General features: G+C 48.3%; 18 protein-coding genes and 1 long non-coding RNA gene across 34 annotated transcripts in view; 9 read left to right on the top strand and 10 right to left on the bottom strand.

Moving 5' to 3' along the window:
* TLE5 (TLE family member 5, transcriptional modulator) overlaps positions 1-2,006 on the bottom strand; it is an 8,638-nt gene extending 6,632 nt beyond the window's left edge. For both annotated transcript variants that reach the window (XM_083879849.1, XM_083879850.1), the window contains exons 1-3: positions 1,905-2,006; positions 1,521-1,618; positions 19-82 (exon numbers count right to left, since the gene is read on the bottom strand). In XM_083879849.1, coding sequence (XP_083735975.1) covers positions 19-82; positions 1,521-1,618; positions 1,905-1,931 — 189 coding nt within the window. In that variant the 5' untranslated portion in view covers positions 1,932-2,006. The remainder of the gene's footprint in view (positions 1-18; positions 83-1,520; positions 1,619-1,904) is intronic.
* Positions 2,007-10,205: 8,199 nt separating this feature from the next.
* On the top strand, positions 10,206-24,234 carry GNA11 (G protein subunit alpha 11). Its single transcript, XM_083879963.1, has 7 exons — positions 10,206-10,367; positions 14,427-14,611; positions 15,658-15,812; positions 16,558-16,686; positions 17,859-17,988; positions 18,755-18,908; positions 20,468-24,234. The coding sequence occupies exons 1-7, from the start codon at positions 10,232-10,234 to the stop codon at positions 20,656-20,658; spliced, it is 1,080 nt and encodes a 359-aa protein (XP_083736089.1). The 5' UTR covers positions 10,206-10,231; the 3' UTR covers positions 20,659-24,234.
* A 4,205-nt stretch (positions 24,235-28,439) lies between these two features.
* LOC310920104 (granzyme E-like) lies at positions 28,440-34,286 on the bottom strand. 3 transcript variants are annotated; one of them, XM_083879847.1, is made up of 6 exons: positions 32,257-34,286; positions 31,887-32,009; positions 31,009-31,168; positions 29,921-30,062; positions 29,581-29,814; positions 28,440-29,157 (listed from the first exon to the last, which is right to left on the bottom strand). In XM_083879847.1, the coding sequence occupies exons 2-6, from the start codon at positions 31,948-31,950 to the stop codon at positions 29,020-29,022; spliced, it is 738 nt and encodes a 245-aa protein (XP_083735973.1). In that variant the 5' UTR covers positions 31,951-32,009; positions 32,257-34,286; the 3' UTR covers positions 28,440-29,019. The 3 variants fall into 3 exon arrangements, with proteins under 3 accessions (XP_083735973.1, XP_083735972.1, XP_083735971.1); XM_083879846.1 differs by having other exon boundaries at positions 31,887-32,044; positions 32,257-34,285; XM_083879845.1 differs by having other exon boundaries at positions 31,887-34,284.
* A 42-nt stretch (positions 34,287-34,328) lies between these two features.
* On the bottom strand, positions 34,329-36,211 carry LOC310920105 (mast cell protease 1A-like). Its single transcript, XM_083879848.1, has 5 exons — positions 36,128-36,211; positions 35,895-36,042; positions 35,574-35,709; positions 35,072-35,323; positions 34,329-34,806 (listed from the first exon to the last, which is right to left on the bottom strand). The coding sequence occupies exons 1-5, from the start codon at positions 36,183-36,185 to the stop codon at positions 34,672-34,674; spliced, it is 729 nt and encodes a 242-aa protein (XP_083735974.1). The 5' UTR covers positions 36,186-36,211; the 3' UTR covers positions 34,329-34,671.
* A 2,723-nt stretch (positions 36,212-38,934) lies between these two features.
* On the top strand, positions 38,935-41,978 carry S1PR4 (sphingosine-1-phosphate receptor 4). The gene is made up of 2 exons (XM_083880058.1): positions 38,935-38,994; positions 39,848-41,978. The coding sequence occupies exon 2, from the start codon at positions 40,010-40,012 to the stop codon at positions 41,234-41,236; it is 1,227 nt and encodes a 408-aa protein (XP_083736184.1). The 5' UTR covers positions 38,935-38,994; positions 39,848-40,009; the 3' UTR covers positions 41,237-41,978.
* An 857-nt stretch (positions 41,979-42,835) lies between these two features.
* Positions 42,836-55,972, top strand: NCLN (nicalin). 2 transcript variants are annotated; one of them, XM_083880161.1, is made up of 16 exons: positions 42,836-43,022; positions 45,809-45,999; positions 46,207-46,351; positions 46,976-47,070; positions 47,299-47,379; positions 47,569-47,672; positions 47,949-48,037; positions 48,184-48,323; positions 48,687-48,865; positions 49,361-49,448; positions 49,564-49,602; positions 49,702-49,865; positions 50,436-50,489; positions 50,581-50,659; positions 51,871-51,968; positions 53,367-55,972. In XM_083880161.1, the coding sequence occupies exons 1-15, from the start codon at positions 42,842-42,844 to the stop codon at positions 51,928-51,930; spliced, it is 1,689 nt and encodes a 562-aa protein (XP_083736287.1). In that variant the 5' UTR covers positions 42,836-42,841; the 3' UTR covers positions 51,931-51,968; positions 53,367-55,972. The 2 variants fall into 2 exon arrangements, with proteins under 2 accessions (XP_083736287.1, XP_083736286.1); XM_083880160.1 differs by lacking the exon at positions 53,367-55,972 and having other exon boundaries at positions 51,871-52,081.
* Positions 55,973-64,041: 8,069 nt separating this feature from the next.
* CELF5 (CUGBP Elav-like family member 5) lies at positions 64,042-100,486 on the top strand (the record flags this gene model as incomplete). The annotated part of the gene is made up of 13 exons (XM_083880044.1): positions 64,042-64,333; positions 70,774-70,856; positions 82,122-82,173; positions 88,646-88,774; positions 89,321-89,400; positions 90,344-90,490; positions 95,115-95,259; positions 95,852-95,998; positions 96,215-96,277; positions 96,365-96,448; positions 97,464-97,607; positions 97,694-97,858; positions 98,767-100,486. 12 exons carry the CDS (start codon positions 64,042-64,044, stop codon positions 97,819-97,821), a joined length of 1,494 nt encoding a protein of 497 aa, XP_083736170.1. The 3' UTR covers positions 97,822-97,858; positions 98,767-100,486.
* Positions 100,487-100,616: 130 nt separating this feature from the next.
* Positions 100,617-107,090, bottom strand: HSD11B1L (hydroxysteroid 11-beta dehydrogenase 1 like). 3 transcript variants are annotated; one of them, XM_083880046.1, is made up of 9 exons: positions 107,026-107,090; positions 106,254-106,321; positions 105,996-106,177; positions 105,239-105,369; positions 103,982-104,093; positions 103,523-103,614; positions 102,471-102,564; positions 101,965-102,130; positions 100,617-101,733 (listed from the first exon to the last, which is right to left on the bottom strand). In XM_083880046.1, exons 3-9 carry the CDS (start codon positions 106,078-106,080, stop codon positions 101,547-101,549), a joined length of 867 nt encoding a protein of 288 aa, XP_083736172.1. In that variant the 5' UTR covers positions 106,081-106,177; positions 106,254-106,321; positions 107,026-107,090; the 3' UTR covers positions 100,617-101,546. The 3 variants fall into 3 exon arrangements, with proteins under 3 accessions (XP_083736172.1, XP_083736171.1, XP_083736173.1); XM_083880045.1 differs by lacking the exon at positions 107,026-107,090 and having other exon boundaries at positions 106,254-106,540; XM_083880047.1 differs by lacking the exons at positions 106,254-106,321; positions 107,026-107,090 and having other exon boundaries at positions 105,996-106,204.
* Positions 107,091-107,253: 163 nt separating this feature from the next.
* Positions 107,254-110,077, top strand: MICOS13 (mitochondrial contact site and cristae organizing system subunit 13). Its single transcript, XM_083880118.1, has 4 exons — positions 107,254-107,305; positions 108,477-108,633; positions 109,423-109,474; positions 109,901-110,077. The coding sequence occupies exons 1-4, from the start codon at positions 107,277-107,279 to the stop codon at positions 109,996-109,998; spliced, it is 336 nt and encodes a 111-aa protein (XP_083736244.1). The 5' UTR covers positions 107,254-107,276; the 3' UTR covers positions 109,999-110,077.
* A 1,960-nt stretch (positions 110,078-112,037) lies between these two features.
* Positions 112,038-131,286, bottom strand: LOC310920066 (scaffold attachment factor B1-like). 2 transcript variants are annotated; one of them, XM_083879780.1, is made up of 21 exons: positions 130,941-131,286; positions 129,255-129,342; positions 128,240-128,304; positions 127,948-128,154; positions 125,812-125,874; positions 125,202-125,229; positions 123,800-124,301; positions 123,322-123,371; positions 120,289-120,389; positions 118,450-118,599; positions 118,278-118,354; positions 117,235-117,374; positions 116,849-116,940; positions 116,398-116,504; positions 115,316-115,612; positions 114,933-115,070; positions 114,396-114,438; positions 113,382-113,503; positions 112,809-112,921; positions 112,651-112,702; positions 112,038-112,401 (listed from the first exon to the last, which is right to left on the bottom strand). In XM_083879780.1, the coding sequence occupies exons 1-21, from the start codon at positions 131,127-131,129 to the stop codon at positions 112,272-112,274; spliced, it is 2,754 nt and encodes a 917-aa protein (XP_083735906.1). In that variant the 5' UTR covers positions 131,130-131,286; the 3' UTR covers positions 112,038-112,271. The 2 variants fall into 2 exon arrangements, with proteins under 2 accessions (XP_083735906.1, XP_083735907.1); XM_083879781.1 differs by having other exon boundaries at positions 115,316-115,609.
* Positions 131,287-131,618: 332 nt separating this feature from the next.
* On the top strand, positions 131,619-147,440 carry LOC310920344 (scaffold attachment factor B2-like; the record flags this gene model as incomplete). Of its 3 annotated transcripts, none has more annotated exons than XM_083880250.1 (21): positions 131,619-131,813; positions 132,595-132,679; positions 134,114-134,178; positions 134,268-134,478; positions 135,642-135,700; positions 136,508-136,535; positions 137,493-137,994; positions 138,425-138,471; positions 138,966-139,066; positions 139,902-140,051; positions 140,151-140,251; positions 140,706-140,839; positions 141,388-141,476; positions 141,976-142,112; positions 142,702-142,995; positions 143,453-143,590; positions 144,639-144,678; positions 145,422-145,534; positions 146,292-146,404; positions 146,606-146,672; positions 146,804-147,440. In XM_083880250.1, the coding sequence occupies 21 exons, from the start codon at positions 131,619-131,621 to the stop codon at positions 146,928-146,930; spliced, it is 2,796 nt and encodes a 931-aa protein (XP_083736376.1). In that variant the 3' UTR covers positions 146,931-147,440. The 3 variants fall into 3 exon arrangements, 2 of the variants coding, with proteins under 2 accessions (XP_083736376.1, XP_083736375.1); XM_083880249.1 differs by having other exon boundaries at positions 134,268-134,546; positions 135,638-135,700; XR_014591978.1 differs by lacking the exon at positions 146,292-146,404 and having other exon boundaries at positions 134,268-134,546; positions 135,638-135,700; positions 146,804-146,847.
* Positions 147,441-152,389: 4,949 nt separating this feature from the next.
* SLC35E1 (solute carrier family 35 member E1) lies at positions 152,390-157,841 on the bottom strand (the record flags this gene model as incomplete). The annotated part of the gene is made up of 6 exons (XM_083880103.1): positions 152,390-154,215; positions 154,841-155,086; positions 155,560-155,685; positions 156,273-156,410; positions 156,749-156,819; positions 157,436-157,841. The coding sequence occupies 6 exons, from the start codon at positions 157,839-157,841 to the stop codon at positions 153,979-153,981; spliced, it is 1,224 nt and encodes a 407-aa protein (XP_083736229.1). The 3' UTR covers positions 152,390-153,978.
* A 2,407-nt stretch (positions 157,842-160,248) lies between these two features.
* On the bottom strand, positions 160,249-181,415 carry MED26 (mediator complex subunit 26). Of its 4 annotated transcripts, none has more exons than XM_083880040.1 (3): positions 181,317-181,415; positions 164,294-164,368; positions 160,249-163,009 (listed from the first exon to the last, which is right to left on the bottom strand). In XM_083880040.1, the coding sequence occupies exons 1-3, from the start codon at positions 181,389-181,391 to the stop codon at positions 161,330-161,332; spliced, it is 1,830 nt and encodes a 609-aa protein (XP_083736166.1). In that variant the 5' UTR covers positions 181,392-181,415; the 3' UTR covers positions 160,249-161,329. The 4 variants fall into 4 exon arrangements, with proteins under 4 accessions (XP_083736166.1, XP_083736167.1, XP_083736168.1 ...); XM_083880041.1 differs by lacking the exon at positions 181,317-181,415 and adding an exon at positions 180,648-180,816; XM_083880042.1 differs by lacking the exon at positions 181,317-181,415 and adding an exon at positions 174,482-174,500.
* Positions 181,416-183,378: 1,963 nt separating this feature from the next.
* Positions 183,379-185,846, bottom strand: SMIM7 (small integral membrane protein 7; the record flags this gene model as incomplete). Of its 2 annotated transcripts, XM_083879940.1 has the most annotated exons (5): positions 185,765-185,846; positions 185,173-185,214; positions 185,033-185,085; positions 184,311-184,401; positions 183,379-183,896 (listed from the first exon to the last, which is right to left on the bottom strand). In XM_083879940.1, exons 1-5 carry the CDS (start codon positions 185,788-185,790, stop codon positions 183,881-183,883), a joined length of 228 nt encoding a protein of 75 aa, XP_083736066.1. In that variant the 5' UTR covers positions 185,791-185,846. The 2 variants fall into 2 exon arrangements, with proteins under 2 accessions (XP_083736066.1, XP_083736067.1); XM_083879941.1 differs by lacking the exon at positions 183,379-183,896 and having other exon boundaries at positions 184,307-184,401.
* Positions 185,847-185,887: 41 nt separating this feature from the next.
* Positions 185,888-192,396, top strand: TMEM38A (transmembrane protein 38A). Of its 3 annotated transcripts, XM_083879937.1 has the most exons (7): positions 186,038-186,145; positions 187,595-187,673; positions 188,071-188,227; positions 189,150-189,334; positions 189,802-189,889; positions 189,994-190,111; positions 190,367-192,396. In XM_083879937.1, the coding sequence occupies exons 3-7, from the start codon at positions 188,082-188,084 to the stop codon at positions 190,586-190,588; spliced, it is 759 nt and encodes a 252-aa protein (XP_083736063.1). In that variant the 5' UTR covers positions 186,038-186,145; positions 187,595-187,673; positions 188,071-188,081; the 3' UTR covers positions 190,589-192,396. The 3 variants fall into 3 exon arrangements, with proteins under 3 accessions (XP_083736062.1, XP_083736063.1, XP_083736064.1); XM_083879936.1 differs by lacking the exon at positions 187,595-187,673 and having other exon boundaries at positions 185,888-186,145; XM_083879938.1 differs by lacking the exon at positions 186,038-186,145 and having other exon boundaries at positions 187,498-187,673.
* A 17,225-nt stretch (positions 192,397-209,621) lies between these two features.
* On the bottom strand, positions 209,622-210,387 carry LOC310920254. The gene is made up of 3 exons (XR_014591958.1): positions 210,305-210,387; positions 209,925-209,971; positions 209,622-209,783 (listed from the first exon to the last, which is right to left on the bottom strand). It is a non-coding gene; the product is annotated as an uncharacterized lncRNA (long non-coding RNA).
* A 1,162-nt stretch (positions 210,388-211,549) lies between these two features.
* On the top strand, positions 211,550-226,532 carry SIN3B (SIN3 transcription regulator family member B; the record flags this gene model as incomplete). Its single annotated transcript, XM_083879779.1, has 19 exons — positions 211,550-211,654; positions 212,272-212,378; positions 213,164-213,317; positions 214,415-214,678; positions 215,069-215,212; positions 215,421-215,543; positions 216,017-216,106; positions 216,347-216,465; positions 217,095-217,302; positions 217,943-218,059; positions 218,402-218,640; positions 219,122-219,305; positions 219,521-220,115; positions 220,588-220,757; positions 222,069-222,242; positions 222,532-222,624; positions 222,912-223,006; positions 223,426-223,630; positions 224,003-226,532. 19 exons carry the CDS (start codon positions 211,550-211,552, stop codon positions 224,231-224,233), a joined length of 3,417 nt encoding a protein of 1,138 aa, XP_083735905.1. The 3' UTR covers positions 224,234-226,532.
* Positions 226,533-230,711: 4,179 nt separating this feature from the next.
* F2RL3 (F2R like thrombin or trypsin receptor 3) lies at positions 230,712-236,719 on the top strand. Its single transcript, XM_083880039.1, has 2 exons — positions 230,712-230,847; positions 231,978-236,719. The coding sequence occupies exons 1-2, from the start codon at positions 230,772-230,774 to the stop codon at positions 233,057-233,059; spliced, it is 1,158 nt and encodes a 385-aa protein (XP_083736165.1). The 5' UTR covers positions 230,712-230,771; the 3' UTR covers positions 233,060-236,719.
* A 547-nt stretch (positions 236,720-237,266) lies between these two features.
* The window catches only part of CPAMD8 (C3 and PZP like alpha-2-macroglobulin domain containing 8), a 55,131-nt gene continuing 17,052 nt past the window's right edge, over positions 237,267-275,345 (bottom strand). The window contains exons 17-41 of the mRNA XM_083880184.1: positions 275,164-275,229; positions 271,564-271,795; positions 270,204-270,357; positions 269,484-269,626; positions 268,983-269,034; positions 268,024-268,322; positions 266,842-267,067; positions 266,058-266,234; positions 263,111-263,192; positions 261,586-261,742; positions 261,087-261,161; positions 258,982-259,147; positions 258,192-258,278; positions 257,139-257,275; positions 256,641-256,796; positions 256,190-256,252; positions 255,244-255,482; positions 252,377-252,464; positions 246,710-246,784; positions 245,971-246,076; positions 245,776-245,886; positions 244,928-245,140; positions 244,403-244,477; positions 238,950-239,118; positions 237,267-237,760 (exon numbers count right to left, since the gene is read on the bottom strand). Of these exons, the coding sequence (XP_083736310.1) occupies position 237,760; positions 238,950-239,118; positions 244,403-244,477; positions 244,928-245,140; positions 245,776-245,886; positions 245,971-246,076; positions 246,710-246,784; positions 252,377-252,464; positions 255,244-255,482; positions 256,190-256,252; positions 256,641-256,796; positions 257,139-257,275; positions 258,192-258,278; positions 258,982-259,147; positions 261,087-261,161; positions 261,586-261,742; positions 263,111-263,192; positions 266,058-266,234; positions 266,842-267,067; positions 268,024-268,322; positions 268,983-269,034; positions 269,484-269,626; positions 270,204-270,357; positions 271,564-271,795; positions 275,164-275,229 (3,349 nt within the window). The 3' untranslated portion in view covers positions 237,267-237,759. The remainder of the gene's footprint in view (positions 237,761-238,949; positions 239,119-244,402; positions 244,478-244,927; positions 245,141-245,775; positions 245,887-245,970; positions 246,077-246,709; positions 246,785-252,376; positions 252,465-255,243; positions 255,483-256,189; positions 256,253-256,640; positions 256,797-257,138; positions 257,276-258,191; positions 258,279-258,981; positions 259,148-261,086; positions 261,162-261,585; positions 261,743-263,110; positions 263,193-266,057; positions 266,235-266,841; positions 267,068-268,023; positions 268,323-268,982; positions 269,035-269,483; positions 269,627-270,203; positions 270,358-271,563; positions 271,796-275,163; positions 275,230-275,345) is intronic.

Raw genomic sequence — 275,345 nt, 5'->3', positions numbered from 1 at the left:
TGCCGGGCCGGTCCTTACCATGACGTAGTGACGCTGCATCTCCGATTTCTCGCTGGCTAGTTTGTCACATTCCAACTTCAAGCTGAAAAGCCAGAAAACAGTAAGAAAAAACCACAAACAGGAGGTGAGAGAGTTGATGGCCACAGAGCAGCTGCTTCCTGCACAGGCTTGGATTCTTGGACATCGCTATCGGGGCTTCAAGGGGTGGCCAGAGCTCAGACAGGCTGTGCTGGCACAGCAGTGACCACAGAGCCTGCTCCCCACTTTCTCAGCTGGAGCGGCCCCAGCACACATTCAGGGAAAGGACACGAGGCTATCCACCAGCAGAACACTGACCTCCCTCAGGCAAATCCATTCCACAGGAAGCAGAACGCTGGGGAGAAGCAGAGTTGGCTGCCCAGGGAGGGGTTTGCCTTTCCTCAACAGATCTCTGGCAGCTGGGGACAGATTCTGGCACAGAACCTGTCTGCAGCACTCAAGAGATGTTCCAACACAACATCAAAAACCAAAGCCAGACCCACTTCTGGATGGGGGCGAGGGGGAGGCCCGAGTGCAGCACATCCCTCCAGAAGCAAAGATTTTTCCTCTCTCCTAGATTCTTCACACCCTCCAGAGAAAGTGCCGCTGCTCCCAGCGTTTTATGAGACTCCAACTCACCAGCCGAGCAACTGCAGCCAGCATGTGCTGTGGTTTTATGTTTCAAACAAGAAACAGCTTCACCTACACAAAACCTGCTCCTTCTTGAGCAGATTAAGTCCAAGGGGGTGGAGTGGCGTGGGGGGGAAAGCTTCCCTTTCAGCAGGAACATTCCTCGGGCTGCCCTGCTCCCCTGATGGCACTGCCAAGGCACAGAGACACCAGGAAATGGCCACTTCCCAGCAGTTTTTCTGCTTTCTCCTGCCAGAATGACAACCACCACTAAGTTGAGACCTGCCTGCAGGCAGAGCCCGGGCTGGGGGACATTGCAGACACATGGCACCAGTGCTCACACCAAAATCAGTGCCAGGCCAAGGCAGAGGGCATCACTCAGACCATTCAAACCAAAGGGCTTCATGTTTATGTCACACACATACACAGGCAAAGCAACAGATTGTCTCAAGCCAGCTTTTGGGTCAGCAGCACTATTTCCACACACACACACAGAAAAAAAGTAGAAGCTTTTGGATTTAAGTGCTCCCTGCAGCATTTGCAGTCCAGGAATGGCAGCCAGCGAGAAAAACTGAGGAAAACTCCCAGCCAGAGGCAGGAGGCCTGGCAAGTGTCTGTGCAGTCCTGGCTGAGCAGCACTTGGAGGAAAGACCTTGGCTGGAGAAGGGAATGGGCGTTCTCCTCGCTGGGCTCCCATGTGGACACACCAACGCCGTGCCCGAGGCTCCCCTCCAGCCAAAGCTGTCCCAGGCGACACGACCGGGTCCCCTTCCCCAAATTCTCATCCGGCCCCCGGAGCGAACCAACGAGCACAAGAACCGGAGCGATTCCGGTGACCGGCAGGACAGCCCCGGCCCGGGGGCAGCACCTACCTGTGGTACTGGGCCTGCAGCAGCTGGAACTCGTCCTTGATGCGGTCGCACGAGTCGGAGGTCGTGAACTTCAGCTGCTGAGGCAGGTGAGAGGAGCCCTTGAACGAGAGGAGACAGCGCTGGGGCCGGGGCCGGGGCCGGCCGAGCCCCCCCGCCCCGAGCCCGCCCCGGGGCCGAGTCCCCGCCGGGGGCAGCGCCGGGGCCCGGGGCGCGCCCAAGGTCACCCGGGGGCCCCTTCCCCGGTGCTACCCGGGCCCCGCCATCCCCGGGCTGCCGGCGGCGGGAGGCGCTGGATCCCCGAGCCCGCGGGCCCAGGGAGGCCGGGCAGCCCCCCCAGCCCCCGGCCCCGCCCCGCGGCTCCTCCGGCCCGGGGCCGCGCCGTACCGAGTGCCGGCTTTGTGGAAACATCATGTCAGGTTGCGGCTCGGTCCCCGCACGGAGCGGCCCGGTGCCGCCCGCCGCCCCCGCCGCGGCTCTCCCCGCGCCGCCGCCGCCGCCTTTGTCCGCGCCGGGTCCGGCCGCCCCGGCCCCGCGGCCGCCCCGCCCCGGCCGCGCCGCTCGCCCCGCGCCGCTCCCGCCGCCGGCGCCTATTGTCTAATGGCGGCTGCGGCTCCGGCTCCGTCCTGCGGCTGCTCGGCACCACCTGCCGCCGCCGCCGCCTCCCCGGCCCGGGCGGGCCCACGGCCGCGCCCGCCCCCGCCGGGCCCGCCCCCGCCGCGCGGCTGCTCGGGCTGCTCGGGCTGTGGGCACCGGGCCGGGCTCTGCTCCGTGCTCCACTCGGGGATCCGCTCCCTGCCCCGCTCCGAGCTCCGCTCCGGGCTCTGATCGGGGCTCTCCCCGCCGCGGGCCCCGGGGGACGCCGTGCCGCGGTCGGGACGGGCCTTGCCCCGCCGGTCTCTGCTCCCCGCGCCCCGCCCGGGGCTGCCCGGCCCTCCCCGGAGCCTCCCGGTGCCGCGGCCTGTGGGGTGTCCCTGCCCGGCCCCTCCGAGCCCGTAGAGTGTCCCTGCCCGGGCCCTCCGAGCCCCCGGCCCAGCCCGGCCCGGCCCGGCCGAGCCCGCGGGGTTTGGGGTTTGCCCGGGCCGGGGTCCGGCCGGCCTGAGGCAGCTTCAGGGCCTCTCGCCGGGCTCCTCACCCTCCGCAGCTCATTTTCCTCATTTTCACGCCCTTCCCCGAGCAGAATTGACTTTTTTTTTTTTTTTTTTTTTTTTTTTTTTTTTTTTTTTTTTTTAACTCAGAGTTTCGTTTTGTTTTATTTTAGCGTTGCCCTTGGCTGAGCGTGAGGAAAGGCAAGAGGAAAAAGGTAAATTCACCTACAGCTGGCCCCCAGACAAACCTCTGATCTCCAAACAATGGAATATTCTGCTCTGGGTGCAAACTTTGGTCCTGAACCTGCTGCCTGAGGAGCAGACCCTGCAGTTCGTGTCCTGCGGGATCGATTGCATCCCTCCCTGAGAAAGCTGGGATGGGGAATTCAGCCACAGACTTTATTTCTGGAAGGACTTTGTTGCCAAGGGGCCTCTTGCAAAGCCACACACACAAATGTGAGGCAGGATCAGGTCCTTGGAAGCCATTGGGAGAATAACAGGCAGGAACGTGTGAGCACACAGGGAGCTTTCATAAATTTCGGATGTTGCTCCACGTCTATCTTTAAAAATCAGTACATTTTCTGATTAAAAATAAAACCCTGCACGTCATGACTCCAGCAATGTGGGCTGGCCTGTTGTGGTATTTATTTTTAAAAAGAACAATATAGCAGCTGAGTTATTGTGACACCTCCTGCATATTGTGCAGTAGCTTTTTCACTTCAACATCTCCATATTAGTGGAAACTGTGACAGCTTCATGCCAAGGATTATTAATAGTGCAGGCAGGCTTTGTGTCCCTGCAGAATAAGGGTTGGAAAACAGGGCAGACAGTCTTCCCCCAGTGGGGTTGGCATCCCGGTCCCCCTTTTTACATGGAGAGAAACTGAGTCACCCCAGCTTAGGCTCTGCTCAAGGGCAGAGAAATGCAGTTTATTGTCAGTGTGTGTTCACAGCCAGATCAGGTCCCTGTTGTCCCCTTCCCCTGGTCCTGGAGCAGCACAGGCACCGTGCCCTACCCTTGCAACAGCTTGCAGTCACTCCTTTCCAAGTGGGAAATGAAATGCTCCTTTATTGGCATTTCTGTTGGCTACAAAATGTTCCATTTTATCTTTTTTTTTTTTTTTTTTCTTTCACTCTCTCCTTACATTCTTCCAGGAAACACTCTAATTTATGGTATAATCTTGGCAAATCCCAATCCAGGGGAACACAAACTCGCTTGTGCCTGCTAAATGACTTTTTAATGGGCCTGTTTCCAGCCGGGCAATGCACCTGCATCTGAATGAAGAAGGGGGGATTTTAGCCTGGCCCAGGTTGTGTGAGTCAGTGGGGCTGAGTATGGCCTGGGCACACAGGAGCTGGCCCCAAACACAGCCTGGTGAACAGTGGGGGTTCCCACAGCCCACCTCAGACCTGGCTGGAGAAATGAAGGTTTTTCCAGCACAGGAAAAGGAGTTCTGTGTAGGAGCTCTCCAAGGGAACCGACGTTTGTCTGCTTCAAAGCTGTTTGAAGGCAACGTGGGAAAGCCCCCCACTCCCTCAACACCTTGGCCAGGAATAAAGTCTGCTGGACTCTTGCTACAACCAGGGCTGGGTCAGGGCTGGGCGTGCAGGTGGGTTTCCAGAAAGCCATGTGGGGACAGGGAGGGCAGAAACATTTTGCATTCCTAATGGAGCAAGAAGCTGTCCCAGTCCCTGGCCCCACTGGAACAGTTCATACAGGGATGTCCTAATGAAACCAGAGAAACTTCCTATTAGTTCCTAAAAGGAACAGTCTAACAAAGCTGCCAAAAATAAATCTGTGTAATGAAGAGCCTTTGTAAATTATTCAGATATTATATCCCACTCCAGCACTGGTTCAAGGAGAGAGGTTGTACAGACATTTTCTGCTCTGAAGCTCTGGACACAAGGAGAAAGCCCAGCTGTCATTATTATGAAAATGTAGGCTCTGAGATCTTGCTTTTACCCTGAGAATACTCTCACTTTTACCTGGAATTAAAGAGCAAGAAATAAAAAAAGGCACAGCAGCAATTCAGGTGCTGAGACAAGGAAGGTTTTTTCCCCTTTCTCCACAGCCTCAGGATTTCTCTTGGGTCCCATCACCTCGAGCTGACCACAGATACAGATGCATTGCAGGATTGAGTCTGAGGACTGTGGGGCACTGCACAGCTCAGAGTGGCACGGGCAGAACCCACTGGCACTGGGGTGGCTCAGCCAGTGACTCCTTTGCTTCTCACTTGTGGTTTGAATTCTGTGGCCTCCTTCCAGTAGAAACGGGGCTCAGGCTGACCAAACTCATTAAACTTCAGCTGCCCTTGATACCCCACATGCCAAGAAACCCCAGTCCCTCCCTGGGCTGCAATCCCCCACTTCCACCCTGTATTCAGATTTATAAAGGCCAGTGGTGGCAGCTTGTGGGCTTTAGCCACAGCCATCCCCATGGCACACTGCTGGGGCTCACAGAGTTCTCCCCTTCCTGCCTCCCTGCTTCCCCAGCCCCTCTTTGCCAGCAGCAGGGCTGGTTCCTGCTTTTTTTTTTTTGCTTTGCCCAGCCCTGCCAGGTCTGTGCCACCTGGGATGGGATGGGGAAGCCAGCACTGCTGGGGGAGGTTGGGCACTGGACCTTGGCCCCGTGCCACATCCAGGCCAGACTGTCCCTTATCACTCCTCTTATCACAGGGATTATTAACTTCTTATATTAAACTTTCTGTAGATAGCATAACACAATCAGCCAGACACAAGGCAAGGGCTGGGCAGGCCCAGGAGTGATTTACACACAACCTCCCTATCATGTCCCTCTTTCATGGGCTGTTCTCCTTCTCTACCTCACCACCTCCCAACTCTCCTGCTGCTTTTAGGAGCTGTGCAGGTCTCTCTGCTGTAGCAAAAGTCTGGGATGAGCAGTGAGGCTGCAGGGATGATGCAGTGGGGCTGGACAGGATGATGCAGTGGGGCTGCACAGGCTCCCAGGGAGCTGAGGGAACAAGAAGTGCAGCACTCTTCTCCCCACGAACATGGCACTGGCAGGGCACAGATGCCTCCAGAAGTGCTGTCCCTCACCCTCATCACCACCCAGCCCCAACTGTTCCATCCCCTGGCACACCCAGGTGCCCCTGGTGGGACACAGCAGAGTCCCAGCACCTCAGTGCCCACAGGGGCAGCAGACAGAACACTTGTCCTGCACTGTATGCCCACGGTTCTGTGCTCGTTTCCTGCTGAAACTGCCTTGCTGCTTGCTCTCAGAGGCAGAAATGAACACCAGCCCAAATTCCTTGCCTACACCAAGAAGAAAAATGAGAAACTGTCTGTGGATGTGCATAAGGTCCCAGCCAGGAATGGCCTGTAGGCAGAAAGGGCCTTTCTCCAAGAACAGCCTTGGTCCAGGCAGGCTTTTTACAGCTGGTAAAACAATCCTACCCTCTTTGATCCCGCTTTATCAGTGACTTGGAATAATTGGGTTCCATTCCTCGTGGTGGCTGCCCCCCACCCCTCCTTTCTGCTGTGGCCTGTGTTTTTGCTGCAGACTGATTAGGGGTAATTATCATCCTTTTTACCAGCCAAAGTGCAAAGGAACAGTTCACACTCCTTGCAGGAAGCAGGAAAGGGATTTTGCAGCTGAACTATGATTAGGAAGCACATGGCAAGGATGCCTGAACCTGCTTGCCCCCTGGGTGGTGTCCCTGAGGCATTTGGTGGGAGATAAGCAGGAAATTTGGAGCTGTGAGACAGTCAGGGGAATCCACTGACCCTTTGGTCATGAGAAGCTTCCCAGCACAATCAGTTTGCAGAAGCAGCTGTGAATCCCTCTGCATATGAAACTGAAAATGAGCCTGAAGGGAGTGACCCACAGGGGCTGGGATGGGCAAAGGAGCAGCTTCTTGACCAGGCCCACCTGTGCTGTGGGCATGGCCAGGGCTCAGGATTCTCTGGCTCCCTTGCTGGACAAAGGGAGGAGCAAGATAGCGATTTTAGGGTCAAAAGGATCACCCAGCCTCACGTGAGACTGATTCCTCCTGCCCCTGTGCAGGATCAGTGTTCACCTACTGCACTGGAGCTTCACCAAATGCATATTTGCAGCAGTTCCTGAGATTTGCACAGGAAAGACAGATCACTACACCCTTAAGAGTCTTTCTGTACTCAGCTAGTTCAGCAGCACTCCTCCAGGTAGGGAGAACATTTCTTCCTGACCTCAATTTATGACAAACACTGAAGCATGAGGCTGGATTGATTGCACAAGGAGATTGTGTCTTGGTAACTTGTGTGAATGCTGCAGCAGCTATGCTAATTCATCATTCCTTTATTTATGAAATCTGTGTGCAGGTTGAGTGCAATTAAATGATGTGCTTTGGGATCGCAGGGGATGAAAGGATCACAGAAAATGTAGGTTTGTTATCCTCGTTTACTGTGCACTGAGCCCACCTACAACACCATGACAAACCAGATGTGAAACATAAGGTTTAAAAAAACTAATCCAGCAATTGCTGTCATGGGCTGCATTTGTCAGCCTTGTTTGATCTCGGTGCCTTTCCTCCTTTTTTCAGAGAACTCAAATCTTGTGGCATCTTCCTGTGACAGGCAATTGAAGAACTTGTAAAATTAATTTTGGGGGAGGCTGAAACACTTGACACGTGCTTTGCAGCTGGGTCCCTGGTCCCCATCAGCACCCAGAGAGAGTTCAGACACATTCCTCCTTTGAATATCACAAGAGAAGGAGACTCTGCAACCCCTCTGTGCAACCTGTGCTCTGTCAGCAGCACAGGAATGTTCTTCCTCCTCATGTTCAAGGTGGAACTTCCTGTGCATCAGTTTCTGCCCATTGTCCTATTGCTCAACAGCTGAGCAGAAACTGCTCCATCCCCTGGCACCTCCCTTCAGGTATTTGTGGATATTGGTAAAATCCCCTCTTTGCCTTCTCCAGGCTGAACACACCCAGCTCCGTCAGCCTGGCAGGACCACCCCCCTGGCCTGCCGGCAATGCCTGCTCCCTTCTGCTCTCAAACATCTGGAACTCACAAGGAGCTAAGAAATGGGGCCAGAGTGGAGAAAAGGGATGGTGCTCTGAAATGTCTGCAGCATGATGTGCCTGCATCTCCATGGGCCTTGGGATCCTCCTCTCTGTAAACAAATGGGGGTCATCTTTGGGCTCAGCATTAGCTGCTGCAAATGTGGGCCATGGGAACAGTTGCTCTGGAAGTGGCCTGACACGTTCAGGATCAGCTTTCTGCAGGAACAGGGACATGGAGCCCGGGGAATTGCTCAGCACACTGATGACAGACCTGAGGGAAATCCCAGGTCTCCTGGGAACCCTCTGAGCACCAAAACTTTTCCATTAGGGCAGAAAGGGAGGGAGTGGATGGGCTATTGTTGCTTGAAGACTGGCAGTTCTGTCATTTTTAAATCAACACTTTGATCAGGATTCATCAAAACTCAACATCTGTGCCCCCAAACTTCCCATCAGCAGGAACCAAGCAAACAGTCCAGAGGCTGGATGCAAATTTTATTGCTCCTTTTTCTTTTGGCAAGCTGTGGAAATTTCCTCAGGATCTGCTGCCCTTTAGATTTTGATCCTGCCCAGGAGAAGGCAACCAAAACCATAAGTTCCAACACACAGCACCTTGTGGTTCAGAGCAGCCCAGCAATCCCAACCTGACAACTCTCCAGCAGCCCCAGACACGTTCCCTGTGTTACCCTCACAGCCTGAGGACATGCAAACAGGACAAGTGGCTTGTCCAGTCAGGGCAGTGCTGCAGGGGTTACAGGAACCTCAGTCTCCTTAAGGACTGTCCAGACTTGGGAGTTCCAAAGGGCAACAGGTCACGGGGAACAGCCACTCTGGCTTTGATCCTGTGTGTGCTGAGCACTTCTGTCTGCTGAATAATTTTCAGCTGCCAAAGCAAAAACGACCACATCACCTTTGCCAGAGGTCTGTGATGAGGGAGGAACAGTCCTCCTGGCTGTGGGGCACCTGGGAGGGAAATGTAAGAGAATGTAACCAAGGGAGGTGAGTATTAGTGCTGTTAAAGGCCAAACTATGGAGAGACCACTGGGCGGAAAAACAAAACAAAACAAAACAAAACAAAACAAAACAAAACAAAACAAAACAAAACAAAACAAAACAACCCCCCCCCCAAAAAAAAAAAAAAAAAAAAACCAAAACCAAACAAACAAAAAAAAAATCACCAAAAAACCAGTTAGAAACTTCTTTTAATTGAGGCAAAGAACTCATGGGAATAGCACAGGCATAAAAGAGAATTTAAGTGTTAAATGGAACCTGTTGTTTGTGAGCATCTTGTGTTTCTGTCTCAGCCAAACTGCCAAGAGGTAAGGACTGGCAAACCACTGTGTGAGCCGGGCTGTTAACAAGGGAGGCAGGAATGTAACAGCTCTATTGTGCTTTTTTGGACCTTCAGAAAGACTGTTTAGATACAGACCCCAGACAAGGCAGGGTAAGAGGTGTGCAACCACAGGTGCCTGTGTGTGTATGTAGAGTCCAGGTGGCAGGGACTCTGCTTGGGGCAGGTTCCCACAGAGCACGGGGGTGCTGCTCTGACAGATAAAACTGCACTGGCAGCAAAAGAATGAACACAAGGCTATGCCATGGATGGGATACATCAGGCTGCTGGTTGGAGGACGCGTTACAGCTCAACAGGCACCTGGGAGGATGCAATGAGGAATCCTGGGATAAAGGCAGCTCTAAGACCCCCAGTGTGGGGAAATGGAGAGTAGGGAGGGCTGGGCTGGGAGGTGGCACCCAGAGCTCAGCTGGCCGACTCGAGGGGGAGCCTGGAGCACAGGGGAGGCCTCAGCCTCTCTCTCCTCAGCCCCGCGGGCTGGTGGCCGGGCTGGGGGGTCTGCGGGCTGAGCCGGACCCGTCCCACACGGGCTCAGGCCTGGCTCGCTCCGGGCACCCGCTGAGGACTCCGAGAGCTGCGGGACGAGCCGCAACGCCCGGGGCCCGGGCCCGCCCTGTGCCGCCATCCCAGCGGCCGCCAAGGCCCTGCCCGGCCGGCGCGGCCCAACCGCGGGCCCGGGGAGGGCGAGGGGAGGCGGCGGCTCCGCGCTCGGCCCGGTGACGGGAGGATCCGGTCCCATCCCGGCCCGCCCCGCCATGCGCGCCCAGTCCGCCACCTTCCCACAATGCCCGGCGGCCCCGCCCCGCTCCAGGAACGCGCGTTCGTGCGTCCTCCCCCCCCCCCGCGACCGGTCAACCAAACCCTGCGCTCCCATTGGCCGCGGCGTCTCGTCCCGCCCATCCGGGCCCGCCCCGCTGAGCGCCGCGCTCTTCCATTGGTCCGGATCGCTGTCAGTCAGCGCTTGTTTTCGGCGGCAGCGGGTTGGGTTGCGCCGGCTCGTCGGTGTCTCGGCGGAGCCGTGCGGAGGGAGCGGCGGCGCAGCCGGGCGAGAGCGGCGCGGGGGCGGCGGCGGCGGCGCTGGCGCTGGGCCCGGCCGCAGCACTCGGGGCCGGGGCGAGGCCGGGCCGGGCCGGCGCCGCGCAGGGCGGGAGGGTGGGGAGGGAAGGGGGCGCGGGACGCGGGACCGGGCCGGGCCGGGTTCCCGGCCGTGCGGAGAACGGTGGTCGGTGCCGGGGGGGTGGGGGGGTGGGCGGGGGCGTCCCGGCCGCGGCGCGACCATGACTCTGGAGTCCATGATGGCCTGTTGCCTGAGCGACGAGGTGAAGGAGTCGAAGCGCATCAACGCCGAGATCGAGAAGCAGCTGCGGAGGGACAAGCGCGACGCGCGCCGCGAGCTGAAGCTGCTGCTGCTGGGTGAGAGCGCGGCGCCGGTCCGGCCCCAGGGGCCGCCGCGGGGCCCGGCCCGGGGCTGGGCAGGTCCGGGTGGCCGGGCCGGGCGGGGAGCGGGTGTGGCGGGGAAGCGGCGGGAGCCATCCCCGCCTCAGCCCGGCGCTCGGGGCCGCTCCCGAGCCGTGCGGGGCGGCCGCCTCATTGGCTGCCCTTTGTTTGATTTTGTGATGCGTTCGCTGTCAAAATGGGTTTTGACACAACCAGGAACTAAGTGGCTGAAATTCCTGGTGGTGAAGGCGGGCACGCACACGGGGCGCGTGAAATTTGTCTCGAGGAAATGATTCTCGGGGAGTGCGCTCGGCCTTGGTTTGCAGTGTGGAAATCCGCTGGTGGGAGTTGGTGCTTTTCAGGATTGTCGGTGAACTCCTGGGCCTTGGGTGAACGGCTGTGGAAAAACTGGCCTCCAGCTCCTGAAGCGCAGAGTTTCCCCTGGGGCGAGGCTTGGGAGAGGCAGCAGGGCTGGGAGCGCCGTGTGGTTGGTGGTTCTGCAGGGGGACGAGGCAGGAGGAATTGCAGGAGTTGTGCCCGTGGTTGTTCAGAGGTGGAGATCACCTGTGCAGAATCTGGGTCTGGGGGTGGAAACACGGTGGTGCTCCCTGTGCAGATGGGTGACTGTGTCGTGTTCAGATGAGTTTGGATGGGTAATCGGTTGCAAACTGAGACTTGAAGGCATTTGCAGGCATGTCCCTCCTTCCTCAGCAGTGAGTTTGATGTTCGTGCCCAGGTAGCCCCCAAATTTAAACTTAAGTTTCAGTTTCATGCGTGCTGTGATTTGGCATTTCTCCTGTCTCAGATATATCCTGCTTTGTGTCTTGAATACTGTATCGTCTTGGGATGGAGTCTGAAGCAGATCTAATGCATCTATTGACAAGCCATTAAGGTCCAGCTAAAGAAAGAGGCTGACCCTTGTGAAAATAAAAAAAAAAAAAAAAGCACTTTGCAGAAGTGGAGGGAGGCTGTGTGTGCCCAGCCCCTTGGAGGGCTCCAGTACCAGCACTGGTGCCTGGTGATAACTGTCAAGTAAAGGCCAGAGTTTTTCCTTCTCACCCTGAATCCTTCACAATTATTGCTGTTCTTCCTGTGAAAGGTAAAATCGAGGGCTTCACATTCCTGCTCTTTGGAGATGCTGTGGCAGTTTCTGTAAGGCTTCCTGGAGGGGAGGGAAGGTGTCCCTCACTCTGATGCTTCCCTAAAAGCAGTCCCACAGAAGCAGCTGTGTCAAAATAGGTTGTCGCTATAGGATAGATCTGGGTTAAGAAGATCCCACTGGATCTAAAGATTTCACTTTAGAAATAATTCAGATTGCTCAAGAATCCTTTCTGCTTTTCTAAAAGATACAGATGCAGCATCAAATTAAAAAAACATATAGAAGGTGGTTATTATTGGATAAGGAACACTCCTGGGTTAGACAGTGTTTGCAGGATGCTTTTCACTGGACACAGCACATTGCCCACCTTTAGCTGGCACAGGTAACCTGTGTTCTCTCTCCTTGGTGAAACTGCTGCTGGCAGGGATTTCTTCTGTGTTCCTCCTGTTTTATGGAGTTCTCATATTCACAAGTATTAATGATTGACTTAGTGAGAGGGATTTCCCAAAATCTCCAAAATTTTGAGTGTGTGGAGGGAATTTCCACCTTGTAGAAACTGTTAAATTTTACTTGTCACTACATCTGATGACAGTTACTTTGGTGCAGTCTAAAACAGAAAGTTGAGGTGAAGATGAAGAGTGCTAATCAATGATGAACCTGTTAATAAGAAATTCAAGGTGGTGGACATTGCCATCTGGTACAGGGGTAGTAATTTGTCTTTTTACTGGATGAGGAGGATATTTTGTATAAAAATTACTTGAGATTAAGCATGGGATAGTGTTGACTGAGCAATGTATTTACAAGAGCCTGTGAGGTACTGGGGGATCATTAGGAAGTTACTGTAAACTCTGCTGCCTTCACATGTTGGCAGAAGCGGTGAATTCAGATTATCTCTTGTCATATTAAAAAAGGGGTTTGTGCCCTGAGAGTTGTAGATCGTGCCCACCAGAGCTTGTAACCTGCTGGTGTGGTCCTGTGCCTCAGGGAAAGCAAAAGGGGAAAATATAAAAATAAAAACCAAACCAAAAACCCACCACCAATAACCAAAACCAACCCCCAAACCAGAGTGGTGATGGAGTGGCAGGAAGAATCTGTGTTTGAACTCTTAAGATCAAGCAGGCAAAGGTCTGGTGTTGAGGTTTCTCTTACATTTTCATTGTTGAAGTGCTTTGAAGCAGCACCTTTTTTGTTTCCCCTCTCAGTTTTGGTCGCTGTGGTAAAAGACAAGGAAATATTTCTCACCACACTGACAGAAACCACAGAAAATCTCAGTTTCCAGTTTTTCCCCCACTTGGGGTGCACCTTTGTATTCAAGATGGAGATAGTTTGCTGCATATTGATAGTGTCTACAGTGTTAATTTCTGCCTGTGCTGATGTGATTTCTGTCACTTCTTGCTGTTCATTTCAAACGTTCTGCTTTCTAGTTAGGTGCTCCTTGCTTTTATCTGAGCATTTTTATTTGTTTGCCTTTTAGCCTAACAAGATAAAATGAGTAACTGAGTATCTACATATGAGTAGTAATTGTGTATTGGGATGAATGAGATCCTGTCTGAATCCATCTCTCCCCTGCTGTGAGGAGGATCTGGTGGTGCCTGTGGGGAGAGCCAGGGCTCTGCCAGCATTTTAACTACAGGTCAAAAAGATCTGTATATATTTTGAGTTTTTGGTCTGGGTAGTGAGGTGAGCTGGACCACTGTGTTAGAGATGTGTGGGGTTTTTATCAATATCCTGCATAGTGACAGCAAATTTTAGAAGACTGAACAAAAGTAACCCACAGAAATGTAGTGGTGTCCATTTAGGGTGGTGGGAAGCTCATCCCAGGTGAGGCCTGGCCAGTGTGTCCCCTCCACAAAGGACTCTGTGCACGGGGCAGATGTCACTGGGGACATCCCAGCAGAATTGTGAATTTAGCAAGGCTCTAACTGCGTGGATCCCGTCTGATGGCGTTTTTCTCTCCTACTCGCTCTGTTAGAAACTCCCCACTGTCCTTTGGTATCATCTGGTGGCCTTCACATGCCCAGTGACTCCTGTGGGGCCATAAATGTAGGAGTGGAAGGACCTGCCCGAGTGACGGTGCAGGAAGCCGGCGCTGGAAGCGCTGCCCTCCCGTCGGCTCCCGGGCCCGGCAGTAAAACCTGCGAGAGGAGGAAGAGAAGGAAGCAGTCAGTGGCCTTGCAGAGCAGGCTGCAGCCCGTGGGGACCCAGGCACGGCACCGACAGCTGGGAGCAGTGGCCTACTCTGCTCTCCCTGCCAGACGCCATTTTTAACTCCCTCACACCCAGAGCAGGATCAGCAGCAACGCTGCCACAATCAGGACTGTGGGTCCAGCCCTGGGGAGAAAACCTTGGCACAGCAGTTTGGGGTACAGGGCAGATGTGCTGCTTGCCTCGTTCCTGTCAGATGGATAAGCAAAGAGTTTCTTGAGCTCCGTTCTCCTTTAGAGTTGATTTATTTTTTTTTCTGTCGTGTTTGGTTCTTTCCTGTGAAAAGACATGCTGTATATAAGGCAAAGAGCATTTTGTGCCAAATTAGAGCAAAAGGAAATTCGCTGTTTACTGGGTTTCTCCTGGCCACTCTCTGCTGTCTGGGTCTGTAGCACTTTGCTGGCTTGAGAGTGTGTCCAGGCCCTTCCTGGCTGGTTGTAGCATCTTGCAGGAGTATCTGGGAATAGGTCAGGTGTGACGGGCAAGGGCCTCTTGACGCAGGACGTGTGGGAGTGGCTGTAACGTGAGATTTGGAATAAGTACCAGAGCTACTTTTGAAGGCTGCTCTAAAGGACAAGGTGTCTTCCTTCCACCCTGCCGGGTTTGTAGCAGGGATGAACAATCCAGGTTGTTTTTTACCAGTCTGGGAAGTGACAAAAAGGAGATTGGGAGTAGTGTGTGCTTGGGCTTTGCTCCTGGTGGCTCCTAACTCCCTGTCTTGCATCCTGTAGGCACTGGGGAGAGTGGGAAAAGCACGTTCATTAAGCAAATGCGTATAATTCATGGCTCAGGCTACTCTGAAGAGGACAAAAAAGGCTTCACCAAGCTGGTGTACCAAAACATCTTCACTGCCATGCAGTCTATGATAAGAGCCATGGAAACCCTGAAGATTCTGTACAAATATGAACAGAACAAGGTAAGTTTCTCAGTTTTTGCACGTCTCTTTAGTCAGTGAGGGTTTTGAGTTCTTGTTTGCTCGTGTCTTTCTGCATTGCAGCCTCAACCTCCCTGAACTCTTTTCCATAAACTTTTTATGACATTTTCTTGCTACTCAATTCCTTTTACTTGTTTGTGTTAAGGGATAGAGCAACTTTGGTTGGTGCACTGGTGTGCCTAGTGAGTGTTGGGAGCAAGGGATTGGGATATGATGGAAGGGATAGGAGGGGTGTTATTTTTACTCATTTCAAGGATTCAGGTTGTTAAATGTGTCGGCATTTTCTTTGTGTGTGTTGCTGTTCCTATTGGAACTTGAAGCTGGCAAAATACATGCTGGACCCAAAAGACACAGACCTGTGCTGGTAGTTGCTCCTGTTTCTGCAATCCTTCTGTTTTTCTGATATCTACTGACCAAGAGTACAAACCTTTCCTGAAGAATTTTGGTCTCAGCCACAGAAACATACTGATTTTGGGACCAGGAATTAATTTTAGACAGATCTGATCTAAATTATTTTATCTTCTTGAGGGGGAGGACAGTGAGAGTGAGGGCATGCCAGGAAAATAGATTTTTTTTTTTAGCATATTTTGCCTTTTTTAATGCTTAGTATCCTTAGTATTTTGAAGTTGTATTTTATCTGTCCTGTCACAGTGTCTTAGAGCTGATTTTGAATAATTGTGTGTAGGGACTGGATGGTGCCCCTTTCCTGTCTGTGGTGAGAATAGGCAGAGTGTGAGAAAGCTTTGCCTGTGCTTTATGTGAGTCATGGTGGAGGAGTTCTGATAAACAAAAAACTGCCAACTTTTGATTACTATAACTTGTGCAGAACTCCACTTTGGTTTTTATTTATTGGGGGTATTGGCAAAAGCCCTTTGGTGTGGATAATCACCTCACAGACCCCACAGGCTGTGGTAGTTACTGTACTCCTTCCTTTGCTTAGCCATTGTAGGGTGGGTATTTTTATGCCCACCAATTTTGGGGTTTTTTTTAAACTTTTTATCTCTTTATTTCTTATTTTTAATCTCCAGGCCAATGCAGTGCTGATCCGAGAAGTGGATGTAGAAAAGGTCATGACATTTGAGCAGCCATATGTAAGTGCAATTAAAACATTGTGGAATGACCCTGGAATACAGGAGTGCTATGACAGGAGAAGAGAATATCAACTTTCTGACTCAGCTAAATAGTAAGTGTACAGTCACTGGTGTGCTTGTGATGGGACTGATGGTCTAACAAATTGTACCTGTCCACATTTTTTTAATTGAAGTCCAGAGTTTGTTTCTTTATCCTTTGCTGCTTTTCCTGAGAGTGTGATGTGTTCTGGTGGGTGTTAAAGGGTGTTTATACATCTGCTTCAGGATATACCTGAGGCCAGAATCTCCATGTTATTCCATCTGGATTGATCCTGGCTCTTGGGCAGCAGGAGTGCTGCTCTTTCTCTTCAGGTTTGTCTTTGGCCTACAGGTGTATGTGGATGTGTAGCTCAGATTTTATTAATTATAAATCCATTAAGTTTGGCAACGTACAGAGGATGTTTTACATTTTAAGTAACTAAGCGTATGTTTCTACATTTATAAGTAGAAAACCTTAGATGAGACCTGATCCTGACACATAAAGCATCTGCTGTAGTTGAACTTTCTCTGTAGTAAAGATTATCAACTCTGTATAGGAATGGGGAAGACAAAGTTGTTTTTAGTGTATCTGTTTATCCTTCAAGGGGACTGGCTGGTGAATTACTGTTCCTCAAAATTACTTTCTGTTAGTTTTCCACCCCATATTTAAAATAATTCAGACAACTTCTGCCTTTCTCATCACGCTGCATAAAGACTTCATGCAGCAGTTTTTACATCTGTATATTTATGTGCCGTGACCTAAGGTAGTATTTTTCTTTTTCCTTTGTTATTTTTCTTTCCCCACTGTCCTGCTTGCAGCTATCTCAGCGATGTGGATCGTATTGCTACCCCAGGATATCTACCAACTCAGCAAGATGTGCTACGGGTTAGAGTCCCTACAACCGGGATCATAGAGTACCCCTTTGACCTAGAGAATATTATCTTCAGGTACTGGAGGTGTCTTCATGTTACAGCTGAACTCAGGCAGCAGGGAGATGGTTTCAGGGAAGATGAGTTCTGCCTTGCTTTAGTGTGTCCAGATGGTTTGAGTGGATGGGTGGTCTGATGTTATGGGTGTCAGAAAACTGAACCTGATTTTGAATCACTTCAATCACTTTTTGAATCACTGCTGCCATCTCAGGCTGATATTGTGGCTTGTGAGGCAGCTGAGGGGTGTGTTGAGAATTTGTACAACCCTTGTGGTTGTAGCCACCAAGGGCTGACATTTTTTCTTCAGAGATACTTCCCTGTACCCAGCACCTGCCTTGAGAGCTGGTTTTCTGTGCCTGCCTTGTGCTCTCAGGGTGGCACCAAAACTTGCTGCCTGTGCTCCTGCAGCAGCAGATGGTCTTTGCAGGCTCAAACCAGCAACTGAGGCTGGCATGACCAGGCTGAACACAGCAATATTCCTGTGTTTCCCTCTGGTGCTTGGGTGCTCTCTGCCCTTCCCCACCACAGTGTGGCATTGCTAGAGAGGAATAAGGGAACCTGCATCCTCTTTCTTAAGCCATTTGGTTACAGAAATGCAGAAGTCTCCTCTCCCTGTTCTGTTTTGCTGACCTAGGGAATAGGTGTAGGATTTTATCAAAGGTGAACCACGTGTGGGGCGCTTCAGGTGAGTGCCAGAATAACTTTAGTACTGTACAGGTGGGACTTGAAACTGAGAGGCCGAAGTGTGTGACTGTTAAACAGCACATTCCAACCAAACTGTAACAACCAAGGAAAGATTTGGGTGGGGGATAAGCTTTGAGGCAAGCAGGTGCTTTAACTAAAAACAAAAATAGTTTGCTCATGTGACAGAGCAGAGTTTTGAAGGACTTGTCTATTCAGTCTTTTCAGACTCAGGGCTGCTGCTGAGCAAACCTGAGCAGAGAGCAGCAAAAATGGTGAAGGGTGAATTTGGCATCACTCACCCATGTCCATTCTTTCAATTTTGTGCATTTCTGGACCAGGATATTTTGTAAACTTGCTGGTTTTGTTAACAGGCAGATAGTGTCACATCCCTGTACCAGGTTAACTGGAATGGTAAAGAATCATATTAATTCTCATTGTTTGCTGGTCCTTGGCATTCAGAGAACTGCAGCTACCTCTGTGATACTCTATGTACTTCTCTTCCTTAGAATGGTGGATGTTGGAGGTCAAAGATCAGAACGAAGGAAGTGGATCCATTGCTTTGAAAATGTGACTTCCATCATGTTTTTAGTAGCACTTAGTGAATATGACCAAGTTCTGGTGGAATCGGATAATGAGGTGAGCCAACGAGTGGGAACTCTGCAGAAGGGAGGAAGGAAAAGAGGGAAGAAAGAAAAGAGGGAGGAATGTTTTTGTAATTTCTTGAAGGCTGGTACCCAGGTGTGTGGTGCCAAGTTGGATTAGCTACTATTATTGGTTTTGGCCTTCAGTTCTTGTTGTGAAGGGAACATGAGCCTCGATGGGTCATGATGTCCCTGAGGATGGAAAAGGCAGGGGGCATTCAAACCATCTGGGCTTCTCAAGTGAAAAATGAAATTATTTGAAGTTGCAGAGTCCCTTGTGCCATGGAAGGCACTGTGCAAGTGCTCCCAAATCACCCCATCCCCTTCCTGCACTGGGTTACTTCAGGCTTTGCTGTCTTGTGAGGTGGTGGCTGCACTTTTTGAAGGTGCAAATCTGAATTTTGGCACTTGCTAATAGATTAAAAGCATGCTATTAGATAACAATGGTTCCTCTTATTTTTTTGTAATATGCTCACAAAGTATCATTGGACAGTCTTCTCACATGGCTGTTAAAGCATAAAATTACTTGAAAGTCTTTTGATGTGAAAGGTTTGGCAAACAAATGAAGGTTGAGTCCTTCAGATTTTGCATTTCCTTTCCATTTACTGATCCAGCTTGAACCAGAATCTACCTGGGGCCAAAGTACTTTGTGTATAATGTTTAAGATGCTGAATTACTACAGATCTGAGTGCATGTGCAGGCAGCAGAAAAGCATTTTAGTGCTCCTCTGTGAAAACAGGGCTCTCTTTTTCTCATTTCAGAACCGGATGGAGGAGAGTAAAGCTCTCTTTCGAACCATTATAACTTATCCGTGGTTCCAAAACTCTTCTGTTATCCTCTTTCTCAACAAGAAAGATTTGTTGGAAGACAAGATCCTGTATTCCCACCTTGTTGACTATTTCCCAGAGTTTGATGGTGAGTGGCTTTTAAGAGGGAATACTGGATGGGGTGGAGATGATTTGGTTAAAACTTGTTTTTTAAAGAATGCTCAGATCTAGAAGCAGAGAAAACATTAATTGGAGAAAGAATGCCTACAGCAATAAGAAAACATCATAAAAATATCTTTAATCATGCATAGAAAACTGGAATTTGATAGGATTATCAAATAATGAGCCTCTCCTGGATGAGGAATTACCCCCTCCAATATGCACTGCAAAGTATTAAACAATGGAATTTTACATATAACCAGTTTCATAAATGTGGCAGTTTACTGATCCAGTTTATTCTGGACCTTTTAACCTTCTAGTGAAGAGGTGACTTGAGTCTTTGTTTTGAGAAACTGACTGGTCAAGTACCCAAGTTGTTCAAATGATGGTGCTAAAAAATCTTCCTGCAGCTTGAAATTCTTATTAGCTGCCATCTGCTGTTGTGGGAAAACAATATCTATGTGAAACAGAATTTCCCATCTGAAACAAAACTCCTTAGCCAAAATATTTTTTCAGGCTCTTCAGCTGAGTGCATTTAAAGCTGGCTGGTAACACACCTGTATAGGGCTGACAATAAAAATCAAAGTAGAGGAAAATGAGATCAGGCCAAAGGCTTCTTGCCATGCTCACCTGTATTAATTCTCTAATTATTTGCTTAAAAACTATGAGGTAAAGGAAGAATTACCATTTTGCAAACAGCTTTCATCTTATAGAGGACCAATGAAATTGCTCTCGGTTAGTTGTCCTTCCACATCTGGAGTTCCTGCTTGGAGCTCTGGTGGGAGCACCAAGTTTTTCCAGCAGGCTGGGAATGGCTGAAGAGCTGCTGCCCAAACTGTGCCTGCTTCAAATGGAGCTTAACAGCTGGAGACAGATCCCAGCTTCGGGGGGTGTTGTGAACTTTCATTTTTTCCTACAAGTAGCTCCTTCAGGGATGCTGCATGGCCTGGAAGTGGGAGGTTGCCCATCAGATTTCTTTTTAAGAGATCGTATTTGCCATGCAACAACAGCAGTCCTGTGAAAGATACTGCAGTAGGTGACTATTTTCTGGGGACCTGTCAGCAATGTGAATTAAAAACTGGCCAAAATTCCCATTTTTAGTTCCTGTGAGGTCACCAGCTGGAGCAGACTGACTGTACTTTTGACTGGCAGTAACGCTTGTTTCCAAAATACGTGCTTGTGTCTTTTAGCCTGTGAGATCCACCTGTATATTACAAAGAAATTTACACCCCATTTCCATGGGAGAGCGTTTAGTGGTGTCTGTTACCCAGTGGATGCTCCCCCTAGGGTTGTTCCAAGGCCTGAATTCCAAAGCAGGGTCTGAACTGACCCATCAGTGTCTGCAAAGTGCCCAGAGCCCTTGTGGGATTTGATTAGACAGCTGAAAAGCATAAGACATTTCAGCTCTTGGAGCTTTTATCCCATAAATGATCTTAATTTCTTCTTTAAAGCTCTGTAACCTATAAGAGAAAGTGCTGATGGATCAGTTGATGGATCTGGGGGATGCATGGGAGTGAATCCATTCACTGGTGTCTCTGTTTGCTGCAGGCCCACAGAGGGATGCACAGGCAGCCCGTGAGTTCATCCTCAAGATGTTTGTGGATTTAAATCCCGACAGTGATAAAATCATCTATTCCCATTTCACATGTGCCACAGACACAGAAAACATCCGTTTCGTCTTTGCAGCTGTCAAGGACACCATCCTACAGCTCAACCTGAAGGAGTACAATCTGGTTTGACCTGCTCTCCTCTTGCCCCTTGAGAGGCTTCTTTGTGAAGAAAAGACAAAACAATGAAATTTTAAATATGACAGGAAAAAAAAAAAGTTTTAATTTTTGATGATGTAATGATTGCAAATTGTCTGATCTGTGGAGTGGCAAGTGCTCGGTGTTATCCTGGAGTCTCATGTCTCTGTCCACAGAGTAGTTGATTTCATATTTTTAACAAATTGCTTTTATGTCACAGTTAACGGGGATATGCCTCATTTCTTCAGCACCTTGCTTACTTCTTAATTTTTGCCAAGCAGCTAAGGCAGCCTCATCTTGATCTTTCCTTTGTTGCTAAGCCACTTTTTTTTTTTTCCCCTTTCATTCCCGTGGTATATGTAGAAAAAAGCAAAAATCCCCAACACTTTCCAGCTGAGATTGTGAATTCACTGGACTGTGGGAGTGCAGAATGCTACTGGTCCCTTTGCCTTGTGCTATAGGGTGCCTCTGGTGTAATTTGCTAATCCTGCTTCCTTCCCCTCCTTCTTTCCCTTCCCTTCCCCAGGACACGCTCCATGGTTCACTGTGATGAAATGTTGGGGAGGAGCCATTGCTCTCCAACTATTGTGCAAAAAAAAAAGAGAAAAAGAAAAAGGCAAAACAAACAAACAACAACAAAAAAGCCATCACTTTTCCATTCTTTATATGTTCTGAGTAATTTTTTGTTATCAATTATGAAAGGTATGGAGACTGTGATTTTTTTTAAATTATTGATGTTCTATACATAGTTTGCTATGTGTTGCTGTATTTTGTTCATGGACTACAAATGATGGAAGCTCTTGGAGCAATAGCTGCTGAGCCTGGGGAAGTGCCTGACTGTAATTGTTCTTTTTTTAAAATTTTATTTTATTTCATTTTTATTTCTTCTTTTTTTCTTTTTTTCTTTTTTCCACACACATAAACACATCCCACCCACACCACAAGCGCGTGGCCGTGTGCACACAAGGCTCAGTCTGCAGAGAGGAACTGTTTTGTTGGGTAGAGTTCTTGACATCAATGAGCAAATTCTCTATGCAGCAGTTACCAAAAGCACACTGAGTGATTGTGGCATTCCATCATCAGACTTTGCCTGGATTGAGAACCTTAGTCTGTGCCATCCTCTAGGTCTTTTCTTGCTGCCTACTAGCAATCAAGCCTTGTTTTATTGCATTTTGTGCCAGTGTGTGAACGACTTTGTAAGAATTCCTCAGCCTTGTCCAGCTTGCAGAATGTCAGAGAGGACCAGAGCTGGAGGGTGACAGGCTCTGGTAGGATTCTTACCTGGGGAGATTGAGGGTAGCTCTTGGAGGGAGCAGCAGCTCTGTCTCTCCTGTTTATGCATTCCCCTGAGGCACACCCTGCTGTGTCCCTCTCTGGAGGAGGATGGGATCCTCTTTGGGAGACTCACACACATCCTTGCTCCAGGCTGCTGTGATCATTGTGTTAGCAGTGCCTGCTGCAGAGTCCAGTCCTGCCCTGGCTGCACTTGGTGCAGCAGGAGAGGAGGAGAGAGGCAGCAGCACTTGCTGGAAGGCAGAGTGGGTGTAGTTCTGGATTCTGAATTCCACCTGAATCTCCACTGAGCAGGAGGAGATGAAGCCTTTGCACATAGGAGAGCTTTATTTTCCAGAGCTGAGGCAAGTCAAGGTGCTGAAGGGCTGCTGCCAGCCTGGGAGAAAGAAGTGCTTGGCAAGGCAGGGAGAGAGAGAGAGGGAAGCAGGAGGTGTGACCCACGTCTGGACGTGTGTCAGTCAGCCATCACTGATGCTTCTGTTTCAATTCCAACAAGTAGCATTTGGGTCCAAATTCTCTGGATCAACCAGATTGCCCCCTTGAAGGCTGCCAGTAGAAAAAAGACTAAACGAGCTGCACTGTTGAAGGGGGCTGTTGATATTTTGTCTCTTTTGTAGACAGAGCACTACATCAGTGTTTTGCACAACATTGTAAGAGTAAATCTAACTGTCTGAGATGCTTAAGATGCTTTGATCTAGAACACTAAAATATGGAGGGACATAATTTTGAATTATTCTGTTGATAGGTCCCTCATTTTCCAGAGTAGCCGAGCGAAGCCTCTGTGTGCTCAGAGCACTACAGGGCAAAGCAAGCTCTGCTCCAAGTGATTACAGAGCTCAAGTTGGAACAGTAGCCATGGGACCAACAGTTGAAGAGCCAGTCTGAGTGGTGATGCTGAAGGAAACATAGCATCTCTTTAGACTAGCCATGCTCTGGACTGCATTTAACCCTTGGGAGGAATGAGAGGGATTCCCATGTGTCAGACAGCTTTGCATCAATTTTACTGCTTTTTTTTTGTTTTTTGTTTTTTTTTTTCATCTTTATGCCAAAATGATCCAGTTTGTAGAAATTGTCTTATAAAGAGGAATTTATAATCATGTATTCTAAGTGCTGTTCCTCTGAAGCAGACGGCAGCACCAGCCTCTTCCGCTTCTGTGATCCTTTTGTAAATGGTTCACACTACAGCTGTTGCCAGCAACGAGCCTGGCACTGAGATACACAGGTTCTTGGAAAATAACTTCCCAGAAGTTTCTCTTTTCCAAGGTGAATGATGGTGGTACTTCCACTTGAATCAGAAACTTTTTTTTTCGTCTCGTTTTGTTCCTTCCCCTTTCTTTAAGAGCTGCTGCCCTGGCACAGGAGGAGGGATCTTGGCATCTGTCTCTTGCAGAGTGACTCTGCATTGTGGCAGGCAACTGTGGGAGGCTGTGGGCACAAGGATTTAGGGAATGTGCTGTACCTTGTGGGGCACCTGCTTGGGGTAGCTGTTGGCCTGAGAACTGGCTCGGGGCGGGGAGGGAAGGGCTGAGTGTTCCTCAGTGGCTCTTGTTGAGTTCCTAAAACCTCCTCCTGGACTGGGGTAGGAATGGGTCAGACCTGTACACGTCACCTGGAGTTGTCTGTGACTGTATCATGTGTGAGAAGATACCAGTGTTAGCACGTGCTTTCCTTAGTAAGCAGCTGCTTGTGTGCCTCCAGCTTGGCCAGTGAAGTGTTCCTGCAGAACTGGCTCCTGTCTCTGTTGGCTGGCAAATGCCTGCCCTAGCAAAAGTGCCAAACCTTAAAACCAAATTTGCCTGTATCAACCTTTCTGAAGGTGAGGCCTGTCAGAATTCTCTGACAGGTTTAGAGTGACTTTCAGGAGAGAGGTAAAATTGGGTTGTTGTAGGGAATCTAGAGTCTGAGGAGTTGGTCTCCTTGCTAACCTCTGCTCCTTGTGCACTTTTAATCTTTGTTCTGTTGAAGAAACCAACATACTTTGAACTAGTTTGAAACTTGAAGTCAGTGAGCAGAGGACCATCCCTTTTCCTTGCACCATTCCATGTGGATTGGCTACCTGGTGAGCAAAAGCCCCTTCCAGCTGCAGCGTGTCAGCTCCTGCCCTTCCTGCCTCCCTCCTTCTCCTCGAGTTGGATTCTTTGGTCTCTTGTTGTTGCTTCCTAGCAATGTTGGCCTTGCGTTCAACTATGGTTTTTCTTCATGTGTTTTATTGGTTTAAAAAAAAAAAAAAAAAAAAGACAAAAAATAATTAAAAAGAAAAAAAAAAGTAAAAAAAAAGTACTTCCGGAGTGTGCTGACCATTGTATTGTCCTGTACAGAGCCCAGGTCGTTAGAGTCCAGCAGAGATAAAGTGTGTTATGCAGCACCCAGTTTTTTAAGAGTATGGTTTGTGCCAATGCCCCTTCTTTAGTAGTGCCAGAGACTCTTTACAAGTGCCAATGTGGTGGAAATTATTTGGTTATACTTGTATATTATAGGATCCTGATTTAAGACAATTTAAACATTATCCTATTTAAAAAGAATACTATATAAAATGCTGTTTTTAAACCTTGTCATTTGCAATGCATGTATTGTTGTGCGTGTTGGGGGGCGGGGAGGGAAGAGGGTAGGGTAAAGGAGTTTCTGAATAAGATGCCCAGTGTCAGGATCTATTCAGACTCCAAACTGTCTCATTCCAGTCCAGGAGTGTGATTGTTTCTTGGAATGATCCCACTCTGACTGCTGGGCAACACGCTTATTACAGAAATATCTGATGGAAATTGATTTTCATATCTTTCTCCTGAAATAAACTCTCTGTTTGAAATTGGAATAAATTTTGTTCCTAAAAGCCGTGGTGGTTGTGTGTGTGTTTCTTCTCTCCTGTCTTCCCCTCTCCTCCTCCTCCTCCCTGGTACCCTGTGGGACCTGCAGCTCTGCCTGTCAGGAAATCAGGATTCTGAGGCATAGAAACAAAGCATGTTTTGGTGAATAAAAGGTATAATAACACCATAATTATATATATAATGCACTGTACCAATAATTCTGGAGTGTGAGCAGTATCTGACTGGGGGTTTAAGGTGCAGGGATGCAATGGGGGCATCTCGAGTTGAAGTTTTCCAGGATTTTGGAGTAGGATTGCTAAGGGAAGTTGCTGCTGTTTGCTGCTGCCTCTTGCTGTGGTGTCAGCCCATTGCAGGCACAATTCCAAGCAGGATATCTGTTGCCAATAGCAGGAATGTTGGTGGGACCAGAACTGCTTCCAGTCTTGTCTGTTAGAAATGTGGACTGAAATATGAAACGGCTTTAAAATCATCCCTTAAGGAGTCCAGAGCTGGATGACTGTGAAAACTTCCCCAAAGCCATTTCCTGAGATGGAGTTTATAGAGCTTAATTCCTTTTCTCTGGGCTCATTCTCCAGGAATGTTGCATTAAATCAGCTGGGAGTGGGTAGAGATGGCCAATTTCCTCTCTGCAAAGGTTTCCTGTGTTTTCAGGAAGCTGCAGCTGAGGATGTTCTGCTCCCTTCAAGGTCACTTAGCACAGGTGAAACTGCAGCTCCTGAGCAGCCTGAAGCATTTTATTCACTCCCACCAGCAAGGCAACAGTGATCTGGTGGCCAGAGCACTGGAAAGGTCTTTAATTGTCACTTTGCTAGTTCTGGGTGAGTTTTTGTTGCTTTTCTCAGTGGCTCTGTCCCCTCACCAGCTGGGGAGCAGAGTCAGCCCTCCCTGTTCGTGTCCAGCTCCCTGGGAGTCACCTCTTGTGCTGTTCTTTGCAAAGAGCCAAACACTCTCTGTTTAAATAAAGCAAAGCAACAAACTGGGGCTCTTCAAGGAAAAAGATGAAGCCTTTAAGGCCCAGCGTTTTGGCCTTTTGCAGCCTCCAGGTGTGTGCGGAGCAGTGGAGGAGCAGGAGGCTGGAGCAGCCCAGGGAAGGAGGCAGCTGTTGGCAGCAGCCGAGGGAACAGCCCGTGCAGCAGCTCACAGTTGCTGCTTTCCCAAGGACCACTCCAGCCCGGGCTGGATAAAATGTTCCCAGCAGCTCAGAGAGCTCCTCCTCACCTCCAGCTCTGCAGCTGGGGCCAGAAGCTCTTGGCTCCTCTGATCCTCCCGTGCCCATCCTGCAAGGAGAGGTTGGGAACACGGGAGGCTGTGTCCTGAGGCCACCTGGCGCTGCCGGGATAATTCCTCTGGCCTGCGGCCTCCTCCAGAGGGAGGGACTCGGCAAAAGAGGGCTGGGCTGTGGGCCAGGGGAGTGTCCTGGTGAGGTGAGCTGGCCCAGGGACTGCCGGTGCTGCAAATCGCTTTAAACCTGGCCACTGGACATCCCTGCCAACAGCAAAGCAGCTCCTTGGGGTTGTGCACATGGGTAAACCAGACATGAAGGAAATCGATTTTCATATTTTTCATATTTAAAAAAATCCCATGTGCAAGAAAAAGGCAAAGAGGAGAGAGTTTGGGATTTGCCTTGTCCTTGGACAACCATCATCCTCCCTCCCAGCAGGAGGAAGCTCTTTCCTTTGAGCATTCCCTTTGCCCTCTTGGGAAGAGAGGGAAGTATCTGTACATAAGAGTAAAATGTCATGTGGAATTTATAAAGCAGGAGTAGAAAGCCTTCTTCCTCTAGTTCAGCTTTCTCCCCTGTGCTATCCTCATCCCACACAGGACTCTGAAGTTGCTGAGGAGCTCAGGACCAGCTTGGCCTGTGGAATGACAGCTGCTGTTGGAACAACATTTCTACCAAGAGCTTCTTGAGCCCTGGGCTCAGTGAGGGCTTGTTTAACCCAGGCTGTTTCCTGTGGGCTCTCCCAGAGATACCAGTGTGGTATAATTGTCCTCGAGCTGCTTTATCTCCTGCCACACAGGACCAGGAAGTTCAACCTCCAGGAGCAATTTTTGTAACATCTTCACCACTGTGGGTGGAGAACTCATGGCTTTTGAGGAGTTTTTGTGGCTGCCATGCTGGACTGTGTGATAAAGACTCCACACTTGGGCTGTGTGAAGCTTCTGGGGAAGCCCAGCTGCTGAGCTGGGTGAGGATGTGGCTTGTCAGGGAGCTCAGCTGCTGCCCAAGGCTGTTCTACACCCCTGGCCAAGTGCTGTCATTTGTCCCTGCCCACTCCTGTGCACTCCTCCTGGAGCTGCTCCTCCTCTCATCTCAGGTGAGTATCTGTAGCTCCTGGCCATGGAAATCAGTGGGGTTTTCATGGAGCTCCCCAAAGACAGGTCTCTCCTGCTCTGCTGGTTCCCATCCTCCCTCCCAGTGACTCAGGCCTTCAGTCTCCAGCTCTCCAAGAGGTGACAGGCTCTTTGCACAGAAGGTGCAGGATGAGAACTGGGAAAATCTTCTGGGCAGCATTTGGCAGCCCCAATAGCAAAGAAGCCTCTGCTCAATGTCAGTTTTGCAACCCTTGGTTCAGAGCAGATTAAATGCTGTAAAGAACCCTGGGGGAAAGAGGTGCCTTTCCTCAGCTCAGCCATAGATTTGCTTCCAAACTGCACAAGAGTTAAGTTTTGTTTGTATCAGTTTGGAAGTTGTTTAGAGATAGAACCATGAAGAACACACCCTGTTGCCAACCCAAAGAGGGCACTCTGGGCATGGAAAACCCAGCAGAAACGTGCTAGAGGTGCTTCCCTTGTGCAACATCACCCACAGCAAAAACCACTGATAACTCTGCTCAGCTGCAGCTTTTCTTAGTCAAGTGAGTGACCTGGGGACTTTTAGACATTTTGAATGATAAGATTTGGAAAATATTTGGAGTCTTCACATCTTTGGCCTTGTGTTTCGTATCCAGTGCTGCCACAGATGTTGGACTGGCCCCTGACAAGTCACCTTTGGGCAGAGGTGAGCCTGAGGAAAGGCAAACACTCCCCAGAAGTGTGTTTTTGTCAATGAAATCCTAAACATCTGACAGAAGTGTTTGAGCTCCTCTTGCCAAATCTCCAGATTAATTTCCTCAGGTTGAGATATTTTTAAGCTCTGTTGTAGGAGAGGCAGGGGTTTAGTTTTTTTGTCTTAAACCACGACATGTAGAAATAAAATATTTACTGACTGTCAGGCCATAGTGGGACCGTGTGGTTCCTCTCTTTGCTGCCAGCTTCACTAAAAAGATGAGTCAGTGTGCCTTGGTGAATACCTGTGAGTGACAGAGGTGCACTGGGGGGAAGATGCTGGTTTTGTGTGGAATGGCAGCCAGAGGTGGGATGGGGTAGAATTGGGAGGGGCCCATGTGGGAGAGGATGTGATGGAATGAGGAAATCCCCCGAAATTCCAGCTTGGAAGTCCCTGGAAGGACTGAGGAGAGCCCCCAGCCTGAAATCCAGACTGGAAATCTGTTCTGGAGGTTTAGATGGCACAAAAAATGGAGGAAGAAACCTCCAGCTTGGGATTCAGCTCTTTGAGCTGTGGCTTTCTCCTGAGCTGTTCAGGACTGGAGCCAGTGGCCCAGAGAAATCCAAATGGCACCAGGAAAAAAGGCTTTTAAATGCTGATGAGATTTATTGTTTTTAAGTGTTCGTACAACGCTGGAGGTACACAAGAGGGGAGAAAGGAGGCAGCAGGGTTCAGAGGACAGCAGTAGTGAAGCAGGAACTGGAAGTGTCCTCCTGGGAGCTTGAGCAGCCCTGCAGCCCCAGGGCCTGGGCAAAGGACACCCAGACATGTGGAGTCACAAATGACAGACGGGGAGGAGGCTCCTCTTTGGATCCCTCTGATCTCACTGTGCAGCCTCCCCCTGAGGGTTACAGACATCCCCTGAGCCACTGCCACCTCTCTAGGGCTGTCCTGCTGCTTTTTCTTCAGAGCTGGAGGCACAAAGGGCTGAGTCAGGGCAGCAGTGAAGGAGTGCAGTGTCGAGAAGAGTGCAGATTTGTCCCCAGTGTGCACAGGGGACAAACACAGCCAAGGCACAGCCCCTGTGCCAGTCCCACCACGGACAGAGTCTGCCTTGGCCACAGAGAAGTCCTTGCCACATCCACGAGGACCAGTGGAAGATGTTTCCCAGGGAGAAAGGAAAAGAAAGCTGGTGAGGACAGGGCTCTGGAGGGTGAGGTCTCCAGGGCAGCAGCTGCAGGGGGAGCAGGGTCACTCTGACTTCATGACACTGTTGACCCAGGGGAGGTAAGGAGCAATGTGTGTGTAGAAGCCAGGCCAGTTGTTGTGCCTGTAGGAGAAGATGCCATAGGCTTTGTTGTTGCAGACCAGTGGATCCCCAGCATCAGCCTGTGAAAAGGAAGAGAGGGATCAGTGCTGGGTTGTGGGAACTCCAGGGAAGCTTTGCCCTGCAAAGAACAGGGAGGCTGCAAACACCAGGGTAGAATTTCCCCAGCAGAAGCCTGGACTGGCAGTGGGTGGGGATAACTCTGCCTCCACAAGGGACAAGTGGCAGTTTTGTCTGGGACCCAGCTGGGGGAACACTGAAGCTTCATTTCTGCCCTGCTGCCCTGTCTGGCTTCAGACACAAAACACACTCAGACCAACAACGAGATTTGGGGTGAACCCTCTGGCCAGGCCATTGTCCCCCTGTGCTGGGTGTCCCAGGTCCTGTGCCATGGGAAGACAAGGATCCTCCTCTCCCTTGTGCTTTGCCCCTGGCTAAAACCTCCTCTGCAACCTCCTCCTCCTCCTCCCTAACCAGAGTCTGACCTTTTCAGGTACCCTGGAGGATCTGCTGCGGCCACAAATCAAGTTGTCAGCGAGTCCTGGGTAGTGGCTGAGGCAGTCCCTTTGTTTGATGATGGTGACAGTGGCCTCAGGGGAGGTGACAGTGGCTGTCCTGTAGCCCCAGCTGGCCACGCTGCACGCGGCCCCACCACGGACTTTGGATTTGTCCAAGGAAATGGGCCTGACGTGGCTGTTGATGGTGGCATTGCCATCCAGCTGGGCAAGGGGACAGAAAACACAGAGATGAGTGTTTGCCCTGTCACCCACTGTCCCCTTCTGCTCCAGAGAGCAGCCCATGGCACATCAGGGCCAGCCAGGTTACCTTCAGCAAAAGGATGTCATTTCCCTTCCTAGGGCTTGTAAAGTCTGGGTGGCAGTGGTACTGCTTGACCTCGAAGGTTTGCCAGCTGTCCTCTCTCTTTTGGAGTGTGTGGGCTCCCAGGATGACAGTCAGAGGTTTGTGCCTGGTGAAATCAAGCACAGTGAGTGTCACCAGCTTGTCCCTGTCACACCTGGGAACACAGGTTCATCTCCCAGGGCACGGCCAGGAGAGTCCAATGACACAGACACAGTGTATTTATATTCCCTATACACAGAATATATTATGGAGGCCCTTTTGAAGAAGAATGGTGGGAACAAGGAGCTCTGCCAGGGAATCTACCCAGCCAGGAGGCAGAGCAGGCTCCCCCCTGACAGACCAGAGCTCTGCAGGGCTCCTTTATCTCCAGACCTCCAGCTGGGCACATTTGGTCCAATTCTGCTGCTCTCTTTTTCTGGGCTTCACAGGCCCGTGGAAGTCCAGACATTTCTAAATCTGGATACTTCCCTGTCCTCAACATCATCTCCTCAGGAAAATTGGAAAAGACCTTGGGTATGTGCAGGAGTCCCTCCCAATCTCTCATATGAGGCTCCAGGCTCCTGGGTCCTCCCTTTGCTGCCCAGGTGTGGGGACTGGCCCTGAGCCCGTCACGGGCACCAGGGCAGAGCTGTCAGCCCTGGAAAAGTCCTCCTGCCCATCCATACGCCAGCTGGAGGGGTGGAAAAGGGCTGGGCAAGCACCTGGCTCATGGGAAATCACCCTGCCAACAAACAAGTTGGTGGCAGAAAGGACAAAGCCTGACAACAAGAGAAGAAGCCACTCTGACCTCCCATTGTTGGCATCTGGGAAAAACTAAATGAATCATGGAGGGGGAAAAAACTCAGGGTAAATATCCGAGGGTGGGCTGGGGAGGGAGATGGGGCTCAGAGCTGTCCCTGAGCCGTGCCCTGCCCTGTGCTCCCTGCCAGGGAAGGAGCCTGGGCATGGCTGGAGTGAGCCCAGCTGTGAGCCCTCCACACAGGAGCTGCTCCCAGGCCGTGGTGGGGCACACACCTGGCTGCAGGTGCTGTGGGGACACAGCAGGGACTTACACGAGGCACTGAGCTGCTGTCATCACCCAGCCAGGGGCCACCAGGAAGCCCCCACAGGACTGGTTGTCCTTCCCCTGCAGAAAGGCCACGTAGGGTGTGGGGTGTGCTCTGGATGGTGCCTTGGCTTCTCCTCCTCTGTCCCTCCACGTCCAGGGATAACCTGCAAAGGATGATATTATGGAACCCTGAGCACTGAGAGTTTCTGTGCTGACAGGCACTGCCCCCCAGGCAAACACTGCATTGACCTGAGGCCTTGGAACAGGCTTCCAAAACTGAGTGACAGCACTGGGATTGTGGTGCTATTAAACTACACTACTGGCTGTGTAGCTTAATAGGAGTGTGTAATATCACATGGCGAAAACGTTGGAATTTAAGGTTTTAGACTACAGTAATGTATATATAAAGCAAGATGGAGGATTTAGGGCGTAGTCTGAGTCCTTCTTTTTCACCTTCTTCTTCACCTTCTTCTTCCTTCTTCTTCTTCATGGGTTTGGGTGGTGTATTGTAATTGGGTAGAAAAATCCACATTGCAGAGCACGGGTGGTTGGTTATTGGGTTAAAAGTAAAAATAATCCAGGTGGCACTTCATAATTGGACAATTTATGATTAAAAGACCTTGGAAAGAGTTAGAGGCAGAGCCATTTTTCACCTTGTTAGCTAGAACTCACAACTTGTGAGACTGCACTATAGATAAGAATTAATAAACACCTGAGTCCAAACACAAACTGCATCTCCCGAGTGTTTTATCCCGGCTCTAACAGCAGAAAGAAAATAAGAAAACCCCACAGGATGGGGCTGAGGACGAGGGGTTTGGGGGGCACAGGGCTGAGATTCACCCTTCCCCAACCCTCTCCTCGCCTCCAGCCTGTTCTACTTACTGGTGCAGACTGGGGGGCACATCACCAGCAGGAGGGGCAGCAGGAGAGTCTGCAGGTGCTCCATCACAGCCTTCTGGGCTTCAGTGGATCCCTCAGAGCTGGGGCTGCATCTGGGGTCTCATCCTGCTCCCAGCAAGGTTTTATAGCCTGAGACCAGACTCCAGGAAACCGCAGAAGTCAGACTCATCTGAAGAATCTCTCCACAAGTTGCATGTCTCAGCAATATGAGAGGGGAATTCAGCCAGCCTTGGCCTTGGGGATCATCCCACCTGCATCATGGGTCTGGTCTGAGAGATGTGACGTCCTTCTAAACCCAGAGCCAATTTTAGAACTTTGTTATGGAAGATGTGGGCAGTGCACCCTCTCTCACCTCTTTGACTTCCAGTGAGGTCTTCCCTTCCAGCTTCTATTCTTTCTTCAGCACTCTTGATTTTTATGACAAGCCCTACATGAACAAGATTTCTTTCACCTGCTGCATTAATTCCAAACACGGTGCAGTGGCAGGTGAGAACCCTCCTGCTCTCCCTCATTAGCTGCAGTCTTGGCTAATGGAGCAAAAATGCCATGAGAGTGTTTATAACGTGACACTGATGATACTGGGAAGAAATTCTTCCCTGTGAGGATGGAAGGCCCTGGCACAGGGAGCACAGAGCAGCTGTGGCTGCCCCTGGATCCCTGGCAGTGTCCAAAGCCAGGCTGGACAGGGCTTGGATCAACCTGGGACAGTGGGTGGTGGCCCTGCCATGGCAGGGGTGGGATGGGATGATCCCTAAGGGCCCTTCCGGCCCAAACCATTCTGGGATTTACGGTAAGAATGAAATTCACAGCTCAGCCGTGACGAAATGGGGCTGAGGCTTCCTTGCTGCCCTTGCTGCCAGTAAATCTGCTTTCCTCTCTGCCTCCAGTGCCACTGGGTAAACCCCATTCTTAAGCTACAAGTTGCCATTCTCGTGCAAAGCCTGCAGCAGCTGGAGCTTCAAGGAAAACCCTGACGTGACAAAGATTCATAATACACAGATAAGCAGCTGCAGCCTGTTCATTTGCAGATTTCTGAGCTGATAGCAGCTGTGAGCAGAAGCCCAAACATGGACCCTTTTCAGTTTCCCCAGGGCAGGCTGGGTGCTGGAGGCAGAGGTGACGCAGTTTCTCTTCATCCCAGGCAAGAACGTGGAGGATTTATGGGCAGAAATCCAGGCTGGACTGTGGAAACCTCCTCTCTCTGATGGGGGGACCAGTGGGAAAGGCCATGAGAGCAGAGCAAGCACCCCCTTCCCCTGGACTGCAGAGAGTTTCTGTACGTTTCAAATTCCCCACTGGTTTTTCCCACCGCAAACCGACTCAGTCTCCCCCTGATATCACAAACTTCCCTCAGCCCCTGCCAGGGAGTTCTGCACTCACTCATTTACCAGAGCATCATCTCTGTCCCCCAGGGAACCTTTGGCTCTCTCTGTGTACAAAAGATGCCACCAGAATGGAGGTGGAAGGGAGGAGATGAGGCTGAGAGCAGCCTGGTGGAGGCCAGGGAAGGAAGTTCAGGCTCCAATGCAGGAGCTGTCTGAAAACAGCACTTGAGCATCCTCTGGGGGAAGAATTTGTCCTTGGGCATCATCCAGCTGAGAGGAGAGGTTTGGGCTACCACTGGAACACTGAGGGGGACAAGGATGTGCCAAGCAGCTTCACAGCAGCCAGGCAGGACTTGTCCTTGCCCTCTCCAGGGACCCACCTGGGCCCCTGCACTTATCCCGGGGGGAAAGGAGGGAGTGACTTGGGGCCAGGCACTTTTGTGAACCCACATCCTTCATCAACCCTTCCAGTTCAATCCTTCCTGTGTTTCTACCCAGGACAACGTGTAGAAATGGGGCTGGGCAAGGCCTGGAGGCAGCGAGTGTGTGACAGCTGGGACTTGGGCTGTGCCTCCTCTCTGGGATCCTAAAGCCCAGAACCCGGTGTGTTAACAGCCACCTGCCCACGCCCAAGGGCACAGTCCAGCAGGAGTCCAGCTCTCTCCACCCAGTGAAGCCTCTCACAGCTCAGACAGCTGGGAAGATAAGGCTGCTGTGCCCTGTGCCCGAGCTCTCTGGGCTGCAACACTCCAGACGGAACAGCCTTTACCCTGCACAGAGCAACAGCTTTGGGGTTCTGGTCACTGCTGATGCCCCACACCCTTGCTGCCTGTGCTCCCAGGAGGGTGACAATGATGCTGAAGTTGAGTTTGTGCCCATCATTTTTCCCAAAACCTTTCTACCTGGGCAGTTTTTGTCCTCTCAGCACACTCATCACCCCTGTGACCCCAGGAAGGGCAAGCACAGCTCTTGTTTCTGAGCCTGCCAGTGACTCAGGATGCAGAGCTGTGATTGCTGCTGTCCCAGCAGCCTCTCACAGCCTGAGCCAGACCCTCCCTCCTGCACTCTATGGTGAGGCCACAAGGAAGATGACACAGGCTGGGAGATGCAGCTCTGAGTTTACTGGGGGTGCTTTGAGTGCAGCAAGGTTCAAGCAGGAACAGGGTTATCTCTGAAGGAAGTGGGGTCTGTTGTGCCATCTTTTTGTACCATCTGAGGTTATCTCTGCTTCTGCCAGGGTGATTTAACTCACTTCTGAGATGGGCAGGGGATGGGACAGGCAGCAGCCTCAGAACAGAAGGAAGGGCTCTCTCAAATGCACTGATCAAATCACTTGGGCTCCCGAGGAGAGAGGAGGGAGTTGAGCCCTCAGCAGGGGGAAGAAGGAAGCTATTGCAGTCTCCAGGGGCACACCAGAGCTGGAGAAAGTGCTGCCACTGCTGTTACTTCTTCATGACTCTTTTGATCCAGGGCAGGTAGTTGGAGATGCGGGTGTAGACCCCGGGTGGGGAGTCATAGCCAAAGGAAACAATGCCTTGTGCCACTTTATTACACACCAGGGGCCCACCAGAATCTCCCTGGGGAGAGATGAGATTGATCTTAGAGGCCTCTCCCCTGTGGTAACAGGTTTCTCCCTGATCCCTCCCTCCATCCCTGCCCCACATCCCACCCTGAGCTGCTGAGCCTGGGCTCTGCCCCTGGTGCTGTGCAGGGACTGTGGAGGTGTCAGAACATCCAGAGAGTCCAGTCCTCATGGGAACTGTCACCAAATGCTTGTCACCCGCCCTGGGACCTGACTGTGCCCATTCCAGCAGCAGCTCCTGCTCCCAGAGAGCCCCATACCTGGCTGGAATCCTTCAGCTGGTGGAAGCTGCCAGCACAGATCATGCCAGAATCCAGGTGTGGGTAGAAGAGGATGCATTTCCTGCGGCTGTAGATGGAGACTTTGGTCTCAAAGAGCTTGTTGGTGGCCTTGTCCTCATCGATGAGCCCCCAGCCTGCAATCATGCACTTGGTGCCCGTGGGGAGGTCACTGCCACTCTTGGGCAGTGGGATGGTCTGGATGTACTCACTGAGGGTGGCCTTTGATGTTAGCTGGGGGAAAGCAGGGGGTTGAGAAAGGGCTGTGAGCAGGACACTTTCTCTGCAGAGGCAGGGAGGGTCTGGCAGGCTCTGGGGAGCTGCTGTGAAAGCCACGTGAGGCTCCAAACCCTGCCCGTGGCTCCTTCCCAGATCCTGCCAGGCCCTACCTTGGGCAGAAGCAGCTTTGCAGAAGGAGCTAACAGCCAAGACGAGCCCAGCCCCAGAGCCCCAGCCCACCCTCTGCCCCCACAGAACCCCTTGCCTGCAGCAGCATGATGTCGTTTTCCATCGTCTCGGGGTTGTACTCAGGGTGCTTGTGGTACTTGAGGACACCCCGGACCTGCTGGGATTTCTCTGGTTCGTGGATGTTGTGAGCCCCAAGGATGACTGTGATATTCCTGCCCATGGCAGCAGAGGGGAGAAAGGGGAAATCAGGCTGGGGCTCTCCCACCTCCCTCATTTTGGCCGACAGGTGGAGAGAGCTGCTGGGCAGAGCAGGAACCTGCTCCAAAATTGCTCCAGCAAAGGAGCTCCCAGGCCAGGGAACAAAGAAAGGGATAAAACCTCTGCATCAAGTACTCACCCCATGCAGTGTGCAGCTGACATCACCCAGTCAGGGGCCACCAGGAAGCCCCCACAGGCCCCCAGCTCTGCAATCTTCAGGTAGGCCATGTATGGGTGGGAATGTGGCCGCGCCTCGTGTCCCCCCACGATCTGACCCCGCAGAGCACCTGCAACACACCCCAGCCCAGCCTGAGCCCGGGGCTGCTGAGAGCCCAAAAGAGGCACCTCACAGCCAGCAGAGCCCTGACTCACTGGCACTGGCCCAGGGGCAGCAGAGCAGCAGCAGCAGGGCGGGCAGTGACTGGCACATCTCTGGCACAGCTGGACGCTCCTCCCCAGATGTGTGGAAAGTTTTGAGTTTCCACAAGGTTTTATAGCCTGGAGGCAGCTGTGCCCAAGCAGCCAGGAAACCATGTGCAAAGGGCTGATTGTGCTAATCAGGGCATTGCTGGCCTGGCCTGCTCGGTGCCCACGTTCCTGTGGCTGTGATTGATGGGTGATAGCACAGGAGGAAAAGGCCAGGGCAGGCTGAGCCTGGTGCAGCACAGTCACAGCCTCGGGGGTGCTGGCAGCAAGGAGAGGTGTCCTGTGGTGGCTTTGAGGTGTGATTTAACGTTTCTCCCACACTTCCTGTTTAATGTTTTTGCCTCGAGGAAAGGTTCTTAAAAAAAAAAAAAACCAACAACAAAAAAACTTTGCCATTTAAACTCGTGAATGTGATCTAGAGGAGACAACCCTGAACCTTGCTCTTTCATATTCCTTCAAGAGATGCACTGCAGAGCCTCTTCCTACAGAGATCCACCATCACCACCACTCAATTTAAATGAAAGGGCATCAAGGCAAAACAGCTGTGCCTGGGACAGTTCTTGAGCACTGTGAAGAGTCACATCTGCAGGGTTTGGTGTCAGCCAGAGGGGTCTTGTTGGTTTTTCTTGGCTCCTCTGGGGCCAGAAGCATCCTGCCAGCTTTGGGGGGACTGGGAAGTGGGAAGTGCTGCTCTGCAGCAGAAGAGACCAAAGCGGGGAAGTGCAACCACCCAACTGCCAGGAGTGATCAGTCATTTTCAAACCAGCTCTGCTCCACCCTTCCTGGAGCAGAAAAACACCTGCGGGCAAGTGGATGCCTTGGGCTGTGCTGGGGCCACAGAGAGGGGACAGGATGGGTGGGTGAGTGGGGAGGGAGAGATGTGGGACAGAGATGGGGGTGCCTGATGTCCATGAGTCAGCCTGGGGGCTGCCTGACACAGCCCTCCACAGAGCTTAACCCGTGTTTTGGTTTCTTTAATCATTATGTCTGAAAGTACCAGCTTTAATCAGGATGGTGCAAGAGCACAGAAGGAAAACCTCAACAGGAATCACTGATATTTTATCTGGTCTTTGTAACTTGCTGTCTTTCCCCTGCAGCTGCTTGTGGCCCCCACAGTCTGTGGCTGGAAACCCTCCTGGGGCAGCAGCCCCAGGACAGGAGGGACTGGGCAGGACACAGGGAGCTGAGCTCCTGCTGCTCTCCTGCTCCTCTCTGCTGTTCCTTTGAGTGAAGACAAGTTCCTCTCTCTGAGGACATGGCATTTTGGCCTTCCTGTTGACCTCTGGAGGGTTCCAGGACTTCTCTGCTGGGGAGCCTCATCTCAGCATCCACCAATACCCACTTTAGCCATGGAACTGGAGCAGGTCCACAGAGCTCCAGCTGCCCCCTGTGCCTCCCCTGGCCCTTCCAAGCCCAGCACTCAGAGCCATCAGGCACTTCCAGGCATGTTGTGGCTTTGGTCTGGAGGGAAGAGATGAGAAATGTTGCAGGGGGTGTTGTCTCTCCCCTGCCCCACTTCGCCTCAAATAAAGAACATCTGAACTGAGACGGGAGCAAAGGAGAAGTGCCAAGGTACAGCTCAGCCTGTGACTGTGGAGGGGGCAATGGGAACAAGACAGAGCTGGAACTCTCCCTTGTGTTGGGGCTCAGGCCCCATTACCCCCCAGCCATGAGCTGGGGACTCCATGCCCTGGGTATGTTTGTGGAAGGGGCATGAGGAAGATCTTTCAATGTTTTGCAGGTCTGGAGAACCTCCACACCAAGGGTGAGGGGGTCAGGCTGTCCCAGCAGCTCATTGACCTCGAGCCCTCCTGCCATCAAAAGGGTTTTCCTGCCCCCTGTCCCATCCTCCCCACAGACCTCCCTCCTGTCAGGGATCTCTGGGACTCCTCACACATTGCCAGCTCTTTGAGAAGCTGCTTAGGGCCCCTGACAAGGCAAATTTCTCCATCCCCTGATCTTCCAGGAGCCTTCCACCCATTCTGAACTGAACAGACACATCAGCTGGAGGTTCACCCTGAAGCAAGAGCAAAGCTCTAAGGGGTGATGTTGTGCCAGGATCCCACTGACCCTTTGGATTCCAGTGATTAGTGGGCATCAGCCCAGAGGGTTTGGGAGTGAGCTCCCCATGCTGCATGTGCAGTCTTGCTCTGCTCTGAGCACTCCTGGCCCAGCCTTGCTGCTGATTTCCGCCCCTGCAATCTCAGGGTCATCTGCTGACCTTATCAGTGTGAGCTTCTTTCCACACTGCTGATAGGAGAGGCCAAAACCCCGGCTGAAAGGGTGAAGGTGGAGGATGGAGCCCTCAGTTTTTGATGAGAACTGCTCTTGCTTACACGTGGCTCCCTTTGCATTCTCCACGTGTCTGTGCTGCCATCCCAGCTGGGATCAATCCACTCCTCCAGCGGTGGATGGGCTCCCTGGAGAGCTCCCTGCTGATGGAAGAACTCCCTGCTCTTTGCTCTCAGCCTGGGGACATCTCCATGACTTCCTGCCAGTCTGCTCTGAGAGCACAGGTAGAGCAGGGCACAGCTTCTGCTGTGATCCTCAGTTAAAAGGTGCTCTGGTTTTCTTTAATCTTTACCACTTTGCAGCTGATTTGGGTGGGGTCCATTTCTCAGCAGAGAAATGTGGTTGATGTTGTAACTTCCCCTTTTTTCATTTTGGTAGGTAGAAGCCTCAATTATTTTGCACAAGGAGCTGTCCTCACTACCTGTTCTGTGCTGGGCCTCAGACAAAGAGCTGGAGAGCACAGCTGGAGAGCACTGCTGAACCTCCCTGGGGCAGCAAGAGCCTCCCACAAGCCATGACAGGTGAGTCCTAAGGCAAATTCCCAGCCACAGTTAGGAATAGCACGTTGCAAGGCTCTCCCATTGAGTTGTGCAGACATAAGGAATTAGGCCAATGATGGAAATTAACCTTGCAGCCATGTTCTCATCCCTTGGTTCTGCTCCCAGCATCTCGTGCCTCCTGCAAAGGTGAGAAGCAGCAGCTTTTTGCCTCCTTCCCTGCCTGTGGGAAGGTCCTGGCCCATCTGTAGAAGATCAGGGCACGTGCTCAGCTTGGACCAGCTGGTTTTCCTCGAAGTGGAGGGGGCTGAGGCTCAGCTGCAGCCACACAGGAGCTGCTGCACAGACAGTGCAGGATGGGGATAGATGTGTCTGGATGTGTTCTGAGGGAGTGGCAGGAGCTGGGGCTGTGGACGAGCCCTGAGGAGTGATCTCAGGTGGACCTTCCTCCTGAAGAAGGAAGGGGGATGAGCATGGGTGGTGCACAGGGCAGGTGGGAAAGACCTCTCTGCCAGGTTCAGGGGTGAACTGAGCACCACCACAGCAGGCAAAGCACTTTGTGTCTCAAGCTGTCTGGGTGCTCTTAACCAGCACTTGGATGTGTTCAGCCCCACACACTCCACCCATCAAAGTGTTGCCCCATTTGACACAGGATGCTCCAAACAAAGAGGGCCCTGGCACGTTACAGTGTTCATGCCACACCTTCACAACCACAGCAAAGCCAAGAGCAACCAGACCCTTACCAAGAAATGATGACAGCTGTTAGAAGATGTCAATACTCCCAGTCACAACAGGAAACTTTATTAAACAACAGGAAGCCCATGCTTATGGGTGGACTTACAAAAGACCTCACCCTCCTCTCCCCTTGCTCTTTCAGTGCTGCAGGGCTGGCAGACAGGGCTCTGACTGTCACCTCCACGCTGAGCAGGGCTGCTGGCTTCAGTCCCACAGCTGCTCCAGAGAGGATCTGCTCTGCCCCAAGCCCTCCTGACCCCTTCCTCCATCGAGCATCCCCTGACTGCTGACCCAGGCTCAGAAGATGGACACTCCAGTGCTGAGCTGGCTGCTGAATCACTCCCTCCTCCTTCCCCCGGACTCTCCTCAACACCCCGAGCTCAGGCTCGACCTGCTGGGCAACAAAGCCTCCTGCCTGCAGCTGGCTGCCACGGGGAACATCAACATCATCCTGCAGCACTACAACTTCTCGGGCAAGCTCAGCCGCCGGCACGCTGGGGACGAGGGCATGGGGCCGCTCCGCATGGCCTTCGCTGTCATCAGCTGCGTCATCATCCTGGAGAACCTGCTGGTGCTGCTGGCCGTGCTGCGCTGCCTGCGGGGCCGGCGCTGGGTCTACTCCTGCATTGCCAGCATCACCCTCAGTGACCTGCTGGCGGGCGTTGCCTACCTCTGCAACCTCTGCCTGTCGGGCAGCAGGACCTTCCAGCTGTCCCCTGAGCTCTGGTTCCTGCGGGAGGGAACCCTCTTCATCGCCCTGGCAGCCTCCACCTTCAGCCTGCTGGTGACGGCCGTGGAGCGCTACAGTGCCATGGTGAGGCCCATTGCAGAGAACGAGGCCAGCAAGACCCTGAGGCTGAGAGGGCTCATCGTGTCCTGCTGGCTGCTGGCCCTGGTCATCGGGCTGCTGCCGCTGCTGGGCTGGAACTGCCTCTGTGATTTCCAGGCTTGCTCCGTGCTCCTGCCACTCTACTCCAAGAACTACATCCTCTTCTCCGTGGTCATGTTCAGCATCATCCTGCTGGGCATCGTGGGCCTCTACATCTCCATCTTCCACCTGGTGCAGGCCAGCTCCAAGCAAAGCAGCTCCCGGCACGGCCGCAGGAGGTCCCTGCGCTTGCTGAAGACGGTGCTGATGATCCTGGGGGCTTTCATCCTCTGCTGGAGTCCCCTCTTTGTCCTGCTGCTCTTTGATGTCTTCTGTGAGACGGGGGCTTGCACCCACCTGCACAGCATGGACTGGACCCTGGCTCTGGCCCTGCTGAACTCGGGGGTCAATCCTGTCATTTATTCCTTGCGGAGCGTGGAGGTTCGCCGTGCCGTGGGGAGCCTGCTGTGCTGCTGCTGTGTCAGGGCTGGGCTCTGCAAGCCTGGCAGCTGCCTGGTCATCTCAGACATCAATTCTGGCTCCTCCACGGAGAGCTCCCTGCGCTACCGTGACAGCATCCGCGGCTCCGTGGCGTGGAACACTCGGCCCAGGGCGCCCCTGTCCAGCAACTCCAGCATGATGAGCAATCTCCCCAGCCTGTGAGGGGCCACGGGGGGAGCAAGAGATGCCAGACAACCCCCCAGGACCTCAGGGTGCTGGTCCTGGCCTGGCAGGACTGGAGAAACTCAGGCTGACCAGCTGTGAACTGGGGCCAGTCCCATCAGACTGGGATGGTGCCTCAGTGTCGCTGCAGCACAGGGACAGGAACTGCTCCCAGGCTGGGAGGGGAAGATACAGGCACATTTTAGGATTGATGCTCTGCTGGGGCAGCTGCAGTGCCCAGCTTCTGTGTGTGTGCTTTGGGTGTGCAGAGGTGCTGTACCTGCCCACCTGAGGCTGTTTTGCCCCAGGGGACAGCGGCAGATAGGGTGAATTTCCCCAACCAGGAGACCCTCCCAAGCCTTTGGAATCCTTTTGGAGCTTCTGTGATGGGCACAGCTGCTGGGAAGGAGTACAAGCTTGATGTCTTGCCCAGCCCGAGGATGGCAGAGGGCTGCAGCCACAGCCCAGGGGTGCAGAGGCTGGGCTCTGAGCCAGGGGAAATGCTGTGACAGTGCTCAGAGCTGCAGTGACAGGGCTGGCTCTAGCACGGGCAGAAGGAAGTGCCCAGAGAGACTGGAGAGCCTGATGGCATCCTGGGCCTGAAGACACAGCCAGATTGTGCCTCAGATCCCTGCTCTTGTGTTCTCTCATGTAGGGAATAATCAGAGCAGCACCCAAATGCCTCCTCTCAAAGTGCCAGAAGGCCACCGAAGCACTGGGGACTCATATAAAACCTGCTGGCCCAGCCCCTCTGCAGGAGCTGAGCATTCAGCCCATTTGTTTTGCAATAAATCAAGGTGATCAGAAAGCCTTGGGTTGATTTGCTTCGATTTATTCCCTCTGGAGGCCAGGTACTCTCTGGGAGGTGGTTTTGTAGTCTGGGGACAGCTGGAGCTGCCCTCCTGCTCCCGGGACAGGGGGATCACCTGCTCAGGGGGCAGCAGGAGACTCCCATCTGGTGCTGTTCATCCTATCCTGTTCTGTCCCATCCCATCCCGTCCCGTCCCATCCCATCCTCCTCCATCCCATCCCATCCTATTCATCCCATCCCAGCTCAGCCCAGCCCAGCCCATGGATTCTGTCCTGTCCTGTCCTGTCCTGTCCCATCCAAATCCCCCATTCCCAATCCCCCTTTCCATCCCAGCCCATCCCATGGATCCCATCCCATGGATCCCATCCCATGGATCCCATCCTGTCCCGTCCTCTCCCATCACATCCCAGCCCATCCCATGGATCCCATCCCATGGATCCTGTCCTGTCCCATCCTGTCTCAATCCCCCATTCCTGTCCCATCACAGCCCAGCCTAGCCCATGGATCCCACTCCAGGGATTCTGTCCTGTCCTGTCCCAATCCCCCATTCCCAACCCCCCATTCCCATCCCATTCCATTCCCATCCCATCCGCAGGGGGGCGCTCGGGAGCAGCAGGCCGCGTGCAGGGCGCCCCCTGCAGACCAAGGAGGGGCGGTACCGCGGCCTGCTGGGCCCGCCGCGACTACAATTCCCAGCGCCCCTCGCGGCGGCGGGCCGACTACAGCTCCCGGCGTGCTGCGCGGGGCGCGCCGTGCGTGCCGAGCAGGCCGCAGTGCGGGCCGGGGCCGCGGCGATGCTGGAGGAGGCGAGCGAGGTGCTGGAGTCGGTGCTCAAGGCCTCGTGCCTCCCGCTCAGCGTCCTGCTCTTCGTGCCCGCCGTGCTCCTGCTCCTGGGGCCGCCGCCCGCCGCCGAGGCGGCGCACGAGTTCACGGTGTACCGCATGCAGCAGTATGAGCTCGGCGGGCAGCCCTACGGTGAGGAACCGCGCGGGCCGGCCGCGCTCGGTCCTGCCGGCGGCAGCCCCGTCAGGGGTGGTGGGGCCCTGGGAAGGGAGCCCCGGGCCCGGGGAGGAGCCCAGGGTGGGCCGTGAGGAGACCATGGAGGGCGGCCCGGCTTAGGGGAGCTGCGGGGGGCTCGGGGGGCTCTGGGAGGAGGCAGCAGCCGGGCCCGGGGCAGGCCCAGGCGCAGGGGAGGCCGCTGGAGGGCCCGTCTGGCTGAATTTCACTGCCCGGGCTCAGCACGAGCAGGAGAGGGGCTGGGAGCTCCATCATGGTGACCTAGAGGTGGCCAAGGCCTGTCTGTGGGCTGAGGGCTCTGTGCTTTGAGGGGTCCAGCTGCACCCCTCCTGCATTCTGGTAAACTCGGTTGTGAGCTCAGGTTTGTCCTTTTGCCTTTGACTCCTTTATTGACAGGTTGATTCCTCTTTGCTCTTCATCCTCCTCACCCTCAGCTCTGCGTGTTGCTCCAGTGGCTCCATTTCAGAGCCTGTCCTTCCCCTGTGTTAGAGCTGACCTTTACTTGCTCTGTTCTCTCACTTGCAGCCTGCTGATTGTGCAACACCTTTCTCTGGGTCAGAGACACACCCTGTTCTGCGAGTCCTTGAGATGCTGCAACCCTCAGCCTCCTCCCCTGTGTGCCCACAAACCCAGAATCAAGGGTTGCTTCTGGGTCTTCTGTAGAGATTTTATTCCAGGCCAGGGCGTGTGCTCTGTCTGTGAGTGACTCTTCCTGTAGAGTTAACAATGAATAGCTTCATGTTTAATTTGTGCTGTCCATGAAACATCTCTCATTCCTTCAGATCTTAGTAAGTTCAAATATATAAGTTATGAAATGCAGCTGTGCCTGTGTACTCCTTAAACACTTCATGCTTCTGGTGGCTTCTAAATAAATTATATTATTTCTGGGTTTTTCCATCAGTTGCTCAGAATATGTATCCACATCTTGAGGGCTCTCTTGCTGACAGCCTCAGCAGCTCCAAGGCAGGCCCTTGCAGGGGGGTAGGACTCTCTTTTCTCAGATGCTGGGAGTTGTTTGTTGCCAGGGACAGCAGGGATGTGATTCACCTGGCTTTGACTTTGCTTCCCTCCCCTCTACCCAAGTGCTCACAATTTTGTGACCTCTTGAAAAGCCAGCTATTATTTTTTTTAAGATGCTTTCAATTAACTTTTTATGCTGTTTCTTTTCCTTTTAGCACGGTGAGCTGTGTTTTTCCTTTGTTCCTTCCTGCTCCCTTTCTGTTCCTGTTCCTTGTGTGTTCTGAGATGTCCTTCAGGATAAAAGCTGTATTTCAGAGCAGTCTGAGTTGGAGGGAACCCACAAGAATCACCAAGTCCAACTCTCAAAGGGAGTGACCCACAGAGGGATCAAATCCCACAACTTTGGCATTATTAGTACCACACTCTGACTAGCTGAGCTGATTTGTTGTTCCAGATTCTCGTATTCTTTTCCAAAAATACCAAATACAGGTTGCTGCTCAGCCTCTTCCTGCAGAGGGAGGAGTTTTTTGTCAGCATCACTCATAGAGTGATTTAAGAACAAGCTTGGACTTCCTCTAGTACTGATAGAATGAGAATTCTTTAGTTTGTAACTGAGTGATTATTAACCAACTCTCTGTAGAGAAACTATAGAAATCCAACCTGTCAGACAAATCCTGTTGTGTCTGCTCTGCTTAGATGTCAGAGAGAGCAGAACTTGGGGTGCACACATCATTCCTTTGGAAATGGTGGAGGGATTGTCCTCATTTTCAATTGTTTTTCTCTGGTTGCAATAGGGAGTGCTGTTAATGTTTGTTTAGTGTCAGAGGTCTGTGGGGAGAATTTACATTGTGCCTGGGCTCTGTTTCTGGGTGTGTGGCCCTCACTGATAATGTGCAGGGGAAAAATGTAGATTTTTCTTGTTTAGGTGTTTCTGTGACCTTTGACAAACTAAGGTTGGGGTTAAGCTAAGCCAGGTTTAAATCTAGTTCTGAGCAATGCTGCTGTTTGACAGAGGCTGGAACTACTTGTCTGTCCCCGTGTGGGGACCCAGAAGGATGAGATGTCCAGTGGAGGTGCCAGAGTTACAGAAGAAATTAAATTATAAACTGTAAGGTGGATTTTACCCTCTCTATTTGCACAAGATGTCCTTTTGGCCTTCCCTTCGGGAATGCTTCTGGCGAGCCTGCAGCCTGCTGTGCTCCCAGGGGATTGCATTTCCACCTGGGGGATTTGATCTGCTGGCACTGAGAGCATGAGAGGGCCAGCCCTGAGGAGCAGCCTGCTCCTCTGTGACTCTGCCAGCTACAGAACCTCCCTTGGGGCTGAGGGAGAGCAGCCCTTGGGGTGACATGGGGCAGTCTGGTGTCCTTGGGGTGACACGGAGCAGTCTGGTGTCCTTTCATCAGGTGGGTCTGTAGGATCACGAGCTTGATCCTACAGCTGGGTGAGGCTCTGGAGAGGCCAGGCTGTGTCCAGGCATGTTGCTGACTGCAGGTATTAGGTGCAGGTGAGCAGGCAGGTAGCCTGTGTGTTGTGTTGAGGAGGAAGGCTGGAAGGTGAGGCTGTGTGGGGTGGAACAAGGAGGGTCTGACAGGATGTGGAAAACCCCCAGACCTCTGCTCCATCTCAGACGAAGACAAAGCAGCAAACTCAGCTTTCTGCAGCTTCTGCCTGCTCTGCAGCCCATCAGGCTGCCCCCTGGAGCTCCCTGAGCAGGGGGCAGGCTGGGGCAGAGGGGGTGGGGTGCAGTCCCTGAGGAGCCCTCTCTGTTTCCCCGCTGGCAGGCACCAGGAGCGCCGTGCTGAACACGGAGGCGCGCACCGTGGAAGCGGACGTGCTGAGCCGCCGCTGCGTCATGATGAGGCTGGTGGACTTCTCCTACGAGCAGTACCAGAAGGCTCTGCGCCAGTCAGCCGGGGCTGTGGTCATCATCCTGCCACGATCCATCTCCTCTGTCCCCCAGGATGTCGTGAGGGTAAACACAAAAGTTTTCTTTCCCTTCCCACGGGAGGCGTGTTGGAGGAAAGTTCGCTCGCGGCGGGGCTGGAGGCTTCTCTTGGAACGCACAACAAATCGTATTCTAATTTTAAAACTTCTCCCTCTCTGCTTTGGTTGTTAATTTTTTCTTGACACCTCCCGTGTTTCGCAGATGCTAAGTTTGTTTTCTCGCTTAAATCCTCAGCAATTCATGGAGATAGAGCCAGAAATGCTTGCTATGGAAACCATTGTGCCAGTCTACTTTGCAGTGGAGGATGAGGAGCTGCTGTCTATCTACGAGCAAACACGGGCTGCTTCTGCATCACAGGGTTCTGCCTCAGCTGCAGAAGGTGAGTTCTAACAAGGAGAAAAAGGTTTTGAGGAAGACAGGCCTGTTTCTACCTATGGGAGGAGTCTGCTGTGTCATCTGCACCGTGAACCAGCATTCTGTCACCTTTGTGTTTATTCTGTCTTTGTCAAAGTGTTTAGAGATTCAGTGGAAGAAAAGCAGAGTATAAGGAAGCATTACTTGACTATATTTGGACATACAGTTGCAGGAAGTTTTCAGTTTCACACTGTTTCAAGTAAGGTAGAAATCAAAACTAGGTTAAAAACAACATTGAAAATGTTAAGTGATGATGGTGTGTTGATAGAAGCTGAAGCTTTTTGTCTGACCACCAGTCAGTTTGATGCTTCCTTGTAAATAATATGACTGTCTTATTGACCTGCTGCTTATGACTGATTTTAGTACTGCTGGGGAAAAGTTTTTGACCAGCCCATACTACTGGGATTTTATGACAGAATGAAAAAGCACAATTACCAAGATTCTGTGTCATTGCATAAACACCAGTGACAAGTGAGAGGGCTTAAATGGTTTAAAGCTGGTCTCTCCAAAGCTCAGTTTTCAGGGGAAAGGAAAGGATGAAACTTTCCCAGGTGTACATTGTGGGGGTTTTTTGATGTTTTTGTTCCAGTTCTGCTGCACACAGCAACTGCCAATGGCTTCCAGATGGTGACCAGTGGGGCTCAAAGCAAAGCTATCAATGACTGGCTCATCCCCAGTGTGGAGGTGAGTTGTGTATGGATTCATACTGGCAACATTGATGAGGTGACTTGTTTTATTGGGACTTTATCAGAAATTTGGTCTGCCAGGGGAAGTCAGGGGAGTCTCAGCCAGGTATCTGAAGTGCTCACAGCTGAGGCCATGGCAGACTCAGCAGGAATGTAGAAGTCAGGCTGTCCTTGTACAGGCACACAGGAGGTGATGGGGAGTGACACTGCTCTCTTTCCTCTGCAGGGGAGGCTGACAGGGCTGGGTGGAGAAGACCTGCCCACTGTTGTGATAGTTGCCCACTATGATTCCTTTGGAGTGGCTCCAGTGAGTATTCTATCTTCCTGCAGCTCTCTGTTCCTGTCCTTTTTCCCTCTGCCCATGTGTCTTCTCTTGGCATTAGGGCTGTGGGGCAGTTACAAGTGGAGCACAGGGCTGTGCTGTCTTGCAGCTGTTCTGGTGCCTGGGAGTCAGTGTAGGTTTGTCACCTTGTGTCTGTCCCACCTCCTCCTGCAGTGGCTGTCCCACGGGGCTGACTCCAATGGCAGTGGAATCTCAGTGCTGCTGGAACTGGCCAGGCTGTTCTCTCGCCTCTACACCTACAGGAGGACCCATGCTGGGTAAGGAACTGCTCTGTTTGGGGTTAAATGTGTGTAGCTGACAAGGGGAGGGGATCATGTGGGAAGCAGATTCCATCCTCAAGCACTGGGAGCTCCCCACTTCTAATCTGTCTTGCCATTACCTGAGTGTGTGGCACAGGGGGAGTGTTTGGTAATGCACAGTTTGCCTTGGATGTCAGCTGCAGGTGGTTGTGATTTCACCACACCTCCAAGGCTGAGTGCAGGAATTCTTGGAGTGCAGCATGCTAACCCTTTTCTGTTTTCTTTGATGGGCAGGTATAACTTGCTGTTCTTTGCCTCTGGAGGTGGCAAGTTTAATTATCAAGGAACTAAACGGTGGCTGGAGGACAATTTGGACCACACTGGTGAGTAAGGGGCTGGTTGTGTTAAATCTCTATAATTAATTGTCAGCTCTCCTGTGAGAATCTCCTTGTGTGAGCCTTCCTTTTTTGGGGGGATGGAAATCCCAGCACAAGACGTAGCAATAAAGGTTTGGATTTTTCTGTTCCAGATTCCAGCCTGCTGCAGGACAATGTAGCATTTGTTCTCTGCCTTGACACTCTGGGCAGAGGCAATAGCCTTCATCTTCATGTCTCAAAGCCTCCCAAGGAGGGCACCTTGCAGCATGCATTTCTGAGAGAACTGGAGACGGTAAGGAAAAGCATTTCAAGTTCGTGGGAACTTGGGACTTACTATACAGCTCTCCATGAGAGGAAGGAAGATGTGAAGAAAGGGTGTGCTATTGAAATAATTCATGTATTGTTTAGGGACATTTGATTTGAAGTGCAGACAAATCCTCATGCTACAGTCCCAAGTGAAGCAGACTAGATCTGCAAATGCTACCCTGTACAGACATTAAAACAGCTCTTTTTGACCTGAAAATACAACTTTAATAATGTTAGTAACTGCCCCTTATGTTCTGGAACACACAGAAGCGGGTGTGGGCAGACAGGGCAGTGCAGGGTGGCACTCTGCAGTGGGCAGCACCCCTGAATGGCTTGCCTTTGTCCTCAGGTCGTTGCCAGCCAGTTCCCAGAGGTGAAGTTTTCCATGGTGCACAAGAAGATCAACCTGGCTGAGGACATGCTGGCGTGGGAGCACGAGCGTTTCGCCATCCGGCGCCTGCCGGCCTTCACCATCTCACACCTGGAGAGCCACCGGGACAGCCTCCGCAACAGCATCATGGACAGGAGGTGAGGGAACCCTAAAAACCCCCTCAGGGAAACCTCCAGGCTTTGCCCTGGGAAGATTTAGCATAGAGTTCCCTGCCTAGGCTGAAAGAGAATACTTCCTTCATGCTGCCTTGCAGAACTACTGCCGATCTACCCTGAATTGCTTTCCTCTTTGGTCATGTAACCCTGCCCTCCCCAATTGTTCATGCCTCATACCCCTCTGTAGGTTGCCTTGCCCTTTGTACTGCCCCTGTGCCCTCAGATCATTGGCCACTGACCCCTTACTTAACCCTTCAGTGAGGCACCCTGGGGAAGGAGGGCTGGGCTTTAAATCCAGCCCAGAAACCCAAACTGCCCCCTCACAGCTGCTTGTGTTGTTCTGATCATTGGGGCACAGGTGACAAACACTGGGAGGTGGGCTCTGGATTCAGGCTCATGCCTGGTGCAGTGAGAAGGGGCTGTTTCTAGAGGAAGCTGATGCCATTGGCAAGTCCATAATCCCCTCTTTTGCTTTAGGGCACGAATAGACACTAAAGCACTGACCAGGAACACTCAGATCATTGCTGAGGCTTTGACAAGGGTCATCTACAATCTAACAGAAAAGGTAAGAGGTGCCCACCATGCAGTGCTGGCCAGACTTGTCCTACCCAGCCAAGCTCAACAATAACCTGAGTTGTTTGGTTGGTTTTTTTTTTTTTTTTTTTCATTTTCCCTTGCAGGGAGCACCTGCAGATATGCAGATCTTCACAGATCAGATGGTAAGCACAGTGCATTATTTTTGTGACTTATGGAAGTGAGTCTGGGAGAGAGCTCTGATGTGTGGTTGACTCCCTTTCTCTGGTGGTGTTTTTCTGCAGGAAATCCAGCAGGAGCAGCTGGAGTCAGTGATGGACTGGCTGAGCAGTCAGCCCAGGGCTGCCCAGCTGATTGATAAAGACAGCACCTTCCTCAACACCTTAGAATATTACATGGGACGCTACCTGAAGGATGTCAAGCAGCACCATGTGAAGGCAGACAAACGGTAAGAACCAGCCAGGGCATGCAAACTGACTTCTCCCTGGACAGAATTTTGTCTCTGAGCTGCAGCTTTCCTGGTTTCTTGACATGCAGCTTTGCTCTTTTCTGCTCTCCTGTCAGTGTTGGTTCATGCTTGGTGTTCTCCCAGAGAAAGCTGCTCATGATTCCTCACAGCACAGGAGCGAGGCCCAGCAGCTCCCTCTGTCTGAAAAACCTGGTTTTGAACTGTTTTGGTCCCACTGTTCCCACTCTGAGAGCAGGAGAAAACTAAGGCAGCTTCCATCCTGTTGAATCTGCTTGGGCTGAAGCTGTTTTAGTGAACAGAGGGAGGAATCTTCCATGTTCATCCTCTCTGGAGGCAGTTGAACAACAGCATGAGTTCTGAATTTTGTCCTTAGGCTTCTGATTGTAGGAGAAGAAAGTCCTGATGGCAAAAATCAGCTCAAAACCAGTGTGGGAGCTTGTCATGCTCACCTGTCTCTGGTTGGGTGAACTCCTTGGGAACAACTCTGGGCTTTCCTCACTGCAGGGTCAAGAAGTGCAGTAGAATCTGAAAAATTTCTCCTTTGCACAGGGACCCCGAGTTTGTTTTCTATGACCAGCTGAAGCAGGTGATGAATGCATACAGGTATGGAATTCCCCTGGGCCTGCTGGGCTGTTGTCTCACCCCCTGGCAGGAGCTGCTGTAGCAATTTCATGTGCACTTTTCCTTATTCCAGGGTCAAGCCAGCAATCTTTGACCTGCTCCTGGCTGTCTGTATTGCAGCCTACCTTGGCGTTGCCTATGTTGCAGTGCAGGTAAGAGACACAGATGTATTATTTTCCTTATAAAACAAGTTAGATACAGGGATTCACACAGTGCCAGCACTAAAGCTGGAACAATAATGCCACTTGGCTGTGCTGAAGGCAGTCTCCTGCCATTCTAGTGCAAACCTGTTTTTTAGAGCTGTTTCTTGTAGTCAAGGACATGCATAACTCACTTCCTAACCTAATTTGGCTACAAACTGAAACTTCACAACAAATTTTAGTTACCTTGGTAATTTAAAGGTTTGTAGCTCGTACTATTAGGAAATATCTGAACTTGGGATGCAGCTTAGAAATGCATCCTCAGAGTTTTGCTTTGTTTTTTCAATGAAGCCATAAATACATCCTGTGTCTATACCTCTGGAAATGTGATAGTCCAAGCCTTGGCCAGCCAAATTAAATGTAATGTTTTTGTGTCAATGTTAACAAAGACAATGTGAGCAAGGCTTTGTTCCTGCCTGGGTTCATGAAAGACATGAATGAAAGGGAAGCTTTTTAGGTCACTCTCAATTTTCATCACTTTGTGTTATTGGTGTCTATTATTTGTTTAGGGAAACCACAAGCATTTAAAAATCAGTGTGAGAATATAAACAAGAGGAAAAACATACTTTGATTTCTATTAGCCATCTTCATTACTTCTGTTATTTGAATTTGAAATTATTTCATGCCTGGATCTTGTTACATCTGTCAAATATCAAATCAAAACACAATCAACCCCAGCAAAATCAAAAAAGGAATTAAGTGAATTTCTAAGTCACTGGGGAAATGGTGAAAGAAGATCCAGTAAAATAATTGTGAATTGCTGGGAATCTCTGTGTTTGCCTGGTTTATTTTTACCTTCCTGAAACTGCTGGCAGCCGTGTTTCTATAGAGACCAGGAACCTGCATCCTGGTCTGAAATCTGAAGCTTTCTCTTTGCCTTCAGAATGAACGGAATTGCATTAAAAAAAAAAATTAAAAAAATCTTTAACACATTTTCACAGTGAGGTGATACAGACCTGCACAAACACTTCTGTAAGCCATCATTTTCTGTATAACTTGGCTTCCCTGTCACAATTCCTCATCCATCAAGTCCCACTCCATCTTGAGGATGAGTGGTTGGTGCAAGGCACTGCATTTGCACACTGATATTGTTTGAAGCCTTCTGCTGAGCCTCCTGTGTGTTTAGAACTGTCATGGTTACTTCTTTTCCCTTCTGTTTCCAGCACTTTGGTCTCCTTTACAAGTTGATACAGAGATTATCCCTGAAAACCAAGCAGCAGTGAAGCACCAAGTCCCCCCACCCAGCAGCACTGAGCCATCGGTGAGCCCATTGGGAACCTTCTGCCTTCCACTGAACCCTGCTGTTCCTCTTCCTTTATCTCCTCTTGGCTACTGTATAGAGGAGAGGAAAGCATAAAGAAAATGAAATTTTAACTCTTGTGCACCTTTGAAGTGCTTTTCTTCACCTTCTTCCCCTGAATTACACCATGTCTGGTTTTCCTTTTGCATTTTGGTGAGGGAGAGGCTGAGAGACTTCAGCAATTCCTGCAGTCTGGTTCTGAGCAGCTTCTCTGAGTGTAACGCAAAGTCCAGCACCTTCATGGACAGTCACACAGCCAGCCTGGAAACTGAAACTACAGCCTGACGTGGTGTCTCTGCCCAGCAAACAAGGACTTGGAGCAGTTGTTTAAAAGAAAAAAAATAAAAAACCAAAAAGTGCACATGCAAAATTAAAGAGAATGCAATTAGCATGTTTCCTCATGGCACCTCTTCCTTGAGTTCCCTGCTGGCTTTAGGGAGTTGTGCTGAGCAAGCAGTGTCTGCAGCAAGCACCTTCTTGCTTTTTGTTCAAACTCACCCCCTTTTAGTAGGTGCACTGTGAGTGATCTTGACTGTTATTACCAGGATGAGGAAAGATTAGGATGAGTTTCTGGTATGAGGGTTCTTGCCAGGGACAGGTTCTTTCCTGTCTCTCTTGGAGGATGCATTTTGCCCTGTACTTGATTTCTGTGGAGGTTTTTGGTCCTTGAACAGTTCACAGCTGCCACCACTCTGTGCTAAACTCTTGCTTGATTTTTGAAGGGTGTTCCATAGTCCAGCTGCTGCAAGATCACAAGATCATGTTCTGTGCTGTTCCATGTACTTACCCAAGCTGGTTCCATTGATAACAAGAGCAGCTCAGACCTGGAAAATACATTGATATGTTGAGATGCTACAAACCCTAGGCTAGTTGTAGTACTAGAAGATAACCCTGAGCCACTGTCCTGCCATCCAGCAAGTTTTGAGTCCTTTTCTGTAATCTCTTCTGTGTCCATGAGGTCTCTTCATAAGCCACTGTCTCTTCACAAGCCACAGTGACACTTTTTTTTTTTAATTTAAGCTACTACTTGTAATTAAAGCAGCATATCTTACAGAGGCTGAAAAGTTATTTTTGAATTGAGATGGACTTTTTTTTTTTTTTTTTTTTTAATGTATGCAAGGAAAATTCCAGCTGTGGATTGCTGTTTGCAAACAGCTGCTGTGCATGTGCTTGTTAGAAGAGGGGTTGTTGTGGCCAGTCACTGTCCTTTGGATGAGCACCAAAGCACTGATTTCCATCCTCCTTTGTTTATTTAACTGTAACCTCCTTCTTGGAGTAGTATCCTTACCCCATGATGTGTCCTTTCTGCTACTTTAAATATGTAGCAACTTGTTCTTTAAAGGGTCTTGTCTTTTCCAGGAAAGCCTGCTGGTGTCAGCGGCTCACCATGGTGTCAGCATGGTGCCAAGCACTCCACAACTATCAGCCACACAGGGAAATCTGCCTCTTCCTGATCTTTTCAGTGCTCATTTCAAACGTGTCTCTCTGCATGCCTGAAGTGCTCATGGCACTCCTCTGCCAAATGAATTTATAATGACTTCAGAAGTTGCTGGAGTGGCTGGAAGGCAAGCCTTGATTGTTTTCTACTGGTTTTTATGCTCTGCCCATAAAGACTGCATCTGCTGTGCCCTGGGAAGCTGCATGCCCTGGGCTGGGTAGGTTTGGAACATGGTACAGTGGCTCTCTGAAGAACTCTGTAGGCTCTGAATATCTGGGAGTAATTTGAGTCCTCCAGCTGCAGCATCCATTTCTGGTGTGTTCCACTAAAGGAGGTGGTGTTCCCTCCAGTCTAGCAGATTATTTCACCAGTCTTAATGATTAACTGTCTTACTTTGCTGAGAAAAATAATATTAGCAATGCTGCTGCAGCTTGAGTTGATGTGTGTAAAATTGGCCAGTAATTTGGACAAGAGTGAACAGAACAGACCTGCAGCTTGTTCCTTGCTGTGGAAACTGTCAGCCTTCAGTCTTCCAGATGAGAAGCTCAAAGTTCAGAGTCAAAAACTTCCACCCAGTCTGTTTGCAGAGGCTGTAGCACAAAGAAAACACTTTAGCTCTGTGTGGTCTCAGCAATGAACTGTTAACACTCCTGATGCAGTGCCAGAAGCCAGTGGAAACAACCTAAAAAAAAAAGATGGATAAGATTAATGAGGAGAGTTTACAAACCTGAGGGGCATTTGGGATGGTACATTGCTCTCTCCCACACAAGGTCAGTTTGTCCTGTAATCTTTTTGTCTCTCTCTCTCTCTCTGGCTGCCATAAAAAGTAGTTTTTACAACAGATAAAAGAGTTTCTGCTTTTGATCAAAGTGCACGTGCACTATGCTCGAATCTGAGATAGCCAAATCCCAACTTCCTCGTAGCTGGAGCAGAGTGCCCATCCTGGGATTGAAGTTAGTTCCCACATTATTATTTCCTTGGGTAAGTCAACAGAGAAGTTTGCAAAGAGCTGATCTGCACTGCAGCATAACTGATCAATTCAGTCACCAACACAAAGGCAGAAATCCAGCAGGTGTTGTGATAAAATAAAAGTTCTCCCCAACATTGCAGAAGAGCTCTGTGTAGCTGATTCTTGTTGCCCTTATTTTTTACCTATCCTCTTTTTTTTTGAGGAGTTTGCCTAGCCTGTAGGGAAGAGCATGGAAAGCATTAGACCCACATACACAAGAGTGGCTAGCAGTTGATACTCCTAGCCAGAAAACCATTTTCTTTGCTATTTATCTGACTTCACCTGTCATCCTAGTGCTGTCAGAGTCTGCAGCTCACAAAAAAACTGGTTTTCCAGCAGGGTTTAACTGAAGTTGTTAATTCCTTCTATCCACATCCACCCGCATGAGCAGTATTGGGAATTGTATGGGAGTAATTTGGATTATTGTAGTTCATCTCCCAAATGAGAGGGGTTGGTTTATTGTTGGGAGAGAAGTAATGCTGTGCAATATGAACTCTACTCAGTGCAGAGAAAATCCTGAAGCCAGAATGGAATTGGGTCTCCCACTGTCTGTGGCTGTAAGTCACCACAATCTATTTAGACATTCAAAACCACAGCTATTCCCAAAATTGCTGTGGGGCTTGGTTTTGAGGGTGTTTTGTTTGTTTTAAATCTCGTGCCCTTACATTGTTCATGGCCCAAGACACCAATCCCAGGCTGCTCCTGCACCCTGTGTTTAAGCTGGGTTTTACATTTTATTTGGTCTTGATTCCCCAATCTGAAATGCTGGGGCTGCTCCTGGATGCCTCAGAAAATTGGGCCTCTGGGTACTTGAGTGTGGACTCCTGCTTGCTCACTTTGATCTGTTTAGTTTCCATTTGTAGTTACTGCATAGCAACTTCAAGGTTATAATCTGGAATATTTGCAGCTCAGGAAAAAGATTTGATTTATCTAGCAATGTTAACTCAATTATTTATCTCTTGTGTGCCCTGAAGAACAAATGTATATTGAGGTGAATATTTAAAAGCTAATAGAAAATTCAATGCAGTTGATTTACATATTTTAGGACTATAAATGTAATAATATTTAAGTATTTTAACTTTTTTTTTTTAATTTGTTTGTCCCTTTTTCCCTTGGAAAATAAACCAAGCTAATAGGTTTGATGGGTAGATTTGTCAGAGAACTATTTGCTCAAAAAACAAATGGAATCTCCTTTTGTTATTTGGAGGAATAGACACCTCTACAAAATGGGATAAAAATCTATGTATTTAAAAGCTTCATCCTGTCTAGTCAAAAGTAAAATAGTATGACAGAAAAACATTTACACACTCCAAGCATGATTCCAGCACCCTGAGGTGAGGAAATTCCTGTTTATTCTAAAGGTTTGTGCTCATGTGAAGCAATTAAAAGTTTCTATGCAAAACACCTTTGGTACTGTGAAAAACTGGTTACCTCAGCAGCCAGCACTGTGTGCTCGTGGAGATTGTTGTGCCTCTGTCCTTACCCAATGCCTATTTGAACACTAAACTATTTATTCAAATTATAACCATTGCACGAGATCTGTTCCCTGAGCATGAGTTTGTTGAAGTCGTGGTGTGTGGAAGAGGCGTGGAGTGACCTGAACGTGGCAGGAGGGGAGAGCTGGACGTGCACTCATCCTGCTGCTGAGGGGTCTGGGGCTTCTCCTTGTTAAGACCCTTCCAGAACCAGCGGGGTGGGCGGCTGTGCGGTGACATGGGCAGTGACACAGAGCAGTGACATAAGTGGTGACATGGGCAGTGACACGGGACAGCCCCTGCGGTGACAGGACCATCTCCTGCTGCCAGCCCCGGCCCGGCTCAGCTGCTGTCCTGCCCTGGGGGTCCCTCCTGGCCCAGTGCAGGTGGGGCATGGCCAGAATGGCAGCCCTGGGATGTGGAGTGGGGCTCAGCCCTCGCACAGGTACAGGTGGGGCAGGTGTGGCCTCGGCATCTCCTTCCATCCCTTCCAGGGCTCCGCTTCCTTCTCTGCTTCCTGCCGGCAGTGGGTACACCTGGCTGCCTGTCCACGGGTCCCTGCGGCTGGTGCTGGGGATGCCGAGGTGCCCAGGTAGATATCAAAGTACCCAGAGGATGCTGAGGTACCCAGGAAGATGCTGAGGTGCCAGGAGGATACTGAGGCCCTGGGTCCTCGGACCAGGTTGTTCAAAGTGGTGATGTGTCTTTCTAAAAAAGAAAGAAATGTCTTCTGCATCAGAGAAAAGGTTGAAAACAAAGGCCAACCCTTGGAAGGTGACAGAAGAACCGCTGGGACAAGGCAGTGAAGAGGAGGGTGTATTCCAGTGATGGAGAGCAAAGAGCTGCTCTAGAAATGTATCATCATTGTTCTCTCTGCACAGCTCTCCCCTCTTATCTCCTCTGCTTGTAACAGAGCATTTTTGGAGCTGGAGTGCCCACTATCCCATCACAGCCCTCTGGCACATGGAGCAAAACCCTCCAGGCTGAAGGGCAGCTCACTGCAGGTCTGGGATTAACACGGGCTCCGTCGTGTTATTATCACAGAATCACAGAATTAACTAGGCTGGAAAAGACCTTTGAGATCACCGAGTCCAACCTCTAATTATGTCAGTGCCCTGCACTGAAGGGAAGGTCCTTGTGGACATCAGGGAGTTCTCTGCTGACAGGGAGGGTGGTGTGAAAGCACAGAGGAAGAAGAAGGTCCAGCTGCCTTCCCTGGATGGAGGCTGGGCTGTGGCAGCCACCGCACTCCAGCTTAGCCCGGCTCTCAGTGCAGGGAGGTGTCTGCATGCCATGCTGAGGGACTGGGAGCTCAGCAAACCTCACTGGAGGGCTCAGGGCTTTCTCAGCCTGGGTGGCAGCAGCTGAAGAAAAGCACAAAGGGTGAGTGTAAGTCTCCAGTGAGACCTGGGGCTTGGCAGGACAGCTCAGAGCACTGCAGGAAGCTGCTGTGCAGGACTGTTGGATCACCAGTCCTTTCTCTGGCCTTTGGCAGGGGCAGAGCTGCATGCTGGAGGAGGAGAGGCTGAAAACACCGGCCCTGATGTTTTCTCGTGTCCCCCTGCTGACAAAATTGTGGTTTTGTACTGGTCACACCTCTGTCAAAAAGGTGACATTTTGTGTGTTTGTCCCTAATCTGTAATGGAGCTGTGCTTGGCAGGGAGAACATCCCAGAAGTAAATCCATCTCTCCTTCCCTACAGCTGGGGACAGAAATAATCTTCTGAATCGTTCCCAATGCTACTGTTGGGCGTTCCCTTATTCTTTTGGCAAGTGTCTGATGATGTGATATCCTGGCACTTTATGACTTGAGTGTCCCATCAGAGCAGCACTACCTGAGCGTGTGGTGTAAGATGGAGAAGGACAGATGCATCTTTCTCTAGAGCTTTTCAGCTGATGAGGTGCACTTAGGCCTTTTGCTTTGGGATTCTCACAGTGACTTGCCAACTTGCCTGGAATTTCACAGGCCCTGATTTCTTTTCACCTGCCCTGTGGGTTGTGCCTAGCAAAAATTGAGTCAATGTGGAGTTTCTTGAGGAACCCTTTGGTCCTTGCTACAGATTTTTGTGTGGGGGCAGATGAATTTGTTTCAGCTTCACAGAATTAATTAGGTTGGAAAAGACCTCTGAGATCATCAAATCCAACCTATTGCATGACTAAGCATGGTTTTCATTCCAGAAATTATTTTCTTTCTGAGAATTTACAAGTATAAATTACTGTCTTACAGGGAACTGTGTATTCTATAATGGAAATGGGAAGCAAAGCCCTCAAGCTTTTCTGTGTCATTGGGAGGAAAGAGGGAAAGGAGCATTGTGGACTCCTTCAGGTGGGAAAAAGCACACCCACAATGTAAGAAGATCTGTCAGTTCAAATAGAGATCGTGAAGAAATGTTTTTTAATTGAAATGCTGTATGTGCTGTTTTTCTAGAGAGTTCTTGACCCCTGATAAAGCTTGGGCCTCAGTTCTTTCATGTGATTCTTAACAAACTCAAAAGGAACAAGCTGACAATACCTGACTGGAAACCCAGGCAGCAATTTTGCTGCAGTATCTGTCTAGTAAGGGAGAGGGACAGGACATGAGGACCTTATCTCTGCTGAATCTAAAAAGAAACCAATTCTTTATTGTTTAAGCCACACTACTGCTTTCTTATTAGCAACAGTTTGGTTTGTTGTTTTTTTCTCTTTTTTTAATAGAGCAAGAGCTGGCATTATTTCCTTCGGGCAGTTCAAAGGATGGTGTCATAACTGCTGTGAGGAGTAAACTTCACCTGGAATTTCTTCCCAGCTCATGTGAGTGGGAATTTGTACTAGAGAATGGCCCATAAGGCACTGTGAGACTCGTGAAAGGCAATTTGAGTTTTCACTCTCAGATGGGGCTTCTGTGGTGGCACTGAGTAGTTCTCGATAGGGAAGCTGATGTGCTGTTCCTGACTTTTGGTTGACCATCTTTGAGTCAGATGGTTTGTACTCCCCATGCTTGCATCCTCTGTGTTTTCTCCACGTGCCATTCTGGGTTTTTTAAGTGAAAATATTATTCTACTTTAGCAACTGGTTTGTCTGTAGAGGGTGAATAGGCACAACACAGGTGTTAAAAGGATTATTAAAAGGAGAGGGAGACAAACAACTCTTAGTTCCAGGCACCCTTCTCTGTAGGTGGCTGTTGGATTTCCCTTTTAGGAGAGTGCTCTGTGCTGGTTTTTTCCTCATGGTGTGTTCCCAAATACTCCTGCTCTACAGAAGCAGTCAGGCAGCAGTCTACTCCAGGTCATGGGAAGGGCACACTAGAATATGAATCATTCAAAGGAACTGGTAATTAGGAAGCCTGTTAAATAGAGGGGAAGTTAAAGAATATCCCTTTCCCTGTGGCAGAGAAAAATGACAAACTACGGAAAGATTGGAGAGAGGATATTTTATGCTTGAGCTCTAAATGGATCCCACTCTGCAATCAGCTGCAGCAAGCACAGCCTTCCTCAGCAAGGCTTTTCCAGACCTTAAAACAGCTTGCGTCTTCCATCTATTTTTGGTTTTTCTCTTGCCCTGGTTTCCATAGTATCTGAATGCTTCATTCTCTTAAATATATCTGACACTTACAGCACCTTGGTGAAGTAGGAGGTACAAAGGGCCTTGCTCTTTGGAGCTGCTGGAGCTGGAACAGCCCGGGGATGTGTGGAAGATGTGGGGTGGAGTCCTGAGTGCAAAATGTGCTTTTCTAGAGGCTGAATTTGTCACTGCTGTGTTAGCCTTTCACTAGGGACAGCAGGAGGAAAGAAATCCTCATAAAACTTCTGAAAAATATTTAAAGGGCTCAGTGTTGTAGCTGCCGGGAGCAGGGGTGGAGATGAGTAGATCTGGTGATTGCCACATTCTCCTCTAATCCTCTCTGCTTTAATCAGGTGCCACATTTCTTTCTCTAAAGTAAGTGAGAACAAGAGGACAACTAGGTTGTGTCCTGGAGCCAGGTTGTTGATATTGTGGGCTTATTCTTGTGGAATATTATTAATGTAATATCTTAATACAGTGTAATAGGGAATAAAAGGAACAGAGAGAAATTACCAAAAAGAAAGAGATGAGTGAGAAGCAGATGCTGTAGGGATGACCCCAAGATGTTTGGAATGCTCAGTCCTTTTATTTTTAAGGGGTACCCAGATGACAGCATGTGACAGAAACAACAATCTCTGTGCTCCAGGAATGTTTGGGGGCAGAAAGAGAAGCCAGATCAAACCAGCAGAGCTTACTATCTCTGCTTAAATGCAGGTCCAAACTGAACTCAATCAGCTCAATTGATTGTAGAGCTGAGGAGTTGCCTCTCGTTATTTGGGAAAGGACGGCCCTGTGCCATTGTTGCCTGACCAGTTTGCTTTCAAGCATTGGAAGAGACAGTTTGCACACAAACTTCTTCCACAAGGTGGTGTGTTTTTGTTTGCTTATTTGGGCTTTGTTTTGTTTTTGAAATCAATCCTCAAAGAACATCTGCTCTTGATCACAAAGATAATCCAGAATCTGTGATGGTCACTTCCAATTCACCCACTGTGGCAACTTGGGTCAAAAAATCCACAAGCCTTAAAACTTAGTTAATTTTTGGGTTCCTGCAAAGTTAAAATGTTAAAACTCCCTAACTCTGAATTGGTTGGTAAAATAGATACTCAGTGAAAGATAAACAGCAAAGTCTTGGTGGACAAGAGAGGATAAAAGCTGATGGCAAGTTATATCCTTTTACACAGGATATTTTTCTTTTACGCTGGCAGTCTGGCTGCAGAATCTTTTACACCACACCAGAAGCAATCACATTATAGGAATAACTTTTATCTCCTTGAGATAGCGTCTTATTGCTTGAATATCTTCTGTCAGGACTGTCTTACCTAGTCCTTTGGCTCTTCTGCCTGGGGAACAAATAGGTAAGGGAAGGCAGGCTGTTTTAAAGGATCCTTCCTTCCTTTTTTTTTTTTTTTTTTTTTTTCTGAGCTGTGGTGAGGATTTTCTGCCTTAAATGGTGTCTCCTAGGTGATGTGGAAATTCAGAGCTCAAGCCTGTATTTTCTCTATTCCTCAGTGCCTTTAGGAGCTGGAAGGACTGGGCAGACACTCCTAAGGCAAAATGTACCTGGCTGTTCCTGCACCTTTTTTTTTGAGCCCTTCTCAGGTTTGGGCCACTGGAATGGACCTCTTCACCTTTCATCTTAAGCTGCCCCATCTAAATACAAACACTCATATGCCAGAAGAAACCAGGCAAGTCTAGATGTGTGTAAGGAAAATATTTTGGGTGTTTTTTGCTAGCAAATGTCTCTCTGCAAAAGGGAAATTTTTTGGGCATATAGTGTAGTTTTTTTCTAACAGTTTGTTGTTTTTGAAGAAGCATCTCAGGTTTGGGCAGAATCTGTTCCCTCACCCCCTGGGAATTGTGCATCTGAGCTCTGCTGTGCTCCTTCTAGCACTCTTGTGTAGACTCCTCCATGACAGATGCAACACGTTTCTTCTTCCTCTGCACAGATGACCTGTCATTTTCCTTTTTCTCTGTCTTGGTGCTAAGATTCCTTTTATCTTCCCCTTAATCCTGTTACTCTGGTATATAATTCTCTGTCTGGCTCTGTAAACCCCAGGTGCTGATTGACAGCTGTTCTGTTTTTCATTTACCAGCAGCATTTTCATGTCTGTTGTTCTTTACTGCAGTCAGGGTGGTTTTAGTATGTCCATTCACAGACTCCAAAAGAGACTGGATTTATCTTTCCTTCTAAATAGGCATTTTCTACCCGAGGCACTGGGTCCCTTGAGCTGTAACAAAAGCCTAGAGCAGCTTTTGCTGCAACAGCTGATGTGAAAAGGGATGCAAAGGTGCCTGAAAACTTTACTTGCTTAGGTGTGATTTGTCCAAAGTGAGGATTGCTGCTGTTGCCATAAAGCTTTCTTGTTTTAAGCCTTGCCTAATCTGCTTGCAGCTGTTAAAAATGAGAACAGCTTGACTTGCCATGGGCTTCCCAGCTGATGCATCTGTGGCTTCCAAAGAGATGGCAGAACCCTGGCAGTCTCTGCAAGATATGTCAACAGAAAGATTGACCAGTGTGGGGAGATCCTGGGGGGGTGGGGTGAATTTGAGAAGTGGTAACACCATCAAACACAAGACATCTCTCCAGCCTTGAGACACCTTGCAGCATCCTTGGGTTCAGACCAAGCTGCAGAAAGCTGCAGGCCTTTGTGAGCCCATTTCCATGAAAAGCCTGGATGCAAATTCCAGGCTCTTGCTGGCCCTCAGTGAGTGTTCTGGCAGCTCCACACACAGCTGGGCACAGCAGCCAGTGCTGCAGAGAGCAGGGTACAGAGCTGGAGCTGTGCTGAGCATGAGAGTGAAGAGGAATCCCCAAACCCTCTGGCTCTGCAGGGGCCTCTCTCATTCTTGCCATGGCTTCAGCCTGGGAGCCAGGTGGGTACTCATACACGACCAGTGTTCTCTGTTTTTCTCTCTGCTCTGTAGGATTGGGACCCCTCTTCTTCCCCTGGTAACACACCACCCCATTTCCTAACCTGCCTTTTCCTGAGATCCGCTGCACGCATCTCCTGGTGCAGGGGCCTGGGTAAAATCACACCTGAGAGATGTGGGTAGGGTTTGAGGTTCTGGCATGTGGGGCACTGTGGGGAGAGGGCAGGAGGAAGGACGGGACTTGGGGACCAGGCAAGAGAATGCTGAACTGGGCTGCAGTGGGAGCACAGAGCTGCCCCAGCTGTGTTGTGCAGTAGGGTCTCCTCTCACTCACTGCTGCCCTCCCTCCGCAGGATCCAGGGCAGGAGAAAAGGGGGATGGCAGAAAGCTCTGAGCAGAGACCAGGCAAGGGGAAGCAAGGCCAGGCTGTGCCTGCACCACGCTCCTTTTCACAGGCACAACAGCCCTGGCACGCTCAGTGGAGCCGAGCACCTGACTGCCACAGCTCCCTCCGCAAACAACCCAGCCAACACCCCCTCCCTCCTCCCAGCACGAGGGCTCGGCAGCGTATTCATCTTCAGGGACACTGGGGCAGCATGACAGGCTGAAATGTGTCGGTGTGACGACAAAAGCCGTGCAGGCTGCAGAGGGAATGCTCGGCAGGAGATGGATGCAGGCAGCGTGTGGCTGTGGGCGGCGGAGCGGGGCTGGGCCGCGTCCCTGCAGCACCGGCTGCTCCCGGCGGAGCTCCGGCCGTGCCGGGCCTCAGCGCCACCCTGCCGTGACAGAGGTGGGGCACGGAGGTGACACAGCCCGGGGCCACCTGGGCCGCGCTGCTGGGAGCGCTGACATCCCCTCATCGCCTCACGGCATCTGCCAGAGCCGGGGAAGGCAGTGGGAGAGCGGCCCAGAGCCCCGCACGGGGAGGGAGAGCGGGTCCCGTCAGCGATAATGGCTGCTCCAGCACGGGTACACAACCGGCCCTGACCATCTGCCACGGTCTGACACAGGGCCGGGGGGATGCCTCCAGCGAGCCCCAGTGAGAAGGGGCTGAGCTGCTGGGAGGAAAGGGGACTTTCCCTGGAAATGCAGGGGCAGAGAGACCTGTCCGGGGTTACAGACCTGGGGCCGTGTGTGACCTCCCCTCCAGCCGAGCCCCCTCCAGCCGAGCCCCCTCCAGCCCCGGTGCTTGCCGCTGGGTCACGGCTGCCTCACAAAAAAATTCCTGCTTTAAACAATCTCTTCGCCTCCAGACCCTGGTGCTGAGGCACGGAGAAAAAAAATGGGGCGAATGCTAATTTCTGCCACAGATGTGGAGCGCCTCTGCCTTCGTGTGGGTGCTCAGAGCTCTCCCTTGCTCCCTGGGCCCTGCGCTCTCCCGGGCCCTACAAACACAGCCCTTCCCTCTGCCCGCGGGGACGGGCAGCACGGAGGTCACTTGCGGCTTTCACCACCCTCTTAGCCCAGCCGGCCGGTCCCGAGTGGCTCTCCCGGACCCTCCCGGGGCTCTCCCGGGGCTCCCCGGTGCCGTCCCCGCTGCCCCCCGCTCCTGAGGGCCGGGGCGGCGCGGGGCCCGGCAGGGGGCGCTGTGGCGCGGCTCTTTGTGGCGCGGCGGCGGCGGCGCTGGCGGCGGGGCCGTTCCCGCCGCGCTGCCTCCCCCGCCCGCCCGCCCGCCCGCCCGCAGCCGCGCCGGGCGCGGGGCATGGCCAGACTCACCGAGGGCGAGGCGAGGAGGCAGCCGCCGCCGCTACCGCCAGCGCCGCAGCCGCCCCCGCCGCCGCCGCCGCCGCGCCGAGCCTCCCCCATGAGCAGCAGCGGCGGCGCGGAGCCCCCGGCGCAGCCCGACAGCATGAAGGACCTGGATGCCATCAAGCTCTTCGTGGGGCAGATCCCGCGCAACCTGGAGGAGAAGGACCTCAAGCCGCTCTTCGAGCAGTTCGGCAAGATCTACGAGCTAACCGTGCTCAAGGACCGCTACACCGGCATGCACAAGGGTGAGCGCGGCGCGGAGCGCACAAAGGGGCGGCGGGCCCCGGCTGAGTCCACGCGTGACCCGCCGCGGTGTGCGGCTCTCCCGCACCCCCGAGCCCTCAGCGGGGGCTGGCGGGGCCCCGATCCGCTGCCCGGGAACGCGTCCGCATCCCCGGCGCCCCCGGGCAGGGTCCGGCCCCCCGGAGGAGCCGCCCCGCGGAGCCCCCCGGCCGCGGCCGGGCCCCGCCGGCAGCCCGGGCCTGTGGCCCCGCGGGGAGCGCTGACAAAGGCGGCCCCGGGAGTGCGGGCCGGGCCCCGGTGCTGCGGAGCGCGGGGGCCGCGGCGGGACCCTGCCCGGGCTGCCCGCCATCCCTGAGGGGGCTCACACCCACCCCGGCCGAGGGCTCGGCGCTGCGGGTTTAAAATCCGTGCAACAAAGAATATTGGCCGCGAGTGTGCCGCTGTCAGTGGCGTTTGGGGTAGGTGAGGGGCCTTGGCGGTGGCACACGGGGAGATGAGGGGTCTTCCTTCGCTGGGGGACCTTCAGTGGGTGCTGAAAAGTTTGAGGAGGCTCCTTTAGGCTCGCTTATTGTTGTGTTTTTATAGCGAAGAGCTGTGGCGAGGCTGCTCCCTTCGGCTCTACCCCACCCCGGCAGGTGTTTGGGATCTTGTGACCAGCGCGGCTCCAGCAGGAGAAGGGAACTCACGGAGTTGTTTGCTGTGAGATCCGAGGGGGCGATGGCAGCCTCGCTCCCTGGCACAGGTAGAACAACCTGCAGGGAGCCGACAGTGAGTTCCCTGGAAGCTGTCGGTGCTCAGCCTGGGCTGGCGTGCCCTAAAATGATCTATGATGGGGCCATGTGTTGGTGCGTGCTGGAGGGAGTGTGCCACAATCAGTCCTGGTGCCTCAGATTTAGGAGGAGGGGTAGGAAAAATCGAGTGCCTTGGCAACGTGAACCATTCTAGACTGAGCAGAGAGGGAAGAGGACAAGAGAAAAAAACAAGTGTATTTTCAAACAAAAGACCAAATCTAACTCCAGCACAAAAGGAAAACACTTTCTCATTGAAGCCTGTGGGGGCTGGGCTGGCATGAATTTAGCTGAAGAAGTGTGTCTGGTCGTGAGTGAAAAACGAGGATGCCATGTGCTTGTGTCTGTGTGTGCAAGGAACTGCATCCAAACCTGCTGCCAGGGGATGGGGAGTTGCAAGGTTTCAAGCCCAGCAAGGAGGAGAATGGGCCCAAGGCAAGAGGCAATTGCACATTTCATTCCAGTTGACGTCTTAAATATAGACCGTGTGGTCTGAGGTCAGCTCCCAGGCAGGAGACAAATTCTAGGGAGCTGCTTAGGTATGGAAATTAGAGGAGGCAGCAGTGGTATTAGCCATGTGTGTGTGATATTAACGTGCTGTTAAAAGCAGGATTTCTGCAGCCAAATAAATACATCCTTTTGGTTCTAACATTTTTGTTTTTTTGAGTGGATGTGGGTGTTGTTGGTCAGGGGTTGTTCCATCTAGAAGAGGCTGTTGAGATGTGAGGTTCTCTGGTGGTTATTGTGGGGTTGTTTCCACAGCCCTTCAGTTCCCTTTGGCCCTCCCCATCCTGTTTTGTACCAAGTGAGAGGCTGGGATTCCTTCCCTGGTGGCATGAGTTTGCATGTAGATCCTCAGCCTGTTTTGGGAACAGCCTCTCCACAGAAGTCATCCCTTCACAAGGAAGTGTGTGGGGGTTTAGCGTGCACTGAGGGAATGAGATGCACAATCCAGCCCACCCTGATGCCTGATCACTCTCATTTACCAGGTTTGGCTGCAGTGGCTTGTGCTCCACGCAGGAAGGGCCATCCTGGTGAGGAGCTGCTGCTGGCATCAGCAGGCCTGGGAGGTGCCAGGCCTGACCCAGGAGCTGCAGTGGCCCGGAGCTCTGTCACAGCCCCTGAGCAGGGGACACTTGGGCTCTGCAAGCTGGTTCCTGCCCTGTACAGAACCACCTTTCTGGGGCACCTTTCTAACAGCAGACTCAGTTTTCTCTCCCCATGTTCCTGATCTGCAGTGAGATCCAATTGACAGCTCACATGCAGCTTCCATCTGCTTTTTTCCCTTTCTCTCCCCAAAGGGTTGTGTGAGGAGCCAGCACTGCTGGTGAAGCCCAGCGTGTCCTCTTGTGTTCCCTTAGAGCTTGACGTGGAGCTGGGCAGCCACTTCTGCCTCCAGGGAGGAATAAGGGTGGAAAAGGCCTGCCAGGGGCTGGAGGATGTGAGCTGGGCTACAGTGTCCAAGAGCTGGTCCCGTATGGGTGCTGAGAATGGATGAATTCAGTGGAGGCAGAGGAGAATCATAGAGATCTAGAAATGTGAGCTCTGCTATGGAATGGTTTTGTTAGTACCTGACTAGTCATGTCTCAGCAACCTGGCTACTGGTAGCTGATACTGTTCCAGCCTAATATTATTCATGAGGCAGTTTTTCTATTTATGTTAATCACAGATACATTTGCATGTTAATGGCAGCGTTTGTCTCAAAGCTAATATTTTCATGGGAAGAGTGGGGAGGTGTTTGAACAGGCTTTTGGAATGGGTCAGGGGAGGCTGAGTGGGGAGAATCAAGTGGAAATTTTTGGCCTTGTGTTCCAGGATTAGGCAGAAGGCAGTTCCTTCCCAAGTGTCAGCTGGATGGGTTTCCTAGGAGCGCTCATGGTAGGGAAAGTGGAGTGATTAAGGAGTGTGAGATGCCAAACTGAACTGCAGGGGAATATTCAGCAGGGGCAGGAGCAGCCCTCTCACAGGCCTGTGGACAGATAGGTGGCTTTTCCAGAGGGCAGGGATACAACAACATCCTCAGCCCAGTTTGCCTCCCTGGCAGCCCAGTTTTGACTCAGCTTCTGCAGGCTTGTAGATTAGCTCCCCACTGACTCCATGCTTCCCCTGCTGAAGGATTTAATGTGATTTTTGATGCTAAGCAGAATCTAGAGATCCCTCCCTCTTGCAAACCAGCAGCCTTTTCTTGCTCAAGGCTTTAGACTGCTGATGTGTGGAGTAATATTTAAGATCTGAAGGGACTGTAAATTCCAGAGTCAATGTGTAGTTTGTAGGGAGAATGAGGCACAGAATATATATGTATATTTTATGCAGTCTCTTGCAAGTGGAGCTAGCCTGAGTTCTGCTTTTAGGGAGCTGAAAACCCTCCTGGAGCCCATGGAAGGGGTGTGGTACCACCAACGCTGATGGGGCGTAGAGGGATCTTTGGCAGAATGGTGGTGGGCTGGCTTTGCAGACAGTGCTCGGGGTGCTGTCCTGCATCCCCGTGCTGGGAGAGGGTCCTTGGCACTGCCTGGGACCTTCAGGCTGATGCTTCTTAACACCCTGAGCACTTTCTAACACCATGTCTTGTGTCTCAGCAGGCACAGCTGACTTGGTGTGAGAAGTGCCCAGAGGGGCTTGAGCCTGTCTGTCTGAGCTTGCTGTTAACTAAAGCAGGAAATGTGGAAGTGAGAAAACCCAGTGAGTGTGACAGGCCCCTCTGCACCTCTGTGGACATCTCTTCACTCTTGAGCAGATCCTTGGGTGGCTCTGTCAAGCTCAAAGTTTTAGGAGCCCAGAGAACCCATGAAGGACATGGTGAACAGAATCCTGTCACAACATCCCAGGAGTAGCTGCAGAATTACTGTGCAAGAGATAATGGCTCTTCAGGAAGGAAGTTTATTTTCCCCAAATATCTTTTTACACAATTAGGCTTAGAGCACAGTGTTTCTGCCAAACCTTTTCCTGTACTTCTGACCAGGACTTTGCAAAGAGAATGGAATTGACTATTGCACTCTACCTCCAAAACACTTGGTTGTGAAAGGCAGTAATCATATTTTCCAAAAGACATTGCTGACATCTTTAGCTCCCTCCTTTCCAGAGCCAGCACAGCTTCCCAGGTTCCTGTTGGGGAAGTAAGAATGACAGGAATGCCTTCAAACCTCAAAGCTTAGAGACATGAGGAGCTGGGGACAGAGCAGTGGATCAGGCTGTGCTGTACCTGTAGCCCCAGCCCAGGCAGGACGTTAGAGGCTGCCTGAGTGCTGCTTCATACTTGAGTGAAGACAAGGAGCACAAGTGGCTTCTGCTGAGCAAATACCCACATCCCTATACAGCAGAGCAGCAATGGGGATTGCCCTTGGGTGGGAGCTGGAGTGAGGCTTCTTCAGGCTCCACAGTTATGGGATGTTTCTGTCTCTGGAAGCTGCTGCCTCTTGGTACCTGAGCTGCTAAAAGATGGATAATGCTACTGCCTTTGCTGTAGGGAAGAGAAGGACCACAGGACTCTAGGGAGGGGATTCATGGCACTTCGGTGGTGGTGGGTGTAGATGTTCCTGGCCTTTACGAATCCCTGATCTGCCATGATAACAGTACCTCCTTGTGTGAGGAGTGTCTCTCCTTTATCCTCACTAAATGGTGTGTCTTTGTCCAGTTCTCATTTTTAGCTTGTCCTCCCATGGACTGGGGTTTTTGAGCCTGGCAGTGTGCTTTGCCTCAGTTTTGACATTCCTGAGCACTGGGATATGGGACTCTGCAATATGAGGATGGAGTTTGCATCCTTTATGTGAACATAACTCCTCTCCTATCCTGAGTTTTCTGAGATTTTCTCAGGCTGATGCTCCTGAGGCAAGGATGGTGCCTTCACTGCACGTGGGCATAGTACCAATGCATTGAAGCTTTTAGTGGAATAAATTGCTTATTCCCAACTGCTGACTTCAGAGTTTTGTGAGCTAAACCTGGCCCAAATTATCTTAAAATGAGTCTCTTATGACTTGCAAAGTAGCAGACTGGAGCAGCAGGTGAAATTGGGTATCTGTGTTTGAGGCTTTGATGACCAGGCCTTCAAATCTGTTAGAAATAGATTATAGAGGTTATAGAGTCTGGTCTCTCTGGTTATAGAGCTGCTTTTGAGGCTTGATGTCAGAGCAGTCCATGGCAGGAGTGAAAGCCAAGGGGAGCTTCCCCACCACAACAGAGCCAGCTGCCTTTGCCAGGAGCAGTCAAGTTTACCTGCATTCTTCCTGGCCTCACTGCATTTGTTAAATTACCTGTTGGTCCCACATTTGACTTTGGTGCAGCATTCTTGGTTCAAAACCTGGTCAATGAGGAGATTTAATGACCTCTTAGAGATATCTCATGCTTGTGTGCTGTTTATGGAAGGTTTTTTTTTTCCCTCTAGCAAGAGGTGTGAGGACAGATGTGATGTGCTTACCTGCAGCAACTTCTTGGAGCTGGGATGGATGAACAGGATAATTATGTTGCTGTGGTTGGGATTGTCCTGAGGAGCTGGTTTCTGTCTGGCCTGAGGGTGTTGTGTACCATGGAGTCGCACTGGGGCAGAGGGAAGAGGTCCAGACAGCCCCTGCACCCATCTTTGGATCCATGGAGAGCTGATGCAGCTTTGGAGTACCCCAAACTAGACACAAAAATGTGGAGACAGAAAAATGGGCCTCTCTGGCTGTAACAATGCATCTGCAGCCCCTGCGCAGCAGTGTAGACAGGGAAATTCATCAGCAAGCCAGAGGGACTCGTCCTGCCTTTGCTTGGGATGTGAAATGCCACTGTGGATAGGAGGGGGATGAGTGAGGGGGTCAGATGCATCCTGAGTCTATTCTCCAGTGCTTTGCCTAACCTCATCTGAAGCAACTCAAGTGACGGAGCTCCAGGCACTTCCCTGGGGAGATCATTCCACAGTCTAAATCTCTTTCTGCTAGGAAATGTTTCTTGATAACCAGCCAGATTTTTCTTTTGCTTATTCTTAGCATCAGAGCACCCAAAGATGATCCCTCTTCTTCCTGGAGGGGCTACAACTCCTCCCCTCCTCCCTTGGCTCCAGCATTCTGCTGAGATGTTGAGTCATATCTTGACTAAGAATGTCAGGATCTGGCCTTTTCTCTGTGCTTTTTATCTGGCTTCTTAAGTTGGCCCTTGGAGAATGCACGGTGCTCTGCTGGGCTGTGTGCTGCCCTTGTGGTGGATGTGTACGTTGGTGTGTGTTTGTGTGTGCATCATCCAGCACACAAGGTCAGGCCTCTCCTGCTACAGCTTCCCCTCATTTGTGAATCTGGATCACCGAGTTTTTGTATAAGCCTAAAAGCCCAGATACTTTTTCTTCCTTCCGTGCTTCTTGTCTGATTTTAATCAGTAGTCATGCTGGTCCTTGCCTCTCTCCTGATCTTTGTGTTTGGGACTGTTTCTGCCACAGACAAGATCAGCTTTTTGCTCTCTCATTGTGTCTCACCTCATTCAACAGCTGTGTCAAGCCCGTTGATTCATTGGGACCCTTTTCCAGCTCTTAATAGGCTTTAGATGTGGCCTGCAAGTCCTTTAACGTTGTTCCTTTGTCTTTTTTTTTCCCCTGGAGCTTTAGACACATCCAAATTATGTAACATTTGTGTTGATGTTCATCTGCAAGTGCCTGTCTAACTTGACACTCGCTGTATCTGCTGCAGGTTGTGCATTCCTCACATACTGTGCCAGAGACTCTGCCATCAAAGCCCAGACAGCACTGCATGAGCAGAAGACTTTGCCAGGGGTAAGTCCCAGTGAATTGTCTGGAGCTGATGCTGTGGGCAGGATGATGGGGAATTTTCAGGGGAGGGAACAAGCGCGAGAAGTGGCTTAGATCAATTTTCCTGCTTGTGGAAGAGAAGGGTGTTTCAGGGGTTAGAACAGGGATATGGGAGTGGAAGCACAGCACTGTTCTTCAGAGCTACTGCTTTTTTTCTCTGGCCAGGCCTGTTTCTGTGCCGCTCTTTGCTCTGTGGTGTGACAGGATAGCTTCAGCTTTCTGTCCCTGTCACTAGGGAGCTGTGGGCTTTGGGGTGAAGTGTGTGGGTGCACAGTGGGCATTGCTGAAAAACACACAGGAAATAAGATACCAGGTGTGCAGAACCTGCTGGTGCATCCGATTCTACTCTGCCATTGCCCTGCAGGATGCCTGGACTGAGCTCTGATGCAGTGGCTGAATTGGATCAGCCTCTCAAGAATAAAAAAATATACTTGCCACATGCCATTATTTGGAAGAGAAATGGGTTATTTAGGTGAGAAAAGGACTGCTGGTGTGTTCCTGGGTCTTGCTCACTCCACACCTGGTCTTGGGAGCAGAGTTCAGTGGGATTTGAGGGAGGCTGGGCTCTGTGGAACAGGTCTCTCCATGCCTGGCAGTTCTCTGCCTCCCTGGGACCTGCTGGAGAGCTGAAAGGGCTTCTGGATTGTTTCCCTTCCCGTTTTGGTATGACTAAAGAGCTTTGACTGGGCAGTTCCCTTGCTGTACTGAGGGGGTTGATCAAGCACATTGAAAGGATTCATTTGGAGGTGAGTAGGAGGAGTTGGGTACTTATAGATAGAAGCTCACAGGAGGCCCTGAGTGCTCAAGGCAACAGAATAATTAATGTAAACCAGGGGTCTCTGGAGGGTGGTTAGGAATTCTTAACCATAACATTTCTTCTTTAACCCATACAGGTCCAAAGAGCTTCCCTCACCTCTCCCAGCTGCCCTCAAGACCTCTACACGCCCACACATCCTTTTCTGTATTTGTTAACCTGTGCTTTTTCTGCATGGGCCTGTGCTGGCATCTGAGTGCTGAAATACATGTTACTTAATTACAACTTAACAGAGTCCTTATCTCAGGACAGCCAGGGGGGAGAGCACAGATAACCAGCACAAATCCGCCTGAATTATTTTTGTGTGATGGGAGATGGTTGGATTTTTGAATCAAAGCAGTGTAACCAAGTGTGTTGGTCCAGGGCAGAGCTGACAGTGTCTGTAAGAACAAGTCAAAGGATGGAGGAGCAGTTGAGAGGAGTCATGGCACAGTGCTGTTAATGCAGTGGGGAAGTCAGACGTGTCTCTGAAAAATTATTCATGTGAGGCTTGGTGGATTCGAGGCAATCTCAGTTTTGCTACAGTTCTACATCAGGGATTTGTTGCATGTTTCACTATGTTCTCTACTGTCTGTGCTCTCAGGGGTTGTAGAGAGCTGCATGGAGCAGTGTTTAAAGCAGCAATTTATCTATGATGTGGTGATCTAAAGGCTTTTTATGTTAAGGGAGGTGTAAGACACTGCCTGGGAACACTAAGAAGTCTGTGGTAGGTGAGTACTTTTGAACATACTTGTCTGGAGACAGTTAATGAGCAGTGTGGTGTAATTATGTTTCAGGATTAGGATGAAGATGAGCTGTGCTGCATTTGGAGCTGTCTATTTTCAGCCTGCCAATACACCACTTCATCACGTGTAGTTTCTCTTTTGTTCAGTCCCTCAGTGACCAAAAGGCAGAATTCTCCCTTTGGTCATTCAGAGATGGTTCCTTGGTATGGACATGGGCTGGGTGAGCTGAGGCAGCTTTCAGCCATGCTCTGCTGGTGTCTGTGTAGCATCACCTGGCCTCGTAATCTGCTGATTTTGGGCAACATTTTGGAAATTAAGCACAGACAAGAGGGCCAGGCAATTGCTTCCCTGTTTGGGGAAGGAGAATGTAAAATTCCATCTCTGTTCATTCACGTCTGCATCATCTACTGATGATCTCTAGGGCAAAGCCTATCCCCAGGAGTTTAGCCAGGGCCCCAGCATAGGGCAGAGCACAGAACATACTGACCACACCACTGAGATTTCAGTCAATGGGCCACAGCCTGGTAAACAACTGATTCTTGTGCATTTTACTCATATCCTCTCTCTTTGCACATAGCAGGAGAAGAAAGAAAGCTGGAGAGTTATGAAGTGTAGGGTGACACAAACTGTCACCTGAATGCACGACCAAGCCTCAGCAGGTTTAGGGATCAGTCTGGCATAGGAAGGATCTTGTGCTGATCCTGCACTTGCTGTTGTATCACCCAGCAGTTGCAGGTGGCACAAGAACCAAAGTACCTTCCTTTGCTGGTCTCAATGCAGAGAGCTGTGGTTGAACTCAACAGTTCATGAACCTGAATAGAGACAAATTACTTTCTTTGTCTAGATTGAGGATTTGGTAAGGACAGTGTTATCGGAGTGCTTTGATATGGTTTCTGAGATGCTCTTAGGCTGGGATCAGGCAGCTGGAGCAGAACTTCTGGGTTCCCTTCCAGGCTGTCACTGGGTAGGTCTGGGCCCACAGAGGTGTTGTTGAAGTCCTCCAGGTCTGATGCCAGCAATGTCAGCCCACCTGCAGGGCCATGTAGCTTACCTAAGCTTTTATTTATAGTTATATTTATATTTTAGGTTTTCCACATAAGTCAGTAGGAATCACTGTGGTCTGTATTTATTTTTGTGGCATTTGGGGCAAGTATGAGGTCAAAATTCTCTTTTGCTTCTGAATTGAATGCTGTTGGATATATGGTAACTGAATGGAATTTAAACCCTACAAAGCTTATTTTTTGACAGTAAGGCTCAGCATCTTTTTATGAGGTAGACAGAATTTTGGCTTTTACATTCTTTTATATGGGCCAGTGTGCTCAGGGTGTAAAGCAACAAGACTGTCATAGAATCATCAGATTGGGAAAGACCTCTGAGATCATTGAATCCAACCATTAACCCAGCACTGCCAAGTGCACTAAACCATGTCCTCAAGTGCCACATCCACACATCTGATGGTGACTCAACCAGTTTCACCTGTACAGCTGCATATTGTATTATCTAACTCACCTGTGCTGCCCTCAGAGCTGCTGAATTGTTGAAATCAGGCCTTTAAGGCTTTTCCCTAAATCCAGTGTCCTCTTCAGCTGCCAGCCAGCCCAGCAGTGCTGTGTTTCACCTTCTCCCCACTCCCTGGCACACTCCTCCCTGCCTCAGTGAAATGATATTATATCTCAATAACCCATGCCTTTGATTCGTGATTGTGCCTTCACTTTGCTGAGTTCTGAAAGGATTTGGAGAGGTTATTAATGACACACAGTGATCACACAGCAAGTTAAAGCCTCTTGCTAAGTGAAATTTGAGGGAAAAGCATCCAGCTTTTCAATATTTCGCAGAAACGCTTTATGTCTCTTTTCATTTGCAGCCAGACAGTTGCAAATTACATAAAATTGCTCCTGAAGAAGAAGAGGAAGAAGAATAGAGGGAGGAAGTGGAGGGGGGGAGGTTTAAAAAAGTAATTCTTTCAGCAAGGTACAGTTACAGTTTTATTTCTATGCAGAACAAAGAAAGGCCTGCTGAAAGGTAGGCAAGTAAGTGGCAGAAATTGGTATTGATCCAAGCTGGGAATACGGGCAGTTTAAGAGCAGTGATGAGGGTACTGAAATGTGGCTACATCATAGGGAGAACTCATGGATGCAGGGACACAGGAATGGAAAATTACAGAGAGCAGCAGCATGAGAGCAGACAGAGGCTCTGGGAATGCACCAGGGGTTGAGATGCTGCAGCACTAATTCAGGTGGTTGGGCACCAGCATTAGTGCAGAGCTGGAGCAGAGGGCATCCCTGTGGGCAGGCTGTGCCCTGTGCTGCCAGGAGCAAGGGCTCACCTGGGCCATCTGTCAGCATCCACAGCCCGTGGGGGCAGGAGGGACCACAGGTGACTGGAGGGACTTTGGTGGAGAGGGCACTGCATCTCATTCTTCTTCCCTCCCCTCTTCTTTGTGCAGTGCTGATGTGAAGCCACCCTAGGCCAGGATTTCTGAAAGTTTCAGGTGGTCTAAATGTTTGACTGAGGTTTGAAGCTGGGCCACACTTGTTAATCTTTGCAGCTTGAACCCTTGAACAGGGCAGGGTGAAGAAGTTTTGCCCATGTCCATCCTGCAGGTTTGGTAGACAATACCAGCAAGTTCCTGAGAGCCATGCAACATTATCACTTAAAAATACAGAGAGCATGCCAAGGCTGTCTCATGGAAATGGCAGCACCAGGACATGAAGGTGCTGGACTGAAGCAGCCCCTGGGCAAGAAGCAGCAGCAGTGCCTGCTCAGTGCAGAGGGAATTGAAAATACTTGTACTGCTGAGGGTTTGGCTTGAGGGGCTGAGAACTCTCAGTGAGGCAGAGCAGCTGCCCAGTGAAGTGCCTACCCTGAAGAGCAAGCTGCCAAGGCAGACATCGCCTCCTGTTCCCTGTGGAACTGAGAGGACAGTGAAATGAAAGATCTGCACCCATTCCCACATGCTGACCAAGTGGACACATGCAGGCTCTGTCCTGTGCACAAGGGCTCTTCCTTTCTCCAGAGAAATTGCTGCCCTTTGCACAGCCAGGCCCTGGCATCTCCTTGCACCACAAAGCTTTGACTTTTACCTCCCAGAGCTGGGTCTTCCCTGGTGATCTCCCTTACCTGTGCTTGTGAACTCACCTGTACCTCCAGCCAACACTGACCTTTGTCTTTGCAAAGACACCACTGTCCTGAGTGAGGCTGCACATTCCCACCTCTGGGGTCATTTGAGGGGTTGTGCCTGCACACAAGTGTTTATGAATATGGATATAGATGGGATCATGGGATAATTTATGGTGGAACAGACCTCTGGGGTCTCTGCTCAAAGCAGGGCTGACTACACCAGATCACTGAGAGCCTTCTCCACATGAGATTTGACTGTCTCCAGGGTCCTTCTGCAGTCACCTGGGGCCTCTTTTCTAGTCTGCCAGCACCCCTAAAGGGAAGCAGCTTATCTCATATCAGCCCAGAAGTGGCTCAGGGGATTCATTTGGTGGTGCTGGGGCTCGGGCCCGTTTTGGGTGGATTTTCCCGTGGGTGCGTCAGTATCGCCGGCGGTTTTGCTCCGCTCGGATTGTCAGTGTTAGTGGTTGCCAAGGGAACTGGCATAGCCACTCTGTGTGCAGGCAGAGGGTCCCTGTGCCTGCTCCCCTCTGTTACATCAGCAGAGGTGTGTCTTTTCCTGGCCACTGCCATTACCCTGTCCTGGGGCAGGAGTAGGGCATGGCTGCAGCAGCCCAGGGGCAGCCTGTGAAGCTGCCAGCACAGCCAGGAGAGGCCTGTGCAGGCTCAGTGTCCAGAGCTCAGACACTGCTGCCCCAGGCTCTGCCCTTCCCTGGGTTTTTGGGGTCCTTGGAGGCTGCAGCTTTTGTACAGAGAAGCACCTGAACGTGCTCACTGGACCAGTGGTGCACCAGTGGGCACAGGGAAAGGCACAGGGTGCTTGGTGTCCTTTCCACTGGAAAGATCAAAGCCTGCTCAGTGCATGCTCCCAGCTTTTCCCTCTGCAGCTTTCTTGCACTTGCTCAGCGTAACTTGGTGACCCATCTCACAGCATCTTACTCCTGCTTTTTGCAGGCCTTAAGCCCTAAGCATTTCTTAGGCCTGCTAAGTACTTTCTACTTCAATGGGAGTGACAAATGTGACAATCTTGGGCAGGTCTCTGAAGCAAGATGCTGCAGCTGACACAGGGTCACAGCTGTGCCTGGATGCTCAAAGCCCATGGCTTTCTGGAGGCCAGAACGATCTCTTGTGGTCTTGATGAACCTTCTGGATGAGTTTTTGGGTTTTCAGTTTCATGAGCCCTCCAACACTCTTCCTTGCTTATGCAAAAAGATGTAGCTGAGCCATGCAGGCAGAAGCTGTGTGGTTTGTACTCTGGGATTCACATCCTGCTTCTGGCACAGACCTTCTGCATGATCTTCATCACCACATGCCTCAATTCCTCCACCTGGAACACACCGCTCATAATTATCCTTGTCTCCTCCATAGTGGGATTGAATGAGGTGAATTCATAAGCAGCCTGTAGAGCTGTGCCAGAACTTGGTACTAATGTTGCTCATGTTTCTCTATGAGACAAGCCCTGTTTCTCAGGGAAGGATGGTTCTCCTGGACAGGGCTGAGGCACACTGAGATGTCAGAGGGAAGATGCAAGTAGGATACTTGAGCCCTGAGACTGGCACCAATCCATCCCTGCTTGCATCCCCAATCAGAAAACGGAATCCAAATGAACAAATTAGCATTTGGATTTATGTGCTCTGCCCAGTTAGAAGTGATTATGGTCATTCAGGCAGGGCATTTTTAACTGGCCAGAGGAGGACAAGCCCACAATTTGTAAACTGAAGAGCCCAAGACCTAATTCTGCCAATGGCCTTGGATGCCTTTTGGTTTCTGACATCCCAGAGGAGCCAGCCTGCATTGTGTGTTTCATACACTGTGCTTCTGACCCTCTTAACACTGTGAGGTTCCCCTGCATTGCACCTAAGGGGCTATTTTACATCACTTACTCGTAATTAATAGAGAGGCTTGCCCTGCTGTCCCAGGGGGCTTTTTCCTTCCATCCAGCTTTTGCAGTTTGAAAGCTGAAGAAGGGGGATCTGGGAGTCTTCTCCTTGAAGAACAGGGCTACAAGATTGCTGAGCTGACTGGCAGCTCATGCTAGGCACTGATTAAACAGGGGGAGCCAGTTCATCTGTAAAAGTCTTTATTTGGGGTGTGGTGAGAAAAGTGGTGCATTCTGGCCTTGGTGAAACCAATAGCAAAGCTTCCTCTGATTAGGGGTGCCAGGATGTTTCCTTAGATCCTTGATCTCAAGAGTGCTATGAAGGTGGGGAGCATTTCCTCAAAAGCAGGGGGGAAGCCCAAGCAGAGTGGGGTTCCCTGCTTCTCTGTGCTGCCCAGATCCTGAGGCTGGGGTGGGATGTAATCCAGGCACTTTCAGCAAGGCCTCCCAGCCTTGTCTCTTCCCTGGAAGTCCCTGGGCTCCTCTGGGCTGCAGTGACCCTCCCTGTGGGTGTCTCCTCACTGTTCTCAGAGGGCTGCATAGGCTGTGGCTGCTGTGCTTTGTGTAACAAGCCCGAGGTCAGGATGGGCTCGGCCCCATCTGGCTGCCCCATTGCCTCCCACCAGGAACCCCCCAGAAAGCCAACAAAGGCAGCAGGCTCGTGAGAGGGAGAGTGTGCGGGCAGAGAAACAATGTCTGTGAGGGCTGTGAGCAGGGCAGGGACAGCTGTGCTCAGGCAGTTGTGTCTCCAGCCAGGAGGGAAATGTGAGCGAGAAGCTGGAGCAGGGCAGTAGGAGCTTTGCTGCCCATCTGGTGCCCACTGCTGCTCCAGAGGATTTCCTGAGTGCACTGGGTCATGGAGCTGACAGCCCTTACAGGGTCAGCAGCAGTGGGTAAGGAGGACCCTGAAGGGTGAGGGTGAGAGACTGGGGCAGGGGCCCATGGCAGCCTGACAGCCTGTGCTAAATGTTAATGGGATATTCTTAACAAACAAAGGCTAATAATGCTCAGCTGAATAATTTAACAGGGAAGATGAAGCTCAGCTTGTGAGGCAGGTGCAGGCTCATGAATCATTTGCTCGAATTCTCCATCCTACACATGTGCTCACCTATGTGTTTGTGTGTGGGAAAAGGCATCCATGTCTGTGCAGGTACATCTTCTCCTCTCTGGGAATTTAAGGCAGGCACATTCTGACTGCTGGATTCTGGGCCCAGCTGGCTGTATACAAATACAAATATATAAATAGAGTTTTCTTATTCAGGTGTGCTCTCTGATTACTGTGCAGCCTCAGGTGATGACTGGAGACCGGGAGAATTTGTACTTCCAGAGTTTGCTGTGTAAGCCAGAAGTGGGTCCTCCCTGCTGCCCTGTACATCTCTTTCTCCTTCAAATGGGAGAGGTAAAACTTGACCATCCCTATGTGTGTTCCTGTAGGTGACAGAGCTCTCTGTCTGAGATCTGTATACAAAGTTTAGGATTCTCCAGGGACAGTTCTCAAGGCCTTGAGACCTATGTGACTGACTTAAAGCTGCTTTGGACTCGCTCTGCTTGAGAGACCTTTGATAATTTGTTCGTCTTTGGTGGCAACATGAGATTTAGGATTAAAGTAGTTGTGTCCTGCTTCATGGAAGCCTCTGGGTGTCCACTTCTGTGCAAGGAGGACCATGGCTACCTCAGCTGGGAGACCTCCTGTTTCAGGAAGAAGCTGGCAGACAATCCTGCTGCTCTTCTCCAAGCCTCAGCATCTGGACAAATTTCTTGTGTCTTGTTTTCTTCTCTTTACCAGTATCTTCCAGAGCAGACAAAGACCAGCCCAGAGACCCGACCTCAGGCTGGTGGGTGTCTCTCAAAGTCACTGGTGCTGCCAAGGCCTCTGGAAATGGGCAGCCCTTGACCCAGGGCTTGGTCTGATACTGGCAGAGGGAAAGTCTTCCTGTGCCCCCCCCGGGTGCTGTTTCAGGTGGGCAGGAGAGGAGCTGTAGCCATAGCTGGGCAGCTCTGCTCCCTCTTGTAGCCCCAGCCAGGAGCTGCCTCTGGGTTTGCAGCAGCACTAACCCACATTTCTGTGCTGGCACTGCCAGGGCACCATGCTGGGCCCAGCTGTGGGCACATCACCTCACGGGGTCAGTGGCCCTGGGGGATGCACTGGCCCAGGGTGGCAGGTTCAGTGGGGTCACCGCCCCTGGGGTCACGTCCCTGGGATGGGGGAAAGGACAGGGATGGACAGATGGGTAGAGGGGGCCCCTTCCCCAGAGATCATATCAAAATGTCTCTTTTGTGCAAAGCAGAGGGAATGCCCCCAAGAGCTAGTTTCCATGGCAACTGCAAATGTCAGGTTCCATGTGGTGAATAACCGTTTCCATGACAACACCTCCTTTATCCTAGGTGCTGGGAGCTGGAGTGACAGCCCTGTTGGGGGAGGGGACAGGGAGATGGCCTCAGGTACTTAACCTCCCCCTTGTCTCCCCCCCTCCTTCCCGACTCGTCGCCCTCAGCCCCTGCATCCCCGGGAGGGTGGTGCTGGATGTGTGTGCACTGCATCTCCACAGCATCCCTGCCGCCCCTCCTACCCCCAAATGGCTTTGGGGCTTTGGCTTTCTCACAGAAGCTGAGCTTTGAGTCTGTCCCTCCATCTCCCTCCCCATCAGTTCAGTTAGTTTAGCCCTGGTTTTGCATCCTGGGTAGAAACAAAACTATTCCTCGGTGCTGGGGGAGCAGTAGGATGTGACGTGGCCAGCTGCCTCTCCTGGCTCTGCACGGAGCCCTCTCCTGTGAGCACACATCTGGGCTGCCTGCCCTCTCCCACTCAGCCTGCTCCCACAGCTCTGCCAGCCTCAGCTCACACAGGCAGGGTGCCAGGGACCGTGAGCAGTGACAGCAGCCTCTCAGCAAGGGAATTGGAGGCTTTGTGGAACAATCTCTGACCGCAGGCTCCTGAATCCCTGCCCCACATCCCACTCAGCTCAGGAGAGAAGTGCTGGGCCCTTGGCAGCTCCTGGGGGCAGCAGCAGCCCAGGGACTGGGCAGTTCCAGTGCTGGAGCCACATGGCAGCAACAGCAGGATATCAAGAGCTCTGCAAATCCCTGCAGCTGATCAAGAGTGGGAGAAGGACCTGCAGCCTCTCCTTCTTCCCTAAATGATTCAGCAGGTCTTGGGGTTGTTGTCTGTCAAGGTGCAGCAGCCTGGCCTTCCTTTGGGGAGCTGCCAGCCCATCCCTGGGGCCATTACCAGCAGCCCCACGATCAATCTTTGAGGCAGGAATTGCGTGGGCCTGCTCTCAACCTCTGCCCATCCTGCCTGAGAGCCATCAGCTCCAGAGCCCCCAGCTGCCAGGCTGTGTGCCATGCCGTGCCAGCCTGTCCCCTCCTGCTTGGCATCTCTGTCCTGTGAACTGCAGAGCCACCTCACGGATTTCCTCCAGCTGTTGGAAATGTGGGCTCTGCCTCTGGTTTCTGGCCAGTCTGGCTCAGCCACCACTTGGAGACTGACAGCCCTCCACATATTGCATGCTGGCTTCTAAACACATCTCAGTTGGTGACTTTTATGGCTTGGTTTCATTTTCTGTTTTTCCTCAGGGGTTTCCTAAGAGAGGGGGCAGACTATGCCTGGACCTGCAGCTCGTGTGCAGGCCTTCCCTGCCATATTCTGATTGTTTTTTATTATGAATGTCACTGATTCAGGTCACTGTCAGCCTCAGTGAGTGATGCTGAGAGGCATGGACTGAGATGTGCTGTGAATGTGGAAATCTGCCCTGTGCACCATTCCTTGGAGGATATTCTGGTGCAGTTGGATCCTGCTAGCTGGGAAAGGAGGCTACAGCTTGTCAGCTGCCTCTCTGGGCAGCACAGGACACACAGACCTGCCAGCAGATGAGTTTTGCCCTGCTTTTCAAACCAGACATTTAAAGCTGTGGGTTCCTTAATGCAGCTACTTCTGTCTTACCTGGAGAGTCCCCATTCCATGTGAGCTAAGCTACCCTTCAGGCTTGTTTGTGGTTGGATTATTGCTGATGACACTAATGGCTGCAAGAGAAGAAAAAACCTCTTCTCCACACCCAAGTGAGAGGAGTTTGCCACTTTCAACCTGAGCATTGCCCCTGAGGGTCAGAGATGAGAGATGTTGCTGGAGAGCAGCACTGCCCTTCTCAAGAGCTACTCTGGTGCACAGATCTGTCTGCATGAGGGCTGGGGAAGGGGAAACATGACAGGCCTGCTTGCTGTGCTGCTTCTGGCCAAGTTCAGAGGCAGTGTCTCTTCCCTGCTGCAAGGACAGTGAGTGGCTCAATTAGGTGACGTGGCTGTGCCTGCACTGAGTCAGGGCAGACACAGGAAGAGCTTCCAGGCACAGTCTCACCTCAGGCCACCCTGACCACTGTTCAGGCTCCAGTCACATGGTGATGAGCTGCTTCCTCAGAGTCCTTTCTGTGCCACTTGCAGCAGCTGAGGAGGCAGAGGTTTATGCATGGTGGGCATTTCCAGGAGAGCTGCTCTCTGGGGTGAGCAGCTGAGCAGGGAAAAGCGCCAAGTTCCTTTTGGAAAAAACACGATCCCTCCTTCAAGGGTGCTGGTTGCCATCACGATGTCTTGGTTTCCCTTCTGCCTCTGTCCTGCTGCCCTATTGCCAGTGCCTTCAGCAGCGTGTGCTGGGCACTGGGCCAAGCAATAACCTCTGCATTTCCCTTCCCTTGCAGATGGCGCGCCCGATCCAGGTGAAACCTGCGGACAGCGAGAGCCGTGGAGGTAGTTGTCATCTCTCCTTGTTTCTCCTTTGGTGGCCCTGTGCCTGTCAGGGGGACCAGGAAATGAGACACAGGGTCCTGTATGAGGAGGAGTCTGTGTGTGGCAGAGAGCTGAGGGGGCGGGAGGGCAGTGCAGGGACACAGCAGGCAGCTGACAGCACACCAGGTCCTGAGGGTGAGGATGTGGCTGCCCCCTCCACTCTCTTTCCCAGCTATCTGAGGATGCCATCAGCCTGGCAGTGTCTGCCCCAGGACATTACTGAAGCAGACCTGTGTGGCACTGGGGCTCCTGAAGCCTTTGGGAAGAGGTTCCTTCATCCCTGCACCTGATCAGCCCAATAAGAGCCAGATCCCTGCAGCAGCACTGGCTTTTTAACGTGTTCAGCTCACTGGTCTGCAGCTGACTCTCCTGTCTGCAGCTCCCTCCACTGCCTCCCCCATCACTGCTGAGTTGTCTCAGCCCTGCCACTCTCAGTCCTGCAGCAGCCCCCAGCACATTGTCAAGGCCAAAATGCTGTTGCAGAAAAGATCACACGGTGGGGAAATAATGTCTGAGATGGAGGTGCTGTCAGCCTGCAGGGGACCAGCTTGGTCAGAGCAGCCTGTACTGAGAAGTTCAGAGCTGGAAGGTTGGGAACAAGAGAATCTGGTAATTTAATGGGGAGCTCTCAACAGCTCAAATGCCTCCTCCAGGTGGAGAAGGTTTGCAACTTCAGCCCTTTCCAAATCCATTAACTCATTTTGCTTCTTTCCCTTGCCTTACTGATCCATTTCTTTTCCTTTTCTCTCCATTTCTACATCTGCCTCTCCATGCCCTGTGCTGTTGGTGCTGCCCCTGAGAGCAGTTTAGTAGAGGCCAGGGGAGGGTTTGTGTGCTGCTGTTTGTGCTGTGGGACAGCATCTCCTGCATGCTTTGTTTAGATCTGGAAGGCTTTTGTTTTACATTTCCAAACAGTTTGTAGTGACTGTCAGTTATTGCACTGTCAAGAACATGAGATATATATTTTAATATTTTATATGAATGTGTGTATTTATGGTTGTGTGATGCTCTTTTTAAAAAAGTCTGTTTAGATAGAATCTGTTACTTCTGGTTATTTACTTGAGGGGTAGTACACCTAAGTTATACAGAAGTCTGGGTATTTTACTTCAGCCCCTTGGTTTAGAGTTGAATTTAAGGTGCTTATCTCTGCTATAGGGAATAAAAAGAGACCAGGATCTTCAGGGTCTTTCACTCTCCCTGTTGAAAATGATGTTATGAATGGATGAGAGATCCTTTAGAGATGCCTGCAGTGGGTGGTGTGGGGAGAGCTGGCTTCTCTCTGACATTGCCCCTGCATTCAGCCATTGGGTGGTCAATCCTTCCCCTATATCACTGATGGAAAAAAAAAAAAAAAAGTTTGTGTGTTTGGTGAGTGCAATTCTGGTGTCTAATCAGGGCTGAGGCCATTTCATCTCTCTTTTGCTGGTGGGGCACTACTGGGGGCTCTTCTGTACACACCCACCTGATATTAAGTGTTGGGATGTGGCATCTCTGATTCCTCTGGCAAATGGAGCTGGAACCATCAGCAGGTTAAAAACCAGGGTGCTGATTTGGGAACAAGCCTTTTGGCCAAGCCACTGGACTCTGAAATCTCTGAGTTTATGAAAAAGTGCCACATTCCCTAATGGTTGCAAATGTCAGAACACCAATTCTGCTTCCCATGGACAAGGACAGAAATCTTTGGAGTCTGAACACCTGCCTCCTGCAGCCTGTGCACCTCCCTCCAGGCTCCTCGCAGAGCTCAAGAACAAGCAGCTCCCACAGGATCCATGACAAACTGGATTTTGTCCTGAGGCAGGAGCAGCATCAAGACAGCACCCTGTGTTTGTCTGAGACAGGTCACTCCTCTGAAACGTTCCTGGTGTGATGCTCCACTTGTCGGAGAAGTGGCTGAACAACTCTGCAGATATGGGAAGAGCAATATCCCTATAGCAGTAGCCCCACACTGGCAGGAGGTAATAGAAAGATTTGGGGCAGAGCAGAAGTGTGTGGATTAGGAATCTATCAAGGGAATAGCTGCATGCATCAGTGAGGCACTGCTCTGCATTATCCTTGAAGGGATCCTCTTTTATACTCACCAGGGACTGACATTTCTCAAGTGAAGCACCCTGGATTAAGAACATGAAGTTAGAGCATCAGGATTTGTCTCTTTGTCTGAGAGATGCTCATTTTTCTGCCAAAGGGGCAATTTTGGCCAAACCCTGCAGGGGCTGTGTGGGGATATCTGGATGTTCAGTGTTCCTGCACCCTGCAGAAGAAATTCACTGTGAAAAAGTTCAGAGTGGGACTTGTGGTTCTGGGCCAGACATTGTCAGCATTTCCCTGCTCTCTGCTGGGAGCCTGGAGTGCCAGGAGGAGAGGGGCAGAGGGGCAGAGGAGTTTGTGTGCTCGTTGGGGCTCTGGGCTGCCCTGATGGGCCATGACAGGTAACCCAAGCCGTTCAGCACTGCCCAGGGACAAGGAAGCTCCCTCTGCCTCCCAAAGAGATTTGCTGCATCCCACCCACAGCCAGCACTGGGCTTCCCTCTCTCCCTGATCCTGCCTGCTGCCTGCTGTTGACCTGAATTCACTGGCTTTGTCAGAGCTGTGTCCAGTGCTCGTGTGCTCTCTTTTGGCCACAGCATTCGGCCTCAACCCCTGGCTCGTTCCCGTGGTACCTTCATCAACAACGTGCTCTGTGCCGGCCCCTCCTGCTGCCTGCGCGGCTGACAGTGCCCAGAGCACGTTTCCATGGGAACTCGACAGTCAGAGATCACGGTGAATTTCCCTGCTTGCTGGACAGCACGGGAAATTGCCAATCAGAGGGTGAAAATCAGGAGCTGTGGAGAAAGTGAAGGGGAAAACAGCAGGAAAGGGGAGGGTGTGCTGTGCCCAGGAGAGGAGAGGAGAATTCCAGCCTGCAGGAATCCCTGCTGGGGAGCTCAAGGAGCTGATGACCTGAGAATGCCAGAGGGTTTGGGATGGATGGCTTTAGGATCACAGCTCAGGTGAAAGGGTTTGATAACAGATCAGGTGAAAGGGTTTGATAGCAGATCAGGTGAAAGGGTTTGCAGCATTCCAGCCCGGCTGGGGAGGGATGAGTCAGCCTGGATGTTGTGGGAGAACAGCCCTGGCTGGGAGCTGACGGAATCGAGAGGATCCCGGATCGTGGGTTGGGCTCCAAGATGCAGAGAGGGAGAGGACAGCAGCAGCAGAGCCCTTTCAGAGGCCCCCAGCTGCTCCAGAGGCGTCCAAAGGGAACAGCCTGGATCATTTTCCTACGTGTGATCTTTGGAAGCAAGCTGGATGAAGCAGGATTCACTGTGAAAAAAATCTTACGTTGTCAGTGATTTCGTTCCCTTTTACTATTGCTGTTCTGGGCATTCAGAAAAGATTCCAAATGCATAGGTGTGTGTATTTATATTTGCCTTTGTAGCTTAAGTCCCTAAGGTGTCACAGTTTTAACCTGTGCTGCATATCCAGGAAGACTGGCATATTTTTTTTCTTCCAAATTCCAAAAAGGAAAGGTGAAATTCCCACATGAAGGCAGGACTTCCAAAAGGTTCTGTTAGTGAGCCCTGTCAGATAACAGAAGACCTGTAAAGCTGCAGGGATGGAGCATTTACTGTTTCAGTGGACTTTTCCCACAGGGCAGGGTAAAGAAAAATGCTTTTGATTCACCAGAAATGATGTGAGGAAGAAACCACAGGAATTACCCAGGAAATTTGAGGGCTGTCTGAAGTAGAAAATAATGAGTAACTCGTAATTTGATGTTGGTTTGATAGCAAGTTGTAGGATAACTGACTTTCCCAGGTGCCTCAACACCCCCTGCCCCAGCCAGGGGTCCCTGAAGAGAAAGGAAAGACCACCAGATGCATTTCTGTCTGTCACATCTTAGCCCACAGTTATTTGCTTGCTAGTTCAAAGAACAGAGGATTATTCCACAGCACCTAAAGTCAGTACCAATGTTTCCCAAGGTATTTCTCCCCTGTTTTGATGATTTTTTTAAGGAGCTCCCATGTTTGCCACACAAAGGTGGCATGGTGCACCTGTCTGAACAAAGGCCTGGTTGCCAGTGGAGGTTCAGGATAGAGGAAGGGGGAGCCCTACAGAGCTCCAGTGTCCTCTGTCATGGCCAGACTGGGCTCACATCTGGCACCAGGTGATGTCAGTCAGAGCACAGAGCTGCTGCTCCTTTAGTTTTCATGCTCCCCTTCACTGCCCAGGAAATCTATTCCTGTCCAGTCCCTTTTTTTTCCACCCCCTCTCTTCCAGTCAGGTTTTTCACCTTCTCTGTGTGCTGTTTTCTGGTTGATTTGACCACCAGCACTCCTGAGCTGGCCCTTGTAGGGGCAGGTGCTGTCTCCCTGCACAGGAGCAGCTGAACAGCACCTGCTTTATGAACTCCTGTGCCTTGGCTGGGGATTATTGGGCATCACCAATTTGAATGGACTCAAACAGCTGAAATAATGTCTCCAAAGGCAGCCATTGCCATGCAGGTGCAGGGAGAAATGTAGAAAGAATCACAAGGAAAACAGAAGGAGGTGAAATTCCCATGGGTGTAGTTACCCAGGGAATTATGAAAATGGGGAAGCTGGGAAATTTGGCCTTTAAAAAACTAAGCAAAGCCATATATTTCAGCCACTTCTGCTTATATAAATCAGGAGTAGCTGCTTGGGACTGGGTTAAGAGCCTTGGCTGTAGCACTTCTAACACTTGATGTGTGTGGTGAACACAAGTGGCACATGTCTGCCTGGGGCTAGAGCAGAGCTGTGCCTGGCCGAGGCACAGAGCCCCAACACCCCTCCCTGTGCTGGGGCTCTGGGCAGGGTGAGGTGACTCCCTGTGGTGTCTGCTGCTGGATGAGTGTGGCTGTCTGCACGTTCCTCTTGCTCACCAAGGAGTTTCGTTCTGGAAGAACATCCCCGGGGGGCTGGGGATGTACAAGTGTGTTCCAGGGCGTGTGTGAGCCTTTGTGCTCGTCCATTAGTGCTGCCTGTGTGCATCTGCTTTTTTTTTCTGTGAGGGGCCCGTGGCACGAGTAGGTGCTGCCTGTGTGTGCTGCTGAATGCAGCTGTACCTGGCTGAGCAGTTGGGAGGTGCCTTCCTTCCTTACCTGGGTGGGGACTCATCCCCTGAGGCGAGAGGAGTGAGGCAGGGGCTGGGGGAGCCTCGGTGACAGTGTGAGTGTGTCGTGTGCCATCCTTGCCTGGCATCCGCACACAGCTCCCCCCCCGGAGCTGCTCTGCTGCTGTAGCTCCAAGACCTGTTGTTTTTCAGGTCACTGCACTCTCAAGCAGAGAGCAGCTCCCTTGCTATTGCCCCTGACGTGCGTCACATTGCATTGGTTTGTTTGGAGCCAGCCCCTCTGATCCTGTCGCTAATAAGGGATCCTCCCGAGCCACAGCCCGACACGTTCCCTCCTGTGGGTCGTGTCTCCCCACGCAGATCTGGGGCGCTGGGGGAGGGTCAGCTCTGTTTCCTGGCAAAAACGGAGCTTGGGCTGGCTGGGATTTCAGTGTTGTGCTGTTTTAGTGCTGTTCACACCAGTGTGAGGAGGATGCTGCCCCCAAACGCTGCTGTGTCTGTGCTTGGCTGGACAGCACCAGGCATGGGATGGGCTCCTGTGGGTGCTGAGGGCAGGAGACAGTGGGAGAAGGCACTCTGCACCTGCCTTGCCTCCACACTCACCCATCCCAACAAAACCATAATCCTCACTTCTCTCTTTGAGGAGGAACACATAAGGACTCTGAGCTCAAAGTCCTGCATGTGTTGGTCACTCTTGCAGCTCCTTGCCAGTGTGACACGGGTACACAATGCCACTGAGAGAGGGGAGCAGGGACCACGGAGCTGGTGGTTGGCCTTCACCCAGCTGTCTGGTGTTTGGGTAATCCTACAGTGAGGCAGAGGACGCCAGGGTTTATCCCAGGCCTTGGGGACAGCTGGTTACATTGGAGTGGGGAAGGGTAAATGGAAACCAAGATGCTTGGTTACATGGCAGCTAAAGAAATTATGGTCTTGGAGAGGAGGAAAAGGAAAACTGAAGTCAAAGGTCCTGGAATATATCTCCCTGCCTGGGTTGGTCTGCTGTATTTCCTGAGGCACCTGTTGGACTTCACCTGCTGATCAATAGAAATGGGATTGCCCAGACAGTTTTTCTTACTATAATTTCTTTTTTGATTATTCAAAGGAAAGGGCTGATGGGTGAAAGGAAATTATTAATCCTTTGTTTTCCATTGGGGAGGGTAGGACAGGGCAAGCCACAGAAACTCTTAAAGGTGTGAGGAGCTTGGGCAGACCCTCCATTTTCACCCCTGGAAGCATTTCAGCCAACAACAAATCATTTCCATGCCAGGCATGTTTTTAACACCAGGCTGCTTTGTGCTTAAGTGTTCCTCTCCTCCTGCTCTGGACTGCAAGCCTCATAGAAGGTTGATGTTTCTGTGTTTGCCCCTAGGGGACAGGAAGCTCTTTGTGGGCATGTTAAATAAGCAGCAGTCTGAGGATGACGTGCTCCGGCTCTTTGAACCATTTGGGGTCATTGATGAATGCACGGTGCTCCGTGGACCTGATGGGAACAGCAAAGGTGTGAACCCTCTGTGTGTCCTGCCCTTTGTCCCTGCTCTGGGGAGTGTTCACCTTCCCACTGGGGCTCTTACTCCCCTCCCTGTATTTGTGGGAGCCCATAAAACAGCCAGGAATAGGGAGCAGGGCAGGAAGAGTCCTCTGCTGCCAGGAAGGACTGGGGAAGGTGGGCAGAGTCTGAGGGGAGCAGAGCACGAGGAGTAGCTGAGCTGTCAGGGTCACTGTGAGCCTGGTCTGTCAGTCTGGGGCTGCAGGTTGTTTGTACCCACAGTGAGGAGTCCACAGAGAATCTGGGGCAGAGGTGATCAGGGGCAAGGGTGGAGATGGTGTCATAACCTGTAGAGTATATCATTGAAGTAATAATTTGAGACCCTTCCTCTTTTTTCCAGGATAGAGGACTTGGGATGTGTCATCCTTTTTGTTCCCTGCTTCCTTGGGGTGGCTTTCCTTTGCCTTACCTGAGATACAGACACTGTCTCTTGCGTGATGGCACTTTCACAGCAGTCCTGTCACTGCAATCTCCTGTGCTCTTTCTGTCCCTTTCCAGGCTGTGCTTTTGTAAAGTTCTCATCTCACACAGAGGCTCAGGCAGCAATCCACGCACTCCATGGCAGCCAGACAATGCCCGTGAGTATAAGGCCAGGGGACCTACCCTCTTCCTAATCCTTGTCCCATTTCCCTGTTGCAGGGACCTCCCCACACTTTCCAAAAAACCACGACAGGTTCAGCAGCAGTGCCCAGCTGGTGTGGTTGGGAGGTGTTTGAGGGTGTGTGCACATCAGTGCTCCACTCATAGTGACCCTCCTGTCCCCTGGGCTGCTGTTTGTGGCTGTGTTTGTCCAGGCTGGGAGTGACAGCACTCACAGCTAGAAAAGCTAAATAAAAGCCAAAAATCAGGCCATGATTTTGTCTTGAAAACAGCTACCTGGAGTAGTTCAAAACTGAGCAGGGTGAAAGCTGACAGTTCAGCCTCATGGGTGGTCAGGGCTTCAGTGTCTGAGCACTCCTCGACTTCTCTTTTTTAGGCAGTAGAGGAGCCCCTGGGGCGGGCTGGGTGTGGGTGGGAGCCCTTTGTGCCTTGGGTGGGGTTGTGTGGCTGTAGCTGGGCCTTCCTGTGCCAGTGCAGCTGTGGCCTCATCTCTGCCAATCTCCAACTTGAAATTGGGCACCTCATGGACAACAGGACAGTGCACTGCTGCAGCCAGGGAATTCCCAGCTGCCAGGAGCTGCTCTGCCTGTCCAGCCAAGCTCGTGGTGGTGGGAAGATGATGCTTGTGGCCATCGATGCCCTGGGTGTTCTGGCTGCACCATCACCTGGTGAGTGTGTGCATCCCCCTAGGCAGCTGTGTGAGGGAAAGGGTTGGATGGACAGACAGACAGATGGGGAAGGGGACAGCCCAGGTTCCCGGCAGCTCCCCAGCACTTCCACGCCAATATTTGCTCTTCTGCTCCTCTTCCCACTCCTGTCTGCTGCCTGTCCTGCCCCATCCTCCCTTGCCTGCCCGCTGACTCTCTGGCTGTCCCACGCCTCTTCTCTCCTGCCTCCTCTCTGTCTCCTCTCTGTGCCTAGGGTGCCTCCTCCAGTCTAGTGGTGAAGTTTGCTGACACAGATAAGGAGAGGACCCTGCGCCGTATGCAGCAAATGGTGGGGCAGCTGGGCATTTTCACTCCATCTCTCTCCCTGCCGTTCAGCCCATACAGCGCCTATGCGCAGGCTGTGAGTATCCCCCGGGGGCGGGTGGGGAACGCTGCCCTGCTGGCCCCAGGCAGCCCCTGGGACACCACAAACTCATCTCCTGGCAGCTGTGGGAAAGCTTCCCAGCCCCTGGGAGTGCTCCTGGCTCGTTTCTCCACTCGGCTACTTTGCCTTGCACAGTTTTTGTGTGTTTTTTCTCCTGGAAGTGGGGGGGTAGGGAAGAGCTGGGGCCTCCTCAAAGTGAGCCTGGGATTTCTCTGATGTGGAGGTGTTGGGAACAGCTCAGTCATGACCCACTACCTTTCTGTCTTGTTATGAGGAGAGCTCAGAGCATTGGTTCCTGGGTGATGTCTGACAGACCTGTGATACCAACTTGTGAAGCCTCTCTCTGGCTCTGTGGCACAAATGTGTGTCTCTCTGGTTATGGAGCAGCAGGAGAGCTCTGAGACCCACCTTCACGAGTTTATTTCTCTGCTGAAATTTCCAGGAGGCCCCCCCCCAGTGCTGATCTTGGCTCCCAGGTTTTCTCCCTTGGCCAGTGGGACTGTGGAGTTTGCAAGGTGCTGGAGAGGGAGCAGTGGGGAGCAGAGAGCCAGAGGGGTTTCAGCAGCCTGGCTGTGCTTTGGCTTTTAGTGAGAGAACCTCCTTGCCTCGGAGCCATGGTGGCAATTGCCACTGATGTTTGAGGTGGGTCCCAGACTCAACAAGTCCCAGATCAGCTGTGCTGGAGCCTTGCTTGAGCCTCCTTGGTGACTGTCATTTTCAGGTCTCTGCTGCCAAGTGTAAAGCCCATGGAAGGAGGCTCAGAAATTGCTCAAGGCACCAGAGATTCAAAGAACTCAAAAGTAGATACTGTTACTGAAAGTAATTTTCTAGGGGGGAGTGCAATAAAACCTGTTCTTTTGGTGTATGTTGACACCACTTCTCCTCCTCTTCTCCTCTGGCTTCAGCAGCTCCTTGGTGTGCCTTCCTTTCATTCATGTGACAGAGAAGGAACTGCTTCTAAATGGTTGGCTGTTTCCTCAAAGATTCCCCCAAAACTGCCAAATGCATTTTAAGTGTGTGGCAAGAGTATAGGTGAGAAAAAAGGAAATACATATGAGGCTCCATAACTTTGGGGAAATTTGTAAGCCAAACATAGAATTGATCCAACACAGATTATTTGAAGAACCCTTTTGTGACCAGGCACCACCTTTTGCCAGGATCCTTCTTTCCTGTCCAGCCCAGGAGCCAGCTGTACCTGAGTTCAAAAGCTGTAGCTTATCTCAGCTGTGGGTCAGCCATGAGATGATCATCCTGGTGTGTCTCCTGCTGTCCTGGAGTCTGCCCTGGCTCGGGCATGGTGTGGTGGTGCAGAAGGCAGGAGTGGAGCACACTGTGAGGTGGCAGGAGGTGCTTTATCAGCTTGAGGTCCAGGTGTGTGAGGAGGAAGGGCAGCAAGAGCTTCCAGACTGAGTCTTTCAATCTTCAGGAACCCCTGCTGATGACAAGAAGGCAGTCAGGTCTAAGCTGTGCCTCCTTGCTTGTCTGCATCTTCTTTCTCCTCAGCTGTGTCTGTTACTGTGTTGCTCTCTCTGATTCTTCACCAGCCTTCCTCCTCTGAGACTTTGTTTTGGCTTTCCCCTCGACTCGAGACTCCGCCTGTCTCCCACATTTTTAGGATTTTTTTCTTCCTTTCCTTTTACTTTCCACTGGGTTTGGTTCTTTTTTTCCCTGAGGCACTTGACCGTTTCTTCTCTTGTGCCCTGCCCATCTTTGGTCTCCCTTCTAAAGTAGAGATCCCAGCCAGTCCACACACACACAGTGCCACCATCAGAGGGAGAAGGAGAGGGAATCAGCCCTTTGGAATGTATCAAACATCACTAAAAGTGAGGGCAAAAAAGAGGGATTTCCATGCTGAATCTCCTTATGGTTCCTCAGAATGCTCTGCCATGGGCAGCCCTTTGGGATCTTTGGTAAGCCAGAGCTCAGGGGAAGCCCAAAATCCCTCAAGCCTTCCTGATTCTGGGCTTGGAGTAAATGCTGCACCCAAAGTCCCCCCAGGGCTGGGAGGTGCAGCTGCCCATTCTGGATGTGGCTGACCCAGACTGACAGGAGCAAGTGCTGCTGGGGTGAGCTGGTGCATCAGAGGCATCACAGCCTCTTGTAACCATAATTTAATACACAACAGCTTCCTCTCCTTTGTCCTCAGGGGGTTTGCTGAGTTACCAAGCCAAAGTCGTCCCCAGGGGTTTAGGAAGAAGTTTGGAGTTTGGGTTGTTTTAGTTTTGTTTTCAGTTGTCTGTTTTAAATTTATATCAATAACCTTCTTCTTCAAAAACTATCTCAAATTAAATGTGAAATAATCATACACCAAGTTCAGTCTAAAGTTATTCAGATCTATGCAAATATGCAAAGTAAGGACTTAAAATAGTCAAACAGTGCATGTTAGCTGAAACTGTAAGAAAAAGTCTCACCTGGGAACTACAACTGGCTAAGCATTTGAAAGCAGTTTATTTCAGTGCTTAAATCAGGTTTTTATCCCAGGTGCCTCTGTAAATGAGTTCATTTTATTCAACAGGTTAGTTCAGGTGGACTCAGGGAAATGTTTGGGAGCTGAAAAGAAAATTACCAATACAAAAGAGGCCCGAAGTCTTAAAAAAGCAGCTAGAGCAATTTACTAAGTGCTTATAATGTCTGAATATTTCTTGGATACCATAAATCAATTAGTTCCAAACACAAAACATATTTTGTTCACACCTCCCCCCCCTTTTATTTCTGCTCTTATGGTTCATTATGGTAATTTATGTAAGTGATGAGAACAATTGCAGAGTGCCAATTTGGTGCTCATGCAGCCGGATGGAGGCCTTGGTCCAGCCAGAGCCTGGCACAGAACAGGCATTAATGAGAAAAGAGCAGATCAATATTCACATAGTGAGTAGGAAATGTGTTGGTTCCTGCACCCTGGAGTGGGGACAGTGTGGGGACAGGAGCAGGAGCACCCGAGGGCTCTTGCACAGAGGCTCAGCAGGGCCCTGTGAGCCCAGGGAGGCCACAGGTCACTCACTGCAGCTTTGGCTCGGGGTGGCTCCCAGTGACAGGAGTGAGTCCAGCTCCAGGGGAGCCAGGGATGATGTGGTGGTGAACAGAGAAGTGATACCAGGGCTTATCCTTTTTGGAATAGCACAGGAGTGACCCCTGGGTTGGGATGGGCCTGGGAGAACTCACCCATCCCCAAAAAGGGCTCAAGCCAATTTCACCCCGTGGCTTTGCTTGTACCAGCTTACAGAGGCAGCCCTGCCATGAAATTCTTCTTCTTTTTATGCAAAAGCCATGATCAGCTTCTTTGTGGAGGAAATTGGGAGGTTTAGCTAGCCACAAACTTTTCAGTTCCCAGATCCTTCAGCTGAGCCCTGGGCCAAACTGCCTTACTGATTTCAGCCCTTTGGAAGAGGTGGGTTCCTGGAGAGCTCTGTGTTTGTGTTGCAAAGCAGACAGTAGGATATGTCAGGAAGATTTTTGTTGTTTCCTTGCGTTTTGCCTTGTGTTACCCCTCAGGTCCTCCTCAGACACTCTGCTTTCCTAAGAGCCATGCCTGTGCCTCCCCTGCTCTTCCTGCTTGATGTGAAGACAAAGCTGATAAAAGGCTGGATAATTTTGCATCCAGAACTAAGTCTTCTTTGCCACTGCACTCTAACGGCATCTTATAGTCCCCCTAATGGTCAAATAGGATCAGAAGGATTTTTTTCTTCTCTTAACCCTCCTCCCAACCCTCCCACCCTTCCTTTTGTACTGTGCATCTCTGCCTTGGCAGGTGTGTCATGGCACCACGAGGAGCTGATGTCCCCTGGCCCCAGGTGCAGGGCAGTGCCAGGGAATGAGCTCAGGGGATCAAGGGCCAGAGCTCTGAGGGCAGAGCAGGCCAAAGACCTGGGCCTGGGCACACACCTGGCTGCACAGCAGGGTGGCTGTGCCAGGATGAGCCCTGTGTGTCTCCCAGCACAATCTGCTTGTGGAGGCTGGGCAAAAGCAGAGGGATTTGGGCCCCATTCCTTGAGGCAAAGCTGTGTTATTTATTATCTGGCACTGTCCTGGGAGAGGGGTCTATGCCTGAGTGCAAGGGGCTGTGGGGAGATGGTGCTGCTGGGTGCCAGCACAGCCCTGCCCTGCTCCCTCCCCACTGCAGGAGCTCTCTGAGCCAAAGGGGCTGTCCTGGTGTCCTGTGCCCAGCTGAGTGAGCCCAACCCCTCGAGGCTGCTGGCCCATGGAGAGGAAGAGGCCTGGGGGTGCCCAGCTGTGGCTCTGGCTCTGTGGGCTGGGATAGCCCCTGAGTTGTGTCCCCTGTTGCAGGACAGGGGGCTGTGCCCACCTCCTGGGGGCTCTCACAGGGGGCCAGGCCACTGTCCCATGTTGGCAGGGGCAGCAGCTGTGTGAGAACGTGGCTGCAGGGACCTCGTGGGCCCCAGGGGTGGGGACTGGGCCTGGGGAGCACGGCCTGGGGAGGAGACACCACTGCCCACCCCAGCAGGTGTGGCGGTGCCAGGGGAAGCTCCAGGGCCGTGGGCAGGACCTGGGGGAGGTGACAGCCAGGCTGGTCTGCACAGCCTCCCCCAGCTCTGCAGGGCCCTGGCACGGGAGGCCCTGACTGCACGGTCCTGCTTTGCAGCTGATGCAGCAGCAGACCACGGTTCTCTCCACCTCCCACGGCAGCTACCTGAGCCCGGGCGTCGCCTTCTCCCCGTGCCACATCCAGCAGATCGGGGCCGTCAGTCTCAACGGGCTGCCAGCCGCTCCCATTGCACCAGCGTCAGGTGAGGGCCAGGGCGCCTCCTGCCCCAGCACTCCAGGTAACACAGCTCTGCTCCTCCAGGCTCAGCAGCTGCATGAGCTCACTCCTTTCCATCAGTGCAGCCTCAGAGCACGGCAGTCTCTGCTCTGCACAAGTTCCTGCAAGCCCCTGGCACCCTCACGTGTTCAACACACATCCTCTTGCCCTATGGCCGTGCATTTTTGCTGCAGTTTTAGTAGAGGACTGGATTGCAGGATTGCACTTGACTCTGAGGTCAGCAGTGCTGTTCATGTTCATCATCCCACAGCAATAATGCACATTGGGTTCAAACCCCTGTCAGAACAGGCATGTGTCATGCCAGGTGCTGTGCAAACCCAGATCAAAGATGTTCCTCCCCAGAGCTCTCACAGCACTTGGGACTGGCAGTTCTTCTCACACTCTTCCCACTAGTGCTGCCTCTTAATTGTGTGACAGCTCTAGCACCAGTCTGTCATCTCCACGTGCCAAATAGAAGAGATAATGGCTTCATACACAGCAGTCTTGCCAGGTGGAAGAGGGGAGTGGGAGTTTTGTGGGACCTTGACTTCTATGGGATGTCCTCTCTTGTTCTCCAGGGCTACATTCACCACCTCTCCTGGGAACAGCGGCCATGCCGGGACTGGTGGCACCCATTTCCAATGGATTCACTGGAGTGGTACCATTCCCAAATGGGCATCCAACCTTGGAAACAGTTTACACCAACGGCCTTGTGCCATATTCAGGTACTGAGAGCAATAAAAAAACTCCACTATGCAGAGACCTGAGGACCTGCAGTTGGTTCCTCTTTTCTAGCTTCCCCACACTTTTGTAGCTCCCTCCCAGCCAGGCACTGAGACTCCTCACTTGGGGGCGAGGGTGGGAAACAACACTACACACATACACAGAATGCATGAGTGGTTGACTGCCTTTGCTGTGTTTTTGATTGTTTTTCTCTGCAGCCCAGAGCCCTTCAGTAGCAGAGACTTTGCACCCAGCCTTCACAGGAGTTCAGCAGTATGCAGGTACCAGCTTCCCTTGTCTCCCTCAGGCCCTTGTGTGGCTGACCAGATCCTCAGGTAAATGGTTTGTTCTGTCTCCTTGGGCTACAGCTGTGTATCCAACCACCACCATCACCCCCATTGCACAGAGCATCCCTCAGCAGCCTCCCATCCTGCAGCAGCAGCAGCGAGAAGGTGAGGATCGGAGTGGGAATAGTCTGGTAGTGTGGGTGGGACTTGTGGAGCTCATCTTCTGCACAACAGAGCCAGTGGAGAGGAGAACAGCACTAATTTTTGTCCACTGATCTTCAGTGCTGGAGCTGGGGTATAGAAACAACCACATGTCTGCTGTGAGTGGACTGGGAAGGATCACAGGATGTTTCCTGACCTCACATCTGGCCAGATGCTGCCAGGTGCAAAGGGGCAGCAGGCCCTGGAACACCTTTCACACCAAAGGGCTGAGAGTCAGCACCTTCCCTGTGCAGTCAGGGGCAAAGAGCACTCATCCCCCTCTTTGCTGGTGCCAGAACCACAGTGGAACCAAGCAAACCAGCCTCTCCAATGTACTCTCCTCTCTTTTCAGCATTCATAACCTACTGAAATTATTTTCAACTTACTTCAAAACTGGCTTGAATAGAATTTGGAGGCAAAGGCATTCTCTCTCTGCACCTGATCGGTAGAGCAAGTGTCAGCAAGGGAGCAGCTTCTTGTGCTCCTAAGGAGCAAGGGAAGGAGTGGACAGGACCAGGTCAGCCCATAAATTGGATGTGTGGCAATCCAGGAGGTTTCCAGTTAAGGCTGTGGCTTCTGGACTGAAGACAACACTGCAGGGAGTGCTACAGCAGCAGCTTTCACACAGCAGTGTCTGCAGCTCTGCTAGGACTGGGACAGCTGTGAGCACTCACTTCAGCTGATTTTCTTCCAGCAAGAGCACCCAGACACTCACAGAGTTGGTTGTGTCCAGAACCCTGTTTAGAAAGAGAATCTGCTCTCCAGAAACTCTATTTTTGTATAGAGTCTCACAGTTGCTCTTTAAAAGTCCTCACATCCCTTCATGGACCAGTGACAGACAAGCAAGGGGAGATCAGGGCAGAGGGAGGCAGTGCTAGGGCTCTCCTGCAGTGCTGTGCTGTGAGTTGAGCCCATTTCTCTTCCCCTGCCCTTTGGGGGCTTTCTGTTTTGTCCTTCCCCATTGCACCCCTACCTGCAGGTCCTGAAGGCTGCAATCTCTTCATCTACCATCTCCCCCAGGAGTTTGGAGACAATGAACTGATGCAGATGTTCCTGCCCTTTGGCAATATCATCTCCTCAAAGGTGTTCATGGATCGTGCCACCAATCAGAGCAAGTGTTTTGGTAAGTGCAGGCAAGGGAAGCACAATCAATAACAATGACACTCATACTGGGCATGGCACCAACAGTGTCCTGTGTCCTTCCTGCAGGTTTTGTGAGCTTTGACAACCCATCCAGTGCACAGACTGCTATCCAGGCCATGAATGGCTTCCAGATTGGCATGAAACGTTTGAAGGTCCAGTTAAAACGGCCCAAGGATGCCAACCACCCCTACTGACAGCAGTGAGCAAGCAGGAGTCACTTCTGCAGCACAGGTAAAGTGCCCCAGCAGGGCACAGCTCTGCTCAGGGCTCCAGCTGCTCCCTGCAGAGTGGGAGGCCAGGAGTGAAGGCAGTGACACAGCTGCTGGGGTAGAGGCTTCACCTGAGCAGGGTGATGAGAGCAGGGCTGGAGATGATGGTTCAACAATCATCAGGCAAATTGGTGGCAATGGGGCGAGCCCAAAGCCAAGCCAGAGAGTCAAGATCAGGGTCAGGTCTGGTGAAGGTGAACAGGTCAGACATAGTCCAGTCTAGGCAGGTCTGTAATGGCAATAAACCTTGAGGTGGGAAGGCAGTCCCGGGGTTGGAGCCCAGGTAATGAGATCCATGCACAGGACAGGTCCATGGACAGGTGGAGCCTGGCACTTCCACACTGTAAATCAGACAAAGGCTGATGGCACAGAGCTGTGAGACTCTTGGAGCTGTGGGCAGAGAGTGAACAGACAGTGCAGGTGGGGCTGGTCAAGTTCATCAAGGGCTGTGAGTGCCCTCAGGGCCCTGACAGGCAGATGGTTCCAGTGGCCTGTTTGTGGTCTAAGCAAGGTTTTACTCTGCTGTCCAACTGCTCCCAAAAAGCTTTTGACTGCCTAAAAAGGTATTAAACCCCAGCAGTTCTCAGTTGTTACACGGGCCCTGAAGTTAGTCTGCAAAGAATGCTTTCTGGGGTAAGAAGAGAAAATCCCATGATTCACAGAGATCACAGAAAAGCAGAGAAAAGGTGAGCCCTTGAGGGGCTGCTGTCCAAGACCAAGCTCCTGCCAGCCTACAAATGGGGAGCAAGGGAGGGCTGTTCTGATTTGGGTCAGAGTCCTCCAGGTTTAAGCAGCAGCAGCTCAAAGCCTGAGGTTTGCACAGATATCCTCCTAATCTCCCAATTCCCTCCCTCCTCCCTTTCTGTTCAGGTGAAGGGAAAGTCCAGAGGAAGAATTTCTGCTTCAGGTTGATTTTCAGAGAGGCCAGTAAATTTATCGACTCTTTTGACACCACCCCTTTCCTTCCTCGGCTTCCCACCTTACCCACCCCATCTTCCTCCTCCCCTCCTCTCCAAGACATGCAATTAAAGAGAAGGCTCAATATCTGCCCAGGAGGAAGATTCTTGCCACGCCTGGACTCGCATTTTTGCTGCTAACGTGGTGCAAAGCAAAGGGACCAGCAAACCAGCAGCCCCTGGGACACGGAGCTCTTCCTCTCGGGGTGTGGCTGGAGAACATGGACCAAGCAAACCCATGGTGTGTCTCTAGGTTACTGCAGTGATGTGTGGAAATTTACTTCCGTCCCTCCCTCCCTCCTGCTCTGTTTCTGGCCCTTTCATAGATAACTATAAATATATACAGTCTCTATTTTTTTTTTTAAACTAGCTCACAGGACCAAACTTTTCCATTCAGAGACTGACTGCTTGCAAGAGGTATTGGAAATTCGGGGTTTGCCTTTGCAACAGTGTCTTCTCAGCACGCACTGCAGATAGGCCTGAACATTTTGGAGAGAGGGGGCTGGGGGTGGGTTGGGAAGAGAGAGAGAGAGAGCACATCTCTGTGCTCAACATGAGCAAGAAGAAGGAGAAATACATTCCTCCAGGATTAGGGCACAGTCAGCTGCTCAGCTTGAGTCACTCATCCACCTTAGCACCAGCCTGGTTAAGGATCTTGGAGAGCTCTGTCTTACCTTTCCAAGGGCTTCTGCAGACAAAGCTCCTGGGATGTGGTGCCAGCCCCTACCCTGAGCACTCCATGATTAGGCTGAAAGCACAGGAAACCTGTCCCCTTACTTAGAGGAACTGCACTGCCTCCCCACACATGGCACAGATCCGTGTTTCATAGCTCTCCATGGCAACAGCATTTTCTTGATGAAGGCAGGAGAAGATGAGAGAGTGAGCAGATTCAATCTCCAGCACAGCTAGAGAAGCCTCCCAGGGGCTGCACACTGCCTCCCTGTGTCGGATACCAGCACTGGGCAGTGGGCAGTTCTCCTTCCAGGTGACACAGGACGTTTTCTCCCTCTGAATTCAGCAGGAGGACTCTCCACATGCACCTGCTGCAAAGCCTTCCCCAGCAGATTCAAGGAAAATAGGATGAAAGAGGGTTCTATTCTGGGTTTTTTTCCCCCAGCACCCCCTCCAAGAGATAGATTATACATTATGCAGCATATACATATATATATACACACATATATATATGTAGGGACAGCTCTATACACTATATACACAAACTCTAAAGCACAGAATGTAGTTCAGAACTCGATTTAAAAAAGATCCCCTGGGAGAGGGGGGTGTGTGTCATCCTGACAAGGCACATCCCTTGAAGTTTGGAACAGTCTCTTCAAGTTTCTACAAAAGTAAGGAAAGGAAAGCAAGGCAGAACAGACCAACAAACCCCAGAGTGATTAGGAATGAACGATTTCAATATTCCAGAGTTGGATAAGGTACCACAAACATTGGTGTGTGTGTGAGGGTGTGTGAGCACATTGAAATAGGAACAGAGAGTTGGTGGGGCAAAGTTGGTGCAATTGATTCTGAAGTGAGCTATGGGGATTTTGGAGAATCTCAGCCAACTCTCATTCTCCTCCAGTTTGCCCTTTGTTCAGGTGTTTGTGGCACAGTCCTTTAAGTACCTTCACATCTCCTCAACCACCCTTCTGTGTCTGATGCTGAGAGTTTATGAGAGGTGAATGAAGCTGTGAGAGTCTGTGTGTTTCTATAGTCCATGTTTACTTATTGTAAATACCATTTTTATACTTAACATCTATTATGTATGTGATTTGTATAATGTACTTTATTTCTGCTACAAGTAATTTCATGAAGTTTAAACTTAGTCTAATTTTGAACAAAACAAAAAAAAAAAAAAAGAAAAAAGATGAACAAATGCAAAATGGGAAAAAAAGGATTTTGGGAATCCTAGGTCAAGCTGGTTTAAAACAAGCATTTACAGTTTCTTCCATCACAGTTACTGATGTGACTGTACAATGTTACAGGTGCGATACAAGCTTTGTCAATGTCAAATTCCTCACTCTGGTAAAAAAAAAAAATCCTAAATTTATTTAATAAAAGTTTTACTTGCTAAGTAACTGGGGCTCTACTTCATGTTTTTAGTTGTACCTGCTTTTGGGTAATGCTTACACTTGAAGACATTGCCAAAGCCCTGGGCTAATTTAACAGGTCAGATGGGGTCAGCAAACAGGCCCTGGCCCACAGAATCCAGAAGATCAATATTTCTTCACAGAGCAAGCATCAACACATAATACCAACATATTAAAAACTTGTTTAATTACAATAGAGATTAAAATTCTACTCAGAGGAGGCAGGAGGGTTCATGGAATCCAAAATGGAGTAGTGGTGGAGGGAGATGTCCCAGGAATTACAAATGTTCCAGGACATCCCTGTGCAGACAACAGGAGTTAAAGCTGGGGCTGAGAAAAGGCTGGATGCAGTCAAAGCAGACAGGTGAGGCTGAAGGAGGAGGGGAGGTGGGAGGAGGGCTAAGGCAGAGGGAACAGTGGAAAGATCTCTGACTGATGGGCAGCAGCACCAACAGAACCTTGGCTGAAGCAGGATTAGAGATCACCAGTCACGTTAGAAAAAGGAGACTTTGCCACCACTGCTGCCCTGCTCCTGTGTGACACAAGTGGGATGCTTAGTGGGATGGCAGGAATGTGATTGGAAGGGATCTGGGATGAGGCTGGGCGCCCCTCAGGGGCTGCTGTAGTTATAGAAAGTCCGTAGCACCTGGTTGGAGCTGCTGGGGAACAGAGTCCAGAGGCAGCAGAGCTGCCGCAGCCACCCCGGGTAGAAAACTTCGTCGGCCCGCGCGGCCCCGCCCCGGACGATGGCGAGCGCGGCCTCGGGGGCGGGGGAGGCGCTCAGGTGCACTTTGCCCCTGCGAGGGAACAGGGAACGGGCACAGCGTCACAAACCAGGCGGGCCTGCTGGGGGTTGAGCTGGGCACGCTCACCCCACAGGGCTCTGCCGGCTCCTGCTCCACGATGAACAGCCCAGGCAGGGGGACTCTCCCCAAAGAGGGGCACACACCCTCTTAAACTGAGTTGCTGTGCATTTTTTTGCATTCTTTCAAGAACAGATGTGTTCCTGCAGACAAATAAAGACATACCTGGTGTACTCCAGTGCTGAAGCAGTATCAATGAGGCCCAGGATGCAGAGTGTGACAGACACATTTCTCTTCTGCATGATGAGCTCATGGCGCAGTGAGCCAAAGAATCCATCCAGTGCAAACTTGGTGGCAGAGTAAGAAGTGGTGAAGGGAGTGGGCATTTTCCCTGGAAGGGGAAAAGAGAGAATGGAAAACACCAGGAAACTGGGTATAAGGAGGGTCCATGGAGAGGGAATCTGGGAAAAGATGCAGGCTTTGTACTCTGTATCAACTCGTGTTCTGTTCAGGTGAGTCTCCCTTTATATATTAGATTATATAACAATACATATTATTATATTATTATAATACATATATATATTCATTATTATTTATTATATTTATTATTATATACTATTAAAAGCACCATTTGAAAATCTGTTTAGGAGTTGAACAACAAAGAAATATGAACAGTACTGGAAACAGTTGTTTCCATGAAAACAGCACTTATTCCAGGTAAAGCCACCAACCTGTGAGGGAAGAAACAACCACCAGAGCACCACTGCTCTGCTCCAGGGTGGGAAGAGCTGCTGTTGCAAGAGCCACATAACTCAAAAAATTCACCTGGAATGATAAATGTAGACATGGTTCTTGCAAGAGGGTTTGAAAGCATGAGCCAAGAAATTTAATAGAGTGGTCAGAAATGGGAAGGAGCATGGTTTGGAATTGCCTTCTCAAACATTGAGAAAAATCATCTCTAAAGATGGGGACAAACATTGCATCCATGAGTCTTTTCAGATTCCAGAAAAAGCACTGAAGACGATTCAGAGCAAAGGTTATTCCTGGGCTTTAACAATCTTGTCAGATTTCCTGACAAGACACAATTAGCTGTCCCTGCTTTTTCTTTATGCCATTCTTTACTCTGCAATCCCTACCAAAGACACCTGAGTCTCAGTTTCCTTCCCTTTTAAGTTTCTCTTGACTCAGCTCAGACTACGACGAGGCACAAAATTCAGCATCTCTTCAGAGCTTGACTGCTCTCTTCAATTATAAGAATTTCTTACCTATGTTCCCACTCTCCAGCAAAAAGCCTCCTTCCAAAATTAAATAGAAACTAGTATGACCCACCTGAAGGAAGAAAACAGCTCTTCATTTCCATGGCCCCAAAACCTGGCACCAGGGTGATTCTACGGGAAAACTCTAAATCTGTGAACAGAGACTCAAATGGCAGACCCCATTTCAAACAACTTTGTGTTCTGCAATCGTGCACATGCCATAGACCAGTAGGAAGTGCTGGCTGCTCACCTACAGACCTTCCTGAACTAAACACAACTGCCTGGAACTGTCCATCAACCCTAAACTGCTGGGCTAGAGGGAGGTAAGGAGGACAGAAGGAAGAAGTCAGAAGTTCTTCCCAAACATTCCTTTTCACAAATGTACGACATGCTTGACTTCAAACAGGAATGAAGTAAAAGGACTGTTCTCAACTGTTGCCACAGACTTGGATTTGCCTTGGAGCTTCCCAAAGCTGTCCCAGGAGAAGCCAGGCTCAGACAGTTCCAGGTGAGCTGAGAGTTCTCACCTGCATGAGCCAGCGGGTGTATTCCACATCGCCGCTCCACTCCTGGAAACGGTTTGTGCCAATGTGGTTCAACACCAGGAAATCCAGGCCCCCTTGGAGAGCAGAAAAAGGAGTCACACAAAACCTATCCCCTGACCTTCCACCAGGGAGTCAAATGCCAGGAGGGCTGAACCACTCCCTAAGAAGGCTGGGAAGTGCTTTACCATGAAGACAGATTAAATGTGCCCAGATTAAAGGAGCAGCTTTGACTGCTCCTCAGCAGTAGAACTGAAAGGAAAACACTTTGACAACAACTCCCTGGAATGATGTTTCAGCATGATTCAGGCTCAGAACTTAGTTCTGGTGGTACATCTATGTCCTTAACACCTTCCTCAGTTCAGGGAACTGAAGCAGGAAGCTCCTACTAGAATGAGAACTGTGCACACACCTGAAAGCCAAAGAGATGCCCAGGATACTTACCCAGCTTTTGGACAGCAAACTGAACCACCTTTTCAGGCTCTGAAGGGGAAGACATATCTGCAGGGATATAAAATATTTTCTTTGCTCCGAGTGTCAGGCATTTCTCCATCACCTTGAAAAAGAACACACACCAAAGATTAAACTATTTGGAACAAGAATAGGGGAAAAGGCACCATAAAGCACATACTACAGTCAGTGAGAGTCAGTTCTGGACAGACACACACTTTAATTTAAAATCTACCACTGTTTAGACCATGGAGAGCTCATTCTGCATCCAGACTTTGAATCTGCATCCTGCAAAGAGTTACCTTTATTTAACTGTCTGCTTAAATGATCTGCTTTGGGATAGGATCAAGATTCACTGGGAAAAACCTCAATCTTCTTCAGGAGAAATCTTCTGGAACAAGGGTTACGCTTTACATTAAGTTCTTCCCTTTTTCCATAATAACTGGAAAAGAATTCATCTTTCATGATTCCTTTGCTATGTTGAGTGTGTGAATGCGCCTTGCAATGATGTGCAGTTTTAGCTATTTGCTGAAATAATGCCTTCCAGTCATTAGGAACTATTATTATGCTCACTGTCCCCAAATCACCTTTTGCACCATTTCACAGTGAAGAATTTTCCTTAGAAGTCACACATCCCCACAATTAAAGAGTTGCCCTTTCTAAATATTGTTCAGTTTCATAAAATACAGATGAAGAAGTCTCATCTGTTTGAGCTGGTCAAAAAAGCATTTAACCTACAGAAAGTCTTGAGTTTTTAACAAAACAGCTACAAACAGAACAATTTGGACTCTGAAAAGCTGCACAATATTGCACATGAATTCCTGGAGTTCACAGTAGTTCATGGAGTATCTCAAATTGAAGAGATACATAAGGATCATCAAATCCAAATTCCTGCTCCTCACAGGACTCCCTCAAACCAAACCATATCATTAAGGATGTGGCCCAGGTGTTCCTTGAACTCTGACAGGCTTGGATCACTTTTCCCTGGGGAACTTATTCCAGTGACTGATCACCCTCTCAGTGGAGAATATTTTCCTTATGTCCATCCTGAACTTTCCCTGATGCAGCTTCACACCATCCCCTCATATAAATAAATAAAAGCTCAGGCACTGCATCTTCTTGTACAGGCCAACTTGTGCTCTGGGTTTATACTCAACAGTTCTGAAGGAAAACTGACAACTGATTTTTTTGTTGGTTTGGTAAAAGCCTGAATCTCTCATGTCTTCCCCCATACAAGGATGAGGTTCTTACCTTCTGCAGCACAGCTTCCCTTCTGGCAGTGAGCACAATTTCAGCCCCAAATCTGGCATAGTGATAAGCTATCTGCTCTCCAATCCCAGCACTGGCTCCAGTCACAAGAACACGGGCACCAGACAGGCTCTCTTTTTTATGGGAAAGAGAATGAAGGACACAGAAGTAAGTGAAGAAAGCAACAGAGGAGCTGCCCTTAACTACTGGCAGGGATTTAAAGAAGAAGGATGCACCTAAGTGTTCGAAATTCTTGGTGGTTTTCCAAAACTACAAGAGGTGGGACTGATGATGCAATGACATGATGCCAGCTACCTCTGTCACAGGGTCTTTGTCTGGGTTGCTAGACCAAAATCTTTAAAGAACTGAGTTGTTTTTCACCTTATAAGAAGCTGTACAACATAAACCAGATACCAGGCTATGTGCCTTCTGTATATCGTTTACTCTTTGCCATCAGCCAGGCACTGCGCACCCATAGAGATGGTTCAAAACCAAAACATAAAAAGAGCAAGGCAGTAGCAAAGTGCCATTTTTCCCCCACAGAGACAGCAGGATCCCTGGTCTTAGACCATATTTTTCTTCCTCCTTGTTTCAAGTTTCTCTTTATTTCTGGGAATGAAATATTGCTTTGGGGCCACCAACCCTAAAAAGACTAATAATAATAAGGCAGGAATGAGACCATCAGTCAAAGTTAGGAAATTCAACCTCTTCCCTTGTGTGACTTCTATTTCAGCTGGAAATCATACCCTGGCGAGCCTACCTGGGTTAAAGTCGTCTTTCCAGAAGAAAGCTATGAGCCCAGCTACAACCCCTGCAGCACAAAGCACTTTTCCAATTGGCTTCATATCCCTCCAAGTTGTGAGGAACAAAGTGAAGTCTTGAAGCTGAGCACGGCAGCCAAAATAATACCGTGTCCTCCTTTCTCTGATGCCTGGAGCCAACCTGCGAGAGACACGTACAGGCTTTTGTAGAGCCGAGAGCCCAGCTGAGGGGAATCTGCCCTGGGAGCCACAGCCACCTTGTTCAAGAGTAAAGACGATCTTTCTCCGGAAATTCCCACAAAGAGCCAGTCCACACACCGCGAGCCTAGAGGAGAAAACACCCCCCCTCGTGTCTATTCTTAGAGAACTCTAAATGCATTAAAGACTGATGACAGTTGGCAGCAGTGACCCCAAAGCAGCCGGATCTCGGGAGGGAGGCGGCGGCAGAGCCCACAGGATGGAGCCTTGTCTGGGTAAGAGGAGCAGCGGGATGAGCTACTCCGCCACCGCGCTGCGACACCGCGCGACAAAACACGGCGGCGGGGACAGCGCCACAGAGGGGCGGGAGCCGCGCCCGGCCCCTCACGGCCCCAGCCCTGGCTGGCCCCCTCACTCTCCTCACAGCCCCAGCCCTGGCTGGCCCCCTCACTCCCCTGACACCCCCAGCCCGGCCCGGTGCCCTCACTCTCCTCACGGCCCCAGCCCTGCCCCGCCCTGCCCGGGCCCCTCAAGCCCACAACTCCTCAACTCTCCTCACACCCTCAGCCCTGCCCGGCCCCTTCACTCCCCTTACACTCCTCAAGCCTCTCAGCCCTGCCTGGTCCCTTCACGCCCCTCAACCCTACCCAGCTCTGTCCGGCCCCCTCGGTCCCCTCACTCTCCTCATGCCCCTCGGCTCCTCCCAGCCTCAGCCCTGCCCGACCCTGCCCGGCCCCCTCAAGCCCCTCACATTCCTCAAGCCTCTGACGCCCCTCAGCCCTGCCCGGCCCCTTCACGCCCTCAGCCCTGCCCGGCCCCTCAGCTCCTCACGCCCCCCAGCCCTGCCCAGTCCCTCACGCTCCTCAGCTCCTCTCGCGCTCAGCCCTGTCTGGTCCCCTCACACTCCTCACGCCCCTCAGCCCTGCCCGACCCCTTCACGTCCCCAGCCCAGCCCAGCCCAGCCCTGCTCTGCCCTGCCCTGCCCTGCCCGGCCCCTGACGCCCCCCGGCCCCTCCGGCCCTCACGGCGGCGGCGCGGGCGGGGCGGCGCGGGCACGTGACGGTCCCGGCCCCGCCGCCGCCATGGCCGCCCGCCTGCTCCCCGCCGTCAAGTGAGTCCCGCGGGCCCTGCCCGCCCGCCCGGCCCCGCACCCTCCGCACGGCGGTTTCCCCCCCGGTCCTCCCCGCTCGGCCCGCGCCTCACGCCGCCCCCGCTCCTCAGCGCTCCCCGGCTGTCCCTGGGCCCGTTCCCGGCCGTGTCCCTGCGCTGTGCTCGCCTCGCTCGGCGCCCTTGGCCTGGCCTGCCCCGGCCGGCGGCTCCCGGGCCGTGTCTGCACACGCCGGGCCGGGCTCTGCCCTGCCTGGGGCGAGCCTGGGCACATAACGAGCCCGGGAACAGCGCGGAGCTCGCCTTACACCCACAGGGAGGGAGTGCACAAGGGTATCCTTGGGGCGAACGGTGCATTTTAGCAGAGAAATTCCCTTTCCCCTAAATACACAAAATTCCTTATTTCTTGTGAGCTCTCTTGTATCTGTCCTGTGTCCTACTGCTGCAGTGCTGCTGTCTGCCAAGTTTTGTGTTGTCTCCTTGTACAATAGCTTTTGCTATTTTTAAAGGGAAAGGTTTTTTTTTAAAGGGAAAACGTCTCTCTGCCCTGTGCGTCTGGGAATGTCAGTCACCTCAGATTTCTTATTTATCATGGAAATGCCAGTAAAGGCCAAATATTTTCTTCTCGTTTTCCCTGTTGTAAGTTGCCATCCCAGCTGTAAAACTGGTGACTGCACATCCTGCAGGGAAACTTTAAAAGTCTTGGCAATGGAAACACCATGGCCAGGTGTTCACTGGACTGTAATGAGCTTAACAAGATCTTGGTGTCTGTCAGATTTAATAGATAAATGTCAGATTTATCAGGAAGAACCACATCATTAATGTTGATGGCTTGCCCACTGCAAAGTCCTTGAGTTGCTTTTAGTGGAGGAATATGCAAGCGATTCTCAGACTTTGAAGAGTGAGACATGCTCTTGAGGAACTTGACACTTTCTCATTTTTATATTGAAAACAATCACTGATAAAATGTGAATTAGGTGTAGTTTCAAGGGGCTGACAGGGAATAATTGTCCTAGGAAGGCAAGGAATATAGGTAGGTATTTTTCTGCCGATTTTTGCCTGCAGTAAGACATGAGATTTCTTTATTGACACCCTCTTTGGCAGTCACAACCACTGAGAGAGATGCACTGATGGTCAGAACACGAACTGAACTGTTCTGCTTTCAATTCTTGCAGGTTGTTCATCAAAGGAGGCCTGGCTGGAGCTGCAGTGTATGTTGCATATGACCAGGGGCTGCTGGGCAGTGGCACAGAAGGGGCTGAAGCACTCAAAAAAGCTCAAGAAACGCTGCCTCCGGCTATCCAAGAGTGGACAAATTACCTGGGCTGGGAGGTAAGGGCTGCTCAGGTGATCCCTGCAACACAGACACCTCCTCTGAATGAGGAAGAGAAAATATTTGGGTGATACTCTGATTCCAGTGAGGCTGGCAGGAGCTTTACTGTTAAAACTGGATTTCACATGGCAAATATTTTGAGGAGGACTGAAATGGAAAGTGAATAAAATTCTAAATTTGGGGCAGAGACATTGCTCACAGATTTCAAAGGAGAAGGGACACCAGCCTGTGCACGGTCAAGGAGGGGATTGCAAACATGCTTTGGGAGGTATTTCAATTTGTAGTGGCATTTCTAAGCTTCTTCTGAAGGATCCTACATGTTTTTAAGAAAAAAAAAATATTATCCTCCCAATTTCGTACATTGCTGACAGCTCATCGAGTTGAATTTAAATTGCTTGAAGAGGCCCCTCCTCTATTAGTAGTTCTTAGTTTTTAAAATCCTCAGAAAAGTAGAGGATTTGCATTTCAACCTTTGTTTGAAGTTTGAAAAACATTTTTCCTACTAGACAACTATAACAGAGACAGCCATAGAGAGGCTGTTAAAAAAAGGACAGCCATCCTTTTTTTTTCAGGAGCACCTAAATAATATGTTCTACCTTTTGCACCTACTTTGTATTGCAGGAAAGAGCAAAGCCCAGACTTGAAGCATCCTGTCTGGTCTCTTTTGAGGATTACAAAGAAAAGGCACCTAAGTATTTTTGAGATCTGAGATCAAGAGGCTTTGCCAGGGTGATGTGAATTCCAAGTGAAACCCCTCGAGTGCTGATATTTTGTCTCTCTCTTTCTAGATCCCAGCCCCTCCAAAAATTGACTTTTCTGTCTCTAATTACTGGAATAAAGGTAAAATAACTGCTCACTAACTGAATCCGAACTCAGTCTTTGGCTTTTCAGAAGGGATCAGCTTTCATGCCCATTGTTATTAGAATTTTAGACTTTTTTGTTTGAAGGCCAAAAGCATGTTATAAATACCCAGTAATATATAGTTTTTATGGTGCAGCAAAGAGTCTTCACGTAACTGTGGAGAAACACAACCCACAAATAACTGTGACATGTCCAGCATCACCTATGGACTCTGTGGCAAGACCAGAAATGAAACAGGACTTAAAAGAACTGAGCTCAGTCTCAACTCATGTACAGGCCCTGAAATTGGAATTTCTGTGTCACAAAAGCTCAGGGCTTAAAGAGATCTACAATGGTGGTGTTGGAAATGGGGAAATGTGGCTTGAATGATGGTGATCTTGGGCTAATCCTTCTCTTTCCTTGCAGGAGTGCACAAAGTCATGTCTGCCCTGTCTGTAGCTCCCACCAGGGCCTGTGAATACACAGCAGAAGGCTGGAAATATGTCAAGGATCTTGTGAAATGACCACATTTAGGATTGTCTCAGTCCGCCCCTCAGTCCACAGCTCGCCCCTGTAGGGGCTACAATAAAAGACTTTGGAGCATCCATTTGTATTTGGGTTGGTTTTAGCCTGCAGAGTGGAGTGATTGCTTTGTCTTAGCTCTGATCCAAGGCTCCAGGAATCACAGAGCAGTTGTGATGAAGTGTTGGCCATGTGCTGAGGAACAGCTTCTGTTCTAAAGCTTGGAAACTAAATAGATTATTCTATTTAAGCTGAAGGTGAATGCCATCTGATTCAAACCAAGCCAACAAGAGTTTTAAAAAAAATTAAAACTCAAAGGTAACAGTAAAAGATGCTGTAAAAGATGGCCTAGGATGATTATAGAAGCACAGGGGAGAGTAACTGAGCTAAGTTTATCTGCATGAAACCTTTTGTTAGCTTGCACTATGCCCCAATTGGCAGACTCTGCATTATTTTCATTTTAACATGGGTGAAAACTTCCACGAGGTCAATTTTTAATTCACAGCCCAGGCAAATGTAAGGAGCTCCAGTGGCCTGGAGGACACCACTGTTGTAAAATAAAGTTACAAACTGATTCTGTGTTTTTAACCCTTTTTGATAGGATTGTTATAATTACACAATGAGCCAAAACACAGCTGCAGAACAGGGAACAGCAGAAGGGGAGAGCAGGACGAGTCCTTACCCAAGTCAGGAAGCAAATTTAAAACACCAGCATGAAGAAGGATTTGCTGTTTTGTTTCTTTTTTTTAAACAAACAGATACACAATGAAGCCAACTGCCCAGAGATTTCAGAGGATTTGGCTAAGATGCAAATGGCTTTAGAAAGTGCTTAAGTTAATTCCTGAAGGATGGGTCCATCAGCAGCTCTTAAACCTGGTGGTCCAGATGGAAGCTTCAAGCTCAGTAAACCCTGGAATTGTGTCCTGCAGGTGCCAGATGCTTCAGAACCAGATAACCTCTATTAATGCCCCATTTCTTTAACTTTCCCATGTCCACTGCTCTTGAAGCTGCACAACTTTGGTCAAAAGTCTACTCCCCCTTCTCACCAGGCCAAACCTCCCACTAATGAAATTCTGACATTCATCTGGAGAGTCTTCCTCTCTCTGGCTTTTGCTCCAAACCAAATGTAACCACTTTGAGCAAAGCACAGAATGTACAAACAGAATCTTGCACCTCTGGTATACTCAGAACTTGAGTTCTCCATGCTTTTCAGGATCTTCTGTACCACTTTGCCCTTTGATGATTGCTCTCCATACTTCATCATTTGTAATATGCTTTCTCCATTGATGAATGAAAAAATGTCTTCAGACAACTCATAAAAAACCTCTTCTCTGAAGATGGAAAAAAACCCTACTAATGAAAGTAATAAGATTTTTTTCCCCTTTGGCATCATAAAAGCCATTTTAGGGTAAGGCTAAGGTCATGTTGCTCCAGAGATGTCTGCATGAGGACAAATTTTAACTTGGATATGACAAAGCAACAGATCATTTGGACCAATCTTGATCATGTCAGTTCCTCAATGCAAAATTATGCCAAAGCAGAGATAGTAGCTGCTTCTAAGGAAATTATGGATTGCTAGAATTACTGGGCTGTAAGACTGGGTGGAGTTTTGGACTACCCTGATCTATCAAAAACTAAATAAAGTGATCCTCACAAGCACCTGCAAGAGGGTGACAAGCACCTCTGTGCTCTTGCAGAAGCTGTGCTGCTATCACAGAATGTAACTCCTTTTTCAGATATTACATAGCACCTGACACCAGATGAATTCTTCACCACTTGCCCTACAAGCTCCTGTGACAATTTTGCAGTGGCAGGGCATTCAAACTTTGACAGCTGTGATCCACTGATGTTCTCTCATGGTGGGACATGGTTACCTGGGTTGGTAACTGACAGCTCTGAGGTAAAACACAGTATTTCACTATTTCTGGGGGTGCAAAGGGACACCTGTAAGGCATTTTGATACTTCATCTTTGAAACAAAGTTATAGTTTAACACAAAGCTGAAGAAATCTGTTTGACAGGGACTGCTGAAACAAAGCAAGTAACTGTAAACTGGCATTTATTTATGGAAAATGGAATGCTTCATTAACAAACATTTTTAAATGGGATATGAACAACACCTTACAAAACAAATGAGTTCACATTGGATTGAGTGACATAATATGGCAGCAGCTTAAAAAAAATTACACTTACAGTAGCCCATAAGTTACAATTAATGGTAACCCTGGGTAACAGATTTGTTTCACCTGCCACCTTGCATTAAAAACCAAACACAATCAGTAGCGACGGTTGAAACGAGGATCATTCGGTCTGTTTGCCCTTTCCTGGCCAGCAAAGCCTTCTCCTTGCATTCCTCCTCCGTGCATGATCTGACTCTGATTGCCACCCTGCATGAAACTGCCACGCCTGCAAAGGGATTCAGAGATTTTAATATTCTCTCATACTGGTATAGTCAGATTGCTAGAATGGGTGTTGTTTTTGTTTTTACTCTTCCATAAAATGCACTACATAAAAACCATGGGGATATTTTATTATTCCTTGACATTTAAGTAACAAATTAGATAACTGAGACTCCCATATTTCTTTGGCCAATTTAAATAGAAGAAATGTCCCTTAACAGAAAAACAAACACTCTGCTCCTTCTAAAGTTCTTACCCTGACATGCCTCCACGATGCATCACATGGCCAGGTCTGCCTCTACTGCCACCTAAAAAAGTTCAGATGCTTCCTTTATATCCACAGCAAGAGTTTTACTTCAAGGATAATGTCTGCATTTCACACAGCACAGCTGAGGAGCTGTGCAAGCACCACACCTTGCCATCTCTCGTGATCCCGTCCCATCATCCCTCCGTCCACGCTGCTCTGCCAGGAACGGTCTTGGTGCCCTTCAAACTTTCGACTGTGATCTCCCCACTCACGTCCATCCCTGTGAAGACAGGAAATTGCCACCTTCTCAGACGAGCCAGAGCACATGGGATAGTTTTCATATCTAAATCTAAGTCACAAACTTACTCAAATGCTTTACCAAGGCTCATGTGATTCTTGTATTTATATTGCTATCTGTTAAGTAAAAGCTCAGAAGAATCATTCTGCTCAAACCAACTAAGATGACAAATAAATAAGATATTGGGGGAGAACCACTATTGTGAAAATAGCCAGCTTTGGTAGTAATGTTAGTTAGAATTAATGGAAAGCATTATGACTTTAAGATGTGAAGTTATTAAAAAAGATCAGCTAAGAGCATGTTTTGATGCACAAGGCATCATCAAATCATCTGCAGTCCATCCAACACGCCTTTGGTGAAAGCTGGAAAAAACATCTTCCAAAAACTCTGACATACAGAAATACTCCTGAGGTGCACAAGGAGAGGTGTGTTCAGTACCAACCGTGACTGTGGGGGGATCCCTCTGCTCTCACTCATCCTCCTGTCGGAGCCGTAGCTGCCCCAGCTCTCCCGCGAGTCCCGCGAGTGCCGGTCGGGGCCTCCGTGGCGCTCGTCTGGGTAGTGCTGGAAGGCACAGAGCTCTCACAGGCTGCACAGCACACACCTGTCCCTGCCTCAACCTGCTCAGCTGGAATCGCTCCATCTCACCGTCACCTGGGAGGGAAGGGACCTCCTGACATCTACTCAGGGTCAGCCAGGTCCAGCCTTTCCTAACAGGTTTCCCAGAGGGTTTTGAGGATCTTCCCATCTAGAGACTTCACAGGCTCTCCATGCAACCTGTTCCAGTGCTCCCAGTTAAAGGGGATGTGGATCCTCTTCAGATGGAATTGTGTTTCAGTGTGTGCTCACTGACTCTCTTGTCGCTGAGTTGACACCTGGCTACACTTTATCCACATCCTCCCTCCCATGAGTTACTAATGCACATTGGTAAAGTCAGCCCAGGACTTTGCATTTCCTGCTCTTGACCTTCAGGATATTCCCTCAGCCCAACTCTCCAGCCTACTCAGGTCCCTCCAAACCTCACAATAAAGGTCACTGAGGATTCTGTGACTCCATAAAATTTATCTGTCACTGCCTGAATGAGCCCTGAAGGTCTTTCCCCCAGCCCTCAAACACAAACATCTCCACAGTTCAGCTGCTATTGCCATGTAACCTCACAGAGTGAATTTGTACTTTGTACCTTTGCCTCTTCTATGCAATCTTTTGGAATACTGTATTTTGACACAACTCAATTGCTTTGATTTCTATCAGAATAACTATATCTAACTTTTATCATAAATGAGTCTTTGAACTGAATTTCATCTTATTGAAGTAAACAAGACAACCTGATTATTCCAACATATTTTGGTAGATATAATGTAATTCTCAATTACTGAAATATAATCTGACACACGCACTATAGAAAACCAGCTTGTAAGATGTAAAGATATTTCTGTAGCTCTATAAAGCAACTCACTTGTCCATCCCGATCTCCCATTATTGTCCTGGATCCATCTCTCCTAGAAACAGACAATTAGAATCAGACTGTGACAGTAAAACACACAGCAGTCTATAAAAATCCATTTATTTAACAACACAGATGAAAAGTCCTGCTCCCACATTGTGCCATATTATCCACAAAAGGCATAAACAACTGGAACATATGGAAAATGTGACATATTTTGGATTCCTGGGAAAGCCAGTTAGTCCTAACATATAAACCAAAATTTTCTTGTTAAAATTCTAGGTGCCTACAATATTATTTAGAAGTTTTTCAGAATCCTAGGAATATGTGAAACAGCATTGCAAGACACTCTGAACAAGCCTGCCAGAAGCTTTAACTCATGGCATAGTACAAATATTTTCATGGTTTTGGAAGAGGAAGTCCACAGCCACTAAGCAGCACTTGAAAAATAAAATACGAACTAAGCACACAGTAAAGGCAGCAAAATGTGACATTAAGTACATATTTTTATGTTTTGTTTTCAGGCAGCAGTGGAGGGAAGACACCAACCTGTCTATTGAATGCTCCTGATAACGCCCACGGTCCCTGTGATCAAAGTCATGGAAGCGATCCTGGCGACTGAAGTCTGAGTGGTACCTGTCATTCATGGCCATTCGTTTTGCCTCTGGCCAGTATGGATCATCCCTCCTGAAAGAAACAACAGACTCATTTCAGCCCACATAATGCCTTTTGATATTGTTCCTCCTTCCAAACCAACACAAGAGCAATTCAATTCAAAAGGGCGTTGAAAAACCTGGGCTATTAAACATGACCATCTCAATGCAACCAACAACTGCAGAGAGTGTGTGTACAGCTTTTTCCAGTCCAGGCAGACGAGACAGAACCTGGCAGTGGCATTTCCCACTGGCACCATCAGGATCTGGTGGCTTTACCTGCCATCTATGTCATAGGGCCTCCTCATGGCAGAGCGCCGCTCCTGCTCGTAGCGCAGCTGCTCGTGCTGGCGCCGCAGCTCCTCCCTCTCGCGCTGGATCCTGTCCTGCTCCCTCCTCCTCTCGTGTTCGATGTGCATCCGTTCCCTTTCCAGCCTCTCCCTCTCCATCCGTTCCCGTTCCAGGCGCTGCCGTTCGATTTCCAGCCTCTCCCGGGCGATCTCGAGCCTCTCCCTCTCCTCCCGCTCGCGGATGGTCTGGAGGTGCTGCTGCCGCTCCCGGCGCTCGCGGGTGCTGCTTGAACAGAGACAGAGGGAACACTTGTAATGCTTCAGTAAAGAAAGGATGTTAAAAGAATGTTAAAGATTAAAAACAGTGGTTGGAAACTTGCATCGTCCCCTTGAAATGACACGTGTGTGGAGGGAGGACACTCAGCATACACGCAAATTTATTTAGAGACCGATCAAACTACTCCCACAACACCCATCCCAGGGGGCAAATACTTCTATATAGTCAGGAGAATGTGAATCCAAATGCCCACAAATATTTCTATAGGTCAGGAGAATCTGAATCTAAATGCCCACAGTTCATTTCCTACATTGAAATAAAGTATCTGTGAAGAATATTTTATTTCTGTGAAGAAAGGCAGGATGGTATGGTGGATAACAACTCCACTAAAGCTCAGGAATTTAACTATGAGGGAGAAACTTTTTCCTCTTCAATAAAAAAACAAAAGCATTTTCCTCCAGCCCATTACAACTACTTTTAGGTGAGAAATAGAAGATTTTGTTATGTGTGGAGAACACGGAATTCAGGTCACAGTTCTAGCCAGGAATTTGCAGGATGGCAATTATCACCTTTAAACATTACAAAACTTATTAAACATAAGAAAACAAAGAAAAAAGCCCCACCAAAAATAATTAAGTATCTAAATTAGGTTCAATAGATACCCATAAAAATATAATGAAGTTACAAGTGAGGGAAAAAAAATGAAGGCCTTTTCCTCTGTCTTATTTCATTAAAAATGAAAATTCTATCTATTTTGGGGGAAAAACCTCAAACAATGTCAGTGCTGCTCTTACCGGCGCTGCTCTGCCTCCCTCATTTTTCGCTGTGCTTTGATTTTGTCAAAGGGGACAATCCCTTGTCTCTCTCTGCTCTCTGATTTGCGGTCTTGGCTCTTAACACTCTGTATTTAAAAGAGAAACTTTAATTTATTAAAGGACAACCATCACAAACAATACTCTGAGCTCTGTTTCCATTTGTACAGTTCATATCTCAAAGCCTGATCACTGATTTTCCAAAAGCTGTTCTTTCTTACCATTACAGACACCATGTATTAATACAGTAATACCTTGCCCCATTTGTTTGGCAGGATTTGAGTGCTGTATCAGCCAAATGAGAGGTATTTTACCAATTAAAACCACGTTATAGAAACTCAAATTGGCAAGACAAATGTGGATTATGCATAGCCTGGCAGGATTCAGGATCTGTTTGTAAGGAAAATGTTTCCCATGCAGAAGCATCACTTACTCTGTCCTTTGACGTAGTGGATGTTTTCACACTAATAACAGGTTCTCCTTTGGATTTATCCATGACTACTGTTCTCTCTGTTCCTTTACTTCCTAAATAAATCAGAAATTGAAAGAAACAATCAAACTTCATGACCTACACCACTCATTGCTACACCACAAGTTCTGTTCTCTAAAATGTGAAAATGGGCATTTAACTGTCTCTTCAAAATCAATTACTTCACGTAATCCAGGTACTTCTTTCAAGGATTGCACAATGTCAAACATCTCCCCTTCCCTTTATTCATTCTGGATTTCCAACTAAGAATCTGAAACAATCCTAGAACTACCTCCAATTAAATATTCCTACATCAACGTATCTGTATAAAACACCAACAGCCAAATTACCTGATTTAATAGTTTTAGGCTGATCTGATGAACCAGACTTCTGCTCATCTTTATCCTTTTTTTCCTTTTCATCTTTATCTTCTGTCTTTTTAGGATCATCTTTTTGATCAGATTTCTCATCTCTTTTAGGACCACCAGGTCTGTGGATAGATATTGATACAGATTAGACTAACACAGACTAAGAGAAAAGAAAATTCAAGAAAAATGCCAGCAACAAAATAGAACTCTGATGTAATACCAATTATAATTAGATTTCAAACATTTCCTTCCACAGCTTCCTGCACCATAAAACAAGATATTCACTGTCCTGTGGAGTAGGCAACAAACTTGGCCAGGATTCAGGACCTCAACTGGAAGCATGAAGACAAATTCACACCAGTACATGCTCAATGCCCACAAAGTTTCTTACACAACATGACAATGAACCATTTTTATCAGGCAACTGGGTGAAACAGCAGCAAAAACTTCTCAGCAAGTGGCATTTAATAGAAGTTATGCCTCAAGAAGATAATTCAAGAAGGCAAAGTTCTTAGTATTTAATTCACTCTCTTAGTTCCTCTTTTAGCTACTTTTAGCAAGGCTAGAGAGGAAGAGCACAGTGCTCAAGAGGAACATGATCTGGGAACTGATCTTTGACAACTCTGTTTTAACTGTCTGGGACCTGGAGGAAACCCTATTCCAATGAGACACAAGGTAATGAGGAAACAGTGACACACAGACCAAAATTCTCGCATGGTTTTTCCCCCAGATTTAAGACAGGTAAGCCCCACAATCATTACTAAACATCAAATATGGTTAAATTAAAAGGTGTGCTTGAAAATGCAACTTTCCAATGCCTACCTTAAAGCACACAATAGAAACAATTTAGGCAATGAACATCAACTGAAGTCTATCTTGCAATAAAAGCTGAAAAAAAAATCCAAATACTCCTCTTTTTGAATGTTTGCCACAGAAACTCTTATTGTAACTTAAGTTTCTCTGGACATCAACACAGACTGAAGAACAGCAAAACACCTTTGGTAGGAGAATTTTTAACACAGTACCTCTCACTGACTGTTTCTCTCTTTGCTTCACTCTCTTTTTTTTCACTTGTCTTCTTCCCAGCGGGTTCATTTTTTGCCTGAAATTTATTTTGCACATCATCAGCTGAGAATCTGGCCTCGACCATTTGCACAATCTGGTGAGAAGTCGGTATCTCTGAGGCCCAGTACTCACTTTTTCCACAGAAATGATCTTGCCATGCAGCTCTGTCTTGTGCAGGTGGGTGATGCACTTGGTGGCCTCCTCGGCCGTGGACATGGTGACAAAGCCGTAGCAGCGAGCGCCGGGACTGCGCGCGTTGGTCACCACCTTGGCCCCCACCACCTGCCCAAAAAAACCAGGAATTTACTCTCCCTCTGACAAGTCCTCAAGGTTAAACAGCAAGAACTACAAGCTCCACTTCTGCTCTTTTTTCATTCCTGGCCATTACCAGGCAGGAAAGTTCTGGTTTTTTAGAGATTAACAAATACAAAAGGAGCATTGCTTGGAGCCAATCATGTTTCTGTTACCAGTGGAATGATACAAAAGCTCAACACCAAGAGGTGGCAGCTAAAGATTGAATTCCTTTCCAGAGAAAGACACCAAGGCGACAATAAGATTTTTCTAAAAGGCATCTAACTTTATATCAACAACATCACTTTGCTTTAATATAAAATAGTAAAAACTAATGCAAAATTTTAAGCAAATTTCCACGTTAATGCTTAACTGCAAAGTGCCACCTTCCCTCCAAAAAATGATCTGCTGAGGCAGATCAACAATGTTATCTTCTATCTTTAAGAAACAGGAAGTTTTTCTAAAATCCAGAGCTTGAAAAATTCACACAAATGGTGTTTATATATGCTCAGATATTCAGTACCGTTCACTTTGTAATACAGAAATCAATCATATTTCAGGAGGGATGTTTTAAAGTACAGTTGACTAAAGAACCTACTTCTGAGCATTTGCTTTACTGCACAAGTACATCTACTTCCAGGAAGTTCTGTCTGTGTTAGTACCCTGAAGGAAATAACAATATTTTATTTAAATTACTAAATGGTACCATGGCATCTATCTGGAGCCAAATACTGGGCTGGCTGTTGTTTAGTTTTTAATTGCATTTAAAATTTTGTGGCACATCTCTATGATCAACATTTTAGGTTATCAGATGGAATTCTAAGCAAATCAATGGAAATATTGCATTACAAGGAGCATTAAAAAGGTTTTGCCAGTTCCATGACTTTTAAACTCCAAGCTGTGCTACAATTAATCCATTTTTGTACCTATTTGTAAAGTCATATTTAAGTTCCAGAGTATTTTCATCAGTAAAACATCCAATGGCTGATTGTCAGCACATACAATTTGCTTTTACTGCAATCTGCTGGTAGTAATCTGTAAATAGGCTTCAGAGGTCTGACAAAAATCCTTACTGGGCTCTGATATCAGCCTTTTATTGAATTCTTTTCATTTTCCAGCTGACAGGGAGATTTGACATTTTGTCTGTCCTTAACAGCAATTGCAGGACCTCCCCTGCCTGCAAAAGCAAACAACATTTCTCCATATCCCAAACTGCCCAAACAAATGTTTTTCAAAGGAACTGCCAACTCTTGATAAATTAAAATTTGAGTTACTCAGGCAATTCCTAAGATGTTCCTCAGTAATTCTGTCTTGACGTTTACTGCATTTTTTCCTTAGTTCTAAGGAAATCTTTAATAAATTCACAGTTGACTGTGAATTTTTAACGGGTGTAGATACCATACTGCAGCATAGAAGTGTGTGTAAACAGTTACTGACCATTTCAAATAAAGGACCACAAATGGAATTTTCTGTTTATATATTCTGAGCAATAGAATAAAAACCCCCCATTCAGTGTGGACTTCAGTGATTTTTCCTTGATATCCCACAATATTTTGGATAATTGGATTCCTTTCATGGGTACTTGCAGTGATGAGTTTAAAAATTAACAGTTTCAAACAAACTTGTGCCAACAGACCAAGTAACAAAATAAAAAACAAACCAACAAAAATAACCCCTTACCTTCCCATATTTGCTAAACAGATTCTTCAGATCTGTAGCTCTGGTGGTGGAAGCCAATCCACTCACCCAAAAGTTTCTACCAGAACCGCTAGTACTGCGACCTAGTTGGGAAAACAGACAAAACCAAAACATACCCCAAGTCCTAATTATTGGGATTAATTACTTGAATCATTTTGTGAATTACAACAGAGCAGGATCACAAATCTTAAATTTTTTTAAATCACAGAGCAAGTGAAATGCATTGTGTGATATTCTCCTCCCATGATTTGCTTTGCTGAAGGTAAGGAGCATTACAAGTCCAAAAATTTGGGTGCAACTACGAGTTTTGATACAGAAGTATTTTATATCATTCTTCAAGAAAGCAACAGGATTAGGGCACCTCTGAATTAACTGAGGCCCTTCAAAACATGCCAGGATAGATCCCAACAACTTACAGAAGACAGAAGCCCTGCACGAGTTGTGGGAACTGTGTCTGCACCCCATGTGTGTTCATGTCTTGCCTTTTTATCTTAAGTCCAAAGGAATACTGATGGGCTGCAGAATTCCTCTCAAGGAAAACCATTCACCACAAATAAACCAAGGAAATTTCTGTGCTCCTGCCCACACAGATCCACAGCTAGGATGTATGTCTGACCTCAGCTGCAGGAGTTAGGAAAGACCTGACCCGCTTTAACATGCAAGAATTATAGAATGCCTGTCCTATTTTGCATCTCATCTACAAAGGTGATTTAATAAATGCTAATGAACTCACCAAGTCTGAATACCCAGCATCAAGTGATTAAAGAGTGAACTGAACTCCAAGGTTCAATGTCTGCATGAAGCACACACACAAGGATACTGCTCCCAGTCTCCTGTGAAATGTCTGTACTGTCCTTCTGACAGTCTGGGCAGTTCCAAGGCCTCAGTGAATGGGTTTCACTCCAGCTCTCTGCTTCCATCCTTCTGCTTTGGGTTTTTTTTGGTGATACATGGAATTTTACAGAACCTCTTTCATTGAGGGAAGTAATTTTTCCCAGAACTTTTCAAAAATGCTGTTTTATTTGGGTGCCTTTCCATCTTCTACTTCCTGATAATTTCAGTCACTGGCACGAGTAACTGAGAATACAGTTATTAATATTTACACAGCTTTCCTAGGGAAGGATGCAGTGATTTTAATCAATCTCTACAAAAACATCCAAACCCAGTTTTTATTGTATAAAGATGAGTACACACCTGCCGTCATTTATCTCAGAAGTGCATGGACAAAGGGATGTCATGCACACAAATACATGGGAGAGGCACAGTCTTGGTGTTTTAAAAAGCTTTGATGCTTTTATTCCACACATCTCTACAATTTAAAAATTAGTACCTGCAGTTACTCTGGCACCAGAATCCTGGAGAAAGAGGAAAGTGCTCATTTTTCTCTTTTCTTTTGTTCTACAATTGAGTTTTTTTAGATTTTTAAAACTGTGTTAATGTCCTTTTTGATTAAGCATTGATCAGTCTTAATGTCTCTAGGTTTTCCCTTCCTGTAAGACTTTAAATGTGCTCCTGCAATGGTTCTGCACTTTTAAGACAAAGAAATACTGGGACTTGAAAATATTTAACTTAGAAACAGGAACAATGCAGGTACTGGGAGCCAACCATCAACACTGGAGACATCTTTCAAATGTGCATCCATCAACAGCCAAATCCACCAGGCTGAGCTCATCAATTAATTTTTCTGTACTCTTGTTGACAGTTTTCACAATTATTGCACAGAATATGGAAAAATCTTCATCCTAAATAAAACCCTTTCATACAGGTGAGCAAACAGCAATGTATGAGACAGAACTGATTTGTATGTACTGTTTTAGGTTCTTTCTGGGTCAGCCACTTTGCTCTGCATGCAGAGAATGTTACACAGTCAGGCAGCTCCCTCTCACCACTGCTGTTCACTAAGCCAGAACATGAATAAAACAAATGTGGTGGAACATGGCACATCCATTGGGGGGAGGGATGCAGGAGCAAGGTGGTTTCAGACACCCACGTTCCTGAAGGCTGCTCTGAAAGCAAACTCAGACAAGAGTTTTCTCAATAAAAACCCACTCAAGTCCTTAGGTGAAGGACAGCATGCACAGAAAACTCCCTGAAATATTCTGAAGTAAGAGAACTTGAGATTACAGACTGGGAGCAAGAGGTAAATTGACCCTTAACAAGGGAGGTCCAGCAGCTTGTGCAAACAGGTGCAACCCAGGATCTTGGGAAGAGCAGATGACAGAGAGCTGGGTCTGGGTTGTAAACCCCAATTTAAACCAATCCAATTCCTCCTGTTCAGTTGGCTGTCAGACCTCACAAGGAGTTTCTTGATTTTTTACAGGAATTACTGGGACTTCCACATTTAAAAGTGCTGAAGTACCTGCCAGCAGCATGTAATAGGAATGGTAATACTCAGATCTAAATTTTCTGCCTTGGGCAGGCAGAAGAGAACAGAAAAGTGGAGCGAGCTGCAAAGACTCAGCTGCCTGGTGTATTAAAAGCAAGAAGTATGAAGGCATCTGACACTGATCAAAACATTTTCTTCTCGCTTATGATGCATATTTGCCCCATACAGAGGGTCTGTGTGGACAAAGATTTAATAAAATCAAGACAATACTAAGCTGTAATATTTGTGGCATTTAGATATGTGAATACTGGATCCCAAACTACTTCAGCAAAACAGAAGATGGGAAGGAGAATTCCAAGTGTATAGTAAAGCAAACACAATTGCATAAGGTTATTGACTCACTAACAGCTGTTAGTGGGCATCTCCAGTGCCAAAAAAGACATAATTGCCATGTATTAACATTGACCTTTAAAAATCAAGATACAAACACAACAGTGCAATGCACACGTTCTGGAAAATGCTTAAAAGGAAAATACTTATTCTGACATTAATAAGAAAATGCAGAAAGAAATGAATTTATGCTATTAAACAACTGCATAGGTTGCAATCAATTTCTACTGAAATAACTCATCCAAAACAAACAGCTATCCAAGAAATCATTGAGGCTTTACATCTGAAAACAAACATACCTTTTTCATCTTTTGAGATTATCTTTGTATCTCTGTCCTCCTCAACAGGGCTAAAGACAAAACACCACATTATTCAAGTCAGAAAGAAAAGTAACTGAATATAAACTATGAAAAAAGCTAAAATTAAATACCTACCAGAAAATATGTTGCAAATGAAAACACACCTTTGTATACTGGATTTAAGAAATCTGACAAGAAATAATGAAGTCAGATTCTTAAACAGACTTACATTAAGAAGATGATTACAAATAAGAGTAATTTGGGAAAACAACCTTTGAAGGTTGATGAAGGAAAGAAATCAAACCCACTGCATTTAAAAAAATAAAAATATCTGCACATGGAGAAATAAAAGAGACCTTTAGGAATAGGCTACAATTTCATCAGTCTCGGAGGCCAATTGAAGGAAACAGCTTATTCGCATCACTTAAGGACCAATGATAAAAGATAGCATCTGGTCTAGAACGGAGAAAAAACAAACCTCTTTTTCTGATCACCGCCCTCACTGGCTGAGGACTCTTTAGTGGCAGGGGAAGATTCCTCAGAATTAGCTTTGTCTTCTGCTCTCTTGCCATCTTCTTTGCTATCTCTGGCTTCGGCGCCTGCGCCTTTCTCCGCTGTCTCCCCACTAGAGGCTTCCAGGCCTTGGGAGCGTTTGCTACTCTGATCGCTTAGGGTCTCTACCACTACACCTTCAGAGTCCGGGGCCTCTTCCTCGGGGCTCTGTTCACTTGTCTCCCCTTTCGCTACCACTAAACGCTTTGCTTCCTTCCTTGCCAAAGCTTGGGCCGATTTGCTGTCCAAAGCTAAAGCATCTTCCTCCAGCTGAGCGGCAGCGAGAGCGTCCTCTTCCTCAGCCAGCCTCTTGCCTGGCCCCGCGTTACTGGCTTCCTGCGCACGCGCCCGCTCCGCTTCCGGAGGTTCTTCGTTAAGTAGCTCAGATTTACAAGTTTCCCCCAAAATGTCGAGTATTTTCTCATTTTCTACGGATTTAACAGGAATAGAATGGCACAAGATTTAATCACCAGGGAAATACAGCAATCACAAATGTGGAACTGGCAATGGCTGCCACACTAACACCAAGAGAACTGCTAAGCTACACAGAGATTGGAAAACCCTAGTGTACACAGTGTTACGCCTACCACGCTAACTGCTCTCTCACACACTGCCAAATCAGCCCTACCACCTCAACAGCCAAGAAAAATGCCCCCAACAGATTTAACAAAAAACTTCGGGCTCAGCCTTCATATTCTTCAGCAAATCGTTCAGCTCTGTTTCTTCTCTAGTTAGCTTCCAGAGTCCGAGATGCTTAACTGAACGTGACAAGGCACTGAGAGTTCAATTTTTAAATTTCTGTGAAATTCTTTTAGCAGAGACAGTCCAACATGAGAACTGGGCATCTTCTGATGGTGCATGAGTGTGTTTGCAGTCCAGAAAGGGAAAAGTATCTGTATGAAATTTCCATGAAGAAACTCTCTTCTTTCTTCTGTATCCAGTAACTAATCTTTACTTTTTAATGCCCTACAATATCTTTATCTGCTTTCACTGCTCTCTACTTAGCAACAGAGTTAAGGTGTGTGCAATATCACAAGATCTGTTTACAAGTAGAATATTTAGCTTTTAAAACTGTGATTAAACTTCTCTAAATCCATTTATGTAGTTTAACAGGTTTTTAAACCATTTCATTTCACTGGAAGTATTTCAAGCATCACTTCACAGATCTGGGGATATGATTGGGTTTCCAATCTCTATGACCCTGCATGATCTGGATTGTCCATTATAAAAATAATGCAAATTATGTTTGTTTGCTTGGGTTTTTTACTAGTTAATGGTTTAAAAAGTATTAGTTGAAAAGACAGGAATATGTTTTTCTTTAACAGTACCTGGCTCCAGGTGTAGCTTCTCCATTTTCTGTTCAGGAAAAAAAGACCACAGAATAATTTTATAAAATGAACTTTCTAACATAGAGTAACAACAACTCCCTGCTCAATCCCATAATTAAAAACTAAATAAATTCATCAACTACATATAGCTCTTTTTTTTCACCATCCACAGGAATTGAGTATTTTATATGGGTAACTTTTCTGGCACATTAAAATCAAAATTTCAGCCACAACTGCATTCTCCCAAGTAACTCTGAATTACACAGACTAATAAAGTATCTTTGTGCATCAGCACACCAACTACAGAGTAAAAAACAAACCTCAGTCTATATAACTACTTCATATAATTGTGGGAGAGAGAAGAAGTCAGCAGTACAAGACCCTTTTTATCTGCCATAAAGTGAAGGAAATCTTGAGAGGTGACTGCAAAGTAGGGAAAAAACCACAGGGCACCCTCAGTTCACACCCAGTGCTGAGCAAGGTCATGAATGTCTTGGATCCTGTTACAATTTCATATTATGGTCACATTTTCTTTTTGGTATTATGAGAACTGAGTAAATATTAATACTACAACATAGAGCTATGCAATACAGCTACATTTTCAGTTTACCTTCATTTCAATTAAATCAGAAGAGGAGGCTTCTAAATTGTTTTCAATCTCATCATAATCTTCCTAAAAGAGTAAGAAAGGAATGAAAGCATTTCTTACCAAAGAAGCTTAAGAAGAATACAACTGCATTTCATTTTCCCTTTCAAGAAAACCAGAAACACTTTAAAATTTTTGACAGATCTCAATTGCTAATTCAGAGTGTGACCCAAAAATGAGGAGCAATGTGTAAACATACCTGATATTTAAATATCTTTCTCCAATTACTTTTCATTTTAATTTCAACAGGACATTGTCTATTTCAAAGTTATTCTTAGGGTCTTATTTCACATTTATGTGGTTACTGAACATGCTTTTCACTTCCCCACTTTTTAACATTATTTTCTAAATGAAAAAAACAAGTTAGAAATGAAAGTGACTTAGGTTTACACTCTTCCAAAGTGAAAACATATCCCAAAAATCTTTTTCCTGTAATGAGTTGAGGGTAAGATACAACCATAACTCATTGGTTACATGAGGTCAATTCACAGAACACCACAAAATTTGCCTTTCGGGTGAAGGGGAGGCTGTTGCAATGACTCTGTGTTCAGTCCCATGAAAGGGGAGATTCTCTCCAAGCCTTTGTGTTTGTTTGGTGTGTTGGGGTGCAGACACCACAGCCAGGCTCTGCTGAAATCCCTGCAAGAGGGGGAACTCAATGGTACCTCATAGCTGATAAGCCACAGAGCAGCTGCCAGCCAAAGGAGAAGAGACATTTCTTGCAGTTGAACCAGCAGAACACACAGCTCTGTGCCAAGGGTCACCTCAAATGTCACACTGATGTCACCCACCTCCAAGGCATCACCACCCCCCACTGAGCAGGACGTACCACCAGTGTCACTCAAGCTCCACCTAAATGTAAAAATAGTATAATAGTTAGTTAAAAGTGTGGAGAAGTTAGGGAAGGCTCCATTGCAACAGTCTGAACCTGTCTTTTCCCCTTTGGGGATGTCTGGTGGGTAAGAACTCTACTATAAGCGTGATGAATGATGAACTCCAGCCAGCTTCTGTTAGGAATTAAAGCTGGTTAATATGGTGGAGGTTTTTTTTGCAGACAGATACCATCACCAGCAATCGTAGAACCTTAACCTGTTGTAACTTTTTATTATATTAATGATGTTATTCCATAAAGGGTTCAGTGTGAGTCCTTCAAGGGCAGCACCAGTACCTGCAGTGAGTAACACACTGAACTGAGGAGACCTGGGACAAGGACTCTGCTGTGCTCTGACTGTGTGACCCTCCCCAGGGCACAGGAACCACTCCCTGATCCAGGGACTGCCCTGGATGTCCCCAGAACAGATGCTGACACTTTGTGGGCCAAAGGTCTTTCCTGTGGCACTGACAGACTAATCAAACACAAAGGCTTTGAAAAAATCTCCCTTTTCAGGTGATGGAAGGTAAATTATAAGAAGCTGAATCAGATATGCAGATGGCAAAGAATATGTTCTGTCTGTGAGTGGAAAGCCTAAAAAAACATTAAAAAACCCAAACCCACAAGGATTCAAGAAGGATAATATTTGGGGAGTGAATGTGACATATGGATAACCCTGTCATGTCTGCAAGCTGCTCTCAAAACCAAGTCAAAAGCCTGGCAATGTCAGAACAGGGCAACAAGGCAAGTTCTTCTTTTATCAATCTCTATGAAAAAATAGAACACAATTTCCTTAAACCAGAGCATTATTTCTGCAGAAAAGATATCCAAATTACCACAGCTGAAAATTTATTTTTCTCTCTCCCCACATATATAAAAATACCTGGATTGCTTGGTGTATGCACATATACACTCTAACATATATAACATATTAAAAAAAAGAAGTAATACAGAAAGTAATACAGCATTTTGAACTCCAGGCTCCTTTCACAGCAAGCAAAGATGATACTGCAAGGTAAGGGAGATGGTGACTCATCTACTGAGAACATTTCAAACCCCAAGAATATTTACCATTTATAAGAGCAGGACACAAGAGCTGTGAATGGGGAAAAGAATCCAGATCATATTCATATATTCTACTGGACTGAAACACCTTGTTTAATAGGGATATGTGCCCATATCCCTATTAAATATTTTCGGAAAAATTACAAAAATCTCTACTCACTCACCTCATTTTCTGTTAGCTGATCAGGAAGTTCTTTCATTTCTGCTTCAATGTTATCTTTATTATCGGACAGAGAATCAAGAATATTGTCAGGACTATAATCCTCTCCACAGTCTACAGCACTGCTGTTGTCTATTTCAGCTTCATCTAAGACACTAATATCCATCATGTCAATATCCTGCAAGGTGTCCAGATTTGCTTCAATGTCCTCCTACAGAGAGAAAAAGGGAAAATGTGTATTTATTGCAGGTTACAGGACACACATTCTTAGTAACTGCAGTAATGATTCCACTTACCTGCCCATCTCTAGAGTTTTCTTCCAGACCATTGTCTTCCACTCCTTCTTCTTCTGGCTTTCTTCCTAAAAACAGTATCACTGCAGTCAGATGTAGCACTACATTTTGTAATATGTTTAAGCTTTGGTGAATTATTTGTTGAACACTGGGCTTGTAACAACAGGCAAGAGCCAAGAGGCTGATACAGGAGTCTGGGTTTGTAGCTGAGGTCACCTTACTCCACAAAAATCAGCACCAGGGACTACAAGCAGCACAGCATTTTTTTAGAGCTACAGTATTTTTCTAAAGCTACAGTCTCACTCCACAACACTTCAGTACCTAAAAAGATGCAACAGCCTCTGGGTAATCCATTTAAAAGTAACACCTTAAGATTCTTACAAAAACACTTCCCTTAATTAAACGGATTTAAGAATTAGTGTTCACTTTCAAGATCTGGGACGTACAAATCACGTTTCTGCACATCTGTCACCCCCAAACTCCTACTGCTATTCAAAGGCAGCAGCTTTATTTCTATTTTTAGCCACTCAGCCTCAAAAGAAGCAGCATAATAGTCTATTTCTCATCAGAACGTATTTTTAAGAACTAGCTATGAGCAACTCAAGTAAGCCACACGTAAAATGGCATGTACAATATTTAGTATTTTGAAGTAACATGCAGTTAAGTATAATCACAGTTTAAGTATAATTGAAATGTAATTAAAGAAGCTTTCCATGAAGCTTATGCTGCAGCTGCTTGCTCTGTACCTGACACAATTCTACTCATGGTCACAAATACAGAAACACCTGCAATTTACAGTTTCATCCTTAAGTTTCAAGACTTGCTAATAAAACAATCAGTTGTCACACTATCATTTAAAGTCGCTCCTGCTCATTAATGCAAGAGAGTTCTACTGTTTCCCACAAGGTAAAAAGCTATTTATTTTTTAATTAAAGCAATTCAACAGGAGAAAACAAGTTTGTATGCCAAAATCTAGTGCCATGCAAACAGTGGAACTACAAGTGTCCAGACACTGTACCTTTGCTAGTTCTTTTTGGCATTCTCTTTGTGGTCAGCTCTGAGCCCACAGGAATTTCATCAGGATCTCCTCCTTCCTCCTCAATGGCCTGTTGGAGACAGCAGGATGAGATCCACTGTGTTATTTGCTGGTGTGCATTTTGTACTGGCTTTGGATGAGGCAGTTAATTCTCTCCACAACAGCTGGCAGGGGGCTGTGGTTTGAGTTTGAGAACAGAGGGGTGTTTTGGGTACTGCTGAGCAGAGCCTACACTGTCAAGACCTTTCCTGTTTCTCACTCTGTGCCACAGCAAAAAGGGGGGCACAAGGAATTGGGAATAGACACAGCTGGACAGCTGCCCAAAGGGATATTCCAGACCAGAGGGTGTTGTGCTCAGCAATAAAACTGGTGGGGCTGCCATTAACTGGGGTCTGGCTCAGCATCAGTTGAGTTGGCTGACAATAAAGAATTCCTGTCTTTAGCATTGCTTGTCTCATGTGCTTTATCAATTCTCTTCATCTATATTAATCTTTCACATTTTTTAAGATTATAGAACTGTCTTTATCACAACCCCACAAGTTTATTCTCACTTTTACCCTTCCAGTTTTAGCCCCCATCCAGAGTGAGTTCCCATGTGGTGCTTGGCTCCTTGCGAGGGTTTAACCACAACTGCATTTTTAAGGATTTTTCAGAGAGAAACAGTGGTGTCTCTCCCTAGTTCAGGTCACAGAGCCAGACAAACAACTGTACACCTGTCAGAAATGCTGAATAACAGGGTGCAACACATCCCCACAGGCAAATCAAACTACAGCTGGGGAGCAAAGCTCATCAGTCTGTAGATAAGCAAATTAATGGTGTAAGATTGGGAGAGACTCTTACAGGAGCTCAGGTGCATGAGTTTTTTTCTCAATGTGCAGGCCTGTTAGAACCCATAAAAGGGCTGAACACGCTGTCCTGGGCTCATGGAAGTCTGTGGGAACACATTCCAGAGAGGTCGGAGAGATGGAGTCGGGTCAAGCGTGGTGGTGCCAAGCATTAGGGCAGAAACCGAGGAACAAAGTTTATTAGGAGGATAAAACTCTTTACAGTGCAAGTGAGCACGCCCTGGAACAGAGTGCCCAGAGAGGGTGTGGAGTCTCTCTCACGGGACATCTTCATGAACTGTCTGGACAAAATCCTGAACCATGGACTCTAGGCCAAAACGCTGCTGGAGCAGATAACCCACTTTGATCCCTTCCAACTTAACCCATTTTGTAAACAGTATAAAAAGGAAGTACGAAACGATATAAGGAGAAGGGGGACGTGTGTGTTTGTCGGGGGAACGGGAGAGTAAATCGAGGAAGGACGCGCGGACACGGGGTCAGGCAGGGACGGGAGGCCGGGGCCGTCTCACATACCATCCAGCGCAACCTGAGCCGCGCTCCAGAGGGGGCGGCGGGATCGGCGCCCAAACCTCAAAGCGGGGTGGTGAAACAGCGCGGAGGCAAGGGCGCTGCAGCGGCGGGAGCACAGGGAACGCGCCGGGGCCCGACAGCAGCCCGCGGGTGCCCGGGGACAGCAGCAGCGGCAGCGGAGCCGCGCTCCCCTCAGGGCAGCCCCAGGCCACGGGCCCGACCCCCAGCGCGCATGCGCCAGGAGCGCCACAGACAAAGGACCCGGATGGCCGCACGCCGCTCCCCCGGCTCCCCCCGCCGCGCTTCGCCTCACCTTCCTCAGCCGCTCCATGAGGACGCTCTTGTTGCCGCCGCTGTCCAGGTTACGCCGCTTGAGCTCAGCCCGCAGGTCGATGACTCGCAGCTCGCTCAGTCGCCGGGTTTCAGGTTCCGAACCAAAGGCCGCGGCCCCACCAAGGGATGTGAAATCCCCCAGTCCGGCCGCTGATTGACTCTCCGCCATCAAGGCCCCTTCGACAATTCGCCTCGAGCCCGAACGCGCAGGAGAACACGGCACAACCCAGCAGCGAACCCAGAGATCACGGCACAAAATGGTGGGGAGCGAGACGCGCCGAGGGGAGGGGGAACAAAGCGCGCTGTGCGCAGGCGCGGGCAGGATGGGGAGGGCGGGGCCTGGCGGGAGAATCTCCCCGCGCAGGCGCGAACGGCGTCGCCCGCGTCCAAGGACGGCTCGCCTGCTGTCGCGCATGCGCCAGGAGGGCGCGGGGGCTGGCCGGGCGCGTGACGTCACCGCCGCTCCGGAGTCGGCGGCGCCGCGGCGCGCGCAGCCTGCCCGGGCCGGGGCGCGCATGCGCGCTGCGCCTCCCTCCTTTTCCCGCCCCCTCGCCGTCCGCTCTGCCCCGGGTCTCCTCCATTTTGTGCTGCGGCTGCGGCGCTCCCGCCTCGCCTTCCCCCCGCCGAGCCCCGTGTGCTCCAGCCCCAACCGCGGCCCATGGCGGAGAGTCACTCACCGGCCGGCCTGGGCGAGTCCGCGTCCCTGGCTGGGCCTGGCCTCCCCGCTTCGGAGTCTGAGAGCCGGCGGCGGCCGCTGAGCGAGCTGCGCGTGATCGACCTGCGGGCCGAGCTCCGGCAGCGCAACTTGGACAGCGGCGGGAACAAGAGCGTCCTCATGGAGCGCCTGAGGAAGGTGGGAGCGGGCAGGGGCGCCGGGGCGGCCTCAGGGCTGCGTGGAGCGGCTGCGACCCCGGCCCGGCGAGCGCCGCGGAGGAAAATGGCGCCAAAGAGCGGCGGGCCCGGGCCGGTGGCGGGGCCGGGGCTCCGGCCGGGCCCGCCGGGATCAGGGCGAGCGTTCGGTGCCCGGGGAGGCCCGGCCTGCATTGCGCTCTCCCAGGCTCGCCCTGCGGCTGCCGCTGTCACGGAGTGTCACCGACTCCCGCTCCGATTGCAGCACTCGCTGTCTGCCCGCCCTGGCGCTCGGCCCGAGTATTTCTAGTTTCGTGCACCGCAGTTCCCTGCTGTTCTCTGAGTTCCTGGGTTTACAGTTCTGTACAATGTCTTGTCGGGCTTTTTGCTGCGTTCTGATGGGTTTTTTTGGCAATCCGGCTGGTAGCCCGTTGGCTGTATCCTCATCACAACATTCCTCTGTTAGTGGTATGCGGAACTCCTTCTCTCAACTGCTGCTTACTGTGTCCCAGAGCCGAGACTTTTATTCTTGTCGCAGCAACTCATTTGTTTGTACACAGTCACAAATGCTGTGGGATTGGCTTTTTTTTGCTGACTCCTTTCCCGAAACCTTACACCAACATGTTATTGCCTTCTGCGTGCTTTTGTTTGTGTATCCGAGTTGCTGATTCATGGTTTGGAATTTTTCAGCCTCTGGTGCCCAGTTCTTAAACTCAACCAAAACGTACAAATGAAAAATTTTAATGTCTGTTTTAATATCTGTTTTTCTCTTTTGCCCCTATCAGGCTATTGAGGAGGAAGGAGGAAATCCTGATGAAATTCCAATGATTTCAGAAAATATGAAGAAAACTCCTAAAAGGAGCAGCAAAGGTACAGAGCACTTAGAGACACTTTCTGCCTTATCATCCTTGAGTTCTTCACCATTTTCATTACTGAAATGGTACCTTCATAATATTTTTTTGTTGTTACTGGTACTTTCCCCACATTTGCTTTCAGGTTTCCAGGGATGGGTGATATAACATTCAACTTAGCAATCATTTATTCAGAGAATTTCATATTGATTTAATAAGGCAGGAAATGTTGAAGGATCTGTTGGTTTGTTCTCAGAGTTCCCTTAAATTTCTGTTTAGAATTACCAAGTAACACTGAAGCAGTGTCAGTGTTTTTGATACTTTTTTTTAATGTAGAAGTGTAGAGTTTCTCTCAAGTGTAAAATAAGCTCTGTACTGTTCTGCTTCTTAGCCAACAGCAGTTGCAGTTTTCTTCCCAGAAGATAAGGTTTTAATCAATTTCTGAAGCCAGATATGTTTTCAAGGCCTTATGCTTGGTTTTTGTAATGGTGAGACAGTCTTACATCATCTTTATTTTCAGAAAACAATTTATCGGTTTTCTAAAATTAGTTAATTAGCACAATTTGATCTTATTTTGTAAGCAAATAACATTTAAAAGTTTCCATTGGAACTGAGCAAAATAACTAGTTTAGAGAGAGTATTTTCAATGCTAGGTTTGGTTTACACAAAGTGTAAATTTCTGAAGTGAAACTTGACTGTTTTGCCAGGTAATTTGTTTGATTTTTGCCATTACATCTGATTTGGGGTGATGGTGCAATTCTTGCAGGCTAAAATGTGAAATCTTGACCAAATAGAGACCAAATGTCACAACTCTGGGTGAAAGAGATCTTTGCAATCACATGTATTGTCAATTCTCAGAAAAACACCTGATGCTTATTACAGCACTTCTAGTGTTGGGATGGAAATAGATGAAATGTTCCTCTTGCCTCCAAAACCCCTCTCACTTTTCAGTTGTAATGTGCTTGTAGTTTTTGAGGAAAATAAAATTCATAAAAGGTTAAACAGCTCCTTAGCTCAGAGTTTGAGGAGCTGCTCTTTGGTGCTGAAGCTGGTGTAGAGTTTTCAGTAATACCAGTTGGGATAATTCACATCCATCGAGTGGACAGAGCACTGCAGTAACACCCACAGGTAGAGTGGGGTTTTTTCATTATTTTGTGCTGTCTTTTGTTTGGTTGGGTTTTTTTCTCTTCTAGTAAATGCTTGAAAAGAAATGAAAGGTTGAGGTGATAAATTGCTGCAATCTGAGCTGAGCCAAATGTTCTGGGGAGGTCACAGAGCTTGAGCTCCTGCCAGGTGTGAGACTGTGGCATGTTTGTCACTTACTGGGGTGGTAACAAACAGCTGTGGGAAACAGGGAAAAAACTGAAGGGAAAACCAGCTCTGGTGATAGAGCAAAGCTTGAGGGGTCCAGCTGTAATTTCTGTTTTCATTCTAATGATGATGATGTTGTCAGGACGGAGGCCGGACGAGGAGGGAGTGGAAGACAACGGCCTGGAGGAGGATTCTGGAGATGGGCAGGTACGGGGGGCTGGGTTTGAGGGGGCTGGTGACAGGTGGCTCTCAAGTCACCCTGGCTGTGACATCGGCTTTTTTTTGTCTTTCCACAGGATGATATTGAAGCGAGTTTCGATACCTTGCAGGATATTGACATGATGGATATCAGTGTGTTAGATGAAGCTGAAATAGATAATGGCAATGCAGTAGATTGTGGAGATGATTACAGTGCCCATAATATTCTTGACTCGCTATCTGATAGTAAAGAAAATGCTGATGCAGAAATGAAAGAACTTCCAGATCAGCCCACGGAGTTTGCTGTAGGTAACTTGGAGGCATCCCCACAATTTTCAGAAATTAAAGAAGAATCAAGAGAAATACCAATAGTGATGGTATGCATCTCTTCTGTGCGTGGTATCAGGGTTTTCTTTTTTTTAATTTATTTATTTAGGAATTAAATAGCAAAATGGTGGCTAAAGAGTACTTGGGAGAATTTGGGGCTGTACTGGTTCTTAGGGTCATTGCTTTTCTTTTTGCATATTTGTGGAAATACGAGTCTTAGTTCTTAAAATACTTAAATGTTGTTTGTACACCTGATTGTGTTAATAGCAGTTTGCAGAGCATTTGTTTCTAATCATGCTTTGAACTCTGTTTCACCTTATTAATTATATGTATTATTCCTATTTTCACATCTTTATTGTAGAGAATATATGAGGCCTACAAATAGTGTAGCTTATGTCTCAGCTGAGCAGTATCATTCACAAAATTATATTCAGGGTTATTTTTCTGCTAAGATAGGGTCTTGCAGTTACTCAGTTGCTGAAAGTATTTTTATCTTGGCTTTTTGTGTTGACACTGGGCAAGAGGATAATCCCTTCCCCCAAAATCAAGTGTTTTACCTCCTAAAATGTACCACAAAGCATTTGAAAAAAGTTATTTCTGCCTCACCTAACCGGGGACTAGTGCACTTTGTTGTGTGTCCACATTGACTTGAGGTTCTAAAGTTGTAGAAATAAGATTGGCCCTCTATCCCCAGGCATATCCCTGTCCTACACAAATCAAATGGAAATACTCAGAAAAAGGTTTTTTTTTTGAGTGAGTAAATGTCTTGAGGCCAGGTCAGCTCCTATGCTCTGCTTTTATCAGTTAAAGAAATAATTATCAAGACCTGTAGATTTTTTGGCTGTGTTTCTGCTGTAAGTGATAGGGATACAAATCAGAGAAGTTTTGCTGTTGGAATCCCCATACTTAAAAAGATCTTTGTGATCTGACCATCATCATTAGGAGATAATGAGAGAGCTCATTCAGTCAGTGGGGATCAGGACAAGTCCTGGGGATTATCACTCAGTTTTTACCATTATTGGTTGCTTTGGATACTGGATGTGTTTGCTGGATAACAGCTGTCAGTGCAAGTACAAATCTTCAGTTTCTCATTCAGGTTTCCTTCATAGATAACGAGATGTCTCCCATTTATTTTTTAAAGGTAGAGTTTGAAGATGTTGGGAACAGTTTAGATGCTTCTTCATCAGATTTAACCGTAATAAAGGTAAATGGTAGCCAGTTTTTCTTTACAAACAAAAAAAGCATAAAATACACTTTTTAACACTGTATGTTGGAACAGTGTGTGTACAGTGGTTGCATTTTTACTCTGCAGAGAATAGGAAGTAATGTGTTTTAGTTTACTTATAAAGACAAAGATTTTTTTTTTCTATTAAGTTACATCTATGTATGTGTGTGTGTGTGTGTGTATATATATATATATATATATATATGTTTATGATTTATGTGTCATACTGAGTTTGGTGGTAGGTTGGATTCTTTTTATCTGGTGTGAATACCAGCTCAGTGCCTTACATTCTGTTTAACTCCCATTAAAAATGTCCAAGTCCCACGGTGAGAAGAAAGCTGGAACTGTCCATTCCTGAAATGCTGGCCTTGTTTCCAGATAATTCCTGGTAGGTTAAGAACACCAGCTCTAGGTGAAGCTGATGTTTCTGTTGATCCTGTTTGCAGAAAGGAGACTTTAAAAAACACAGGATACAGAAGGGTAACATGAAGATAAGCTTTCCTCTGTGCTACTTACATTTATTATTTACCCATGTGTTCAACAGGTGGCTGAATTTGAGAGGTGTTAAAGTTCTCACAGACTTCATAGAACTTTGAGGATGTTAAAAACTCATCTTAAACCTTCTGAGAAAATTGTTTAAAGTTCAGTGTTTTCAAACAGCCTAAATTATAGTAATGCTTTCACTAAATACTCTCCTGTAATGGGTGGTTAAGAGATGTCATTGAGAATAGCATCTTGCTTATGAAATAGTGATATTTCTCCTTTTTAAAATCTTTTTCACTACAGGAACTTGAAGAGTTACCATTGGAGCCAGGTACTGTTTGATTTTGTTTGATTACTTTGATTTTTTTTTTTTTTTTTACTGAAAACAAAATTCTGGGTATTTAAACAGTTTCATTCTTCGTTTAGGCTTTTTGCGTCCCTGTTTGGTTTTTATGGTTCTTTTTTTTTTTTTAATGCATTACTGTAGTGTACGTTATTATGGTGGAAAATCCAGGTCATGCAGGGTCATAGAGATTGGAAACCCAGTCATATCACCAGATCTGTGAATAACCACCCTTGGAAAACGCGTTTAATACCACGTAATGGTTCCCTAGAACTGTTACTGCAGAGTGAAGTTAAGGAACGAGCCTTAAAGATGTAAAGGTTCTGAAAACAGATCTTGTGATATCACACTGTACAGTGGTTCTGTGAATAAATATAAGTACAGGAGTGTAGGCAGGGCAGAGCTCTGGTGCAGAACAGACATTAAAGAGTGACTGGACTTCAGAAGAAGGAACCCGCTGCCATCACAGGAATCTGCTACAGATCCCACTCACTTTCTGGACTGCAAACACACTCAGAACCATCAAGGTGCCCAGTTCTCATGTTGGACTATCTCTGCTAAAGGAACTTCACAGAAATTTGGAAAATTGAACTCTCAATACCTTGTCACGTTCAGTTAAGCATCTCGGACTCTGGAAGCTAACTAGAGAAGAAACAGAGCTGAACGATTTGCTGAAGAATATGAAGGCTGAGCCCGAAGTTTTTTGTTAAATCTGTTGGGGGCATTTTTCTTGGCTGTTGAGGTGGTAGGGCTGATTTGGCAGTGTGTGAGAGAGCAGTTAGCGTGGTAGGCGTAACACTGTGTACACTAGGGTTTTCCAATCTCTGTGTAGCTTAGCAGTTCTCTTGGTGTTAGTGTGGCAGCCATTGCCAGTTCCACATTTGTGATTGCTGTATTTCCCTGGTGATTAAATCTTGTGCCATTCTATTCCTGTTAAATCCGTAGAAAATGAGAAAATACTCGACATTTTGGGGGAAACTTGTAAATCTGAGCTACTTAACGAAGAACCTCCGGAAGCGGAGCGGGCGCGTGCGCAGGAAGCCAGTAACGCGGGGCCAGGCAAGAGGCTGGCTGAGGAAGAGGACGCTCTCGCTGCCGCTCAGCTGGAGGAAGATGCTTTAGCTTTGGACAGCAAATCGGCCCAAGCTTTGGCAAGGAAGGAAGCAAAGCGTTTAGTGGTAGCGAAAGGGGAGACAAGTGAACAGAGCCCCGAGGAAGAGGCCCCGGACTCTGAAGGTGTAGTGGTAGAGACCCTAAGCGATCAGAGTAGCAAACGCTCCCAAGGCCTGGAAGCCTCTAGTGGGGAGACAGCGGAGAAAGGCGCAGGCGCCGAAGCCAGAGATAGCAAAGAAGATGGCAAGAGAGCAGAAGACAAAGCTAATTCTGAGGAATCTTCCCCTGCCACTAAAGAGTCCTCAGCCAGTGAGGGCGGTGATCAGAAAAAGAGGTTTGTTTTTTCTCCGTTCTAGACCAGATGCTATCTTTTATCATTGGTCCTTAAGTGATGCGAATAAGCTGTTTCCTTCAATTGGCCTCCGAGACTGATGAAATTGTAGCCTATTCCTAAAGGTCTCTTTTATTTCTCCATGTGTAGATGTATTTTTTTTTTCCTTAAGAGCAGTGGGTTTGATTTCTTATCCTTCCTCAACCTTCAAAGGTTGTTTTCCCCAAATTACTCTTATTTCTGTCATCTGCAAAACAGAATTGTCCGTTTAGGGATACAAATCCCTATTTCCTGTCACTCTTCTAGAAATTTGCCAATAATAGTGTTATTTTGGAACTAATTTACTGGTAGGTATCCAATTTTAGTTGTGCTGTCTAGAATTAATATTCTTTTTGCATATGATCTCTTGAATAATGTGGTGTTTTATCTTTAGCCCTGTTGAAGACAAAGATACAAAGGCAATCACAAAAGATGAGAAAGGTCAGTGTATGTTTGGGGTTTTTTGGGTTTTTTTATGTACAAAGAACCTGGAGTAAAAAGGACAGTTAATTCAGTGAACCCTCAATGCAGTTGTAACACGTCCGTTCAAAATATATCTAAAATATCAGTTCCTTGTAACTTCTGTAGCATTATTAACTGAGTTGGAGGTTTTTTTACATAAGAAGCCTTTTGTGAATTAACATTTGATACTTTGTATTTCTCCTAAAAGTGATTCAAGTACAGGAAGTAAATCTGTAGCTACAGTCTTATTAAGGCCGTTCAAATGCACATTAACTATGGATTTCAGATGTTCATTTTTGCAGGCTGCAGTGTGTAGCCTGCAGTTTGATTTTAAGAATGAATGGAAGAGGTAGAATTAAAATTGCAGTGGGAGAGTTTTATGGAGGAAAAATATGGGGGGTTTAGTACTCTTGATTTTGCACTGCTGCATTTGTGTTTTACATGGTATTTTATGTTTGACTTTTGTGCCCCAGGCCGTGTGGGGAGTGGTTCTGGCAGAAATTTGTGGGTTAGTGGACTTTCCTCCTCTACTAGAGCTACAGATTTGAAGAATCTTTTCAGCAAGTATGGAAAGGTACGTAGTGGATATGCAAATTACCAAACAATTCTGTCAGTTTAAAAGACTGAACTTAAATTTAGCTCCTTTTTTCCCTAATGAATAACTGGGCAGGCTGAGTTCTTAACTTTGTGTTGTTTGGAAACTGTATCTGAAAGGAGCACAGTTCAATAAAGAAGATTGAAAGGGAGGGGTGGGAGCAGAGATGGAGTTTGCAAAATCTGTGCAGATAGCTGTGAGAATGAGGCAATTCCTGACAGGAGAGACTGGTAGATCATCATGTAGTAGTCTAATTATGTCTTGAGTGTCCAGCAATAGTTAATGCTGTTTTAAATAATTCAATTTATAGGGATATTCTCTGGAGAAATCCAGTCTCTGAGGGCAGGCTTCCACTTGTTTTGCAGTGCCTGCTAGCACACAAGAGCAGAAATTGTGGAAGGGAACTCTGTGTTACCATCGCCCCTTCTGCTAAATACTTTTCTGAATGTAATATTAAACATTTATGTCACTAAGTGCTGCTGCCTGTCAGAGATTGTCATCTGTGGGCACAGATATCCTGTAAGGAAAGAGAAAGTGGTAGCAGTTTTGTTTATTCAATTTTATTTTGGTTTTTACCACTCTCCCTTCCCTGTATATATCTGCCTTAAGCTCCTGACCTGCTCAGCAACTTAAAGATGAATTTTCTGAGCTGCATTATTGAAGATGCAGTTCCTGCTTGTGACAGGGGATTGATTGAAATAAATGGCTTTTAAAGGTCTTTTCCTATCCAAACTGTTCTAAGCAATGGTGATTAAGTTAGAATTTATTTAGTCACAGACCTACAAACACAGAATATTTTGTTTTTTTCCCAAAGGTGGTTGGTGCAAAAGTGGTGACAAATGCTCGCAGTCCTGGTGCTCGCTGCTATGGCTTCGTGACAATGTCAACATCTGAGGAGGCCACCAAGTGTATAAATCACCTCCACAGAACAGAGCTGCATGGTAAAATGATTTCTGTGGAAAAGGTGAGTGGCAGTTATCTCATGGCAGTGTAATCAAAATAAAAGCATGCAATTTTAATCTCTCATCTCTGACTATGTAATTATTTCTGGCTGAATTTCTAGGCAAAAAATGAACCAGCAGGAAAAAAGCCTTCAGACAAAAAGGAAGGTGAAACAAGGAAGGAAAAAGACAGGCACCATTCTGCAGAGTCCAAATCTGAGAAGTAAAGTGTTGTTCTGTATTTTTTCATATTTAAACATCACTCATTTCAAATACAGCCAGGTGAACAAGTTGAATAGTAACCGTAATCTTGATTTAGTGTTTCATCCTGCATTTGAAATAGGAATAATGCTTGGAAAGCTGCTGTTTTACAATAGTAAGGGCATCTTAACTGATCTTCTGTTCAGAAGTACAAAGCTCTTTATAATGTTTGTATAAAAAGTTGTTAGCTATATCAGGAGATATTAAATCAAATCATTTCTAGGTAAACCATTATTTTTACCAGTCTTTTGTCCTCAGATCTGACTCTGCTTGGACTCTTAACTGGCAAATATGTCTAGGCTTCAGTCTGTCTTTCTGGTAGACTGACTGTGGTTAGAGAGTGATACTTCCAGAATTGGTTTTTCAAGTGGTTTGTTGCTTTTGAAAGAGGCATTTTGCTTTCCTGCCTTTTGTAGGTCTGTTGGTATTAAGAAGGAGGAGAAGATCGAGAAAAAAGATGATGCTAAGAAATCAGAAAAAGATGAAAAAGAAGGAAAAGAAAAGGATGAAAAGACTGGATCTTCTGATAGATCCAGGGCAAGCAAATCAGGTGATGCTGGCTGTCTTTCAGAGATGTTTTCAAGGATACTTGTATATCATTAGATGTGAATGATAATTCAGTAAAAAGAAGCTTACTTAGTAAAACAGACACAACCATCAGAAAATGCCTTGAAAATTTTGACTTTAATTTCTAATAGTGTAGAACAGAGTTTCCATAATTTTTATGGAACTGTCTCTGGGTTTAGACCTGACATTTTGTGTGGTTCTGTGTCCTTTTTTGGGCTTTTTTTTTTTTTTTTTTTTTAACTGTGGTAAAGGATATATTTTGTGGACAGGAGAAATAAATAAAATTTGTGTTCCTTTAGCTGTCATCCCTTTCAGAAAATACTGCTGTAATATTTTGATAAATCTACTGCCCCCATCCTCAAGTTGGCCAAATCTTGGCACGCTATTTAAATCATAAATAAGATCCATATGTTATTAAAAACCTCATAAAAACAACTTCTTTACTATTTAGTATCTTCACAGTTTTGAATCTTGCAAGAATTGTTGAATGTCTTTTGTACCATTTATTTTTGGCTCTATTTTGTTTTCTAGCAAGTCGAGGAACTGAAAGGACAGTGGTAATGGATAAATCTAAAGGAGAGCCAGTTATCAGTGTGAAAACCTCTGCATCAAAAGAGAGGGTAAGGCCAACCTCCAGAGAAGCTTTTTGTGTAAAAACAGGTGTCAAATAGATTTATGTGCTCCAAGATGAAGGATTTTTAGTCTTGCATATTGGTGCAATTACCCTTTTATCACTTTCGGGGTGTTAGTGATGTGGCAGAGGGGAAGTGCTTCTGTTCCACCTTTTTTTTACTATTTCACTGCTGACGTGGTGGAAGTAGTCTAGTTGTAATATGAAAATGGTGTTAGGATGATGTGTTTCCCTGAGCTTGGAATGTTCCTGGTGTGTGTTGTTTGAAATCAGTGCAAGTCAGGTTGTGTTCCCCTAGTATTTATTTGTAATATTTAGAAGTTATGGTCAAATTCTGGGTACTTTTCCCTGGAATTCCACTGTTGTTTACCCCTGGGGAAGGTAGGGTGGCCTGTTTTGTTCAGGATGACCTAGTGGAGGAATTTACCTCGGAGTTTTAGCTGGAAATGCACCGTGTTCAGCTCATGCATTGTTCTGATTCCTCTCAGAGCACAAAAAGCCAGGACCGCAAATCGGAGAGCAAGGAGAAGCAGGATATTTTATCCTTTGATAAAATCAAGGAGCAGCGGGAACGGGAACGGCAGAGGCAGAGGGAGAGAGAAATCAGGGAAACGGAGAGGCGCCGGTGAGTTCCCACTTCCCTCTAAACTTTAAATGGCATTTTTCACTCCCTTACCTGGTTTGTGTTTTAAACAGGCTTCAAAGCAGTGCTATGCTGACTCTCCAACAGGGATATCTCAGATTGATTTCATGCTAATTACTGCTAGGACAAACATAGTGCCAAGTGATGGAGGCTTTTACTGCTGAAATCAGTGTTCTCATGAGACTTCTGTAGGTGCTTTCAACCTTTGTGTTCCACTTGACCAGATTTGAATTTCCTTGATTTTTTTCCCAGAAGCTTGTAAATACTTTTTGTACGTCAGATTTCTGTCTTAGGACTGAAATGTGCTCTGCTGTGCTCTCTGAAAGCTTCTTCAGACCTGACTTAAGAGTAGATGTTGTGTTACTTATGCAAAATTCTCACCTTTGCTTCTGTCATTTGTATGGAGTTTTTTGTTTCCCCCTAAGCTAGTACTTAATTGGGAAAAAAGGGAATAACATAGTAACATTTTTGTTAAAAAGGGCAAAACCAAACAAGAAGCCCCACCCAAAACAAGTAGTAAAGCTTGGACTGAAGAGTCTCAATTAAAAACCAAGTGTCTCTTTTAAATTAGAGAGAGAGAGAGGCGAGACCGGGAGCAGCGCCTTGCAGCCATCCACGAGCGGGATGAGAGGCAGAGGCTCCAGAGGGAGCGGGAGCGCCTGGAATTCCAGCGGCAGCGCCTGGACAGAGAGCGCTTGGAGAGGGAGAGGCTGGAGAGGGAAAGGATGCACATAGAGCAGGAAAGGAGACGGGAACAGGAGCGAATCCAGAGGGAGAGGGAAGAGCTGCGACGCCAGCAGGAGCAGCTGCGCTACGAGCAGGAGCGGAGATCTGCCATGAGGAGGCCTTATGATCCTGACAGCAGGTGAGCACCAGGGCAGGGGGCTCCAAACTCCTCAGGCACATCCCCTCTGGGAGCCTGTGGAAATGGGGAGCACTCTGGATAGGTCAGTCGTGGGAGCTCACAGCTGAAAGACTCCTTACGTGCTGCTTTTAACACTAATAGCAATTTGAAGAAGAGCAAATGCTGTGCTTGTACACTTGTAAGCACTGTTCTGGTCTACTCTTATTTCCCAAAGAGGGATGACCAAGAGACGTAACTTGTGTGTATCAACTCTAAGTGGTAGTGGGAAAGATACTCATTCTCTTCTGATGTCAGAATGTGCCAAAATTAGGGTGGTTTTAGTAAACCAAATTTTCTCTGAAACCACAATGCGATTCCTTAACACACATAGATTTTTAATTACTGGATTGAATGAGGTTTGAGGGAGCAGCAGAGGGGAGCTGGCTGTGGGGCTGTTGCTGACGTGGTCCTGTTGCAGGCGGGATGACCCATACTGGCCCGAGACAAAGCGGCTGGCGCTGGACGATCGCTACCACTCGGACTTCGGGCGGCAGGATCGCTTCCACGACTTCGACCACAGGGACCGCGGCCGCTACCAGGACCACTGCCTGGACAGGTGGGCAGGGCACTGGTGGTTCTTCTTCCTCCTCTGCCTTCAGCAAAATTTGGTGCTGTCTTGTGGCTTGAATGGTGTCAGCAGAGTCAAAGAAATCACTCTCGTGCATTTCTCTTGTCTCATTCCACACACGATTGCAGTTCTTTGTTGCCATGGGTTAGGGACATAGCAGAAAGAGGCTGCATAAAGATTATTAGCCAAGTCCTAATGTAATCGGCCATGATGCTGATGGATATCACAATGGGACATGAAAAAAAGATGCTTGACTCCAGTCAGGAGGCAGTAGAAATCAGAAGCTTAATTTACAATTCATTCAGCCCTTTTATAACATGCTGTGCTAAAAGCACATTATTGGTCCATAGGACTGACACCTCTCCCACTGGCTAAGTAACAGAAATAGCAAACAACACCTGTTGTTATGGGAAAGGAATATTGTTTATACAACGTTGTTTTGGGAAAAAGAAAACTGTTGCAAAGTTTCCCTTGGGAAGAGCTAGCAGTTCTCAGGCTCAGAAGATACCAAATCCACAGATGGATATACAACAGCTTTTCTCAAGGTGTATAGAAGTCTGCTTTATGAACCCTGAAGGTTTAGCCATTTCCTTTTGCTTTAAGACTTTTCCCTATTTTCATTTTTGCAGCCAGCTAATGCAGTTTTTTAGCACCATAGAATGGAAATATATTTTCTGCATGATGCCATTGAGACTTCTGTTTGCTCTCAGAGGATCCTTGGGGAAAACTGTACTGTTTGTTTTTGCTTGTAACTCATTTCTGACACTGGTAGGTTCACTTAGTGTTCTCCCTTGGTGTCACTGAGTTCCTGGCCATCCTCACTGGTGCCTTTTTTAGCTATATTACAGTGATAGGTGTTACTTTGATCTCTTTTTATGCTATGAAACAACTCAAAAATTTGAGTTAGCTTGCCACTGAACATTAGCATCCAGGTGTACAGCCTCATGAAGATTAACTTTTCAGTGTGTTATTTCATGCAGACACTGGAATTGTAATTACTGTGTTGATTCAACTGAAACTTTCTTTTTTGTTCCAGGAGAGACTGTTCAAGGGGAATTCCAGATCGAGATGGGCAGGTACATTACAACCTAACTACTGCTTTAGTTAAAAACCAAAACAAGCTGACCCCAAAGAGAAAGGACACAGTGTGCACGCAGCACAAACACAGTCATTTCAGCTGAGATGTTTAAGCAGAACTAATTTTGTGTGCTAATGAGCATAAAGTAAATTATTAGGTTACCTGCTTGCTGGGGTGGTCACCTCAGATACAGGCAAGGGGAAACCTCTGAGTGATGGGAGCATTTTTTCAGGCTGCTATGTGGCACTAAAAGCTTTTTGGTGACCATCTTAGGTGTTAAGAGAGAGCAACTGGCAAAGGATGCCTTCTCTCATTTATCTAAATAAAACAACTGGTGCCATCATGAAAAAAGGCTGTAGAAGGACAGGTATGAAAATCAATGCCATGTTGGGATCCAAAACCTTTCATTTCTGAAGAGAGGTAGGGAGTAGGCAGATATTCTAGGTAAAAATTTAAAATCTGAGGCCAAGAATGTAAGCCTTTATGTAATGTAAGCCAAGAATGTAAAAAACTTTACCATACAAAAAAGAGCTCTCCCACCATGAGTGAACAGCATGGAATCCATGTCAGTAAACAAAATAAATGTTCACTGACATTGGAGTGAACCTGCAAAATATGAGACAGCTACAGTTTTTTCTGACAACTCACAGAAAAAGACAATATCCAAAAAGCCGAATTTTTGCAATCCTGGGAGAAAAGCTGTGTTATTTCAGCCTGTTGTGTGTCCTGTGTGTCCTGCAGCACTACCCCGAGGAGCGGCACGGCGGCCCCGAGCGGCACTCCCGGGACAGCTGGGGCGGCTACGGCTCTGACAGGAGGATCAGTGAGGGAAGAGGGATCCCCCCACAGACCCGGTGAGTGCCTGGCAAGTCAGGGAACTCATTGGGGGCTCTTAACACCTCCTCAGTGAACCTTTGGAGGGTGACAGCAGTAAGCAGCTTGACAAGTGTGAATCCTCTCTCCAGATCTTTGAGCATCTGGAGGAGCAGGGAATTGCCACCTGTAGCTCCTTCATGAATTGAGAGAGTGAAACTCTTTCCTCACTACAGTTATAGCTCAGCTCCTGACTCTGGTTCTCCTATAAATAACTTTCATTTCTACAGATGGAGATTCAGTCTGTTTCAACAGATGAGATTTACAGTTGCCTCAGTAAGGACTACATGAGTCTCATTCATGGCCAGTGGTCAGGTTTTAAAGGAAATTGAGTGAGAAGTCTCTGCAGTGGTGGGGGTAGAGAACTTGGACTCACCTGGAATCATAGTGGTTTCTCTTTAAATCAGTTAATCAAGCTGGGCATAGTCCAGCTGCATAATTTTCAGACAGAGGAGTGGCAGCCAATGAATCGATCCATGCCTGAGTATTTCAGTCCTTTGCAATATCCATGATGTCTCTGGATGAAAAAACCAAGTTTTGTTATATAAAGGATGCTGTTCAGCAAGTGTCTCTCATTGTTTCTCTTTGACCAGTTCTGATTGCAGTGATTGAGTGGCTCCAGCTCCAGCTTGATTAACCATTTAACACACTTTGGCATGGGGTATGGTGTTTGGCTTTACCCTGTGCTGCTCAGTGGGTAGGGGACATACCTAGAAGATGTTCTTTTATTTTTTTAAGAGATGGACGTGACTGGGGAGATCATGGTCGAAAGTTAGAGGGGCACCAAGATCGTACATGGCAGGGAAATGTGGATGGAGGAGTGATGGGACGGGATCATGAGAGATGGCAAGGTACACTTGCTGCTTACCAGTGTGATCGTGGTTTTTTTCTGTCAATTACTGCTGCTGAACCTTCTAGTGGTAGTTAAATTACTGAGAAAGCAAATGAAATTCTGGGAACGAGGTGACATTTTTATTAGGGAAACACAAAAGCCTGTATTTTTCTTTTTTTCTTTTTTTTTTTTTTTCCTTTTTTCCCTCTTTTTGAATCAGGTGGTGATAGAAGCATGCCTGGTCAGTCAGGACCAGGCCATGGGATGACTCGAGGAGGGACATCAGGGTAAGAAACTCCGTCAGAATGTTAAGCCTGGATCGGGAGGGGAAAACAAAAAAACTGCAACAAATTAAGGAAACATTTTTCAAAGTCTACACTTCCTGGGCTGTATCCAACATGTGTGGCATTGTTTGCAGGCGTGGAGGCTTCACCCCAGCCGGGAGCCAGGGCCAGGTGCTGCAGGGCAGTGGGATCCCAGGTGTGTTTGCAGGCCCCGAGAGGACAAACAGGCTGAGCGAGCCGCGCTTCAGCCGCCGCTACTGACGGCGCTCGCTGTCCATTGGTGTATTTTTATTGGTGCCACTCACAGTGGTCGTGAGTTTTATTAACCCAGGGTCACCTTCAGGTTGTGATTCTAAACACAAAAAAAAAAAGGAAAAAAAAATGCAAGACTGCTGCTGCACTGTAGCCAAATACTGTGTCAACTTGCTTTGGGGTTTGTTGGGTTTGTTTTGGTTTTTTGGTTTGTTTTGGGTTTGTTTTTTTTTCAGTTTGTAATGAACATGGTGTTGGTCAGACATCGCTTTTAAGTTTCTCTAAGTGAAACATTCCATTTTTCAAAAATAATAAAATCGGTTTATGGCTACTATTTTCTTGTTTCTTGGAGTCTTTGGGAACCTCATGAGAAGTTTAAAAGTCATTAAAGAGACAATCTGCTTTTAGCTCTGTGAGATTTGAAGAGCAGTGATAGATCTGTGACACTGGATGTGGAGGGGCCTGGCAGATTCTGCCTGTCTTTATTTTCTTTGTGCCATTAAGTTTATTCTTTCTGCATTTCCATTTTAGTTTTCTGTCATTATGGGAGTAGAAGGAGGAGGAAGGAAATCTGGGAGAAAGGGGAGAGGAGAGAGAGGAGGAAGAAGGGAGGAGGTCTGAAACAGGCTCTAGTTCAGCCTAAGCATCAGTTCTTACACCTCCCTCTGATGCTGATAGCCTCCTCTGCACATGGCTTTGCATCTTCAGCATAAAAACCTGAAAGCCAAACATTAAAGACTCCCAGGGTCAGAAGTCACATCTCCCCCCCTTGAGCAGCACCACAAACCCCTGGGGGCCCCAGGTGGGGCAGAGAGTCCCCACATCCCCCTGGGCACTCTGGAGCACAGAGGGGATGCTGAGGGGAAGGAGGATGCAGGAGAGACCACAAACAGGTGTCCCCTGGGGTCGTGCTCACAGGTTTGGGGTGATGTCACAGTGGTGGAGCCTCTCACTCACAAGTTTTAATTCCTTCTCCTCTTCCCGGTGGTCCGTCTTCTTTCTTCCATCCACCTCTGGCTTCCTGTGCCTGTGTTTTCATTCTTCCCTTTAAAACCTCTTATTCTTACACATACTGAAAAATAATATTCAGTTATATAATAATTGAGGGTTATTTCCAAATAACCCTCTTCATCTACTGTATTATACACAGAACTGTAGAAAGTAAGGAATTCTGAATACAGATATATATAGCTCTTGAACATACAAATATAACTTTTGTATATACATATAAAAATTAAATATAAAAGCTTTGAAAATGTAAGAAAATAGGTTCTCTAAGGAGGAAATAGAGATTTCTGTATTTATTTTTTCCTGTTTCTTAAAAAACCTGAGATTTTCGGCTCGATTTAAATCGCTGCTGCCGCCTGGCGGTGGGCGAGAGCAACTGCAGGGGGTCTGGGGGCTCGCTGGGGCCGCCGCCTGGGTAAAGGTGGAACTGCAGGGCAGGAACAGGGACACGGTGACATCGGGGAGTCCCTGCTGTCCTCTGGTGCAGTGACATCGGGGGCTCAGTGCTGTCCTGCTGTCCCTGCACAGTGACATTGGGGGCTTACTGCTGTCCCCAGCACAGTGACATCAGGGAGTCCATGCTGTCCCCTCCACAGTGATACTGGAGACTCACCAGTGTCCCCTAGCACAGTGGCACTGGGGACTCCCTGCTGTCCCCAGCACAGTGACATCGGGGGCTCACTGCTGTCCCTGCACAGTGACATTGGAGACTCACTGGTGTCCCCAACAAATAAAAATGGAGCTAGAGAGAAGGAACAAGCAGAGTTCCTGACCCAGCCTGTGCTGGTTTCAGTTGCACAGGCGAAGATCCCAAAGCAGGAGTGGTGACACCAAGGGACAGAGGTGCACTGGAGTGTTGTTTTTACAGAAGGAGTGAGAGCAGATGGGTGTGGTGGCCCTGGAGCCCTGAGTGCAGGTGGGGTGGGGCAGTGAGGGCCGGGGCTCACACAGGAGGTGTGGGGTCTGCAGTGTGTGCAGGTCTGGGCTGGCTGGGGGAAGATGCCACCATGAGCATGGTGACTCTGGATGGCCCTCAGAGGGTGCCACACCCAAGGTGGGCATGGCCAGAACTCGGGTGTGCCACACCCAAGGTGGTAGGCTTGGCCAGAAGTCAGTTTTGGTCACACTCAAGAAGGTGTTGCAGGCTGGAAGTCCAAGTTGGCTGCCTCCAACATAGCAGGGCAGGCCAAAAGTCACAGTGCCACACTCGGGGTGGTGGACAGAGACTCTCAGTATGGCAATGGGACACAGTGGCCGTGTCATCCCAAACCCAAACTTGCAGCCATGCCCACGTGCCATCAAACACCCCCTTATCTCAGGGCCAGTTGAGAGGTGACCCCCAGGAGTCCAAGGTCAGCCAGAGCTGTCAGTCCTGGCAGCTTTTGCCTGAGAGAAATCCTCCACCATTTACAGTTTAGGAGATGGAATCCCCCTCTGGACTCACATCAGGATCCTGCCTCCTAAAATTTCACACATGCAAGTGTGGGAAATAGAAAAAGCAGAAATCTTTCATAGCAGTGTAGATATATAGGCCTAAAGCTAAAAGGATACAGGAATAAGGACACAGAACAATAAGACTGTGGTTTTGTGCTGTGTGGAGCAGATCTCCCACACAAGATCTGCAAGGACTGAGGGCCAGTTGTTATTTTCAGGTGTTACCTTCACCTCTCATAGGGTTTCCCATCACACAGAGGACACTGAGATGTCCTCACAAAAAGGCAGAACTGTTTATTATCTTCCAGACGTTGTGTGAAGAACCCACTGTGTCATCTACAGATACAAAACCTCAGAAAGGTGGATATTCTCAAGTATCCAAATAACTAATGGAAAAAATCATCATCATACAGACTCTGGCCATGATTCTGGGCCACTCTGCTGTCCTGGAGATTCACAGATCCCAGAAGAGCAGATGAACTTCAAATTTTGGCCAATATAGAAGTTTTCCTGCTGCCACCTTCCATCCCAGCACCACCATTCCTGCAATGGTTTATCCACAAAATGTCTCAAAAGCTCCAGAGGGGTTCACCAAAAACCAGTCCTGGTGTAAGGCAGGAAAGAGTCCCAGGAGCTGGAAGTCACCAGTGTTTTTATTCCATAAGGGATCCCAGCAGGATCCACAGGGACCTGAGTGACATCCAGAACTTCACAGAACAAAACACTCGGAGAACAGGAAAACAACACAAAAAAGTTCTTTTGCTGAAGGGCAAGATTCCACACAGGAAGGAGTGTGGGGTTGGTTTGGGTTTTTTGGGAAACTCACCCATATTCCCATCAATTTAGAGAGGTCTAACATTAAAAAAAAGCAACAAAAAAAAAAAGGTTGTCCCTTGGATATCTACACACTGTGAGTGTATCACTTGTCACAGGGTTAACAAATTTGTTTCACTGCCCTGGAACATCACCACAAAGAGATTTCAGAATTATTTTTAACAGCTCACAGCACGACCCAGAAATTTAAGCCTTGGAAAAACAAAATTTTCCCTTTATTTATATTGCACCTGTTTCACAAAGAGCTGCATGGCAGAAGTTCCTTCTGCTGCAAAATGCTGCATCAGAAAAAAAGGGGTTTGAACAAAGATTAGAAAGGAAAACTGAGCTTTGGAAATCATTGTGAGTTGACCCCAAAATACCAAAACCATTTTTACAAATCACTGTGCACTTACAAAGCCTAAGTCTTGCCTCAAATTTATTTAGCATTCATTTATTTAAAAACCACAAGCATTTTACCAGATGATAAAGATACCACCACTGGGTACTAAAATTGAACCTGCAGGGGGAATATTTTTAAGCTTTCTTGAAAGAGCACCAAATACTCTTGGGAACTACAACAGAACACCCACGTGGAGTGAGGAGAGATTGGGTTTCTTATTTCCACAACTACCCAGGACTGCTTGGGGAAGAACTTTTTCAATGTTGTGATGTATTTATGTGTAAAAAATACGTAGTGGAAATCAGAATATCTCCAGGGAATCCAGTGCCTGTGTTCTAACCCTGGTTACATTTGTGTGTGAGGCATCACTCACAGCAGAATATCCACCCAACTCCTCACCAGTGGCTTTATGACGCTCCCAAGGAATTCCTGCAAGGAATAAACCCAAACCAAGCCCCTTAGCTGTGATTTAAGAACAGGGTCACTGTACACAGTTGTGCAGATTTTGCCCTCTTTATTCCAGTGTTTCTGTACTTTCTACAGACAGAGTCAAACACACCACTCATTTACAAACCAGCTTAAAACAAACATCTCACTTGGCCAAACAAAAAACCTTGCAGAGGTCCAAGATTAAAATGTTTATTACAGCAGTGTCAGGAAGTTCCTTTCCCTGAACGTGGGCAATATTGCTTAAGGATTGGGATTTGGGATCCAGCAAAACCACCCTGTGTAACCGACTCACCTCGTACCCCACCCAGCCATCCCTGCTGCCCACACTCCTGGGCTGGAGCTGCAGGAACTCCCAAGGGAAGAGATTCACTCCCTGGGCCCTAAATGAACCCATTATCCTCATGGGATATCCTCACCTTGGGCCAGTCCCTGCAAGCACAGGAGTGTTTGAAGCCACAGGCCCAGACTGGAATTTGGGTTCTGAACAGGAAACCCTCACCTGCTGCCAAGATACAGGAAAAGCTGAGCTCAAAACCTGCCATGGTAAGTGTGCAGGGCAAGCCTACCCTGAAAACACTTGCCAGAAAAAGTTTGGTTATGTTCTTTAAAAGGAAACGAATGTGAACATATTTAATAAAGCCTCTGGTCTGGTTTTTATTTACTCCCCACAGCAGAGTAAATAAAGGTTGTAGGAACGTGGCACAGCAGCAGACACAGCAGAGGATGCCTGGACATCTCTGGGGCTTGCACTGCCACTATTTCCTGGTATTTTACCCCCTGTGATGTAGAGAAGAATCATCTCCATTTTCCAAAAGGGAAACTGAGGCACGAAGACCACGATTCAGGGTGTGCAGGAATTTAACAGGTCACAACCAGCTCCCTTTGGAAGCAGCTGGAGAACTTCTGCCCCTCTCCAAAATCTCAGCCTGAATCTCTCATCCTCAAATCAGTCTCTTCCAGTCAGCACCATCCAAATCCAGAGTCCACCAAAAGCACTGAAATGCTGGGAAGTGAGCCCTAGAAACACACATTTGGCACTTTCCCCATGTTAAAAAAGAAATAATTATACATACATTAATACTGGAACAGCAAAAGAAACTTCATCTGAAGGAAAGATTTCCTCATGATCTTGTTCACCCAGGTTAGGAACAGATTTATTTAGATTTTCTACCAAAAGCCCAAGTTCTCAGCTGCATGAACAGACTGAACTCCAGTCAAGGCAAGAAGTTCTGCTCACACACAGCAGCAGCATTTTTAACCCATCTCTGCAGTTTCAGAAGGACCATTTCCTCTTTTGGACTCTCTGGTGGAAGGCTGTTCATGTAACTACCACCCCAGCAGCCAAAAGAATAAGATCAGCTTGATTTTGCACTTAAAAATAAATTCTTTATTATCCAGAAAGGAGCCAAATCATCATCTCACATCATGGAAATGGTCATTTGTAAAGCAATAAATAAGGGGAGTGTTCTGTGCCACTCCCTGAATGTTATCACTGGTGTCTGGTACCTCTCTGGTTAAAAGCATAAAACTTATGCTATCAAAGTCTCACTGTACAACAGTCTGGGAAGGAAAGAAGGCCCCTAAAATCTTTTGCTAAAGCAACGACAGAAAAATCTGATTCAGTGAAACCCAAGTTCCAAGCTGAGTTTCACTTCATTCCAAGGAATTTCATTCAAAGGAATGAAAGCCAAGTTTCATCCCTTCCAAGCACAAATGCAGTACCTGACACACACAATCACCTTGTCTAGAATTTATACTGAATCAGCTCTTAACCATAAATTATCTATTTACTGCTGATTCAAACAATTTTTCTTTAATTTCCTATTCGAGCCAGGGGAGTTGCAGGAACAGCACAGGATACAAAATTTAACTTCTTCCAGCAGGAAGTGGAAGTCAGGCTAAATCCACACAGCTACTCCAACAGCAGTAATTAAGAAATTTAAAAAAACCCAAACAAATAGGGGCTAAAAAGATTTAAGAAACAATTAATAATGATGATTGTTCAAATCATTGCATTCAAAATATATGAATCATATAAGAGAGCATAACTTAGGCATAAAACTGAGAACAAAACACCTTTCACCTTTCAATTTCTAAAGCAACAAAACAGTTTTGAAAGAACAGGTGGGAAGGAAGTAAAAAAATAAAATCATATTATTCCAAACGTTTTTATTTGTGAAGGAGTTTCCTGCATGGCCAAGGGACAGCAATGTCTGGACTTACAGGACTACATGATTCAGAAAACAATGATGATTTTAAGTTGGGCTTGGTTGTTCTCTGCCATGACCAGTGATTTGGAGAACTGTGTTTGTCTGTGTCTGAAGCAGTTCTGGGAGAGATCAATCCTTCCACTGCCTGCTCCTCCAGAAACACTTCTGGTTTGTCATCCAGGACTGAAGGCAGAGGCACAAGAGTTGTGAATATCCACAAGAAGTTCCACAGATGCTGGAGATGAACTGGAGTTTACCTGCCTGCACTGATCCACCTCAGCCAATCCTCCTCAGACAAATCCTGATAAGCACAAGTACCCCTTGCTTTCACTTCTTTCTGAAAGCTTCATTAAAAGTATCATTGAACCGTTATTAGAGAACAAGTTAAAGGTGATATTACCAGCATGGAAACAAGATACTGGCCAGAATTCAGCTGCCAAGAGAACAACGAGCTGGCAGACTCTGAAAGGAGCAGTGACAGATGTTCCACTCAGCAGTGACACCTGCACCTCACCAGAATCTGCTCTGTGGGTTTGGTTCCAGTTTCAGGTCTGGCTGTTCCAGGTTTTAAAGCTCTGCCCAGCAGCAGCTGCAGGTCGTGCACCACTCCCCTTCCACCTGCCCTGCTGCCAAACCTGCACAGTTCAATGGCTTGGCGACATTCATGGATGTACTGAAAGTTTTTCTGATAATGCTGGGGACACTCTGATATCACAGTCTGTACCTGTCTGCCAGGATCCTAAATATCAAACCTGTTGTGGTTGTAGGAGGTGGGGTAGCTCTGCCTGCTGTACTGGAAGTGGTCTGTGAGGACGTTGCTGCGGCCGTACTGAAAGTCTCCGTGCTGGGCAAAGGCCGTCAGTCCGTTCTGGGACTTCTCCGCGGGGCTCCGGTGCCTGTCCAAGGTCACCAGGTCTCCAGTGGTGACTGGGAGCAGCTGCTGCTTCTTTGCCTCTTGGTTTGCATCGTATTTTGTCTGGGGAAGGAAGTTTTTCACAGAATGGTTTAGGCTGGGGAAGTCTGTGACCTGTCCCCAGCTTGTCCCCAGCCCAGAGCACCGAGTGCCACCTCCAGCCCTTTCCTGGACATCTCCAGAGATGGGGACTCCAAACCTCCCTGGGCAGCCCCTGCCAAAGCCTGACAACCCTTCAGTGAAGGTAAATTTTCTTAGATATCACCTAAGATACCATCTGGACATATTCACATACCCAGCACAAAGTAGACAGTTCTTCAGTCATGTCACTTTTTTTTGTTATAGTTTTAAAATATCAGTGGCTTCTAATAAAAACCTCACTCCTCTCACACACCAAACAAACAAGCTGATCTTCCACTCAAGAGAATTTTGAGTTACTTCCCTATCTTCCCCTTTGCAAGAAAAGCTGAAAATCAAAATTTCCTTTTGTGAGAGGCCCAGCAGCTGGTGTGACCCCAGTCCTTCACCTGGGCCACACTCATCCCTCCCTTGCAGTGGAGCCTTGTGGCCTCTGTGTTGTCTATTTTCCCTCAAGTAGCTCTTAATTCATACAAAAAAAAAAAGAATTCAGAGCTCCTGGACTCCTTCAGCTGTGCTTCCTGGATGGATAAACACAGAAGTGCCTCACCTTGTTGTACAAGAAGACCCCCAGGATGGCTGTCATCATGCCCAGGACGTTGGTGCTGGTGACGGGGTTGCGCAGCATGATCAGGGACACGGTGATCACCATGATCCTCTTGGTGGCGTTGGCCACAGAGTAACTCAGGGGGCTGATCAGGTTAAGGATACTAAAGGCAATGACGTTCTGGGCAAAATTACAGAATCCACTGATTATAAGCAGCATCAAGGTCCAGGACCAATGAGACATCGAGCTCTGTTGGCAAAGTAAACAGCAGGAGAAAAAAATTATCTCGGGTTTCAGGTAACAACACAAACACAGCCTGAGGCACTCCTTGCCTGCCATTGGAGGGAGCAATCTCTGCACTGAGCTCTAAAGAGGCCTCCAAGCACTTTGCTTTCTGCAACTCTCAGCTCAGAAAGCAGAGGAGGACCTTCCCCACACCCTCCGGGAGTTTGTTCCTGTCTCCAGCTCCCAGCTCCTGAAATTTCTGCTGTCCCATAAACTGCCTCTCATAACTCTGACAGGAATTCCCACAATAAACACTTGTTAACTCTTGTGAAACCATTTGCAGGTGTTTCCCAACACTTCCTTCCACACTGACAAGAACTACACTGAAACACTTCAGGGCACTTTTCTGGTTGGGTGCTGGAGTTTGTTTCTTATTTATTTATTTTTTTGCTCTTTTCCTTCATAACAGCAAACAGTTCTCCAAATACAGCACTTACCAAGTCATTCTCTACCAAGAAAGAAGAAAGATCCACCAGAACCCACGTTGGGATCATGAAGAACACAGCGTGGCACCCCAGGATGTTCAGCAACCGCAGATGATGAATTCGGGAATCTCTCAACACCTGACAAGAGCCATGATTGAACAGCAGTCAGGAAACAGAAACTGCTCTAGGGGACAGGGAAGCTAGGAAAATAAATAAATATTCTTATAGTAAGAAGAACTGATGTCTCTTTGAAAAACAGTGGGTTTTTTGAGTGGTGGCTCTTAGTATCAACAAGATATTAGTACTAAAATTAAGAGCTCTACAAAACAGAAACCATTTTGTAACTAAATAAAGCCAAACCACATGCTTGGATTTTGTTTCTGTGGTTTCAAGGAGTGCCTGGTGTTGACAGTGACTTGTTTAGCACAGAGGAATGATTTGTTAGAACAAGATACATTAAAAGCTTTCAATGAACTGTTGAATTTAAGCACTACTGAACTGCCATCAGAAAAAAAAATCCATACTGAGGATAAAGAAAGGCCTCAGGATAAACTCAGTGTAACAGCTTCAACAGGTAGGAAGAGCTGCAGGGAACACACACCCAAAATAACAACCATCCCTCTGGGCTTGTCTGACTGCAAAGCCAACAAAAAACCCCCACTTATGTAATGGAAATTACACCCCGTCATTGGTGACACCGTGTCAAGGGTGAACAGAGCTGGTACCTTCTTTGAGAAGATGTTCTGAAGTGAAAAGCAGAGAGTAGCAGCAAGTGCACTGATGAGTCCCCACATGTCAAAGGACAGCTCTGTGACCGTGGCCAGCAGGACACCAGTGATGATGGGGATCAGAGACAGGTACACCTGGAACAGGGACAGAGGGGTAAATTGCATCTGCTGGGAGTTTTCAACTGAGTTTACCCATCCTGCTGATTGAGGGATCAACCTTTTCACTACTGTAGTTCAGGGAATTTTAAGTCACTGCAGTAGACATTGACAACTCCAGGGCATCAGACACCATCACCCTGCTCATTGTTCAGGTGCATTTTACACTCACAATAAAAGGAAAAGAGATTTTTTAAATCTGCATCATTTAATTCCAGTCACAAAATCCACCCAAAGCCTAAGCTCTGCTGCCCCCAGCCAGCACAGCACCCCCCAAGCAGCGCCAAGGAAAGAAACCTGAGCAAACCTGTCCGCACCTTCGTCGTCTGCTTCTCCTTCATGATGATCCGTGACAGCAGAACCACCCAGATGGGCATCGTGGCTTTCACTGGGGACAGGAACAGAACCTCAGTGGGGACCTGAGGCTTGGGACAGCTCCATCAACCACCACGAGCAGAGGGATGGAGCAGCCCAGGATGGATCCTCCCTCCCTCCCTGTCACTGTCCTGAGCACTTGCAGGGACTGGACCTTGGTGCTCTGGGCACCCAGAGGGCACAGACTGGGGCACTGCCCCTGGAGCTGCTGCCAGCACACACTGGGGATGGGACACTGCTCTGGGCACCTGCATGAGCATACGGTGGGCACTGGGATAACTCAGTGGATACCAGTATGAGTACAGAGTGGGTATTGGGACACTAAAACTGGGCACCCACAGGACAGACACAATGGGCACTGGGACACTGCACTGGGTGCACACAGGACACTCACAGTGGGCACTGGAACACTGCACTGGGCACACACAGGACACAGTGAGCACTGGGTACACACTCACAGGACACAGTGGACACTGGGACACCGCACCAGGTGCCCATACGAGCTCACACCGGGCTTCAGTTCACCCCACTGGGCGCTAACCCGAGTGTCCCCCAGGACATCCCCCCGGGCACCTCCTGACGAGCACAGCCGGGGCTGGGCCATCCCCCGGGCAGCCCGCAGCGCTCACCTGTGTGCGCGTAGGACACGGGGACCCGCCAGAGCGAGACGTGCGCGGACACGGAGGCGAAGTACTTTCCGAAGGCGAGCGGGAGGATGTAGCGGGGGTAGGCGCGGGGCGGGAGCTGCGCGGGCCCGGCGGGCGGGACGCGCCAGGCGCGGAGCAGCGGCGGCAGGAGCCCGCACAGCCCCAGGATGTGGAACAGGGACACGGTGACGGGCCGCGGGAACCCGCCCAGCAGCAGCTTGTTGACCACGTTGCCGCCGGCGCTGAGCCCGTACCAGGCGAGGCACAGCGCGGACACCCGCGCCCCCTCCCGCAGCGCCGGCCCGCGCCCGCCCCGCGCCGCCCCCGCCCCGGCCCCGGCCCCGGGCCCGGCCCCGGCACCGCCCGGAGCCGCCAGCGGCGCCGCCATCGCTCCGCAGCCGCCGCCGAACGTCACCGCGGCCGCCAGCGCGTCGCTTCCTGGGGCGGGGCGGGCGCGGGGCCCCGGCGGGCCCGGAGCGTCACTTCCTCCGCCCGCCCCGCCCGGCCCGGCCCGGCCCGGCCCCGCCGCCTCACTGAGGGGACCGGCCCCGCAGGACTCCGGGCCGTGACCCCTGGACACCCACAGGGCTCCGGGCCGTGACCCCGGGACCCCTCAGTGCCAGGTCCGCACGATTCCCGGCCGTGTCCCCTGGACTCCCTCAGGGCTCCGGGCCGTGTTCCCTGGCCCCCTCAGCGCCGGCCCCGCAGGGCTCCGGGCCGTGTCCCCTCTATCCCTGCACGGCTCCGGGCCGTGTCCCTTGCACCCCTCGGTGCCTGCCCGGCCCCGCCGTGTCCCCGCAGCCCGAGGGTTCCCGGGCCCGTTCGGGGAGGCAGAGCCGCCCCAGGGCTCGGCAGTACCGGCCCTCACACACCGGAGCGCAGGGCAGCGCCAGGGCAGGGCCGGAGCGAAGGTCAGGGCTCGGCGGCACCGGGACCGTCGCTCCCGACCTTTAAAACTCACGCCAGGAAGGCGGGTAAAGGATGGGTGAGTACCTGGCAGGCAGGAGGGGTGTAGAGCCCGGTTCATCCATGCACCCTGTCAAGAGACATTTCTGCAGCGTTAATTTGGCCATGAAAACACGCGCTTTAGGTAATGGCGACTCCCCAAAGATTTGCTGATGAGCCATTTCATGTCATCCGGTGACAAGGAAGACAGGGCAGTGTTTTAACGTCAGGTTTTAGGATTAGAAGGAGAAATTTTGCGAGAGAGGTAGGAGAAAGCAGTAGCAGAGAAACTGAGTCATGCACAAATGAGAGTACACAGCAGGTACGCACATAGTAAACTTCATTTGAACTTGTTTACAAAATTGACAAAAAAATATCACCTTGTAAACTTATTCACATTTGTTGGAGCTCACAGAACTGGTTATACTGGCATGCTGAAATAAAGATTGTCAAGCCTCATCTCACCCTGGAGGACACACAAGTGAGTTGACCCCTTACAGCAGCAACAAACTCAGCAAGGAACAAGATTTAAAGCTTGCATTGGGAGGGAATTCCTCAATCAGTTTTTGTACCACCAGGGAAAGGGCTGGGTCTGGTTCCTGATGTTTCCTCAAACAGAGGAGCATCAGCACAGGCATTTTGGGTGAATCTGAAAGCTGTGATGAGCTTTGGGCATCACTTCACCCAGTGCAGTCAAGGGCCATCAATTGCATCAGAAATGGAAGCAGTGGAGAAAGAGATGGAATTTATCAAGTAATAGTTTGTCATTTCCTGAAATTTGGAAATATTCAAAGGCCTCCAAAGAGCACGGACCCTGTTCCTAAATGGGGCCATTCAGGGAAGGAGGGAGGAAGGGCAGGGGGAGATAAGATGCACAGTACTTTTTTACATAAACAAAATTTAAGCATTTCCAAAATGACCAGCAGCTTAGCCCTCCACCATCAAATCTGAACTGCAAGACAGGAGCTTTCCCCAGCTCTAAACCACACTGCTCAACCTCAGCAACTGCAGAAGGACAAAATGGAAGTAAACTGAAAATATACTTGGACACATTTTTTGGTAACCACTTCTGGTTTCACTCTCAGACCTCAGATTTCAGAAGTGGAAGCACACAGACATCGTTATTTCTGAGATACCCACACATTTCAGTAACAGTCAGATCATAAATGGTGAACAAGAATGACTTAAAAATAAACCAAACTTCATCAGTTGTATTCCAGGGAAGAACCAACACAACGCAGGCCTGGCCAGGAGCATCCTCCTCTGAAAACCAGGGCAGAGCTTGACTCCACCCTCAAAGGCAGGACAACTCTTGGCAGGGCTCATCTCCAGCACAGATGGGTTAACTGAGTTAACATCACTAAACCCAGGAATATTTTTGGTATAGTGTCCCCTCCCCTGACCCCCTGAACAGAAGCCCAACACTGGGGACTGCATCAAACAACATAGTCCCAAATATTAAAGCAATTACAGTTAATAGAAATCCTTTTTTTGCTTTCTAAACCCCAGGCTGCTTCAGAAAGCACTGTAACAATTAGGAATAAAACATTACAAAGTTACTGAGACAGAAAAGATGAAGTCTGATCTCTTTAGACTTTGAGGTACATTATCAGCAGTTGGGTTCTCAGTCTCCAGAGTTAAAAACAGATTCCACCCTGTGTGACTGAAGAGCACACCAAGGTTCTTGGAAGACAATCCTGTTATCCCTACCGGCAGTGTCCGAGGGATGCGGCTCCACCTCCCTGCTCCGAGGGCTCCCAGTGCCAGGGCTCCCTTAGCTGGGCTGAACTGAGCAAACTTGGGGTGGGGGGAAAAACGAGTGGAGTGTATATAAATAATTCACAAACTGGTTTGTGCAAATTTTTTTTATTTCCACATTTATATCACAACGTGTCCACTTAAAGGACCAAATAGCAAAGTTGCTCCCTTCTGCATCCCAGGAACACAGAAGTCTAGTTACTGTACATTCACTAAGGCTCTTTGTTTTTGCAAATTGCGTTTATGATGGATATCCATAAGGCAAACAATATCTAAAGGAATGGTAACAAGTATATTTCCAGCATACAAACAGGCTTCCTTTTTCCCTCTCACAGTACAGTTACAAACTTGTAGCACCCTCATAACATTTAGATTCTAGAAAAGGTGATTTTTCTTTTTTGTGTTTTTTTTTTCTTTTTGTCTTTTTGTTTTTTTTGTCTTTTTGTTTTTTACCTATAAGTTTGCAGGAAGGGAAAAGGAGGAAAAATATTTGGCTGGTGGTGGTGGGATCAAAAAATATCGTTAAACATCTAGTTTTTGCAGCATTTCTCAGAGACTGGATTTAAACTGAAACCAGACTAAAATATGTGGATGCCTATGGAATGTTGAGCTGAAGCTGGTGGCCCAGCCTGCAGTGCAACACCTGCTGTTTAAAACCCAATCTCCGTACCACATGACTCTTAAATAACGCAATCATGTTCAGAGATGTGATAGAAATAAAACTACAGTTTTTGCACGTTGTCTCTCGAATACCTCACTGCCAAATAAAAACCCAAATCAAGTCAAATAAATAGATGCATATTTTGTTAAGGTAACTTCCACAATTTTTTTTTTCTCTGTACCTGCCTGTAATAAGATTCCGGCATTCAGAAAGTGCTGGAAATCCTCTTCACTTCTTGGGGACTAACACTTTTTATAGCTGGCTCGCTATAGAGTTTTGAACTCAACTGATCAACCTTCGTATGCCTTCCTTTGCAATTGTTAGTAAACTGGTAGCAGCATTTCACAAAAGGAGAATTTAAAGGAACGAGCTGGAAAGGCCCAGCTCCCTCCCCCCCTCTGCTCGTGGGGCCTGTTTGTCCAGGACAGGAGGCTCTCTCCAGCTGGAAGTGGCATCGTGTCTGCCAGTTCTGCTAACTGCAGGTGTAAAAAGCGTGGTTAGCAGAACTGCTCTCAGTCTAGGCAGACGTAAGGCAGGATGTTCAATCTCCCATCATCCCCGTGTGGATCTAAGGATATGCACTGTGTCCAATCATACCAGTTACCCTGTGTGTCATAACAACCGTTCACGCCCGGCCAGTTGTGGTCACGTATTCTGTCGAGGTCATCGCCCGTGACCTCTCTGGTGACCCCAGGCAAGTCTGTAGGTTTGCTGTTGGGAGCTAGAACGTGAGTCTTTCTAGCCTCTTTTCTAGTGCTTTCCTCCTGCTTTAAATACTCAGACATGAAGTAGTGAGCTCCTGGAGTCTGTACTCCTGATGAAGACAGCAAGCTACTCTGTCTGTTTAAATATGACTGAATGATTTCATTTCTGGACAACTCTTTCCAGTTCGTTTGTTCAAAGGGGCTTTGCAGGTTGGGTTTTTGCTCCTGCTTTTCCGTTTCTGTCCTGTGCTGTTCAGTAAGTGCAGGGATTTCTACCTGCAAAGGATCTTTCGGTGTTAAAGGTTTTATCTGTCCTGTCATGGGATCAAAAGTGAGTTTTCTCTCTTTTAACCTCACAGGTTTCACACCCCCTTCTGTCACGTGCCCATCCAAGTTGACTGTATAGTCTCTGGGTCGGTACCTTTTCTTCTTTTTGCTATCAGACCCTGAAGCAGCATCGTCACTGTCCATTCTGGAGGTGTCCTGTGGGAAGCCCGTGTGTGATTCCCCGGGGTGGGCTTTGCAGCCGGGAGCCGTGTGCTGCTGAAGTGTCCCTGCTGTGTGCCTGTGCTGGCCCTCGGGGGCTCCCTGCTGCTCCTGCCAGTGCTGCACCGCCTCGGGGGCCGCCTGAGGAGGGAACTCCAGTCTCTTGGCTGGCATGGGAGGTGTGGATGGTTGCATCAGGGAGGGCGGCGGCGATGGCACCTGTGCAGCGTCTGCCAGCTGAGACCTCTGAGATGGACTGGGCATCGAATCCTTTGGTGAGTACGTGGTGTGCTGCCGAGCAAAAGTATCATGCCTAACGTTCCTAGGGCTAAAGGAGGAGCAGCGTGGGCTCTTGGGCTGGTGGGGGCCCGTGGCTTCTTCTGATTTATCATGCTGCTGAAGCACTGCAGTCTTTAGTAACGAGGAAGTGCTTGAAGGTTTTACAAGTCCTGGAGAACTGGTGTGAGGTTTTACAGCATTTACTGGGATCTTATTGTGTTTATCATTTTCACTGAGATCTGTCCTGCTGCTTTCGGGCCCTGCATGTAGGTTTATGTCTACAGGACTAGGAAAATTTTCAGGACTACCTCCAATGCCATTGGTTGGAGGGGGTGAAGAGTTTTGTAATACTTCATGACTAGCTTTGGAGACCTTTGGGGGAGGAGGGCCCTGATGCCCATCCCTGTGCTCACCTTTCCTTTTCCTATTTCCCAGTTTCTCTGTTTTTGGAGAATTGAGTTTCTGGATATCATTCCTGCTTTTCAGTTCGCTGATGGGCTTGGCGCCGGGCACGGCAGGAAGTTGTGAGTCTGGTTTGCAGTTGTGAGCACCTCCATTCGCTGACCCCGGCGGGTTGGGGAGCCCCCTTGGCACTGGCTCGTTCTGGGTCACGGGTTCTATCAACTTCTGCCAATTCCGCAACAATTTCTTGGCACGTTTGGCAAGTTCCTCATTGGATGTCTTCTTCCTCACCTCATTGATGAGCCTCCCGAGTCTGGTTTCCTACAAAGACAGACAAGGTGTTTTACAAACACGTGTCATTCCAAGCAAAATCCTCAAGGAATGTTCCTGCTTTGTAATGCTCACCCCTGAGAAACACCTGGTTAAAACACTAAAGATTTAAAGTGTTGAATTAATCTTTTTGGAAAGGATTAGTCCAGTGCTCTGCCACACAACATGAAACTGACTGTAGGTTTCAAGTTATGCTGTCTTTATTCCCTGGTAAAAACATCAGAAAGGAATTCTTTAATGAGAAAGGACCACAAGAATAAGGGTGCAGGTTCAGACTCGAGGGGAAATGCAGCACCCAAAGGTGTGTGTTTATCACAAGGGAAGTAAAAGATCTGCAGAGAGAGCCAAGAGAAAAGAATTCCAGGATCTTTGCCTGTTGCAGTAAGTCGTTAACAATAAAAATCTCCATTTGACAAACCTGACTACCAGGTGTGAGTTGTGTCCTACCTTTTTCCTCCACCTCTCTCCTCTCCCTTCACTCCCCAGCCTCGTGGAAACGTATGAAAAAGTCATTTAAACAACATTCCCAGGGTGTCCCAAGGTGGTTTCATGAGCGGAAGGAAGTGTTTGATTGTTCCCAAAGCACATTTGAAAACAAAGAACTGTTCCACAAGTCAGATTTCTTAAGGAAAGTACTTCAAAGGAGAACACAGACTAGACTGGGAGAGAAATATGCAACCAGTTGTGATAGATATGTTGAAATATAGGTGGAGTTGTAATTAAGCAACAGTTAAAAGCAAGAACACTGCTAATTTCAATACAAAGAGTGAAAAAGAAATATGTAATTCATCCACAAAACTTCTTTGGACTGTTTCTACAAGTGACCAGTGAGAGTTCAGCTCTCCTTACACCTCACCTCACCACAAATATCAGGCCTTGAAACCTGCTTAACTGAATTTAAGATTGATTTTACAGACCCAGAGCAACTCTATTCCTATTTCAGATTTTAGGAGCTTGGTCACCAAACGTCTACAAAGGTGACCAGAACTGCAGGGTGATATTGCTGAGTGCAACAGAATTCATCAGTGGGGAGTGATGATTAATGTAGTGCCCTGCACAAACAGGAACTGTGCTGCCCAGAATACTGATCTGGGCCCAGAAAGGATCCTGTGTTCTGCGAGATGTCGGAAACAGGACGAGAGGGACAAAATAATATCTTAATTGTGAATCCTTTGCAATCCATCTATTGTTTCCAGAAAAGCTCCGATGGAAACTGGAAAGGCAGGAAAAAGTCCTTGTATACACATAAAAAACCATGTTCAGAGGGTGACATACCTCAAGTGCCTCTTTGGTAATGGGATATTTCTCCAGGCTGGAGATCACTTCCAGCACTGCCACCATGTTATGGATCTGCAACAAGGAAGACAAAGTCACTTCATGTTTCATGTACTGGTCTTAGTTAACAAATGTAATTTAAGATCTTCCACTTTATAATTGCTGGAAACATTAATCACAAACTGCTATCAGACTGTCTGGCTTTAGGGAGCTGATTGTTCAAGGAATAGGGACAAGGACATTTTTACTGACCTAGTTGGAAATTGCAGGAGCTGTACCAAACACACTCTTATGTAAAACCCAAGGAAACAGTGGCAATAAAACCGCTGTGACTGAGTAACAAAGTTCTGAGACCCCTCTGCAAAGCATCAGTTAATTGTGCACAGCCTAACGGGAAACAAGAGCCAAGTGGAGCAGGAGCAGCAATCAGAAATGTGGAGTTTAATCCTCCAGGCCCACTGCAGATTCACCCAGGTCACTGCTCTGCAGTTTCATTCCCAGTATCACTTCCTGCACTGCACACAGGAGTCTCAGCCTGCAGGTCCCTCCTCGGGCTGGGGCTGTGCCCAGCAGGTGTCCCCAGACCATCAGCTCCTCCAGCCACTCCACCACCCCTCGCTGGGGCTGTACTTGAGGAGGAGGAACTGCACAAATGCCCATCCACTTAAAACGTGAGGATCAGGTTCTCTGGGTGGCTGCACTGCACCCCCAGCACAGCTGGACATCCTGCACATCCTCAGCACATGTGGGATTTTAATGGGTTCCATGAGAAACCCCACACTACACGTTTTAGGGGCTTGGTTTAGTGCTAAATATGGCAGTGCTGGGTTGGACTCATTAATCTTGGAGAGCTTTTCCAACCCAAATGAGTTTATGATCCCACACAGAGATCTCTGTTTCCATTACCTGATGTTAAGAGTGCTGAAACCTGGAATTTCTAATTCATCTTTGGAGATAGATTTAAAAGATAAGCAAAGGAAAACTTGAATCACAGTCTCATTTATTGCTTAATTGCATTTATGACTCAACTGGATGTGAAGTGCATGTGAGAAAAATCTCTCAGCAAGAACCTCTGCAGGGATCTCACATCATCCTGAAACCTCATCAGGAGCATCATCATCATCACCAGGCAGCTCTGCCATCCCAGCCATACACTTCCCTGCATGATGTCTCATCTTAAAAACACTAATTCCTGTAAGAATTGGCTTCTCCAAGTCAGTTCTACCCCTCCACTAAGATACCACAGGAGCACCAGGAGCTGAAGTCTCTTCCCTTCAGAAAACCTTGGGTTCAGACCATGTTTTGTCCATCCCTGCAGGACTGTTTAGTGCTGGAGATACCTGGGTAACACTGTCAGTGATAAAACACTTGTCTTGATTTTTTGATTCACTTTTATCAAACTTGTGTTTAAAGTCCATGCAGGCTTTGAATGATTCTAACTCCTATAAGGTGTAAAACCAAGTCCAGGCCAAAGATGAATTAATTTCTCCTGGTTCTTTCTTTACTCTGCAGGTATTTAAAGCCCTACTCTGAGGTCAGGCCTGGTAAAACTCTGCTTAACCTTTAGAGCAGCAAGAGCACCCATTCTGACATATTTTAGTTCTTATTATTTCACTTCACTGACTTTCTTCCATGTTTTGACCCTTGCCCTGTCCTCAGTGCCCAGGAAGGACAGTTTAGCACCACAGTTTAAACAAAACTGGTGTTGGTTTTAAACAACACCAGGGTTGGGTTTTTTTAGTTTTAAGGCCCAGAGCCCTTAGAATAGTTAAAGCTCAATTCTGGGAGTTTCCAGACTCATATTTTTAAACTTGCAAAACACGATACTCTCCTTCCTAACACATATTTTAGACTATGAATTACCAGGGTGAAAAATGCTCTGTTGCACACACCATTAACTAGTACAATTATTTTTGCAGTTACTGGTAATCCCCAAATATTCATTATCTAAATGAAGAACTGATGGCAAAAAAAAAAAAGGTCCACTGGCCTATCAGAAGGTCAAAGTGGGGAAAGTGATACATTCATGTGCACACACACCTGCAGAAAGGTGAAACTGGGCAGGGAATTTCCAGTCACAGCTTTGTGTATTTGTTCAATACCCCCAAACACACAGCAGTGGATGCCCCAAATGCTGAAGCACCTCCCAGGTCTCCGGCAGGACTGACGGGCTGTGACTTCCCTCCCTGCTCTGGGGACACGTGGTGCCAATTAAGGCCAGTGAAAGTGGCCTTGCACCCTCAGCTCCTGCTGGAACACAAACCACCCATTTTGGATTCCTCACACATTTGTAACCAATTGAGAACGTGCTGTCACAGAGCAACTGCTGAGCGGAGCACGAACATCTCACACTCCAGACAACTGCCAGCAGCTCCTCTCATTTTCCTTTTTTTTTTTTTTTTTTTTTTTTTGACCTGTAGTGAAGCTTGATTCTTTGAAAATAAATACATAAAGTGTTCAGGCACGTTCAACAACTTCTCCCCTCTTCCCCTTGTCTAGTTTTCTCAGAATGTTTCATCTAGAGTGCCATAAAGAGAAGATTATAGTAAAAATCATATTTGCCTATTTTAAAATAACACAGACTATGAAATTTCCTGTGGTGTAGTTAAACACAGTGATGGAAACAAGAGGACCTCCCAAAACACCTCGAGTATCACCCATTCCATGAGAAGACACCCACAGGGATAACAGCAGCACACCCATCTGCACACCAGTTATCCTCACCTTAAACCAACTGTTACAATAAAATTCATACATTGTCACATAACCAGCGTGATACTAATGTTACAGAACCTGCCAGGACACCACCAGAAATGATAATTTATTAACACAAAGGGCTCCTGAAGCAGCTTACTGAGAACAGAACAGACAGGTGAAGTGCCAGGAGCAGAGCAGGACAGGGAATTCACAGCCCTGCTCCCTTTGGACACTGGGCAGGGCTGTAACTGCCCAGGTCAGTGTCTCAGGAATTTCCATTTTAGATTCTATGTGCCTTTGTCTGCTCACACTGTAACCTTAGTACCCCCAAAAAAACCTTCCAGGACCCTCACTGAGGAGCTTGCAGCAAACAGCTCAAAATAATCAATAAGTAATTGATAGAATGTTCCAAATTCTCCCTTGCTGCTCCCCTGTTGAGAGGACTGGCACACCGACTAATTCACTCAAAAGTTTGCTGCAGAACATCTGCTTTGAGTCATCCACGATAATCCTTTCCAGCTAACCCTAATGACAGCCACACAAAACAAATCTTATTTATTCCATGCAAGGCTCCTTAAGTCATCCAGCCATTCAGCCATACTCTGGAGCTTACTATTGCTGAGATCTTTTCCAAGTAAAGCACTGAATGTTTTCACTCCAGCCTCAGACAAAAGCAGGGGTCTCTGAACTCTCAGGAAAAGATCAAGAAGCTTAATTTTCTTTTCTTAACTGCCATCTTAATCTTATTTCAGCATTTATAAACCAGGGCCAAGTCAGTGACTAATTTCAGGGTGTTACACAGCAGTTTAAAGGGGTTTTGGGGAAGGTTGAGGTACAGCTGTTCCCTCCCACCTCCACTTCCACCATTGCCTTCCCACCAAATCTGAAAGCAGCATCAAGCTCAGCATCCTTACAAGCTCTACTGCCATTCCCAGGTGCTGGGATGTGCTTTCTGTGGGACCAGCACACTCCATGGGATGCTTGGATTCTGTTCCTTTGGTTACATATCAGCCCAGACCCCAAACACAACATGAGCACCCCCAGAACAAACACCTTCCTGTCCTCCTGGGGACTGCCTGGACACACAGCACAACCTGCACTCCCTCACTGCAGCCTGAAAAACAAATGTTACAGAAACTTTCTATTGCAGACACCCAGATAAAGCAACAATTTTCTTTTTAACATTTCACAGGGATGTCTCTAAAGATCTTTGCATACCTGACTAGACCATGATAGACAACAAACCAGATCTGAGTTAACTGGAATAGGAGAAGGAGCAGCATTTTCTGTGTAATTTTCTGTGAAAAACTCCATGCACAATTCCAAAAACCTTGCAGTGAAACTGCCCATGCAGATTTCTGGTAGAAAGGCTCTTTTCAACCACAAAGTTCAGGTAATAGTTATAGAAGGCATCATTTAATACAGCAACATCATCCTTCTGGGTCACATTAGTGCCTTCACAAGTTTCTAAAGGATATTTAAACTTGGCCTGGAGTCTCCCATCACTGAAAATCCTCTAAAACCAAACTGCAACATCATCATCCTCCTGAAATCACAGCTTACAACAATCACAGCCTGACTCCACCGTGGGCATGGTGAACAGAGCAAACATGCATCACAACACACTGTTTTGGAGAGAATGTATTTGCCATCATACTTAACCGCTTCATCAGGATATCCATAAATACCCAAAATTTTGATCGTTTCATAAATACTCAAAATTTCGATGGTTTCAGAGAAAGTACTTCTGTAACACTGTCCCACCTGTAGCACCGAAGCAGTTTGACAGAAGCAAGCAGAGAAGTGGAGACACTGTGGGAGACTGAACAGGTCTTTTTTCTTCCTACAAACACAAATCCAGGTGTGGATTGCCAAGCTGGAGGTTTCTGGTGGCAGTCAATACCAGCAGCAGGGTCCAGACAGAAGTTCCCAGGAGCATTTGTACATTTTTTTGTCTTCTCCCTATTCCAGGGCTGTGTATCTCCTGAGGGAGCGCAAGAAAATGTTCAAGAAAATCCCAGGTTCAAGGTCAATATTGCTGGTGCTGGAGAGGCCAGGGAGGCAGAGCTGATTCCCTGAGGTGCAGAGCTGGCTCCAGGGGTGATGGCATTGCTGGTGTTCCTTCTCTTGGAGCTCTCAGTGTCACCTGCAGCCCAACACCAGCTCCTGCCCCAGACCAGTGTCCCCTCAGTGTCACATCTCACCCCAATGTAGCTTTTGTACAAAAGCTACTTCACTGCACAATAATCTAAAATATGGAATAAGAAGTGAGGAGAGAAAAGCTGCTATTCACAGGAGGCTTTATTTAAATGTGACAACAGAAATACAGCGGTGCAGAGTTTATTTAGCACTTTGTGTAGGAACTACCAGACACCAGACACTGACAATACACACCAGCAACAGAAAATCATAATGTCATTTGTTCAAAGGTACAGACCAAACACACCAAGTTAGAATTCAGGTTACAACCTGCTGGTATTTAGTTCAGTTCCCTGGCAGCTGATCTATTAACAGTTCCCCCCAGCCCCAATGTGACATGATGTTGTCTAAAGATAGGGAACACGAGATACTATTCACAGACACAACATACCAAAAAGATGACCATGCACTACTTTGCTCCCATTATTGAAAACGTCTGAAAGTCAGTTTGCCCAAGCAAATTAACCAGTACACAAAAGATGATCTTTAAGGTGGAGGTCAGTTTTCTAATAGTATTTAGTGAAACAGATCTTAAACATGAAGCAATCACTGATTTGAAAGCCATTCACTGGGAGAATCTTCTATGACAGAGAAATTCATACGGAGACCATGCTTTGAAAACCTGATCAGAAATCTGTGGTGCAAAAGAAGGGGCAGAAGAAATACTCCTTGAGTACCAAGAACAGTCCAAAGAGTGACCAGGCACAGGAAGCATTACCCACACCTTTGGACTTAAAACTCCCAGGTCTACTTTAAAGAGTCAAACCAATCTGTATATATTTTATTTGTACTTAGGCTTTATTTAATGGCAAAGTAACATCATCCAGATACCTTCCTGTATATACTTCACAAATCCAGGATCATCAAACCAGAGTAAGGTCAGATTCCAATAAAACTCTGCAGTGCGAAGAAACCACCGGACCTGAAATATTTCCCTGCTCCCTCCTGGCAGTGCCCACGCACAGCCCTGAGCTGGGCAGACACCACAGCAGCCAAGAGAATGAGAGGAGCTTGCCAGCACAAAGCACAGTTTGCCCTGGCACTCACAAAGGGCCTCCAGACACAAATCCACGGCAGCTGGGAGTGCCCTGAACGCTGCAGCTCTTCTCTGCGTGGCCCTTTCCCAGGGAGGCACCCGAGATCCCTGGCACAGCAGGAACAGATTCCAGGCTGGGCCAAGGCAGGGGAAACCACCCAACAAAAGGAGCATCCACTGGAGGAGGATGGTACAAGAGGCAGCAAAGCACAGACTATGAAGACAAGACACACCCCCAGTTCCCTGCCCTTCAGGAACAAGTCTTAAAGGCAAACAGAAAACAGCAACAGTGAAACACTTTTCTCCATTCACGTTTATTAGCCAATAACTGGAAGACATTTTTGTTACTACACAGAGAAATACCTGTCTGTCAACTTCAACAGTTACTAAACATTTTCTATAACACCATAAGTATCCTGCCTATAGTGCCAACCCTGAGCTGCAGACGTACAGAGAAGATTCACTGCAATATGACCGCCCCAACTTCTTTTTCCACACCCCACAACAAACCCACCCCACCAGACTGTGAAGCTGGACAAACAAAAATTCATTAGTCTGATTTTTTTAAAGAGCCCAGCAGCCAAAGAGGCTACATGAACTACTATTTACTTGGTGAAAATTCCTGCTGAAGGAGCAGGGCAAGAACCAGGGAGCACAAAGCCAGGCAGCCACTGCCACTCTCAGTGGCATCTCCCACAGCACACTGCAAGTAAGATCATTTAGTGTTGTTTCCCACTCAATCTCAAACTGTAAGGAATGGCAGAGGAATCCAATTCAGCTGGAATTACACCTTCATCTCAAAGCACAACAGCACAAGAAAAACATATGTGAAGAGGAGGTCAGAGGACAGCAGCGATAAAAAGTTTTGAAAATATAGTTAATAACATAAAGTTGAAGTTTTCATTTCACACTGTGCTGAAAAAATAGAGAGACACATGAAGCTTGAAATAAGCCTTCCTATGCGTTATTAGTCACAATAAAGAAAATGTTAATCAACTGTTTTCATGCTCACTGGCCTAATTTGCAACAAGACAAATACTGATTGCATTTAGAAATAACAAGTGAGCTACCAGTGCACTCTAATCTCTCCATAGTCTCCAGAGCCATTGTGGAGGTTTAAGAACAGATTAGACAAGTCCAGAGTGAGCTGTTTGAAGGGACATGAAGTCCCCTCCAGCCATGCTCTGCACCTGGGGAACAGACACTGAACCAGAAAGGAGCACAAACACATCAAAACTCCCATTTCCATCTACTCCAAACTAGACTCAGAGCAGCAATTCAGAATTGTCTTCTCAAAATAATCCATACAGATAACTCCAGGAAACAGCTTGTTTTGTAAAGAACCTAAAAATTCAACACTTCCAACCTCACTGCCCCAGCACAGTGCTCCATGTGATCCCAAAATTCCCAACAGAAATGCTCAAAGCTTCTCTCCCTATTCAGGCTCTGCAGTTGCTCCCTGTCACCATTTCAGCCTCCTCACACTCACCACCCCTCAATCCCTGCACTGGTGCTAAGCACATCCAACTAGGATACAGTTTCCTTGTCTACTGGATAATCATTTGTCCTCCTCTTCCCCCTGTACAGAAACTTCAGATAAATCTTGGAAGTTCCTATTTATTATAAGCCATGAACTGAAGTCCAAAATTACTGCTTCAAAATTTAGAGAGCCGTAAAATGAGGTTGCTGTGCAAGCAAAGTCACGGGGACAACTGGTCCTACTTCAACAAGACAGAAAAGCAGTTGGATGATTATTCAGGCAGAATAATACAGAATATATAGAAAATCCAGCCTTAAAATGTGTCTCTTCTGATTGATCTTGGTGCTTTCTGCTTAAGGAACTCACCTGAGCTCACTGTTGGAACCCTCCTGGGTTAAGGTAAGAGCATGATGAGGTACCACAGGAGCCCTAAAGGCATTGCTTGGACAGAACCATTCTGTGACCACCTGCTCCACCTTCATCCACTCCAGAGAACTGCTGAGCATTTAAAATCATGCAATGGGCATTTAAGGATTGATGAGAAGGGTTCCAGAGCTTTGTGAAGTCCTTAAATATTATTTTACCCATCCCTTAAAGTATCTACCTACAGCTGTTAACACAGAGCAGTTTATATCTGAGTGCAATTCAGACAGGCCCTACTAATGTCCCCACGATACAGAATTTGCACTTTTTTTAAAGTAAAACCATTTATCACCATACCAGTGTCCTTTAAATGCATCAAGCCAACTTTTCTCTAATTTCTAGGGAAGTTTCTCAGCTGATTCTTTAAATGACAGAGGAGGCTGAGGTGAATAGAATGTTGAATTCTTTGTGGAATGTATTAATTCATCACACTAAAGTGCGAGATGTTCATGTGACAGCTCATCAGAGTCGAGGCATGGTGTGTTTGCTCACAAAACCTGAGAAAAATAGTGTTACAAACTGGGAAAGTTTGTGAAGAAGTCACTGTATCCTTTCAACAACTGTTACCAATAGTGAATTCTTGTCAGAACATACTATAAACAAGTTTTATGGATATGGAAAAAAAAAATTGAAATCAATTTATGCATCTCCTAGAATTACTGCTCTCCAAATTGTAGATTAAACACTGCTGCCTGTCACCCATTTCCAAATACCTCTATTCTCTGAAGGCTGTGTCACCTCAGGACAATGTCACCTGTCAGGAAAGCAAAGCCCCCCAGTAATCCCTGGAGAATGTTTGGCCATTCCAGCCCATGGCACAATCCTTAGCAGCTCCTCGGAAACAAAATGCCTTCTCTACCTTTGGCTGGGGAAAAAAGTCTTCCCTGGAGGAAGGGGAGCATGGAGCCTTCTCAGCTCAGGGTGTGTAAATGCAGCTCCACTCCAGAGCCAGTGTGGTCACGGCAGGACCAAGGAACCCAGCACTCATCTGCATTTTTTTAATATTTAAACACAGAACACGGAATTGTGGAATCCCAGACTGGTTTGAGTTGGAAAGGACCTTAAACCCCACCTCATTCCACACCCCTGCCATGGGCAGGAACATCTTCCACGATCCCAGGCTGGTCCAACCTGGCCTTGAACACTTCCAGGGATGGGACAGAACATTCATGAAGCTCCAACCTGGCCTGGTTATTTATAACCTAGAGGCAAAAACTTCTCCATTTCCAGTTCAGAAAGCCCCAGTGAGGCTTAAGCCCCTTGACAGCCTGTCTTGAAAAGTCCAGAAAAGAGAATACAAAGTTAAAAGCTCCTATTTTGACAGACAAACGCTTCCCCACAAGACAATGGACACTGAGTTTTCCAGGGTGCAGCCAGGCTCCTGAGCTCCAGGTACCCACCTTCACAAAGAAATCTAAAACATCACCTCTTGCATCTTCTCCTCCACCTCACTGTGCCCAATTCTATTCAAAAATCAACTGTGGTTTCGCCAAGGATAAAATATGATACTGAAATATTTTTTCCTGGAATTTTCAGGATGACAAGTTCTATACAGACATTCCCTGTCCTTTTCTGCTGCAGTTAATTCACAGAGCACAAGGAGTGTTATGTACTGACCTACTCAGAAGGTGATGGCTTGAGTTACAGACATTCACAGATGTGCTGGAAGTTTGTTCACCAAAGACAATTTATGACTGTGCATCACCACCCTGAGAAAACACCGTGTTCCCCTACCTTCCACAGCTCTACACTCCTTAAAAAAAAAAAAAAAAAAAAAAAAAAATCAAACCCTGCAGACCTGTACTATAACTGTGATACTCTGCAAGCTGATCCTGCATGGAAACTATGTGAGAAAGCAGCTCCACAGAAGCGCTGGCTGTCACTCTGAGACAAGACTTCCACCTCTGCAGTCGTCTCCACAGCACTAAGTTTGAAAACACGCCCAGCTGAGCGTGTCCCTGAATCCCTTGGTTGCAGGATCCCTCCTCCCCAGCTGCCGGGTTAGAAACCACTCTGTTCACTAAAACAGAACTAATTATGTTTTACTTCCAGTGACTCCTCAGCAGAAATTGCTACCACTGACTGTTTGGACATGCTGAAAATTGTACACTTTGATATTAACAATCACACTCAGGCATGCACTGCTGCCCTGTGAAAGCCGTGCCCCTGAAAACACCAATTCGCCGCCGAGTTTTAGCAGATTGCACCTCAAATTAAAGCAATTTGCTGGCACTTAAATATTATTCCAAACACCAAAAGCATGAATTACCCACAGAAAGAGTAATTTAGCTGTTAGAATGCTGAATAAACAAACCTACATTTACATTAGACTGAGTGTGAGGTACTTACTTACCTTTACCTTAAATTATTTCTTTAAAGACCAAGTGTAAAAGTGGGGCCACATTATACACACTGAAGGAAGGATATTTGGAGTTATCACCAAGCACATAACTGCTGAGAAGAGATAGCAGCAAAATGTTATCAGCCAAAACAGACATGTTTTTATGTAAAAAACCTACACTGACATTAATTTTAACTCCAGGACTAATGTATTTGAGTTATTATGCCTTAAAAGCAGTGCTTCTTAACTAACATGAAACTTCTGCAGCAGGCAGAATTGATTCCTCCTTCCACTCTCCTGAAACTTTTGTGGTTCCTGAAAAAAAAAGCAACACTAATTGTCACCTTCTGCAGCTTCTTGAAAAAACTGGGAAAGGATCTCACAGGGAGAAAAAGCTTCAGCTGCAGTGGAGCTGCTTTGATCAGGAGCCAAAGGTGCCAGAATGACAGTGCTGTTGTGTCATGGGGCCACAGCAAAACCCCAAAGAGAGGCGACCACGCACATCTCACCCCCCTAAACTGGGCTCACCCTCAGCTTACCAGTCTAACCCCCCCCAAAAAAGACAAATTGGAATTCCCAGCCCAGACCCAGAGTTCTGAAACCCAGCCTAAGTCTTCCTGTTTCCTAAGGCACAGGTTGGGTCCCTCTCCACGTGGGAGCTTTGGAGTGTTTTCCCTCTTGCCCCAGCTGGTGTCAGGCTGCAGAGCCTTGGCAGCAGGAGCTGATCCAGCTGGATCCCATGCCCATCCCAGCTCCAGCCCTGCCAGGATGACCTGCTCAGCTCCCTGCTCTCTTGGCTTCAAGGTGTGCCAAGGTGCACTCAAATGGCTTCACACAGGATCCAGAACTACCTCAGTTGGAGCAACTCAGGAACCACCAGCCACAGGTCCTCTGCTGCCTGGGAAGTTTGCTCCAGCACATCTCTCCTGGAAGGACCCTCACCCTGCACACCAGCTGTCTGTTCCAAGCTGTGCCTCGTGGTGACTGCCAGAGGTTATTCCCCATATTTATATTACCTACAAAAAGTTGGTTCTTTTACTGAGGAGCTGTTCCACAGCTGGACCAATAAAAATGTGTTAATGAGTTATTTCCCTGCAGCCTCTGAGTGTTCAGAGTGCTCATTTCCCACCAAGGGCCCACGTACAGCACGTGCAGACAGATGCTTGTTGCAAAGTTTTATCATCTGGATTTAAAAAGCTCTTTAATGATCCCCTGCAATGACCCAACTGACAATGTGAGGGGGCTCAAGCTGCTCTAGGATAGCCTGAGCTGCCACCATCACATTGTCACCTCTCCTTGCCACACAATTCCCAACTCTGTGCCAGAACTGCCACCTCTCCGAGCCCAGGAGGAGCTGGGGCATGGAAAGGGGTCCCTGAGGAGTCCCTGTTCAGGTAGGGTGTGACCAGGTGAGTTCCTTGGTTGGGTCAGCACAAGGGAGGGAACAAGAACAGCTGGAGGTGGGGACATGATGGGGATCCCAGCAGCTCTCCCAGCTCCACTGGCTGGTGTAAGCACAGGGGTTGAAGCCAAATCAATCCCATTTTTGATCATTCGGAGCACTGTCCACACAGCCCACAGTGGAAGGTGGTGGTTTACTCTTGAGTTGCAGAGCTCACTCATGAGTTACAGCTCAGGAGCATCCTCCTGGCTGGCTGTGAAGATATTTCCCAGCAGTTATTCAGGACACATGCAGAGCCCCTGTATTGCTGCATGCCCGCAAACACAGGATCATTTCAGACATCTGTGAACCACACACAAGTGACAGTAACAAAAAAGGCTCTGAGAGTGAAACTGGACCGTAAGGCAGCCGCTGTCACCTCAAAAAACCCAGACAGGCGTGGTTGACTTCCCCAGGTGACAACACCTCCTTCCTGCCAGGTCCCAGGGCAGCAGGGATGCACCCAGGAAGCAGCAACATTCCACTCCTCATGGAATCACAGACTGGGCTGGGTTGGAAGGGACTTTAAAGCCCATCCCATTCCACTCCCCTGCCATGGGCAAGGACACCTTCCACTGTCCCAGGTTGCCTCAAGCCCTGTCCAATCTGACCTGGGACACTTCCAGGGATCCAGGGGCAGCCACAGCTGCTCTGGGCACCCTGTGCCAGGACCTGCCCATCCTCACAGGAAGCTGTTCTTTTCTGCTTCCACACTCATTTAAATATGTTAAGACCCAGTTCTGCTGCCAGAACTATTTGTGATGCACCAGAAGTTTTATCAAATAATTGAGCTACATCACAAACTACCTGGGAAAAGATCCATATATTGCCTTTTTTCTTTAAATCCTGATCAATTCCTCGGTTCAGTTCACCACATGATCCTGCACACATAAAATGGGTGTGTGTAGCAGGAATAAGCAGTGGGTGTTATTTAAATTGTCACTGCTGCCGAAACAAACACTCAAATTAGAGCTTCAGAGCAAATGACTACTGCCATCATCACTGCAACCTGGAGAGTTTCAAGGAATTAGCAATTGAAAAGCAGTTCAGCATTCCCCTTCCTTTGACCCCTCAATTCAAACTCTCTTATATTTCTGTTCACTCAGATTTTGTCTTAGCATCCTCAAAGTTCAGAACGGTCTCACTGTTGCAAGGGGCACTGTACAAATTAAAAGTTTTTAAACCTCCAGCCTCCCAACCCCTCTCAAGAAGTGACAGCCTGCACTGCCACCAAGTCAAATAAGCTTTTTTGGAAAGAACTGGACAAGCAAACTTCAAAGCAAGGCCAAAAAACCAACTGTACTATCACCCTGACACGGTGAATTCAAGTGAATCCAAGTGTTTGTAATAAAGAGCACTAAGAAACACAGGCCTCATTTAAAGTTATTATAAAGAACCATAATGCAATGGGACTCTCTACATCAGGCCCAAATCTTTATCTGGAGCTCGAGACTGACATGACAACAACACTTTAGACCTTGCACATTAGGAAATGCTCCCCAACCCCCTGTATTTTGTCACACACCTGGAACACCCTGCTGCCTTCACACACAAAATGTGAGGCTGCTCAGAACAAGATGAGCTGCAAGTGAGGAAAGGGACCAAGAGGGCAAGAGGTACAACAGGTTCTCTGCACCTCCCTCAAAACTGCTAAGCTCATTAGGGCTCACAGAAAAGGATAAAGCTCAAGCAAGAGCCATTCCTAGTCTACTTTCGCCCACACGTAACACTTCCTGCGTCCAAAGAAATCACTGAGACCCTCAGGAAGTGAACCACCAGCTTCCCTTGCTTTCTATATTTATATTATTACAGCAGTGTCCTGCACTTTTTGAAGACACTACTGGAAAGCACCTTTACCACTGGTGAGGAGGGTTTTGTCTCCAGCACCTCGGTAAAACAACCAACAGACAAAACAGCCACAGAAGCATCTTTAAGTTGTGCCAGCTGGGAGATCTGCCCATGGCAATGCAGCACCCAGCATATCCCAACACACAGGCCAATTAATTATTAATAATTCAGATCGTGGACCACTCCTGAAGGTCTGTGCAGCAAGTCCAGCTGAGACACTGTGTGAAGCACAGGCTGAGTTAGAGCCAAGCCCAAGCTCACAGGGAGCACACAATACAGGCTGTTACTCAAACCAAAGCTGGGTTTGTGTCACAGAGGGGTTCTAACGGCAAATAATGAAGTTATTATCTAATATTTAAAAACAGGAACAGATTGCTACATATTCAGCATGAGGAACCATTTAATTGCAAGCACAATTCTGGCAGCTGGTTGGAAAGGACAGGCTTGTCCACAGACCAAAAACCAACATTTCTCATTACTCCTGACATCAGGGAATAAACTCCCCCAGGAGCACAGAGCACGAGTTACCAAGGCAAAGGTATTCTGCTGGGTGGAAGGGGTGACTTCTCAGCACACGGAGTCTGATGGCAAAAGCCTTGTTCCCACCAGAACCAAGGAACATCTCCCCAGTCAGACCTCACAGAACAGAACTCCTCCACCTCCTGCTATGTTCTCACAGAAGTCTTGGAAGGAAAGTGATGCTGGTACTCAGTGCTTAGGTCATGGAGCAGAAGTGGTTTGCCCATATGTTTCCTCGAGGAGAAAAGGCTGAATAAATGAAGACACAATAACCAGACATCCCGGGTGGCTTCTAGGATGATGTAAGTTCTTTTAAAAATAGCTTATTTCTTATAGGTCTCCTTTGAAATAGTTCAGAATTTACACGGGTAACCTCTAAGTGTGGGAAACTAAGTTATAAATATATTCTGCAGCAATTACTAGAGGAGGTTCAAGTGCTAAACATGTGTAAATTCAATATTGCTCCCGAGTCAGCAGGGCTTTATGGAGCAGCTGGAGATGAACAATCAGCACAGGAGATGATTTCCTGAGGCCAGCAGGTTCTGCAAGCTTGGGGAAATGATTATTTTGACCAGTTCAACCCAACAGAGGTAGAGAAACTTACGTCCTATTTTTTTTCATTTAAGGCATGACCTGTGAGTCGACCAAGATCAAACTAACCACTCAGGAATGAATATCCACAGTGGCAGCTCGAGTTAGGGGATGTGTTAGGGAATTTAAGTGAAGCTTAAATTTACAGACCCTACAGAAAAGCACCATGAAGAGCCAACCATCTCCTCCCTCCTCAGCCCCGTGGAACTGGACTGGTTTTGCTCACTTGACACTATTGGTGCAACTTTCACCCTCTCAGACACACACACTAACTACACTGAAAAGCTTGAGTTAAATCTAGGCCTCAGAGCTTGACTTTCTTGGTAAATGAGGAAGTCAGTGACAACAATGAATGCTGTAGGTTTGAACACAAGTAATTCTGTCAAGAGAAGATTCTAAGAGCCAGCAGAAAGTGACTGGAGCTTTCCATGAGTCCCTGCAGGCACAGCAGCTCATGGCTGCACTGACTCTCCCAGCAGGAAAACAGCAGAGCAGCTCCTTGTACTTTCACACTGGTGCCCAAGTGTGATTAAACTCAGAATCTGCTTTTTGAGCGTGTTCAAAATGTAACTTTTGCTTCCCTCTGTGCCAGTGACGTGCCAGGTAATGAACAATCAACAACACCACGTATTCCATGTGCTCTGGAGCCAAGAGTCTGAGCTCTCAGCCTGCACAATGAACCTCAGCCACACCACCTCTGCTCTCCTTCAAGAAAAGGTTAAACTGGAGCACAGACCCTGCCTACAGGCACTTCAGAACAATGGGCTGATTTTTCTGCCACCAATTATTGCCCTGGATAAGTATCAAGTATGTAGAATTATAATTTAACATACATCACTCCTAAACTTAAGGGGCTACTGACCTGCTGGGAGCTCTGGCCTCCCTTTGCAGGGAGCTGCCTGGTTATTTTGAGTCCTCTCACAACAGGAGTGGAGAAAGGGAAAAGAACCCATCACAAAATTCACTTCCTGGCTGCTTAGCTCTGCACAGCCACAGTGTCTGAGAAAGTAACACCAGAATTAGGGTAACCACTGCAGCTGACAGGTCTGAAGTCAAAAGACACCACAGATCTGCTAGAATTTTATTAAAGTAGGTTGGCACTCAGTCTCACGTAGAGTGAAAAATCTGCAGCCACAGAAAGAGAGAGAGCTCAGAGCAAATAGGATTCATGAAGTGAACTATCTGACATTTCAGCAAGATCCACGTTAAAGCACTGCAAACTCAGACAACGCTGACATTTAACAGTCCACAATTACCACGACGATTTGTTACTGTTACTCCAATGTGTAACACTGCAGCTCCCCACAGATGCCCAGCCCAGGGGGTTCTACAGGACCTACAAGGTCAGGGTGATTTTTCTTCAGCCCCCATGTCTCACACAGGCTGCTCTGGGAGGGGTTCCAAATGACAAAAACTTTATTAGCTACTTTAGGACTTCGATACAGATCTATCACAAAAAGGCACTTGTTCAGACAGGAGCAGGTATGACTTTAATAGAACCAAAACACATTTCACACGCCCCAGCCCCTGGAATAACACGTACACATTCAGCCTGATGCACCAGAGGCTTCCCCCAGAAACTGCAGATGGCCAAGATAGACCCACCTTGGCATCCTGCGGTGGTGGCTGTTGATCTAAAACTCAAAAATCGGACAGATTGAGGGCCCTGCAGTCCTCTCACAGTAATAAACACCTAAGCGGAGAACTGCTCGGATGAGCCAAAAAACCCTTAAAAGGAGCAAATGATCCTTTGGATAACCGCCACTTAAGGCCACTTACAGGTAAAATACACGCTGACTTCTGTGCTTACACCACATCCCAGAAGGAGCAGATAAGCTCATTACGGCGCTGCAGGAAGGGATAAAAGCGAAGACCGAGGCTGCTCGGTGCTGGAGCGGCTCCAGAGCCCCGCAGCCACCTCCGGAGCCCTCCCGGCGTCCCCGCAGCGCGGGGTCCCCCCGGCCGCGGCCGGAGCGGCCGCCGGGCCCGAGGAACAGGTGGGCGCCCCGGAAGGTCCCGGCGAGCGGCGGCGGGGCCGGCCCAGAGCCCCCTGCAGGCCGCGCCCGAGCCGCGGCCTGGCGTGGGGAGGCGGCCGGGCCGCCCGCCGCATGGCCGGGCAGCACCGGCCGGGCCCGGGGCGCCGAGCGGCGGCGGGGCGGGGGCGGCCGCGGCCCCGGGCGGGCGGGGAACGGCCCCGGGAGCCCCCAGCGGGGCGGCCCCGGGCTCCCGGCCGGGGGGCGCGGGCGGGAGGCGCCGCCGGCTGCGGGACCCCGGGCGGGCGGCGCGCCGGGATCTCCGCGCTACCGCCCGCGGCGGAGGCTCCGGTGCACCGGGGACGGCCCCGGCGGGAGCCCCGGAGGCCCCGGGGGGGGGGATAAAGGCGTCGCGGCGGGAGCGCCGGGCGGGGGTCGGCCCGGAGCGGCGGGGGCCCGCGGGGCCCGTACTCACGTTGCTCTGCGGGTCGATGGCCTGCAGCAGCCGGTCCCTGATCTGCTGCGGGGACGGGGCCGGAGCCGCTGTCATTGCCTGGGCGAAGCGGGGCGGCTGCGGCTGCGGCCGGGGCGGGCGGGCGGCGGGGCCGGGCCGGGCCGGGGCGGCGGCGGCGGCGGCTCCTCACTCGCCGGCGGCGGCGGCCTCGGGGAGCCGGAGGAGCATGTTCGCTCCCCGCGGGGCGGGGGCGGCGCGGGGGGCCGGGGGGAGCGGGCGAGCCCAGCGCTCCGCTCCGCTCGGGCCGAACGCGGGGCTCGCTGGGGGCAGGGCCGGCGCCGCGCGCGGCTCCCTGGGACGCGCCCGACGCCGTGACGTGCGCGCGCCGCGCCCCGGCCCCCGCCCGCACCGCCCGCCCGCACCGCCGGGGGCGCGCACCGCGCCTGCGCCGAGGAGGGCGGGCAGCGGCGGGAACGCGCGTGCGCCGTGGGGGAGCGGGGCGGGGCTGGGGCGCCGTGAGGGGGAAGTGGGGGACGCGGGGACAGGGGGACACAGGAGCCACTGAGGGGGACACGGGGATCGCTCAGGGGGGACAGGGGCGATGCGGGGGGATATGGGGGCAGCAGGAAGAAGCTGGAGGAGAGGGCGCTGCGGGGAGTAGCCGTGAGGGGAGGAGCGGGGCACGGGGCACAGGGAGCGGGGCGATACCGGTGAGAGGCGGCAGCGAGAGCCGGGTGGCCACTCTAAACGCCCCCCGGATGCCCGCCCGGCCCCTCGGAGGAACCGAGCACCCTACGGAGAGAAATAAATAATGGAAAAAAAATAACGGGAATAAACCCCCTTCGGGCAGCACTCGGCCCGTGTACGTGTGAGGGGTGTTTGGCCCCCTCAGCGAAGCATCAGCGCGGCGCTTAAAACTCCTCACAGCATTTAAGAGCAGCTCAAAATTGACTTCTGATTTCGTTATTTTAAAGCAGCTGCTTCGAAGTTGAAACACAACTTTTGCACAACTGGAGTCTCGTGGGGAACAGCACGCTCTAGAGCCACACGGTGTGTGCAAGGTGATAAAATTGTTTATTCCTTTAGCAGTGGAGCTCTCTTCTCTGTTCCCTGTGATCATAAAGCTCTCAGCTCTGCACAGTGCTCACATTTCTCCCAGGAAGAATAAAACCTTCCCAAGCTCAAAGCTCAGGGCTGAGCCCAGGGTGTCCAGCAGATCACACATACACAGTGATGCCCCATCCACCCTTCCCTTCACACTTGATTTAATGAAGATTAGGCACTAAACGTTTTCCATGAATTATATTGGGTCAATCCCCGTATTTCATTTGACAGCACACTTTTTTTTTCTCCTCATTCTGAAGAATCAGAGAAGGGTGTGAAATATACCGAAATTACACAGAAGGAATATGTTTAAATTTAACCAAAGGTTGTACATGTTTCTGGATGGCTCAAACCACATTTGAAGGAGACTGTCTGTACATTTTTCTGGGTTCATTACAGCCAGGCATTCTCCCTCAAATGACCTTTCCCTGTCAAGTTTCATTAATGTGAAAACTCAGTTCAACCAAGAGGGTGACTCAAGTAAACACTGCAGGTGCCCAACACTTGTATCTCACTACCAGATAAAATTCAAAATTTTCCCTAAAACCTGTGCCAGGGAATCATTTATATCAGGTCTCTTTTTCCTCAATAGCTAAAGAAACTCAAGCTGTGGAAGCCCCACAGCCCTACGTTTATAGTTTGATTTAAAAAATACTCAGCACTCCCCTCTCTTAAATTACCTTGGTGATTCTGGGGGGAAAGCTGTTGGTCAGAGAGGCCAACTTAATATAAATAACACAAGACTCCAGACAGATTACAGGACCAGCTACAATTCCCCAAAATACACCAATGCAGAATCAATTTCTCCCATAATGGAATGAACACAGCATCAAATATTTTACCCTTAAATAGAACAACTTTATTCAACCAAATCCAAGATTATTCCAAAATTATCTCTTAACATTATCTTAGAGAATTATTTTTGCCATTTTTCCCCATTCAAAATCTCTTACATATTTCTTAGAAAAAAAATTCTCTGAAATATTAATTTATAAAGCTTTTTTTTTTTTTTTCTGGAAAAACAGGGAGAAGGTGGGAATGGCATTTTTTTTCTTTTCCTTGAATATTTCTTTTCTACACCTCCAACAAAACTAATGGAATAGTGAGAAGTTCCAAGAACACTCTGCTCAACTTTTACACAAAACTGAGACCTAAGAAGTGTGGCTTGGACAGGGGTAACACGAGCTGGCACAGCCCCAGCTGGGACTGGCAGGGCAGAGGTTTAAAACTGGCTCCAGTTCTCCCCTGCTCCCCACACTCTGAGCTTAGAAAACAAAGTTGAAATTCTCTTTCAGTGAAGCTGAGATAATTTGTGTGAAGGTCGTGGCTCCCAGCCCCGGCAGAGAGGGAACCTGGAGGGGACAAGCGTGTCCCAGCTCCCCACAGGCCCGGGGCTGCAGCTGGAGAGCATTAGAATCTTTTACTTCTAGAAAAGTTTGTTCCCAGCCAAAAGTCTCTTCCAACATGTCCGTGGGTGGTTTTCAAGATCCAAATAACCTGGGGGATGCAACAGGAAAAAAAAAATAGATGAGAAACAGACACACAAATCAAGGCTGATTTAATCTGATTAACTTGGTGGGTTTCCAACCCACCCCGAAATGAAAAACATCCCCAAATTTAAAGCCAGGTGATGTCTGATTTGAGCAACCCCCAACAAGCAACATTCTGCCTGAGGCTGAATGACTCAGGTGCTGGCACAGGTGGTTTTCATGCACTACAGGTACCCACATTAGCAAAAAAACCCATGAGATCAACACATATTTGAAAATTGAAATAAAGAAGTGAAGTGAAAAAGAAGTATGGAAAAATTGAGTGGGAGAGGCAGATGTGAAAAGAGAGATATATACAAGAACAGTGTGAATATATGACTTTCTATAACCAAATGAGAAGATGCTACACAGGGTTACTCACACAATCATGCAGAACATCATGAAGATATTCCACAAGGCAATGAAGATTCGAAAATACCTGAGACTCAGCAAGAACTCTCTGATATTGTCACCTAGAAATCAACAGGAGAAGCTTTTACATATGAAAAACACACTTGACAAGTCACATTTCCAGTGCTGCCTGAAAATCACAAGCAACTCTGAGAGGAAAAAATAAACACATAAAGAACACCATAACAAGAAGTTCAGACTGAAGTTTGAGGTTGTAGGTGAAGGATGGATGCTCTGTTCAGTGCAGCTCTGTAAGGATACATGGCAAAATGACCAAAAAATTATAAAAAGGGGTCACACTGCAAAAAAAAGGAAGGCCAGTTGTAGTTCAAAGTCTTCCTGGGATTTTTAACCAGCAAGCAGAACTACAAGGGAGCAACACAGGTGTATCCACGTCGAAATGGCAATCGGGGAGTGAGCACAGCTTTACCTCTATAGCACAGGTATCTACAGCCAAAACTGCTGAAAGAAACGTGCTTTTTGTGTTTCTTCTCATTTCAGCGTGACAATTAAGACATTCAAAACATTTCAGCTTACAAGTTAATAAGCCAGTTATCCCAGTCCCACAACAATTCACAGACAACAAAAAGCGGTGGAAAAGCTGCGGTTTGGCCAAGGATTTCCTCCAGAAAAGGCCGTTCCCGTGCGTGTCCCAGGGCAGGGCTGTGCCCGGCTCCCGCTCCCCTCCGTTACCGGTGGTGGGTTCCCTGGGCTCCTCTCCGAATCCCTCCGTGTCCCTCCTCCTCCTGCGGGGCAGAAGGGCCGTGTCAGGCAGGGGAACCCCCCAAAAATCCCTCCCCGTTCCCCCCGGCCCGCCCTCCCCGTTCGCTCACAGCCTGAAGTTGAGCACGGCCCCGGCGTTCACCAGCAGCGTCCTGCGGGAGAGACCGGGATGGAAATCGGGGATGGAAATCGGGGATGGAAATCGGGGATGGAGAGGGGAAGGGGGTCGGGAATGGAGTGAGGGACGGAGAGGGGTGTGAGGACGGGGAAGGGGATCGAGGAACAGAAAAAGAGGGTCGGGGAAGGGGAATGAGGACGGAGAAAGGGGGGTCGGGGACGGTGGAAGGGGGACGAGGAAAGGAGGGAGGGAAGAAGGAACCGAGCACGGGAAAAGAGGGAGAGGGAAGGGGAGTGAGGACGGGGAAAAAGGCCGGGGACGGGGAACAGGGATGGAGAGGGGGAGAAAGGTCCGGGACGGTGAAAGAGGTCGGGGAAAGGGGCAGGAGGACAGGGAAGGGGAGAAGGCGAAAGGACGAGAAAAGTGAGACGCGGCAGCGGAGTAAGGCCAGGGCAGCGATTCGGGGAGGGAGGACGGGGATGGAGCGGGGTAAGGGGGTCGCGAACGGGGGATGGGGAGGGGAGAAGGGGTCAGGCACAGCCGGGCCGGGCTAACCCGGCCGAGCCGCTCCCGGTTCCCGGTACCCGCAGAGCAGCAGGTCCCCGATCATGGCTCCGGCGGCGGCTCCGGGCCCGGGGGAAGCGGAAGGGGCGGGCCCTGCCCGGGCCGGCGGCGCCTGCGCTCCCGCAGCGGCTCCGGCACCGGCGCCGCGCCCGGACACCGCGGGCAGCCAGGGCCCGGCCCGGGCAGCGCCCGCCGCTCCTCCCGCCGCCCCTCGGGCCCCGCAGCCCCGGGACGGGAATCCAGAACCGGCAACCGAGAACCGCCGTCCGGGGCCGCCATGGACCTGGCAGACGCGCTGCCCCTCGGGGAGCTGGCGGCCGCTTTCGCCTCGCTGCCCATGTTCCCGCTCTTCGACACCGCCTATTTCATCATCTCCGTCCTCTACCTCAAGTACGAGCCCGGTGAGTGCGGCCCTTGGCCCGGGGGGGGGCTCCGGTACCGCTGTGCCCTCACAGACCCAACAGGTTCCGCCACCTGCCGGCCCTGCCCCGGCCGCCTGTCACAGGCCCTGTCACTGCTCCACACGGGGATGGGCGTAGGGCAGGACAAACCCCAGGGAGCCGTGACTGTGATTTTGAGAAATAATCTCGGATTTTATTTAAGGCTGGATTCCGGCCGCGTTGAGGTATTTGAGGTCACTTGGCTGCCACCCCAGGGCTGAGAGTTGCGTTTCTGGCCAGTCCCTTGGCTCGAATGTTTTTGTGGCAGTACCTTCCTTCTATTTATATAGAAAAGGGCTGGAAGTAAAACCCTGTTTTTTCCCACCCTCTGGACCATGCCCTGAGCTGTTCTCAGGAACCATAACCGACCTTGCTTTGTTTGTTCTCTTGGGCTTATCTTGCACAGATCGATAGATCCGCGCCTTGGCTTTCACCTTCTGCATTGTCACAGCCTGGCTGTGCCTTGGGCTTTTCCCAGCCCTCTGTTTATGACCATGTATGCACTTCTCCTGCTCTGTTTTGAGCAGTTTCACTGTAACTACACAGTGACTGAAGGGAAAACCAATGCTGAGCTCGGGAATGATTTTCAGAGCTGGTGTTCTGTGACCTCCGAGCTGCACAATCCACGCGCTGTTCCCCTTAAACCCCCTGTAAACAAGTGCTGGGTTTTCCAGGCCTGATTACTCCCAGCTGCTTTCCAGCATGGAGTTCTGAACCGAACAATTAACAGGCAGCCCTCACAAAAATAACTTTTAAATATATGCAAGCCCAGCAATCCACTAGGGACTGGATGAACCCCGGGTGTGCTTTTCCCCAGATTCCTGCAGTGCTCCCATCCCACAGCTCCTGGGCTGAGGATCAGTGTCAGCACAGAACCCTCCTGTTTCCCCCTTGGAGACAGCATGGCTTCGTGGAGCCAAGGAAAAACAAGTGTTACTAAATTTAATCTTCAAGCTAAACCTCAGATTCCTATAGAACCAGTTTCATGTCTCAGCTGTGGCTGTCTCGCTGCCGTTGTGTTTTCAGCTGGTTCAAATGTCCCCCAGGATGGAAGAGCCTGGGCACTCACAGCTTTGGCTCTTGCTGATCCACTTATTGCTGTTTAAGGTTTACCAGGGAATCACTTTTGACATAACATTTTTAGCATTTTCTCTTTTTGTCTGCTCACTGAACCGAGTTTTGTATCTGAAACGCCGCACAAAGGATTCTGGAGCAGTTTAAGGTGATGAAAAAAGCTCACCAGGATTGATGTTATTGGGAAGTTTCCCTGAGAATGTACAAAGGTTGATGAAAATAGCAGATTGTGGGAGGAGACCACAAAGTATTTCCAGACTAGTACAGGAGCGGGGAAGAACCCTCAAATTCTCTTCTTTCAAATAAAGATTAAGAATTCCTGTTCTATTTTTGCAGGTTATCTTATGAATGAAAGAGCTGAACAGATTGTTCATGAATTCTAGAGGGCACCTAGGGTGAAGCAGTGGAGAGAATGGTACTAGTATGCATTTTATTTTTAGACTGTAAGACATTGATTTCAAGGGGAAAAAGTGTTCTTTCTGGTAGCAGCAAATGAAGGAGAGAATCTCTCAGCCAGTTCATAAGCTTCTAATGACTCTGTTCAAGTGAGACCTTTGGGGGGGTCTGCAGGGGTCTCCATATTTCTTCACCATCTCTGGTGCTTGTTTGGGCTTCACACTTTTGTATTTTGTTTTACAAGTGCTTTTCTTTGAGTTGCTTTGTGGGAGAACACTCACCTCGAGCCTCTCTCTTGCTGGGTCTTGAAGTTCCTGCTTAACTGCTAAATCCATCTTCTCACTGAGGCTGCACTAGATGGCCTCGAGGGTCCCTTCCCACATTGGTGACTCCGTGATCCCCAATTTTTTTCACAGGAGCCGTGGAGATGTCCCGGAAGAGCCCTTTTGCCTCCTGGCTCTGTGCTATGCTGCACTGCTTTGGGAGCTACATCCTCGCTGATCTGCTGCTGGGAGAGGCCCCCATTGCCTACTTCAGCCACAACTCCAGTGTCATTCTGGCCACGGCAGTGTGGTGAGTGCCCTGCAGCCTCCTGGTGTGGCACAAGGGCTCTGCTGGGGAGGGAGGAGTGGAGGGAGGTGTTCTCCCTGTGGGACACAGCTCTGCTCTCCCTGGGACCAACTTGGGGAGCAGAGGTGGGCTGAGGCAGCCTTTGAAGCTCTTGCACTCCTGGCTCTGGTTCCTGACCAGCTGCCTAATGCTGTGATTATCTGGGCTGGGGCACTTCTATTCATAGCAGCCACTGCTGAGCCAGGGCCAAACCCCAGGAGCAGCACCCACGGATCCCACACAGAGCAAGGAGTGGCACATCCTGAACATTTGGGGGCATTTTATTCGTTGTGTTGGTGGAATGTGCACAAATTAACCTTTAACTTCCCAATGTGTATGGGCTGTAGGTGCTTTTGTGTGGCAAAATGAGCATTGTTGGGACACACTGTGAATGAAATTTTCATAAACAGAAGTCTCTGAGTAAATGCCTCAGCCATCTAGTTTTCTATACTTGAGAAAATAAAGAGAAAGATCTTCTTTCAGGGGTGAAAAATATGGCAGTCTTCTGGAAAAAAAAGAGTATTTGAAATCTGTCCTCTGTCTGTAATATCATTTCAGTGTATGTAGCTTCTTGTTCTATATGAGCTGACGCTTCTGGACCATACAAGACACAAACCTCTAAAAAATTCTGAATTAAAATTGTTGGCTTTTATTCAAGGTGGAGTATTAGTAGTCAGGGTTCTCTGAGCTACTGAGGGCTCACTGAGTTGTTGCTATAGAGAGGTTTAATTGCATGCTGGTTTCCTTTTGGAATTAGCTATGAAATTAGGAATTTTTATTTTTTTTTTTTAGATTTTTCTTCTCCTTCACCCTGCCATAACTCAATCTGCCACACTACCCCTCTCTGCCTATCCCAGATCAGAACAAACCTGTGATCTTTTTGCAGGTACCTGATATTCTTCTGTCCCATGAACTTCTTCTACAAGTGTGTCAGCTTCCTGCCCGTGAAGCTCGTCTTGGTGGCCATGAAGGAGATGGTCCGGGTGCGCAAGATCGCGGCCGGGGTGCACCACGCCCACCACCTCTACCACCACGGGTGGTTCGTGATGATGGCCACGGGATGGGTCAAAGGTGACACCTGAGATGCTCCAGAGGCTGCAGGGAGGGCTGGGACAGTCTGGGGGCAGCTCGGGGGGAGCAGCAGGGAGCAGATGTGGGTCGGGGTGCTCGGGTTCTTGCCTCGCAGGTGTTTGTGCAGCCTCGCAGAAAGGGTGAAGAACTGGAGTCAGGGATTCTTTGTTCTTTCTGCTGTGATCTCTGACCTCACCTGTGTCTTTTCAGGGGCTTCTGCCAGTCAGTTTTCCTTTAAGGTTGTGTTTGGAGCAAGCACTTGAGCATCAGTAACTGCAAGAGGCAAATGCCTTTTCCCTGCATCACGATCCACTTGGTAGAAAGTCAAGGAAGCATTTGCCCTGCTCTGTTGGCTTAGGCTGACTTTTAAATTTGGGGAGAATGTCAAGAACCCTTTGTCCCCTTGAGGATTCACAGCCCTCTGCTGTGGCAGCTCCAGCTCTTTGACAGGTTTCTCTGTCCCACAGGTTCTGGTGTGGCCTTGATGTCGAACTTTGAGCAGCTGCTGCGTGGGGTCTGGAAGCCTGAAACAAATGAAATTCTTCATATGTCCTTGTAAGTCAACAGCCTGGAAATTCCCAGTCAAATGAAGTAAGGAATGAAAGAACCAGTAAGGGCTGGGTGCAAACCTTCTAGTAAACTCTTTCTTTCTCTTCCAGCCCTACAAAGGCCAGTCTGTATGGCACAGTCCTCTTCACTCTGCAGCAGGCTCACTGGCTCCCCATCTCTGAAGCCAACCTCATCTTCTTTTTCAGCATGTTCATGATGGTCTGCAAGGTAAGTTTACAGCAGCTTTGTTGCCAGCAAATTGCAGAACCTAAACTGGGAATATTCACCTTCCTGAGCCACTACAGGACTCACTGGCTGTAGGATCTGCTCAGGAAGTTCAATGTTAAATTCTCCATCACACAAGCAGCTCCTTGTGCCTCGAGTCATGTAGCAGCAGGGATGTTCTCTGGGGTCAGCAGAGTGCTCACTGGTCAGTATTTCCTTGCTCTGTGTCATGTCTGAGTGTTCCCTGTTGCCTGGCAGGTTTTCATGACGGCCACTCACTCCCACGCCTCACCTTTTGCTCCGCTGGAAAACCTCGTCTGCCCCTTCCTCTTTGGCTCTGTTTCCAGTGGCCACGCAGGCCACCACCACGACCACCACGGGGCCTCCCACGAGGTTTCCCACCCTCCTCCTCCTCCTGCCAAGTCCAAAGAGGAGCTGAACGAAGGCACGAGGAAAAGGAAGGCAAAAAAAGCTGAATAAAAAAGCAACGGCGTAGAAAATAGGCCAAGAAAATTCTTCCAGAGCTGAGTCTCAAAGCCACCTGTGACCTCCTTTATGCTCCAGTCCTTCTCTCTCAGACTCCAGAGGAGAGGTGGAAGCCAGGACACTGCCAGCCGGGTCCCTGAATTTCAGTTTTGCTCTCTGTGCTGCTGCTTGCTTCTTGGTCTCTGCCTCTCTATTCTGATCAGATTTTCAGGGATTTGTAGGTTTGTGCCAGGGTGGTAAGTGGGTGCCAGTTCCCAAGCTGTCAGCAATTCTGATGCAGCATTTTCAATTGATGTAAAATCTTTCACTGTGTTTATTTATGAATGGGGGGAATGGTTTGTGCTCCTGCAACTCATAACTCCCTTTGAGTTTTCACTGACCTTTTCAGTGTCTGCCAAAACAACAAACCATTAAGACACGATGTGGAAATCAGGTTTCATACTCGAGGAAATTAAATGGCCTGGTATGAGCCTGCTCTGGTTTTTCCCAGCTCCCACACCTGCCATATCTCCCAGTAATGTGACATTTCAAATGCAATAAGGACATGGCCTTTGGCCGAGCCAAACCCTGTTCACCTCAGTTCCCTCTGATTCTGATGGTCAGGACATTGTAATTTGCTGAACCAAGTCTGTTGCTCTGAAGCTGTGAAGTGCTCCCAGTGCCATGTGTTGGCACTGTCACTATCCTAGGCTGTGTGTGGCATTGCTGCACGTTGTTACTGAGTGTGTCCCACCCCAAACCTGATCCTATTGAACCAGGGGAGAAGCATGGCTCTGGTTTGTTTGTAATCCTGTGGGATACAAGAAGAGTGTGTGTGAGTGTAATTATTTATTACTGTTTGTTTATTTATAATTGCCAGGGCACCTCAGTCGTGGACCTGAATCTGGCTTTTTTTAAACATTGCAATTGGAACTTTGAATTGTGGCCCTGGGCCCACAGCCACAGGCTGGTTTGGGCTTGCAGTGATCCTGGTGTGCTCCAGGACAACATGAACACTCCCTGGATGCAGGAAGAAACCTTTCCTATATTCTTAAATTCAGATAGAAAGGCTGAAGCAGGCCATTTCACACCAGCCGATGAAAACTACTTTAAAGGACTGATAAAAGCACATCATAAAAGCTGAAAATACTGATTACCTTCTGTAGGTCCCCTCAGGCCAAACTGCTGGGCTGTGAATGCAGCTTGTGCCCAATGATTGAAGAATCTGAACTGCCTTGCATGGCTCAGGAGGGGTCTGTCAGCTCATTCGTGTTCTGCTTAGTGAACACTGGCTTTTAGAGTAGTTCAAAGCTGTTCACTTAACTGATTTTGTTCTTACAAATGGCATATTCCAAGGGCTGGGATCACCACAGTGAGAGTGGCAAGCCTGGGGATGTAGCACTGGGCATTTTCCATCCCTGGCAGTGAGGTTTGCTGCTGTTTCAATTCCAGCTGGGAATAGAAACAGGATTTAAGAGAAGTGAAGGTTTTGTGTGTGTGTCCCTGTTCAAAACTGCAACTGACGGTTAATGAAAGATAAGAAACCATCCTTGTGTGCAAGCAGAGAAAAGCCAGTAGGAAAGGTCAGTGATCTGTGGGCTTGAGGTTTGACAGTGCCTTAATTTTGTGAGTTTCCCTCCTCTTCAGCAGAAAGCAGTTCTGCCTGCCAGCTCCACTGTCTGGTGCTGCAGGTGCTGCTCTGCTGGAACCTGATGTGTCACGGGCCTGCACGAGACTGAATCAATGTTTCATGAGATGTCTGATCCAAGGGGAATTTTGTTTTATAAAAGCTGTCAACAAATAAAAATTGTGAAGTGACTCTGGTTGTCCAGTGGCACCTGAGGAAATGTCTGTGTTTGTTTTACCTTTCCCAGTCCCAGGAGCTCCGTGTCACCAGGACCTGGGGACAAAATGATTCTGATTGAAAAAAGGAGATCTGTGACTTTGTGTCCTACAGCTGGGTCTGAACATTTTATAAATGGAAATAACAGGCTAAAAGGTGTTTGTGGTGTTGTTCTCAGAGGAGACATCCTCAGATTTCAGGGAAGGAAATAAGGAAATTTACTCCTTTGGTGTTTATACCAGTTGTTTCTCTTTTTCCTTTTGTCACTGTAAGAGGCAGGAGGGGCATTCACCTGGGACTGGTAAATATATAAACACATACAGAGTTCCAGCGTATTTATGTGAAATATCAGTATTTACAACTGGAGAAAATTCAAAATTCTCTGCAGTGAATATTTAGTGTGGTCCCATAGCTGCTGCTCTGCTCTCTGAGTGCAGAGTCCTTGCTCTTCAGACTCTTTGGACCCCGAATCAAATCAGACCCTGAGTCAAATCACAGCTTCTAATCAAACACAGAGAGAAGAAATATTCCAAAGGAAGTTAAAATTGAAGCTCTGAACACAGTCAGAGGACCCAAGAGGAGTGGGGTTAGTTTTGAGAAGACAACAGCCGCAGAGGAGTCACAAGTTCCAGTTAGTGAAGCTTTTCCCAGTGAGAGACATGGAACTTGTCTTGAATTTCCATGGCTCAGCACTGGCAGCCTGGTACCATTCCAGCCTGGTGTCCTTCATCCCAAGAAGCAAAAAGGGGCCTTTGGAAAAGCAGCACATTTTAACCACAACTGTGGGGATATGGGGCTGCTCCAGCAGCTCTGGAAAGCCCCTGACCTCTCCAGACACTTCCTTCCTTCAGACTCTGCTCCAAACAGAAAGAAAATGGGAGTGGGGTGTTTCCTAAAGGGATGGAGTCATTTGTTTCCACAGCTCAGAGGTGGAAGTGATGAGGAAAGCAGGACACAGCGCTGACCCAAACAAGAATCTGCAAAGCCCGTTTGTATTTTGAAGGGTTTCTTTTGTCTCCCCCACAGATTTAACTGTTTCAAAATTAATTTAGAGCAGATGAGAGTGTAAATTGCACTGGAAAAGGGAATTTCCATTGATGTGATCCACCAATGGAAAAGGTCAGTGCAAGTCTTCCTGACACTGAATAAACAACTCAGAAAATAATGGATCACAAAGTTCCAGGTGGTTTTACCATTCTCCTGCCCTGTGATATCCACTTCAGGGTTGTTTTGCTCAGGACCTGTAAGTGAACAGGCTGATGAGAGCAGGTTTTTCACGTCCTCTGAGGAATCCCACGATGTCTCTGGAGTCTCTGGCTTCACAGAATATTCCCAGCTCCAGCTCTGCTGCAGCCCAGGGCAGGACAGGAGCCTGGCAGGGCTCAGGGGCTCAGACTTCCATGGGACAGACGTCATTCCCTCCAGAGATGTCCTGATCTGATAACTTCTGATACTGACTCCAGTGAGACCGGGCTAAATTTAGCAGTAGGTTTAATCCTCAAAGAGGCCCTGGGTGCCTGCTGGGAAAAGCAAATGTTTCAGTTGCTGTTTCAGCATTTCATGTGGATTGACAGGTTTCCCTTTCCCGTTGCAGAGCCAAACCCAGTGCCTGCAGCTTTTCCAGCGTGGCAGATCAGCTCCACAGATAGGGAAAGCTCTACAGGCTTTCTGTATTTGTAATTAAAAAAAAGAAAAACCCAACAATAAACAAACCCAGAGGATAATTTTACACAAAGCATTAATAATTCTTCGCAGTAAATGAAGTAACAAAAAGAGGAGGGCAAAGGAAAGGATTTCAGTTTGTGTAAGAAAGGGCAAAGCCAGTGCAAGAGCACCAAGCCAGAGCAACCAGTGCTCCTGGTTTCCACTTTTCCTTTTGTTATTGATGCCAAGATTTACATTGTTGCACCCTTTGTCCAAAGAATAAACAAATTATATAATCCAGCGAAGCAGAAAGACCCAGAGGACAAAGATGGATGTTACCTTGGCCGTCTCCTGAGCTCTACAGAAGTTTTTCCTTTAAACACTTGCCAGGTGAGCAGCTGCCAAATGCCTGCTCCTTCCTGCAGCCTGTTCATGGTGCTTTAAGGGCACACAAAAGCATTAAAATTTAGAGCTTTTTGTGTTTCAGAGTAGCACAGCTTTATCTGGCCTTTAGCTATGATTCTCTTTGTTATGGCTCTTGTGAGGATATTCTTCAGAGGATGTATCTGGCTCCTGGGAGGATGATAAGGAAGGTAAGGCTGGGATAAAATGACATTTCCTATGGCCTTAGATACCCGGGATTTTTGCTGCAGCAAAGATTTTCCTCTCGAGACATTTTAATTCTTTGCCCAAATAACGAGAAATCAGAATATACATCTATACAAGACTTCCCAGAAAGGTCTCAAAGGGAGTTTGGATTTAGTGTGAGCTGCTTCCATCCAGGAAGACAGGACACAGACAAGGCAAACCACTCACAAGGAGAAATGATGCTGCTGATGCCAAATACTCTGCACTAAGGGTTGATATTTTCCTCTTTAGGATGCTCTTGGTATTGGCCCCAAGGCATCTGGTTCATCCTCCGTGCCCATCCAGCACAAGGAAATGCCAATTAAAGGGGTTTGAATTTCATCAGACATCAACATGACTTGGTAAACACCCACAAAATTACCTCCCAGCTAAGGATTTAATCCTGCTCCCAAGGCAGCAGTCTGTGAACAAGCTGTTGGGGGCTGAAGGCTCAGGGAACAGGCAGAGAGTGAGAAATGGGTTCCCTGTCACTGCCAGAGCCCACGCTGCCATCCTGAGTCACAGTTGCTACTCACTTCACCTCTGTGATGACATCTGTGACAAAAAGATGTTGATAGTGCTAAGATCAACAGTCATGAATACCTTGGAGTCTGGTCTCTCTTTCTCACTTGTGCATTTGCATCTTTCTCACATTATCCTTAGAAAAAGTGCCATTTATATTTCCTTATCTGCTTCCTTTACTTGCCAAAAGTGAATCTGGGGAGGGAATTTTTTTTAAAGAGCTTGTGAATGTCAGGAAGAATCGGTGTGAGACAGTGATTCCATCTTCGCCTTAGGGTACAGGTAGGCTATAGCCCTGGAATGCAGGAAAACTGGTCTGAGATGTTTAGAGGCTTCAACATTTTTATAGCCTGAGGAAATCCAGAATGTTCCCGGAAAAGATTTCAGTTGCTTTTGATTTGCAAATCACAGCGAGCTCCCCCAAACCTGTAACACAGACTCGGCATTCCTGCAGAGAGCAAACTGCTGCTTCCCAATTATCCCGGCCCCTGGTGCTCCTCAATGGAGCTGTCAGGTCTTGGCATTCCAAAAAAAGCTCTGCAGGCTGAGGGACCTCTGGCCCCACTGCCCCCAACCGCCTGAACCAGCGAGGGAAGGAGATTTTCTTTGTGTGTGACAAGAACTGGTGCCATCAGTGACAATGGCAGGGAGATGCAGTGGGAGAAGAAGGGAACGCATCCCAGATTGCCTTGAAATGCAGCCTAAAAATCCATCAGAGTGCTGGTGTTGGCTTAAATTAGATTTAGAATAATGTAGGCTAAACCCTAATGTGGGCTCTGTGCTGTTTGTCTGTCTCTCTCGAGGAAAGGCTCCCCTGCCTCTTTGATTTATGACAGATTAGGATGTCGGTTAATCTCCTCTTATTTGGGTAGATGACTGTGGAGATTAATCAAGTATTGTCTGCAAAAGGAGCCCATAAATGCAGATTACTAATTTTTCCATTAATTATTCTACTGTACGCCAGAGGGATACAGCCAGGGATATTCACCAGCCTCTTAAATCTCATTTCAGGAGAGGAGCAGGAAAAGCACAGCAGCTGCTCTGGCTGATACTGGTTCTCTCTGACATGCTCAGTTCAGTTTCCCGGAAAATACAGAAATTACAGATTTTCAGGCTACTGTGAGAAGCAGAAAGTGGCCCTGAGTGAGGGAATGTGCTGGGCTGGCAGAGCAGAATCCCTGTTTGCACAGGGGAAAGCAGCAATCCTTATGGGAAGAGCTGCCCTGAACACCTGCAGGAACAGGGATTGGAACAGATTGAAACAGCAGCGGAGGATGCTCTGGGAGCAGGACGGGAGATGTCTGCTCTGCCAGGGCTTCTGCTGAGGGGATTGCACCTTCTCCCCCTCTGCAGTCCGAGGGCATTTGGACAGAGCTGGGTTTTCCCTCCTCGTTCCCCGCTGACAGCAGCAGTTTCCTGGCCCTGAGCTCAAGCTCTGACCCTGGGGCTGAGCAGCAGCCGGGGCTGTGCACAGGGATCTTGTCCTGCCCTTGATGACACAACCAGGAGCAGCAGCCAACCAGCTCCTGCCTCTGGAATTCTGCTGTCTGCTGTAGTATCCCCCAGGAAGGGGGTTTTCTTCTCTCCTTCTCATTTCTGTCTTACTGGGATTTCTGAAAGTGATTGCATTTTTCTTTTCTATCTTTCCCCACTCCAGCTGTTGCCATAATTGTACACAAATTTTAGTAAATTCACTCTTGCCAGGAGGCAGAGGCAGGGCAAGGCTCACTGTGACTGCCTGGGTGTGAAGGAACAGGCTTTAAATGGCCGAGAGGATCTGAACCATCGGTGATGCTGGTGGCAAAATACTGAGACAATATATAAATATAGAAATATTATTTCTAAAATAGTCAGGGGTGGTGAATGAAGGGACCTCAGGTGTACAGTGCCCTGAGAGGGAGCACACCCAGCACCTTAGGAAGAGCTCCTGGGGATTCTGCCCAAGTGACAACACTGGTTGCTATAGAGATGTCTGTCCTCTTCAAATACAGATGGATCCTGCCAGGATGCAGTGAAGTTCCAGTCAACCATTTCCTATCAAGTAGATGAAATTTTCTCAGGTTTTCCTCAAATCCAGGAGCAGGCAGAGTTCTGGAGAGAGGCACCACAGGCTGGGGTTCACTGCCAGCACTCATCTCCCCTTTAAGGAGAAATCTGTGCTGAGGGAGCCTGAGGAGCCTAGACAGCACCACGAGCTTCAATCCAGACACACACCAGGATCTCCTCTGTGGGAAGATGGTTCCTCTTCCCTTCCAGCCTCACAGCCTGGTCTGAATCTTGATCAGCTCAGCTTTTTTCAGATAAATCAGCTGCAAAATCCTGGAGCTGCTGAAAGCCCAGGCACTCCCTGCTCGTGTTGCACTGAGCTCAGACAGCTGCTCAGCAGGGAAGCTGCAGTTTGCAGCTTTATTTGGGAGGGAAAGTGCCTTAGGACGGGGCAGGGATGGCAGAATCCTGCCTTAAATCAGGAATTAATGGCACTGGCAGCAAAGCCTCATTCAGCCCAGGAGCTGCTGTGCACTTCCAGCCTGTCCAGGCACAAGGATTTCCCAAAAGCCAGGACAACACTCGCTGCATTCCCGTCCACCGCTGGAACAGCAAGAAGTGTTTGTGGAGAACTTCTCCTCTTGGACAATGCCCAAATATTTCCCACTTCCTCTGCCCACTGGGACACCGTTGCCAGACTGAGCTCCTAAAGTGGTAACTGGCAGTGGGTAGCAGTGACTCAGATTTTCAGGAATTACAAAACTCAGTTTCTCCCTTCTGAAAATCATTCCCTCGGAGTCCATTTTTAAACAAGAAAGCCCAGGCTTAGCTGGGCTCTCAATTCCACAAAAAAGTGCCTCCCAAGGGAAGGGAATAGCAGGATCTCCTCTGGTGGGTGCAGGGAGGTGATTGTGCTGTTTGGACAGGGAGGTGTCTCCAGCACAGACAGAGATCCGTGTTTGCAGAGCAGTTGGAGCTGCAGATTCTGGAAGGAATCCATGAGAGCTGCAGAGAAGCTGAAAATTTAAGGTTGAACTCGGTGATCTTGGAGGTCTTTTCCAACCTTAAGGATTCTGTGATTAGTCAGCATGTAAGGGCACACACAGGATTTTACCTACACACAGTCCAAGCTGTGTTAGAACTCACACATTTTTGGGAACAGTTTTGGGATGAAGGATGTAACATTGTGAGCGAATTTTCACTCAAAGACAACAAATTAAACCCACTCTCTCACTGTGAGGTTTGGAATTCCTGTGGGCTGGAGTGTAAAGTGACCCAAGAATTTCCTTTAACTCCTGCAGCCTTGGTGAGAGCTAATGAATTATTCCAGGGCTTTGTGCTCAGCCTTGCTCCCTGTGGGACAGCAGTGCAGACAGGAGAATTCCCACCCCGAGGGAGCTTTTTCCTCTCTGACACTGGCACAGGCCTCATCAGTGATCACTTTTCACTTAGGCCAGTCCCAAGGAAAGCTGCAGATAGAGCCATTCCCCTTCCTAATTTTAGCACTCTCTCTTCTACTACATGATTCTGTAATGCCATGGAAGTTTACATAATTTCGGGGAGAGAATAATTTTGAATCTGAAGTAATTTTAATCTCATATGAAAAAAATTTGTTGTATAAAAATATATATTTATTTATATTCCCTAGACCTTTTAATTTTTCAGGTATGAAAAGTATCAGTGAACATAATATTGTGGAGGCTGCTGGGGGAGAGCTCTGATGCTTGTGGTTGTGTGCATTTATGTGATTAATTCCTTTCTATTTGCTTTGTCTTCTTAATTTATCTGAAACTTTCCTAGCTGGCTGTTTGATTTAACTCAGTGAATACATCACTTAAAAGATGTCACACAGATTTCTCTGGAAAGTGGAATCTCTCTTGTAAAAGGCACAGCAGGGGAGAAGCAGTGTAAGAATTTCAAACTCGACTGTGTATGAAAAGCTTCCCTGGGAGCAGAATTGCCTTTTATTGGGGCTCTTTCTCACTGCTGAGCTGCCCAACAGCACAGTGTGGGGGCTTAAAATGGGCTGGAGGATTTGCTGCAGCAAGGTGAAAGAAATGTGTTTTCCTGGATCAATGCTGCTGTGCTGTATTCTGTAACCAAGCAATCCAAAATACCTCAATCCAAAGTTTTCATTTTATTTTTTCTTCAGTCATAGACTCCTGGATTGGTTTGGGTTGGAAGGGATCTTAAAACTCATCCAGTTCCACCCCCTGCCATGGCAGGGACACCTTCCACTGTCCCAGGCTGCTCCAAACCCTGTCCAAAATATCAGCCTTGGACATTTCCAGGGATCCAGGGGCAGCCACAGCTGCTCTGGGCACCCTGTGCCAGGGCCTGCCCACTCTCCCAGGGAACAATTCCTTCCCAAATCCCATCCAGCCCTGCCCTGTGGCAGTGGGAAGCCATTCCCTGTGCCCTGTCCCTCCATCCCTTGTCCAAAAGCTGCTTCCATCCAGCTCCAGGCTGCTCTCTGGGACCTCCCAGGCACAGGGTGGGGTTTTTGGGGTGCCTGTGCAGGGCCAGGAGTTGGACTCCATGATCCCTCTGGGTTCCTTCCCATGCAGGATATTTTAGGATCCTATTTAATGATTCTGTGATTCACATTCCTGACTTGAGGACTAGGACTTTTGAATAAAGTGTATTTGTATGATTGAGTTGTCTGGATTTCAAGGCTGAGGAGGTTTGATTCAGGTGGCTCATCACCTTCAAACACCTGGACATGAGGGTTTATATAATCTTTTAATTTCTGAATTCAACTGGAAAAAACGTGCCAGGTATAAATTCCACTGGCTATACTTCAGGGGTAATTTAATCCTAATTACACTAATTTGCACAGAATTTCTAGCATAAAAGAGGCTATTTAAACATGGGAGATCCTTCTGTGGCAGAATATGAGCTTGAAATGTCACAGCAAATAACCTGCAGTGATGAGGTTCCTTGTCCTCAAAGACCAAGTCGTTTACTGGGTCATCCACAGCCCAAAATCCCCAAGTTTTTCACAGGAGAAATCCTTAGCAAGAGATTTTGAATATCCCAGTGTCTCTTGCAGAGTTCTGGCAATCAGAGCTGCATGTCCTTGCCCATGTGAGGGGGCTGGAACAGGATGATCTTCAAGGTCCCTTCTGTGATTCTCTACTGCTGATGTTCAGACTCATCTAAAAATTAATCTTAATTTTCCCCATCTCACTGTTTTTACATCAGTAGTGACTATTCCTCCATACTACTGAGGTTTGCTCAGTAACCAAGGAAAAAAACACAAATCCCCCTTGCAAAGCAGCAGAAATGAAAATGCCATAGCAACCAGCAGGGACAGAGCAGGGTGTCACTGCAGGCTGGCACCAGCTCCCTGCTCCTGCCTTAAATCCTCTGCTCACTCCTCCTAAGCCCTGAGAGCTCCCCAGCCCAGCTCAGTGTCCTTGAAGCACTTTGGTGACAGCCCTGAGGAGAAATCCACACCCAGAGCTTTAAGCCTTGCACCAGGGGAGGCTCAGGCACCTGCAGAAGGTCCAGGTGGCTCCTTGGGCTCTTTTGGCTTTAGAAAGGGAGAAAGTTTTGCTAAACACAAAGTCTCAAGGGGTATAACTGAAGGCACAAATAAATAAATAACTCATTCAGTATTTGTGCAAGTTTGTCTGATTTCTCTGGAGTCACTTCCACCAGAGATGAACAGCAGAGGGACAGGGATGGGAGCTGAGCCAGCCCTGCTGCAGCCTGAACTCCCATGGCAGAGCTGTCACATGTACAGGTGACACCCACAGTGTCCTCGGTGAGTCCCTGCAGCTCTCAGCAGAGCCACCCACCGAGCTTCCAGTGCTCCCTGCCCCTGACAGGCTCTGCTCAAAGGTCTCACTGTGGGTTTACACTCTGAGCTCACTCTGTGCCTCCAGGCTCTGGGGGCAGTGGATGCTGGTCCTCCCCAGGGTCTTGCCCTTTCCAGGGTCTCACCCTTCCCTGGCCCAGCTTTCAGTCCCAACCACAATTTTCAGCCCTGTTCCCGAGGTTCTTCTCCATCCCAGAGCCCATTTCACACATCACTGAGAGCCCCCAGACCAATTCTGCTCCACTGCCTCATTTTCACCTCTGGAAATGCCCTTGTCCTTGAGCCTGGGGCAGGCTGGGCTCAGTCCCCATCCAGCAGGGAAGCCACAAGGCTGCTGTGATTATCAGCAAGTTTTCTGAGCCTCCCTGGCAATCCAGCCCCCATCCCAGCTGTCTCTGTGTCACCCGAATCCTTGGGATAAATAAATCCCCCAGTGCTGCCTTTTTAGTGTCAGTGAGTCAGGAATTACTTTATTCCTGTCCAGGGTTTGTGTGTGTGGCTGACAAAGCTCCAACCTCCACACAGACCCTGGTACAAAACTTTGTCACTTATTTTTAGCAAACAAAGAAATCAATGTTCATTGGTTCCAAGTGACATAACTCTCTTTGTTAATTAGTATTCTATCCTCCACTGGTTATTGATTTCTCACTCTTCATGTTAATTTGATCCACATTCCTCAGTCTTTTTATTATCTACTTCTCACATAGGGAGAGCTTTCCAGGCCTTAATCTCCTCTGTATCTTCTGGTTACTCCAAAGTCCTTGAAGGGCCATAAATTGAAGATCCCAGATGTCCAAGCTTCAACATCCTTTGGCTCTGTTTATTGAACCTGGTCAGTGTTAGTTTAGCAATTTGAGGTTTTGTTGATTTAGTGATCAAAGTAACAAGAAGAGCCTGTGAAGAAACTTTACTAAGAAAAAAAAGCTAAAAAGTGGGCACTGCTTACAATTAATTAAAACAACTAATTAAAATTTAGTCAGGAAACATATTCCCAAAATCTGCAGCACTGCATGAACTCTGGCCCTTGTCTACCTGTTGCAAGGTCAGAATTCTGAGCAACCACCACTACAGACACCTGAGGATTCCAAGAGGCAAACTAGACAAAGGAGAACCAGTGAGCTGCTGGAAAAAGAGGTTGGTTCAGACAGTGAAGCAGAACAGCTGCTCAGCAACCTCAAAGCAAGAATTACAAGCCACTGTCCCCAGCACCTCCCAGTACAAACTGTGTCCTGCAGTAAAGACTCCAGCAACCCTCAGCACAAGGACAATAATAAACACCTGAAACAACTTTGTGAGCAGTTCACTGCTGTCACAAATCACCACCAGGTTTTAGGGAATCTTCAATGCCAAGAATAGATCAGTGAGGAGCCAGGGCAGCTTCTGCAGGAGCTGGGCCACCACACAGCTCTGGTCCTGGGGAACTGCAGGTTTTCCTCTGGGAGACAGAATTTATTGGGTAATTTATTGGTTATTTTCCAGTGTATCAGGCAGGACAACGATAAACCCCACACAAGTCTCATCCTTTATGGGCCACCAGGCTGTGGAATGTGCAAATTATCTGAGTAGGTGCAAACTGCTGTAGAGCAGGACAGTGTTGTGACTATTCTTGGGGACATCCCAGCTCAGTTCTGCCCTTCACAGCCTGCTGAGGGATATTTGTTCACAAATCTGTTTAACATTTGATTTGCCACCAGCTCCACTCCAGACCAACCAGGCTTGCAGTGGTTTACTCCTGATCCTCAGCAAACTCCTGCTCAGTGTCCCACTGTGGCTCAGACACTGGTGCTGCTCCTGTTCTCCATGGAGAGTTTGCTGCCTGGCGCTGGTGCCCAGAGATTCCACTGGCCCTCCACATCATCCTTTCCATCCCCACAGCAGAGCCTGACACTGTGCACACTCTGAAGCAGGATTCTTGTCTTGTGAAGAAAGTGAGGAGATGCTGGAGCTGCCCTTGGCATCAGACTAAGCCCAGCTCAAAGGGCCCATTTCCATCAGAGCTTCCCTTGGGGGGACAAGCCTTGCTCTTCCAGCTGGGCTTCCAGGAGCCCAGAAATGGGCATCTGCCAGCTCCCCTTCAGAGCTGGTGCTGGCACAGCCCAGGATGCCCTGCACTGTCTGGGGGACACTGCAGAGGTCCCACAGCACCAACCTTGTGTCTCTCAGGCTTGGCTGTTCTGCTCCCTCACAGTGAGTGCTGCTGGAGCTGGTGGAACAGCCTGTATTTCCTGCTGTTCATGGGCAATCTGTCTAAACACAGCCAAAGCTCTCAGTTCTTTAAGCCTGTGAATGTGTTCTTACATATATTTAGCAAGGGTAACATTCCCCTCATGCCTGGCAGCCTATCTGAACCAGAGCCTTGCAGGAGATGTTCTGGGATTACTTGGAGGAGGAAATTATCTCCATGGCTTATCCAGGGTGTAAGCCCTGAGCTGGCACTGCCATGGGGGCACAGGAGCTACCAGGATTTTTGGTGACTTGTTCAGGAGAGCCAGAAAACTCCTCACCCTCCCTCTGTGGGTGTCAGTGTAAACAGACAGAAGGGGATAAATAATTTCTTTTCCTATATCCCACTTTCCCTGCAGAAATGGGCTGTCAGACATGGAGCTTCTTCCCAGGCAATTTGTTGAAGTGGTGCAGGATCATTATCTATCAAAACAAGACCAAATCAACAGGCATTTTCCCCTGGCAGGTTTCTAGGAGGGGACCTGGAGCTGGGGAATGAAGAAATCTCTCATGTTGCCACTCATTAGCAGGACCTTGAGTGCTGAGAGAAAGGTGAGGAATATCAGCAGGTATTTCCATACCTGTGAGCTCTAGAGCAGAGCTCTGTGTTCTCCAGGCTGCTGGACAGGGTCTGCAAACAAAAGACAATGGAAATAATAGTAACTAACTCTATTCAGTGCTTCCAATGTTCAAGATTATATATATTTTTTATTATTATTTTTTTAAACCATTATCCACAACCAAGGAGATCTATAGAAGTTTTACAGACTCTGCCGTTCACTCTTAACACATGTAAAATGCTACTGCAGCAAGGCAGGAAGCAATTTATTATTCCTCTGCAGAAAGGCAGCCTGCCTTAGATTGCAGCAAGAGAAATTTATCAGGAAAAACACTTCCTGCCAACAGGAAAACAATGGAAGCCCTGGAAGGGCTGTCTCTGTACCAGGAGCTGGGTGTCTGGCACTGAGGTTGTGAAAACAAACAGATCAATCCACACACCACATTTCAAACCCACTGCTCTGGTTTTCCCCTCAGCCCCTCTGGTTCTCTGCCACTGGCCCAAACCTGAGGAAGTTGAGTGAATTGTCACTTCATTTCCTTCATGCTGGAGGAATTGAGGATAACAAAAGAGATGTGCTGGGTGAGGAGAAGGGGAGTACAGAGGTGTGCTTTGCTCTGTGCCTACAGCCACAGGGAAGGATCAGAACCTTTTCTGCTGGGCTGTGAGAAGGAAGCTTGGAGAAGAGAAATCCGCTAACTCTGTTATCCCAGAATTATCACCACACTTCTTTAGCAGCTGAAAGAAAGCATCTAGATACTCCAAACACCAGGAAGAAAGCATATTTTTAAATATACTAAACTTAGAAAAACACCGAACTATGGAGTGTTTAAAAGGTTACAGAAGGAGCTGTGACAATGGGAGCCCTCCACATCCCCAGCAAAGCAGTCTCAGCTCCCCTGCAAGCGGCTCTTCATTCTTTCGTCCCTTCCTTCCCCAAAACAGCACTTTTTTACTTCAGTCTTTTCAGAATAATGGTGCATTCTCAGGGCTGATGTTCTCTGCTCTAATAGCATTTCTCCCTGCAGGGAATATGAACTGGATCTGCTATAAAATCACTGCCTCTGGAATGGAGAGTGTTGCTGATGAGTTTGCCATGTGTACTGACCCTGCAGCCCCCGGTACACAGAGCCCTGAAGGTAACACTCATCCCAGGGACAACAGTGGGACACAAGTGTTCACCTTGGGAAAGAACTGGATTTTTCCTTTCCAAGTAAAAGTACTTTTAGAAGGATTAAAACCAGCGACAAATTTATCCATTCTGGGATTCACAAAAAGATTCTTGCACTGTCAGCTATCTGGATTCCCTTGCAGCTTTAAAGCAAACCAGAGGACAGGGCACAGAGTGCTGTTCCTGTCCTCTCCTTGCAACACTCACTCCTTCCTCAGGGAAAAACCCACACCTCTACATTTCCCAGGTTTTACCCTGGAGCCGTCCCTGTATTACCAGATCAGGCCAGCTGGGCTCATTTCACATTGTACCTCACAGAAATGCAGCTGTGGCTGCTCTCACAGCCTCACCAGAGCCACGTTCTAAAAGGTTTTTCTGTCTCTGCCCTCTCAGGGATGAGGATAATCCACACAGAAGTGTTGGCCAGGCTTCTTGCCTTGGTTCCTCCCTACCTGAAGCTCAGGGGGCTGTGCCAGCAGTGCCTGAGCTGGTGCAGGGTCTGTCCCTACCCTGTGCTCATCCCACTCTCTGGATTTCTCCGGGTGGGGCCCTACACACAACCCCCACAGGGCTCTGCACAGGGATCCTCAAAGGTAGGATCATTCCTGGGGCAGATACAGCCCCACAATATTTCTAATTATCCAGCTGTTATGAATGAGATGCAAGAAACACAATAAGCAGAGAAAGGAGGAGAAAAACCCTTGTTTCTGTAGGAACCCAGCGCGGAGACAAAGGCAGGAGGAAGGTCCTGAGCCTTTGTGCTTGGCCATGCCCCGGCCCCATTGGCAACTGATTCCACAAATGAGGGGAAAGTGGGTCATTTTGTCGTCAGGACAACAACAGCACACACTGACCTAGATATGTCTGCAGGAACCTAATCTTGCTCCTGGCACAGAGCACGGGGTTCAGACAGGACCAGGGGTTCCAGCTGGGGAAGCAGAGCACATAAACAAGCTCAAAAAATGTCCCTTTTTCTGTCTGTGGCAGCAAGAGCAGCATCTCCCTCCTCTCTGTGTGTCACAGCTGGCATGACAGAAATGGCACTTGGTCCTAGTTGCCAGCTGCTGGTGGCAGCTCCCCAGGATGGCTCCATGATTGTCTGCAATATGGAAGTTTTTGAGATACTGCACACCCTTCCTGGGCACTCTGCTGAGCCTTCTCCACTTTTTGAGGCTGGAAAGTTGTTTTCATGCCTGAGAAGAGCTGTGACAGCTTGGCAGTCCTGGAGGTTTAGGCACTCAGACATCTCCCAGTCACAAGCATTCTCCTAAATCCCAGGAGCATTGAGAATCCCTCATTTTGTGAGCCCCTCTCTCATTTTATAGCTGAGGTGAGGTGTGTGGAAGTGTTTGGAAAAGGAAGCTGTGCTGTTTCTGCTGCCATGGATCACAGTTTGTGCATCTGGAATGTGATTTCTGGCAGAGCCAGGTTTATTATCCAGGATATGCATCCCAAAGAACAGTCCTCACATCACCTTCCTGAGGATGAAGGACACAGGACTGTCTGTTCTTCCTCAGGTACAAAGGTACAGTCAGTCTCTGGCTTAGAGGGACTGAAAGATCCACAACATTGCAGCCACAGCCTTGAAGGCTGAGGACAGAAAAGCCACCTCAGGCCTCGCTATTCCTGTCTCCTTTGCCACCTCTTTCTTAGGTCAATGCTCTGCACCTGGGGACAGCAGAGCTCAACTTCCAGATCTCTGGAGATGTGACAGATGTGTGGATGTTTTCTGTAGCCCCAGGTTGCTGCTTGTGACTGTGTCTGAGGGAAGAACTCTGAATCTGTGGAGCAGCAGCACCAGCGAGCTGAGATCCCAAACTCAGCTCTCAGGGCTGCAGGGAGAAACACCGATGCCATCCTGATTTCAGCCTTCTGATCATTGTTTACATAATTCTACTGGAGTTTCTCACTTATTTAATATAAACAAAAGTAGATTGTTTTCTCATTCCTCTCTGTGATGGACTGCTGGTTTGACCACTGGAGTCAGAGGGGTGTTCCTCTCATCTCCCAATCCTTGATCACATTCCAAATGCTACTTAAACCCCAAATCATAATAAACTCTCTCTTTCACTCCTCACTTCAACCTGGCGTGAGTGTTGTTCTTTCGTGTCATGAGCAGCAACATACCAACATCCAGTGTTCTGATCCAGAGGCAAGGGAGGATGACAGTGGGATTTAGGGGGGGATCTCTATCTGTGGTACACATCTATTTGTTTAACTCTATTTCTTGTATTTCTTATAATATGCAAGTTTGGTGGAGCCAGATGACAGATCTGGTAATAATCACCAGACCTTCTTTCTCCATTCCAAACAGAGCATCCTCCTCAGACTCCCACAGTTCCCAAACAGAAAAGCAAAACTCCATCCTGCTGCACTTTACAGCTTTGCAAGTGGCCAGAACAAATGTCACTGCTAATCCCTCTTTCCTTCACTCACCTGTCCTGGCTTTTGTCTCACTCTTGCTTTTTTTGTGCAGATCTCTTCTGACAGGGGCAGTACTCGAGAAGGGTTTGCTCTGTGGTGGTGGCAGGAGATGAGTCTGTTCCCACTGCAGGTCCAGTAGCTCCCAGTCCTTAGGGATGTGTTGGATATAGCTACTCTCCCAAATGTTAAGGGTCCTTTCAAAGGGGCCAGCATGTGGAATTTCCCGTTGGCCTGGCTTTATTAACTCTTGTGCTTAAGGGGTTACAAATTGGGGGTGAAATTCTCTTTGTGAAGAGGCAGAACACTCCTGGGCACCAGGAGCCCTTTCCCTGGGGAATGGGATATAAGTAGTGAAAGGGACTGAAGCTGACATGATTATTTTTTACTGTTTCTAAGCTTGCCTTTGGGCTTCTCTTGAAGGAAATAGAGGAATTAAATCATAAGGACATGGCATTGAAGGGGATTGGAGATTTCCTTGGCTCAACAAATCAGCAACTAACATTTTATTGCTGTAGGCTTTGAGGAGTATGTGTGAGTGCACCAGGCAGATCCAAAGGGATTCCACAGGTTCCCAGGGACAGATTGGGAACCTGAAGGAGTGGCTCACACAGCTGCTGACAACAGCACCCCTGTCCCTGGTCTCAGGCTGCACCTGTCCAAGCAGGGAGGAAGGAAGGCTGGGCAACATCCCAACATCTCTTACAAATAAATCCAGCTCACAGAACATGCCCCTCACTCAGCAGAGTGATGTGCTCTATGGGGCTTGGATTTGCAGTCCTGAACATGTTTCTAGTACTGTCATGCTTCTAAAAAGATGACCCTTGTTTTTTTCTGCTTCAAGCCTTTCTGTTCCCCTTTTATTTTTGATCTTGAGTGGAGAGCACTTTATCCATTCAGAGGCCTGGCCTCATGTCAGTGTGTGCCTGAGGCCTGAAACACAATTTCATTTCTGAAATGTTTTAAATGTGAAATCCTAGAAGCTGCCTGGATACCCAGCTGTGGGCAGGAGCCAGATGGCACAGACACATCTGGAGCACCATCTCTTGCCAAAGCAAGAGGTGAACAGCCAGCATAGCCCAAACTGGGCAGGATCACATCAAGCACCTTTGAGAGCAAAGGAAACCTGTGGCTGAACAGCTCTAGGTGCTGTCAACAGAGTAAGGAGGCAAGGTTTTGCTTTCTGGCATTTGGCTGTTACATTTGACAGAGAATGCTCCTTCCTGCTGCTTTAAAGCAAGAGATTTTGGGAAATCTGTTTCAGGCTTTGAGACCTGTTTAATCTCACCTCTGAAGCTTTTGTCTGGAATGGCTTGTGACAAGTGAAAATTTAAAATATGAATAATAAGCAATTTCACAAGTGAAGAAGCCAACCATGAGCCCCATCTGAGGGCAGACAGAGCAAGAACAGTCTGATTTCCTTGTTTCACAGGTGAAGGGTGTGACACACTGGACACATCCACCTGAGTGAGATGCTTGGAAATACCTGAGGAAAGCCAGCTCCTTTTCACAGGGCTGATCCCTGGGACAGCCCTTGTCTTCCCCCTGAACTCCAGACAGGATGACACTGGCATCCCTCCTCCAGAGCCACAGAAACGTCAAACACAGGGTAATCAGGAGACAGGAAAAGCAAATTGCCACAGCTCACGATGATTTAGTCCTTGCAGATCCACACCCTGCGATCCACAGGCCCACCCACATCATCAGAACCCAGCCCTCCGATTTCCTTGGGGATTACAGAGTCCTCTGCAACAGGGATTCCGTCCTTCAGGGCTGCCCTGGGGCCCGAGGCTCCCTTTGGAAGGTCACAGAAGGCAGATCTGCTTGGCAGGCACAGGAGCCGATGGTCCCTTGGAGCTCTGTCAGCAGCAACCTGAGCTGAGCTATTCTGAGGCAGCACCGGCTGGGTGTCAATGGTTAATTACTGCCCCGGGCTGCCAGGCAGGATCCAGCTCACAGCATTCCCCGGGAGAACACACAAATCCTGACAAACCCGGGGCAGGTTTGGGAGCATCTTTACAGCGGGGTGCACCACCCAGGTGTTGGTGCTGGCTGAGGGCTGGGAACTCTGCTCTGGCAGAAAACAAAACTCACAGGAGTTATTTGTCTGCAGCTGGTTCTGCTTGTGTCACCAGGGTGAAGGATGAAATTTCTCAAGTTAATAACAGTAATACAAAACCGAAATTGGGCCAGTTCAGGAGAATCCAGGAAGAAAAACGAAAAAAAAAAAAAAAAAAAATGTAGTGCAGGAGGTTGGATCAATGCTGATTTTCTCTCACCTGACAACACATCAAGGATATGTCTGAGATACTCCTTTCCACAGGTGGAGTAAAGGGCTTTACTCTGTGCTACCAGCTTCTCTTTCCTGCACAGCTATGAGTGCTTCAGAACCTAGGAGCAAAACCTAGTTTTACACCACAAGGACACAAGACTCTGACTTCAGATAGCTGAAAATGACTCCTCTATTTTTGGGATGTGTCTCCCTTTTGTACTATTCTACACAGATCAGTTTGATTGGTGAAACAGACAAACCTCTTCACTCACACTGGTCAGACCAGAGGGACATCAAGAAGTCCCTCCTAGGGAAAGGATGTAAACGTAGGTACAGTTACAAAAATATTTTTCCTGTTTACAGAAAATTCCCTGGGAAAAGAATTTCAGAAAACCAACAGATCTCAGGCACAAACTAAAACTACAGCCTAGGAGCTGTATTTGGCTCCCACCACCCTTACCAGCATCACATCTCTAAAAATCTTTATTTATTATCTCTATTCTTAAGCACTGAATAATCACTGAAAACTCTAAACCCCTGTATTTACCAGCACAACACTCTAATGCCAAGCATCCATTTTCAGCCCACATCTCTCCTGAAAGGCCTTTGCAGTGCCTGCTTCTCCAGAGATGATAAATACCTGTGTGCTGGGTGACTGAATCAATCCATCGCAGTCTGGGATGTCGAAAGCAGTGAGTAACTGTGAAAACCTGTATTAATTTGATCCTTCCTGTATTAAACAGGCCTGTGGCATCCTTCACGTTGTCAGAAGGGAAACGGGTCACAGGGCAGCAGTTTGTGCTGTATCAAAACAGGGGATAGAATATTAAATTCAGAGACAGTGTGTGAGCATCCTGCCTGGAAGCTGCAAACAGCTGGGATATCCCAGCACAACATAGAGAAAATATTCTGGGCTCAAATACCGGCAGCAAGTTCAAAGGCAAAGCACGAGGTAATGCTTAAAGGAAAAACAAGCCGCACGGCTAATTTGTCCCCCCTCTGCTCCTTGCTCTTCGTGTAACTGGGTTTTACTGAGTTCAAATTGTCTGCTGCCAGGGACCGCTGGGGGAAGTGGCATGTTTATTTATTTTTTATTATCCTGCTACCCCAGAGCTCAGTGCACACCAGTGAAGGGCTCCCCCAGGTCCCTCAAGCCCCCCATGACTCTTCCAACACCTGGGGCTCCCCCAGCCCTCGCTCCTCAAGCTCCTCTCAGGCCTCATTATCCCTCCCGGGATTCCCCAGCCACCGCTGGGCTCCTCCAGCCCCGTCCGTCCCCTCCAACACCCCCCGGCTCCCTCAGCCCCACAACACCCGACGCTGTTCCTCCAGCCCCGGCAGTTCCAGTCCTCAGCCGCCGGCTCCTCCAGACTCCCTGGGATCCCGCAGCCCCCTCAGGCTCCTCAAGCTCGGGCCCTGCAGGCGCCGCTCCCCCTCAGCCCCGCCGCAGGCCCGGCTCTCCCTCAGGCGCCGCTCCCCCTCAGCCCCGCCGCGGGCCCGGCTCTCCCTCAGGCGCCGCTCCCCCTCAGCCCCGCCGCGGGCCCAGCTCTCCCTCAGGCGCCGCTCCCCCTCAGCCCCGCCGCGAGCCCGGCTCTCCCTCAGGAGCTCCCGGAGGCGCCGCTCCCGCCGCGGCGCTCGAACGGGCGGAAGCGGCGCGGGGGGCGTGTCCCGTTACGATTGGGGCGTGGCCTGATGAGAAATATGGGCATGGCCATACTATATGGGCGGAGCAGAGGCGTGGCCAATCAGGGGGGGCGTGGCCAACCAGAGGACGGATGCTCAGAGGGGGCGGGCCTTGCCGCGGAGGGGCGTGGCCTGAGCCGTGCGCGCTGACGCAGCGGCCGCGCGCGCCGCCGGGGTCCGCGCGCGCCCGCCCGATTCCAACATGGCGGCGGGGGGCGGCGGCGGCCGCGGGGCCGGCGGGGGCAGCGCCCCTCGCTGGGGCGGCGGCGGCGGCCGGGCCGCGCCGCACGAGAAGCTGCCGGTCCACGTGAGTGCGGGGGCCGCCCCGGCGGCCGCGATCGCCCCTTCCCCACCCTCCCCGCCCCCGCGAAGGGCCGCTCCTCGCCCCCCCGGGACGGCCCCGCCCGCCCCCGCTGTGACCTGCCCTGTCCCGGCTGCGGTGCCGGAATCGCCCCCCGGGGCTTGTCCTCACCCGCCGGTATCGGGGAGTGTTCCGGGGGCTTGTCCCCCCTCGCGCCAGGGGCTTCCCCGCCCTCCTCCTCCGGTTCCGAGGGGTCCCCCGGGGCCGCGTCCTGTTCCCCGGTACCGTGAGGGCTCCCCGGGGCTGTTCCCCGCTCCCCTGGGCCGTGCCCCTCTTCCCGGCCCTGCCGTTCCTCTCTGGTACCGCGGTCATTCTCCCCAGGGAGCTGTTCCCGGCTCCCCGGTACCGTGCCCCTCCGTGCCGTGACACCCCTCAGCACGGGCAGCCCACCGGGGCCTGCCCTGCCCGGCCCCTCCCCCGGTACCGAGAGCCCTTCCCCGGTGCTGCGGGGCTCCCCCGGGCCGGTTCACACCCTCTGCAGTGTCATGAGGTGCCCCCGCCCCAATTCTGGGGCCGTGGGGGGCTACAGGGCCTGTCCCCCCTCACCGTGTTCTCTCCCACAGGTGGAGGATGCCCTTTCCTACCTGGACCAAGTGAAGATTCGCTTTGGCAGCGACCCTGCCACCTACAACGGCTTCCTGGAGATCATGAAGGAGTTCAAGAGCCAGAGGTAAAGCCCAGGTCCTACATCCCAGGGTGCTCTGGGGAGCCCCTCAGCCTTTTACAGAATCCCAGAACATCCTGAGCTGGAAGAGACCCTCAGGGATCATCAGCCCAGCCCCTGTACCTGCACAGACACCCCAACAATCCCACCCTGAGCATCCCTGAGAGCGTTGTCCAAATGCTCCTGCAGCTCTGGCAGCCTTGGGGCTGGGACCATTCCCTGGGGAGCCTGGGCAGTGCCCCAGCAGCCTCAGGGGGAAGAACCTTTCCCTGAGCTCCATCCCAAGCCCTGACACAGCTCCAGGTGTTCCCTCAGGTCTCAGCCTTTGTGGGGTCTCTCTGCCTGTGCAGAGCCCCCAGCCTTCACCCGATCATTCCCCCTCTGCACACTCACTGCCCTGTCCCCCAGTGGTGCAGTCATGTGAAGCTGGAGTATTTCTGCCCATCCCATAGTTTTTCAAAGGTGAAATCCACAGGAGAAGGCAAATCTGCTTTTACTTTCCACTCTGAAACGCAGAATTTGTAAATAAGTGAAGCAGCTTGAGCAGAACCTGAGGCCTGCCAGCCCTGGAGGTGGTGGCTGTCCTGCCCCAACCTGCACACTCATCTCTCCTCTCCATGGACAACATTCCCAGGGCGAGGCTGCAGTGACCATTCCCTCTAATTGGGCTAATTTTTGTTTTTAAGAATTGCATCCATAAGTTACCACACATTTCACATTTCTCTGGCATTTTCTGGGCTTAACTTGTGTTTCTGATTTGGATAAAAGTAACAAACCCCTCTCCGTTTTAGCATTGACACACCTGGAGTCATCCGACGTGTTTCTCAGCTTTTCCATGAGCATCCTGACCTCATTGTAGGATTCAATGCATTTCTTCCTCTGGGCTACAGGATAGAAATCCCAAAGAATGGGAAGTTAAGTATACAGTCACCTTTGAATAGTCAGGTAGGTCACAGAGCTCTTATTCTGTAAATAAACTGTTCCATGTTTAAATAAACTGTTCCATGTCACTGGACACGTCTGCACAGTTTTAGGCTGTGGAGATTTATGTCTAGTGCACATTGCTGATGTTTTTAGATGATTTTCAAAGCTTGTGATAATGGATGTAATATAAATTTAAATGTTTATTGAAAGAATCATGGAGTTTTTGGGATTGGAAGAGACCTTAAAGACCACCTAGTTCCAACCCTGATTTATTCACAAACCAGGCAGTTTGACTTACACAGGAATGATGGTTCTTCATGGAAAGTCCACTTCAACACGAAATATTTCAGTCATGTTTGGAAACTGAAATTGTAATTGGCCTGACATTGTTAAATGGGTTCCCAGTATGAGGTGTGGGCAATGGCAAATTTCAAGGGGTGATCCTGGAAGAATTGCACTTCAGTCTTCCACTGAGAAACCAGGAATCTTGTTTAGGCAACAGGCAAAAGGAAATCACTGAATTGTTTATGTTGGGAAAAGTCTTTAAGGTCGTGGATTCCCCATCAGGTACTGTTGGTGTGCAAAACACTTGCTGGGATACAGATGGATGTTGCCCCTGTTTGTTGTTATTGTGTGGTTGTGGGGCTGAAATAGAGCCATAAACTGAATTCTGCTGATAAACTTGTGGTTGAACTCCAGTTAGCAGCAGGAACTACCTTTTAAATCTCAGCTCCCTCAGATCTTTCTGTTGCTTAGGAATTAACACCTGTAAGGGCCTTAATGTTTAATATGCCCCTTAAAACTGGCAGTTCTCTGCAATAACCAGTGGTAGCAGAACCTGCAGTGGGAGGTGTTTGGTGTAGCCTCTCAGATGAGGCCAATGAGGCTGTGACAGCCACAAGTCAGGTGGCTCCTACACCAGGGAGAACTTTGGGGATTATTTTAACTGATGGAGTTAATAAACAGAGTAGGGAAATCGATTTGTGACTGAAATACTTTCTCTTCCTTCCTCTCGTGACAATATTTTTTAGCTGGAGACCTTGCCAGCATTGCTGCTGGGCTGTTGTTGAGCTGGTCCCTGATCCTTTTCCAACATCTCGTGTGTCCTGTGCCCCCAGGTGCCCCCAGAGCCCGTTCCCAGTGCACTCCCTGGCAGTGGGCTGGTCCTGCACTACTCCCAGGAGAACTCCCACAACCACAGCGACTGCTCCGAGGAGTTTCGGCAGCAGCTTCCCTACAAAGAAGATAAATCCCAAATTCCCTTGGAATCTGATTCCGTGGAGTTCAATAATGCCATCAGTTATGTGAATAAGATCAAAACACGTTTCCTTGACCATCCAGAGATTTACAGATCCTTTCTAGAAATCCTTCACACTTACCAGGTAAAAAGTCACTCGTGGAAAAGGTGGTGGGTTGGCACTGGAGCTGTTGGAGTTGTGGTTGTTAAATTTAATCTCTGCCTGTTGAACAGACTTAGAGTTCCCAGGACTTGTGTTTATTCAACAGCTGCCCTGTAGATGTTCACAGGAAATGACAAAAGGTGGGAAAATTGTGGAACTTTGCAGGGCGTAAAGAGGTTGTAGCCAGACCTGTCTTTACTCACCTTCAGCTGAATTTGTGATCCTGTGTGTGCAAGGAGGCCCTGTAAGAACCTGGGGCTGGCTCAGAGTCCTTTCAAGTTCTGTGGCATTGGAGTTTCTGGCTCAGGATGAGTTTTCTGGCAGAGTGAGGTACCTTTTGACTCTGTTGAACATCTTTGTGTATCTTTTCAGAAAGAGCAGCTGAACACCAAGGGCCGACCCTTCCGGGGCATGTCAGAGGAGGAAGTGTTCACTGAAGTGGCCAATCTGTTCCGAGGACAGGAGGATCTGCTCTCAGAGTTTGGACAGTTCCTCCCAGAGGCAAAAAGGTCTTTGGTACGTGCTGAGAGCAGGGCAGGATATTGAATGCTCTGTCTGCATGTAGAATATGCAAAACATGGAAAACCATACAGCCAGTAATGAACATTGCTCCTCTTCATTGTTTGGATTTTCTCAGAACAGGTGACTTAACCACATGCTCTGTGTTTTGTTAGGATTCTTTATTTGAGAGGAGAATGTTGAAATCATTATTTATTTACTTCAGTTCACAGGAAATGGACCATGTGAAGTGAACAGTGTCCAGAAAACTGAGCATGAGAAGAATCTGGAGCACAGCAAGAAGCGATCCAGGCCACTGCTGCTGCGTCCTGTTTCTGGCCCAGCAAAGGTATCTCTCAGCAAGTAAAAATTTAGAATAACCTCATATTGCTTGTGCTTAGTAATTGCTGTGATAAAGGTGTAATGAGTAGTGTCTTTGATGTATGTAGGTGTATGAGAAACCAAATTTTGAGTTATTTTAATTGCTGTAGAAAAAGGGAATTTTTAATGCATGCTCAAATGTGTGTGGTAATGTGTTTGATACTAAATATCACAATCTTCTGTACTAAGTATTGGCCCTGGAAAGGGACAATTTATTGCTTCTATGCAGAATCTCAAGTGATTCTCTTTTTTTGTTGCTTCTTCTTAGCTGGGAGACATTTGACAGCGATTGCTGTGAGGATGTGACACAGCAGTGCCAGATCACTGCTGGGGAAATACAGGGTCTCAGCCTTTGCAGGGAGCTGTTCTGTGTCAGCAGAGTGGAATTTAATGGCATTTGAGTCACAACATTTTAAATATAACTGCTTGTTCTTTTAACAGAAGAAAATGAAGCTGCGAGGTACCAAAGATCTGTCAGTGGCGACAGTGGGGAAATACGGGACTCTGCAAGAGTTTTCCTTCTTTGACAAGGTCGGTATTTGTCCTTTCCTCACATTCTCTGAACTTACCTTCAGCCTTTTACGTGGTTAATTGGTTTTCTCTACAATTTGTGTGTCAGCACTTAAGACATTCCCTGACTTTTCAAGTGGTAGAGAAAGACCGAGAAAAATTAAAATAGGTGGGTTTGGAAGATGAATAGACTGATAAGGAATAATTTTCTAAATACAAATGGGATTCATGTGCTGTGATCATCTCTCCAAACTGCTGCAGGTTCGCAGGGTGCTCAAGAGTCAGGAGGTCTATGAAAATTTTCTCCGTTGCATTGCTCTCTTCAACCAGGAGTTGGTCTCTGGCTCTGAGTTGCTCCAGCTTGTTACACCCTTTTTAGGGTAAGTTACTAACTTACCTCTCTGCCCTGTGGTACTTTGTAGTTCCTACTCTGTTATTTTTTTGGCACATTGTGAGCTTTGTTACAGAAGTTTTTGATTTAACTTAGAAGTATCTCCTGGGCAGCACACAAGAAATTGAAGGTTAATCCAAAATGAAGAGTAATAAAATCGGAACCTTTAAATTTATCTATACAGCTCTTAAAGAGTATTGTGAGGAAGATATTTTCCTCTGTCTGTTCACACTCCCTCTTCAATAACTCAAAGTGTAATAAAGGTATAAACATGAAATCTGAGAACAGGGCTGTGAGAAGGGTAAATAGCTCCAGCTCTGCTGTGAGCCTCCTGAGCTGTTTGGCTTCCAGCAGAAGAGGGAGAGTCAAATGGCAAGGATCAGTTTCTCCTCAGGCACATAAGGGGAGTGTTTATGTCATTTTCCTACCTTAAATAATAATAAAAAAAAACAAACCCTAAAGCAATTCAGAGAGAACAATAATAGAGGTGAAGTGTTGGTGAAAGGTTTCTCCCTGCAACGCTGAGTTTGTTTAGATATTTCTGCCTCCCTTTTATGACACGCATTAACCACCCTAAAGCTGTCACAGCAAAATAACAAAATACTTGTGTTTTTGAAGGAAATTCCCAGAACTGTTTGCACAGTTCAAGTCCTTCCTTGGGGTGAAAGAGCTTTCCTTTGCTTCTCCACTGAGTGACCGCTCCGGGGATGGAATGAGCCGGGAAATCGATTACGCCTCCTGCAAACGCATCGGATCCAGTTACAGGGCTCTCCCAAAAACCTACCAGCAGCCAAAGTGCAGTGGGAGAACAGCCATTTGCAAGGAGGTACTCTGGGATCAGGCTGTCCAGTCCCTGAACACACATAAAAATTGGAGTGGGGCAGTTCGTGCCACAGCTGCTGCGTGTGTAGTCCCTTTTTCAGGGCTAATTCAATTTATTCAGCCAATTTATTGAAATAATACCTACATTTCACTAATTTTATCTAAACCCGTCTCAAATTACATCTCTAATACCTTTTGAGTCTGTATGCAGATACAAATGTGCTCCTATAGACAGAAAAGAATATTAAATATCCTGGAATTAATTTTCTAGCAGTAGGCCAGTATGGCCTTTAGGAACAATTTTTCTCTGTAAGAGCCCTGTGAGGTGGTGCCTGAAGCACCATTCCCACTGTTGTGGGGAGCTCTGTCTCCTTTATTTACAGCTGCTGATCACTGCAGAGTGATCTCTGTTTGTGAGGTGAGAGGGAAGGTGTTACTGAGTATTCTGAGCAGGGCCCTGACAGTTCCACACAGACCTTAAATCTGGGGAGCAGTGACCTGGGAATTAGGTCTGGAATGTAGGTCTGGAATGTCCTACAGAACCTCAGGGAAGAACTATGCAAAAAGACAAGAGACAAAACCCCATGAGAGCAGCTCTGGGCTCGCAAGGCCCTGCTCAATGTCACGTCTCTGCACTGTTGCAGGTGTTAAATGATACCTGGGTTTCCTTTCCGTCCTGGTCTGAAGACTCCACTTTTGTCAGCTCCAAGAAGACTCCCTATGAGGAGCAGCTGCACCGCTGCGAGGACGAGCGCTTTGAGGTACCTGTGCTGCTGAACTCCCTTTGTGCTCCTTCAGAAAGCAAAACCTTGGGATTTTGCTGAATTAATTAGTGGCCAGTTCCTGAAAGTTCTGTTGGTGTTTGTTGGTTTGAGATGGAGTTTGGTGTGTTGTGCTTGGAGTCTAATAGTTCTTCCTAGGCACGAGTCCAGTTCTAAATTGTGTGTGACCTTTGGGAAAGCTGGCAGAGTCTCCTTTCCACTAAAAACCTTCCTGCTGCTTCCTGGCTCCACCCTGTGGGGCTGGAACACCTTCCACAAACCTGGGCTGCTGCTGCTCCCCGTGTTCCTGTTCTGACACTGTTTTCTGGGAACTCTCAACAGCTGGATGTTGTCCTGGAGACCAATTTAGCCACAATCCGTGTGCTGGAGAGTGTGCAGAAGAAACTGTCCCGCCTGACCCAGGAGGACCAGGAGAAGTTTCGCCTGGATGATTGTTTGGGAGGAACCTCAGAAGTGATCCAGCGCCGGGCCATCTATCGCATCTATGGGGACAAAGCACCTGAGATCATCGAGAGTCTGAAGAAAAACCCAGTTACTGCTGTCCCTGTGGTTCTTAAGAGGTAATTCCCATTGTGCTGTGTTCTTTAAGAAGCTGGCAAAGGACTTTTAAACAACAGAATGAGAAGACATAGCCTCAGGCTGTGCTGCTGGAAGTTCTGGTTGGACATCAGGGGGAATTTTTTCACAAAAAGGGTTGTAAATATTGGAACAGGGTGCCCAGGGAGGTGGTGGAGTCCCCATCCCACATGCCACAGCTGGACATGGCACTTGGTGCTTTGGTCTGGTTGATAAAGCAGTGATTGGTCAAAGGTTGGACTTGATGATCTCAGAAGTCTTTTCCAACCAAAATGGTTTTGTGATTCTGTAGCTGTTGTTTCAACTCATCATCACTGGTGGTGCTTTCTCTAATTTATTTATTGCATCCAGGAATCAATTCCAGTTTTCCACTTCTTGCTGCACCACAGTTGGCTGCATTGCAATGTTTTGGGTGTGTTTCTGTGCCTGTCTGTCTGAACTGACATAGACTCTTCATTTATGCAGATTGAAAGCAAAAGAGGAAGAATGGAGGGAGGCCCAGCAAGGCTTCAACAAGATTTGGAGGGAGCAGTATGAGAAGGCCTATTTGAAATCCCTGGACCACCAGGCAGTCAACTTCAAGCAGAATGACACCAAAGCTCTGCGCTCCAAGAGTTTGCTGAATGAGATTGAGAGTGTCTATGACGAGGTGTGTATGACAGGGAGTGACCTTTCCTCCATTCCCTCCCTTGGTAGTGTGACCCAGATGTGTCCACAGCACCTGGGACCGTGTGAAAATGGCTGAAAATGGGGTCAAAAACAGCTGTGCCAAGCACAGTGTTAATACTGGCTTAGTCCTCCTGGCAGGGATGGCACCTGAGCATGGATTGGGAGGATCTTTATCTGTTTGTCTCTTGATTACAGCATCAGGAGCAGCATTCAGAGGGGAGGAGTTCATCCACGAATGAGCCTCATCTTATATTCATCTATGAAGACAAGCAGATTTTGGAAGATGCAGCATCTCTTATCAGCTATTACGTGAAGAGGCAGCCCACCATCCAAAAGGAGGATCAGGCAACCATCAGGCAGATTGTGCATCACTTCATACCTGAGCTGTTCTTCTCTCAGCCACCTGAACACAACATTTCTGAGGAATCAACAGATGAGGACAGAGAAAACCACCAGGGGCAGAACCTGGATACTCCTGACCTGCGCAAAAAACATGTGCCTGGGCCTCCGAGCAGTCCTTTGGAGACCAAAGCAACCTTCTGTGATGTTACAGCTGCTGAGCCCCACAATACCCTGGATGATGTTTACAGCCTCTTCTTTGTCAATAATAATTGGTATTTCTTCCTGCGCCTTCACCAGACTCTGTGCTCCAGGCTCCTAAAGATTTATCGCCAGGCCCAGAAGCAGCTTCTGGAATATCGGACTGAGAAAGAGAGAGAGAAGCTCCTCTGTGAAGGGAGGAAAGAGAAAACCAATGATCCAGCCATGGAGCTAAGACTGAAGCAACCAAGTAAGAATAATGCAGGGCTTAGTTCACTCTTAATGCCCTGGGTGCCAGTGCTCCATTGTGTGTGTCTGAGTCACTGGGGCCAGCAGGCAGCTCTGTGAGGGGTGTGGAGGTGCAATCCTCTGCTGTGTTGGTGAGTTGTGGACACAGCTCCTAAAGCAGGGCAGTCAGTGTGTCACAGGCTGCTTGACAGAGACTTCCTGCCAGCCCACTGTGCTCAGGTGCCTCATTGTAGGAATCTGTTACTTTGATTTACAATGCAAACAGCCCCACAAAGAAATAGTTATTGCCCAGGGCAGTCCTGGAAGTGCTTGAGGGAAACTGTCCCAGCCTGTCAGGGCACCTGGCAGGGAACTGCCTGCAAGGACATTCTCCACACCAAATGTTGTGGTCCTTGAGCAGAGCTGCCTCTTGCACTGCTTGACTTCACTCTGCCTATTCTGCATGTGAAACGAATTCCCTTTCCCCACGCCAGGTGAGGTGGAGCTGGAGGAGTACTACCCAGCCTTCCTGGACATGGTGAGGAGCCTGCTGGACGGGAACATCGACCCCACGCAGTACGAGGACACCCTGAGGGAGATGTTCACCATCCACGCCTACATCGGCTTCACCATGGACAAGCTGGTGCAGAACATCGTGCGCCAGGTGAGGGCTGGGCTGGGGCTGCTCATCACATCCCCCACACAGCCAGGCTTCTCCCAGGGGCTGCTCATCACCCCCACACACAGCCAGGCTTCTCTGAGGGGCTGCTCAGCACCCCTCACACACAGCCAGGCTTCTCCCAGGGGCTGCTCAGCCCCCCTCACACACAGCCAGGCTTCTCCCAGGGGCTGCTCATCACCCTCACACACAGCCAGGCTTCTCCAAGGGGCTGCTCAGCACCCCCCACAAAGAACCAGGCTTCTCTAAGGGGCTGCTCATCCCCCCTCACACACAGCCAGGCTTCTCTAAAGAGCTGCTCAGCACCCCTCACACACAGCCAGGCTTCTCCCAGGGGCTGCTCATCCCCCCTCACACAGCCAGGCTTCTCTGAGGGGCTGCTCAGCACCCCTCACACAGCCAGGCTTCTCTGAGGGGCTGTGATGCTACACTACAATGACACAGACTCCGAGGTTCAGAAGGCTGAAAATGACTCCTTTATTTTTGGGATGTGTCTCCTTTTTATACTGTTTTACACAGACCAGTTTGATTGGTGAAACAAAGGCAAACCTCTTCAATCACATTGGTTAGACCAGAGGGATGTCAAGAAGTCCCTCCTAAGAAAAAGAACTAATAACAAAAGTACAGTTATAAAAACATTTCTCCTGTTTACAAAAAATTCCTTGAAAAAAGAATTTCAAAAAACCAAAACACTCCAGGCATGGAACCAGGGCTACAGGGCTGCTCATCCCCCCTCACACACAGCCAGGCTTCTCCCAGGGGCTGCTTATCCCCCCTCACACACAGCCAGGCTTCTCCCAGGGGCTGCTTATCCCCCCTCACACACAGCCAGGCTTCTCCCAGTGCCCTGCAAAGCAGCAGGGCACTGAGCTGGCAGCAAACTCAGACAAAAGTTATGTCTGACAGGGAAATGCCTCAGCAGAAATTTAGTGAGAGGATTCAGCTTCCATACAGGGACCACGTTAGGGGTATTTACTCTTTCTGGCCTTTCCCAACATTTTTTGAGTTATAGTCTTTTCAAAATTCTGCCACACTCAAAATACATCTAAGGCAACACGAAAAATGTCTGGTCCTTCTTACTGAAATCTGTCTTCCAGATGTAGTTTTCTAGTTAAGGCACATCAGCCACTCACTCTCCTCTGTTCATGAAAAAGAGAGTGAAATGTGGGAAGTCTCTGGAGTTTTCTGCTTCAGCTGAGTGTGATTCTGTGCTGAGTTTTATACTCCTTTCATGACACACTGGAGTTAACTCTTGGCCCAGGGTTGCTGACTGAATTCCCCCTTTTTTAATGGAAGCTTCACCATCTAGTGAGCGATGACATCTGCTTGAAGGTGGTTGAGCTGTACCTGAACGAGAGGAAACGAGGAGCTGCTGGGGGCAATTTGTCATCCCGCTGTGTCCGGGCAGCAAAGGAGACCAGCTACCAGTGGAAGGCTGAACGGTGCATGGCAGATGAGAACTGCTTCAAGGTAAGACCTCACTGCCAGGGAACTTCACAAAATCACTGAAAGACTTTAGAAAATCTCTGCAGCGGCACTTCACTTGGGAGAAGTGGGTTTGGAAGCTCCAAGGTGAGAGAGTGAGCAATATGGAGAGAAGGAACCAAAATCAAAGCATGGGCAGTGAGGGGACATTGTGGCTCACTGAGAAGCTCTGCTGCTTCTCTCCTAGCTTTTATTTATTGTTCAAATGGCTTGTGAGTATGCAGCTTTTTATTGTGAACCCTTGTGGCAAATATTTTCTGTAACTTTATCACAGGTCATGTTTCTCCAGAGGAAAGGACAGGTGATCATGACCATTGAGCTGCTGGATACAGAAGAAACCCAGACAGAAGATCCTGTGGAGGTCCAGGTAATACCACACTGACCATGGAGTCTGTGTACCACAAAGCAGATGTCTAAGAATGCTTTCCCTGCTTTCTTATTCCAAACTGTGAGGCTTTGCCAGGAGGATGAGTTTGCCTGGGAGGTGGGCAGATGACATGTGGGGCTGGGGCCATTGACAGAAAAGGTGCATTAGCAAAAGAGTTTTAACATAAATCAGCCTCAGAATAAACAGCTTGGAAATAAACAGGTTCTTTGCCGTGATGTTTGTCCTGATGAAGTGAAATCTCACTGGAACTGGTCTCCCTTGTGTAGCACCTGGCCAACTACATGGAGCAGTACGTTGGGGTGGAAGGAGCTCCCAACAACCAGAACGATGGCTTCCTCCTGAAACCAGTCTTTCTGCAAAGGTGAGCTGCTCCCTGCCCTGAGCCACACCTGCAGCAGCTGCTGCTGCTGCCTCCTCCCTGCCTGTGTGCCACTGGGTTTGGGTGATGTCCTGGCCCCAGGGAAAGGCAGTCACCTTGGAGGGGCTGCTCCAGGCCAGTGACCTGCACAGGAATGCTGGAAGAGAAATTTATGATCACTGCACTGAGGTGTGTTCTTGGAACTGTGTTTGGAATGGAGCAGGATTCTGGATGGGGTTTTGGGTCTACTTTGTTCCCATTTCCCTAAATATTTGTCAGAGGATACGGAGGAAGATCCCAGAGAGAGCCTGAAAAACCAAACGTGCAAATACAAGTTCCATACGTGTGCTGTGAGCCCTGTCAGCTGAGGAGAGCAGTTCATCAGGTGTGACACACGCTTTGTCATCCTTGTTTTGCTCCAGGAACCTGAAGAAGTTTCGCAAGTGGCAGTGCAAGCAGGTGAGGGCCCTGCGCAGCGAGGTCAAGAGCTCCTGGAAGCGGCTGATCGGGGTGGAGAGCGCCTGCAACGTCGACTGTCGCTTCAAGCTCAACACCCACAAGATGATGTTCATCATGAACTCCGAGGATTACATGTACAGGAGGGGAGCTCTCTGCAGAGCCAAGCAGGTACAGCTCCCTTCTGCTCCCTCTGCAGCCCGGGTGGTAGCAGAGGATGGGGTGGGAGCCAAAATGCAGGTACCGATAATGCTTGTGGCTGTATTCCTGCAAGCTGCACCCAGAAGTTACTGCTCTGTGTTGGGTGTAACACGGAGGAGAGCTGCTAAATGCTCTGTACTTTGGATTAGCTTAGCAGCCTTTTCTTTACATGCAAATTTGAAGTGGGAGTGGCAAACATTAGGAAATATGGGTGGTTAAACGCAGGTCTGTGGTTTCCTGTTTCCGTTGGTGTTCCCAAAGCATTGCACACCTCAGGTAGAGCTGAGGGCTTTGGCTTTTCCCCCAGCAGCCTCTCAGTGATCTTTACTGCCCTGCTCCCAGGTCCAGCCCATGGTGCTGCTGAAGCACCACCAGCAGTTCGAGGAGTGGCACAACCGGTGGCTGGAGGAGAACGTGTCCATGGAGGCCGTGGATGTGGTTCAAGACTGGCTGATGGGGGATGAGGACGAGGAGATGGTGCCCTGCAAAACCACCTGTGAGACAGTGAACGTCCACGGGGTGCCAGTGAACAGATACAGAGTCCAGTACAGCCGCCGTCCTGCTTCGCCCTGAGCGCCCAGACAAGGCAGAGCTTTGCTGGTGAAGCACATTTACTATGAGAATAGTGGTGGGAATGCAATGTATGTATTAATGGTATTTATCCAAACAGCATTTTACTTTGGATTATCATGTATTTTCCATATGGCATAGACTTGTCTCCCTGCAGTGTAATCCTCCAGCCATCATGAAGAGACTTGTGAAAGCTTTTATGGGAAGGGGGTTCTTGGCATTGCCACACACTTTTTAGTAGTTTCCTGGCTTTAGGCCACTGCTGACCAGCTCAGTGAGAGAGTGAACTACCACTAGTGGCTTTGTTGGAGAGGTGGAGCTGGGCTGGTGTTTGAGCAGATGCTGGCAGCTGCTTCCACTTCGAAGGGTTTAATATTCCCCATCTTCCTGACTTTGTGGTATCCTGGAGCCTGCAGAACTCTTCACTGTACCCTGGGAGTGCCAGCAGGGCTGAGAGCCCTGGCACAGGGCGGCTTCGTTATCCCTGTGAGCCAACAAGGCAACAAATGACTCTTGTTCCTGGTGCTCTGGTGAGAAAAATGCCAAAACTGACACGGGGATAGTCAGCACTCAAGGCTCTGACATTCCCTCATCAACTGGGTGTTCTGGAGCATGAACTGAGGGGAAGAACCCTGAGCTGTGGTGCTGGGACAGGAATGATGAGAGATCCCCCAGCTGCTGGGACTGCTTTGGGAGCTGAGGACCTGCTGCAGACTCTGCCTTCCAGAATATCCATGTGGAGGAATGTCCATTTCGAGGTCTGGCCTGGTTTTTGGGTTTGTGTTTTGCATGTTGGTGGGCAGCTCCGGAGCTGGGCGTTTCCATGCCCGGCCCCCGGCGCTCTGCGGGGCTGCAGCGCCTCGGTGACATCGGCAGATGGAGCTCCTGGAGCAGCTGCGAGCTCAACTCCGGCCCACGGACTCTCCTGTTCCTGCTGGGTCAGCACAAGCGTTTGCAGGGACACAGGGAAATCTGCGAGGGGCAGAGCGGGATCCAGCCACAGCCATCCCAGATGAGCTTTTCCCCTGAGGCATCTGTACTGCTGTCAAAGCTTTTTTTGCCATGAAACCTAACACAGCCTGCCCTGATCAGTGCAGAACACTACATCTGACATCTAATTCAGTGAGAAATCAAGGAAATGTACTCGTGTTGTCCTGCAGCCCCACTGTGACTTCACGCCTGTTTTTCAGGGGCCAAGGGCAAGCACGCTGTCCATGGAGTGTATTACAAACATAACATTTTGGGGCATACCCAGCCTCCTTTCAGCTTTGCTTCCAACTTTTCCCTGGCTTTTGGGGCAATAGCCCCCCCAACCCTGAACCTTTCTGTGGCTTTGATTTTTAGGTGATGATTTCTGCCAGACCTAAGGAGCAGCCTGTAGGATTTGTCCTGGGTTATTTCCACTGTACGACATTTGGTTTCGCAATTGTCTCACTTGACAGTAGAAAAATTGGCCTTTGGGGTATGTTTAATAGAAAACTGTCCCGAGTCTTTGTCTTTTTTGCAAAATAATCAGTGGGAGGGAAGGAGGGAGGCCACTCTCTGGCATTCATGGCCACTTGCACAACCACTGCCAGCAGAGACTTTTCATCAAGAACCCATGTTCTCCTTGTCTGGGTCTCTGCTAAACTTTGGTTCTTGAAATGATCTGAAGGTTCTTCCCCTGCCCTCATTGCAGTGATCAGAGACCACTTGGCTCTGCAAGGGCTGGGGGGAGCAGGGGGACAAGCCCAGTGCAAAGCACACTGTCCCCTTTTCCCTTCCAGCCAGCTCACCAAAACACACCTCAGTCCTGCTCACCTCTCTGCTGTCTCCCAGTAGAGATGACAATTGTGCCAAATTTTATGGTTTTATGATACAGAAAACTGTTTACTAGAAAATAAGTGGCAACTTGTGGCTTAAAATGCGTTTGATTCCAGGTGTACCAAGGTGGGCAACACCCCTGGGCACCGTCCTGTTCCATCAACCCATTCTAAGTGTACTTCAGGTATTTTTAAGCATCCTTATTTTGTAAACCTTAATTTATAATCTGAACTGATTAAGCAAGACTTTTGCTCTTTACAGTGCTATTGTCTCGAAGCTGAGAGTAGCAAGGGATGTGAAGGGAATATCAGGAGGGTTTGAGAGGGGCTTGTTCATGTCTGAGGGTTTCAGCTGTGTATCTGCACGACCTTGAGTCAAGAGTTTGTTCTTCCATTTGTTTGAAGGATCTTTGCTTTTGGGCTTGTAATTGCTTTGCCAGCTCCTTGAATGTAGTTTTTTTTATATTTATTTGCACATTCAAGTAAAATAAAATATTGATTTTAAAAGTCTGCAGCTCTCACTGTTTTACATTTCTTTCCAACTAATTTAAGCTTTGTGACAACCCCAATAATTGATTGTCTTTTACCTAAAACTGGGTTTTAAATGGTAGAAAAGTGCAATGGAAAGGTTGAAGTTCCTGGACAGGCTGTAGGATGTGCTGATGCAGCTGTGTGTCAGCAAGTGCTGTGTGAGGGTGTGAGCAGTGCACTCACTAACAGAAAAGGGAAATACATTCCCTGCAAGCAGAGATCCCACGCAGGAGCTGGGGCTGCACTCACGGGGGAGCTGCCAAAAACTCCTGGAGAGTTTTTGTGGCTGGAGCAGGGAGTCCAGGGGGTGGCACAGTTGCTCCACCAGAGAGGTCCTAAAGCAAACACTGGAAGGGCTGGAGCTGTGTCAGGGCTTGGGATGGAGCTCAGGGAAAGGCTCTTCCCCCCCCGAGGCTGCTGGGGCACTGCCCAGGCTCCCCAGGGAATGGTCCCAGCCCCAAGGCTGCCAGAGCTGCAGGAGCTGTAAGGGATGCCCAGGATGGGATTGTTGGGGTGTCTATGCAGGGCCAGGGGCTGATTTGATCCCTGTGGGTCCCTTCTGGCTCTGGAATTGTGTTCTGCCAGGCAGTGACTTGGTGCAGCCTGGTTCCTGCCTAGCACCACCTTTGCCAGAGGTGAGGCACAGCCCAGGCCTGGCCCCAGGATTCTCCCACTGAACACAACCAGGGCTCAGGAGAAGGGGCTGATTCCAGTTCCCAACCCCACCAGCACATCTGCTACAGGTTAAGACAACAAAACTGCAACCATGAAAATAACCCTCCACCCGCCTTTCCCTCAGCCTCCCCAAATTCCTGGGTAATAACATGTTTAACTGTGTTCCCTGTGAGCTCTGCACGACAAATGAATGAGTGGATTCTGCAAATTAAGCTGTAGTGATGTGACCCAGAGCTGATAGGAGTTTCCTTGACATCATCCCCAACACTTCCGTTGCCATAACAAAAGGCAGCTCTGCTCTCTGTGCAGCCCCCTGCTCGCTCTCAGGGAAACAAACTGCTCTTCTCCCCAGAACAATCCTCTGGGGCATCGAGTGTGTGGAATAATTTGATTAAAATGTTGGTGGTAGGGTCTCAGAGGACACAGCCCACTTTGCACAAGTCTTCTCTTGGCCCTCTCAGAAAGGGGATGTTCCCTGCACTTGAGGGGAGGGACAGGCAGATGTGACATGAGAGCACTTGGAGATCTCAGTGAGTGGATGACTCTGGCAACAGCAAAGAGCTTCAAACCATCCTTCAGGTTTGCAGGATGGGATAGGTATAAATGGTTTGCACAATTAAACTCAGAGCTGCTAAAGGGAGTACCTGAGTTCAGCATTTGACATTCCAGGATTTTTTTAATGTGTTCCCACATCACAGGGATGCACTGGGAGGGTCAGGGCTGTGAACCAGTGAGAGGGTCTGGAACTGTGCGTGCAAACAGAAATTGAGGTTTGGTTCATGTTTTAGCCATTGCTCTGGATTGGAACTAACTAATTCGATTTAAAGACTAAATTAAAGTCTAGCAACTCCTAACCTGTGCTAAAAGAATGAATTCAAAGATCTATGGTGCTGAAAAGGAATGATGATGATGATGGTGATGATGATGATGTAAAAGTGTCACCATCTTGCTGAGAAAGGCCTCCAAAAAGCTATCCCAGATCACTGAGTTGTAGAGGTGCTGATAAACTTCAAATATTCCAGGAAAATGTCTTCAACAGACTTTTACAGTGCAAAATGAAAGCTGCCAACAAGCAGAAGAGCAGTTTAAAAACCTCCCTGGGGAATACTGCAGCAGGGTGAGGCTGAGGAGAATGGATGGGATCACCCAGGGAAGAGATTGGGTGGGATCCCAGAGGAACAGGAGAGCTGTGGGATGAGCAGGAGGGAGAGGAGAGGATTCCCTGGAGCCGTGGAGAGTCTCAGGCTGCCCCAGGGAGAAGGAGGGGACCTGACAGTGTCTGACATTTGGGGCACCTTGCACATGCAGAGCCTGCAGAGACAGCTCCCAGCTGCTGCTCAGGAACCCCCTGAAGCTGCTGGAACAGAGCAGCAACAGTGAATTCCATCCTTTACCCACCACAGTTTGCTCTTGCAAACCTCCATGATGTATGGGACAGGCCAGGTGGTGTCTGTACCCTCCCTCTGAGCTCTGAAATCCCCAGCCCCATTTCCAGCATGACATCTTTTGGGTTCAGAGCCACGGAATAGAAGAGCCCCTGCTCCCAGGAGATGATCTATTGCACAATGAATTACTTTAAAACCAAATTGTTACCCCACAGGGCAGGGATCACACGACTTAAAGAGATGTTAACAAGCCGTGACAAACCTCTGGCATCAGAAATTTCAGGCAAGCTGTTCTGCATCTAAGGCAGTCACTAAAGATCACACAGCATCTGAAAAATGAAGGATACAGCGATGAGTAACCCCTCTCTGCTCTGCTCCAGAGACCTGCCCATAGGAAGCAGGGCTGTGATTTGCACACTATCTGAACCTGATTATGGCTAATTTTTTGCATACAGAGCATGGAAAGGATCCTGGCTGAGGCATGGAAAATATGTGGCCACATGAGTCATTCTGTAATGGTTCATAAATCCTGGGAGAATCACAAAAGCAAAACATCTAACATTGCATCTTCCCCTCCCTGCCAGAGGAACTCCACCTCTTGACACGCTCGGCACAAGGATGTGGGAATATGGTGAAAGCAAAGGAAATAGGATCATTTTCTCCTTGGAATAGAAGAATCTCATCAAACAGCAGCCAGGCTCGGATTTGCAACCTTCACAGAAGAGGCCATTCATGAGGCGAGGAGAAAGAAACGAGCTGCTCCTCAGGTTGCCAAACCAAATTTACAGTTCCTACTGCCTGGGCTCCAGCTCCTGTCCTTCCTCCCCTGCAGAGCCAGGCAAGGACTGCAGAGAACAACCCAAAGCCCAGCACCCTCTCCAGCCATGACCTCCTGTCCCACTGGGTGCACATGATGGCCAGGGCCACACTGGGGCTCTGACATGGGAGATAATTTGGGAGCTTCCCAGAGCTGCTGTGCAGAGCAGAGCACAGAAGGGACCTGCTCTGGGGGTTAGAGCAGGGGGGACCCAGCAGCAAAGGGTCTTAAGGCTCAGTTAACCTCTGCCAGTCCCTGTTACGGCATCATCTGAGGTGTGTCCTCTGGGCACAACCAGCAGCTCCATGTGCTGCTCCAAGTTCTCACCCCAGGCAGGGTGGGGATTGTGCAGGGTGGGATGCTCAGCTCTGGTAAAAGGCAGCTTTTGGTGGGGCAGGGGTGACTGGAACTCCCCATTATCTCCCCAGCAGCAGGGACTTCCTGCATGCCCTTTGCAGGCCCCTTTCCTGCTGCAGGGAGCTGCTCCCCCTGTTCCAGGGGTTTATCAGCGGAAGCAAAGCATCTCCCTCTCTTTGCCACTCGCCCTTGGTGTGTCATGGGGCTCCTGCTGCTGCTTCCATGTGCAAAGAGCTCCAGCCCAGAGGACTTTTAACCATCCTCTGCAGTGAAATCAAGAAGATGAAGGGGCTTGGTGCTGTTTAGCCAGGAAGGAGGAGCAGGAACAAAAGGGAAGTCTGAAACTCCAACCTGATCTGGAGGCTGCAAGGCTGACACTAAAACCCCTCCACTGCCAGAACATGAGTCTGCAGGAGCCTCATGTAATCACAGGAGATCTGTGTGGCCTGCAGCTCTGGTATCTGGGATAGCTCCCTGACAGTTGTACCAGAAAATGTTGTGACTCAGGACGTAGGAAAAGACCTCAGGTCACTCACAGAGCCACTCAGGTCTCTGTAGTGGGAGGATGCTCAGCATTTCCATGGGCAGAAATGCGTGGGTTTTGTTTACGTGCAGACTGCATCAAACCCCACGACATTTGTTATTTCCAGGAATATTCCAGAGAAGGAAGGAGACCCAGATGAGTCACTTGAGCCATCATCTCACACTGAGGATGAGGTGCAGCCTTGAAACACTTCAGGCCTGGATGGATAAGCCCCTCCCAGCCCCAGGCTCTGACGCTGGGGATGTCCAGCCTGGGCAGCCCCCGCTGGTGGCTGCGGTGACAGCCCCTCATTCCCTCATCCTGCCGCGACCAGCCCTGCTGCTGCTTCCGAGAGTTAAGGGCCAGCAGGAGGAAATGCGTGAGCAGGGCCCCTGATGCTGCTGCTCCCACACAGCTGTGGCAGTGCTGTGGCACAGGACCCTGCCCTGCCATGGGGACACTTGGGGACAGGCGGCTCCTGCTCTGCTGTGCCTTCTGGGGACTCTGCCTGGCCTCGGACTACGATGGTGAGTGTGTGCCCCTGGGTGCAAACTGCTTCTTGGTAAAGGGCTGGGCATTTGGGACCTTTGTAAGATCCCTGAAAAGTCATTTTTTAATGAGCTCACCTGGGAGGATGCTCTGATAGAGCTTCGTGTGGGCTCTTGTTGAAGCAGGAGGTTGATGGAGGTCATGCAGCAGAGAAAGAAGCTGGAGTGGAAGAAACTAGAAAGAGAAAGGAAAAATAGAGGAGCAGTAAACCAGAAAGGACTCAAAAGCTAAATCTTTAGCTAATTATACTCCCAGAGCCACAGCTTAACACTGGAGTGGCTCCAGACCTTTGGATTGTTGTGAAAGCCTGGCAGAGGAATTGTTCTCTGGATTCCCAGGCCTGCTCATGGCTCTGCAGAGGAGTTGCTCTCTGGATTCCCAGGCCTGTTCATGGCTGTGCAGAGGAGTTGCTCTCTGGATTCCCAGGCCTGTTCATGGGTGGGCAGAGGAGTTGCTCTCTGGATTCCCAGGCCTGTTCATGGCTGGGCAGAGGAGTTGCTCTCTGGCTTCCCAGGCCTGCTCATGGCTGTGCAGAGGAGTTGCTCTCTGGATTCCCAGGCCTGCTCATGGCTGTAGAGCATCACAGTCCACTGTGAGCTGTGGGAAACCACAGGGCAAAGGAATCTTTGGGGATGTTCTCAGCTAGGTGGTTGAGGGTGGCTGTTGCACACCTAACTGCCAGCCCAGCACAGCCCAGCCCACAACAGAGCAGTTCCAGAGTGCTTTCCAGAGCACTCCCAGTTGTAGGGACCCCAAGAGAGAAGATAAAGAGCAGAATTTGGGGTGAGCTGTGTGCAGCCTCCAGAGCCTCCAGCCTGCCCTGCTGAGGGAGTGACAGGCTGAAGGGGGGACAGGCTGAGGGGTGACAGGCTGAGGGGGTGACAGGCTGAAGGAGGGACAGGCTGAGGGGTGACAGGCCAAGGGGTGACAGGCTGAGGGGTGACAGGCTGAGGGGGTGACAGGCTGAGGGGGTGACAGGCCAAGGGGTGACAGGCCGAGGCGGGGACAGGCTGACAGGGTGACAGGCCAAGGGGGTGACAGGCCGAGGGGGGTACAGGCTGAGGGGGTGACAGACTGTGTGAGGTGACAGAGCGCCTTCCTCCCACAGATTACTCTCAGATCAGCACCAGCGAGCCCTCAGAACAGGCCACCATGGCACCGGGGGTCACCCCGTGTCCCCGAGCCATCCCGGGCGACAAGGCCACGGTCAACAACGTCACCTACCTGCTGATCCCCGAGGCCACCCGGGCCCAGCTGGGCAGCGCGGTCACGGTGCGGCTCCTGCCGGGCCTCTACAGCCTGGTGTTCGCGCTGGGGCTGCCGGCCAACGCGCTGGCGCTGTGGGTGCTGGCCACCCGCGCCGAGCGCCGCACCCCCACCGTGTTCCTGATGAACCTGGCGGCCGCCGACCTGCTGCTGGTCTCCGTGCTGCCCTTCAAGATCTCCTACTACTTCCTGGGCAACCACTGGCCCTTCGGGGAGGCGCTGTGCCGCCTGACCACGGCTCTCTTCTACGGGAACATGTACTGCTCCGTGCTGCTGCTCACCTGCATCAGCGCCGACCGCTACCTGGCCGTGGCTCACCCCTTCTCCTCCCGCGCCTTCCGCAGCCCCGCGCTGGCCGCGGCCGCCTGCGCCGCCGTCTGGGTCTGCTCGGCCGCCCTGACCCTGCCCCTGGCCCTGCAGCGCCAGTCCTACCCCCTGCTCGGCACCGGCCTCACCCTGTGCCACGACGTCCTGCCCCGGCACGAGGACGACGGGTTCTATTTCCATTATTTCGTGGCGCTGATCGCCGGCGCTTTCCTGCTGCCGCTGGTGCTGCTGGTGCTGAGCTCGGGCGCGGTGCTGCGGGTGCTGCTGCGCGGGGGCCGCCGCTACAGCCACGCCGCCAAGCTCACGGCGCTCGTGGTGCTCACCCTCGTGGTGTTCTATGCCCCCAGCAACGTCCTGCTGCTGCTCCACTACTCCAGCCCCTGCTCCAAGCTGCACGGCCGCCTGTACCTCGGCTACATGGTCAGCCTGGCGCTCAGCACCTGCAACAGCTGCGCCGACCCCTTCGTCTATTACTACGTGTCTGAGGATTTTCGGGAGAAGGTGAGGAGGAGAGTCTTCAGGGGCAGCAAAAAAACCACCACGTCTCTAAAGACCTCCAAGGAAACGCTGCCCCGCTCCAAACTTTCGGTGGTGTGAGCCCGCGGGGCACTCAGCATGCATACAATGGGGATAACATGAATTCGACACTGGAGCTTCACATGTTTCACCCAGAGCAGCATTTCCCAGGAGCCAAGTCGGTTTTTCCCTCTCTGCACAGATCAGGCTGGACAAACCCAGGCTGTGTGATCCTTTGCCCAGACAGGTCCATCCTTCACTGGGTCACTGCTGCAGCTCCTCAGCTGCTCACACACCACCAGGGATGTTCCCCCCATACACCCGGCTCTGCTGTGCTCACCTGACTGTTCTCTGCCTGCTAGCCCTGCTCCTGGCTTCTCACTGTCCTTAAATGCATATTCCCTTCCCCTAAAAGTGAAAAAGAGCTGTCCTTGCAAAACAAAATTTTTTAATGTTTCAAAGATACTCTCCTGAACGAAACCAGTCTGTCAGAAGAGTGCAGAGCACTGGCTTGTGTAGCAAAAATATTCTCAGCTTGGTTTGTAAGCTGTCAGTACTGTCAGCCCACTGTTGGTAAAAGGTGTAAAAATCCCATTCACTCATCCCTGTTTTTGCAAATCACCCTAGGCATCCATCGTTTCTTTAAGGCAAATGTTGTATTAATGGATTTTGTAAAAAAATGATGTCCCATGAAGAGAAATAGTAAAGTAGGAATGGAGCAAACCCTCTGGTACTGCAAACTTCCTTCATGTAATGTCACCCACAGCCAAAAGCTGTCTCTGGTCAAAGAGGTGCTCAGTTTGTTGCTTATTGGAACCTGCTGCAAATCTGACAAAATGCAGCCACCTCATCTCTCAGACACAACTGGGGCACAGCCCTGTGGGCAGCCAGGTAGAAAATGAGCACTAAACCTCTTCAGAGCTCCTTAATTCTTTAGTTCTCCCAGCACAGGCTTGACAACCTAACACACAAATAAGAGGCAGAGAAGATTGTCTTAAAATCAATTTTTAATAAAATATTTATCAGAATCTAAAACAAACACTTTTCTGGACTCAGACTTGCTAAGATGTGTGTGAACAAACCAACAACTGGTCAGAGAGCTGTTTGTGTGTACCTGTGTGAGGGGGGCAAAAGGCAGGGGAAACACAAAGCTGGGCTTTGCTGGGCACTCAGTCACAAACACCAATGACTAAAAAAAACCCCAAACCCAACCCCAATCCCAGGCTGGTAGAGGTTTTCTAAATAGTTGGTCTATTCAGAATAATGAAAACCAGGTTATTGTGCATTAAATGTCGACAGTCAGTGTGAGCAAAGCAAGTGCTGGTGTGTGGGGGACGTTCTTCAAGCAAGCTCAACATTCTTCTGAAATTTGCTTTCTACTGAGGCTGATTAAGAAGGAGGGGAAGAGGCAAGACCAAAACACAGGACAAGAAAGAACAAGGGGAACTATTGCTTTAAAATAAATACCATGGTAATGATTACTCTGCATAATGTACAGTTACAAATATATAAATATTAATTTCCTTGGAAGGATTGCAAGCATCAGTCACTGATAACTAGCACTGCTGCAGCTATTCAGCCACAGAACTCAATGGAAGAAGCAATTTCTGTGTCTTACAAACCCACTGGCACTTTTCTCCTTTTACAGTGAGGGACCATCAGGGAAAGGAAAGAAGCATCTCTCTGACAGAGGGAGGTAAATGTCTCTAAGCCAGAAACAACCCAAAGCAGCAGCAGCTGCTGCTGGCCTTGCTGGCTTTGGCTTTCCAGCACCCAGCTGGTCATCCTTGGGAGGGAAAAAAAAACCCCAATCAGTCCTTCTCTCTAAACTGAGTGGCTGAGGTGCACACAGTGGGAGCCTGAGATGTCCTGGTGCTCTCAGGGACAGGAGGGAGACTGATCAGCTCCAGAGCCAGCACTGGGCCAAAGCCTGGGAATGGCTTTGAGTGTGTACAGCTGTGCTGTGTGCAATGGTGCTCAGGGATCCAGGTCTAAAGTTCCTGTATTCCAACCAGGACGTTGAGGAATGGAGGAGAAATAATCTATAATTTTTTCCCCTAGATAAGAATTAATGGTGGTTACAAGAAACATGAACAGTAAATGTGGGACAGGGGAAAGCTCTGGACCCTCAGCTGGGGTGGAGAAGAGAGCAGAGACCTTCTTTATTCCTGTGATGGGGAGGAAAGGCAACCACAGTGGTGTAATTGCAGGTTCCTTGATTCAATTCCTTAAATAAAACCACCCTTTTTCTTTTTACCTACAAAGAGGAGCTGGTTTGGTGTAGCAAGAGCAGGGGGAGGCAGAGGTTGCCAAGAGCAGATGGACTGGAAGTGCCAAGGCTGGGAAGAAGCACTGGAGGTGAAGTCAGGATCCAGAAATCCTGTCACATCCCCTCCCACACAGTGCCCTGCTCTGTCTGGTTCTGAGGACATTAAGGCTGCTCTGCCTTTGCCTTCTGAGGGTCTGGGGCTCTCTGGCTTTACTTTGAATTGTAAAACAGAAGCCAGACTCCTCTGCCTCAAGCACTGGCACAGAGACCCCTCAGACAAGGCCCTGATTGATGGGCTGGCACCACCAGCAGGAATTATTTACCTGGCAGCAACAGAAGGATGTCTGCATCTGGAATTAGGACATTACATGTCCCAGAGCCTGGGGAAAGTGAAGAAAGCCAGGTTTAATTCTTGGCTGGAACTCCCCACCCTCACCTCCTCATCCCCAGGGGGAAGTCTGAGTGCCCAAGGATCTGTGAGAGGATTTAAATTGACTTTAAAAAGACTTCAAATATCTCTCCAGAAGCATTCACTGGGTGTACAATGGGAGAGAGAGAGCAGGAAAGGAAAACCAGAAAGGAACTGAGGACAGGAGATGGAGGAATGCAGAAGAGAGGTCCCATCTCCTGGATGAAGCCACTCACAGACATTACCAAGGTGACCAAAAGCCTCATTCTCCCAGCTCACAGCACTAAACAGCTGCAGCCTGAACCAGCAAACAGCAGGGCTTGTATTGTGCAGTTCTGAGTTTTAGAAAAGAGGACAAAAAAAAAAGAAAAAGAAGAAATCTTCTTGCAGCTCACACTAGGCCTGTTATTTACCCAGGGATAAATATTGACTCAGTCCCGTGTGTGTACACAATAGCCAGTGCCTGCCAGGACAGTCGCTTGCAGGAGGTGGAATTTAGTTTAAAGGCATTTATTAAAGGCATTTATTTACCTGCCAGGCAGGAATGCAGCTGGCAGGGTGAGGGCAGGATCTGCCCCTGCACAGCCCAGCCTTGGGGCAGCACCCTGGGAGCAGAGCTGGGAGCAGCCCCCATGGAAGGCTGGCAAAGCTGCCAAGGAGGCAGCTCTGAAATTTCTGGGAACTTAAAGACCCAGACCTTCATCATGTCAACTGCATTCTGCAAATGTCTGGCCCCAGACAAAAAGGACTGGAAACTAAACATGCCCAACCTCTGGGGTACCTCCTAGTTGTCCCCATGCGGACATTTTTCTGGAATAAACTTGTCTTTATTCTGGAATGGAATGTCTATACTGGGATATATTCTTGTCATAGTTCCTGTGTAAACAAGCCTTAAAAATGAATGGAGCTGGGATTTTTTTTTTCTGTTTCCATTCACCAATAAACACCCTCAAAAGGAGTTTCCACCCTGCTCTGGGTCCTGGTAACAATAGAAGTGGGAAGATAAAATATTAACATTATTTTGCAAGAGGCAATTGCATGTAACTCCTCCAAAGAGAACAATGCTGCTCCAGGCAGGAAGGAAAACTCAAAAATCTTGGCTCCTGCACTTTTGGGAACACAAAGCTTTTCTTCTAAAGTTTTGCCACGTTGCTTGAGGCAGGTCAGACCAAGGGAGTCCAGCCTGTGACACCAGGGATTGGTACTGGCCAGCAGAGCCAGGGCCTGAGCAGGGAGCACCAGGACCAGAGCATGCTGTGCAGGATGCCAGTGGGAGCAAAATAACAGGAGTGAGTTGGTGAAGTCAGGCAAACATTTAAAAGGGCTTGCCTCAGCCAGGTTCATTTTCAGGCCAGGCTTTGAGGAGGAAAGGGGCTGAGAAGGCTGCAAGCAGCCCCTGTCAGCACGTAGTGCAACACAAAGAGGGCTCCCCCACCTCATCCCTGCCTCTGCTGAGGCCTGCAGACAGCAGCAGACATGAAGCTTTTCAGCCCTGGCAGTGGATTTCAGTTTTCTCAGGTAAAATGTACCTCCCAACAGCTTCCCTGAATTGTGGAGCCACAGGGAAGGGTTTCTCTCATGGGTGCAGCAGACTGATGGGCTGGGGAAGATGAGCAGCCTCTTGCTATGTCATAATTAGCAAAACACACTGATTTTTATTATTGTAATTTGAGAAAAAAACTTCTCAGCCATCTTTCCTCAAACAGCAGTTCAGCTAAGCACAAGGCCTGGACTTAGCTTCTAAGTGTAGCTAGGAAATGGCATTTGCAGAATATCCTGATAGCAGAGAAAACACTTGGAAATGCTCTATAGGTTTGAATTCCAGCCCCTATTTTTCTCACCTAGAGGGCACAGCATATTGGTCTCTCATCACTGGAAGGGCTCCAAAGAGGATGCACAGAAGGCAGGAAAATGGACAGAAAAATAACGCTGAGTGTCCCCCTTAGAGCTCCAGATCTGCCCCGTGGGGCAGCAAAGCCTACAGTTCTGAGGGCATCAGGAAGTAGTCATCATTGGGATTTTGTTCTGCAGCAGGTCGTCTGGAGGAACAAACTCATACAGGAGTCGATTCTGAGCCTCTTCTCTTCATTTAAATTATGTGTTTCTGTCAGAAAGAGAACACGAGGAAGAAAAGTCACCTTGCTATGATGCACCTTAGTGAGACATTGCTGAGCCTGGGCAGGGGAAAGGTCACAGAGATGGGAGGGACCCTCAGGGATCATCAGTGCAGCCCCTGACCCTGTACAGACACCCCAACAATCCCACCCTGAGCATCCCTGAGAGCCTTGTCCAAACACTCCTGCAGCTCTGGCAGCCTTGGGGCTGGGACCATTCCCTGGGGAGCCTGGGCAGTGCCCCAGCAGCCTCGGGGGGAAGAACCTTTCCCTGAGCTCCATCCCAAGCCCTGACACAGCTCCAGCCATTCCTGGGCTCCTGTCCCTGTCACCCCAAAGCAGAGATCTGTGCCCATTCCTCTTCTCCCTGATGAGCCTCCCCTCAGTCCCCTCTGCTCCAGCTGAACACGCCAAGTGAAAGGTCACCTCGTTGCACTGGGGATGAAGCTACTGAGGTCACAGAGCCTTTTACGGCTGCCCCAACAAGCTCCCATTCCCACTGACCCCCTAAACAGTTGTAAAAACACCCATTTTTGGGGAACTGAGCCAGCACAGGGATGCCACAGGCTGGCTCAGAGCAGACACCTGGCTGCTGAGTGTTGGAACCCTGGAGACTGAGGATTTCAGGTTTTCTGTGCTAGAAGGCACTAATCCTCAAGCAGGCACTACATTTGACCTGAGGCCATGGAAGAGGCTTCCAAAATTGAGTGATGGCACTGGAGTTGTGTGTGTGTAATTTGCATAGAATTGTGATATCACAGGGTGCAAAACTTAGGATTTAAGATTTTTACTATATAGTAATGTATATAGAGCAAGATGGGGGATTTTGGGCGTTGCCTAGGTTCTTCTTTCACCTTCTTCTTCATGGGTTTGGGTGGTTCTTTCTAACTGGGTGAAAAGGCCCACACTGCAGATCATGGGTGGTCATTATTGGCTTAAAAGTAAAAATAATATAGGTGTCATCTTGTAATTGGATAAATTATGCTTTAAAGACCATGGAAAGAGTTAGAGACAGAACCATTTTTCACCTTTTTGTCTGGAATTCACAACTTGTGAGACTATCCTTTAGATAAGAATTAACAAACACCTGAGTGCGAACACAGGAAAACTGCATCCCCCAGGCTGTAATCCCAGCTCTAACAGAAAGAAAAGATAAAAACCTCCCAGCTGAGGGCTCACCATTCTGCTGGGGTGGGCTGTCCCTGGCTGCTGTCCCCTGCCCGGGCGGTGCTGGCCGTGCTCAGCTCTGCCACCACCTCCAGCACTTCGGCCTCCGCAGCGAAGGCGTCGGGGTCGTACTCGTAGGAGTAGTAGGACAGGTCTGTGTGCAGGGAGGGGCCCTCCTCGGCTGCTGAGGGAACCAGTGATGCAATAAGTCAATAAGTCAGCCATTTTCTCCAGTTTCTTCATGTGGGAAAAGCCAGTTCTGTATTTTCACAACTCACTTTATGCAGTTTTTACAGACCTCGTGTGCAACATTAATTGGTTAACAGCGTTCTTGCCAATTACTCTATTGGTTAGTAAAAGTTATTCTACTTGTCCATCAAATCTCTCTATTCTTGGATGGTTTACATATTTTCTTTACTGATTCTCATGGGACAAATCTCTTGTTACTACAGGTGCATTTGTTTTTTCAACCCAGGAATAGGTTGTTATGCTAACAAGTTTTCATGCCAAGATTGTTTTCACATGGGAACGTGCAAATTACTTAGAAGAAGTGACAGGGCTAACTTTGGCAATTTAGCAGAGGAGGCCTGATTTTATGAGGCCTTTCTTTTATAATTTTTTTTTTCTGTCACGACAAACCAGGAGCTGCAGGAGTTGCATTCCAGCATGGCCACAGAGCCACAGGGTGAGGCAGGAGGAGGAAGGGTTTAGTCAGGGAGGCTGGACACAAGGGAAGGAGGCTGCAGGTGTCAGGGCACTTACACCTGTCTGCTGGAATTCACAGGGGAGGGCAGAAGCTGCTGCAAAAGCAGAGTTTTCAATTTCCCAGTCTGAGACCTGGGCACTGGAATAAAATGAAAAGAAAGTGGGGGAACAGAGAGAGGGGTAAAGGGCAAACAAGGAGGAAAAGGGAAAACAAGGGGGGAAGGCAAATAAGGATGAGAAAAGGAGGAAACAAGGAGGAGAAATTAAAAAACAAGGGGGAAAGAAGAAGAAGAAACAAGGAGAGAAAGAGGAGGAAGCAAAGGGGGGAAAGGAAATAAAGGGAGGGAAAGGGAGATGTAGTTTGAAGAGAGTCTCTAAGTCTCCTTTTCCAGCATGGAATTAACTGAGGTGCTGAAGGGCAGACCCACAATCCTGAGGGCTGCACACAGTGAGATAAAAGTGTCATGCAGAGGGCAGATGGCACAGGGGATTCACTCTGCACCCTGAAATCTCTCCTCTGACCAGACACCTCAGGTAAGGAGAGCCCCCTCCCCATGGGGATGTGTTCTGTGTGCCCTCAGCTGTGCAGCATTTCATAAAACAAGAGACAAAGCTAGAGGGAGACCCTGAGGGAACAGCTCACTTGGTGACTGATTACTGGAGGCAGCCAGCTTTCTTTTCAGCCCAACAAGTGTGAAGATTTTGAGGTTGGGAACCCACAGCAGAGCCACTGACTCCAGCTTGAATGAGGAGCTGAGGTAGCTTTGCCCCAGCACAGTCACACAGCACTGAAACTTCCATCATCTCATGTAGGGACAGACCCAGCACAGGCAGGAGCAGGAATTTCTCCTCTCTCCACACCCTGCAGTCTGTGCTGACCCTGCCAGGTCCCTCTCACAGCTCACACCCCACTCACCCCAGGCTGTGTCCCTGTGCTGGGTGACTGCTCCCTGTCCACAGAGTAAAACTGCAAGATAAAACTTCTAGGAACAGCAGCAGATCCATGTTTCCTAAACTGCTCCTGGAGCCAGCTCAGCTGTCCATCCTTCCTGTTTGCTCTCTGTGTACACTGCTCTAATCCAAACCAAAGCAAGCACTGAGGCAGAATTATTGCAGGGAGGAGAAGTCCCCCGCCCGCTCAAAGCTGGCTCTATTTAAAGAGAACACTCATCAAGGCCTTTGAAAATGTTTGTTCTCTAGAAATAAAATATCTGAAGGATCTTCCCTGTTGCCTCCCACATCCTCCCAGCACTGGGCAGGGGAGTCAGGCTCTGTTCACTCCTTCTTGGCCTCCTCCCTGTGAGAACCTGCCAGATCATGAGCTCCTTCTATGAATGGGTGATTGCTGTCCACCGGGGAGGGGAGGAACATCACAGGCCTGACTCTTCCCAGGAATTCAGCTCTGGAGTCCAAGCAAAGAGCACAGGCCGACGTTTCCTGCTGCACACAAACCACTCTCCCCAGCCCCAAATGTTTGTGCCGAGGCCAATGTTTGCTAAGCAGTGATGGGGGGAGAGGAAAAACAGCCCTGTGCCAGTTCAATCAATCCTGAAAGGGCTGCAGCCCTGTGGGGAGCACACCAGCCAGGGAATTTTGGGGATGACTCCACCTGGGAGCAGAGCTCAGGCTGATGTTCCTGGTAGCAACTGGTGCGGGTGATAGCATTTAATTAAAAAATAAAATAAGTCCACAAACACCCAGAATTTTCTTCCAGTTCCAGCCATTGGCGCTTCTGATTGCTCGAGCAAAACTGTGCAAAGGACTCAGCTGTGGGGAGAAGGGGTCAGAGAGCTGAGCCTGGGGGGGCTCCCTGCTCACAGCAGCAGTGACCCCCCTCATCACTGCTGCTCCACACTTGGACATTGCTTTCCACCAAATCCACACAGAATCACAGCACTGTGATGTCAACATATCCAACATCAGTGACTGGGCCATGGCTGTACCTCGAAGGGCTTTGGCAGAGGAGATTTGGGCAGTTACAGAAGAGAGTTAATGATCTGTGGAAGCAATCAAAGCACTATTTCATCAGAGGGATGCTATCAAAGCTATTGGGGATCCCACAGGCTCCAAAATCCACCCAGAGCCTTGTGGGCAAGGAGTGACAAGGATCTCAGGAAAGCCACAGTCAGAAATTCAGTGAGATTCCAGTTAGGAACTCAGCTCAGGGTTTTCTATCCAAATAAATATTGCAGTAGGCTGTGATGGTGCAGGAGCACACCCACAGCTGGGTCCATGCTGCTCATCAAAATCCTGTTCCACCCTTTTGAGACTGAGTAATTCACTTGTGAGAAGGAACAGCTGAGGAAGGAGATTCACATAGGGGTTATTTCAGCTGAGTCCCCTCACCCCACAAGCCTCCCTGGCAATCAGAGGATCTACAGCTGCAAAGGGGATCCCACCCCTCTATACAAGAGAAGGCTGCAGGGCTAAGGTCAAACCTCAGCCCTCCTCTCTCACTGCAGGCTTGGGGGAGGCATTTTAAAATGTTCTGACAACAGCAACAGCACTGCATCCTGACCTTTCAGGGCCATCTCTGTTCAGTTGCTCATCTGAAACAGCTGGAATTTATTCCAGCAAACCCACTGGAGCGTGTGGACCCTCACTGTGGGTCTGTGTGTGCCAGAGGGAGCCCCAACACATCCTGCAATTCCCACTGATTGCTGCTTCTTCCCACTGCTGGGTAACAGGGACAAGACCTCAATTAAAGCATCCATCAACCCAAGCTGAGCTGTACCAGTGTCAGGGCAAACACAGGAGGCTTCCAGACAGCACAAACACCTCGTGCCTCTCCCAGAACGCGGCATTTCCTGCAGATTAACACAGCCAGTCGGTTTCACACCAACCTGCCCTAAGCTTGATTCGGCTCCTGGAGTTTTGCATCCTTTTAGGAAGTCACAGATTTAGGCACGGCTCAGCAGAGCCCTCGCTGGAGCACCTGAGCCGACTTAACCCCATCACATGCTCCAGGAGAGGCTGCCTGAGGAGGGGCTCATTCATCTGCTGCACTTTGATTCATGTCCCATGTGCTTGACCTGAGAGGAGCCCGGAGGATTAATGAAAATCACATGCTGGGACCTTTTCCTGGTGCAGGATTTAGTCAGTTTGATTCCTGAATGCTCATTCTGCCACGGCTGCTCCCAGCTCAGCATCCTCCTGCCAGGAAATTTGGGCACTCTCAGGTCCCAGGACAAAGCCAGCTCCAAGTGCTCGTGCTTTGACAAATATCCTTATGGCACTCAGGCTTGTCCATCTAAAATCTGCATATACCATGCCATACAAAATAATCAGATTTTCCCTTTTTGCTCCTTCTGATCCAGCACTGATTCTGTCAATTCAATACAGAAACCACAGAGGGATTTGCCTTTGACTTCAATGCAGATTATTTCAGAAACTCAGTTCTGAACATTTTTTGGATTGTGGATTACCATCAAGTTCCATAATTTCTTTTTTTTTCCAGGTAATCATGTCAAATTTTTATTTGAAAATAATATAATGGCAGACCCATTTTTGTAGACCATGGAATGGCCTCACATTTCAGCAGTGCCCGAATGGAACAGTTTGGGAATGTTGCTTGAAAGGGTTCAGAGTGCAGAGTTTCCATGCTGAGCACATGGCATGTGCATGGAATAAAAGGCAACAAATTGCAGGTATAGACACACTCACAGGAAGTCCAGAGGAAAGAAAAGGGAGGAAAATAGTAGAGACATTAAACACTAAGACTGAATTACCATTAGAAACTGTCATAATGGAATATTCAGCACGTTTTTGTGCCTTAATAAGAAAACTGTCCATCAGCTGCTGTCCAGAAGGGAAAGAGCAGGATGGTGGCTTGTGTTGGACATGTCTTAGTCTGACTCTGATGCACAAGGAGGACATGAGGAGGCACAGAAGCTACTCCTGAAGAATTAGACTGGTTTTACCAATTCATTGGGAGAGTTGGAAGCCAGGGGAAAATTAATGAGTGGAAAGCAGCCAGGAAAAATCTAGTCCAGTTTATTTACTAGAAACAGCACAAAACAAGCTATTCTATTGACCCTCCACTGCTTCTTGGTGAGATTTATTGTGAGCCATGAGCGAGTTCGACACGAGTCTTGGAAAAAAGTGCACGAACATAAGCACCAGATAAAATGAGCAGCCAAATTCCTGGCTACTCCATCCACTGACCTTAACATTTTTGTTCACTAAGGCTCTTTATTCCAAACAGCAGCTCTGAGAGAACCAAGACTGCCAGCTCCATTTCTGCACAGAACTGCAGGGACAAAGTTAATCCACCTGGATTTGAGTCCTTGCAGTGGTTTGGGCTGTTGTCACGTCCTGCTCAGTTGTTTGTTGGAACACATTACATCAGCCTGGCTTTAAATGGGATCTTTCCAGCTTAATAGTGGAAGAAAAGATCACAGAGAGTCTGTTGTTCAAACACAGCAAGGCTGAGAAAATAGGAGGGTCGGTTGTCCAGTCCTACAAACAATTATCTAAATCCTGCAGGTGCTGAACTGAGCAGGATTCCTGCATGATTTCCTGAAGGGAAAAGGACTAGGAGAGCTGTCTACTACTGAATATCTCCCATCCTCAGTTTCCTTGACCTCTTCTTTTTTTTTTTTTCTGATTTCTGAACATTCTGTCTTTTCTATAAGATGGAGAAATTCAGCAACTTTACTTAAAATGTGTTTGAGAGCCACTTGTGCTTAATACAGAGATAGGACAAGCTTTAACCTTACTAAAGAGAAAGCCTTTGGATAAATGGAAAGCTGTTGCATTACCTGCTGGAGTCTGGGGAACACTGGGCTGCTCAGCTGTGTGGGAGTGTGTCTCCCTTTCTTCTGGCAAGTTCTTGGCTGAAAATACAAAGAAAAATAATTTCATTGGTCACATAATTGGTTAATGCATCTCTAGAAAACATTTGCATTTCCAGAGGTGGCATAATCCATTCCCTGATACACTACAGATCTTGAAAGCCCATGCAGCATCTCCAAAGCATTTCCATTTCATGGATTTAATTTTTACCCAGGAGTATTCACTCCAGATCAAACAGTATCACTAATTTTCTCTTCAATTCATTCTGATTGGTAAAACGTGTATTCGTGACAACAGAAAACCAGTTATTTCAAGCTGAAAAGCTGCTGCCCTTATCACTTAATCAGCTGCACTGTGAACATCAAAAGAACACAGAGCAAGTTTGGAATTCTCCTCCTTTCCCTACCACTTACAGAATATATTGCTCAAACGACGCTTTACAACATTATGCAACTGGAGCACGACAGAAAAAGGAAGTAAAGGAAACCTACAGGCAGAACACTGAGCCATGGGCATCTGCTCTATCCTGGTGTTGTTCCTGCAGGACGCCACCTCCATCTGGCAGTGGTTGGGGTAGATGTGCCCGTCGGAGCCGCACACGGGCTCCCCGTCGTAGCCGCAGTCCCGCGAGCACAGGCACTGCTCAAAGTACTCGTCCTCCAGGCAGCCAAAGATGTTGTTGCAAGGGCCAGAGTGGACAAAGCCTGGGAATTTAACAAAGCCAGTCAGTTCTGCATAGCATGGGGAAGGTGGGATGGGAATGTTTCACTGGTATCGGTTTAGTGTTGAATTCCCTGAGGTTTCTGACAGGAATTTACAAACTTGATAGAATTAAAAGCTCTGGGAACAAAGTTGCCTTTTTGGAAGAACCGTGGTGCAACAGCTTCTCAACTTGGGATAAAGCAACTGGTTTTTGCTGCAGAGCACAGAAAGGAACACACAGTTTCTGGGGCAAGTTATTACTTTCACAGACATACGAAAATTTTCAATCTTCCAACAGTTAATTGTGGAATTCCATTGCAAAATAATGGAGAGGAAGAAAACCAAATTGCATGGCAGAGTTTGTTACCTCTTTGTTTACTGACATCTCCCCTTGTGCAGGTTCTTCCAGAATCAGATATTTTACTTGCCTCTGAAGCAAATCACAGTCACTTTGGTGCTTGGGAAGCACCACTGCTCTGTTTGTCATGACTTTAATTCTGCAACCCCCCAAACCTTTGTGAAACTTCCACTAACACAGAGAGCGGAATACAACATTTGTCTAAATACAGTTTTGAGTTCAGAACACCTGTGGGTCCCCGTTTTCCCAAAAGATCAGTGTGGTTTTGGGGTAACTCACCAACCCACTGGCTGGCTGAGCTTTCCACCTCATTGCAGGTGGGGCCGTCGCAGAGCTCCCGGGCCAGGGGGCTGTTCTCACTCACGTTGTAGAAACGAGTGGCTTCAAAAGCTGCAGCAAGGAGGAGAAATCACAGCTGAGCCTCCTGCCTGCAGATCTGATGTCAGCAGGGATCAAAGGGAAACAGGCACGAACCTGGCTCGTAGTAATCATACACCTTGATGGGAACAGGGGCTGTTTTCCCAACTATGTGCTCTCTGAAGGCTTGGAACTTCACACAGGTCATGCACTGGCTGGGAATCTGTGAAATGGTGTAAAAGACTCAAAAACTACACTTGAAGTGAAGAGAGAGACAAATGAACACAGCATGTGCCACAAAGTAACACAAGGAGCACAAAGACACCTCCAATACTCCAAGTATAGCGACAGAGATAATGAATAAAAATCAAACAGGATGAACTAAACCAGGATTCTGTGCTGACCTTTAAAACACATATTTGCCACAGAGCACTGGCAGACACTCCAGCTGTGCTCCCTTGGCTTGCCCACATCCACCAGACAATTTCCTGCTGCTGACCAAACCAAGGGAGATCTCATCTTCCACTCTCAGGTCTGTGCTGTGAGATCTAAACTATTCTGCATTTAGCACTGCTAGTTGTACCTGAGAGTGAGATTATTTCAAGGCAAAAATCTAAATGATATCTACCCAAAACCACTCCATGAGCTGAAGTGAATCACTTGCCTCTATTATATTTTGGTTTCCAAGCAAAACCACAGCACCCACCTGCAGCAAAAGAGGCTCAAGCAAGAGGCCAAGTTAAATCTGCAGTGACTCTCACCCCTGAGGGACCCCCAACACTCTGCCTGTGCCCCATCCCCTGCTCATTTGCCTTCCATTAAAATACAACATAATTATAAGAAACAAAGCCATTACCTCATCAAAATAAAATAGGACTTTCCTTCCATCCACTTCATATCTTTTTAACCCAATTTGCTTGTTCATCAATAACTGGAGGCAAAAAAAAAATTTTTAAAAAAAATCATTGTGTTTGGTTTATTGTTCTCATTTTATAGAAAACAGGTAGATATGAGAGAATAAGTAAGATTTCAGGCTGCTTAGAAAACTGATTAGACACTAAACTCCAGGGATTTCTTCTGCTGGAAAAGGGTGCTTCCATAAAAGAGGGAAAATGCAAAGAGATTGAAGTTGCTGCCACATGACTGAGGGGGAAAAGCCACCGGTGTCCTACTGAGGAATTCCTGCAAGGTGCCTCAGCTGAGGGCTGTTCCTGGGGCATTTATCCCCCTGGGACTCTGCTGATGCCTCATCCTTAATCTCACCCAGATTGTTTTCAGTGCCAAGGCTGCAGCAAGACCTCAGGGACCCCAAACCACTCAATGCAGTCCCTTATTTACACCCCCAGACCACCAGGGAATCTCCCCGCTGGCTATTGAAGGTCCCCTCCTCCCGCCAGCTGAAAAAATCCAAAACATTCTTCTGCCAGGAAAATTAATCCTCACATTTGAAAAGAGCAGCCATTTGAAAGAGCCTCAGGCACCTCCCCTTTGAGAAATGGGGTCAGGCCAGGCCTCTGCTCCTCATCTTCTCCCCCTTCGAGGCCCGGAGATTTGGGATTTGGGGTTTGCATTGTGCCAGGCCTAAAGACCCACCTCTTCTGCTTTATATCTGCACACCTAAGGAACATCTGAACATAATCTAAAGGCACTTCCCATGTCTACAAACCTTTATTTTCAATTTCCCAAAAGTTCCTCCTATGATTTCTGCACTTGGAACATCTCAATACCATCACTGTCCTGCCTAATCAAGCATTACTGTTTTGATAACTTGTATTTAAAATGCATCTCTCAGGTGGAAAATACCTAATACTGATGCTGGAGAGGAGGAGGCTTTGTAGAAAAGGGCTTTTGTGTTTTAATCAAAGTTTGGGGAGCCAAGATAGGGCCAGAGCATTGTATTCTGAAATTCTATTCTCCAAACTGTCCCATTACTTCAACCTCTGTCAGGCAATCCCATTTGTAACACGGGGAGGTCCTTGTGGTGGGGGGGTTGTTTTGTTTGGTTTTTTTATGTTTTGGGGTTTTTTTAAAAATAATTTTTTGGGGGGTTTTGGGGGCGGGTTTTTTTGGGGTTTGGTTTTTTGTTTGTTTAGGTTTTTGTTTGTTTGTGGTTTTTTTGTTGTTTTTAAATGTTCTTAAGTTACTTTGAGATCTAGGCTAAAAATCTGTGTGGGAAGGGGATTTTAGGCTAAAAACCTCTGTGGCAAGGGGAACAAAATATTATTATTATCGTAATAATTATAATAATAATTCTTACTATCACTATTATTTAGAATGACACAAAACAAGCAGCATTCCCACTGGAATTTGCCCAAACCTTCCACTTGAGCAGCTTTAGCCGCGCCTCCCCTCAGCAGAGTCCTCCCCCTGTGTAACACCCCGCTCCCCTGGCTCCCTGGAACAACCAAACCAACACGTCTTTAAGCCCCACACAACATGGAAAAGGCCAATTTAATTTGTCCTTATAATTTCGTGGCCCTGGTGGGGGTGGCTGTGATTCCCCGGCAGTCGAGGCCTGCAGACGGCCCTTTATGAGGGCCCGGAGCCGCCGGCGCCGCCGGGACCTGCCCGGCTCGGTTCAAACTGCATTTTTCCTGCTGAGGTTTGATCTGTCCCAGCCCGGGGTGACCTCCCGACCCCGCCGACATCCAGCGTTATTAGGAGGATTTGTGGCCCGGGCCGTGCTCGTTAAGCAGCGCTGGCCCCGGGGCTGCTCCCGGCCCGGCAAAGGGCAAAATCCCGGGGAAAATCCGCATTTCCAGCCCGGCCCCTCACAGCGGGGCTGGGAAAAGGTGGGGTTGTCTCTGCTCAAAAATACACGGTGGAGCTTCGGTGGGTGGGTTTTATGTCAGGCCCAGGTTTGGTGGCTGTGAGGAAATCCCAGATTGGTTTGGGTGGGAGGGGAGCTCAGAGCTCATCCAAGGCCACCCCTGCCTTGGGCAGTGAGGGGTGAGAAGGGGTTTTCACTGCAGGAGAACAGGAAAGTTCTTAAGGATCATATCCCTGAACTATTTTTTTTTCTATTTTTTTTTCCCTGCAATGGGCAAAGAATAAATAAATAAATAAATAAATAAATAAATAAATAAATAAATAAATAAATTTGGGTGAATGTCTCCTTTCCTGACATCAGCAGGGGACAGAGCTGAGGCTCTCCAGGCTGAGGAACCAGAGGAAGCCCCACATGCCCTTGTGTTACTGTCCCAGAACACTTTCCCCTTTGCCAGGACAGCCGTGCTCTGCTCTGGGGCTGGTGACACTCTGGTGGCCCAGGGAAGGGACACACAGGCCCAGTTGGTGTGGAGTTACTGCTCACAGTCCCCTCCTGTGCTCAGTGCCATGGTTTGTCCTGCCCCGAGCTCAGGGAATGCTGGGTGTGTTCTGAGCAGAGCAACACTGAGAATAATTGGGAATAAATGATTGACAGGAGGATGTGCTGTCTCCAAGGGACACTGGTGCTGGTACCACAATGAACTGACTGGGTGATGTCTCAAAACTCTTCTGTTTGCAGTAGATGCCAGGATGGTTTGGGTTGGAAGGGACCTCAAAGCCCATCCAGTGCCACCCCTGCCATGGGCAGGGACACCTTCCACTGTCCCAGGCTGCTCCAAGCTCTGTCCAGCCTGGCCTTGGACACTGCCAGGGATCCAGGGGCAGCCCCAGCTGCTTTGGGCACTCTGTGCCAGGGCCTCACTGCCAAGAATTTCTGTTATAAGTGTGTGAGCCCAGGAGCTCTGCTGTTCCCATAACCAGAGCAGAATTGCTTCCTTTGGAAAGTGGGAGATTTTCCTAAATTGGGAAGGATTTTGCATCTTCAAGAGGGAACATTCCCCTTGGAGAGCTGAATTCCAGGGTTTTTTTGTTGCAGAAACCCTTTTGCATCTCTAAAAATGAAATGTGGTGACAAAGCTCAAGCATATCTGTAGACAGGCAGTGAAACTGCAGATACAACCCCACCTCTGCTGGGGGGACCTGAGAGCACCTCCCAGGACCTAAAGGGGCTCCAGGAGAGCTGGAGAGGGACTGGGGACAAGGGATGGAGGGACAGGACACAGGGAATGGCTTCCCATTGAAAAAGTGAAATTTAGATGGGATGTTGGGCAGAAATTGTTGGCTGTGAGGGTGGTGAGGCACAGGGTGCCCAGAGCAGCTGTGGCTGCCCCTGGATCCCTGGCAGTGTCCAAGGCCAGGCTGGACAGAGCTTGGAGCAGCCTGGGACAGTGGAAGTTGTCCCTGCCCATGGCAGGGGTGGGGCTGGATGATTTGAGGTCCCTTCCAACCCAAACCATCCCGGGATCTCCTGCAAACAGAAGAGTTTGGAGACATCACCCAGCCAGGTCATTGTGGTACCAGCACCAGTGTCCCTTGGAGACAGCACATCCTCCTGTCAATCATTTATTCCCAATTATTCACAGTGTTGCTCTGCTCAGAGCACACCCAGTGCTCCCTGAGCTCGGGGCAGGGCAAACCATGGCACTGAGCACAGGAGGAGGCTGTGAGCAGTAACTCCACACCAACTGGGCCTGTGTGTCCCTTCCCTGGGCCACCAGAGTGTCACCAGCCCCAGAGCAGAGCACGGCTGTCCTGGCAAAGGGGAAAGTGTTCTGGGACAGTAACACAAGGGCATGTGGGGCTTCCTCTGGTTCCTCAGCCTGGAGAGCCTCAGCTCTGTCCCCTGCTGATGTCAGGAAAGGAGACATTCACCCAAATTTGTTATTTCTTCTTTGCCCACTGCAGAGAAAAAAACCCCCAGAAACACCCCAAAAAACCTCTGAAAATAAAAAACACCCCAAAACAAATACCAGCCAACCAAAATCACACACACAAAAAACCCCCAAAAAACCAAAAAATGCCACCAAAAAAACCCAAAAAAACCAAATCAAACCAACAAAAACCCACAAAAAACAACCAAACAAGCACAATGAAAGGAGTACAGGGATATGATCCTTGAGAACTTTCCTGTTCTTCTGCAGTGAAAACCCCTTCATGCTCTTTCCTTCGACCCTTTCCCTCTGCTCACAGAACATTCCACAGGTTTAACACCATAAAGAGATCCTGTTGTTCTCCTCCTGGGACATTTCAAGCTCTCTCTGGTTCTAAGCCAGGTTCTCATCCATATTTTTTTCTGCTCTTATTTACATGTATGACTATGAAAGAGAATTTGACAGCATTACACAATGACTGTCACTGCAGCACCTTCAGCAGAGGAGGGAAAGCAGGATCCAAACCCACTGCAGGCTCCCTCACCTAATTTTCCTCTTTTTCTTTTCCCATGGGGGTGCTGGAGAGCTCCTACTCCTGGCCTTGCCCCACTTGAACATCCACATTCAGTTTGTTGCATGAGAGAGAATATCAGACCCACAGGCAAATAAAACCCAATCCATTTTACATGCTTGGATTTGAAAATAGATTTCTCCACGTGCAGCTTGTGAACTGATATAAATAACTTGAGTTTTTTCTCTTTATAGGAATTATTTAATATCTGATCCCCTATTCTGAAAGGATGCAATTGCTTCTCAGGGATTAATACAATAATTTCTGTGGCTTCAGGGACACTCCAGGAGACATCTGAGAGCAGCTTCTGACATGGATTGTAAACCACCCCAGAGGGCTTTTTCTTCCAAGGAAATACAATAGTGTTTCAATTATAAATCAGCCAAATCAAATGAAATCCTAGAGAAGATAAAGCAATGTGCACTCCTCCTTGAATTATTATATCAAATTAAACTTCACAATGCTTCTACTTTAAAATTCTTTCCTCAGATCCATTCCCTTCCCAATACAATGAGATAAAGTTATTAACAGAATATGTCTTTTAGAAGCAAAATATTTTTTAGCTCTTTACCAGCTCTCAAGGATGCAAAAATGTTACACCTCTTCAGTTAAACAGTCCTTAAAAAAAATAAATCTTTGCAGCATAAGAACCTCACCAGTGAATGCAATGTTCCACAGAATGTAATGAGTTGTAATGAATGTAATGCTCCCACAAATATAAAAGCAAAGCTCAAGATTACAGTTCATCTGCCCTGGAGGGCTGGCTGGGCACGAGGCACATTCTGTCCACCTCAGCTTGGCTGCAAGAAACACGATGTTCTCCCAGAGAGAAGGGGAGGAAAAAAAAAAGGGCAAAAAATTCCAAGACACAGAGCCTCCAAAGAAATGGGATCCAGATGTTGGAGATAACACAGCCCACTAAGCAGCCATAAACAGCTCCTGTTAGAGCACATTTGCACCTCAGCTTTTCCAAAGGGTCTCAGTTAATTACTGTGCACTGGCTCAGCAAAACCTTGGCTTGGCAGGGTTGGTTTTGCTCAGCCTGCTCAGAACATCCTTTCCCTCATTTCAGAGAGGGATTTTTTTTTTGACAAGTGAAATCTCTTCCTCCTCCTTCCCAATTTTAGTTGCATCTTTTCTGCAATTAAAGGCAGTGTTCTGACACTCAATTGGCTTCCTCTTGCCCATTGAAGGGAACTCCTCCTAGTTAGAGATCCACATCCCAACCCACATCCCCCATCCCATCCCTTACCTGCTCCAGGCTCTCAATATCTGCCCGAAACCCTGAGAACAAAGGCACTTCCAACACAGCCATGTTTGAGGATCCAGAGTGCAGCCATCTTCCCATGGGAACAGAAGGAGAGAAAATGGGAACAAACTCAAGATCCAAGACAACAAATGGAGAAACCAACTCCAGAAACAAAAATAAAAAAATAAAAGGCTCTCCTTGTTAAAGTGCTTGTGGAAAGCCAGTTTATTTGGTTTTTAAAAATCCTCTTTTCTGCTTTTATTTAATAGTTAGGCCCAGTGCAGCAGAGAGAGAGAAGGAGATGTCCTGGAACACAGAGAGATGCATCCACCTGTGGGGCTGCTTGCTTTCTTTTTCAATTCACTGAGAAAATGCACTTGGTAAAAGGAAATAAACCCTTGGAGTAGAAGAAACTTCTGTTCCACCCTGAGGGGAAGGCTGTAGATGGACTGTGGTGGGAGAGGGATGCTGATTCCCAACATCAGGCAAGGACATTCAGTCCTGGGGTCTCATTAAATGGCTGTTTCACCCCTGACACTGAGAAAAGAGCTTCTGCTAATGAGCCAGCAAAGTTACTGCCCCGTTGGTGTTAAAGAGTTCACTGCCTGTATCATCCTCTAGTGTATAACTGAAAACTCACAAACCCCTCTGAAGCTGAGTTGTTACAAAAAAACCCCACACAGGAAGGCGTGGAGAGAAAGTCTGTTGGGGCCATTGCAAAAATCTCAATTTCTGCAGCATGGCAGAGGAGTCTCCATCCCAAAGCAGCTCCAGGAATCCCAGAACAAGGCTCCTTTTCTCTGCAGTGCCTGCAGCTGCCAGCCCTCCCTCCTTGGCAGCTCACCTGTTTGCTGTGCACCACCTGAGCTCACCAGCTCATGCCCAGCACTGAGCAAACACAACTTCCAGCACCAAATTTGCCAGCTCTGGGCTGGCTCCTGCAGGGCCCCTCTCTTTGGAGCCCCCTGAGCTCAGGGGTTGGTGACCTGGCTGAGGCTGGGCTCCCACACCCCACCCAAGGCCCACAGTAGCATGATGTGGCCTGGGGACAGAGCCAGCTGGCACTTCAGGGCTCCCTGGGACATTAAACCTCGGTTAATTCACATCCAAATCCATGCTCCACACTCCCTAATAAATCACACAGGATCCCTTTGCCTGCATCTCCCCAGTCTCTGTTATTTATCACAGCTTTTTATTTTCCACCCTGTGTCCTCCTTGACCCTTCAAAAGTGCTCCAGGGACGTCATAGGGTATGACAACACTTCATTACATGCTGAGAACACCCCCAGCCCAAAAATATCTCAGTTGTCATCCTTAGCTGCACTCCTCTCTTCACACTGCCCCAGCAAGATGATGATGGAGCTGAGAGCATCATTACAGGAAGAAGGGGAGGAAAGGAAGATTTCATTTGCTTTTGTTTCCTTTCCAAGCAATCCATCTCCTTGCACTGGGCTCCTTCTCAAATTTCTGTCTTAGCTCCAGCAACTCCCAGGGCAGAAGTTTCAGAACTATCAGCAGAGAGGCTGTGCTGGTGTAGGACAGCCTCTTCAGCATCTGACAAGGCTGTAGAATTTTATCCTCTCCCCAAAACAGGCTGAGGGCTTGGGCAGGGGGAGGAGAGTTGGCACAGTGGCACTGTGGCCCTTGGGGACAGTGCCTGTGCCACAACACGGCTCTGTGGGCCAGGGAAAACAAGATCCCATCTTTTCCTGGGGTGATGCCTTAAGTTTGAGATTTCATGTATTTCACATTCTGTGGTGCCCAGGGGTGCAGCTCTGAGCTCACAGTCAGTGTCACTCAGCTCTGCACACAGCAGGGACACAAAACAAATCCTTTTCCTGCTGCACACCAAGGACAACTTTCAGGCCCAAAAGCACAAACAAGGGTGGCTGAAGGGAGGAACAAGCCTCACAACCTGAAGCTGTAATTGGACAATTAAATCCCAAGATGCAAATGGACCAAAATTATAAAAGTGTAAGACCTTGTGACCATTTGTCCATTTTGTTACCATTTTGGGCCCACCTTGGGTGTAGCCCTGGTCAGGCCCTGCCCTGCCCAAGATGTATCCTGAAGGCCTTTTAATAAATATCTACTTTATCCTCTATCTCTGTCCAGTCTCTGTTTCAGGTCAGCCTGAAACAGAGGTCAGCTGCAGTACACTGGGGGCAGGATTGCCTTTAGCACTCTCTGGCTGTCCTCCCACAGCCATCTCCCCACTGTGAGGGCAGCTATGGATGGCAGGGAGAGGGAACTCTGCAGACCTGAGACACTCTTGAGAGAACACATGGTTTTATTGCAAGGGTCCAGGGTAAAAAGGGCCTGGCCCTCAGCCACCTGCCTGAGCTGAAGGGATGCCCCAAAGAGAGAGGGGGAGAGAGAGGTAAGAGGCAAGAGAGGTGGCAGGGGTAAGCAAGGTAAGGTAAGTGGGCCAGGAAAGAGAGGCAAGGCAAGAGAGGTAAGGTAAGAGAGGTAAGAGAGTGAGGACATTGTTACAATACATTATATCTCCTTTTGTGTTGAATATTCTAATTTACGGTGACCAACCAGCCCGAGATACAAAACCTACAGACTTTGCATGCAGCCTATGAGAACTGCTATATTACCTTATCACTCTGTATTCTAAATTGTAAAGGGTGTCTTCTTATCTATCTTTTCCTTGATACCTTGGCAGGGTGGGATGGGGCTGCACCCTTGGGTCCCTTAGTGTTCCATTGTTTGTTACCATTACCTCTCCCTGCTGCCATGATCACATCTCAAAGCTGGCCTTCATTTCTATTTCATTCACAGGTTTTATATTCTCATTATCTCTTTCCAGGCAATCATATTTGTCAGCTTTTCCTGTCCCATCTTTCCCAACACCCCCGTTGTACCTGGTGCAGGTCTCCAGGATGACCTTGTACTCGCGGTGGTCGTGGTCCGAGGCGGGGTCCTCATCGTCCCCCAGGGCCCTGTCCCTGTGCAGGGCCTGGGGGCGGCTCTGGCCAGCAGGGTCTGAGCCCAGTGGGGCTGGGGCCTGCAGGTGCTGCTCTGACTTGGGCTCCTTCAGGTTCACCAGCAGCTGGAAGGCTGGTTTGGCAATGGGATCGGGCACGTTGTAAGTGACGTCGATCTGCAGTGGGGACAGGGGAAAGCAAAACACATCAGGGGGGTTTGTTACAGCTCCAGTGTCTCAGGGTGTCTACAAATGTCCCAAAAGGACCAGTGTTGCTCTGCATTTTTTTGCTTTCAAGTATTTGAGTCTTTGCAGCATGATTCTCAAACTGCTTGATGTAAACTATATGTATTTTTAGAAATTATCTTGTGTTTGCATAGTTCTTCTCTAAAAGGAGAACTATGATTAATAGTAGAAGTGACCAATTAGGTCATGAGGTTGTAACCTTTGGGCCAATCCCGGCCTTCTGTGAAAAGTGTATATAAGTTGATAGAGTCAGGAAAATACAAAAACTTTCCATGTCTGACCTGCTGCTGCCAGCTGTCCTCTATGTGGGTCTGCACCCACGTCACAATAGGTGACCTCTCTGTGTCTGAACCACAGACCAGCACAGACACAAGATCTCTGCAGAGCTGGGGAATGGCAGGCACAGAGGCAACAGAGGCTTTACCACACAGTTATATCTCTATATAAGCTCTGCCAGAGCTGGTACAGTCACATTCACTTCCTAAATTACAGCAACACCACGTTATAGAATAATTTTGAGAGACATTAGAAGTGTAAGTCCTTCCTTGCAGCAAAGTGGGATTACAAAAGCAGCAAACAAGCTGTGAGGTTAGAGAACATCTGCTCCCATGCTTTCTCCAGCCCCATGACAACCTTACCTGCATCAGACAGCAGCCTTCACCCTTGGCACTCACAAACAGCCCTGTTGGAATACTGGGGATCTGGGGAGAATGCACAGGTGAGACACAGACAAGACATGGCACTCAGAATGGAAATGAATATTCAATTTAGCTCTATTCTGTACAAAATACCCTTATAAAGGACACTGCAGAAGTGGAGTGAGTATGGCTTAGTCTCTTCACCACCTGCACTTACACAATGGCAGAGACAAACAGCAGCACAAAATAAACATCAGGCATTGGTTGTGGTGAAAAATGCCTTTAATTAGGAGTGCTGTCTCCTCCACAGCAGAATCCAGCCACAAACCCACAGAGAGTCCCACAGGTCTCAGTGCTTAACTTTTGCTTTTACCATCACTGATCCAAGTCCTCATTCAGAACCCAGCCCATGTGGATTGTTTTAAAAATCTGCCTGCACAAAGCCACCTACCACTGCAGTCTGAAGGACTTTTTTATTCATCTTGTTAAGCTCAAAGGTCTCCTGGTAGTCCAGGTTAGTAGAAGCCAAGGAAATGGTCAGGTTGACTCCTCCAACATAAGAAAGGATGGCATATTCAGCCAGAGCCTGCAGGGCCACACAGGTGTCCTGGGGGCCAGAAGAGGGAGAAATCAGAATAGTGAAGAATACAGGAGCACAGCAAACTTCCAAACAGCTCTGCTCAGCTCCAGGTGGCAGAATCTTCCTTATTACTTCATATGGCAAAAAAAACCCACCAGGTTTTGCTCACTTTTCCCATCAAGGGCACCTGTGAGGACAAAGTCTGGTTCCTTTCACATTACCAGTCCAAGGAGGAGGCAGTAAACAGCACTGGAAAGTTTTTCTTTTTATCAGAACACAAACAATTTCTGTCAGGAAGATGGAAACCCTGCATTCCTGAATCAATTGACAGTGCATCCATCCCAGCTACCTTTTCCAGAGGCAGCTCACCTGAGTGGATGAGAATCCTCCCAGTGCATTCCTCTGCTGTGAGAGCCACTTGACCACAGGGAGAGCAGAGGCCACGTCCCCCAGGAGTGTGTAGGTCAGAAGGGCATAAGATGTCATTTCCACTTCTGCAGAAACAACTGAAAGAGGGGAAAATAAAAAAAAAAAATCAAAATGCCACCTAGAAGTGAGAGTTCAGGCAGGTCTAGAGATAGTTCTATGAATGGTTATTAACTGAAAAATAATTCTAAAAAGTTAAGAGTCTGTAGAAGTAAACACAGGGAAAGGGAAGTTAAAATATTTGCACCCAATGCGCTTCACCTCCCTAAGATATCTCTGCTTTCAACATAAGCCTCCCTTCAAGCAATAGATAACCAATAATAGAGATATTCACACAATAGATAAACTCCTTCTACTTGATTGTATCCCACAAGTAATTCCTCTCCCACTCCAGTCCTACTCTGCTGCTGCCCACACTGTTTTCCTGCCCTAGAGATTTTCATACATTATCCAGTCAGATCCCTGTTGAACATTGCTGCACCTACATCATATCCAAAGAGTCAATGGCTTTAAGTGGCTTGAAAATTACGGCATCCTTCACTTCTTCTGTGGCATTGACAGCCAAAGTCTAGAAAAATCAGCCGAAGTGTCAGAGACCAGTGATAAAATCCTTAGGTCCATTTGAAAACGCAAAGATAAATAGTTCTAAAATTAAATATATTTTAATTCCCTCAGATTTCCATTTCAAATTATTACTCCTTGATAGAAGAGTGAGAGCCACCTGGGATTCTGTCTTCATAAAACTGGAGTGAAAGCTGATGAGACAGCTGAGGCTGAAAAACCTGTTCTGTTTGGACCACATCTTGCTCTGTCTCATTTATTCTTTCAGCACAATGCTACCTGCCTTTTCTGAGTTCTCTTTCCTCTGGACCCTGCCCTGGCTGAGTGACAATTTCAGAATACCTTGTATTTTATAAACAATTCACTGCAATACATGCAGGGTGATGTGGCAGCCCCTGCCCTTTTCTCTGCCTTTGTCCTGCAGTTCCCAATTACCTGATTGAGAGAGTCCATCATTAAATCCCATGAAGGTGTCTTCATCAGTGACAAGGGTTCCTGTGAGGCTCCAGTGTGTAAAGCCATCTAGGAGAAGAGGGCAGTGGGACATGGGTGTTATTAGAGCAGGAGTGCAGCTGAGCCTCTGTGCATGGGAGGAGTCAAATTCCACTTTTGCATCAGCTTTGTGCCCTGAGCTGCCCTGTCCCTCCTTTTGGACACCCATCCCTGGGCCAGGCACTCCATTTGGAAAGTCAAAGATGATTCAATGTGACAAATCAGGTAATTCTTTGATTTTGGATTCAAACACACCATCAGGGAATGTGAGGTGTTACAGGGCAAACTTTGTCACTGCGAGGAAAGCACTGCAGAGCCCCTGGACAACTTGAAATAACTCTGGCTAGAGAACAGTGCTGCTGAACACCAGGGCTGTGGTCTGATCTCTATGTGAGCCATTCACTCATAACTTGGTCCCTTGCAATTCAGGATATGCTGTGATTCTGCTGCACATTCAGCATCAGCCCCACGTGTGGAGCCCTTTCCAAAGAGAGCCAGGAGTGCCCTCACCTTACAAAGCCAAACTGTGCCATGAGGAATCCCTCATCTCCCAGGCCCCATCCTCATCCATGCTCCAGCTCAAATGCAGCATTCAGGCTGTGTTTGGTGCTCCTGAGAGGGGCAGAGTCCAGGACTGGAGCCCCTACCTTGGGTGATGGCCCTGCTGGAGCCCAGGACTGGAGCTCCTACTTTGGGTGATGGCCATGCTGGAGCCCAGGACTGGAGCTCCTACCTTGGGTGATGGCCATGCTGTTCATCCTGCGCAGCGTCGCGGGCGCGGCGGGGCTGTGCAGCAGGGTCAGGGCGTAGGCACTCAGGGCAGTGGTGTAGGGGTCTTCTGCAGAGTACAGGTTGGACTCCAGGAAGTGTTTTGCTTTGTCAACAGCTGTTCTTTCTTCCTGCATTCACAGGGGAAAGAGCCAGACAGATGTGCCAGTCTCAGAAGTTAGAGTCACTTTGTTACTTGTTACATCATGCCCATTAAAAAACTCAACCAAACAAAAACCAACAACAAAATCCAAACAAAACCAACAACAACAAAACCCCACAATAAACTCTGAAAGATACATCTTTCTCTCTGCAGAACAGCATCGACACTTTCCCTAAGAAAAGCCATGCATCAAAAATTAAAAAAAAAAAAGGTGCAAACAACAGAGCAAGAAGGATTTAGGCTGACACTGAGACACACTTTTCCCCCCAAAAAGCTGAAGAAATTCCGTGCCCCTGCAAGGCAGCAGATGAACAGGGCAGGAGCGAGCTCTGTACTGTAGGTTTGATTGTGTTCCTGACACTCCAGAGCGTCTGGCAGACGCCAGAGGATAATAAAGGCCAAGGTTCCCAGGGGTCCCTGCAGCCAACAAACATGTTTTATTAACTCCCCCAATGACCTCACCAGGCAGGAACGTGGCTCTGATAATTTATAGAAACAATTTAATTGGACTTGATGTAATTTGGTTTCCTTTGATTTCCCTGTGGCACTAACCTTCCCCTTCCTCATTTCCTAGCTAAGATCATTAGGAGCACTCACAAATCTCCTCTAGGAAAACCATTAGAATCCACAGAAACTGCACTGCTGGGGCTGCCTTGACACACAGCAGCCCAGAGGGAGCATCACATCACTGCTCAGAGGGGGACACTGCTGACAGGGAGGCAGGAAGTTACTCTGTGAGCTCTGCAGGGTTTTCTGAATTTTTAATAAGGTTGAAAGCCTTCCACTCCAACAAGGACAGGGGGTTAGGGGGCATCTGCCTGAAACAGCAGCCTGCTCTCACTCCTCAGGCTCCACAGGGAGAGATGAGCAGTGCTGAGGTTATCAGAGTTCCTGAAGGGGCGCGGGCTGTTCTGACACCTCCATAAACTCTCAGGGTTGTGCCTGAATGGACCCTTTTGTCTGAGAGCAGATCACCAAGAGATGCTGCAACATCCACTGCACCTCCTCTTTTCATCTTCCTGTGCACAGCTCTGCCTGTGCACAGCCTCCACTGCCCTCTCCCTTGGCTGAAGAGCAAGGGAACATCTGCAAGGGAGCATCTTCCCAGTCCTTAGTGGGAATGTGTCACCACAATCTTATCTAAACGTCTCCATTGTAGTGAAACTGCATCCTGGCAGAAACACATCAGAGGGCAGGAGCACAGTTTTACCAGGGGTTTTAAGGATGAATTCCTAAAACACCAGTTGTACTGGAAGTTTGGGTGGGTTTTTTTTTTTTTTTTTTTTTTTTTTCCAGTGGAATTGGCCGTTCCTATAGAGCTGCTTCTCTTTTTTGCAGTGTTCCTGCTCTGTCTCATTGCAAAGAGCAAAAACATTTTTCTCCAAAGCCCTCAATCCAGCACATTGCAGGAGCTCAGCTCTCCAAAGGCACTGTAATCTAACAGCAGTAGCATTTTGGCCACTGCAGCCAAGCCAGACCACAAGAGTTCTCTGGATCCCCAAGTTAAACTGCTTTTAGCACCAAGCCAGGATTTCTGAGCCTCCACAGGCAAGAGACCAGGATCTGCACAGGCTGCACTCACAGCTTGAAGCTAAGAGGCAGAAAACTCTTTTTGCAGTAATTTCTTGGAGAGGCTGAGGGATGGGGCTGCAGGGAGGTGTTTTGCTCTGGTGGATTAATCACAAGCTGATGGCTGAAGGGTGGGAGACCACCTTGAACAGCTTCAGGACAGATTTTTCCTGAACTTCAGAACAATCCCAAGGATTTCCAGCAGCCTCCCTTCCCTGCGTGCTGTCAGTCAGTGTCAGAGAGCACAGAACCTCTGAAGGCAAACAGCAGCAAAATGAAGTTTAAGAAAAAAAAAGAACAGAGAATTTTTGGAGCTGTTTCAACCAAGTTTTTGTTACCTCAGAAGTGACACCTGTTTCCAGAAGAGATGCAACCACATAAGCTGTCAGGGAGATCTTCCCATGGATCCCACCCTGGAAGGGTAAACAACACAAACCACTGAATGAAAACTAGAGAAAAGGACAGTGGAGGAGAAAAAAGAGACTTTGAAGCAATACAAGGGATGTGTTAGAACTAGAGGAGAAGCTGAAGCATCACCAAATTTATTTTCTTTGCACACAAGGAGTGCAAAATTTAGGAACTCAATCCCTCACTGGTTGGAGCCAGGGCACATTTAATGCACTATTTTGTAAGAGATCAGACTTTGCTGTCCATCCTCTGGGGACACCCCACAGACACATCCTGATAGACCTTTTATAACTGAAATCCCCCTGGTTCACCCTGTAGGATTCCAGCCTTTCAAGTGCAAAATTCATATTCAAACTGCATCACTTTGTGCTCTAATAATAACTTTAAACAAAACATCCTTGCTGCAAGTTGATCCTGTGTGGTTTTTACCTGAATGTCCTTGTTCAGTATCCTGCCCATAGCAGGGAAGGAACCATCTTCCTTCTGGTGCTGGATGATCCAGTCTTTGGCAGCTGTGAGTTCTTTGGGGTCAATGAAAATAAACCCACGAGACTGAGCAAAGGACTTGAGGACAAAAGCTGTTAACCTGTAAAAATGAATTAGCCACCTTTACTGAGAAAACAAATTCAGAATAAAGTACCTGTAAGGAAAAAAAAATTATTCTTAGAAAGCAGAAATTGAAAAAAAAATCTTGTTGGGAAACACTAAATACTGTTGTTGTTAAAATGTTCATGGGACATAAAAGCACCCAAATACTGTCCAGGCTTTGGATAAGAAAAGGATTAAAGGTCAACAACCTGAATTGAAAAATAGAACTCAAAGGTGTATTTATCAAAATTATGGCACACCCTGATATATAGTTCTTTTTTATCCTGAATTACTGAAGTTTTAAAGCTAAGAAACAATATTTTAAAATTAAGAATCGATATATTTCTCATAAGAAATCCAGATCCTTTCCTCAAGCCTAAAGCTGTGTTACACTTTATACAGAATTAAGACTTAAGAAAGCACCAGAAGTGTTTTTGGAATTCTAAACCTCTGACAACAAGTGTGAGCACTGGCCAGCTTCAGGGGGATTGAGTCATTGCATTTACAAGCCCCTGAGGAATGGGAGGGTAGCAAACACTGCTGCCTGGCAGGGGATTTTTGGAGTGTTGAGTAATTCTTTGTCACCATATTTCACATGCAGGGGCTGGGATGAGAGTTCCCCGACCCAGAGCTGGTGCTCCCCTGCCATGAGCTGGGGAGGGGAATCTGTGACACCCAAACAGGGATGGAGCAGAGGGATGGAGGCCAGGATCTCCAGGGCTGATGTCACACAAACCTGCCAGGCTTGTGGGGACACAGTGACAGCAGCTCACCCTGCAGGTTCACACTCCTGGCTCTCCTGTGCTGTGAAAGGTCCTGCCCTTATTGCCAGAGCACAAACCCTTCCTGTTCCATCCAGGAGGTACAGGAGGATTCCATCCCATGGTACAAGGATGTCTTTGAGGGGTTTTGGGGTTGGTTTTGGTGGGTTTTTTACCTACCCTAAGAGAAGCCTCTGCCACTTGTAGGGACAGCACATTTCCCTGTACCTGCTTCAGGTAAAACTCCATTCCCTAATGGAACCAGCTGCTTAAATGCCCCATAATTGCTACTCCAATTGCAGATATGATCCTTAACTACACCTTGGTGCCTGAAACCTGGACTAATTGGCAGATTTATCTCTCTTAACTGCTCCTGAGACCTGAATCACCTACAACACATCACCTAATGTAGTCAGAGCACTCAGCAGCACTGTACAGCAATTCTGTAGTCACTGAATATTATTGCATTATTTCTGTTCTCCACTGTGTGTGATACCATGAGAAAAGCTGGGAAATCACTCCTCTTTCCCAGGCAATTGTGTATTTTTCCTGTTTAGCACTTTTCCCTTAGCACTCTTCTAACTCAGTTTTAAATGGCCACTCACCACATGCTCCCTGATGAGTCCCTCTCCCCGAAAGCACTGTAGGAGCCATCCTGCCTCTTGTAGGTCAGCTGGCGCTGGTAGCCTGCAAGTCACAAAAGAATTGGGGGAGTCCGAAATCTCCTCACACAGAGAAAAACTAGTATTTGAAGTGAATGAAGGCTCGGAACATCTGGAACATGTGTAAGGGATTCTGCTGCCCGAGGCAGCTTCTTATTCTGCTGTGAGTGAGAGCCAGCTCTGTGTGCAGTTTATCCAGAAATCTGCTCAGGATAACATCTGGGACACTGCAGCTCCTGCCTTTTGAACACTGGAAATGCTAAAAATCTGACATTCTCTGAAAAAAAAAATGCATTATCAAAAGTTTTTTGCTTAAGCATACAGCCACTCTCTTTCCATTTAACTTCCATTTACAAATGAAAATGTTTTGCCTGTGACATTGCAGCTGGATTGAGACTTTTCCCAAGGCTGTTGCTTGGAACAACTTCATGTAACATCAAAACAAGAGCTGTGATCTCAGAGCCCGTGAACACCTCCCAGCTGCAAGGGCTGTCCCAGGGCTGCTTTTAGAAATCATTATTAACAAGGTGGATGCTGAAGATAAGAACTCTCCCCTGGAATATCTTCTGAGGTTGAAAATGAAAAAAAGAGTAGAAATGCTCTATCTACCAGGACAATGATTTGCTTCTCAAACCTGTTTGTCTACAACCATGCCCATTCTAACAAAGCCTCTACATGGATTAATACACAAAACACACTTGGATAAAGCTCTGAAACACCCCTTGTAGTCAAACCCTCCAGGATGGGTATTTCTGATAAGGAAAAGTCCAATCTGCAAGAAGATTGTGTCAAAAAAAAAAATTTAATGCCTGCTGAATTCTGCAGCACAGGAGGAGGTGTTTTATTCCACAGCACATGATGGTTTTATGGGAGTGGATTTTTGTTTCCTTTCTGGAGGTGAAGTTTCTCTGCTGACCTCTGCAGATCCAGGCAACTCCTCAGTCCCTGAGGAGGGGCTGCTCATGACTCCCACCCTTCCCAGTTGCTCTGTAGCCCCCCAGTGTTCACAGGGAAAGGGGAGGAGGGAAGACCTAGAGATTGATGATGCTCTTGTGGTCACCACATCCTTGTCTGGGGGTGGTGGGATAGATACAAATACCTGGCAGAAAGCCTAAGTAATGGTATTATTTTTTTTTCTTCCTCCAAAAAGTAGGTGTTAAATTAAATTAAATTACTTTTCCCCCCCTGCAGCCCTCAGGTATGATTTACTACTGAACACTTCCTGCTTAAACAGCTCCTCAGTGTTCATTTCCAGTGTGTAAATGGACACAGTCAGTCCTAGTATTTCATACCACTCTTCTCATTGTTTCTGTTCTTCTCTTTTTGAATGGTCATGGTGCCAGTGCTGCCAAGGCTGTGGGTTTGACTCCTCTATGGGTCATTCATTCCAGAGCTGGACTCTGATCACAGTGGGTCCCTTCCAACTCTGGATATTCTGTGATTCTGAGCTGAATTTACAATTCATTGCTCTTGCTGTTACTCTTCTCTACTTGTTGGTTGGGAGTGGCACAGACTTTATGTCTTGCTTGCTCTTCTGAACCCTCCTCCTTTCTAAACACTCCTCTAGATGCTGGGGCTCACAGGAGAGGTTCCCATCTCCAGTTTTCCCTGTTCACCTGCTTTTTTTTTTGGTGGGAAAGTAGAAAAAATACTGACTGGTTTAGCCCAGTCCACTTCTAAAGAAGAGGAAAACGGGAATTGTTGGGTATCAGCATTTTCCATGACTGATGATTAAGGGATGAAGAAGTTTTCTGGCTTGGTAAATCACAAAAGCTTTCTAGAGTGAGCATTTCCCATCTAAACCTTATCCTTGGCAGGGCTCCAGTAAACACAGAAGGGTTTAAAACTCTTGGGGGTTTCTTCTGTAAAGGTTAATTAGCAAACAGAGTTTGGAGCCAAAAACCTGGAAGGTTTGCAGATTCATAAAAAGAAACAAAAGCAAATGATGTTGCAAAGGAAACACTGACTCGGGCCATTAACAAATTCCCTTTGCCTCACTGCTCCCAGCAAGCACAGAAAATTACAAGTGAAATGACTGGAGCCAGGCAGAGGAAGTAGCACTGGGCTTTTGCTGCTGAACACAAGAAATATCTCACATATTACATTTTATATTTATATTTTCAGAGGAGAACCACCTAACCCTGTCACCTCTGATTTCATGACATGACTATTGTCTGACTCATACACAAGAGAGCTTTGTCCCTTTGGGTCACTCTTGGTTTTAATGATCTCTGAATTCTTACTTGTCCTGAGAATTGCACTTAGTTATAAAACTATTTTGCATGGGGCTCTCCCCAAAACAAATGCTGAGAAAAACAGTGATGAAAAAAAAAAAGAAAATAAAAAAAAGAAAAAAAGGTTGTTTTAGCTTCTTGGTAAAGTAGGACAGGACACTGAAAGGACAGATAACCTAGAGCCATGTAATGAAGGCTTTTAATTACTTTGGATACTAAATTTTGATTTTTGGTATACTGTAACTAAGAGAACACTGTTTAAAAAAAAGTCCAGAAAAGAGCTGTAACTCTAGTGACTTAAGGCTTGAATTTATGAATAAGGCAAAACCCCCTAAATATACAGATTTTACTAAATTTTGTTTTCCTTTACTTTCCACAATGTTTAATCATAGAAATCAGGAAGGAAAGGAAATAAGAAAAAAAAGATAAAGATAAATCAATGAACATCTGAACTAGGAATTACTGAGAGCAAACACAGGTTACACACCAAGGGAAAACCTCTTGCCATCAAAATCTGTCAGACTGTGAGATTATCCTGCAAGAAGTTATGAATCCTCATCACTTGGGCTATTCTTGGTTAGAAAAAGCGACATGTAAAGTAAAACTACTAATTCAAAGCCTTTTCTCCATCTGTAAATTTAATTGAAATGAGTTACCTTGAACGAGGTAATCAGTAGCTTCAACCTCCACCTCATGACTGAGCTGCTTGGTTTTCTGCAGGTATTTCAGGACAAAGACATTGGGGGCAAAATGGATCATGTTCTGCTCCCCACAGCCAAAGGGCAACCTCAGCAGGTTGTCCAGGTTGTTCAGAGTAGGACCCATCACATCTCCTGTTTGAGAAAGAGGGGAAATGTTCAGGATCAGGCAAATTAAGGTTTTCTTTTTGGTGTTTTATGATTAACCCCCACCTCACTGCACTAATATCTCCTGGCTGCCCCAGAGTCAGCTTAAATAAACTGTGACGTAAGTGGGAAGTCCTTCAGCTGTTAAGTCTCAGCCTGTTGGAACCCTGGGAGCTGAGAATTTTTAGGCTCTTTGAGACTGAGAATTTCAATCTCTTGTTGGATTAAAGAAATTCCACATTGCAGCTTTTCATTATCCATGACTTCCCAGTTTAGACCAGTTTAGAACAGGGCACAGTTTGTGATGAGGATGACAATGAAATAAACACCGTGAACTGTAACAGACAGAGCCCCTGCAAAGCCCCTCTTGTGGCATCAACTTTGAGCCACTGTCAACCCAAACAGGCTTCACACAAGTGACAAAGAAACCCCAAGGAATCATCGGCCCCAGAATTAAGCAGTAATAAACCTTTTAAAGTGCCTGTGGCTATCTTATCTGGTGTGCATTACTCAAGTACTGGTCAGCAGTAACAGCTGGAGCATCTGTTCACATTTGATAAGGGGTACCTAAGTGATACCTCCTGATAATTGATACCTATTATTGAAGCCGTAGCTCTTTCTGATCCTGGAATTATGTTGTGGGGAACTCCAAGAGTAAATGCTTCATTGTGATTTTCATCAGTCTCTTCTTTTCTCCAAATTTTAAACTCTCCCATTGACCCCCAGCCTGTGGAAAAGCCAATGTACTTCACCTCAAGCTGTTTGGGGACTGTCCACTCCACAATAATAGATTCGTTTAGCACCCGAGTACCGTGGCCAACCTGAAAGGGACAAGACACCATGTATCAGGGTATTGAGAGAGATGGGACCACTGAGATGCTCTTTAAATCTTGATTTATTGCTCTGATCTTCTACAGTCTTGTGGAGGAGTGAGAATATCTTCACAGCACAGGCCAGAAGTCCATGGTCAGTGGTCAAAAGACCACTGGTTACAAGGTGTTTAAAGGTTTATTAGACAATAATCTACTGCCACAAAGATTGTTTCTACTTTCACAGCAATAGCTATTTGAATTAGCTATTAGACACATATCACAGGTCTCACAGCAATGCAATGGAGCTTCTTAACCAACCCTCCAATGACACACAAACCTACTTGCTACACCTTAAAACTTTTTACTATTTTTGTAACTACTTCTATATCCAAACTTTAAAACCTTAAAACTCTCCACTACCTAGCTTAATCTGTTTCTATCTACACTACAAACCTGCATTCTTGCTTGTGGTCTTTAAATCTGAAAGCCTTTTCCAAGGACTCAGGTTGAGCCCTGTTTTCATTTCTGCATTTGAGCCTGGATGCTCAAGGTTTTGAGAGGTTTCTGTGCCTGGATTTTCCACAGCCACGGAGTTCCAAGAGCCCCAACACGTGGAGTGACTCTGCCCTGTGTGCTGGGACACCTCCCAGCTCAGATGTGCACTGCAGATGCAGCAGTGGCTCTTCTCTTTCCCACCCACAAAGCAATCCAAGAAAGTGCAATGAGAATTCCACAGGCTTGGCCCTCAAGGCTTTCATCACTAAAAATGTTGAGGACTGAGGTGCTGAGAACATAACGGTGGCAAAAGCAGATTTGTTCTGATCACAACAGCCTGAGCAGGGCTTTGGAGGGAAAAGGCAACAGGAATGAAGCTCCCACCTTCTACAGCAAGGACAAACTGCTCTGTGTGTGCTCAAAACTCTGTTTAAAAAGAGACTTCCAGACCGTTACACAGAATTCAGTACCTGGATAACTCCATTTTTCCAGCTGATCCAGAAACTGCGGAACTCATCCCAGGAGAGGATGCCAGGTGTGTCCCTGCTGGCCACTGGCTCTCCCATTTTGCTGATGGAAATCCAGGTTTTGGTGTTTTGCTGTCCCCCAATGACAATCTCTGTCATTTCTGCCATGTCGTGGGGGCCAGAGGACAGGGCCAGGTGAGCATCATTGTGAGCCTTCACAGCAATGTCAAAGTGGCTCATCTGGGCTGGTTTCTGCATGTACTGGTACTCATACTTGTTAGGTGTGGAAATGTGTATTTTCTCTAGTCAGAAAAACAAGGGAATGTTGTAAGAATTAGAGCTCACCTTACAGACATCAAAAATAACTCCTGGCTGATGAGTGAAATTCAAACAGACCTTTCCTAATTACACAGGTTTGGTTTTTTTTTCCCAGCTTCCTCTAAAGTATTAAATACACATGGTTGTTTCTTCTCATCTTTTATTTTTACCCCCTTCAAGGCAGAAAATCCTTCAAACTGTTCAGCTGAGTTTCTTCTGAACTTTTTCAGTTCTAATCTAGTGGTCAAAAGCATCTCTGTTTAGCTACTGGAGCCAACTCTGAGCTATCCAAATCTCTGGCAGAAAGGACAGACTGATTCCAGAACTGAATCTTAAAACACCAGTTGAAAATAAAGTACAGTTCCAGTTACTGTCCACAGTGCTGAATACTTAAATTGTTCCATAAAGTAAAGGAATTTAATGGCCATTTCCAGAAATCGCTTGGGCAGGCAGAGCAAATTCATAATTAGCCAGCCAGGTAAGAAAGACTCTTTATTTACAAGTTCTTCCTACACACCATAAGTCATCAATCACAGAGAAATGGAAATAAAGATTTTTTTTTTTTTTTAATGAGATGAAGCCAAATGCTTCTTTTTAAAACTAAATCAAACAAACTGAATATCTCATTCAAATCATGAACTTACCATTTGGGCAGAAGAACACACTGTAGGTGTATTCTCTGGACAGTCCCTCTGGCTGTAGAAAGACAGAAATCCAGGCATAAACCACAGGGCTTGGATGAGCAGGAACAGATTCCAGTTTTACTTGGAAAATACAGAAATTATTTTTGCTGCTGTGCAGTGGTTTATATCCTTTATAGAAAAGTGATGGCACTGTGTTCTGTTAGCTAGAGCAGTGCTAACCACTGCCAGAGAACCTTCCATTTTATCACATTTCTCAGATTAATAAGGCAAGCTTATCCCATAAAATTTCCATTGCTTTTTCTCCTGAACAGTGTTGAAGATTACCAAAAGGAGCTCCAATGGGCTCTCTCTGTACAAGTCCCACTAAAGCTGATTATTTCCAATCTCCCTAACACACCACAAATCAACTTGAGGATCCTTATAAACCTATTCATGTTTGATTTCACAATTTGCCCAAGCATTTTTTTTCCCCTGAATTATCATAAATTCATGTTTTCTCACCTCAATAATGACACTACTGCGAACATAATCCACCCCCACAGGGGTCCTTTTGTCCAGGTAAGAGTCGTCTGAGTGTTTGCCATTCTTCAGGGTCTGCATCCCCTCCTGACAGCAGCTGGTCCCACCATAGGCAAAAGCTTTTGCTGAGAAACAGAAAGGAAAAGCAGCAGAGATTTTGAGACGGGAAGATCTCTAGGAGTTAAAGAGAGCCAAACTAATTATAAGCAGCTGATTAACAGCACATCAAGAGCTGTAATTACCTCTCTCTCATATTCCCTTTATCCATATTTGAGTGATCACATCTAAAACCAGGCAACATTTCAACTATCATGAGGCAACAGAGAAACTCTTTCCTAGTTTTGGGTGTTGGAGAGTTTTTACTGGGATTATTTGCACAGAATTTGTTGTTATTCTCTTGTTTAAAAAATTCCACTGATCTCTTCAGGGAAATGTAACAGGCCCAACCTTGCATGAGCAAACATCATCACAACAGGAAAACTGATGACCAGAGAATGCCCTGATGTTTGTTTGTACATTCTGTGCACCACAGGAAGGGAATTTGCTCCTACAACAAATGAGGTTGAACAGCCAAGCTGGCAGCAAGTGGAATGAATCAACTGGGGCAAAAGGGAAATAAGAATTTTCTCCTGAGAGAGGAATAAGAAGAAACATTTGCAAAACCCCTTTGAGCACTCGGAAGCTGATTTGAGTTGTGTGTACCTGTGATGTTGCTCAGGCCCAGCTCACTGAAGGACAGGACGATGGAGGTGGGCTTGGCTTCCCCAGGGGCCACACATTTCTTCCTGGTCAGGTGGTGCTTCCCAGGGTGCCCAACAAACTTGATGCCTTTTGGGACAGAAATCTTCACATGGACCTGTGGAAGGAATTAAAAAAAAAAAAAAAAATATATATATATATATATATAGGAAATGTAATTTATTGGAAATATCAGCTGCAAAGCCAAGCTGATCTATGTGAACCCCCCTCCATAAAAGTCATACAAGAATGCAGATTATTCATTCTTCAAAGTTTCTAGCAAATGATCTGGCTGAGAGCAGCACTTTCAGCTGAGCAATCCTACAAGTATTTCTGGGAGATGCTACTGGAGCTGGGCAGATGGGGTGTGAGAAGAAAATATAAAGGGAGATGGAATTCCTCAGGAAAAAAATAGTTCCTTCAAAATGAGCTATTTTTGGCAGCTTTTTGATTATGGAGGAAATTCTTCTTTGTGGTTCAGCACGAGAGTCCAAATTGTCTTCCCTGCCTTTCTCAGCATTTGCTTTTCTGAAGTGCTGCAAGACAACTCAGCCTACTACACGTGCTTCAGACTAAAAACAAATAAAGCAGCAACATTGATTTGAGTGGAAAAAAAAGCAATATTTATCTTCTCAAAGCATCTCTGCTGAGCTGACCTCTCTGCCAGCCTGACACCTTGTCTGCTGTGCCTGGCAGGTCACTCACCAGCCATGGTGATAACCCAGGAGAGAGTCAGGAGTGAGGACTGAGTTGTTACCTGCTGGAACCCTGGGCACTGAGAATTTTAGACTCTCTGTGCTGACAGGACTGACCCCCAAGCAAACACTACATTTAACCTGAGGCCTTGGGAAAGGCTTCCAAAATTGGATGACAGCACTGGGATTATGGGTGTGTAATTTGAATAGAAGTGTGTGATATCATAGGGTGGAAAACTTAGAGTTTAAGATCTTAGAATATAGAAATATATATATAAAGCAAGATGGAGGTTTTAGGGCAGAGGCTGAATCCTTTTTCACTTTCTTCTTCATGGGTCTGGGTGGTGTTTTGTAATTGGATAGAAAAGTCTGCATTGTGCACCACAGGTGGCTGGTTATTGGATTAAAAGTAAAAATAATCTGGGTGTCATTTCATAATTGGACAGTAAAGGCCTTGTAGAGAGAGAGATAAGGGCCATTTTTTACTTTATTAGCTGGAAGTCACAGTCTGTAATACTGTAACATAGATAAGAATTAATAAACAGCTGAGTCCGAACACCAAATGCTGTCTCTGGAGCATTTCACTCCTTTTCTTCTGACAGGAAAAGAGGACAAGAAGCAGCACTCACCTCTACACACAGGGGCAGGTAATTGTAGACAGTGAGGGGGATCTTGGTCTGCTCGCCCCGGATGACGTGGTAGGGCAGCGTGAAGTCGATGAAGAAGGGTTTGAAGGTTTTCAGCTGGGTCTGGCGGGCGATGCCCAGCCCCTTCTCCTCGGACACGGCCACGGCCTCCGTGATCCACGTGGTGATGGAGTCGGGCACCTCCACCTGCAGCTGGGCCTCCCCTGAGCTCTCACTGCCAGGGGAACACGGGATAAACTGGCTTCATCACAGTAATTAAATGATTCTTAATGAAGTCCCCAAGCATTCTGGGGAGTTCCCTCCAGATCCAGATTTATTAGATGGCATCTTCTGCTTTGAGCTTTACAAAGGGCTGTGTTTTTACCATATATATTTATATATAGTATATTTTTATTATACATTTTACTGTATATATTTTTATATATTATATTTTTATATTTTAATATATACATTTATCATATATATAGAATGTATTATAGTTATAGATTATATATTTTTATATACATTTTACCGTATATATTTTTATATTATATTATATATATTCTCTCTATATATTTACATATATACATTTATTGTGTATATTTATATATTATATTTATATACTATATTTTTCTATATATATTTTACTGTATATAATTCTATATTATATATTTTTATATTTACATGTATACATTAATAATATCTATTTACATATTATATTTATAATATATATATTTACATATACATTTTACTGTATATATTTGCCATATCTTCTATCGGTTTTGGGACCTGCCAATATTTATAAGCAGCAGAAAAAGCAAACAAATTCTTCTGGGGTTTTGCAAAGCACAGATTCTTCTGGGGTTAAAAACTTCATTTGCAGCCTCATTTCCAAGTCACTTTTCTTAGAGGCAAATGTCTGCACTAAGTAAAAAAAAAATCTAAACAAAACTCTAACCCTAACCCTAACCCTAACCCGAAACAAACCCCCAAATCTAAAAAGAAAGACAAGGAATAATCCCAGACCAAAGTCCTGAATAAAATCAACAATAGTTGATTTAATGGCTAATGAAATAAAAGTGTTTTTTGTGGGAACTCATTGTCCCTGTGTCCATTGCCACACTGCAGACTCTGCTTGAGCACAGGGAAAAATGAGAAACTTTCTAAACATCCAGTTCAGCAACCGCCTGTTTTGATTCAAAACCCAAAATTTTGGTTTGCTCAGTTTTGGAATGACTGACTTAAAAAATTTCCAAACCTCTCATTTTCTTTCAATGAGGACTGAAATTAATGACTAAAACTCAAATCTCTGAGTATTTATCTTTCCTGTGCACAGCACGATGGGATATCATAAACCTGGTATCCTCTTCCATACTTCATAATAACAAAAATTCAGTTTTCTTCTTCAGACTTTGCTGTTTCCCTCCTGCAAAGCAGCTTTGGCCTTGCCTGGAACAGAAAACATTTCCTCCAACACAAGAACAAAAGCTGTTTCATGGCTCAGCTGGCAGGATGATTGGGGCAGTTGTGAGTACACCCTAAGGTTGTTTTTTCTCGAGTTCTTATGTATTCCCCAGAGCTTGACACACTTGCTGCCAGCTCTGTAGGCTTTGGGGGGCATGGAAAATGAGAAAGGGAGGCCTTCAGAAGGAGCTCTGCAAGTGTCCAGCACAACAGGCTGTCCTCATCTGCAGAGGTGCCTGATGCACACCCAGAACACATGCAATATTGTATTTTATATTTCAGATAAAGTTTGTTCACACTTGAGGCACCAGCAGATTGAGGTCTGGAGGAGTTGCTCTTGCAGGAGATGACAGAGAAAGAAGAGCTCAGTGAATTTTGAAAAGCAATCAATAGAGAATCAGTGTAGACACAACTGATGGTTTCAGCTTGAAGCAAAGGAACACTTCATGACCAGAGGAAATGTTGCAGAGACTGAAGTTGTAATGAAGGAAAACAACAACGAGAGGGGGAAAAATAATTAAAAAAATAAAAAATAAAAGCAAAGCACCTTTGCTTTGCTCCTCTAAGTGAATTCTCAGTGAGCCTGAAGCTGTTGCTGTCAGGGGCCAGGCAGCTCATCAGGGCCTCATCTCCGTGTTTGTATTACAAAGGGAAAGGATTAAAACAATAAAAAGTGGAGATCACTGAGCTGTTTGTAAGTTCAGTCAGATCAAGCACTGGCCAGCTCCAACTCCAGATATAAGTCTTGGGAAATGCAACTGTATCATAAAACATGGAATGGTTTGGGTTGGGAGGGACCTTAAAGCCCATCCAGCTCCACCCCTGCCAGGGCAGGGAGACCTCCCACTGTCCCAGGGTGATCCAAACCCTGCCCAACCTGGCCTTGGACACTGCCAGGGATCCAGGGGCAGCCACAGCTGTGCCAGGGTTTCATCCCCCTCAGAGAAAGATTTCTTCCCAATATCCAAATCTAAACCTCCTTAAAGTCTGAAGTTATTTGAACTCCTTTCCAGCAGACTGGCTCTGTAGCACTGGGGTGCTCACCCTGGCTGGAGTTTTGCAGCTGATCCTGCACTGATGCTCAGCCCTGAGGACCAGGCAGGAGGTGTCCTGGCTCCAGGCCTGGCAGGATTCCAGCCTGTTTAACCGGACAATTTGTTGCAGCTGATGTTCTTTCCACTGGGATTTCAGCCCATAACCAGCATTAACATTATTTTCACACATGAGGGCACTTACTCTTCTGGGCACAGGGCCAAAGTACACACTCATTTCCAGCCATTAGACCCTCCAGCCAGGCTCCAGGAATTTTTAGAATTGGTTTGGGAAGTTGACATTGGGCTTTTGTTTTTTTTTTTTTTTTTTTTTTAGGATTGTATATTATATATTATAAATGGTAGAAGAAAAAAAAATATAAATTGTCCCTGTTCAAGAGACTGGAAATTAAAGGAATGCTCCAACTCAGTTGTTTCTAATGAAATGAAGTGGAGAAAATGCAATCTGCAACTTTTTATTCCACACTCTCCCACTTATAATTAACTGCCCCAGCTTGCTGAGGCCCAAATGGGCACTTCTGGAATTCTTTGTGTATTTCTACAAAGCATATTTCATGCTCAATTGAACAGATTTGAATACACTTGCTCCAAGTTCCTGTCAAATTTCATTTACAATCATTTATTGAGAATGAAGTTTACTTGCAAACCTGGAGAAGCCTTTTAATAATTGCTTCAAATTATCCTAGATGTGTTGTTATGGGACAGATCAGTTATCTCTTTAGTAATTATTAATTACTTTTTTTTATTCCAACTGTACCCAGAGGAAACCAGCATTTATGAGGCAACAGGCTGAGGTTTGGGGGAGATGTTCTTGCAGGTGATGACAGAGAAAGAAGAGCTCAGTGAAATTTGAAAAGCAAGCAATAAAGAATCAATGTAGATACAACTGACAGGTTCAGCTTGGAGCAAGGGAACACTTCAGGACCAGAGGAAATGCTGCAAAGATTGAAGTTGTAATGAAGGAAAACAACAAGAGGGGGAAAAAATAATAAAAAAAAAATTAAAAATCAAAAATGCCAGTGTAACTCACTAGTTTTTAAAGAGCTTTGTTTTCTGCAGCCAAAGGGAATATAATTAATGTCAATACCTGACATTGAGGCAGTGCCAAATCCACGTCTCAGGGAAGAAGGTTCTTTTCCTCTTCTCTGCTCTGCTGGAATAAGAAATAAATCCTTGCAAACTGATTCTTTTAATCAGACATTTTCAGCAGTCACTGATAAATCAGTGTGACTGATAAATGTGACTCTGGCCCACAGGACCAAAGCTCTG

This window comes from Zosterops lateralis (genome assembly GCF_965231275.1).
Source record: "Zosterops lateralis genome assembly, chromosome: 29".
Lineage (NCBI taxonomy): Eukaryota > Metazoa > Chordata > Aves > Passeriformes > Zosteropidae > Zosterops > Zosterops lateralis.
This window is presented reverse-complemented; position numbering and strand designations above follow the sequence as displayed.

What these genes read in the sequence shown, in the direction of transcription:
- GNA11 (XM_083879963.1), top strand. Translation starts at nt 10,232, where the DNA reads ATGACTCTGGAGTCCATGATGGCCTGTTGCCTGAGCGACGAGGTGAAG. An exon ending in ACAAATATGAACAGAACAAG is followed by an intron (nt 14,612 to 15,657) that starts GTAAGTTTCTCA and finishes TTTAATCTCCAG; the next exon opens with GCCAATGCAGTGCTGATCCG. An exon ending in TGGTGGAATCGGATAATGAG is followed by an intron (nt 17,989 to 18,754) that starts GTGAGCCAACGA and finishes TTCTCATTTCAG; the next exon opens with AACCGGATGGAGGAGAGTAA.
- LOC310920104 (XM_083879847.1), bottom strand. Translation starts at nt 31,950, where the DNA reads ATGGAGCACCTGCAGACTCTCCTGCTGCCCCTCCTGCTGGTGATGTGC. An exon ending in ATGACATCCTTTTGCTGAAG is followed by an intron (nt 29,815 to 29,920) that starts GTAACCTGGCTG and finishes CCCCTTGCCCAG; the next exon opens with CTGGATGGCAATGCCACCAT. An exon ending in CCTCCAGGGTACCTGAAAAG is followed by an intron (nt 29,158 to 29,580) that starts GTCAGACTCTGG and finishes TCCTTTTCACAG; the next exon opens with GCTGATGCTGGGGATCCACT.
- LOC310920105 (XM_083879848.1), bottom strand. Translation starts at nt 36,185, where the DNA reads ATGTGCCAGTCACTGCCCGCCCTGCTGCTGCTGCTCTGCTGCCCCTGG. An exon ending in ACGACATCATGCTGCTGCAG is followed by an intron (nt 35,324 to 35,573) that starts GCAAGGGGTTCT and finishes GCTTTCCCCCAG; the next exon opens with CTAACATCAAAGGCCACCCT. An exon ending in AGCTGAAGGATTCCAGCCAG is followed by an intron (nt 34,807 to 35,071) that starts GTATGGGGCTCT and finishes ATCTCTCCCCAG; the next exon opens with GGAGATTCTGGTGGGCCCCT.
- S1PR4 (XM_083880058.1), top strand. Translation starts at nt 40,010, where the DNA reads ATGGACACTCCAGTGCTGAGCTGGCTGCTGAATCACTCCCTCCTCCTT.
- NCLN (XM_083880161.1), top strand. Translation starts at nt 42,842, where the DNA reads ATGCTGGAGGAGGCGAGCGAGGTGCTGGAGTCGGTGCTCAAGGCCTCG. An exon ending in AACAGCATCATGGACAGGAG is followed by an intron (nt 48,866 to 49,360) that starts GTGAGGGAACCC and finishes CTTTTGCTTTAG; the next exon opens with GGCACGAATAGACACTAAAG. An exon ending in AGATCTTCACAGATCAGATG is followed by an intron (nt 49,603 to 49,701) that starts GTAAGCACAGTG and finishes GTTTTTCTGCAG; the next exon opens with GAAATCCAGCAGGAGCAGCT.
- HSD11B1L (XM_083880046.1), bottom strand. Translation starts at nt 106,080, where the DNA reads ATGAAGCCAATTGGAAAAGTGCTTTGTGCTGCAGGGGTTGTAGCTGGG. An exon ending in GGGAAGCTGTGCTGCAGAAG is followed by an intron (nt 104,094 to 105,238) that starts GTAAGAACCTCA and finishes TTCTTTTTCAAG; the next exon opens with GTGATGGAGAAATGCCTGAC. An exon ending in ACACCCGCTGGCTCATGCAG is followed by an intron (nt 102,565 to 103,522) that starts GTGAGAACTCTC and finishes TTATCATTCCAG; the next exon opens with GTGAATTTTTTGAGTTATGT.
- MICOS13 (XM_083880118.1), top strand. Translation starts at nt 107,277, where the DNA reads ATGGCCGCCCGCCTGCTCCCCGCCGTCAA. An exon ending in CAAATTACCTGGGCTGGGAG is followed by an intron (nt 108,634 to 109,422) that starts GTAAGGGCTGCT and finishes CTCTCTTTCTAG; the next exon opens with ATCCCAGCCCCTCCAAAAAT. An exon ending in CTCTAATTACTGGAATAAAG is followed by an intron (nt 109,475 to 109,900) that starts GTAAAATAACTG and finishes CTTTCCTTGCAG; the next exon opens with GAGTGCACAAAGTCATGTCT.
- LOC310920066 (XM_083879780.1), bottom strand. Translation starts at nt 131,129, where the DNA reads ATGGCGGAGAGTCAATCAGCGGCCGGACTGGGGGATTTCACATCCCTT. An exon ending in TCATGGAGCGGCTGAGGAAG is followed by an intron (nt 129,343 to 130,940) that starts GTGAGGCGAAGC and finishes TGTCTCCAACAG; the next exon opens with GCCATTGAGGAGGAAGGAGG. An exon ending in TGTTTAGCAAATATGGGAAG is followed by an intron (nt 118,600 to 120,288) that starts GTAAGGGGTTAT and finishes TTTTTTGGGCAG; the next exon opens with GTGGTGGGGGCCAAGGTGGT.
- MED26 (XM_083880040.1), bottom strand. Translation starts at nt 181,391, where the DNA reads ATGACAGCGGCTCCGGCCCCGTCCCCGCAGCAGATCAGGGACCGGCTG. An exon ending in CCATCGACCCGCAGAGCAAC is followed by an intron (nt 164,369 to 181,316) that starts GTGAGTACGGGC and finishes TCCTTGTTGCAG; the next exon opens with ATCCATAACATGGTGGCAGT. An exon ending in TTACCAAAGAGGCACTTGAG is followed by an intron (nt 163,010 to 164,293) that starts GTATGTCACCCT and finishes CTGTCTTTGTAG; the next exon opens with GAAACCAGACTCGGGAGGCT.
- TMEM38A (XM_083879936.1), top strand. Translation starts at nt 186,022, where the DNA reads ATGGACCTGGCAGACGCGCTGCCCCTCGGGGAGCTGGCGGCCGCTTTC. An exon ending in CTACCTCAAGTACGAGCCCG is followed by an intron (nt 186,146 to 188,070) that starts GTGAGTGCGGCC and finishes TTTTTTTCACAG; the next exon opens with GAGCCGTGGAGATGTCCCGG. An exon ending in TGTTCATGATGGTCTGCAAG is followed by an intron (nt 190,112 to 190,366) that starts GTAAGTTTACAG and finishes GTTGCCTGGCAG; the next exon opens with GTTTTCATGACGGCCACTCA.
- F2RL3 (XM_083880039.1), top strand. Translation starts at nt 230,772, where the DNA reads ATGGGGACACTTGGGGACAGGCGGCTCCTGCTCTGCTGTGCCTTCTGG. An exon ending in CCTGGCCTCGGACTACGATG is followed by an intron (nt 230,848 to 231,977) that starts GTGAGTGTGTGC and finishes TTCCTCCCACAG; the next exon opens with ATTACTCTCAGATCAGCACC.